Consider the following 276,436-nt stretch of genomic DNA (forward strand, 5'->3'; position numbering starts at 1 on the left):
AAAAAACAAAATTACTCAGCCTTTTTGATTCTCATTAATTATTTACACAGTGTGGCTCTCTTGCTGTGTTGGTCCAGTCTGTTCTGTTGAGCATTATTATTATTTATCGTTTCTTGAGCACTTAGCACAGCATGATATACACGATGACAAATTCCCTCCCTAGGGGGCAACAATCAAAACCACACAAGCAAAACACAAAGATTAGCTATTTAAGAAATGAAAACAAAATCAAAGGTTAAAAAACACATTCTGAATTCCCCTTTTTTTTTGCTTTCAGCTTCAAGCCCATGATACAACACATGCCTCTTTTAGAGGCCCAAAGGAAGAGTGAAGTTAGCAAGACCAAAACAAACCAAAAAACAACAACAACAACAACAACAAAAACCAAAGAAAACAAAAGCAAAAACAAAACAAAAAACCCCAACCAAACAAAAAAACTGGTTTAGGACATAGAAAACATCCTAGACATTATTCCAGGAAGACATCCTATCTTAGAAACCCTTTGACTCTCTGAGATATATAAATTACCCAAACCTATTCCTAGCCCTAGTGGACTGCAATAGCTTTGTGTATGATTTAGGTCTTTCCAGCAGACTTTTCTGTTCCCTTTCTTTTGATAATACCACTCTTGCTTCAGGAACTGCCTCCTCCAGTCTGTGTATTTACTCCTGATGAGACTGTCAATCACAATGCACCTTTCCCCTACCTTATAATGACATTGTGCTGAAGGCTGTAGGCCCCGGGGAAAACCCAAGGTCATTTTTACAGACTGTGCAAGGAAATTTCTCTACAGGGTCCATTAGATCTATTTGCAAAAAAAATAGAATAGGTGATTATAGTTTAAGTGCTGGCAGTTCTAAGCCCGGGAACCAAGCCTCTGGGACTCTAGTCCCTATAGTTCTTTGGATTGTTTGAACTAGTCCACAATCCTTTTATCTTTATTTATTTTTTGGCGGGGGGGGGGGGGGGGGGGGCAGAGAGAGAATCTTAAGGAGGCTCCACACACCGCATGAATGAGGGGCTCGATCTCACGACCCTGAGATCATGACCTGAGCCAAAATCAAGAGTTGGGCACTTAACTGAGGCACCCAACTGCCCCTCCACAATCTTTTAAGCTAGCACACTCAAGTTTGTGCTCACAGTAGTATGAATTAGGTTTCTTTTTTTCATTTGCACCTGAAAGAATCCTGAGACATTAAAAGAACTTGCCCAAGATTCAGTGGCTCCTAAAAGGCAGAGTCATTATTCAAATCCAGGTCTGTCCATCTCCACATAGTAGGCTTTTCCTACTATGCCAAGTACTGTTTATGTGTATGTTCCTAAAATATAGTTTCTGTAAGATTGAGAAAGGAAGGGAAAAGGGGCTGAGAGGCACTGGGTCAGTCTGTCTAATCCCATATTGGTTTCCTGGTAATAGGGGGGAAGTGAAAACTACAAAGACTGTAATCTAATAAAAATTTATTTTAACCCATTTTGCACGGTATTTAATACATATGAACAAGAACTCCACGTGGCAATCATACAAATTTATACCCAAGAGCCAATCAAAGGTGTGGCATTCTAGGAAAGAAGGGTATCAAAGTATTTTCTCTTCTCTCCGCTCTACCCAGTTGTAACGGTTCCGTTAAAAAACAATGTTTAATATCAACAGCACCAAATAAAATGTTTAAGTTTTCGAAGTTTATCAAGAATACCTCTATTTGTTTCCATTAAAAGTGTCTTTATTCACTGTCTCACAGGTATATGCAGAAAAAAAAAGTACTGAAATGATTCTAGCAGATTACAAATTAATGGCTTGTTTTTTGATAGTAATTTCTTTTAAGTGTCAAATGTTTCCTCACTTTCCTATCTTATTTATTTTAAAGATTTTATTTTTAAGTAATCTCCACACCCAATGTGAGGCTTAAACTCACCACCCCAAAATCAAGGGTTGCATGCTCTACAGACTGAGCCAAACAGTCAGGTGCTCCCTCGCTTTTCTATTTTAAATCATTACTTTGTTATTATTGCACTTATCATGATTGACATTTTCTTATTTATTTATTTACTTCTTACTTTATTTGTTGCAACTTACTTGTTTATTCACTTATTAGCAGGGATCTTGCCAGTTTCATCTGCCATCATTTTTTTAAGTTTGGCTTATAACACAAGTTTGGCTTATAACACAAGTTAGTTTTTTTTTTTTTTTTAAAGATTTTATTTATTTATTCGACAGAGATAGAGACAGCCAGAGAGAGAGGGAACACAAGCAGGGGGAGTGGGAGAGGAAGAAGCAGGCTCACAGCAGAAGAGCCTGATGTGGGGCTCGATCCCATAACGCCGGGATCACGCCCTGACCCGAAGGCAGACGCTTAACCGCTGTGCCACCCAGGCGCCCCACACAAGTTAGTTTTTAAAAGTACACTGTTCCCAAATAAAAGTCACTGTTTTGATACCTATAAAGTACACCAATATATTGAAACTAAAGGATGATAAATTATTCTGTGTTCTCCTATAAATGAAACTAGGATGCAATCTGCTGAAAGCCCAGGTGTTAGTAGGTGAGAGAAGCGCCCAAATTCTCCAGTTGGGTGGGGTCGGGCAAATGCTCAGCTTGAGTCCTAGTGTTTCCCAGGCAGTAAGGCAGGAAGCTTCCTGCTTCCCCTAGAGCAGCTCTTCATTCATCAGCATTTCACAGAGACTCTGCATAAACTTTTGTTTGAAGAAATGATTCCACTGCTTAAAAACAGAGGCTTAGGACAGGGTGATAGAAAGCATTTACATTGTATATTTATTCTTCCCTTTCAAAGTCAATGTGCTGTAACTATTACTGTTACTATAAATACTAATAGTAACAAAACTATTGCTGCCTCAATTTGAAAGCAATTATGCTTTTATTAGAATTTTAGGGAGTAGCAAACACCGAAGTTTCTAGAATCAGAAAAGTTTTGCCTTTTAGCTACATAAAAAATTAAAAGTCAAACCTTGTACTAAAGAATTTTAGAATCTTTGAATTCAAAGTTTCTCCTACCATTGTATTAATCTCATATTTGATTTCTTTTTCTATAGAGAAAGTATATAAAAACATGTTTAGCGTTTCCTCCCTTGCCAGGTTGCATTTTATCTTGAGTAGATTTAAAACCAGATTAGCTGTAATAGGATTCCAGGATGTGGGCAGACCTCTACTTGTCACGGAAGATATCTCTTGCAATCAGCTCCTTCATTATTTCGTTGGTACCACCATAGATTGGCTGAGCTCGGGCATCCACATAAGCTCTAAATAAATCAGAAGAGCATTAAATGAGTAAATAAAAATACTGGAAATTACAAATTTTGTCTTACCAGGTAACTATTAGTTAAAGTATTTATTTAATGAAATCCGAACAATAAAAGCTCTTTATAAATTCCGTTTTTTTCCACTATGGCATTCAACCTAGATTTGTATAATTATAAGATTCTATTAAGATACTGATCATCCAGGGGTGCGTGGGTGGCTCAGTTGGTTAAGCGACTGCCTTTGGCTCAGGGTTCAGGTCATGATCCCAGGGTCCTCGGACAGAGCTCCTAGCTCAGCAGGAAACCTGCTTCTCCCTCTCCCTCTGCCTGCTACTCTGCCTGCTTGTGCTCTCTCCCTCTCTGTCAAATAAATTAATTAGATAAAATCTTAAAAAAAAAGATACTGATCATCTGTATAGCTTTAGTTTGCTTGATGAGATTACAATTTCAAAATAACATTTATTAGTATGTTTCACTGATATAATTTTGTAAAATTTAGCACATGTAATAGCATTCTAGCATTCTAAAAAAGGCTGTTTCAGGTTTGGAATGGACAGAATGTCTTAATTTCTTGTTATTTTTAATGTTCCCTTAAAAAAACTTTAAATCTACTGGTTTTACAGGAAACAAAAGAGAAAAGAAAGTACCTATTTTCTAACATCCCTTTAGATTCCCACCACCAATGCTGCCATCAGGCGTGTAACTGATGCTTTAGGGAATATTACTTCCCACAAAGTTAACAAGTAACTTATGTTTTGGAAATGGTTTGGCTATTAACCATTAATATAACCACTATATTAAAATACTGAGTGCCTAAGTCTACTGCCACGAAAAAAAAAATGTTACCAGGAATTCACTTTTGGTAGCAATGATAGCAGCCGTGAAACTGTATAGTTGTTTTTACCTTTTCTCATCTCATTTTATCCTCTCGTATCCTTTATCCTTTATACTGGAACCAGGGAGGATAAATATTACTGTTGTTTTGCAGGTAAAGGAACTGAGGGCAGAGCAGTTATACATGTACTAATGAATGGTTACTATTTATTGGTCACATAACAGATAATTAATTGGCAGGCTGGAATGAGAAGGTAGGTATCTTGCCACTTTGGCAAGTATCTTTTTTATTATACCACAATATTTTATTTTATTTTATTTATTTATTTATTTATTTATTTATTTATTTATTTATTTATTTTTTAAAAGATTTTATTTATTTATTTGACAGAGATAGAGACAGCCAGTGAGAGAGGGAACACAAGCAGGGGGAGTGGGAGAGGAAGAAGCAGGTTCATAGCGGAGGAGCCTGACGTGGGGCTCAATCCCATAACGCCGGGATCACGCCCTGACCCGAAGGCAGACGCTTAACCGCTGTGCCACCCAGGCGCCCCTATACCACAATATTTTAATTGGTCTAGGCATGCAGGACTAGTTATGAGCTTTGGACTTTCCTAGTAGACAAATTCAAAGGCATTTTTTTTTTCAAGCATAGAATGTTCTTTGGTTTTTTAATTTTTTAAAATTTTTATTTACTTATTTTTTAAATTTTATTTATTTGAGAGAGAACAAGAGTGAGTAAGAGCATGGGGGCGGGGAGAGGGAGTGGGAGAAGCAGGCTCTCCACTGAGCAGGGAGCCCAAGGTGGGGCCTGATCCCATGACCCCGGGAGGGATCACGACCCAAGCTCAAGGCAGCTGCTTAACTAAGCCACCCAGGCGCTCCTGTTTTTTGTTTTTAATTTAACATTTGAGACAAATTAAATGTGCCAGCTCTCTAGGAACATGACCAACTCTAGACTCTCCATATTCATCATGCTACCTGGCAAACAGTGAGCACTCAGTAAATAGTTACTGATTTGGTGTATTACAAAGGAACTTTAGAGTTTCAATACCTACTTTTTGATGAAATTTGAAATATGAAGACATTCGCATTTTCAAATATATTTTTTTCTTTTGAAGAGATTCCCCTGCTGTCCACAAAATCCAGCACTTGCATGTAGAGAACCTACCTAGAATTTCAGCCTACTTCAGCAATGCTTTTAGAAATTTTTGAACTGTTTTTTTTTTTTTCTTCTCCGCATTGAAGAAGTTCCAATGGAGTAGGTAATGACAGAGATCAGTAAACCTTTTATAGGTTACTAATTCAATTAAGTCATCAACTAAAATTAACAGAGAAAGGCAGCAGAAGGAACGTTTAACCGCACAGTGATGAAGCTTGTCTTAGGCTATTCTTCCTAACAGTACCGAGGAGCCTTGAAATGGCAAAGCTCAATAAGCCTCACTTCTCCCAGGCTCCAAGTCCAATGAGTAAGACTGAAACAAGTTCACATGCTTAAGACCAGTTATTTAAAAACAAACAAATAAAAAACAAGTAAAAAGCAACAAAAGAAAAATGCAAAACAAACAAAAAACCCCAAACAACCCCCAAAACACATACACAGACAAACAATACAGCTTAATCCGAGGATATTAGAAACACAATCAGGATGATTTTTTCTCTCAAATCAAAGTCCGTGCACTGCAACCACATACTGCCTAATGTGTCTAATCAGCCTTTTGATATTATCTATTATTCTCTCTTCCTAACTCATGAAAAATTCTTTCCTCACGTCTCTGGGGAAGAGAAACAGCAGTCTAGTTTAAAAGTTCATACAATCTTTGAACTAACAGACCAGCCAAGAAAGGGATTATTACTCCTGAAAGGAAATATAAGTCTCTCAAATTGAAACCAGGCATTTCAAGTAAGCCATCAAGCTACAATGTTTACTTGCTACTGACCTGAAGGAATGGCCTCTAAGAAAACAGAGAGCAAGACTTACTCTGTACTCTGATCTTGGGCCATGTGGATGGGTGACTCCTCTTCACCTCATATGCCTGGAACCTGAACTAGACTAGACAAACACTGAGCCAATACATGTCGACCTTTCCAGCAGCAGTTGTAATGGCACAGTCAAGTAGAAGAATATAGATATGCATTATGATTTTCTTACCATTGTGAATATTGAGAATAAAACATGGAAATGCACAGAAAAAATTTCAGGATGATTTAATTTGTGCTAGCATAACTCAATGTTTACTTCTGATTTCACGACTATACAAAGATAAAAAAAATAAATCTGCTTTTGATTAAGGCTCATTTGAAGTAGTTCTGAAAGGATATACCAAAATCCAAGTCCAGGATTGACCAAAAAAAAAAAAAAGTGTGTGTATATATATATAGAGAGAGAGAGAAAGAGAGAATATATGAGTGTGTGTATATATATAAATATATATTATTAAAAATACATATATATAATATATAATGGGTATATATATGAGTGTGTGTGTGTGTATAGATATATATATACAACTTAGTTACTTCATATCTACATTCCGAAAGAAGGGAAAAGCCCTAGTTGCTGCTGAGTTTTTATAAAAGGTTATAAATTATACACACCCTATGATTAAAGCTTTCTGAACTGCCCCAATGACTACAGAAAATTAGTAGATTATATCTATGCTGGAGCTTCTGTTCTTAATATAACTTAACTAAAATGTTTAATTTTCCTCATTAAAGACCATAAGTATATCAAATGTTTTCAATTATGTTTGCCAAAATGATAAATTTGAAAATCAGTCTGAATACCAGTTTGATAATTTTACCCTTCAGAGAGTCTGTATTTAGATTAAAATTAGAATAGACGAAGTTTTTAGAAGCCCATAGCATTCACATTCTCAGATTCAGAACTCAACCGGACTTCTCTCCATATAGTAAAATTCCTTTGAGAAAGTTTTTTAAACTGAAAATATTGCTAAGTAAGAGGAAAATTTTCTAGAGCAAAATGAATAATCAAGTATTTAAGATATGAAAACTTTGATCCTTCTCATATTTACGTTTTTTTCTGAAGTGCCAATTTTTTTTTACTTTTAAAACGTGGTATTTTAGGGGTGCCTGGGTGGCTCAGTCAGTTGAGTGTCTCACTCTTGATTTTGGCTCAGGTCATGATCTCTGGGTCGTGAGATCAAGCCCACTGTCCAGCTCATGCTGACTTGAGATTCTCTCTCTCTCTCTCTCTCTCTCTCTCCCTCTGCCCCTCCCCGGGCTCACGTGTGTGTGTGTGTGTGTGTGTGTGGGGTGGGGTGGGGAGTGTGCGTGCGTGCTCACACACTCTCTCTCTCTCTCTAAAATAAATAAATAAATTCTTTAAAAAAATAAAATAAAAAGCGATATTTTAAAAGAAGACATATAAAGGACCAACGGGTATATGAAAAAACGCTCGCTGTCACCAATCATCAGGGAAACACAAATCAAAACCACAATGAGGCATCACCTCACACCACCTGTGAGGATAGCTATTAACAAAAAAACCCAAAGGGAAACAGGATGGCTAGTAACAACAACAACAACAAAAAAAACCAATAACAACAAAGGAAAACAGGTGTTGAGAAGAACGTGGAGAAATTGGAACCCCTGCATGCTGTTGGAGGGAATACAAAATGGGGCAGCTGCTATGGCAAACAGTATGAATGCTCCTCAGAAAATTAAATAGAACTACCATATGATTTTAAAATCCCACTTCTAGGTATTTATTGCAAAGAATTGAAATCAGGACCTCCAAAAAATATTAGCATTCACGTGTTCATTGCAGTATTATTCACAATAGCCAAGATGTGGAAACAACCTAAATGTCCATGCACAGATGAATGGATAAAGAAAATGGAATGGAATACTGTTCAACCTTAAAACAGAAGGAAATTCTACAATGTGTGACAACTTGGATGGACTTGAACATTCTGCTAAGTGAAATAAGCCAGTCACAGAAAGAAAAATACTATGTGATTCCACTTATGAGTTATCTAAAATAGCCAAATTCATAGAATTGAAAGGAATGATGTTTGCCAGGAACAAAGGAAGGGGATAATGGGGAATTATTAATCAATGGGCATAAAGTTTCAGTCGAGCAAGATGAATAGGCGTTAGAGGTCTACAGTACAATGTTGTACCTAGAGTTAATAATATAGTACGGAATACTTAAAAATTTGTGAAGAGGGTATTTCTGATGTTAAATGTTCTTACTACAGTAAAATAAAATAATTAATAGTCAATGCAAATTCAAGGAAGAATAATAACCTATTTTCTACCCATTATATTAGCATAAGGTTTAAAAAGCAAGAACATTCACAGTTTAGGAAGATAAGTTATCCTCAAACTTTTTTCATTTGAGTATGAGTTGCTACTAACTAGAGAAAATCATCTGGCAATGTATTAAAATTTAAAATACGCACACTTATGAACCAACAATACTACTTTTGGAACTCTGTCCTGTCGTAATCGAAAACACATGTATCTAAGACACACGTTTAAAGGTGTTTTGTTGCAGCACCTACTGTCAGAGTAAAAGAGTCAAAATAACCTGTGTAATTACGGTTAACCAATAAAATACAGTATCATTCGATTATAAAGAAAGTGATATTAATCCTGTATAATGATTCAAAAAAGCCAAACTTTACTATATTGGACCTTTCACTTTCTTTAAAAATGGTAAATTCCTAGTAGTGAGCTGAACACATGAAGCCGTTTCATCTGCTCGAACACACTTTGTAGGCAGATGACAAACACAAAGATTTTGCATCTTTTTTCCACTACACTCAATGTACAAAGTACAGTGAAGAAATTTTCCTTTTTCTTCACATCATACTCACTTTGCAATTGGGTACTCCCACATGTAGCCCCAACCTCCATGGAGCTGGACACAGTCATAAGCCACACGGTTTTGTAATTCAGTTGCCCTAGATGACCAAAATGAAAAGCAAAAAAGGAAGATTTGAAATAGATTTTCACAAGATGCTTCACAATCGGGAAACAAATTATTTCTGACTATTTAAATACATACATTTGTCGAACAATTACAATTAGACATATTAGCCAACCGGAAAAGATTGACATAAATTATATATGAAATAAATCTCTGGGCAATTTTCACATAATGAATACTTTCATCATCAATTAGTTCTGCTGGGTTTTTGTTAAGGCTAGAAATAAAATGTGGAAAGCACAGACAATTAGGTGTTGGCTACTTTAGGCCTGAAAAGGATAAAGTAAAAACCTGAATTTGGCCTAATTTATTTAAATTCTTTGTATGATCTAAGTTAATTATATAGTTATACAGCTATCTATTTCCTTTTGCCTTGTAATATGTCTTTTTCTCCAAAGATGTCACTTCTACGTGAAGGTTGCAATTCTGAATTTCGGTAACTGTGCAAATTTTTTTTTAGGGATTTTCAGAAATAAACTGAAAGTAAAAGTAAAAACCTAAGAGGGAAGACTATTATTAAGGTAGCACTATCATATAGGAAACTTCTTAAAGATTATTTGGGTATTATTATTCCCAAAGTATATGAAATACTTGAGAAATAGTCTTGATCTTAGCACAGTAATTTTAACTATCATTAAAATTCATAAGATAACTGGTAGAGATTTTATTCATTGTAACATAAAAATGTAAGTTCAAAATGCTTTTCAACATATTTTTCTTATTTTTTTCCTTTTAAAGTAACGTCTGCCCACAACGTGGGGCTTGAACTCACGACTCTGAGATCAAGAGTCGCATGCTCTACTGACTGAACCAGCCAGGCACCCCTCAACCTATTTTTCAATAGTGGGAAACATAAAGCAAAAGTAAGCATAGCCACATTTTCTTATTTAAAACAATTTTTAACTCAAGGCATAGAACAGGTGAGGATGTTCCTAATATAACAGTAACAATATAATGATTAACAGAGAAGGCTCAGGGGGCAACAATATTTAGAATTCTATACATTTTTGTATTTGGCAAGTATTTTAGTGAAATATTTACTGGGCTATAACTAGTTGCTTCCTCTGCATCAATGTGAAGTAACAGTATGTCTTTAAACTCAGTGTTTTCAAAGAACAGTAAGGTCAATAGCTATCTGAATATCTCTTTTTCTAAAAACATCTAAAAATTTTTTTATACTTTTTTCAATTAGTCAGAGAACTTGCTGTAAATGTAAATGTAAGATGTCTCCCCCAAAGTACAAGTTCCTAGTATTAATTTCAACCTGGCCGTTTCATTATTCTGGAATCATTACATAAAGAACTACCCTGCATTATTTCTCCATTCTATTTCTGATTGAACTGAACACAAGTTAATGAATAATGACAGGAATTTTTTCTAGGTTATTTTTGGGCTAATGAGATGTGAGAATGTTTGTTTTTAAAACAGAGGAAACCAAACCCATTTCCAGAATCTGATTTAAACTATGTTCTTGTATCTTAAAGTACACAAAAGCCTTACAGAAGTCTCTTTTCAATTAACTCATCTTTAATACCAATGAAAAGTCTTTCCAAGCCTAATAGGACATTTTCCCTTTCATTTAACAGAGCATGTGCAACTTTTGATGGGACAATCAATTTTTCAGAAATTTTTCTTAGATCTGGACATTTTAAATAGAAATATGCAGTCCAGTCTACTCATTTCACAGATATCAAAATGTTGGCCCAGAGAGAATTAAATTTAATTATAGTTATTTAATGAAAGCATTGGGATTCAATCTCAGGACTCTAAGACTTACTGTCCTTGTTTGGTCTCCTTATAACGCCACTTGTCAGATAATTTGAAATCAAACTAGTACTTGAATGAACTCCTCAGTCAGCCGACTTCAGTATGTTAACATCTTATATTCAATAGCAAGCTAAAAGTTAAATCAACCTGAGTAATTTTTAGCACAATAGGCTCAAAGGGACCTTTCAGCACTTTTTCTTTCATCTTCACAGCCTTCTTCCTTTAAGATCCTCAAGGCTGAGTTTAAAGTTGGAAGCATTCCGTAACAGTCTGTGCAAACACCACATTTTAATGACTGAAGCGCGCATACCAATATTTAGCCATGGAAGCAGTAGCAGAGTCCAGACGTTTCTTTTCATGCAGCTGAAGACAGCTGTCCACAAAAGCTCTGGTTACACAAATGTGTGTTTTTAATTCTGCTAGCTTATGCTGCACTGCCTTGAGTGTAAAGGAAATGAAAGGAAAAAAAAAAATTAAGCATAGAAAAAGAGCATATTTTTTAGTCACCTAGCGTATCAAAAATTATATAATAGAAGATCTTTAGAACAAAACGAAAGTGGAATTATTCGTTCTTTTTTTTTTTTTTTCCTCCAAAAGAAGCATATGTTAAACAAAATAGCTTAAATTTAGAACCCACTATATTCACTGCTAGGGAATCGTGTATTAAAAGATGCAAAAAGAGATAAACTACATAAATAACATCTCATGTTTTAGATTAAAAAATTTAGACCATTTAGGGAAACTGCTTGAAAACCAGCATGCCTTTAATAGGCGAGCACCATCTGGTGGTACAGTCCTTTAATACAGCTGTTGAAAACACCTATTTTCCTCCCCAATCTAAATCCATGAAGAATTTGTCTTTTTTTTTCTTTTTATAATTAGTCTCTGTTAATGAAATTAAGTATAAACATTTCTCTATTCTGCTTCTTTGTCTTGGAGTAAAATAATAAAGTAACAAGCTGGAAGGACAACATTAAAAATATTTATTAGGGGTGCCTGGGTGGCACAGCGGTTATGCGTCTGCCTTCGGCTCAGGGCGTGATCCCGGCGATCCGGGGTCGAGCCCCACATCAGGCTCTTCTGCTATGAGCCTGCTTCTTCCTCTCCCACTCCCCCTGCTTGTGTTCCCTCTCTCGCTGGCTGTCTCTATCTCTGTCGAATAAATAAATAAAATCTTTAAAAAAAAATATTTATTAGACATTATTTTATATTGCGAAGTATTTTGATCTAGATCTACGGAATGTAGCAGAGTAACAGCATCAGAGCACTCAAGACAGCGACGTCCAGTACTGTCCAACCTCTTCCATCTCTCTCCAGCCCTTCCTCTTATCCCTCTCAATAGCTAGTCTCTAACTTGAACTGAATGATCTGGAATGTTAATACTTTATACTTTCTCCTGCTGGCCATAGACAACCTATAGTAGCCTTTGAAATCATTCTCTTCTCAACTGTTTTTGATTGCTTTCACGTAAATAAAATTTTCTTATATTCCAGATTCTTGGCTCTCATACCTTGAATTTTGAGCTTACATCTGGTCTCTTTGGCACCAATTCTTGAACCTCCTTCAGGAAACTGGCTTGGATTTGACATACTAGCCTTCCACTTTGGGTGACCCCCCAAATACACCCCATTCTAGTTGACCTCTTAGGTTCAAGGCCCAGCTATGGTCAGCTGGCTCTGTCTTCCTTGTGGAAATTCAGATAGAAACAGAGTTTTGATCATTCTGCTATGGAATTCATGAATGAGACCTTTGCTGTGGCTAATAAAGGCGTGAAGTTAGTGACAAAGGTGGCACAGTTAAACTCAAACTAGAAATTAATGTGCCTCACCTATGCACTGGCAAGTTCAAAGCCATGACTGAGTCCCCAAAAGGAAGGCTTTAGGGACAGATTCTCAAGAGGATGCTGGCCCTGCCATTCCTACTGGCTATAGCAATTCTCAAACCACAAAACTGAACCTTTTAGCTTCGTTGTGGTGGGGACAATTTGGGTACTCTCCATTTCCAGAAAAGAGTAGAAAGGAATATACCAAGACCCAGGACCAAGCAAGACCTGAGTGTCAGGAGGAGTAGGAGCTATGAGGGACAGATTCCTCAGAGGTGTATCAGTGTAACTACCATGCGAATTAAAAACCCAACGGACTGCCTTTCCCTTGGCTTTACTCAATCCTGTTGTAGAAACAGACACTATGACTGGCACCTACTGGTTCCAAAACCAAGCAGTAGGAAGGTTGGCGCCACACTTTTTCCACCTCTGTATCCTGGCCTCTGTTTCAGAACATGCTGGGTCACATCAAAACCTTCTTTCCCTCTCACTCTTTCCCTTATGTTGTTTATCTCCCTTTCTATTCATTTAATTAGGCCAAATCTCTACCATCTAATCAGCACAAAGTTTCCCACTTCCACCCCACACATCCAAGATTACTCAGAGAAAACCTAAAGATGGAAGAAGAAATGAAAAAAAGTGGGGAAATACTGTTCTATACATTGAAAACAGATGAGTATATATTCCCTCTAAGCCTATTCCCGGTTTAGCTCAATGACACTATATATAACACTTCAGTTGGAAAATAAGTGAGAATCTGACAATTCTTTTATTTTGAATTTATTTATTTTTATTTGAGACAGAGAGAGAGAGAAAACATGCGCAGGGGCGCCCACATGTGCAGGGGGGAGAGGGAGAGGGAGAGAATCCCCAGCAGACTCCCTGCTGGGAGCAAAGCCCAATGTGGGGCTTCATCCCACGACCCTGGGATCACGACCCAAGCCAAAATCAAGAGTCAGATGTCCTACCAACTGAGCCACCCAGGCGCCCTAAGAATCTGACAACTCTTAAGATACTTTTGCCCTCTCCCCACTGTGATGGCACACTTGAGAATTTATGCACTATTTACAATGCGAGAGAATCTAAGCCCCATTCCCTCACACAAGAGCTATTTCTCTGGGAATGCTGGGAGCTTCCAGAAGCTGAAGTTAAATTTCAGATCAGGATGGGCTCATTTAGAACTCTTGCTTTAATTCATTTAAGGAAGTCCACAGGTTTGAAGAAATTAATGGCCTCCAAGAATACATAATCTGGGGGATAAAGAGATTAAATATTTGCATATTCTTTTTCTTATATAAATGTCTTTTTAAAAGATTTTATTTATTTATTTGACAGAGAGAGACAGCCAGCGAGAGAGGGAACACAAGCAGGGGGAGTGGGAGAGGAAGACGCAGGCTCCTAGCGGAGGAGCCTGATGTGGGGCTCGATCCAATAACGCCGGGATCACGCCCTGAGCGGAAGGCAGACACTTAACGACTGCGCCACCCAGGCACCCCCTAAATATTTGCATATTCTTGGCATCACATTGGGTGTTACCACACGGATTCTGCCTTGGCTCTTCACTGCAGACATTGCCTCATGCTTCTAGAAATTACTCTGTAATAGATGGTGGCGAGTAATTGTACCACGCATTATTAGCAAGGTGCTTCTTGTGAATGATCAATACCCTTGTAGCAACATTTTTGAACATTCATTAATAATCGCTAACAGATAATACTGCAGCTAGCATTTAAAAAGAAAATCCTTGAAACTTACTGAGTGACTCAGAGTATCTTTCAGAGTTCTGAATGACGTAACTTTGAATCATAGAATTATGGAACTAGAATCCACTTTGGAGAGGTTATCTAGCCCATATTCCATGTAAACAACACCATTAATTGTACTCTAATATGCTATGACTCAAATATAAAATATAACATCTTAGTTTTGCCATTTAATTTTATAGTTAATTAACCCCCCACTCAAGGTCTTAAGAACTGGGTAATTACTTTTTGGAGGAATGTAAAGAAGTGCTATTTTTTTCCTCTCCTATTCTTTTCTGTAATATTCTGTGCTCTTAGAATCAAGAGCATACCACACAGGAAATAACTAAAGCTTGTCTTAGAAAACAACACTGAATTTCCACTTCATTGCCAATGGCTGAAGGAAGTGGGGAAAGAAAAAAGGTCTATCTACTTTAAATTTCTGGGTAGCAAACTAGCGTGTAAGTTAAGAGAATAGGTTCTGGAGCTATAGTATCTGTGTTATCTTGGGAAAATTGATTAGCTTCTCCATGCCTCAATCTCCTTATCTGTAAAATGAGGGTAAATATAATGCTTATGATATAGAGAGGTGTGAAGAAAAAATGAGACAATCCATTTAGCACAGTGTCTGGCACATGGAAACAGTGCAATAAATGAGTCACTCTCATTATTTATATCTGAATTTTATCACTTTATTGTTTAGTCTTTGGAAAACCATAAGATTTGACATCAAATATGGAGAGTACGTATGAGAGGAAATGAAAATCCTATAATTGCCACTTAAATATGATAGGTCTCCATCCAAAAAGAATATGATTTTTTTGGTGGAATATATCCAAATGGCAGAGAGGCCCCAAATGTTCAAAATTCAAGGATAACAGAGAGAAAGGAAGGAAACTGAATAGTTAAATGATCAGAAAATGCCATTTGGCTAAGTATAATATGATATTTAAAGGTCTTCTACTTCATTTTAATAACTAGAACAATAGTGTACCCAGCTCTGGAATAGGAGGTGTAAGCAATGTATTGGTTGTTCTTCTTTGAATACATTCCTAGATTGAATATGAAAATACTACTCAAAGATACTTATTTTGATAAAACAAAGATCAGAAGAAATATCTCAGAAATCTGAGTACATACATATTTACTCGGAAAACCATACTACAGGCAGCCCTAGCATACTGGTAGAAGCAATGCTACTGCCACCTAGTGACATTTTGGTAAACTACCTTTGAAAGGAAGCAATAATAAAACTGTACTTGCTTTGAAAAGGATTAGAACTATCCCTTCTCTTTTTGCTATCAAAATATATGCATTTATTTAGTATAATATATATACTAAATATATAATAAAATACATATATTTATTTTTCTCCTATAGGAAAACATTATACCAATTTCCTATTTCCTTCGTGGTCAAATGTCAAATCAGACTTAACATCCTGAGTTATAGATAATCTGGGTAACATCACAGTCATCTTTGTTGTAATTTAATATGAATTCCATAAAAGGAGATGTAGATTTGCAAGGAGATGGAAATTATGCTTATTTGGTTCACTTTTTATTTTTTAATTTTTAAAAAAGATTTTATTTATTTTTTAAGTCAGAGAGAGAGGGAGAGAGCACAAGCAGGGGGAACAACAGGCAGAGGGAGAAGCAGGCTCCCTGCTGAGCAAAGAGCCTGACATGGAACTTGATCCCAGGACCCCGGGACCATGACCCGGGCCAAAGGCAGATGCTTAACCAACTGAGCCACCCACGGATCCCTATTTTTTAATTTTTAAAAAAGATTTATGTATTTATTTGAGAAGGAGAAAGAGAGCACATGTGCAGGATGGGGAGGGCCAGAGGGAGAGAGTCTTAACCAGACTCTGTGCTCAGCATGGAGCCCCAAACGGGGCTTGATCTCAGAATCCTGAGCCAAAACCAAGAATCAGACACTTAACCGACTGTGCCACCCAGGCCCCACAAGGTTCACTTTTTATAGTATCCATGATAGAGCTAAAGGCATGAAATTGGTGGTGGCTGGATTTCAGAAGCAAAAGCTATTACAGGCATACCTTGTTTTCTTGCTCTTTGCAGATGTTGCATTTTTTACAAATTGAAGGTCTGTGGTGACCCTGTGTTGAACAAGTCTACCTGTGCCATTTTCCCAATAGCATTTGCTCACTTTGTGTCCCTGTGTCATATTTTGGTAATTCTCACAATATTCCAAACTTTTTCATTATTATTATATTTGTTATGGTGATCAGTGATCTTTGATGTTACTGTTCTTCTTGATTTGAGGCGCCAAGAACTACGCCCATATAAGGTGCTAAACTTAATCGATACATGTGCGTGTTCTGATCGCTCCACTGACCAGCCGTTCTCCTACCTCTCTCCCTCTCCTTGAGCCTCCCTATTCCCCTGTGACACAAAAATACTGAACTGAGACCCATTAATAACCCTACAATGGCCTCTAAATATCCAAGTGAAAGGAGTCATCACACACCTCTCATTTTAAATCAAAAGCTAGAAATGATTAAGCTTCCTGAGGAAGGCATGTCCAAAGCCAAGACAGGCTGACAGCTATGTTTCTTGTGCTAGGCAGCCAAGCTGTGAATGCAAAGGAAAAGTTCTTGAAGGAAATTAAAAGTGCTCCTCCAGTGAAAACGTAAGAGAGAAAAAAAAGTGAAACAGCCTTATTGCTGATGTAGAGAAAGCTTTCGTGGTCTGGATAAAAAGATCGAACCAGCCACAACATTACCTTAAGCTAAAACGTAATCCAGAGCAATGCCCTAACTCTCCTTAATTCTGTGAAAACTGAGAGAGGTGAGGAATTTCAACAGGTCTGAAGTTGGCAGAGGTTGGTTCACGAGGTTGAAGGAAAGAAGCCATCTCCATAACAGAAACTTGCAAGCTGAAGCAGTAAGGGCTGATGCAAAAGCTCCAGCAGGTTATCCAGAAATCCCAGCTAAGGTCCTTAACAAAGGTGGCCACACTACACGGTGGATTGTCAACGTAGATGAAGCAGCCGTATCTTGCAAGAAGATGCCATCTATGACCTTCATAGCTAGAAAAGGGATGTCGTATCTGGCTTCAAAGCTTCGAAGGAGAGGCTGACTTTCTTGCTAGGGGCTAATGCAGCTGGTGACTTTGAGCTGGAGCCAATGCTCACCGGCCATTCTGAAAATCCTAGGGCCTTAAGAATTATGCTAGAACTACTCTCCCTGTGGTCTAGAACTGGAACAACAACGCCTGGATAACAGCACATCTGTCTACAACATGGCTGAATTACTGAACATGGTAAGCCCACTGATAAGCTCAGAAGAAAGAAATTCCTTTCAAATATTACTGCTTATCGAAAATGCGCCTGATCACCCGAGTTCTGACTGAGATAGACAATGAGATTAATGTTGTTTTCATGCCTACTAACAAAACATCCATTCTGTAGCCCATGGATTAAGGAGAAATTCTGACTTTCAAGTTGTATTATTTGAGGAATACATTTTGTAAGGCTGCAGCCGCCATAGATAGACATTCCTCTGATGGATCTGGGCTAAAGTAAAGTGAAAACGCTCTCCAAAGAATCCACCATTCCAAATGCCATTAAGAACATTCATGAATCATTGGAAGGGGTTGAAATATCAACATTAACAGGAGTTTTAGAAGAAGTTGATTCCAACCCTCCTGGATGACTTTGAGGGATTCAAAACTTCAGTGGAGGAAGTGACTGGATGTGGTGGGAACAGCAAGAGAACCAGAATCAGAAGTGGAGCCAGAAGATGGGGCTGAATTGCTACCATCTTATAATAAACTTAACAGAGGAAGAGTTGCTTCTTATGGATGAACAAACAAAGTGGTTGTTCTGGAGATGGAATCTACCGGTAAAAATGCTGTGAAGATTGTGGAAATGACAACAAAAGATTTAGAAAATTACAGAAACTTAGTTGATAAAGCAGCAGCAGGGTTTGAGAGGACTGATTCTAATTTTGAAAGTTCTGTGGATAAAATGCTATCAAACAACATTGTATGCTACAGAGAAATTGTTCAAGGAAGAGTCAACTGTTGTGGCAAAGTTCACTGTTGTCTTTTTAAAAAATTATTATTAATAACATATAATGTATTCTTTGTTTCAGGGGTAGAGGTCTGTGATTCATCAGTCTTACACAATACACAGCACCTACCACAACACGTACAGTTCATTGTTGTTTTTAAAAAAGGCATTGCCACCCAACCTTCACAGCAGCCACCATCCGTATCAGTCAGCAGCCATCAACATAGAGGCAAGAACCTCCATCGGCAGAGAGCTTACCACTCACTGAAGGCTGGATGATGGCTAGCATTTTTAGCAATAAAACATTTTTTAATAAAGATATGCATACCCTTTATTTTTTTAAAGATTTTTTTATTTATTTGAGAGAGAGGGAGAGAGTGCACATGCAAGGGGAAGGGGCAGAGGGAGAGGGAGAAAGAGTCTTTTTTTTTTTTTTAAATATTTTATTTATTTATTTGACAGAGATAGAGACAGCCAGCGAGAGAGGGAACACAAACAGGGGGAGTGGGAGAGGAAGAAGCAGACTTCCAGTGGAGGAGCCTGATGTGGGGCTCGATCCCAGAACGCTGGGATCACGCCCTGAGCGGAAGGCAGACGCTTAACCGCTGTGCCACCCAGGCGCCCCAGGGAGAAAGAGTCTTAAGCAGAGTCCAAGCTGAGTGCAGAGCCCCATGTGGGGCTCGAGCTCATGACCCTGAGAGATCAGACCTGAGCCGAAACCAAGAGTCGGACGCTTAGCTGACTGCACCACTCAGGCACCCCATATGGACGTACACTTTTTAGACATAATGCTTTGCACACTTAACAGATGATAGTATAGTATAAACGTAACTTTTATATGCACTGGGAAACCAAAAATTCATTAGACTTGCTTTACTGCAATACTCTGGAACAGAACCGGCAATACCTTCTAGGTATGCCTCTGATGTACTTTGGGTAAAGTTCGGAAAGTCACAGAGTAATACTTCATATTGGGAGGAGCCTATAGTGTGTATTTGAAGAATCAGACCTATTCAAATTACATTTCAGCATACAACCTTTAGAGGGCAATCAATACATATTTGCTCAGTAGAACAAAAAGGAATAAATTCTGTATATCACTATTACTCAAAGGGAGAACATTGGCATTTTGAGTGAGACAATTAGTTGCTCTACTAAGCTATCTCTGAATCACAGGACATTTAACAATACCAGCCTCCAGAGCACCAAATACAAAACACACCCCCCCCCCATTGCTGTGTACCCCACTTCCCGAAAGTTCTAAATGCCTGGGGGGAAGAGGGCAATCACTGAGAATCACTGCAATGTGTAAATTAATGATACATAAATGAAAAGGAATATAAAATATAAAATCCTTACGCTAAAGGAAATCATAATTTAGGCAAGTCAATACCATTTAAAAAAATTTTTTTAAAGATTTCATTTTTTTATTTGTTAGAGAGAGAGAGCAAGCGAGCACAAGCAGAGGGAGCAGCAGGCAGAGGGAAAGGGAGAAGCAGGCTCCCTGATGAGCAAGGAGCCCAACATGGGACTCGATCCCAGAACCCTGGGATCATGACCTGAACCGAAGGCAGATGCTTAACTGACTGAGCAACCCAGGCACCCTGGAAAAAATTAACTTGATGAACACACAGGTAGCAAATAATTCTCAAAATGGCCTGGAGTAGGTCTAGACCAGGAGCTAGAAGTTGATAAATAGGTTCCCTTCACTGGAACAAAATGGAGGAAGACATTACATAAGGGGAAAATAGCAAACCTCAGGGAGTGGTGACCTTGCCAGGCCACATTCTGAGCACTTTGGGCGTACCATCTAATCTTCACAGTAATTCTATAAGGTAGCTCCAGATATTATTCACATCTTGCAAATAAGAAAATGCTTTGGAGAGCGATCGTACAACCTGACCAGACCACAGAGATCCAAGTAGCTGAGCTAGGACTTAACCATGCCGGAAGTTAATTTCTGTAATGCCGGTCCTAAAAGGCTACCAAAGTGTTTCATTTCTGCCTTGCCCTTTACAAAGCCCATCATCTAACAGGTCATTCTACTTCAAATTGCTCAAGTAGATTTCCAACTCCAGGTTTTTTGCTGGTAAAATGTTGAATGAATTTTATGATTGCCTTGTTTATAAACCGTTCATTGAAGAAGAAACTAGAGTCTAATATTTGATTGGCATGGTTAGTTATGGCCACCAAATGCTGAGTTCTTTGGCAAATACCTTAAACTTCCTTGCAAAACCCAATCTTAAACAATCATCCAGCTACTCTATGCTTGATCCTGGATAGCTAAACCCTTTTAGTAAATCTAATACACAAAAAAGCAGAAGGTACCCATCATAAACCCATGATCATTAACCTCATCTGAGTCCTCAGTACTGCTAGCAGCCTTGCTATATTTTTCTAGTTAGTTCAGTCTCTCAGTTTGAAGGGGTATTTCAAATCTTCCTCTCCTTGGACACCTCCACGCCCCCTTCACTCACCTATTTTTCAAGAACTGAGTTTCCCTATATTACTTAAGGGAAATGGAAGCCTTCATAAAAGAGCTTTTGCAATTTTCTACCAACAGAGCTAAGTATCTGAATGAACCCATACCTGTCCTTTCCTCTGATGGAGGAAACATCTCTGCTGTGGGGGTGGGAAGCCCTATCTTTCCATGTGCTTTGGCACCCACAACCTAAGACTTTCTCAAATATCCTAGACAGTTGATTATCCTCTTCATATCTACAATCTTTCTCTCAATTAAATCCTTTCTCTAGGAATTAAAATGTGCTTCCAGCATTCTCATCCTAATAATAATAATGAAAACTTAATAATCTCCAAATATGTCTCTTGACCCCAAAATTCCGCCCCCCACATCCTCTTCTTACCCCCTAGCAACCATCTTTCTCTTAACTGCCATTCACAGCTGAACTCAGGAAAGAGTTGCCTGCTGTCAGAATCTTTACTTCCTCATTTCCATTTACTCCTCTAACAACTCTGGTCTGGCACCACCCCATACTAGTCCATTAACGGCCCTTAAGAAATAACTTCCCTATCACTATGTCCAATTGGCACTTTTTTAATTAATTATTTTTAATTTAAATTCAATTAATTAACATATAATGTATTACATGTTTCAGAGATATAGGTCTGTGATTCATCAGTCTTATGTAATACCCAGTGCTCATTACAACACATACCCTCCCCAATGTCCATCACCCAGTTACCCCATCCTCCTCCCCCCTACCCTCCAGCAGCCCTCACTTTGTTTCCTATGATTAGGAGTCTCTTATGGTTTGTCTCCCTCTGTGGTTTCATCTTGTTTCATTTTTCCCCTCTCTTCCCCTATGATCCTCTGCCTTGTTTCTTAAATTCTACGGATCAGTGAGATCATATGATAATTGTCTTTCTCTGATTGACTAATTTCGCTTAGTATAAGACCCTCTAGTTCCATCCACGTCGTTGCAAATGGCAAGATTTCATCTTTTTGATGGCTGTGCAATATTCCATTTTATATATATATATATAATATATATTATATATAGATATAGATATAGATATAGATATATAGATATAGATATAGATATATGCGCCACATCTTCTTTATCTATTCACCTTCCAATGGTCACTCTTGACCTTCATCTTAGTTTCCCTCTAAGTGCCTTTGGCCCTACTCCTGCCTACTGGAAATCTTCTTTCCTCTTGTCTTCTGGGACACTACTTGCTTGATTTGCTGTTTTCTTTCTAGCCATTCATTCTCTGTTGTCTTTGCAGGTTCTTCCCCTTCTACTCCAACTGTAAATCCTGCATTTTTCTCAGGACTCTGTCCTAGAACCTGTCTTACTCTCTACTTTTTCCCTCAACGGTCTCATCCACCTCCATGGATTCTGATACTACCTCTATGAGAATTACTCCATATTCATATTTAGATTTATGTTACTATGACGACATACCTGCATATGTGCAACTGTTTTCCCAAAAGCTTTTCTTTCTTTAACGTAATTCCTGGTTTCTTCAAACATGAATTCACTGGCTGAAATTGCCAGGTCAGCAATCACTAGCCTTTCCTATAAGCCAAAATTAGGTCTTATGAATCATTCTAATTCCACAAGTGATTTTCACAAGATTTCAATGATGATAAATCTCATAAATAATCTTTATTAAACTCCTAAAAATTAATTTAATTCTATAAGAAAATGCTTCCACAGATTAATAAGAATATTTTGACATATCCATAATAATTCTCTAAAACAAATCCTTTAATTAAAAAAATATATTTTTTTTACAGATTTTATTTATTTATTTATTTGACAGAGAGAGACAGCCAGCGAGAGAGGGAACACAGGTAGGGGGAGTGGGAGAGGAAGAAGCAGCGTTCCAGCAGAGGAGCCTGATGTGGGGCTCGATCCCAGAATGCCGGGATCATGCCCTGAGCCGAAGGCAGACGCTTAAGGACTGCGCCAACCAGGCGCCCCACAAATCCTTTATTTTTATAAATGACTGTCTCTACTATATATAGATATATACGTAATTTATTTCATTCCTTCTCATCATTCATCTATGAGAAGAGAAATATGAAATTGTTCATTTTTATTTATTGATCTCTGCACATTACATGTCCTCATAGATAGCTCTGTGAAAATCAACATCTTGAAGGGTACAGGTTAAATTCTGTCTATTAGTGCAAAAGTATCCACAGTTTAAATCCATCTTGCTGGTGATTTCTATATTCTATCTCGGTGGCAGTGTTTCTAGCCTTGTCCCCAGTTTCATGTTTAGCCCAGGCTGTGGCAAACGCACCTACACTCATATGCTGGCACGTGAGGCTCAATGATCGCTCAGCTAGCACACTCCAAAAACACACGTCTGTGGGCTGACCTTATGTGGTATGAACTCAACAACTTTCCCCTTTGATTCTCAGGTATTACAAAAAAATCCTGCCAAATGTTTTGGCTGACAGCTCCTTATAGGGAGCTAAGAATTCTTGAATTGTAGTTAAGAAGCAAAATCTTTCTAAAAGGGTATCACAGTTGTGAAATACCTAATTTCCCTACTCACTTATAAGCTTTGATTGGGTATCTCTGAGTTTAGTTATTTACCTATCCAGCCTACAAAACTCAGGGGCTTTTTGTTTTGTTTTGTTTTTTTGTTTTTTTACAACTTCAAGTTATACTCAAGTGACTGGCTGTATCACAAGTTTTATACACATGAATTTATATAGTTCTATGTTATTTAATTCATTAACTAATCAAAAGATGGAATCTTTAATAATTCTGACCTGTGGAAGCTCTTGCATGAGGTAATAGAAGCCTCTATTCTCTTCTCCAAGTAGGGCACTAGCTGGCAACCGGACATCTTCAAAGAATAATTCTGCAGTATCCTAAGGGATCACACAATTAAGTACAGAATTATTTCATTTAAATCTCCCAACAAACCAACGAGGTGATGACTATTTCCATTTAAGAAAACAAAACCAAGAACAAAACAAACTGGAAGCCAAGCTGGAGCGATTAATAACTGCAACGAGGATGTGGTAAACCAGGGATTCAAACCCAAATCCACATGATTCCGAAAACTTGTGACTTTCTCACTATAACACACTGTCATTCTAGCTCCAATCTTGTCCAGTTCTGTATGTACCAAGAGCTAAGGGTTTCTAATGCATATTAAGTAAAACATGTTTTTCTTTTTTGGTAATGAAAAAACTACCAGATAATTGTCAAATAATAGAAAAATATTTTCTGCTCTTATTTCATAATTTTCTTCAATTTAATAGAAGGTCTATTAACATACAATTAATTTTGCCATTACTTTTTTTTTTTTAAGATTTTGTTTATTTATTTGACGGAGAGAGAGACAGCAAGCAAGAGAGGGAACACAAGCAGGGGGAGTGGGAGAGGAAGAAGCAGGCTCATAGCAGAGGAGCCTGATGTGGGGCTCGATCCCAGAACGCTGGGATCACGCCCTGAGCCGAAGGCAAAGGCTTAACGACTGAGCCACCCAGGCGCCCCTATTTTGCCATTTCTGAAGCAGATACTCAAAATATCTTGATTCACTTCTGTTGCTGAGCAACAGAAAGAGATACAGTTAGATAAATGGAATAAATCTCTTACCATTTCTGAAAAACGTATTTTAGGAATTTGGCATAAGAAGGTATGATCTGATATACATATATCAAGCTTATAGAACTACATAGTTCTATAGGGCATAATTGAGTAAACTCAATTATTTATAATTAATAATTTATACTGTGACTTACCTGGGCTTTTAGTCCCATTTTTTGTAGCTTTTGTCCCTTGATAAATCCTTTCATTCCATTTTCCACCAGAAAAAGACTAATGCCATGGGCAGGAGAGTGAGCCTCACGATTTGTGACGGCCACTACAATCACAACGTCACTTAGCCACCCATTGGTGATGAATACCTGCAAACCCCAAATATACTGTGATGTTCCACAATAAATCAGGTCCACGTATAAGTCATAACTGGAGAATAGTATATTCAAGAAGACTAAACCAGACAAGACAGGCTTTATGCCTCTCTTTGTACTCTACCCAAGTATCTTCAGTGTTAATATCTGCAGTGTTAATAACCTACATGAGGTTATTAAAGAGCAAAAGGAAAAGAGCCCAATGCTTCAAAGAATGAAGCCAGTACATTTTCATTCCACAATTAATCCATGATTTATAAATAATAATGAACAGAGCTTATTATGACCTTTCCAAATTAAAACAGAATTAATTATCTATAAAAATGATAAAATGATAAACTGTATTTTATTTATTTTTAAGATTTTATTTATTTGAGAGAGAAAGAGACAGAGAGAGCACGAGAGGGGTGAGGGGCAGAGGGAGAAGCAGACTCCACATGGAGCAGGGAGCCTGATGTAGGACTCGATCCTGGGACTCCAAGATCATGACCTGAGCCGAAGGCAGTTGCTTAACCAACTAAACCACCCACGCATCTGATAAATGGCATTTTAGAAAGAAGTTGCAGATGAGAAAAAGGAATCTGTTTTAAATGGCACTACACTATAAGAAGAATTATGTTCTAAAATCCACAAAGAAGCGGCACCAGAGTGGCTCAGATGGTTAAGCGTCTGCCTTGGGCTCAGGTCATGATCCCAGGGTTCTGGGATCGAGTCCCATGTCAGGCTCCAAGCTCAGCCGGAAGGCTGCTTCTCCCTCTCCCTCTCCCCCTGCTTGTGCTCTCTCTGTCTCTGTTTCAAATGAATGAATGAATGAATGAATGAATGAATAAAATTTAAAAAAATCCACAAAGAAATAATGGGAAATAAGCCAATGATATTACCCTTGTCTACATGATAGTAAGTGAAGGGGGACATGGTTACAAGTGACACAGCAATCAAAGACCCTCAACATCTCTCTGTACGAGGAGATCCTTGAGGGAAGGGACTATCTCCTACTCATATACCTACTGTCAGTGCCTAGAGTCGTGTTTGGCATATAGAAGGCCTTCAAGGGTATTTGCTGAATAAATGAGAAAAATGTACTCTTGAAAATAAATTGTATACATCATGGCAAAACTATTTTTTCTACAATGTTGCTCCATCACACCCCTTGCTCAAAAACCTTCAAGGTCTCCCAGTTTCATAATGGCCACCCGTGTAGGTGCCATAGTTGAATTGCCGAAATAGTGCCTTTTTGTGTGTTTTGAATCACATGTCCAGGGATTAGTGCCTGTATGCGCTAAATCCATGGCCTCAGACATCTATCAACAGACATTATTATAGATGAAAGACAAACAATGGGATGAAAGGAAGGGAGGAACTGTTTACAGGGCAAAAACTGTTCACTTTAATACTGATTTCAATTTGGTAAAATCAAATGGAGTTCTCCAACAGTTCTTCTTGGACATAATTACGAAAAAAGGTTAATAGATTCCGAATCATTTCTGCAATAGTCTGACAGAAGGTGAGTATTTCCAGCATGACTGATCTCTTTGTATAAAATTATAACAGAATTCTCTTTGTAAAAGGACGTTCTCAATTTCTTTCCCTAATCATGACAAAATTTTTAATAGGGCTGGGATTATCCCTACTGAGGGCCATCACTTTTTATTTTTTTATTTTCTGTTACTGAATGCTTATAACATAAGCTCATTGTACATGCTACATAGATGGTAATATTGTGATAAAGGAAAAGGGGAAAAATCCTCCATGAGTCCATCATAAAGATAGCATTATGAATTTCCTTTCTGGTATTTTTTCTTTTAACATAGTTGAGATCTATATGCATTTTCACTTAAATGTTAATATGGTCTTTTCACTTAATGTAATTATTTTTCTAAACCATTAAAAATTTCATATCGATGCTTTAATGGGTGCATATTAGGTCATCTTATTGATGTACTATATTTACTTACTTATTCCTTTACTTTTGCTTCCTTTCAATTTTTTGTTATGTCTAATAGAGATCTAGAAACAGTCAGTGGTGCTTTCCTGGGTGGTTCGCACAGAAGACTTGTGTAGAAAGCTGGAGTCATAGGAGAATGGGTTCCCATTCCACTTTTGACCAAATAGCCTAGTCTTCCGTGGCCCTTGGTGGGCAGTTAAGTGATCATAGACTGGAATCAGCACATACTTATTATCATCCTTAGGACAAATAATTTAGACTAAAATTCTTTTTTTTTTTTTAATGATTTTTTATTATATTATGTTAGTCACCATATAGTACATCCCTGGTTTCCGATGTAAGGCTCGATGATTCATTAGTTGTGTATAACACCCAGTGCACCATGCAATACGTGCCCTCCTTACTACCCATTACCAGTCTATCCCATTCCCCCACCCCCCTCCCCTCTGAGGCTAGACTAAAATTCTTAAAGTATGTTTGGAAAAATACCAGTGACTCAAGATAACCTATGAAGAGAATTTCCTAGGGCATAAGACATACTATATCCAACTTTTAGAGGTTCACAACGTATATCAGCATATCAAAGAGTGGGAAGTTGCACACATTTTCCAAATTTATTTGACACCACAGATACTGTTTTTCTGTACAACTATGAAACTAGACTATGGAATGGTCTTTAGAACTGGGCTACTCAAAATGTGTTCTTCAGACCAACGTCAGCCCACAAACTGCTGCTAGTCCTTGACAGTGTAAGCACGGAAATCAAGAGTGTCTACAAAATTTTACAGCAATTTGACAGTGTAACACTCAAACTTGTGATTTTGTAAATGCGACGGTATTAGTCTAAAACTAATTAGAAATTTTTAAAAACATTTCAAAGAAAACACACATAATTAGTTCTTCAACAGGCTTTGAAACAATTTTTGGAAAGACCTCCTTAGTGTAAATGATAAACATCTTTCCTTCACTTAACACTTGGTCAACAATAAATATTTGCTGAATTTATACCAGACTCAGCTTTAGGTAAATAAAATCCTCTGCGATCAGTAATATTAGATTCTAAGGGACATATTTACTCCTAAGCCTGCCTGTCACCTTAATTGGAAGGCTTTCCAATTCCATCTGGGTTGATGTGACTCTCAGAAGGATTGAAGGGCTCTCAAATTCTATCAAAGATATCTTTCTCTCCTAAGAACTTTGGAAACTCTTCTTGATATTTATAAGAAAATCTTATCCCCAATTTTTCATGACTATCAAGTTTACTAACTATTGTGTGTCTCATATTTGGACAATACAAGCCCTTCCTTCCTCTTCTGTGGCTTGATAAGGGCTGTTTGGAAGCTAAGACATCTGCCATATTAGCAAGGGGAGCATGCCAAATGGAACATAGAAGAGGCACAGATCTCATGTAGTACAAATGTTGCAAATTTCTTATAAAACAAAACAGCTTACGTAAACTCAATCTTCCCATGAGTCCAAAGATCTGAGAGAATCAATAACAATCAGTAAGCGTTGAGACACTGTTAACTCATGGCATGACTCAGGATAGAAGGGCTATGGAAGCCTCTCTTTACACACCTTGCTTCCATTGAGAATCCAGTCACTTCCATCCTTTTTAGCATTTGTTCTTATTCCTTGCACATCACTGTAATTGGAAAAAGTGAAGAATAATGAAAAGAAATTCATTTGTTGGTAAAAACTGAATTATCAAAAAGATCTTACATAAGTATGTCTATAATGTGATCATTCCAACTGTTTATACCATGATAAAAATTGACTAATATTAGAGATGTTCACACAAATGCACTGAAAAATCACATCTGATGTATCATATTCTAAACCACTTATACAAATGTATATGGTTAAGATTACATAAACTAGCCAGCTTTTATAGAGCATAAAAATTCCAAGTAGCATTCAAGACCTCCAAATTAGACTCAGATGACATCTCAAAGCCCACTATATTAGAGATTATTTGCCACCATGTACCTATCTGCCTCCGTTCACCCTGGTTCCTTCCCCTATCTCTATTGATCAAAACTTAGCTATTTAATCACTTCTTTGCCATTTGGCTAAGATCAAGTGTAAAACTTAGCTATTTAAAAGACTATGTCTCAAATGCTTCCTCTAACAAGACTGCTCTAAAAGTGGGATAGATTATTTTTCAAAAGATAAAATAAACAAAGATTCACAATTGAAATATGAAAAGTACAGACAATATTCCAGACCAAAAAAAAAAAATTGAAAACAATTTTACCTCCCGGAATAAACACTTCTAAAATACACCTTTCCATCATTTTTTCAATGGAAACAGATACAAACATGTATGTATCTTTATAAAACTGGAGCCATACGTATGCTTTTGACCCCCAAATAATATCTAATGCTTTTCTATAAGATCATTTTTATCATCGGCATAGAATTACATTGTATAGGTTTATCATGATTTTTTAAAACAATCTATTTAGGTAGTTTCCAATTTTTGTAAATGTCTTACAACGAATACCATCATGTATAAAGAATCTACATCACTTATCCTAATCCTTGGGACCTGTGAAGTGTTACCTTATATAGAAAAAGGGTCTTGTAGATGTGATTAATTTAAGGATCTTGAGATGGGGAGCTTACCTTGGATTATCTGATGGATGGACCTTAAATGCAAATGTCCTTGTGAAAGAGAGGCAGACGGAAGAGGAGGGGCAATGTTATCAGAGAGGCAGGTTGGATCGATAAGATCACAGGCCAGGAATGTCTCAGACACCAGGAAATGGAAGAGACAAGGAATGGATTCTGCCCTAGAACATGTAGAGGGAGGGCAGCCCTGCTGACACCTTGATTTGGGCCGATGTGTAATGATTTTGGATTTCTGAACTTCAGAACTGTGAGAGAATAAATTTCTTTTTAAGCCACCAAGTCTGTGGTAATCTGTTACAGAAAACATAGGAAAATAGCACACTCTCTTAGAGCATTCATCTTGAATTTCGGTGATTAATTAAAAAGATCTTATCTTTCTTGCCCACCTCACTCACAGACTCAAACCTTCTGAGGACATGCTGTATATCAAGGTAATATACCCTTCACCAAGCATACTGCTTTGCCCAGAACAGGCACTAAAACGGGACACGTAGGCGGATCAGTCAGTTAAAGGTCTGCCTTTGGCCGAGGTCATGATTCCAGAGTCCTGGGACGGAGTGCCACACTGGGCTCCTTGCTCAGCGGGGAGCCTGCTTCTCCCTCTGCCCGCCTCTCCCCCTGCTTGTGCTTCTTTCTCTCTCTGACAAACAAATAAAGAGGTCTCAGGCTGCTAGCCTTAGAAAGTCCTGATTACAAGTTTGGCTTTTGGTTGGCATCTGTGAATTTGGGAGAAGGGTTCCCACCATTCCCAGAACAGATAAGAGTAATGCACTATACCTAAACTGTTTGAACAAATAATGGTTTATGCTAAACACTTGTTTTTCTTCTGGGAATCTCAACTTTTGTCACATGCTAGGTGAACAGTGTCTATGTGACCAACTTCCAATAAAATTCTGGGCACTGAGTCTCTAATGAGCCACCCTGGTAGATAACATTCCACACATATTCTCACAACTTGCCACTAAAGGAATTAAACAAGTCCTGCGGAACTCCATTAAAAGAGAGCTCTTAGAAGCTGCTCCTGGTTTTCTATGAATTTCAGTCCATGAGGCTTTTCTTTTTGCTGATTTTCTTTGTATTCTTTCACTGAAATAAATTACAGTGGTGAATACAATTAGAAGCTGAATCCTGTGACTCCTCGCAAATCACTGAACCTGGAGGTGATCCTGGGGACACCTGACATTGGAAACAAGGCCACCTGTTTAAAAGATGAGTTAAATGATGAAAACATATAGTTTGGCTTTCAGTAAAAGGAGAGATGATTATAAAGAACATTTTAAAGCTGCGTGCTATTGTATTCTAACATAACTTTTATCATAAGTCAGTATGAAATATTAGTTCCTAAAGTCTGTACATGGCTTATTAAAATAATTCTTCTATATAGGGACATATCAATGGTAATAAAGGTAATGATACAACTCTGTGGTTTTAAAAAAACTTCTGAATGGTGAATATGAAATATTAAAAATGGTTTTAAAATATACCACTTAGTATTACCAAGAATTCAGACCCTCACTATAACCCTATTAAATAAGTTATCACTGACACAGACATGGAGGCTCAGAGATTTGCCCACAATCACAGAATTGTTATCAGAATACCCTGGACCTAAGGCAGTCATCATTCTCCAGAACACATCACCTATTAGGCCATAAAACAAGTTTCAACAAATTCAAGGAGATCAAAGTCATACCACGCACCTTTTTTGACCATAACACTATGAAACTGGAAATCAACCATGAGAAAAAAATCTAGAAAGAGCACAGATTCATGGAGGTCAATAACAATGAATGGGTCAACCAAGAAATCAAAGAAGAAATCAAAAAGTACACGGAAACAAATGAAAACACAACAGCCCAAAATCTTTGGGATGCAGCAAAAGTGGTTCTAAAAGGCAAGTTTACAGCAGTACAGATTTACCTGAAGAAGCAAGAAAAATCTCAACTAAACAACCTAACCTCACAAGGCGCTAGAAAAAGAAGAACAAACAAAACCCCAAACGAGCAGAAGGAAGGAATAATAGAGCAGAAATAAGTGACATAGAAACTAAAAATAAAAAACACAATACAACAGATGAATGAAACCAGGAGCCGATTCTTTGAAAAGATCAACAAAATTGACAAACCTCCAGCCAGACTCATCAAAAAAAAAAAAAAAAAAAAAAAAAAAAGATGACCCAAATAAACAAAATCACAAATGAAAAGAAAAATAACAACCAACACCACAGAAAACACAATTGTAAGAGAACCTTATGAAAAATTATATACCGACAAATTAGATAACCTAGAAGAAATGAATAAATTCCTAGAAACATATAACCTACCAAAACTGAAGCAGGAAAATTTAGAAAATTTGAACAGACCAATTATCAGCAATGATACTGAATCAATAATAAATAAAACCTCCCAACGAACAAAAGTTTAAGACCAGTCAGCGTCACAGGCAAATTCTATAAAACATTTAAATAAGAGTTAAAACCTACTATTCTCAAACTATTCCAAAACATAAGAGGAAGGGACACTTCCACATTCATTCTATGAAGCCAGTATTACCCTGATACCAAAACTAGATAGACCCCCACAAAAAAGGAGAAAGAACTACAGGCCAATATCTCTGATGAACATAGATGTAAAAATCCTCAACAAAATACCAGCAAAACCACTGGGTGGCTCAGATGGTTAAGCGTCTGCCTTTGGCTCAGGTCATTATCTCCAGTTTCTGGGATCAAGCCCCACATTGGGTTCCTTGCTCAGTGGGGCATCTGCTTCTCCCTCTGCCTCCCCCCCCCCCGCCGCCCCGCTCATTCTCTCTCTTTCTCTCTAATGAGTAAAAAAAACCTTAAAAAAAACCCCAACAAATCCAACAATACATTAAAAAAATCATTCACCATGATCAAATGGGATTTATTCCCAGGATACAAAGGTGGTTCCATATTCAAAATCAAACAATGTGATATATCACATCAATAAGAGAAAGGATAAAAACCATACGATCATTTCAACAGATGCAGAAAAAGCATTTGACAAAGTATAAAATCCATTCATGATAAGAACTCTCAACAAAGTAGGTCTAGAGGGAACATATCTCAACATAATAAAGGCTTTATATGAAAAACCTAAAGTGAACATACTCAATGGGGAAAAAACGAGAACTTTTCCCCAAGGTCAGGAACAACACAAGGTTATCCACTGTCACCACTTTTACTCAATATAGTATTGCCACAGCAATCAGACAACAAAGAGAAAGAGAAGGCATGCAAATTGGTAAGGAAGAAGTCAAACTTTTACTATTTGCAGATGACAGGATACTATATACAGAAAACCGAAACAACTCTACCAAAAACCTATTTGAACTGATAAATGAATTCAGTAAAGTTGCAGGATACAAAATCCATGTACAGAAATCTGCTGCATTCCTATACACTCATAATGAAGCAGCAGCAAGAGAAATTAAGAAAATAATCCCAGGGGCGCCTGGGTGGCTCAGTCATTAAGTGTCTGCCTTTGGCTCAGGGCGTGATCCTGGTGTTCTGGGATCGAGCCCCACATCAGGCTCCTCCGCTGGGAGCCTGCTTCTTCCTCTCCCACTCCCCCTGCCTGTGTTCCCTCTCTTGCTGGCGGTCTCTCTCTCTGTCAAATAAATAAATAAAATCTTAAAAAAAAAATCCCATTTACAACTGCGCAAAAATAATAAAATATCTAGGAATAAACTTAAGCAAAGAGTTGAAAGACCCGTACTCTGGTGAAAGAAATTCAAGACAACATGAAGAAGTGGAAAGAGTACTCCATGCTCATGGACTGGAAGAACAAATATTGTCAAAATGTCTATACCCAAAGCAATCTACAGATTTACTGCAATCCCTATCAAAATACCAATAGCATTTTTCATAGAACTTTGACAAACAATCCTAAAATTTGTACCGATTCACAAAAGACCCAAAGCAATCTTGAAGAGCCAAAGCAATCTTGAAAAAGAAAAACAAAGCTGGAGGCATCACAATTCCAGACTTCAGGTTATATTATTACAAAGCTGTCATATCTCCGTTTATGTGTGACCACTTTTTATAGGCCTTCTCTCACACTCATATCTAAATTCATTTTTCCCTTTCCTAACAAACACACATGCTCCAAACACATATGCTAGTCTCCAGGATAGCACCCTGTTTCCTTCACAGTACTTATCATAATTTATAATTAGGGATCTATTTATTTATGTGTTTCTTGTCACTCTCCTCAGTAAGCACAACTAACACATCTGTTTTGTTTGCCACTGTGTAACTCGCAAATTAAAAGCACTTAGTAAGTAACCTTCGAATGACTGAATAAGTGATCTTACTCATTCCCATTGCGCCAATTCTTTGCACCCCAGCCTACCACCAGAGTTCCAAATCCCTATTTCTAATAGCCTGCTGGACATTTCCACGTGAACGTCACATCACATCCAAAATTCATCATGCTCCAAATTCAAGTCATATCCTACCATTTTATTTGCATTACCCCACATTAATATCTCAGAACAGCATATATTATGATGTTTTATTATTATTCATATATGATAAGGCCTTATTTTCCTACTGGAGTTTGAAGTTACTTAAGGCTGTAAATTATGTTTGTGTTCATCTTTGTAACCCTCCTTGCATATTGTTCAAAAGTTTGTATGAAGTGAGTACTAAGAAAATATTTGCTGTTCAGCACTGCTTCCAAAAATTTAAAACCAAATGAATGCTGATTTACCTTCCAGCTCCAGGCTCTGTCATTGCTAGGGCACCAATACACTTCCCACTGGTCATCTGGGGGATGAAGCGCTTAATCTGTTCTTTTGAGCCATACTTTACAATATAGGGCATGACAATATCTGAATGAAGACTAAAACCTGGGCCTGAACAATTCGAATATATTCTTAAAGAGAAGAAAAGAAGAAAATATAAAGCACAAAATAGTTATTTTGTTCTGCTTTCAGTTTCTTTGATTTTCAATTAAACAACAAATTATTAAGTCTTATCACATTGTGTGGTAATAGCCTGTCCAGACAAACCTAGGAAGTTCCTGCAAGATTTTCTCTTTGTTTTTATTAATCCTTTAATTTCTGGCTCTAGCACAATTAATAGTAATCTAACAGAGCTCCATGAATACTTACTTAACGAATTAAAAGACAAAACACTTAAAAGTATTAATCACCTACAGTTGTATTACCCTAACATAGCAACTATTTTCATTTTGGCACATTACCTTTGCCGTAAGGATATATTCTAATATAGTTGCAGTCATGGTGTGAATTTGTACTTAACTATTTTTTTAATCATGTGACATGAAAAAGTCCTTTTTTTTTAACACAGTTGTCACAACAATAATGTGAAATAGCTGTAAAATATTCAAAATTGTTTACGTAATGTAATTTACCTAGTCATTCCCCCACTACCAGACATTTAGATTGCTTCCACATTTGGAGGACTATTATCTAACATAACAACGATTTCTGTACACAGCTCCTTTTTTTCCTATAAAATTACGTCCTTAAGATCAATTCCCCAAAGTGGCATCCTAGATCAAAAAGCAGAAATATTTTCATTTTTTTATGTGTATCCACATTTTTAATCACCAGTTATTGATTGTCCTAATTGATAATGCCACTAATAGTATGAGTATCTCATTTTCACTGCAACCTTTTCAGCAATGCATATTATGATTTTGAATTTTCACCAACTTTTGCAAATACGCAAAATGATACCTCCAGGTTAATTTAATTTGCATTTGATTGGTAGTTAAGGATGAGCTTTTTTCATCTAAAAGAACCCATTTGAATTTTGTTTTGATGAACTGTTGGTTCAAATTCTGTGCCCATTCATCAACTGAAATCTTTATTTCTTATACATTAAACTTTAAGTATATTTGACGGAAATATCTTTCCACTTTTTTTTCAAATAGCTTTTTAAAAGAAGAAAAGTAAACATGAAGCAATTAAAAATGAAGGGATCTCTTTAACTTTCAACAGCACCTATTTTAACAATTTAAAAGTGCATTTTCCTATCTTCCCACATTAAAAAAAATGCACAAGCCTATATGAGGGTTTTATTCATTCACACTTTACACTGTTTTCAATATTAAAAGATTAGAAAGTGTAATTTACCATCTTCTCAGAAAAGTGAGCAGCGTGCTTTAACAAATGAGACTCTACTTCAAATGTCTGCATACTTACTGTTCTTCCCAAGTAACAGCTGTCGAATACAAGTCCCCACCAACACCACCATGATGTTCTGCAATATTGACACCGAGCAGTCCTTGCTTTCCAGCTTTTTCCCAAAGTTCCCTACTCACTTCTCCAGCTTTCTCCCATCTGCAAACAGCAGACATTTTAAAATCAGAAGAACTTTTTTCATATTATTTTCATGGTCATAATTTGAACTTATGAATGATAGTGTGCCGGAATGTTCCCTTAATTTGAGGTAATTATCATTGACATGGGCCATAACTTTCTATTTGCATCTGATTCTTTCATTGTTTCTCCTCGTTCTTGCTCTCTTCCTTACTTCTCCCTATTTGCCACTTCTCTCCTGTCTCGACTATTCATTGGGCCTGCAAATTACATCCACTGATATTCATGGATACAGTTCCTCTCAGCTGGTACTCTTAGGATGGAATCTTAGTTGTGCCACAGTCATGGGAATTTGTCCAACTGTCCTGTAAAGGCAATTGCCCTCTATTTCCTTAAAGTGCTGAACTTACGGGGATGAGCATATACAAAAGGTGACAAGAGCAGGCAATCTTAAGTTTAAGTAGGAACAATAGAAGAACAGAAGCATCTTGCAGCTGAACTGTCAAATGATCTTCTGAAAAGACTAGATTTTCGCATAAAACTGTGGAACCTCTGCTTTTCTTCTTTAAAAATGAGAATGGCATAACGAGGAAAGAGATGGCAAGTCAGAGATAAAGAATCTGAGAACTTTTGTTTTTGTTTTATTTTTTTATTTTTTTTTTTAAAGATTTTATTTATTTATTTGACAGAGATAGAGACAGCCAGTGAGAGAGGGAACACAAGCAGGGGGAGTGGGAGAGGAAGAAGCAGGCTCATAGCAGAGGAGCCTGATGTGGGGCTCGATCCCATAACGCCGGGATCACGCCCTGAGCCGAAGGCAGACGCTTAACCGCTGTGCCACCCAGGTGCCCCTTGTTTTATTTTTTTTAAGTGGTAGTTAGATATAGTTAGTAAGTATGAGGTATATTTTTGAAGATACTGTTTAAAGGTAAACACAGATACCTCAAGGAATTTTAGAAGAAAAGAGTTTATCATGTATGTTTTGATGTAATTATTGCCTAAAGTACCTTAGAATAAGCTGCAAATTTTCAAAATTTTCTTATTTTTAATTGTATATTATAAAATTTATTTAAATAGCTTTAGACTAACTTAATCTCAGGATTCTTAAGAATTCTTAAGTTTATAGTTAAATAGTTAAGTATTATAGTACAATAGTTAAGAGAGCAAAATGTTAATAGAACAATTAACACAGTATATTTTCTGTAGAACAACATGCACCATTCTAGAAGTGGTTCTCATTGTCCCCCTTATGCATATTACTTTAAAGGAAAATGGGCCACTTACTCTGCATGGTAAGGAATCACTTCTTCTTGAAAAAACTTCCTTACACTTTCCCGGAAAATGTCATGTTCTGAAGAAAAGATTCTTCTAATTCCTATGTCTGTTAATTTTTTAGCAGAAGGAGTTTCTAGACGGTCTTCCCCTCCGGAATGAGAACATCTTAAAAATATACATATACATTAAGAAAATTAAGTGAATTGTTACTCTTCATATCCAAATTAGTACCACTGAACAACATGGAAGGATAATTCTATTGAACAACATGGAAAAACACTGGTTTTCTTCCCCCGCAGACACACTACAGAGGTAGGTAGAAAAACTCTGAAATTTGACAGACCTGTTCAAATTTGAGCATTACCACTTTGGATAGGCTCTATCCCATCTCGATGAGATCAAGTAGTTTGTCTTTATTCAACTCACTCTTCACTTCCAAACCCATAATGAGGACATCATGGCTATGACCGACCACATGTCTGAGCTGAGGTAAAACAGTGTGGTCACATGATGTGAATCATATTACATAAAACTCAAATACCACCACAGAATAATACTGATAAGTTTTCACGTCACTATGATGTTTAAGATAATATTAACATTTTTTCCAGAATTAATATTTCATTCAGAATCATACAATTTGAAGTGGCAGGTGTGTAAGATATACACTTTTTTTTTCTTTTTTCTTTTCTCTTTCCTTTTCCCCTCCTCTCCTTCTTCCGTTTTTATTTAAAAGACAGTTTGTTTATTGGCAATTAGTCTGTCTCAACCTTTTTTTTCCCACGGTAATGAATTATTTTGCTTAGCTTATGTATTTTTATTTAATGCTATGAACTGAATCGTGTCACTCCCAAATACACGCCAGAAGCTCTAACTCCCACTGTGATTGCATTTGGAAGTAGGGCTTTGAGGAGGTAACTAGTTAAATGAGGTCATAAGGGTGGGGTCCTAATCTCAGAGGATTTGTGGCCTTATAAGAGGAAGAGAGTCAGCTCAAGCTCTCCCTGTGTGCACGCAGCAAGGAAAGGCCATGTGAGGACATAGGGAGAAGGCAGCCATCCAGAAGCAAGAAACAGAGCTCTCACCAGGAATTGAACTGGCCAGCACTTTGATCTTGGGTTATCCAGTCTTTAGAATTATGATATAAATTTGTTGTTTTAGCCACCCGGTGTATGGTATTTTGTTATGGCACAAAGCTAAGTAATACACTTAATAAGCATTTTCAGTCATTTTGCTTTAGGTTTATCTTTTATCCCCAACTTTTAGTGCAGTTTATTAATATAATTTGAGATACTTTTTAAATGGTAATCTTTGGTTGTGAACATGTAATACTACAATCTTTTTTTTTAATACTTTCAAGTCTGCCTTTTGCCTTCATGGTTACTACTCAGTCATTCAAATCGTTATTTTTAATGGCTCATTCATTCATTTGGTCAACACACACTTTCTGAGTACCTATTATGTAGCAGGCACTGTTAGGTACCTTGGGCTACAAGAGTGTGCAAAATAAATAAAGATCCTTGTTTTCAGGCTCACATTTCAAGAAAGGGAGACTGAATAATGATAAATAACACACTAAAGAAGCAAATTACAGAATAAAGGAGAAGGTGATAAATTCTATGGAAAAGAAAAGTGGAGCAAGGATCAGAGTGTGTGTCTGGGACAAGGCAGGGACAATGGCTGCAGTATGGAATAGTGCAATCAGGGTAGGTGAAGTTAGAAAAATGAGATTTGAGCAAACACCTCAAGGTGACAGCCAAGCAGATTTCTGGAGTAGAAGCATCTTAGGACAAGAAAGCACTTAAAGCAAAATGTGTCAGGCAGGATGGTATCTGGTGTGTTCTAGAAAGAGCAAGGAGGCCAAACGTGGACTGAGTGAGAACAGTAGATCAAGTCGGAGGTAACAGCACCAAGACCTATAGGGGTTTTGCATACCACTATACCTTTACATCAAATAGGCCAAAATTTACTTTATCCCATAATTGAAATTGATGAAGGATAGTTGGAAGAAAGGCAGGCAGGGACAACGGGCCTCCACCCTAAGAGGAATTTACACCCTTAAAAGGATTTTACAGCGCCCTGGAAGGAGGCCTCCACCCTTTGTCATGTGACAAAAACCCGATGCGATGACAGGCGCAGGGAGGCTTCATCAGATTAAAGCAGCCCTCCAACAAGCCCATAAAACCCCCTAGACTTAGAAACTCCAGTGGCCGCAACGCTCGCAGTTCCCCTTGAAGTGCCCTCCCTCTTCAGGACCTTTGTATAATCACTTAATAAACTTTACTACTGCTCAGTAAACTTTGCTTTCCTGCCCACCACTCTGCAGGTCTGGTTTACCTCTTCATTCTTACAAGCGGCGTGACCAAGAATGGTGAGCACTAAAGGAAAGGAAATCCTGTAACAAAATGATTGGTTCCAATTTCCTGCTAGTAGAAATAAAACTATAATGCACACGTTTGTCCATAGAGCTTTTCCATACTTGGAATTTTTCCTTAGGAAAAAAATGTGCTGAGACTAGGAAACCGGTGCTCTCAAACTCTAAATCATCTGTCAACATAATTAGCAATTAACAGGGTGGAATTTATATTCCAGTCTGCCTCTATCTTAAAATTTTATATCCCATAGTACCTTAAAGAAACCTTTGGAATATTTCTAAATAAAATATACCAAGACCCTAGAAAGTGAAAGAAATGCCAGGAAGAATAAAGGGTTTCAGGTCAGTCAAAAGTGTTCAAGAGAGAATATGAGGAAGAAAATCAAAACAGTTGACAGCCAGTATGTTGGAACATCCATTTCTTGAAGGCCAAGGAAACTTACTGAATAAATTGGTCCTTTTTTTCCTTATAAAGATCAGGAAACCTGTACTGAACAAAAATAAACTTCTACTAATTTAAGAGGCCAGGCTCTATTATTTTTTTAAAAATCATTTACATTATAAAAGGGAGACAGTCTCCACCAGCACCTTCAGCAATACTTGGGAACTGGTTATAAATACACTATCTCGGACCTCACCCCATATCTAGTGAATCAGAATCTGTATTTTAACAAATTCCCTGAGTGACTCATTTGTACATTAAGAAGCCTGCTATGATAAAACTACAGTCCCTGACCTATTCAGAGGGTCCCTCGGGTCCTCCTTTTTCCAAAATTCTCTATTATGAGATTTTCTTCCTATACTTCAACCAAAGTAATTTATCCCAATAGACCTAATGCAGAAACAGATACGAGAATTGGGATGTGTTCTACTAAGCCAATGTAAATGATGTCTCTCTTTTGAAAAAGCTATTTTTCACAAAAATGGTATTTATAACAACATGTAATGGGTTTATTATTGTTACTTTTTACTTATTATCGAGATATAATTGACACATAATATGTAGTTTCAGATGTACATGATTCAATATTTGTATATACTGTGAAATAATCAACACAATAAGTCTGGTTAATATCCATCATCCCACATACTTATAATTTTTCTTCTTGTGATGATCACTTTTAAGATCTACTCTTCTAGCAAATTTGAAATATACATACAGTATTAACTACTGTCATCATGCTGTACATTCAACTCCCATGACTTACTTTAGCGCTGAAAACTTGGACTTTTTGACCCCCTTCACCCATTTCTACACCCTGCCCCCCAACCACAATGTGTTCTCCGTATCTATGAGTTCTTTTTTTCGTTTGCTCTTTTAAGATTCCACATATAAATGAGATCATACGGTATCTGTCTGTCTTACTTCACTTACCATATCTCTATTGTTACTTTTAATTAACTAAATATTTGTAAAATTTGTTTTGTAGTTATCTATCGATATCCATATGGATAGATACAACCCCCCCTCCCCGCGCGCGCGCGCATACACACACACACACACACACACACGAAGATCTTTGGGGGTCCTCTAACTTTAAGAGAATAAAAGAGTCCTGATAACAAAAATTTGAGGATCACAGTCTTACGAAGTTCTGGGGAAGAGCTCAGAAAAGTATGTGCATCCTGAAGTCAAGTCACCTCCTCAGTAAAGTCTTCCCAACTGTCCTCAGGAGGAAGAGGTACTTTTCCACATCTGAGAGCTCCACCAATGCTGTAACAAGCTAATTTATCATTCATGTCATACTCCTTCAATAGTGAATCCTGGATGCTTCCAGTTTACCCGATGAATGGATTTGATGTGTCAGCCAGTATCTAAAGCTTTTGATCTCATAAACACTACCTTCATCATCACAGAGCCACTTAGAAACGATTAACTTTTCTGGATTTAATTAATTAAAGGATTTGTTAAATAAATCTCAATGCCCTTGTCTGATGGGGCGGACGTCAGGTCTTTGCTGTCCTGGGCTGCCTGCTCCGGGGCACTCTTGAAAGTACGCTTCATCGCAGACGCCTGCCACTTTCTCCACACCCGCGAGGCGGGAGTCCCTCCTCCAGGTTCACAACCCTGAGACCGCCTGGGGCACTACGCCGCCGCCTTTCGCCACGGTTCTAGGCCCAAAGGCAGGAGCCCGAGTCCCGGTAAGACGCCCCTCCCCCGCAACCCCGCGGCCGGTCCTAGAATCTCACGAGCCGGGTTGGGGCCAGAGTGAGCCTTGGCGAACCCCGCTTTGGGCTTTCGCGCTACTCCGGGGGTCACAACCGAGGCCTGCATGCGCCCTCCTCGACGTGGGTCCCATCCCATCTTCCGGCGCCGCAGGACAAGGCCCAGCCCCTACCCCCGGCGTCTCCCGCGCCCACCGCCCGGCCCCGCCCCTCGCGCGCCGCTGCGGTCGGTGCCCCCGGGGGGTCCCTCCCCCCTCTCTTCTCCCGCCCTTCCCTCTCCTGCCCCGGCCCACCACCGCCCCGCGGCTCGGGCGGGCGGTTCAGCTAGAGCTCCGCCGGCGCTCACCTCGCGGCCGGCCGCGAAAGCCAGGCACCCCGGCAGCCCCACCAGCGCAGGGAGCTGCGGAACACGCGTGCAGCCATGGCTGGGACGGCGGCTAGGGCGGCAGCGGCGACGGACACGACTCCTCGGAGGCTCCCGGGCTTGGCGCCGGCGGGCCAGTTCTCCGCGGGACGCTCCTACTGGGTCGTCCCCAGCGAAAACCGCCCCGCGAGCTTTTGCAGAGCCGGAAGCCTGAACGGGGACTGCTGCGACCTCGCCGAGCCTGCCTCCTCCGGGGAGAACGGGTGGAGCGTCGCCCCGGGCTGCAACACTCCCCTCTGAGTCGTAGCCAACCAAGTTTTTGAATTCCTGTTTTGCCATTCCCTTTTTCCTCTAGTTACCAAATACTGTTTAATAATTTACATTTCAACGCAATGATAGTGGGAGCTATTCAAATTAATGGAATTGGTATTTTGGGGATAGGAGGTCTCGGAAGGATTTTGAACTCTGAAGTAGTTTGCTGGGTGGAATTCTAAGGAGGTAAGGCAGGACCTCCAGGCCATTCTAAAAGTTGAGGACAGTTATGAAGGCCTGAAAACGAGATTTTGCGTTAGAAATCAAGAACACATTAACTGAATGCAAAATATTGGGAAGTTAAAAAAAGGAAGTTAATTTCAAACAGAAGCATGTGAATAATATTAGTTGACTGGGGGAGCACAGGGCTTCAGGCAGGCTTGCCAAAATTCTAGACTCGATGCCTGGGGGTCTTAGGACCTCCACCACTAGGAGTCTGTGCCAGGGTACTTACTAGCTTCAGACTGTTGGTTTTTCAAGATGATAGTTGGCTCATCGAGTTACTTGCCAGTACGGCGCAATAAGAGACCTTTTTCTGCATGGTCTTGCTGAGCCTCTGAAAAATGGTAATAATAAAATACTACTTGAGCGTGTCTCAGTGTGGTGTGAGAATAACCGCAGCAGCAGTAACATTTGATGATGCAGTCCAGGTTTCTGTCTAGTTAACCCATCTCATGGGTGATTTTTTTTTTTTTACAGGCTTAATTAATTCACTTTAATTTTCTTGTATAAAAACACTGTGTGGTGGCAACAGCTGGAGCCTGGATCCTCTACACGGAGACTTTGCTGTAGGTCTTTACTAGAAGGTCTAGTGAACTGGTAGGGAGACATGGTGAACAGGGTCCTTTTCTAGAGATGTCTTGGTGAGATTGATGTAGATCTTAGAGATGGCATGAAAGGTGGCCTTGGCAAAGCTGTTCCAGGCGGCAGTGCAACCTTTGGTCTAGGTGTAGCAGTTGTCGATAATAGTTATCTTCAGCAGCTTCCTGGGCCCAGATGATGTCCGTGCTTCTGGGGGCAGGGATGAGGCATGCCAGCACAGAGACACAGTGACCTGTCACATTTCAAGGGATGGTGTGGGGTTGCTGCTCTTGATCTCCTGGTAACCTCACTGCCCTGTGTCTATAGAGAGGTGGGCCAGGACTATGGCCCCGTACATGGCAGAGGCTGTCTCCTTGGAGCACACCAGAACCAGCTTTGGCTGTTGTTGTTCCGGATGGTGACAAACACCTTGAACTCGATCCACTGGCCAGCACAGATGTCCTTTTGCATGGGCCTAATCTTTAAAGAGAGTTACACCCAGAAAAAAAGTTGATGATCTCAGACTCCTTAACAGGCAGGGAGAAGAATAGAACTCCTCCAAGAACTTTATCTTTTTTTTTTTTTTAAGATTTTATTTATTTATTTGAGACAGAGAGAGCAAGCGCGCACAAGCAGGGGTAGAGAGGTAGAGCGGCAGAGGGAGAGGAAGAGCAAGAAGCAGACTCCCCACTGAGCAGGGAGCCCGATGTGGGGCTCCATCCCAGGACCATGGAATCATGAACTGAGCTGAAGGCAGATGCTTCACTGACTGAGCCACCCAGGCAGCCCAAGAACTATATCTTCATGTCCTTGACCAGGAAGCCCAGTTAGTGACGAGGAGCCACCTCTTGTCCTCAAGCCTTGCCTTGGCAAGCTCTGCATCCTCCACCCCACCGGACCACATCTGTGACCTGGACTAGGACAGCATTGCTGAAGCCTCTGCATACAACTCTCTGTAAGTGTTAGCTCTTTTTATTCTCCTCCACTTACATACTCACATTTTCAGGTGATGGTGACTTTTACTAATGGCCTTTGATAATCAATTTGACAAAAGTTAGATTTTTTTTTCTAATTCAAATAATTGGCTCTAATAGTGAAATTTCAGATGCAGACGATTTGAAAAAGATAAAAATTCATTTACCTATCAAGGGGAATTAGCGGTGCCAGGGCAGAACTGTGGGGGAGGTATCTGAAGCAAGCAGTTCTTTGTGGCACCAATCATATGCCTGGCTATGTTTCTAGTCTCTGAGCAGGACCAGGGGTGACTGTGTAGACAAACTCAAGATTTCCCTACTTTTAGAATTATTGCCAAAATCCCTAGGAAATACAACAGTGTAAGAAACCCCAAGACTCCCACCTTTAGAGGAAGTGTCTTTCTTTTTTACATTTTTTCCAAATTAAATTTCTTTGAGCACTTTGGTCATCTTATTAATTTTTCATCAAAATTACTTTAGCTTTTTATTCAGAAATAGTTTTAAAGTCACAAAAAGTTGCAAATATAGTACAATTAACTCCCATATGGCCATTACTCAGATTCTCCAATTGTTAACATTTTGCCCCATTTGCCACATATATGTATTCTTTTCGGAGTCATTTGAGGATAAATTGGATACATCATGCCCCTTCACTCCTAGTGTATATTTCCTAAGAGTGAAGGAGTTCTTTTAATAACTATAGCACAGTTATCCAAAGTAGAAGTTTAACCCTGATGTAATATTCTATTTATTTATTTATTTTTAAAGATTGTATTTATTTATTTGAGAGAGAGTGAGTGAGAGAGCACAAACAGGGGGAGCTGTAGAGAGAGAAGCAGATTCCCCACTGAGCAGGGATCCCGATGTGGGGTTTGATCCCATGACCTGAGCTGAAGGCAGATGCTTAATGGACTGAACCACCCAGGAGCCCCTATTTAAGAATGTTATATTAGGATTTGAGGCACCTGGCTGGCTCAGTCGATAGAGTGCGACTCGATCTTGGGGTCGTGAGGTCAAGCCTCACGTTGGGAGTAGAGTTTACTTTAAAAAATAATAAATAGGGGCCCCACATCGGGCTCCCTGCTCAGTGGGGAGTCTGCTTCTCCCTCTCCCGCTGTCCCCCTCCCCCTCCTTCTGCCCCTGCCTCTCTCCCTCTCTCTCTCTCTCAAATAAATAAATAATATCTTTTAAAAGAATTCTTAAATAATCTACCATCCATATTCTTTCAACAAATATTCTAATATATCCTTTCATTATAATTAAATCTGATAGAATAAAAAATGGACATGTGCCTGCAAATGGCCTGAGCAGACAAGACCAATTCAGTCACAAAGCTGAATGATGTGGTAAATAAAAGAAAAAGAAAGAGATTAAATTTCCAAACTGCCTCCAGCCCATTGGCAAGTCCTTGAAACAGGTGTGAGTGACCTTCCTCTGGGAGTTCAGCTGCCCCAACATTAATATTTTGCTAAGGGCATTGCTCGCTTCCTCAGCCCATTTGCTAAAATTAGAACAATACAGAGAAGATTAGTGCGGCCTCTGTGCAAGGATGACACACAAATTCGTGAAGCATTCCATAAAAAAACAAAACTAAACTAAACAAAAACTTTGCTCAGGGCAAAAGGCAGTCTTAGCTTACCATTATCCCAACCCTCCAGGATCCTATAAGTCTTCTTTAACATATTAAAAATTCCTTTGGAAACTTCCTTTATCTCTACCCCCCAAGATACATGTGAGCAATCATCCTTCAAGCATATGGCCCACTGATACTCATCTGAAGGGTCTCCTGAGGGTTTACTAAACAGTAATAAATGACCTTTCCCTAGCAATAGCTAGCCCCGTCAAGCTCCTGGAAACCTTGCTTCCAAAATTCCTTAGGACTATGCTAGCCCTAACCCCCTCCCAGTTTGAAAGTATATAATCAGTCATCAGTCACAACCCCAGTACAGTTCTTTCTGCCCACGGGTCCTATTCCTGTGTTTTAAGAAAACCATCTTTTTTGCACTGAAGACATCTCAAGAATTCTCTCTTGCCATTGGCTCCAAACTCCAACATTTTGTATCACTGAATTTAGCTTATTTTGCAAGACTAACTTATCTGGGTCATCTCTTCCTTGTATCTCTGGAAATCATTGGCAAACCTTGAACTATTTCCCCAAGGTTGATATGAAGACCAGTTCCCTCTCATTTAAGAAAGTTCTAATATTATAACTAATAAATAATCACTGTGAAGAATAATCACTGGCTTCCTGTATCACTGTATGGTGATACAGTTGTCCCCACCCCCTTATCTGCTGAGGATTCCAAGACCCGACCCCCCCCCCAACCCCTCACCCCCACCCAATGTATGCCCCAAACCACGGAAGCACCAAATCCTATATAGACCTGTATATACCCAAACAGAACAGGTTCAGCCACACACCGCTGACAACATTCAAAGTCAGAGAAACTAGTGGTGGTGAAACAAGAAAGTAATTTATTTCAGTAAGACCAATACCAGGAAGACAGCTGACTAACATCTTAAAGACTGTCTCCAAAATGCTGAAAATACTTCCAGGTTTATATAAGGAAAATGTGGGGCAAAGGAGGGTGGGTACTTGCAGGTAGCAGTGTTAAGTCAAATGATCATTTTCTTAGAGTCAATCACAGGTGGGGTCTTACCGGCTCAGGGCAGTCCTTATTGTTTGAGGGGGTAGTTTGGATTCCCATCAGGAGATGCTTTGCTCCCAGGGTCTTCCGCCTGAGCCTAGAGACAAGCTGAAAAGAAGAACCCAACTAGAAAGTTTGAGGTCAAAATGGAGGCAGTTGAAGTCCTCTTTCACTATGATAAAGCTTAATTTATGAATTAGGCATAGCAGATTACCAACAATAATAGAGTAGTTATAATAATATACTATAAAAAAGTTACGTGAATGTGATCTCTCGAAAGATCTTATTGTACTGTACTCACTTTTCTTCTTGTGATAATATGAGATGCTAAAATTCCTGTGTCATGAGATCAGGTGAAGTGAATGACAGGAGGGATTGTGATGTAGAATTAAGCTACTAATGTCTGAAGGAGAAGGGTCTGATTCTGGACCTGGGAGATGACCACAGGCAACTGAAACTGTGGAAAGTGACACTGGATCAGTGGGGTCTACTGTTAAGCTGATTTATAACGATATACCCCTGAGCCTCATTCCATCTTTTGGTTCGAGTCCTTCCCATTTGTGAACTGTTTTTCGTGTGTGCAGAAGAAACTTTCACTAATTACTTCAGTGATTCACTGGTTTTGCTTTCGGCTATTTCTGAACTTTTGACAAGTCCAGTGCAGAATATTTTGTTATCTTGTCTCCCTAATACTCTTTCACCTGGCACAGCTCCTTTTGTCTGATAATTCTTGACATTGACATTTTTTGAAGAGTAAAAGCCAGGTATTTTTAGAAATAGTTTGGTTTTTGAGGTTTCCTCATGGCAGAATGGGTACCTAAATAATGTAATGTCCTTCTCAGTATATTGCATCAGAACATCCCTGGTGCTAGTTTGTCCCATTCTTGGTGAGGTTAATTTGAACCACCTTAATTTTAATATCTCAACTTGGTTAGGATGTGTCCACCAGGTTTCAACATTGTAAAGTTAGTATATTTCATAAAGTTAATATGTTTCATTTTGTGAAATAAGAACAAAAGTGCTTCTGAATGCAGAGATGATTTAGTCAAATTGCCAAATGTTTCAAGAATGCTTTGAGTCATTTATATCTCCCTGGCAGGAATAACTCACGTTTTTTATGTGAGAGTTTGCATGGCATGCTTTTATTAATTGAATGTAAATTAGGGCCAGAGTAATCAGGAAATGTTCCAGTTAGTGCATATACCTTGAATTTGAAGGTCTGGGAGTTAACAAAAGGGAAAGAAAGATCCGGACACTGGAGGAGTTTAGAACAAAATTAGGAAGGCTTATAGAAACAAAGGACAGTAAAGAACTGGAGGATGTATCTTGGGAAGAAGTAGGAACTCAGGTTCAGCAGATTGGTAATCGCTGGGAGGCAGCCTGGGACACAGGGCTGACTATAGATTTAGGCATGAGACTACCTGGATTTAATCCTAAATCTCTGTTCCTTACAGGTTGCTGTCATTGTGGGGATTAAATGCTCTGTGTTTATGTAAAGGGTATTGCACATAGATTTGCTGCATTGTAACCATTCAGTTTTGTTACTCTCGTCCAGTTCAGTTCAGTTGGCCAGTATTTTTGTTATCACTAAATATCATACCAAGGAATTTAGGTTTGATGTGGTAGGAAATAGATACAAGGCATAGGAAAGCAAAGTTCATTCATTCGTTCACTCTCTTATTCAGTAAATACTTGTTGAGTTCCTCCTCATGTTGAGAGTACATTGTACAAGATCAAATATCAGCTTGCAAAGATCTTGGAATGCATTTATGAAAATAAGACTCGTATAAGATGATTTAAAATACAAGACGGAGTATGAGAAATGTAGAAGTAAGGTAATAGTCCAGGATAAGGAGTTCACACTCTGGGTGGACTACTTGATTTGCTTCTTTTCCCCCAACTTTATTTTTATGGGATCGTGAAAAAGTCATGGGCATATAGCATTCCACAGATCAAGACCAAAGTTGGAAACCTTTCTCTGAGTTTCTCTCTCCATGTCTCTGATTCCTTATTTGTAAAAAAGGAGTATTAATAGTGTCTACCTCACAGGGTTATTGTGAGGCTAAAACAGGGCAAAATATGGGAAGCATCCAGTCTGGCAGCAATAGGAGCCTAGTTCATAGTAAACCCATTGCTGTTTTTCCTTGCCTTCACACTTACGAGAGGCCATGCTCTTCCCAAGTTGCTAGGAAAACAAAACCCAGGGACCTTTCCTACTAATTTAGTTAGCTATCATTCATTTGGAAAGCTGCTTTTTCTAGTTTCCAATATTAAGCCCAATATCTTTATTGGCCACTTTAGACAATCCTTGTCTTGTGGCCAGACCCCGGAGTGAGCAAGTGTTATCAGTGTTAGCTTTAAGTCTCTACTCTTCATTTCTTTTAAAGCTTGTTCTTCCCATTTTAGAGAAAGCAAGAGAGAGAACAGCAAAGCGCCCCATTACTAATACCATTTGAGAAAATGCTGCCCTTTCTTTCCTTTATCCCAGAGTTTGTAATCAACACTAGGTAGTTTTAAAACTAATACTGAGGATGGATAGTTGGAAGAAAAGCAGGCAGGGACAAGTGCCCACACCCCCCCCCCCCGCATCCCCCGCCGCCCTCTCTCCCCCACCAAGAGGAAACCACCTTTTTAAAAAAAATTTTTATTTTTAATAATCATTTTTTATTGTTATGTTAGTCACCATACAGTACATCCTTAGTTTTTGATGTAGTGTCCCATGATTCATTGTTTGCGTATAACACCCAGTGCACCATGCAATATGTGCCCTCCTTAATACCCATCACCGGCCTATCCCAATCCCCCACCCCCCTCCCCTCTGAAGCCCTCAGTTTGTTTCCCAGAGTCCACGGTCTCTCATGGTTCATTCCCCCTTCTGTTTACCCCCCCTTCATTCTTCCCTTCCTTCTCCTATCGATCTCCCTGCTATTTCTTATGTTCCATAAATGAGTGAAACCATATGATAATTGTCTTTCTCTTCTTGACTTATTTCACTTAGCATAATCTCCTCCAGTCCCGTCCATGTTGCTGCAAATGTTGGGTAATCGTTCTTTCTGATGGTTGAGTAATATTCCATTGTATATATGGACCACATCTTCTTAATCCAGAAATCTGTTGAAGGGCATCTCGGCTCCTTCCACAATTTGGCTATTGTGGACAATGCTGCTATGAACATTGGGGTGCATATGGCCCTTCTATTCACTACATCCATATCTTTGGGGTAAATACCCAGTAGTGAAATGGCTGGATCATAGGGTAGCTCTATTTTTAACTTTTTAAGGGAACTCCACACTGTTTTCCAAAGTGGCTGTACCAACTTGCATTCCCACCAACAGTGTAAGAGCGTTCCCCTTTCTCCACATCCTCCCCAACATTTGTTGTTTCTTGCCTTGTCAATTTTTGCCATTCTAATTGGCATAAGGTGGTATCTTAGTGTGGTTTTGATTTGAATTTCCCTGATGGCTAATGATTTTGAACATTTTTTCATGTGTCTGTTAGCCATTTGTATGTCTTCTTTGGAAAAGTGTTCATTCTTCTGCTCATTTTTTGATTTGATTATTTGTTTCTCATGTATTGAGTTTGAGACGTTCTTTATAGAATTTGGATACCAGTCTTTTATCTGTAGTGTTATTTGCAAATTTTACACCACCCTGGAAGGAGCCCTCCACCCTTTCCCATGTGACAAAACCCTGATCGGATGACAGGTGCAAGGGAGGGTTAATCAGATTAAAACAGCCTACCAACAAGCCCATAAAACCCCCTAGACTTAGAAACTCTGGTGGCAACCCTCTTTGGTCCCCTCCCTCCTTGGGAGCTTCGTACTATCACTTTGCCGTTGCTCAATAAACCTTGCTTTGCTGCCTACCACTCTGTCTGGTCTACGTCTTCATTCTTCGAAGCAGTGTGTTCAAGAACCATGGGCCCCGAGAGAGAAAAAAATCCTGTAACGAAACAAATATAAACTAAGGTGCAAAAGAATTTCATCTGTCCAGGTTCTAAACTGAGCAATAATTCTGGCTAAGTGTTCCAGTCTGGTACATACAATCACTGAGAATGTTAAAATTTAAACTTTGTTCACCTTTAGGGGAACAGAGTTTTCATATCTTAAAGGAGAACACAAGATTCTAGACCATGAAGGGACAGATCGGTCGTCTAACTTTCTGGAAGCTTTCAAATTCATTTAGCTATTAACAATGAATACAGAAATGTCACAGGATTTCTTTTTTTTTTTTTTTAAGATTTTATTTATTTATGTGACAGAGAGACAGCCAGTGAGAGAGGGAACACAGCAGGCGAGTGAGAGAGGAAGAAGCAGGCTCCCAGCAGAGGAGCCCGATGTGGGACTCGATCCCGGAACGCCGGGATCACGCCCTGAGCCGAAGGCAGACGCCTTAACGACTGCGCTACCCAGGCGCCCCACAGGATTTCTTGTCAGACAGCAGTAAGTCCAGGAAGTGGAGCCAAGAATGGGCTAAAGTTGAGAGATTATTTCATGATGAAGACAGAAGCAAAGGAAAATGTGGTAAGAACAGCTTGTTGGGAAACCTCTCTGGCTTGCTTCAGTTTTCTTAAGGCTCCTTTGTACACAGGCTGAGACAGGTCATCTGCTAGGCAGCATGGATTTAGGAGATATAGGAGATATATCCTAACTTCCATTTACTCACATGTAAATGAAAAATAATGGTACCTATATCATGGAGTTGTTGGGAGTAGTTTTTAGAAAATGAAGACAAAGTGGCTAGAACAATGACAGGATTATGAGAAGCACTCAAAAATTGATAACTTATTGTCATCTGTAAGAAATATTCATATTTTGGAGTACAAAAAAAGGCAGAGAAACTCCTAAAAACATTGAAAAAAACAGTAACACAGAATTACAAGGTTAAAAAAGATGAAAAAATTACCCCCAGCTATCCAGTTGAAATATTAAAATCTTTAATCCTTTGGAGTATACGAAGGAAAAAAGAGCTTCTAACTGTATTTACCTCTCCCTCTCTTTTATAGTACTTATTTGATTTATACAAAGATACACTATCTTGTATGTTTAACAACCGTGTATGTAGTGTCTCTTAATTAGGGGTGTTTGAGGAATAGGGGCTGCTTATGTTTCTGTCCTGATACCTATCAGTAAATATCAGGTCCACATGGCCCTTTTCTAGACCGATAGAAACGCCGGCTTCTCTAACTTGAGTTGCTAGATGTCTGCTTATAAATGTATACAAATAGAGTGATTAGAATATTTTAATTTATATTTGAAGGATATCTTGATGACACGTTAAGAAAACTGAATCTGCCTCCTAGAACACTTGTATATTGTTTGAGGTTTTGTGCCTCAGTAACAAACAGTATTTAATTGCACACACAGATGTTTGCTGGGTATATTCACTGAAATTTTATTCTGATTTTTTTTGCCTGGGGTTTTTTTTCGGGGGGTTGATTTTGTTTTTAAATATAAAAATCTAGAACAACAACAAAACTGAATCTAGAATTTTTTTTAAAAGCTTAGAGAGAGAGCACACGTGCATGAGTTAGGTGAGGGGCAGAGGGAGAGAATCTCAAACAAACTCCTCAAAGAGCCCCACGCAGGTCTCAGTCCCACATCCCACGAGACCATGACCTGAGCTGAAACCCAGAGCTGGAAGCTTAACCAACTGAGCCACCCAGGTGCCCCTGGGATTTGTTTTCTAAATTTGTCTGAAATACATATATATTTTTTCCCTTACAGAGGGAAAAACTAGTTGTTATGTTATATTTTGGAACATTTTCTTAAAAAAAAAAAGTAAGTATCTTTAGCCAACACAATTTTTGCAGAAAATCTAATTGTCAGGATTAAGAATGGATTTGTTTAAACTTCAAGCTTGGAAATCTTGCTTCTAAATTTCTCCCCTCTGGGCCACATCTATAATAACTATTAGTGATACACATTTTTAAACAAATCATTGCTCAATATGAAAAAGATTATAAAATTTATATTCTAGGGCTGCTCTGTTCTTTATTTTATCTAGAGAGGTCATTAGAAGTATGTATGTCCTCTGATGAAAAGCCAAACAGATCTAATCAAGTAGAGAAGTTTTATATACATTTTAATGCATTATAGTCTTAGACTAAAGAAATCTAAGCATGGGTCATGCTGTTATGTGAATCCTGGACAGTATCAAAAGGATGATTGTTAAGCCATTTGCTTGTGTTATATAGAATTATTCCTCTGCATGGGACGCCTGGGTGGCTAAGTCGGTTAAGCGTCTGCCATCAGCTCAGGTCATGATCCCAGGGTCCTGGGATTGATTCTCGCATCAGCAGGGAGCCTGCTTCTCCCTCTGCCTGCCACTCCCCCTGCTTGTGCTCTCGCTTGCTCACTCTCTAGTAAATAAATAAATAAAATCTTAAAAAAGAGAGAGAATTATTCTTCTGCATAGATGATTTTTACTCAGAGTAAGATAAGCCTTTATGGTAAGATTTCTCCAAGAATATATGTCCTTTGTGATAAACAGGAGGGGGGAAGAGTTACGATGGCAAAGTAGTAGGGGGACCCTGAGCTTGCCTTGTCCCTTGAACACAGCTAGATCAACATCAGATCATTTTGAACAACTAGGAAACCAATCGGAGGATTAAGAAAGCAATCTGCACAGTTGGAGGGAGAGAACATGGCAGATGCAAGGTTCAGAGCTTGAATTGGGGGAGAGAGAAGCCACGGTGCTGCGAAGGGGAGGGATCCCTTTTTGCAGAGTGAAGTCAGGGAGAGAGAGAGAGGAGGGAGTGGTGCGTAGGGTTTGAACAATAAATTGTGGTGAGGGCATCCCCTGGGTCTCACTAGGAGAAAACATTCCCCTCCCTGGAGTACATTTGGAAGAGTGTATTTTGCCTCTCCAATGACAAAAGGGCTGTTGGAGCCATTGAGCAGCCTTTCGACAACAGGGGCCAGAGGCCTGGGCAGTGGGAGGATAGCCTGGTCACAGCTTTTCCCTGTGCATCACAATGGACTCCAGCCACCGTGCACACGCCATGCGACTGCTTTTCTGGGACAGGATGGTGCAGGGCACGCTGCAAGCCCCTCCTCCAGGGGAGGGCAGTGGGTCCACACCTTGCCAGACCCTTTAAGATTTGGAGTTTTGAATCCCATCCATGGGCCAGAGAGAATACAGGAGAACTGTGGCATTGGGTATGCCACCAGCCGGGCACAGACAGGTTGAGGGCAGTGATCTGATGAAAGCTTGGGACACAGGAGATTGTTCACTATTCTGTGAGGGCCTCCTGAACAGTGGCAGCTGTGAGTTCCTCTCTCCAGAGAGGAGAGGGCAGGGTGACAGCATCTTCCACCCCCTGGCCACCAGAATGGTCGGACTTCAGAGAGAAACAGAGCGCTTGCAGTGGAGGCTGAAGTCGTTTACATCAACCCCACCCCCCTGCGCTCAGCGTTGATATCTTTACTGGGGCAGATCTGACTGTGAGCCCGCTGGTGAGCCAGTGCAGCGGGCCTCTCCCTCAGAAGACCAACACAGGCCCCTGAATGTACCAAATCTGCTGACCATTGAGTCTCCAAAGTGTCAGCTTCAGTTCTGGTGGAAATAGGCTTCCTTTTTTAAAAAATTTAAAATATTTTTAATTTTTAATTTTTGATATTTATGTTTTATCTTATTTTTTTTCTTCTTTTTTTTTCTTATCAGGCTTATAGTTTTTTTGTTTATTCATTGGTTTGTTTCCTTTCCTCATTTTTTTGGATCAAGATTTTGTTTTGTTTTGTTTTCCTTCTTTCTTATTCTTTGGAATCAGGCTTATAGTTTTTTGTCTCTTTATTTGCTTTTTCTTCCTTTTCCTTGGATCAGGCCTTTTTTCCCCTCTTAGGCTTATCTTAACAAGTAAATTAAAGTATACCTTGTTAAAGGTCAAAACTCTCCCCACTGCGAACAAGGAGGAACGCTGTAGAGGACTGAAGGACTGACCTGTGGAAAAGAGCAGCCAAAACACAAAGCAGAGTGCACACAGCATACACCAGAAACACTTCCTGAAATGCCAGGCCCTGGACAGTGTGTGACTCCTTCTTAATGTAGTATTACTCTCAGGAGTAGGAACTGTAACAAGCTTTCTTTTTTTTTAAATTTTTTTTATTATATTATGTTAGTCACCGTACAGTTCATCCCTGGTTTCTGATGTAAATTTTGATGATTCATTAGTTGCATATAACACCCAGTGCACCATGCAATACGTGCCCTCCTTACTACCCATCACCAGTCTATCCCATTCCCCCACCCTCTTCCCCTCTGAAGCCCTCAGTTTGTTTCTCAGAGTCCATAGTCTCTCATGCTTCATTCCCCCTTCTGATTACCCCCCCTTTCTTTATCCCTTTCTTCCCCTACTGATCTTCCTAGTTTTTATGTTCCATAGATGAGAGAAATCATATGATAATTGTCTTTCTCTGCTTGACTTATTTCACTTAGCATTATCTCCTCCATTGCTGTCCATGTTGCAGCAAATGTTGAGAACTCGTTTTTTCTGATAGCTGAGTAATATTCCATTGTATATATGGACCACAACTTCTAATCCAGTCATCTGTTGAAGGGCATCTCGGTTCCTTGCATGATTTAGCTATTGTGGACATTGCTGCTATGAACATTGGAGTGCATATGGCCCTTCTCTTCACTACGTCTGTATCTTTGGGGTAAATACCCTGTAGTGCAATGGCTGGGTCATAGGGTAGTTCAATTTTTAACTTTTTAAGGGACCTCCACACTGTTTTCCAGAGTGGCTGTACCAACTTTCATTCCCACCAACAATGTAGGAGGGATCCCCTTTCTCCACATCCTCTCCAACAATTGTTGTTTCTTGCCTTGTCAATTTTTGCCATTCTAACTGGCGTAAGGTGGTATCTCAGTGTGGTTTTGATTTGAATTTCCCTGATGGCTAATGATTTTGAACATTTTTTCATGTGTCTGTTAGCCATTTGTAGGTCGTCATTGGAAAAGTGTCTGTTCATATCTTCTTTTTTTTTTTTTTTAAATGATTTTTTATTATATTATGTTAGTCACCATACAGTACATCCCCGGTTTCCGATGTAAGGCTCAATGATTCATTAGTTGTGTATAACACCCAGTGCACCATGCAATACGTGCCCTCCTTACTACCCATCACCGGTCTATCCCATTCCCCCACCCCCCTCCCCTCTGAAGTCCTCAGTTTGTTTCTCATAGTCCATAGTCTCTCATGTTTCATTCCCCCTTCTGATTACCCCCCCTTTCTTTATCCCTTTCTTCCCCTACCGATCATCCTAGTTCTTATGTTCCATAGATGAGAGAAATCATATGATAGTTGTCTTTCTCTGCTTGACTTATTTCACTTAGCATTATCTCCTCCAGTGCTGTCCATGTTGTAGCAAATGTTGAGAACTTGTTCTTTCTGATAGCTGAGTAATATTCCATTGTATATATGGACCACAACTTCTTAATCCAGTCATCTGTTGAAGGGCATCTCGGCTCCTTCCACAATTTAGCTATTGTGGACATTGCTGCTATGAACATTGGGGTGCATATGGCCCTTCTCTTCACTACGTCTGTATCTTTGGGGTAAATACCCAGTAGTGCAATGGCTGGATCATAGGGTAGCTCAATTTTTAACTTTTTAAGGGACCTCCACACGGTTTTCCAGAGTGGCTGTACCAACTTGCATTCCCACCAACAATGTAGGAGGGATCCCCTTTCTCCACATCCTCTCCAACAATTGTTGTTTCTTGCCTTGTCTATTTTTGCCATTCTAACTGGCGTAAGGTGGTATCTCAGTGTGGTTTTGATTTGAATTTCCTTGATGGCTAATGATTTTGAACATTTTTTCATGTGTCTGTTAGCCATTTGTATGTCTTCATTGGAAAAGTGTCTGTTCATATCTTCTGCCCATTTTTTGATTTGTTTATTTGTTTCTCGTGTATTGAGTTTGAGAAGTTCTTTGTAGATCTTGGATACCAGTCCTTTATCTGTAGTGTCATTTGCAAATATATTCTCCCATTCCGTGGGCTGTCTCTTAGTTTTTCTGACTGTTTCCTTGGCTGTGCAGAAACTTTTAATCTTGATGAAGTCCCATAAATTCATTTTATCTTTTGTTTCTCTTGCCTTTGGGGATGTGTCATGAAAAAGGTTGCTTTGGCCGATGTCGTAGAGGTTGTTGCCTATGTTCTCCTCTAGAATTTTGATGGATTCCTGTCTCACATCGAGGTCTTTCATCCATTTGGAGTTTATTTTTGTGTATGGTGTGAGATAGTGGTCAAGTTTCATTCTCTTGCATGTAGCTGTCCAATTTTCCCAGCACCATTTATTGAAGAGACTGTCTTTTTCCCACCAGATGTTTTTTCCTGCTTTATCAAATATTAGTTGCCCAAAGAGCCGAGGGTCCATTTCTGGGCTCTCTATTCTGTTCCATTGGTCTATGTGTCTGTTTTTGTGCCAGTACCATGCTGTCTTTGTGATCACAGCTTTGTAGTACAGCTCGAAATCCGGCATTGTGATGCCCCCAGCTTTGTTTTTCCTTTTCAACAGTTCCTTGGAGATTCGGGGCCTTTTCTGTTTCCATACAAATTTAAGGACTGTTTGTTCCAGTTCTTTGAAAAATGTCCTTGGTATTTTGATCGGGATAGCATTGAAAGTGTAGATTGCTCTGGGTAGCATGGACATTTTAACTATGTTAATTCTTCCGATCCATGAGCATGGAATATCTTTCCATCTTTTTATGTCTTCCTCAATGTCTTTTAAGAGTGATTTATAGTTTCTAGAATATAGGTCCTTTACGTCTCTGGTTAAGTTAATTCCAAGGTAACGTATGGTTTTTGGTGCTATTGTAAATGGGATGGATTCCCTAATTTCTCTTTCTTCGGTCTCGTTATTCGTGTATAGAAATGCAACTGATTTCTGAGCATTTATTTTGTATCCTGCCACGTTACTGAATTGCTCTATAACTTCTAATAGTTTGGGAGTGGCTTCTTTTGGGTTTTCCATATAGAGTATCATGTCATCTGCAAAGAGAGACATTTTGACTTCTTCTTTGCCAATTTGAATACCTTTGATCCCTTTTTGTCGTCTGATTGCTGTTGCAAGGACTTTTAGTACTATGTTGAATAATAGTGGCGAGAGTGGGCATCCTTGTCGTGTTCCTGATCTTAAGGGAAAGGCTTCCAGCTTTTCCCCATTGAGAATAATATTTGCAGTAGGCTTTTCATAGATGGCTTTTATGAGATTGAGAAATGTACCTTCTATTCCTACACTCTGAAGGGTTTTAATCAGGAAAGGATGCTGTATTTTGTCAAATGCTTTTTCTGCATCGATTGAGAGGATCATATGGTTCCTGAGTCTTTTCTTGTTGATATGATGTATCACGCTGATTGATTTGCGAATATTGAACCACGCTTGCATCCCAGGTATGAATCCCACTTGATCGTGATGGATAATCCTTTTAATGTACTGTTGGATTCTATTAGCAAGTATCTTGTTGAGGATTTTGGCGTCCATATTCATTTGGGAAATCGGTCTGTAATTCTCCTTTTTGATGGGGTCTTTGCCTGGTTTGGGGATCAAGGTAATATTGGCCTCATAGAATGAGTTTGGTAGCTTTCCTTCTGTTTCTATTTTTTGAAATAGCTTTAGGAGAATAGGTATTATTTCTTCTTTGAATGTTTGGTAGAATTCCCCAGGAAAACCGTCCGGGCCTGGAGTTTTGTTATTTGGAAGGTTGTTTATCACTGACTCAATTTCTTCATAATTAATTGGCCTGTTTAAGGAATCAATTTCTTCCTGTTTCAATCTTGGTAGTTTATAGGTTTCCAGGAAGGATTCCATCTCTTCCAGATTGCTTAGTTTATTGGCATATAGCTGTTGATAAAAATTTCTAATAATCCTTCCAATTTCAATGGTGCTCGTCGTGACCTCTCCTTTTTCATTCATAATTTTAATAATCTGGGTCCTTTCTCTTTTCTTTTGGATAAGTCTTGCCAGTGGTCTGTCAATTTTATTGATTCTCTCAAAGAACCAGCTTCTAGTCCTGTTGATCTGCTCTACTGTACTTCTGGTTTCTGCTTGATTGATTTCAGCTCTAATTTTGGTCAACTGCTTCCTCGTGCGTGGATTAGGCCTGTCCCTCTGTTGCTGTTCCAGCTTCTTGAGGTGAGAATATAAAAACTGCATTTTAGATTTTTCTATTCTTTTGAGTGAGGCTTGGATGGCTATGTATTTCCCCCTTAGGACTGCCTTTGCAGTATCCCATAGTTTTGGACTGTTGTATTTTCATTCTCATTGGTCTCCATAAATTGTTTAATTTGATTTTTGATTTCCTGGTTTATCGAGTCATTCCTGAGCAGGATGGTTCTTAGTCTCCAAGTGTTTGAGTTTCTTCCAAATTTTTCCTTGTGGTTGAGTTCCAATTTCAGAGTGTGGTGGTCTGAGAATATGCAGGGGATAATTTCAATCTTTTGGTATCGGTTGAGACCTGTTTTGTGTCCCAGAACATGGTCTATTCTTGAGAATGTTCCATGGGCATTAGAATAGAATGAGTATTCTTTGGTTCTGGGGTGTAGTGTTCTATATATATCTATGAGGTCCAACTCGTTGAGTATGGCATTCAAAGCCTTTGATTCTTTGCTTAGTTTTTGCCAGGGTGTTCTATTTCTGATAGTGGAGTGTTGAGGTCCCCTACTATTAATGTATTTTTATTTATATGTCTCTTTATTCTGGTTAAGGGTTGGCTTGTGTATCTTGCTGCTCCCCTGTTGGGGGCATATATATTTATAATTGTCATATCCACTTGTTGAATACTTCCCTTAAGAATAATATAGTGCCCTTCTGCGTCTCTAACTATAGTCTGTAGTTTAAAATCCAATTTATCTGATATGAGAATTGCTACCCCAGCTTTCTTTTGAGGTCCATTTGCGTGAAAGATGGTACTCCATCCCCTTACTCTCAGTCTGAATGCATCTTTGGGTTTGAAATGAGTCTCTTGTAGACAGCAAATGGATGGGTCATTTCTTTTTATCCAATCTGCAACCCTGTGGCGTTTTATGGGATGGTTCAAACCATTTACATTAAGACTGATTACTGAGAGATATGATTTTAATGTTGCCATGTTGCCAGTAAAGTCTTTGTTTGTTTTGGCTGTGACTTTCTGTTCTGTATCATTCTTGGGGCCTTTTTACTTTTATAGAACCCCCCGTAATATCTCCTGTAGGGCTGGTTTCGTGGTTACAAAATTGGTTAGTGAATGGCGATTCTGAAATGTCTTTATTTCTCCATCAATTCTGAATGACAGCCTTGTTGGATAAAGGATCCTTGGCTGCATGTTTTTCTCTGAAAGAGCTTTAAATATGCTCCCCCAACCCTTTCTCTCATTCCAGGTCTGTGTAGACAGGTCTGACGTAATTCTGATGCTTTTGCCTTGGTACGTGAGAAATTTCTTTGCCCTGGCCGCTTTCAATACTGTATCCTTGCATCTAATATTTGCGAATTGCACTATGACGTGACGTGGCGTAGGTTTGTCATGGTTGAGCTTGGGAGGGGTCCTCTCTGCCTCTTGGACACGAATGTTTGTTTCCCTTGCTAGATTAGGGAAGTTTTCAGCTACAATTTGTTCAAATATCTCTTCTAGACCTCTGTTTTTCTCCACCCCCTCGGGGATGCCGATGATTCTAACATTGGATCGTTTCATTGAGTCAGTAATCTCCCGTAACCTACATTCGTGGGCGTGGATTTTTTTAAGACCATCTTCTATTTTCATTTTTTCCTCTATTAACCCATCCTCCAATTCACTAACCCGTTCCTCTGCTTCTGCGACCCTGGCCGTCAGAGCCTCTAGTTTTGCCTGCATTTGGCTCATAGAATTTTTAATTTCTGTCAGATTTGCTCTCATTTCTGTCCTTAGGGATTCTATATTCTCAGTAACCTTTTCGTTAACAGTTTTTTCAATTCTACTCATCATTTTGACCATCGTTACTCTGAATTCCATTTCTGATAATTTGGTTACATCCATATCCATTATTTCTGTGGCAGAGGCCACAGAATCACTGTCTTTTCTTTGCTGGGGGGGGCTTCTCCTTCTTGTCATTCTGATGAAGAGAGGTTGCGGGGTTTCCAGAGCCCAAATTATTGACTGGGTCCCAGGCCGTGCCCCTTGTTTTATAGGGATCTTAGGGATGTGGGCTTCTTCTTTAAAGATTTTATTTATTTATTTATGTGGCAGCCAACCAGCGAGAGAGGGAACAGAAGCAGGGGAGTGGGAGAGGAAGAAGCAGGCTCCCAGCGGAGGAGCCCGATGAGGGACTCCTTTCCGGAACGCCGGGATCACGCCCTAAGCCGAAGACAGGCGCTCAATGACTGCGCCACCCAGGCGCCTGGGTTGTGGGCTTCTTGATTTTTCAGCCTGCCTTCTGTGTTCTGGGGGAGGGGCCTGCCGCGCCGATACTCAGGCAGCCCTGTTTGGGTAGAGTCTCCGTGTCCCCTGCGAGGGGGGATGGGGATGGGCACTCCCTGAGCCGGTATTTCCAGGCTTTTGTTCTCTGGCGGCTTTCCCTGGCGGTTTGCTGTGCCTCTTCTGAGAGTCAGAGCAGCAGCGGCCAAATTTCAGCCTCTGTCACAGAACAGAGGGATTGCGGCCCATTCTCTACTAATGTTCTGGCCACTTTACTCTGTTTCTGTTGGTGCTGCTCAACCCTGCAGCGTCCGGGATGTGCGCCCCACACCCGGCGTCCCAGCCCTCACTTCCAGGGCCGGCGCGTCTCTGTCCTTTGTGTTTCTAATGCCGCCAGCCGCCAGCCGCCCCGTGCCCGCTCCCGGATCTCCCGGTCTCAGTCTGGATCCAGTGAGCGCACCGGGATTCCGGTGTTCCGCGAGATGCCTGGTGGCGCGCGCACCCGGCTCACGGTCTCAGTCTGCTGTTTTGTGGGTGCCGACCGCGAGCCCCGCCTGCTCTCCCGTGCAAGTGGCTACCGCTTCCCGGCGCCCGAACACGGCGGCTCCCTCCCCCTTCCGTTTATCTTCCGATATCTGTGCACGGTTTCATGGCTCCCCGCTTCGTACCTCAATACTCAGCGCTGGAGATGTTCATTTGTAGAGATCCAGATGCGTCTTCCTGCGTCTCAGGCTGGTTCCGTGGTTGTTTAGGCTGGTCTGGTACCTATCCAGCTCGACTCAGAGGACCGGCTGAAAACGGTGTCTCCTACTCCTCCGCCATCTTAACTCCTGGCTCCCTGTTCATATCTTCTGCCCATTTTGTGATTTGTTTATTTGTTTCTAGCATATCGAGTTTGAGAAGTTCTTTGTAGATCTTGGATACCAGTCTTTTATCTGTAGCATCATTTGCAAATATCTTCTCCCATTTAGTGGGCTGCCTCTTAGTTTTTTTGACTGTTTCCTTGGCTGTGCAGAAGCTTTTTATCTTGATGAAGTCCCACAAGTTCATTTTATCTTTTGTTTCTCTTGCCTTTGGAGATGTGTCATGAAAAAGGTTGCTTTGGCCGATGTCGTAGAGGTTGCTGCCTATGTTCTCCTCTAGAATTTTGATGGATTCCTGTCTCACATCGAGGTCTTTCATCCCTTTGGAGTTTATCTTTGTGTATGGTGTGAGAGAGTGGTCAAGTTTCATTCTTTTGCATGTAGGTGTCCAATTTTCCCAGCACCATTTATTGAAGAGACTGTCTTTTCCCACCGGATGTTTTTTCCTGCTTTATCAAAGATTAGTTGCCCAAAGAGCCGAGGGTCCATTTCTGGGTTCTCTATTCTGTTCCATTGGTTTATGTGTCTGTTTTTGTGCCAGTACCATGCTGTCTTTGTGATCACAGCTTTGTAGTACAGCTCGAAATCCGGCATTGTGATGCCCCCAGCTTTGTTTTTCCTTTTCAACAGTTCCTTGGCGATTCGGGGCCTTTTCTGGTTCCATACAAATTTAAGGACTATTTGTTCCAGCTCTTTGAAAAATGTCATTGGTATTTTGATAGGGATAGCACTGGAAGTGTAGATTGCTCTGGGTAGCATGGACATTTTAACTATGTTAATTCTTCCGATCCCTGAGCATGGAATATTTTTCCATCTTTTTGTGTCTTCTTCAATGTCTTTCAAGAGTGATTTGTAGTTTCTAGAATATAGATCCTTTACGTCTCCGGTTAAGTTAATTCCAAGGTAACGTATGGTTTTTGGTGCTATTGTAAATGGGATGGATTCCCTAATTTCTCTTTCTTCAGTCTCATTATTCGTGTATAGAAATGCAGCTGATTTCTGAGCATTGATTTTTGTATCTCGCCACATTACTGAATTGCTCTATAACTTCTAATAGTTTGGGAGTGGATTCTTTTGGGTTTTCCATATAGAGTATCATGTCATCTGTGAAGAGAGATATTTTGACTTCTTCTTTGCTGATTTGGATACCTTTTTGTTGTCTGATTGCTGTTGCAAGGACTTCTAGTACTATGTTGAATAATAGTGGTGAGAGTGGGCATCCTTGTCGTGTTCCTGATCTTAAGGGAAAGGCTTTCAGCTTTTCCCCATTGAGAATGATATTTGCTGTAAGCTTTTCATAGATGGTTTTTATGAGATTGAGGAATGTCCCTCTATCCCTACACTCTGAAGGGTTTTAATCAGGAAAGGATGCTGTATTTTGTCAAATGCTTTTTCTGCATCTATTGAGAGAATCATATGATTTCTGAATTTTTCTTTCTGGAGAAAATCTAATACCCCAATCGATTTGTGAATGTTGAACCACCCTTGCATCCCATGGATGAATCCCACTTGGTCATGATGGATAATCCTTTTAATGTACTGTTGGATTCTATTAGCCAGGATCTTGTTGAGGATTTTGGCATCCATATTCATCAGGGATATCGGTCTGTAATTCTCCTTTTTGATGGGGTCTTTGCCTGGTTTGGGGATCAAGGTAATATTGGCCTCATAGAATGAGTTTGGTAGCTTTCCTTCTGTTTCTATTTTTTGAAATAGCTTTAGGAGAATAGGTATTATTTCTTCTTTGAATGTTTGGTAGAGTTCCCCAGGAAAACCGTCCGGGCCTGGAGTTTTGTTTTTTGGAAGGTTGTTTATCACTGACTCAATCTCTTCATAATTAATTGACCTGTTTAAAAAATCAATTTCTTCCTGTTTCAGTCTTGGTAGTTTATAGGTTTCCAGGAAGGCCTCCATCTCTTCCAGATTGCTCAATTTATTGGCATAAAGCTGTTGATAAAAGCTTCTAATAATCCTTCCAATTTCATTGGTGTTGGTCGTGACCTTTCCTTTTTCATTCATAATTTTATTAATTTGGGTCTTTTCTCTATTCTTTTGGATAAGTCTTGCCAGTGGTCTGTCAATTTTATTGATTCTCTCAAAGAACCAGCTTCTAGTTCTGTTGATCTGCTCTACTGTACTCTTGGTTTCTAATTCATTGATTTCTGCTCTAATCTTGGTCAGCTGCTTCCTCGTGTGTGGATTAGGTCTGTCCCTCTGTTGCTGTTCCAGCTTCTTGAGGTGAGAATATAAAAACTGCATTTTAGATTTTTCTATTCTTTTGAGTGAGGCTTGGATGGCTATGTATTTCCCCCTTAGGACTGCCTTTGCAGTATCCCATAGGTTTTGGACTGTTGTATTTTCATGCTCGTTGGTCTCCTTAAATTGTTTAAATTGATTTTTGATTTCCTGGTTTATCGAATCATTCCTGGCAGGATGGTTCTTAGCCTGCAAGTGTTTGAGTTTCTTCCAAATTTTTCCTTGTGGTTGAGTTCCAATTTCAAAGCGTTGTGGTCTGAGAATATTCAGGGAATAATTTCAGTCTTTTGGTATCTGTTGAGACCTGTTTTGTGACCCAGAACATGGTCTATTCTTGAGAATGTTCCATGGGCATTAGAATAGAATGAGTATTCTTTGGTTCTGGGGTGTAGTGTTCTCTATATATCTATGAGGTCCAACTCGTCGAGTATGGCATTCAAAGCCCTGTTTCTTTGTCGATTTTCTGCATGGGTGCTCTGTCTATTTCTGATAGTGGAGTGTTGAGGTCCCCTACTATTAACGTATTTTGATCTATATGTCTCTTTATTCTGGTTTAGAGTTGGCTTGTGTATCTTGCTGCTCTCCTGTTGGGGGCATATATATTTATAATTGTCATATCCACTTGTTGGATACATCCTTTAAGAATAATATAATGCCCTTCTGTGTCTCTAACTATAGTCTTTAGTTTAAAATCCAATCTGTCTGATATGAGAATTGCTACCCCAGCTTTCTTTTGAGGTCCATTGGCGTGAAAGATGGTATTCCATCCCTTTACTTTCAGTCTGAATGTATCTTTAGGTTCAAAATGAGTCTCTCGTAGACAGCAAATGGATGGATCATGTCTTTTTATCCAATCTGCAACCCTGTGGTGTTTTATGGGAGCATTTAGGCCATTTACATTGAGACTGATTATTGAGAGATATGATTTTAATGATGCCATGTTGCCAGTAAAGTCTTTGTTTCTATCGATTGTGACTTTCTGTTCTCTATCACTCTTGGGGCCTTTTTACCTTTATAGAACCCCCCTTAATATCTCCTGTAGGGCTGGTTTCATGGTTACGAAATTGGTTAATGACTGGCGATTCTGGAAGGTCTTTATTTCTCCATCAATTCCGAATGACAGCCTTGCTGGATAAAGGATCCTTGGCTGCATGTTTTTCTCTGAAAGAGCTTTAAAAATGCCCCCCCCCCAACCCTTTCTCTCAGACCTGGAATGTAGGCAGGTCTGATGTAATTCTGATACCTTTGCCTTGGTATGTAGGCAGGTCTGATGTAATTCTGATACCTTTGCCTTGGTATGTAGGTAGGTCTGATGTAATTCTGATACCTTTGCCTTGGTACGTGAGAAATTTCTTTGCCCTGGCCGCTTTCAATACTGTATCCTTGGATCTAATATTTGCAAAATGCACTATGACGTGACGTGGTGTAGGTTTGTCGTGGTTGAGCTTGGGAGGGGTCCTCTCTGCCTCTTCAACACAAATGTTTGTTTCCCTTGCTAGATTAGGGAAGTTTTCAGCTACAATTTGTTCAAATATCTCTTTTAGACCTCTGTTTTTCTCCACCCCCTCGGGGATGCCGATGATTCTGACATCGGAACATTGCATTGAGTCAGTAATCTCCTGTAACCTACATTCCTGAGCGTGGATTTTTTTAAGTCCAGATTCTATTTTAGCTTTTTCTTCTACTAACCCATCCTCCAATTCGCTGAAACGTTCTTCTGCCTCATTCACCCTGGCCGTTAAAACCTCTAGTGTTGGCTGCATTTGGCTCATAGAATTTTTAATTTCTGCCAGATTTGCTCTCATTTCCGCCCTTAGAGATTCTATATTCTCATTAACATTTTCGTTAATACTTTTTTCAAGTCTACACATCATCTTGACCATTGTTACTCTGAATTCCATTTCTGATAATTTGGTTATATCCATATCCATTAGTTCTGTGGCAGAGGCCACAGACTCATCGTCTTTTCTTTGCTGTGGGGGATTTCTCCTTCTCGTCATTCTGATGAGGAGAGGGTGTGGGGTTGTCCAGAGCCCAAATTATTGACCGGGACCCAGGCCGTGCGCCCTTGTTTTATAGGGATCTTAGGGATGTGGGCTTCTTGATTTTTCAGCCTGTCTTCTGGGGGAGGGGCCTGCCGCACCGATACTCAGGCAACCCTGTTTGGGTAGAGTCTCCGTGTCCCCTGTGAGGGGGGATGGGAGTGGCCACACTGTGAGCAGGTCTTTCCAGGCTTTTGTTCTCTGGTGGCTTTCCCTGGCGGTTTGCTGTGACTCTTCTGAGAGTCAGAGCAATAGTGGCCAAATCTCAGCCTCTGTCTCAGAACAGAGGGATCGTGGACTGTTCTTCACTGATGTTCTGGCCACTTTAACTCTGTTTCTGTTGGTGCTGCTCAACCCTGCAGCATCCCGGGATGTGGTCCCCACACCCGGCATCCCAGCCCTCACTTCCAGTGCCGGCGCGTCTCTGTCCTTTGTGTTTGTAACACCGCCAGCTGCCAGCCGCCAGCCGCCCCCGTGTGCTCCCGGAGCTCCCGGTCTCAGTCTGGTTCCAGTGAGCACACCGGAGCTCCATTTCAGTCTGGTGGCGCGTGTTCCCTGGCTCACAGTCTCAGTCTGCTCTCTTGTGGGTGCCGGTCCGCAAGCCTGCCCACTCCCCCTGTGCAGGTGGCTACCGCTTCCCGGCACCCGAACGCAGCGGCTCCCTCCCCCTTCCATTTATCTTACGATATCTGTGTGCGGTGTCACAGCTTCCTGCTTTGTACCTCAATACTCAGCGCTGGAGATGTTTATTTGTAGAGATCCAGATGTATCTTCCTGCGTCTCAAGCTGATTCCGTGGATGTTCAGGCTGGTCTGGTACCTATGCAAGTCGACTCAGGGGACTGGCTAAAAAGGGGTCCCTACTCCTTCGCCATCTTAACTCCCTCCTGTAACAAGCTTTCTTAATATGCAAAAGACAGAAAGACATAATGACAAGATGCAGAAATTCTTCCCAAAAGATCAAGAAGAAATCACAACCAGGGATTTGCTCTAAATAGATATAAGCAATATATCTGAACAAGAATTTAGAACAACAGTCATAAGAATACTGGCTGGGCTTGAAAGAGAGAGGACAGCAGAGAAACCCTGGCTGCTGAAATAAAAGACTTAAAAACTAGTCAGGCCAAAATAAAAAATGCTATAATGGACAAGCAAAATCGATGGATGCAATTGCAATGAGGATGGAGGAAGCAGAGGAATGAATAGGTGATATAGAAGATAAAATCACAGAAAATAATGAAGCTGAAAAGAGGAGGGAAAGAAAACTGTTAGGTCACAAGTATAGACTTAGGGAACTCAGCAATTCCACAAAGCCCAATAATATCCATACCATAGGAGTCCCAGAAGAAGAAGACCGGGAAAAGGGGTAAACACCAATACATACAGGTAAACACCAATATATACCATAGTAAAACTTACAAAATACAAAGATAAAGAGAGAATTCTGAAAGCAACTTGGGACAAGAGGTCCTTAACTTACAAAGGTAGACACATAAGGTCAGCAGAAGACCTGTCCACAGAAAGCTGACGGGCCAGAGAGGGGTGGCAGGATATAGTCAATGTGCTAAATGGGAAAAATATGCAGCCAAGAACGCTTTATCCAGCAAAGCTGTCATTCAGAATAGAAGGAGAGATAAAGCATTTCCAAGACAAGCAAAAATTAAAGGAGTTTGTGAACACTAAACCAGCCCTGCAAGAAATACTCAAGGGGATCCTTACAGCAGGAAAGAGAGACCAAAAGCAAAAAGACTAGAACAGAGGGGTGCCTGGGTGGCACAGCGGTTGGGCGTCTGCCTCCGGCTCGGGGCGTGATCCCGGCATTGCGGGGTCGAGCCCCAAGTCAGGCTCCTCCGCTATGAGCCTGCTTCTTCCTCTCCCACTCCCCCTGCTTGTGTTCCCTCTCTCGCTGGCTGTCTCTATCTCTGTCAAATAAATAAATAAAATCTTTAAAAAAAAAAAAGACTAGAACAGAACAGAGGCAATCTATAGGAACAGCGACTTTACAGGTAATACAATCGCACTAAATTCATTACTCTGAATGTAAATGAAATAAATGTTCCAATCAAAAGACATAGGATATCAGAATGGATTAAAAAAAAAGACCCATTGATATGCTGCTTATAAGAGACTCATTTTAGACCCAAAGACACCTCCAGATTGAAAGCGAGGGGGTGAGGGGTACCTGGGTGGCTCAGTTTGTTATGAGTCCAACTCTTGATTTCGGCCCAGGTCAGGAGCTCGAGCCCTGTGTTGGGCTCCATGCTGAATGTGGAGGCTGCTTAAGATTCTTTCTCCCTCTGTCCCTCCTACCCCCTGCACTCTCTCTCTTGCTCTCTCTCTCTCAAAAAAAAGTGAGGGGGTGGAGACCCATCTATCATGTTAATGGACATCAAAAGAAAGCTGGAACAGCCATACTTATATCAGACAAACTAGATTTTTTTTTTAAAGATTTTATTTATTTATTCGACAGAGATAGAGACAGCCAGCGAGAGAGGGAACACAAGCAGGGGGAGTGGGAGAGGAAGAAGCAGGCTCGTAGCAGAGGAGCCTGATGTGGGGCTCAATCCCATAACGCCGGGATCATGCCCTGAGCCGAAGGCAGACGCTTAACCACTGTGCCACCCAGGCGCCCCAGACAAACTAGATTTTAAACCAAAGACTGTAATAATTGATGAAGAAGGGCACTATATCATAATAAAGAGGTCTATCCAACAGGAAGATCTAACAATTGTAAATATTTATGGCCCCAACTTGGGAACAGCCAAATATATAAATCAATTATTAACAAACTTAAAGAAACTCACTGGTGATAATACAATAATGGCAAGGGACTTTAAGACCTCACTCACAGCAATGGAGAGATCATCTAAGCAGAAGATCAACCAGGAAACAATGGCTTTGAATGGAATACTGGACCAGATGGACTTAAAAGACAGGGCATTCCATCCTAAAGCAACAGAATACACATTCTTCTTGAGTGCACATGGAACATTCTCCAGAATAGATCACATACTGGGTCACAAATCAGGCCTCAGCAAATACAAATGACTGAGATCATACCATGCATATTTTCAGACCACAAAGTTATGAAACTTGAAGTCAACCACAAGAAAAAAATTGGAAAGACCAAAAATATTTGGAGGTTAAAGAACATCCTACTAAAGAATGAATGGGTTAACCAGGATTAAAGAAGAAATAAAAAATACATGGAAACAAATGAAAATGAAGACACAACAGTCCAAAACCCAGGGAAGCACAGCAAAGAAGGTCATCAGAGGGAAGTATATAGCAATACAGGCCTTCCTCAAGAATCACGAAAAGTCTCAAATACACAACCTAACTTTACACGTAACAGAGTTGGAAAAAGAGCAGCAAATAAAGCCTAAAGCCAGCAGAAGAAGGGAAATAATAAAGATTAGAGCAGAAATAAATCATACAGAAATTAAAAAAAAATTAGAACAAATTAACAAAACGAGAGCTTGTTCTTTGAAAGAATTAAAAAAATTGATAACCCCCTTGCCAGACCTATCAAAAGGACAAGAGAAAGGACCCCAAAAAATAAAATCATGAATGAAAGAGGAGTGATCACAACCAACATTGCAGAAATACAAACAGTTATAAGAGAATATTATGAACAATTATATGCCACAAATTGGGCATCTGGAAGAAATGGATAAAATCCTAGAAACATATAAACTACCAAAACTGAAACAGGAAGAAATAGAAATTTTAAACAGACCCATAACCAACAAAGAAATTGAATCAGTAATCAAAAATCTCCCGACAAACAAGACTCCAGGACCAGATGGCTCCTACCGAACCTTTAAAGAAGAATTAATCCCTGTTCTTCTGAAGCTGTTCCAAAAAACAGAAATGGAAAGAAAACTTTCAAACTCATTCTATCAGGCCAGACAAAGACCCCACTAAAAAGAATTACAGGCCAATATCCCTGAGGAACATGGATGCAAAAGTTCTCAAGAAGATAGTAGCTAATCGAATCCAACAATACATTAAGGGGATTATTCGCCATGATCAAGTGGGATTTATTCTTGGGCTGCAGGGGTGGTTCAATATCCGCAAATCAATCAGTGTGATACACAACATTAATAAAAGAAAGGATAACCAGACGATCCTCTCAATAGATGCAGAAAAAGCATTCGACAAAATACAGCATCCTTTCTTGATAAAAACCCTCAAGAAAGCTGGGATAGAAGGAACATACCTCAACATCATGAAGTCCGTATGTGAAAGACCAACATCTAATATCATCCTCAATGGCAAAACAGAGCTTTTCCCCTATGGTCAGGAACATGACAGGGATGTCCACTCTCACCACTGTTGTTCAACATAGTACTAGAAGCCCTAGCCTCAGTAATCAGACAAAAAGAAGAAATAAAAGACATCCAAATTGGCAAGGAAGAAGTTGAACTTTCACTATTTGCAGATGACATGATACTCTATATAGAAAACTTGAAAGACTCAACTAAAAAAATTGCTAGAACTGATACATGGATTCAGCAGAGTCACAGGATATAAAATCAATGTGCAGAAATCTGTTTCATTTCTATACATCAATAATGAAGCATCAGAAAGAGAAATCAAGGAACTGATCCCATTTACAATTGCACCAAAACTCATAAGATACCTAGGAATAAATCTATCCAAAGAAGTAAAAGATTTGTATGCTGAAAACTATAGAACACTTATGAATGAAATTGAAGAAGACACAAAGAAATGGAAAAATGGTCCATGCTCATGGATTGGAAGAACAAATATTGTTAAAATGTCTATGCTACCTAAAGCAGTCTCACATTCAATGCAATTCCCATCAAAGTAACACCAGCATTTTTCACAGAGCTGGCACAAACAATTCTAAAATTTGTGTAGAACCAGAAAAGACACCAAATAGACAAAGTAATGTTGAAAAAGAAAAACAAAGCTGGAAGGATCACAATTCCAGATTTCAAGGTCTATTACAAAGCTGTAGTCATCAAGGCAGTATGGTACTGGCACAAAAACAGACACATAGACCAATGGAACAGAATGGAGAACACAGAAAATGGACTCACTGTATGGCCAAACCAATCTTTGACAAAGCAGGTGAGAATATCCAATGGAAAAAAGACTGTCTCTTCAACAAATTATATTGGGAAAACTGGACCACTTTCTTACACCATACACAAAAATAAATTCAAAATGGATGAAAGACCTAAATGTAAGAGAGGAAATCAAAATCCTAGAGCGGAAATCAGGCAGCAACCTCTTTGACATCTGTTGCAGGAACTTCTTACTAGACAGGTCTTTGGAGGCAATGGAAACAAAAGTGAAGATGAACTATTGGTTCCTCATCAGGATAAAAAGTTTCTGCACAGCGAAGGAAATAAAACTAAATCGACAAAACTAAAAGGCAACCGATAGAATAGAAGATATTTGCAAATGATATATCTGATAAAGGGCTAGTATCAAAAATCTATAAGGAAATTATCAAACTTGGGGCACCTGGGTGGCTCAGTCAGTTAAGCATCCTGCTCTTGATTTCACCTCAGGTCATGATCTCAGGATTCTGGGATTGAGCCCTGCCTCAGTCTCATCAGGGAGTCTGCTTGAGGATTCTCTCCCTCTGCCCCTCCCCCTGCTTGAGCTTTCTCTCTCTCCCTCTCTCTCTAAAATAAAAAAATCTTTGAAGAACTTATCAAACTCAACACCCCAAAAAACAAATAATCCAGTAAAGAAATGGGTAGAAGACATGAAAAGACACTTTTCCAAAGAAGACATTCAGATGGCTAACAGACAAATGAAAAGATGCCCCACATCACTCATCATCAGGGAAATACAAATCAAAACCACAGTGAGTGGGCACCTGGGTGGCTCAGTTGGTTGAGCGTCCAACTCTTGATTTTGGCTCAGGTCATGATTTCAGGGTCCTGGGATAGAGCCCTGTGTTGGGCTCTGTGCTCAGCGGGGGGTCTGCTTGAGGATTCTCTTCCTCTTCCTCTCTTGCCCTTCTCCCTGCTCTCTCTCTCTCTCTCTCTCTCAAATAAATAAATAAATCTAAAAAAAGAAAGCCACAAAGAGATACCAACTTACACTTGTCAGAATGACTAAAATTAACAACTCAGGAAACAACAGATGTTGGCAAGGATGCAGAGAAAGGGGAACCCTTTTGACTGTTGGTGGGAATGCAAACAGGTGTAGCCAATCTGAAAACAGTATGGAGGTTCCTCAAAAAGTTAAAAATGGAGCTACCCAACAACCCAGCAATTCCACTACTAGGAATTTATCCAAAGGATACAAAAAGGCTGATTCGAAGGAGCACAAGCATACCAATGTTTATAGCAGCACTATCAACAATAGCCAAATTATGGAAAGAGCCCAGATGTCCATTGACAGATGAATGGGTAGGTATATATACACAATGGAATATTGCTCCAAAGAGAATGGAATCTTGCCATTTGCAACAATGTGGATGGAACTAGTGTTTTATGCTAAATGAAATAAATCAATTAGAGATAGTCAAATATCATATGGTTTCACTCATATGTGGAATTTAAGAAACAAAACAGGTGAACATAGGGGAAGGGAAGGAAAAGTAAAGTAAGATAAAAACAGAGAGGGAGGCAAACCATACAGACTCTTAAATGTAGAGAACAGAGTTGAGGGAGGGGAGGTGGGTGAGGGGATGGGATAAATAGGTGTTGGGCATTAAAGAGGGCCCTTGTGGATGAGCACTGGGTGTTATATGTAAGTGATGAATCATTACATTGTTCTCCTAAAACCAATATTACACTGTATGTTAACTAACTTGAATTTTAAAAAAGTTATATATGTCCTTTGCCATAGTAACTGGACCTAGTCTCAATTTGACAACTTTTTAAAAAGCTTTAAGTAGATAAATCTGACATAATTCCTATAGAAACCTGATTATCATGACTAAGAATTGCTGCTAAAGCCTCATCTTAAACTGGGAAGTTTGCTTCTCTAGCGTATACTTCTTAGGGGATAGGAATCTTAACAGAAAATATTTAGTCAAATTAATCTACAGTTATAAACTAATATTGTTGAGTGTCAGCTTATGGACTGAAACCATATGGACCATGAATTATGCTTTTAAATCAAGAGCTTTATCTATCTATCTATCTATCTATCTATCTATCTATCTATCTATCTAAAGATTTTATTTATTTATTTGAGAGAGAGAGAGCATAAGCAGGGAAGGGGCAGAGGGAGAAGGACAAGCAGACTCCCTGCTGAGCCCGACATGGGGCTCCATCCCATGACCTGAGGCAAAGGCAGATGCTTAACTGACTGAGCCACCCAGGCACCCCTCAAGAACATTATTTATTTTTATAAAATTGGCAGTCCTGCACTTAACCTCCATCTTCCGGGAACTCCTTCAACTTCCCACGCCCCTTCTCAAATGTATTGTCATGCCCATTCATTCTTCCCTTCAATCAAAGAGAGCCGTCTGTTCTCTTGTTCAAGAAATTATCACTCTTTTCTCACGTTTTTACTTATCTGCTGACCCCCACTCCCTTTATTCTAGGGACACATATACATGTGAACATATACACATTTCCAACAACAGAGTGTAATACCATTTTATTAACTGGCAAAGAACTGCTGTGTCTTAAAGGAATAGGTAAGAGTTCCCCAATCGGTAACCACAGAAAATTTCTTCCATGGTTTTCATTAGAATTTTTATAGATTCATTTTTTTCATATATAAATCTTAGATCTCTCTGAAAACATATTTTGGCATAATGATACTTTTTTTTCTCAGATGACTAAACACTTTTCACAGGACCATTTATTGAATAATCATCTTTCTACTGATGCCACCTCTATCATTTTCATTCCCTTATATATTTGGATACATTTCTAGATTTTCTATTCCATTCATCTGCTGGTCCATGCATTCATTCATTCAACAATATTTATTGGGATTCTTATGCTTGCCTACATGCCAGATACTCTTTCAGGTGCTACAGACAAAAATGAACAAAATGTGTGTGTTTTTTTTTTTTAAAGATTTTATTTATTTATTGGACAGAGACAGCCAGCGAGAGAGGGGGCACAGCAGGGGGAGTGGGAGAGGAAGAAGCAGGCTCCTAGTGGAGGAGCCTGATGTGGGGCTCGATCCCAGAACGCTGGGATCGTGCCCTAAGCCGAAGGCAGACGTTTAACAACTGTGCCACCCAGGTGCCCCCAAAATGTGTTTCTTAACCCTGTGGAGCTTGTCTGTGTAGGTAAACAATAAACAAATAAATGTAAATCAGATTCTGATAGTGCAGTGGAGATAAGCCCTGTGTCTGTTCATGAGGTAATTACCCGCTGTTTTAATTATCTTGAATTTTGATTTTGGAAAGGAGATTGGGGATAGGGGACCTTGAGGGAAGACAGAGGAGAGAGAGCTGGAGAGTATGTTAAGTAAAGAGAAACTATAGAAGAGTGAGTGGGCTCTACCTACTCTAGAAAATACTATCTCTAGAACCCTTCAGGTTGCTTCTCCCAGATCTCAGTTTTCTCCTCTGTGGAATAGGGATACTGCAGAGGATTGTTGGTGAAGCTAAATGAAATGTTTGTACATCACCTGGCTTATAGTAAACACCATTATCCTTAAAACATTTTCTTCTTAATCTTCTCATTTTGGGGGTAGCTGAAGCCTCCTAACATTCAACTGTCTGTCTTTCAAAATGGAATTTTTAGAACCTATGGCCTGGGTTAGGGCTAGGGCTTGGAAATGTTGAGTGGATGAAGAAGACTTCATTGCTGGGGGTGGGGCGGGGGGGAGTGTGGTGAAAAAACAGCTCACCCCTGCCTGAAAATCCAAGCCCAGGCCTGCCTTGTTCCAGGGACATTAGGGTTCTTTCCTTTGATACCAGCCAGTGGCACAGAGAGAGAAGGGTGGGTAAAGAACATCTAGGAGCTTACTGCTGTGATTCAAATTACCACTTGAATCCTGGCACCCCAGAACAAATTTTATTAGAGTGCTCATGCAGGAAAAACAGCCCCAAAGCTTTCATAAGCCCCAAGAGATACTCTGTGCTTGCCAGCTAATGCAATATTTGCCAGCTTCCTGAACTCTGGCTGGTTGCTTAAGGTCTGTACTTTGCTGTTGTCTCAGTCACAAACTGGCTAGAATTTATAGATTGATGATGAATATTGTCTTGGTTGCTAGATGTAGCTGAAAGGGAGAAAACAGCAGGGAGAAATCCCAGGGATTTTCTTTGATTACCTAGAGGGTAAAAGTGGTTTGCTTTTATGAGAGAGAGAGAGAGAAAATAACATTTGCATTGTGAAATTTTCACCCAGTTACCTCTGGGTGAAATACAGGTTATCTATGCCACAATATGTGGTGTTTGCAGCTAATGAAAATTCTAGCATATTACCTGCTGAGACTGACAGTCAAAGAATTGATAAATATTGTCCCAGTTTCTCTATTTAAAGGTATTTACCTTTGGGGATATTTAGCAAAGTATCTTCATGATATACAAAACAAGCCATAAATATGAAGGTAATTAGATTTGAAGGTTCACTCAAATATCTATGTGTCTCAACATCTGTCTAAGGTACATAAGACATACATACTTTGATCAAAAGCTGTATAAAATTGCTTTAGAGGTCACCTTTTACCTAGTGTACTATTGAAAATTTAAAGTTGTACTAAAAACATCCCCAGAGTTTAGTAATTGAATTCCAGTAGGGAAAAATAGAGTTCTTTCTTTTTTAATACCTTTGAACGTTTTTCCTATCATGGAGGGCAATTTTTCTGGTCCCTGGGAGTTGTGCAAGAACCCATTATTCCATTAAGTTCATACCTCATTCTTATGATCCCATATTTTAGAATTTAAACAAGAATGCAGTCAAGGGATGAATTTAACCATATGTATTGTTTGCTTCGTTCTTAAAAGCTAAAATAATTTATGCTACCTGTTGTACTGAACTTTGATCACAAATAATATATTTAAATGGCTGGCAAGTAAAGTCCCTTAAAATTACAATAGCAGCAAATATCAGTTCACCATCTAAAATTAGTAGTACTGGGGGGTTCTAAACATGATCTCTTCATTTTATGACTTTTGAACCTAGAACTAATTGCTTATACTTTATTTCAAAAATATTTACGCAACATAACTACTGTTGCAAATGGACTTTAATCTATTTGGCCACATACAACCCTTAAGATTCTTTTTGTCAGATAATAGTAACCATGGAAAAGTTTGAGGCGGGTGAAGGTTGTCCATTTCCCCACACTTTGATCACAGATTATAATAAAAGCAAGTCTCAGACAAAATTTTACCACTTATACAGACATTTATTACACATGTATTTGCAAGCAAGGACAAAACAGTTCATACTACAAAATAAAAAAGCTAGCTCTTTGTTAAGTGTGGAAGCACTTCTGATATATTTCAGCCAATAAGTATCTGGAACATCACTAATTTTCCCAGTGATATCTGATTAATGATTATGATGATGAGCAAGTCATTAATTTTACCAATGAAAATATTTCTCTGATATTCACTTTTCTGATTAAGACATCATCTGGGCTTGATATCCCTTTGGTGAGACATGAAAGGTAGAAGTACTTTGATGCAACTGGGGCACAGAAAGATTGAGTGATTCCCCTAAAGTCACATAACTAGAAAGTGGCCCAGCTTGTCTGATTCTGCAACCCATGTTCTTCCTCTTAATCTCTCTGAACTACCTGTGTTGATAAATTCTCTAGGAGCAAGTTGATCTACCGCTTTGAGGGTAGAACTAAAAAGAAGAGGCTGTAACTGCACCTGCAGAAGAGAGAAAAGAAAATCTGATACAAGAAACTGCTTAGGGTATTAACTGTAGAATGCAGAAAGCTATCCTTCACTAAAGATATCTATTTTTAGAAAGGTAATATCAGGTTGCCGCTTCTCTTGATGGTCATAGGGCAGAGATGTTCTGGTTAAAAATTCACAATAAAATCTCTACCCTGATTTCTCATTTAAAGGGAATCAGACACTAACAAAATAAACATGACATGAAGGCTGAATTGAATCGAGTTAAATATTTTCTTATTGCTATCCTGAAAACATCACATGATATTGGGCTCTTCGGGATATTATGATACTGGTGGAGCATAATCGTTCTTGTTAATAGAAACAAAATAGTAATGCTTTTTCTAGAAACTCATCTTCTAAGATACCAGAAGGTATCTTTGGAATAAAAATGATCAGTATGATGAAGAGTTGGCTATACAGACCTGAGACGAAATTCAAAGTACAACTTCTGAAAATTCTGGACTCAAAGTTTTTATACTTCAGACTAGCTAGATGAGCATCTTCCATTTATCCCCCTTCCACTACAATTTTCTTTTTCTTCACCAATCTGTACACTGTGTTTAAAACCAAACTTACCATTTCCTTCACTCCCTTTCCCCTGCAACGTTCCCAAGTCTGATGGGCCATGTTCTCTAGTCCACTTAGGTGTGAATCTGTGGGCCAGTTTCTCTCACTTCTAAATATAGTCATCAAATACTAATGATTCTACTTCTAACATTTTTCAGACATCGCTTTCATTACATTCCCACTATCAAAAACTCTGTATTAGTTTGTATTTTATCTTGCCAGAAGTGGTCATCAGTTGGCTTTGCTAACTAGAATCTATCCACCACTTTTTTCCATTAATAGCGTTCATGTTTTCCTTGGAATACCATCTCTCTCCCACTCTGCCCATGGGATGTTCATGGGTGTGGTAGATTGTTTGCATCAGTGGGCCCAGCCCTTCATCCTTCTTTGTATTACATCCTTTAGTATGTAACTTTGGGGTTTCTCCTATAAAGTTGAAATTTATGTCCCCAACCTGTGTGATTTTCTTTGGCCAATAGAATTACGAGAAAGTGGATCAAAGCTTCAAGAAGCTCTGCATGTGTCAGATTCCTTTTCTGTACTCCTGCTGTGCCATGGAAGCCCTTGGAAGGACCAGAGCCTTCCTATAGCCAACTCCCAGCAGATCCCAGGCATGTGAGCAACAATGCTTATCACTGTAGGCTTTTGAAGCTCTGTAGTTGTTAGTTACACAGCATTACTGTTGCAATGAGTGATGGATAATAATAAGGTTGTGATGGGGTTCAGGGCAGGGTGCCCCAAAATATGCCTTGGCATATTGATTTTTTAAAAAAGATTTTATTTATTTATTTGAGAGAGAGAGAACGCGTGAAGGGAGGGGCAGAGGGAGAAGCAGACTCCCCACAGAGCAGGGAGCCCAACATGGGACTGGATCCCAGGCCCCTGGGTTCATGACCCCAGCCGAAGGGAGACGCTTAACTGACTGAGCCACACAGGTGCCCAGCATATTGATTATTTTGAGTTTAAATTACTTAAATAGCTGGTACCAGAAGGATATCCTGACCATCCTTTGTCCCCCTGAAAGCAGGAAATAAATCCTCATGTGAAGGCTATCCTCCCTGCACCCAGAAGATGCCTCCAAAAAGCACCCTTATTGCCAGGAAATAGGTAGGAAATTCAGGTCTGAGAAAGCTGTATGAACAGGCCTTGTTACCGCTTCATTAATGTGCTATCCCAAACCCCAACTTCTTTATCTTGTTGATTCTTCACAAGTTTATTGTTTGTCTAAAAGGTACAAAAGCTGCCTGCTTCAGTTACTTCTTGGAGTCTCATTTTTATGAGCTCCCATATGTATGAAATTAAATTTTTCTACTGTTGGTCTGTCTTATGTCAGTTTAATTAGTAGATCAGCCAAAGAACAGAGAAGGGAAAAAAGGAAAACTTTTCCTCCCCAACGGTTTCTGTTCTCTTGCAGCCCAGAGCACGTGCTCTGGACCGGAGCACAGGGTTTATTTTGAGCTGCACATGTTAATCATGGTCTCTCAAAATAAACTCACTTCTGAGTTGGGAAAGAGAATCTCGTTCTGCTGGACTTGATGCCAGTAGAAAGTAAGATTGGAGTTGCTGGGGAACATCATGTCTTGCAAATAAAACCATTACAGGGGAAAGCTGAGTAATCTAGCAAGAGACACAGAGTCCAGAGTCCTGTTGAACCCCTCAATCCAGCTATGCCTGACTTTTTAGTCAGTAAATCCTCTTTTCCGAAAATCTAACTTGAGTCATGATTTCAAACCATCAAAAGAACTTAAAGTTTTATCCAGATTGCACTGCTGTTAAGTTATACTTCCTAAAATACTATTTTGATTGTGTCACTTTTAGAAAATTATTGCTCTTCATTTTCTTTCAGATTAGTTCATCAATCAAAGCCCTCCTGGCATCTGACTCGGTTTTTCATTAGGGTTGATTTCTTCTGACTCCTTTTTTTTTTTTTTTAAGATCTTTTAAAATTTATTTTTGAGAGAGAGGGAGAGAGGGTGAGAGAACACAAGTGGAGGGAGGGGCAGAGGGAAAAGTAGACTCCCTGCTGAGCAGGAAGCCTGATGTGGGACTCAATCCCAGGTCCCTGAGGTCATGACCTGAGCTGAAGGTAGATGCTTAACCAAGTGAGCCACCTAGGTGCCCTTCTCTCTCTCCTCTCTCTTTTTTTAAAAGCTTTTTAAAAAAATTTATTTTTGAGAGGGGGAGAGAGAGAGAGAGAGAGAGAGAGAGAGACTGTTTTCTTTCTTATACTTTGCAACCATTTGATATCTCTTCCTGCCTTTCTACTTTTGTTTCTGTGGCTCCCTTTGCCTGGAAAGCCATCCTCTTCTGTATAAGCCAGAGCCTAACTACTGTAATAAACAATCCCAACATTTCAAGAGCTCAATACAATAAAAGTTTAATGTTTGCTTATATCACAATTCTTAATGAAAGTGGTGGGGAGGGAGGCAGTTGACTACATGCAGACATTTAGGTACCCAGATCTTTCCATTTTATAATACCAGTGTCTTTGATTTGTGACCTCTAGAGTTGTTGAGAAAGAAGAAAAAAAAGGCGGGGAGCAGAAAATCTTTTTTTTTTTTTTTTAAAGATTTTATTTATTTATTCGACAGAGATAGAGACAGCCAGCGAGAGGGGGAGCGGGAGAGGAAGAAGCAGGCTCATAGCAGAAGAGCCCGATGTGGGGCTCGATCCCACAATGCCAGGATCACGCCCTGAGCCGAAGGCAGACGCTTTAACCGCTGTGCCACCCAGGCGCCCCTTGGGGAGCAGAAAATCTTTTTTTTTTTTTATAATGATTTTTTATTATATTATGTTAGTCACCATACAGTACATCCCCAGTTTTCGATGTAAGGCTTGATGATTCATTAGTTGTGTATAACACCCAGTGCACCATGCAATATGTGCCCTCCTTACTACCCATCACCGGCCTATCCCATTCCCCCACCCCCCTCCCCTCTGTAGCCCTCAGTATATTTCTCATAGTCCATAGTCTCTCATGTTTCATTCCCCCTTCTGATTACCCCCCCTTTCTTTATCCCTTTCTTCCCCTACTGATCATTCTAGTTCTTATGTTCCATAGATGAGAGAAATCATATGATAGTTGTCTTTCTCTGCTTGACTTATTTCACTTAGCATTATCTCCTCCAGTGCCGTCCATGTTGTAGCAAATGTTGAGAACTCGTTCTTTCTGATTGCTGAGTAATATTCCATTGTATATATGGACCACAACTTCTTAATCCAGTCATCTGTTGCAGGGCATCTCGGCTCCTTCCACGATTTAGCTATTGTGGACATTGCTGCTATGAACATTGGGGTGCATATGGCCCTTCTCTTCACTACGTCTGTATCTTTGGGGTAAACACCCAGTAGTGCAATGGCTGGATCATAGGGTAGCTCAATTTTTAACTTTTTAAGGGACCTCCACACTGTTTTCCAGAGTGGCTGTACCAACTTGCATTCCCACCAACAATGTAGGAGGGATCCCCTTTCTCCACATCCTCTCCAACAATTGTTGTTTCTTGCCTCGTCTATTTTTGCCATTCTAACTGGCGTAAGGTGGTATCTCAGTGTGGTTTTGATTTGAATTTCCTTGATGGCTAATGATTTTGAACATTTTTTCATGTGTCTGTTAGCCATTTGTATGTCTTCATTGGAAAAGTGTCTGTTCATATCGTCTGCCCATTTTGTGATTTGTTTATTTGTTTCTCGTGTATTGAGTTTGAGAAGTTCTTTGTAGATCTTGGATACCAGTCCTTTATCTGTAGTGTCATTTGCAAATATCTTTTCCCATTCCGTGGGCTGCCTCTTAGTTTTTCTGACTGTTTCCTTGGCTGTGCAGAAACTTTTAATCTTGATGAAGTCCCATAAATTCATTTTATCTTTTGTTTCTCTTGCCTTTGGGGATGTATCATGAAAAAGGTTGCTTTGGCCGATGTCGTAGAGGTTGTTGCCTATGTTTTCCTCTAGAATTTTGATGGATTCCTGTCTCACATCGAGGTCTTTCATCCATTTGGAGTTTATTTTTGTGTATGGTGTGAGATAGTGGTCAAGTTTCATTCTTTTGCATGTAGGTGTCCAATTTTCCCAGCACCATTTATTGAAGAGACTGTCTTTTTCCCACCGGATGTTTTTTCCTGCTTTATCAAATATTAGTTGCCCAAAGAGCTGAGGGTCCATTTCTGGGCTCTCTATTCTGTTCCATTGGTCTATGTGTCTGTTTTTGTGCCAGTACCATGCTGTCTTTGTGATCACAGCTTTGTAGTACAGCTCGAAATCCGGCATTGTGATGCCCCCAGCTTTGTTTTTCCTTTTCAATAGTTCCTTGGAGATTCGGGGTCTTTTCTGGTTCCATACAAATTTAAGGACTATTTGTTCCAGTTCTTTGAAAAACATTCTCGGTATTTTGATCGGGATAGCATTGAAAGTGTAGATTGCTCTGGGTAGCATGGACATTTTAACTATGTTAATTCTTCCGATCCATGAGCATGGAATATCTTTCCATCTTTTTATGTCTTCCTCAATGTCTTTCAAGAGTGATTTATAGTTTCTAGAATAAAGGTCCTTTACGTCTCTGGTTAAGTTAATTCCAAGGTAACGTATAGTTTTTGGTGCTATTGTAAATGGGATGGATTCCCTAATTTCTCTTTCTTCGTTCTCGTTATTCGTGTACAGAAATGCAACTGATTTCTGAGCATTGATTTTGTATCCCGCCACATTACTGAATTGCTCTATAACTTCTAATAGTTTGGGAGTGGCTTCTTTTGGGTTTTCCATATAGAGTATCATGTCATCTGCGAAGAGAGACATTTTGACTTCGTCTTTGCCGATTTGAATATATTTGATCCCTTTTTGTCGTCTGATTGCTGTTGCAAGGACTTCTAGTACTATGTTGAATAATAGTGGTGAGAGTGGGCATCCTTGTTGAGTTCCTGATCTTAAGGGAAAGGCTTCCAGCTTTTCCCCATCGAGAATAATATTTGCAGTAGGCTTTTCATAGATGGCTTTTATGAGATTGAGAAATGTACCTTCTATTCCTACACTCTGAAGCGTTTTAATCAGGAAAGGATGCTGTATTTTGTCAAATGCTTTTTCGGCATCGATTGAGAGGATCATATGGTTCTTGAGTCTTTTCTTGTTGATATGATGTATCACGCTGATTGATTTGAGAATATTGAACCACGCTTGCATCCCAGGTATGAATCCCACTTGATCGTGGTGGATAATCCTTTTAATGAACTGTTGGATTCTATTAGCAAGTATCTTGTTGAGGATTTTGGCATCCATATTCATTAGGGAAATCGGTCTGTAATTCTCCTTTTTGAGGGGGTCTTTGCCTGGTTTGGGGATCAAGGTAATATTGGCCTCATAGAATGAGTTTGGTAGCTTTCCTTCTGTTTCTATTTTTTGAAATAGCTTTAGGAGAATAGGTATTATTTCTTCTTTGAATGTTTGGTAGAATTCCCCAGGAAAACCATCCGGGCCTGGAGTTTTGTTATTTGGAAGGTTGTTTATCACTGACTCAATTTCTTCATAATTAATTGGCCTGTTTAAGGAATCAATTTCTTCCTGTTTCAATCTTGGTAGTTTATAGGTTTCCAGGAAGGATTCCATCTCTTCCAGATTGCTTAGTTTATTGGCATATAGCTGTTGATAAAAATTTCTAATAATCCTTCCAATTTCAATGGTGTTCGTCGTGACCTCTCCTTTTTCATTCATAATTTTAATAATCTGGGTCCTTTCTCTTTTCTTTTGGATAAGTCTTGCCAGTGGTCTGTCAATTTTATTGATTCTCTCAAAGAACCAGCTTCTAATCCTGTTGATCTGCTCTACTGTACTTCTGGTTTCTGCTTGATTGATTTCAGCTCTAATTTTGGTCAACTGCTTCCTCGTGCGTGGATTAGGCCTGTCCCTCTGTTGCTGTTCCAGCTTCTTGAGGTGAGAATATAAAAACTGCATTTTAGATTTTTCTATTCTTTTGAGTGAGGCTTGGATGGCTATGTATTTCCCCCTTAGGACCGCCTTTGCAGTATCCCATAGGTTTTGGACTGTTGTATTTTCATTCTCATTGGTCTCCATAAATTGTTTAATTTGATTTTTGATTTCCTGGTTTATCGAGTCATTCCTGAGCAGGATGGTTCTTAGTCTCCAAGTGTTTGAGTTTCTTCCAAATTTTTCCTTGTGGTTGAGTTCCAATTTCAGAGCGTTGTGGTCTGAGAATATGCAGGGGATAATTTCAATCTTTTGGTATCGGCTGAGACCTGTTTTGTGTCCCAGAACATGGTCTATTCTTGAGAATGTTCCATGGGCATTAGAGTAGAATGAGTATTCTTTGGTTCTGGGGTGTAGTGTTCTCTATATATCTATGAGGTCCAACTCGTCGAGTATGGCATTCAAAGCCCTGTTTCTTTGTCGATTTTCTGCATGGGTGCTCTATTTCTGATAGTGGAGTGTTGAGGTCCCCTACTATTAACGTATTTTGATCTATATGTCTCTTTATTCTGGTTTAGAGTTGGCTTGTGTATCTTGCTGCTCCCCTGTTGGGGGCATATATATTTATAATTGTCATATCCACTTGTTTAATACTTCCTGTAAGAATAATATAGTGCCCTTCTGCATCTCTAACTATAGTCTGTAGTTTAAAATCCAATTTATCTGATATGAGAATTGCTACCCCAGCTTTCTTTTGAGGTCCATTTGCGTGAAAGATGGTACTCCATCCCCTTACTCTCAGTCTGAATGCATCTTTGGGTTCGAGATGAGTCTCTTGTAGACAGCAAATGGATGGGTCAATTCTTTTTATCCAATCTGCAACCCTGTGGCGTTTTAAGCAAGAATTTAAACCATTAATGTTAAGACTGAGTACTGAGAGATATGCTTTTAATTCTGCCATGTTGTCAGTAAAGTCTTTGTATTGGCTGTGACTTTCTGTTTTGTATCACTCTTGAGGCCTTTTTACTTTTATAGAACCCCCCGTAATACCTCCTGTAGGGCTGGTTTCGTGGTTACGAAATTGGCTAGTGACTGTCGATTCTGAAATGTCTTTATTTCTCCATCAATTCTGAATGACAGCCTTGCTGGATAAAGGATCCTTGGCTGCATGTTTTTCTCTTAAAGAGCTTTAAAAATGCTCCCCCAACCCTTTCTCTCATTCCAGGTCTGTGTAGACAGGTCTGATGTAATTCTGATGCCTTTACCTTGGTACGTGAGAAATTTCTTTGCCCTGGCCGCTTTCAATACTGTATCCTTGGATCTCATATTTGCGAATTGCACTATGACGTGACATGGTGTAGGTCTGTCATGGTTGAGCTTGGGAGGGGTCCTCTCTGCCTTTTGGACATGAATTTTTGTTTCCCTTGCTAGATTAGGGAAGTTTTCAGCTACAATTTGTTCAAATATCTCTTCTAGACCTCTGTTTTTCTCCACCCCCTTGGGGATGCCGATGATTCTAACATTGGATCGTTTCGTTGAGTCAGTAATCTCCCGTAGCCAACATTCGTGGGCGTGGATTTTTTTAAGACCATCTTCTATTTTTATTTTTTCCTCTATTAACCCATCCTCCAATTCACTAACCCTTTCCTCTGCTTCCGTGACCCTGGCCGTCAGAGCCTCTAGTTTTGCCTGCATTTGGCTCATAGAATTTTTAATTTCTGTCAAATTCGCTCTCATTTCCACCCTTAGGGATTCTATATTCTCAGTAACATTTTCCTTAATACTTTTTTCAAGTCTACTCATTATCTTGACCATTGTTACTCTGAATTCCATTTCTGATAATTTGGTTACATCCATATCCGTTACTTCTGTGGCAGAGGCCACAGACTCACTGTCTTTTCTTTGCTGGGGGGGGCTTCCCCCTCTTGTCATTCTAATGAGGAGAGGTTGTGGGGTTGTCCAGAGCCCAAATTATTGACTGGGTCCGAGGCCGTGCCCCTTGTTTTATAGGGATCTTAGAGATGTGGGCTTCTTCTTTAAAGATTTTATTTATTTACTTATCTGAGAGAGGGAGACAGACAGTCAGCAAGAACGGAACAGAAGCAGGGGAGTGAGAGAGGAAGAAGCAGGCTCCCAGCGGAGGAGCCCGATGAAGGACTCCTTTCCGGAACGCTGGGATCACGCCCTAAGCCGAAGACAGGCGCTCAATGACTGCGCCACCCAGGCGCCTCGGGTTGTGGGCTTCTTGATTTTTCAGCCTGCCTTCTGTGTTCTGGGGGAGGGGCCTGCCGCGCCGATACTCAGGCAACCCTGTTTGGTTAGAGTCTCCGTGTCCCCTGCGAGGGAGGATGGGGATGGGCACTCTCTGAGCCGGTATTTCCAGGCTTTTGTTCTCTGGCGGCTTTCCCTGGCGGCCGGCTATGCCTCTTCTGAGGGTCAGAGCAGCAGAGGCTGCATTGTCACAGGACAGAGGGATTGCGGCCCGTTCTCCACTGATGTTCTGGCCACTTTAACTCTATTACTGTTGGTGCTGCTCAACCCTGCAGCGTCCTGGGATGTGCGCCCCACACCCGGCGTCCCTGCCCTCACTTCCAGGGCCGGCGCGTCTCTGTCCTTTGTGTTTCTAATGCCGCCAGCCACCGGCCGCCCCGCACGCTCCGGGTCTCCCGGTCTCAGTCTATGCCCGGTGAGCACACCTCGATTCCGGAGTTTCGTGAGAAGCCTGGTGGCGTGCGCACCCGGTTCAGGGTCTCAGTCTGCTGTTTCGCGGGTGCCGACCGCGAGTCCGCCCGCTCCCCCGTGCAGGTGGCCCGCCAGCCGCCCCGCGCGCGCTCTGGGAGCTCCCGGTCTCAGTCTGGATCCCGTGAGCACACCGGGATTCCGGTGTTCCGGGAGATGCCTGGTGGCGCGCGCTCACGGCTCACCCGTCTTAGTCCGCTCTCTCGCGGGTGCCCTCTGTGAGTCTGCCTGGGGAAGCAGAAAATCTTAAGTGGAGGCTGACTTTAGGGGCTGAGCCTGGGAGTAGCCTACATTCCTTTGACTCATGTCCCATGGGCCATAACTAACCACATGATCCCAGATGGCCTCACGTGGCCCCACGAAGATTGAGAAGGCTAGAAAATACTGTCTTCCTTTGTGTTCAGGTGGAAAAAAAAAAGGTGGCGTTAGTGACCTTATAGCCCTGACACTGCCATATCCACCATCTCCATCTGGTAAAATCCTCCCAATTAAATATGATTTTCCATATTCTCTTTGATTTTTAGAGTGGATTTTCTGTGTGTTTACCTTAGTCTCCCTTTAGTTTCATTCAGTCAATCAGGAACATATGAAAGCACACATTTATTGAATTCCATAGATATAAAGATGAATATGACCTGCTGCCTGCCCACAAGAGTTGTTTTAGGAGAGACACAGACAAACAATTGTAATCTCATGTAAAATGTGTGGCTATAAAGGAATTTAAAAATTGCTGATGTGAGCTAATAAAGGAAGAATGAATGGATTCGTAAGGACTTTGAGATATACAGAGGTATAGAGGGACCTATACAGATTGGCGGGGTTGTTTTTTCGAATATCAAAAAATATATACAAAAAGATTAAGTGAGAGTTTTAGACATGTACAAAAGATAAAATGCAGAAAAGTCAAAAAGTCTTAAAGAATGCAAGTTTCCCCCACTATTCAAAAATAGCATATTCCTATGAGCAACATAGAAGCAATAACAATTTATATGCAAAAAATATTGAGCATTCCCCAACCCCCAAAATCACCTCTCTTAGGCTTTTCTTTTCTTTTCTTTTTTTTTTTTTAGATTTTATTTATTTATTCGACAGAGATAGAGACAGCCAGCGAGAGAGGGAACACAAGCAGGGGGAGTAGGGGAGGAAGAAGCAGGCTTATAGCGGAGGAGCCTGATGTGGGGCTTGATCCCATAACGCCGGGATCACGCCCTGAGCTGAAGGCAGACGCTTAACCGCTGTGCCACCCAGGCGCCCCTCTCTTAGGCTTTTCTGATACCTTAGGTCACATCTTGCTAAAGGATGCACAAAATAAATTGTGATAAAGTACAGATGCTCACAGACACAGTTCAAATCTACAGTGGCTTGATGGTGGTCCCTGGGGAAGGAGCCGGGGGTCGGCTCTCTAGCTGCATGGGATGGTGCTCAAACACAGCTTGCTGCGAAACAAACTGCTATTTTCGCTTTTCACCTTTCATTGTAAAAGTGAAAATCCTTTTCCGATTTCTTTCAGTTAATGAAAACAAGTACTGATGTTAGGTCTTTTATAAAAGCCAAGTGGCCTAATGCTAACACAAAAAAGCAGGGGAAACCTGTATTGGTAAAGTGATCTGTGATCTGTGAAGACGTAAATCTACAAAGAGGTAAAAACCTCTTTGTAAAATGGTTCTTTTTATGATTTTGACTTTATCTTCAGTATACTTAGTTACAATGTTTCATGGCATTTGGTAGGGGGTATAACAACTTAGGGAAGTTATAAATAATCACCAGTATGCAACGGAATATTGTTTTTGCCTGGAAGTTCTACGTCCTGCATAAATTTTAAGAGAGAGAGTGCTGGGCTCTCATTTACCTCCTTTACTCAAGTGTGAGTGAATATGGGAGGCACTCGAGGAGCATTTTCAAAATAACCTGCTCCCATAGAAGATTTCATGAATCAGTCACTGGAAGGTAGAGCCCAAATCGAGAACCCAGTGATTTACTGCGCCCACCTCCTAGAAGTTCTGTCTTCGTGTATTAGTTTCCTTTTGCTGGCATAACAAATTACCACAAACTTAGTGGCTTAACACAACACAGACTTATTACCTTACCCTTCCGGAGGTCCAAAGACAAATAAGTTTCACTGGGCTAACATCAAGGATGTTGGTAGGCATGGGTTTCCCCTGGAACCTCTAGGGAAGGATCTCTTTCCTTGCCTGTTTCATCCTCTAAAAGTTGCCTTCATTTCTTGGTTCAAGGCTTCTTCAACCACTCCCCTCTGCTTCTGTCTTCACATCTACTAAAGAGTTGGATCCTCCTCCTTCCTTCTTATAAGGACCTTTGTGATTACATTGGGTTCACCTGGAATCCAGAATCCACTGTTCTTAAGTTAATCGTTTCTGCAGGGTCCCATTTTACCACATAAATTAACATGTGCGTATGGTCTGTGGATTAGGACAGGGACATCTTTGGGAAGCCACTATTCAGCCTGCTGCATTTCCTTCATATGTAATTTTTAAAATATGAGGATTAATTTACATTTGTGAAGAGTAAATGAGCAATGCATGTGAATAAAACATTTATCAGAGGATCTGATGCATAATCAGTAGCGAAGAAATGTTAGCCATTATACTTTTAAAGTATCTTTTTTAATAGAATTCTGATGAGTGCAGCACTATCTTGTCTTATTCACTGCCGCCATTTGTCTTGTATATGGTAAGTGTTCAATGAGTACTTACTGCATGAGTGAAAATGCTGAATATCTACAGTGGGTGCATATCGACTTTTCCTTCTATTCCATTGTTTCCTTCTATTCCATAATCACATGAGCGTACTTCTCATTGATATATATATATATATATATATATATATATATATATATATATATATATATATATATATATATATTACTGTTTCTGTTTCTCTGGAGAACCTGCTTAATATATACTGAAAATTTAGAACTCTGTAGAATCCTGGTGGTACTTGCTTCATTCATTTTCAGTGGGAACTCAATGAGCTGGCCAGGCTAGAAGTGTGCCCTCTTATTTCATGCTCCCCACTTGTATGATCTTTCTTTCAACTTGAATCAAGAGTAAAACAGCAATTACAGCTATAGAAAGTAAATAATGCAGATTTTGTTCCTCAATACGGAGCTAGAGAATTCTCGTTTTGAAAGCTGTCAGAATTATAAAGATCCAATAATTAGGGTCAAGTAATACATTTCCCTAAAACATAATTCCAGGAGGGTGGATGCTTGTGAATAAACCCATTCATGCCTAATTTAGTTTCGTGCTCCATAAGAATCATTGCAATTATGCCAGTGGTCTAATTCTTTTTTTTTTCTTTACCAGTGGTCTAATTCTTGATTTCAGCAGGAAAATGACATTAAATATGACAGCCTCGAAATGTGTAAATTTATAAATGAGGGAGCACAGTCATGCATTGGCTAGCAATTTAGCCTGAAGAGAAGTTCCAAGTTGTTCATGGTTCTTAAGTCTCTCTCAAGTGGGGGAAAAGAGACTGGAGAGGTAGGGGCTTATCTTCTTGTTCCTTATCTTGCCCATCCAATACTAAATACATGCTCATTAGCATGCTGTGCTATAGTATTACTCCTTCTCCACCTCCCATTTTTCTTTCTTACTTATCCCATTAGTTTTGAGAAGTGGATTCTCAATGGATATACTATTTCTTGGTTAAAGTAAAAAGATATATGAGATCATAAAATAGAGTAGCAGATGGTTTTTCAATTTGTGGATCATCTCTACCTCTAGGTGGAGAGAAGAGCAGGAACAAAGCCTGGAGGGAAAGCCTGGAGGGAGAACAGCTTGAAGATTTGGGTGTTTGGGATGCATTGTAATGAGTGAGTGGGAGGGTAGTGTGTGTGTGTGTGTGTGTGTGTGTGTGTGTGTGTGTGTGTGTTGAGGGGGTAGCAATCTGTGGCCAAGTCAGGCAGGGCATTCGAATCCTGGATAAGGATTTGAGATTTTATTTTAGCCTCAAAAAGAGGCCAGGGAGGGGTTTTAAGCAGGGAAATTGAATGATTGTTTACGTTTGTGGGAAGGGATTGGTGAGTGGTTCTGTGGATCCCAGTTACGAGGTTACACTGTTCCTGTAGGTGAGAGGTGATGGCCGCCCAGAAGCAGATGTAATGGAGATGGAAGGAAATGAATGGATTCTCAATATATATATATTTTTAGAGATAGAATTGACAGGGTTTGCCAACTATCTTGGTCTGTTCAGGCTGCCATAACAAAATGCCATGGACCGGGTGGCTTATAAACAACAGATATTTTTTCCTCACAGTTCTGGAAGTTGGAAGTCCAAGATGGGAGTGCCAGGGCAATCAGGTGAGGTCTCTCTTCCAGGTGACAGACTTTTCATTGTATCCTCACATGATGGAAGGGACAAGAGATTCTTCTGGAGCCTCTTTAATAAAGGCACAAATCCCATTTATGAGAGCTCCATCCTTATGACAAAGCACTTCCCAGAGGCCCCATCTCCTAATACCATCCCACTGGGTTGGGATTGCAACATATGAATTTTGTGCAGGAAGGAGGCCACAAACATTCACTCCACAGCATCAACAGATTAGATGTGGAAGTAACATTTCATTTGAATATTGGTAGAAGATATGGCTCATTAAGTGGTTGGAAATATGGTCACTTTACAGTCATGAAATAGCCATGAAATAGTTGATGGAAAAATCTGTCATTTCTTGTCACTTCTACCTTGAACCCTTAAGATTTTCTCAGGTGTGGATTCCAAGTCTGTAAGACTGGTTCAATGAGTCATTCTACTTTTAAATAACATGTGACATTATTTAAACAATAGTTCCTGGAATTAGTGTTTTCTTCACATAGGAAGAAAATCATTCTCTTGTACTATAAACTCCCCACTGATTTAATGCAGGACTGGAAGCTATAAATGGTGAAGTAAAGAGGGAGGAAGGGTAGAGAAAGAGTAGACAGCTGGAGGCGGGTGAATCAGGCCTGCAGAAGTGCCTCTTTTTCATTAAGTATTAGAGTCTTTAACTAAAGTGTAGGCCAGTTCTGTGGGCCAAGAGGATTCAGGAGGATTTGGGATTCAGTGTTTTTTGTTTTTTTTTTAAGATTTACCCATTTATTTGAGGGAGAGAGAGAGACCAGGGGGAGAGGTAGTGGGAGAGAATCTTTCAGATTCCCCACTGAGTGCAGAGCCCAACATAGGGCTCATTCCCAGGACCCATGAGACCATAACCTGAGCTGAAACCAAGAGTCCAATGCTCAACCAACTGAGCTGCCCTGGCACCCCAGGATGCAGTATTTTTGAGTGCATCAAACCAAAGTTCTTATTTCATGGTTCAGGGTCTTAGTCCTTTCTAATCAGGGAATAGTTAGATTTACCAGGATTGAGGATGTAATCTCCTCTGTAGCTCTGACACCCTTATAATTAAGTCCTGGGCCTCATCCTTAGTCTTGACTCCCTTTGGCCTAAGAATGCTTAATATATTCCAAAATTCTTATTTTCTCTGTGTATACTAAAAGGTCTTTCACAAAATCAACAAACATTGATGAATAAAAAATTTTTCAACAAAGTAGGAATTGATGGATATTCCCTCAATTATAAACTATCCTATTTCAGCCTCCAAACCAGTATCATGATTACTGGGAAGCACTAGAGGTATTTCATTTCAAAAAGAAGACAAGAAAGGGTGCCTGGGTGGCTCAGTTGGTTAGGTGCCAGACTCTTACTCTTGATTTCTGCTTAGGTCATGATCTCACGGTCATGGCATCGAGCCCTGTGTTGAACTCTGGAGTGACTCTAAGCTCAGTGCTGAGTCTGCTTAAAATTCTTTCTCTCTCCCTCTGCCCTCTCCCCACTGCCCTGCTCACATGCACACGAGTGCTCGCTCTCTCTCTCTCTCTCTCAAAAATAAATAAAATCTTAAAAAGAAAAAGATAAGAAAGCTTTCAAATATGGTTCGTGAGGGCAAGATCCTTGTTTCATCTCTAATGAGGAAACCTGGATAAACAGGCAAAAAAGCAATCGTATTTGTGTTTAGAGCTTTTGAAGAACTGTGGACGTAAAGAAGACTGAGCTTGAGAAAGGGGTAAGCCACAGAGAACCTGGGTGGCACATCAGAGAGACCTGTAGCCATTTCCAGCCCCAGGGGCAGTTGCCTTAGAAGATAGGTGAGCAGAGAAGTCTACCAGGGCAAGGAGAAACCAACTGAACTTTTAAGGGGATGTACACAAGCTGATGTAGAGCATTGGAATCTGTAGAAGTCAAACTCAGAGCTAATCATTCCTGTCCAGTTTGCCACCATGGACTTTTGCTAAGTAAGCAGCGGTACCGCTAAGAGGATTATGCATTGTTGGTGGGAAGTGCAAATTGTTACAACCTATAAGGAAGACAATTTAGTAATAATTGTCAAAAATCACAAATGCCCATACCTTTTAACCCTATAATATAATTTTGAGGAATTTATCCTATAGCTATACTTGTAGTCCCCGTAAATGATCTATACATAAATTATTCTTTGCAACATAGTTTGTAATAGGGGAAAATGTAAATATTGCAAATGTAGGGAATTGATCAGCTAAATTACATTCTGTCATGGAATGTAATGTGACATGTCTGTATAAAAATGAGGAAGCACTAAATGTATAAATGTAGAAAGATCTCCCAAGATATATTGTTAAGTGAGGGAAAAAAAGCAAGGTACAGGATATTGTGTGTGGTATGGTACTTTTATTTGATCATACAAGTATAAAGAAAATCTGGAAAGATATACAAGAAGCAGTAGTGGTTACTTGTGGGGTTATTTCTGGGGAGGGGTAATGGTGGAAACTGGGTAGATGATGGACTGGGGTAAGAGAATTTTCATATTTAAAATTTGTTATGCTATATCAATATATTACATTTTAAAAATTTAAATTAAAATTCATAGTTGAATTATAAGAAAGTCAAAGAAAGCCCAGCCATCAAAAATAAGAAGGAAAACAAATAGCACAGTAAGTGGGAGTTGGAAATGTAGTTGCCTTTGGAAGCAGAAGGGAGCTTCCCTAATCTTGAATTTAAGTGTTTATCTAAAAGGTGGGAATAGAAACCGAGATCCTGCATTAAATTGGAACCCTCAAAGGACTACATGCTAAGTGAAAAAGCAAAGAAAATGGCTATTGTTGCTAATAGAGTCGATCTTTAAAGTTCTTATCACAAGAAAGAAAAAAATGCATCTATGTGGTGATGGATGTTAAGTAGACTTACTGTGGTGATCATTTTGTAATATATACATATAGCAAATCACTATGCTGGACACCTGGCACTAATACAATGTTCTGTGGCAATTATATCTAAAAAAAAAAAAAAAAGAAGAAGAAAAAGAAGAAGAAAAGGAAAAGAAAGAAAGAAAAAGAAAAAAGTTTACCCACAAGTGCAAGCAGGATAAGGAAGCTTTTGTATCCCAACCTGGCTCTGGGTATGAGAAAAATGCTTTTGTAAGGATTTATAACTATTGGCCCGACTTAACTTGGGCTTAGGTTTCAAATATGTATCTATGAAGATGGCTAAAATTTAAAACAATAAGGTGAGGTTGTCCATTATTGCCATTATTATTTAACATTTTACTGGAGTCAAGAGAAGAATAAATAAATAAACATAAAAATTGAAAAGGAAAGGAAGACTAATTGCAGATATTATTGTATATCTAGAAACCTAAAAAATCAACTAAAACTATTTTGTACAACAATTTAGTAAGGCAGCAGGTAAAAAATAGTGAAAAGAAATGTATAATTTTCCTATATATGAACAAGTAATTTTTTTCTATGCAAATATATGTACAAGTAGTTTGAAGAAACAATAGAAAAAATATTTTGAGAAGATGGAAAGAAGACACAAATAAATGAAAAACATCCTAGGGGATGTAAATGAGTTAAGCTTGCCTGTTGAAATTCAGATTATCTGTTTGGATTAAAACCATTAAAACAACAATAAACTAAAATTGAAAAAAAAAATTGACTATAAGCTGTTTATGAGAAACATGCTTAAAACATAAAGAGCTAGGAAGTTTGGAAGTAAAAACATGTAAAGTATGTTAGTTAAGAGTGGATTGGTAGAAAGCTAATGTCGCTATATCAATGTGAAACAAAGTAAAGAATTCAGAATAAAATGGCCATTTGATGAAATATAAGTTCAATCATGATAAAAACTTTTTTTTTTTAAAGATTTTATTTATTTATTTGACAGAGAGACAGCCAGCGAGAGAGGGAACACAAGCAGGGGGAGTGGGAGAGGAAGAAGCAGGCTCATAGCAGAAGAGCCTGATGTGGGGCTCGATCCCATAACATTGGGATCACGCCCTGAGCCGAAGGCAGACGCTTAACAGCTGTGCCACCCAGGCGTCCCCATGATAAAAACTTTTAGTAACCAAAAGAAGGGAACATCATAAACCCGTTAAAGGGTGTGTACAATACAATCTGCACTAGATATTACAATACATGTCAAAGCCTCATAAGTATTCCCTTTAATTTCCTTTCTAATATCACTTCTATCCAAAATTAAATTCTAGTTATTAGAATGGTAAAATTTGGGGGTGTCTCCCTGGCTCAGTCAGTAGAGCATGGGACTCTTGATGTCAGGGTTCTGAGTTTGAGCTCCACGTTGGGTGTAGAGATTACTTAAAAATAGTAAAATCTTAAAAAAGAAGAAAGGTAAAATTGGGAAAAGAAATGTTATAAAGATTGAATAGGAAGTACAAACGTTGTTATTATTAGCAGATAAAGATCGCCTGTGTGGAAAAATCCACAGGAATGCTGGGACAAACTATTAAAAATAAGATCTCATGAAGTTTACTGTAAATGAGATAGATATTAAAAACTTAGTTGCTTTCGGGCGCCTGGCGGGCTTAGTTGGTTAAGTGTCCAACTCTTGATTGTGGCTTAGGTCATGATCTCGGAGTCTTGAAATCAAGTCCCATGGTGAGCTCTGCCCTCAGTGGAAAGTCTGATTGATTTTCTCTCTCCTACTCTCTTTGCACCTGCTCCCTGCTCTCTCTCTCTCTCTCAAACAAACCGAAAAATTAAACGAACAAACAAATTGTTGGAATGCCACAAGGACTCACTGGACCTTGTCCTCTGGGCTGCTGTCTGTACATTTCTTTCTCCAGGAAGAAAAATGGCATCTGTTGCAGTTGATCCGCAACCGACGGTGGTGACTCGGGTAGCCAACCTACGCTCCCTTGGTGAGCTCTACATACGACCTTGTCTCCTCAGCTTATATCCGTACAAAGGATCAGTCTGTGTGTGAGGTGGCAGAGACGGTGTGAAGACTATCCCTTCCGTGGCTGTGACGAGTGCTCTGCCCGTCATCCAGAAGCTAGAGTCACATATTGCCGTTGCCAATACCTATGCCTGTAAGGGGCTACACAGGATTGAGGAGAAACTGCCTATTCTGAATCAGCCAACAAACCAGGTTGTTGCCAATGCCAGAGGTGCTGTGATTGGGGCAAAAGATGCTGTGACAACTACTGTGACCAGGACTGAAGATTCCATGGCCAGCACCATCACTGGGGTGATGGAAAAGGCCAAAGGAGCAGTGATTGGCAGTGTAGCAAAGACCAAGTCTATGGCCGATGGCAGCATTAACACAGTCTTGGGCAGTGGGATGATGCAGCTGGTGAGCACGGAGTAGAAAATGTGCTCACCGAATCAGAGTTGCTGGTAGACCAGTACCTCCCTCTCACTGAGAAAGAACTAGAAAAAGAAGCAAAAAAAGTTGAAGGGTTTGAGATGGTTCAGAAGCCAAGTTATTCCATTAGGCTGGGATCCCTGTCTACCAAGCTCTGTTCACGTGCCTACCAGCAGGCCTTAACAGGATTAAGGAAGCCAAGCAAAAAAGGGAAGAGACCATTTCTTAGCTCCATTCCACTGTTAATCTGATTGAATTTGCCAGGAAGAATATACATAGTGCCAACCGGAAAATTCAAGGTGCTCAGGATAAGTTCTATCTCTCCTGGGTGGAGTAGAAGAGAAGCATTGGCCATGATGATACAGAAGAATCCCACTTTGCTGAGCACATTGAGTCCCGTCCTCTTGCGACTGCCCACAACCTGACTCAGCAGCTCCAGACCACGTGCCACACCCTGCTGTCTAATAGCGAAGGTTACCACAGAACCTCCAAGGTCAGGCCAGTCACTTGGGGGGGTGGTGATGGCTGGTGACATTGACCCAGAGTTCTGCAATGCTGCCTCCTTTAAGGAAGTGTCTGACGGCCTCCTCACTTCCAGCAAGGGGGAGTTGCAGAAAATGAGGGAGTCTTTAGATGATGTGATGGATTATCTTGTTAACAGCAAGCCTCTCAACTGGCTGGTAGGTCCCTTTTCTCCTCTGCTGACTGAATCTCAGAATGCCCAGGACAGCGGTGCACAGAAGGACACAGCAGTCTGGAGGCCCAGCGGCCTGAGCACAGAACACATTAACGCTGTCCTTAATCACCAGTACATGGGGCAGCCAGCCAGAGGAGACTTTCTGTGATGTTGAAATTAACCTACTAGACAACTCGGAATTGGGGAAGCAACTAACTAGAGAAAAGGCCCTCAGTTGTAGTCATTTCTAACTGGATTAAGAGCTTTACAATTTTTGGGGCGCCTGGGTGGCTTAGTCGTTAAGCGTCTGCCTTCCGCTCAGGGCGTGATCCCGGTGTTGTGGGATTGAGCCCCACATCAGGCTCCTCTGCTGGGAGCCTGCTTCTTCCTCTCCCACTCCCCCTGCTTGTGTTCCCTCTCTCGCTGGCTGTCTCTCTCTCTGTCAAATAAATAAATAAAATCTAAAAAAAAGAAAAAGAGCTTTACAATTTTTGGCATTAGCAGATGAGTTCTGTTGTTTCCCTGGCTGGTACGAAAAGAATGATAGGTTGGTCAGAGCCTAGCCAGGACTCCCAGAAAGTTTCAGTGCCTTTGTGGTCGCATCCTTTTATCATTGTTGCTGTTTGTTTGTGTTGAATAAAAACACCTTCATATGGGTTGTGGTGTGGGTTGGTGTCTGCTCATCCGGTCTGAGCAGGCTTCATCTCACTGTCTCACAAAGCATGACTGTACAACTTTAGTTTTTAAAATTTTTCATGAAGGAATGAGTCCTATAGATACATGTGAGTTTATTGCGTCGCATTATAGCTATAGTGTTTTAAGTATGATAATGGGTAACATTCTGCAGCTTGTGAGCTGCTGACTACAATGCATCAGTAATCCTGGGCATGGAGTTCAAAGGGCAGAACGGTGGAGTTTAAGAGTGGAACGGTGTCGACAAGGGCTAGATACTGTTTTCTTGTATTGCTTTATATGTCTGTTCCAGTGGTGCTAATTAAGTGCTTCATATAACACTGAAGAATATCTGTAACTGGGTGCTGATAAATTCTGGCTGCCATGTGTCTATGGAACACCTGGGTGGCTTCAACTAAGCCTTTTATTTTTCTTAAGGCTCCAGTTTTTCCTGATGGAATGACCATGGCTGTTCTATTACAGGTGCTCAGCTCAGTACCAGATTAATTAAAACTTGTTTAATTAATAAATTTGTTAACAAATAAGTAAACTCATAAAGTGAAGAGCTTAGTTTAAGGCCACGCTGTGTTGCAACCTCCAGAGTTCACATTCTGTAATACTTAATGCTAGGACAGAGATTCTCGCCCAGCCGCACAACCAGATTAACATTTATAAAATGCATTTTAGAATAAAACCAGAAGATGGCAATAGAGTAACATAAATCTAAACAGTAGAAACATTTTATGTAGTTTTCTGTAGCCTTTGTCCTTCAATATGCTTACATTGACTACTTCTCCAACCTTTGTCTCAAAATTCCTGCAAATAGCTTGTTATGCAAGTGGACTGAAACGCATTCTTTTAAAAAAAAATAAGCAAAGAAAGTCAGTGACAACAAAACCTTACGTAGTATCAGCATTCTCTTGTTCTGTGCAAAAGAATATCCAGGACCCTTTCTTAGCCAGGCAAGTTTTCATTTCAAAAAGTTTAAGAACACAAGAGGGAAGACTCTGGAGAAAACACACAGGAGAGCAATCAAGAGACTTGCATGTAATTGCTTTCTCTTTCATTTCTGAGGTGTAATATAACATAATCGTTATGTACTTGGGCTTGCTGAAAGATTTGGGTTCCATCCTGATTTTACCGTCTATAGGTTCTGTGATTATGGGCAAGTTTTTCTTTCTGAAATTTAATTTTCTCTTCTGTAAAACAGGAGTAATAATAGCTGTTATCTTGTGCTGATATGGTAAGGATTAGATGAAATAACATTTAGCTCCGTGTCGGGCATGTAATAAGAAGCTAAAAAAATGCTAGCTATTCTTCCCACTAAATTTGAATGGAAGAAACTTGCTTTGTACAGTTGACTCTTGAACAACACAGGTTTGAACTGCACAGGACCACTTATGTGTGGATTTTTTTTCAATAAATACAGTACAGTACTGTAAGTGTATTTTCCTTATGATTTTCGTAACATTTTCTTTTCTCTTATTGTCAAAGTACAGTAGATAATGCATATGACATTTAAAATATGTGTTAATCAACCATTTATGTTAGTGGTAAGGCTTCCAGTCAGTAGGAAGCTATTAGTAATTTAGTTTTGGGGGAGTCAAAAGTTATATGAAGATTTTTGACTGCATGGACGGGGGCCGGGGGGGCGGTCAGTACCCCTAACTTCCACATTATTCAAAGGTCAACTGTAGTTTAAAAAAAAGTTCTACCATTAGATTGTGTCACACATTCTTTGTTGCTTCCTAAGTATGTAATTGAAACAAAAGAAATAAAAATTTGCAGGAACAGGTTGCATGTATCTCTTTATGGTGGACATTAACTACTCCCATTATGTCAGAACTAGGTAGAGTCTGGTGTTTTTTTATTTAGAGTGTTTTCCTTTCTTTGGCAGATACATTATCCTTAACACAGTGCATTCAATCTCCTCTAATCCGTTTGTCAAGTAAATGCAGGCTCATTTCCACTCATTGATGATGTGATTATAGCTTTATAGAGCAGGACTGTGTGAAGTGATCGTATTTCTGTCAGTGATGGTAGTAAAAATATCAATAAATGGAGATCTTTCCATTGCTGGACCTTAGCTATCTGGTACTATATAGGAATAGATTAAGTTTTGCATTTTAATTTGCATAAAATAACAAACTGCATTCAGATCAGCAGAGCGGCTCCAACCTATAACTTGAAAGAGAGAGAGAAAGACAGAAAGGCAGAGACAGGGACAGAGGCACAGAGAGAGAAATACCATTAAGGATGACTTGCCTTCACAGAAGCTGTGAGTCTGTAGAGAGAAATGAGCACCATCATTGATAATTTCTTTCATAACAGTCAAAGTAGAGAGTCAATGAACTTTTGTACGTAGAATTATCCCATTGACTGCCTTTATAGACGTGACATTACCTGTATCCTGTTGTTTTTTCCTCTCTTTGAAATCCAGTACCAATAATTGATGTTAAGTGCTTTCCATTTAAATACCAAAAATCTACCAAGCCAGAGGTTTTCATTTTTGGCTGCACATTACTGATACTTGAAGGTTTTAAAAATGCCAGAGTCTTATCCAGATTTCTTAAATTAGAATTTCTACAGACAGGAATATAAATTATTTTTTAAAAAGAGTTTCCAGGTGATTCTAATACGCATTTAGGATTGAGAACGACTGAACTAAGTATTATTAGTGAGTGTGAATTAGTGAGACTAGCACGTCTAGCTTGGTCCTTTTATTAATTCTCATCCCATGTGTTCCACTTTCCTCAGCTTTGCCTCCTGTACCTTTCAGCAGACCAATCCTACTTAACCAGATCTTGTTCATCTGATGGGATTTCCTCAGTTTCCCTCCTTTCTATTCTCCACTATGCCTCTACTTCTCAAATCTGGTTCTCTTCCCTTGTCTCAAAGGCAGATGTGTCCTTTTTTTCTCCCCCAAGCTCTTCTCCTCCACTTCAAACTCTCCTACTTCCTTCAGGACCAAGCTCCTTCAATGATTCTCTTGCGTCTTGAATTTTCAGTTCAAGCTCTACAAACTTGGAGTGTCCCCTATGCCAGGAGCTAGGGCTACAAAGGAGAATGAGATAGTTTAGTGAGGACAGTCAAGAAGCGGAGACAAAAATACAGACCTAGTTATACTGTGGTGTGATTTGGACAACAAGGGAAATATGCAAAGAGCACAAGTAGCAAAAAAGGAAGGTGATTGCCATTTTTTTCTGTACCTAATCCCTTCTTTTCTGGAAAAAAAGAAGTCAGTTTTGCATGATTCTAAATGGCAATTACTTTTTCTTGATGTTGAATTAATTGTCCTTTTCTTCCATGCTTTTCTTTCATTGCCATGTTTCTTAAAAGGGTAACTTATATTTTATGTCTTTAGTTTCTTAACCTTCTCTTGCATCCGTTTTTACTGCTAACATTTTCTAGACAGTAGCCTGCTTTAAAATAAGCGGCCTTCTCAAGAGTATCACACATATTGAAACTCTCACTTTTGTTGGCTTCTGTGACATTACGTTCCCTTCATTCTCCTCCTGACCTCTCTGAAAGTCTTTGTCTGTTTCTTACTTAGGTTCTTCCTCTTCCTTTCATCCATTAAATAGGTGCTCTTAAATCTTCTGATCTAAAACTTCTGTCTTGGGTGCCTGGGTGGCTCAGTCGGTAGAGCATGCAACTGGACTCTTGATCTTGGAGTCGAATGTTTGAGCCCCATGTTGGGGGGTAGAGCTTAAAAAAGAAAATCTTAAAAAAAGAAATAAAACTTCTTTTTTCTATGCACTCCTTACCTTGAAGGTCTGATTGAAAGATTACTCCTGTCTAGGAAATCAATCTAAAATTTGGATTTCTAGTCTAATAAACCATTAACACAATGAAGGTGGGAAACAGTATCTTATTATTATTTTCTAATCCCTAGAGCTAAGTATATTTAAACACATCCAGTAAGTTTTAGATCAATTCAGTTTGACAAACTCTCAGTATTCAGTTCTTTATTTCTAATTGTCTGATGGTTATTTCTACATGCTCTCAAAAATTTATTTTGTCCTAAAGTGATCTTTTAATTTATTCTCCTAAATTAATTTATTCACCTTTTGAACACATATGGACTGAATGATCACCAGGTACCATGTATACTAGCCACAAGGGATACATACATTGTTGAACAGAGATGATGTACTCTCCTTTCTCATAAAGATTACCCTCTAAGGGGGTTTCTGATTTATTACAATACTGTTAATCATTTTTTAGATATCTAGGCCCAAGAGAAATAATAACTGATTTCTTCTCATTCATTTGATTAAGCTTTAATACTTTTGCCTTCCTGATGGCTCTAGCATCGCTGGATTGTTGTGGTTCTCTCCAAATTGCTTTTCAATGTCTTATTGTTCTAAAAATATTCCTAGAGCCCCACTCTGAGCATTTCATGTTTCTGTTTGAATATCTTCAGTGGTTTTCATTTCTCTTCTCTGCTCCAATACTTTCAGTGGGTCAGAACCCATAGGCCAATCTGTGGGGTCTTCTTCAGTAACATCCCGCCTCCCTTGACAGCATTTTCTTGTGCTACTGTCTTTTAGTACACACCTGTTCCAATCAGAAGGGTCTCTTTGGTGCTCCCTAGGCACACGTTTCACCTTTTTTTTTTTTTTTTTTTAACCTCTGGGCCCTTGTTCTTTTTTTTTCCTTTCTCTTGGGCAGTTTATTTAGTTTTTTATTCTTTTGATTTTAATTTATTTTGTTATTTAAATTCAATTAATTAACATAAAATGTATTAGTTTCAGAGGTAGAAGTCAATGAATCATCAGCTGTATATAACACCCAGTGCTCATTACATCACATGCCCTCCTTAATGCCCATCACCCATTTACCCCATCCCCCACCCTTCTCCCCTCCAGCAACCCTCAGTTGGTTTCCTATGATTAAGAGTTTCTTATGGTTTGTCTCCCTCTCTGACTTCATCTTATTTCATTTTTTCCTAACTTCCCTATGATCCTGTTTTGTTTCTTAAATTCCACATATGAGTGAGATCATATGATGATTGTCTTTCTCTGACTGACTTATTTCACTTAGCATAATACCCTCTAGTTCCATCCACATCATTGCAAATGGCAAGATTTCATTTTTTTAATGGCTGAGTACTATTCCATTGTGTATATATACCGCATCTTCTTTCTCCATTCATCTGTCGATGTACATCTGGGCTCTTTCCATAGTTTGGCTGTTGTGGACATTGCTGCTACAAACGTTGGGGTGCAGGTGTCTGGGCCCTTGTTCTTGCCATGTGTTCTGTGAGATGTGGCCTCTTCTCCTTTTCTTATTTATTGGCTACTAATTTATTTATATTTATATTTACATAAATATATTTATATTTATATTTATTTATATGCCACTCAGTTCAGCTCAAATGCTTCCTTCTTTCTGATCCCCTTTGCCTCTGTACAACATAATGTCCTCTACTTGGAAATTGCTATGAAGATTGCTGTTATCATTTTCCCCCCTAGAACTTTGTGGTCACCCCCTACTGCATCTATAATATATGTCTGTACTTATTTTTTTAATAATAATTTTTTATTATGTTATGTTAGTCACCATACAGTACATCCTTAGTTTTTTTTTTTTTTTAAAGATTTTATTTATTTATTTGACAGAGAGAGAGAGAGACAGCCAGTGAGAGAGGGAACACAGGCAGGGGGAGTGGGAGAGGAAGAAGCAGGCTCATAGCGGAGGAGCCTGATGTGGGGCTCGATCCCATAACGTTGGGATCACGCCCTGAGCCGAAGGCAGACACTAAACTGCTGTGCCACCCAGGCGCCCCCATATCCTTAGTTTTTGATGTAGTGTTCCATGATTGTACTTATTTTTCTGGTAGCAATATGAATATATAAGACCAACAGCTCCAATTCAAGTATTTTCTACAGACATCTCCTTTTATTGCTCAAGCTCAATAAGTTATTGCATATTTTTAGGTATTTCTATACTTTTTAATAAGAGGGATAAAGTAAAGAATGTACATTGCTCATGAAGAGACTGAGTCACAATAATGCAGTATATGTGTTGTTTTAATAATCTGAATTCATAAAGTTAGAATTGCATTGTGGGCCTGTAATGTTCCATGTAGTCAATTAGTAGTATTTTTAGTTTACTTATTATTTCCATTTGAAATTAGTAGGTATTAAGAAGCCAGCATGTACATTGAAGTGTTCAAGAATAAAGGAGTATGATATCTGCAACTTAGTCCCTTGCGTGTGTGCATGAGAGAAAATGATGTAGAAGTAAATGTAGAAAAATGTTAATGAGTACAAACATAGTGAAGAATACATGGGAATTCTTTATACTATTCTTGCGACTTTCCTGTAGGCTTGAAATTGTTTCATAATAAATTTAAAAAATTAATCTGGGACATAAATATCTTTCCTCTAGTTCTTTGTGTTGAAGATAATGCCCAAATAAGTTCCCTTGAATGTCAATTAATACGATTTAAAAACTTTTTAAAAAAGATTTTATTTATTTGAAAGAGAGAGGGAGTGCACGTGCACACATGTGAGTGTGCACACGCACACAAGAAGTGGGAGGAGAAAAGGGAGAAGGAGAAGCAGACTCCTTCCTGAGCAAGGAGCCTGATGTGGGGCTTGATCCTAGGACCCTGGGATCATGACCTGAGCTGAAGGCAGACGCTTAACAGCTGAGCCACCCAGGCACCTGAAAAATCTTACAAATTTTAACTCTAAAATTTCTTTTAAAATTCTTTAAAACTCGGGGCGCCTGGGTGGCGCAGCGGTTGAGCGTCTGCCTTCGGCTCAGGGCATTATCCCGGCGTTATGGGATCGAGCCCCACATCAGGCTCTTCCACTATGAGCCTGCTTCTTCCTCTCCCACTCCCCCTGCTTGTGTTCCCTCTCTCGCTGGCTGTCTCTATCTCTGTCGAATAAATAAATAAAATCTTTAAAAAAAAATAAATAAAATTCTTTAAAACTCAAATTTTAACTCAAAAGAGTAATGAAACACGTTTCTTTAACATTTAAAGATAACTTGGATGGCTATTGTATTTTTTGTATCATAAGTAAACAATAAATATTTTTCAATAAATAGTGGCCATCTACTTTGTGCCATCTACTTTCATAGTGCTGAACACAGTCCCTGCCCTTAGGAAGCTTACATTCTGCTGTGGGAGGGAGGTGCTGAAACAAGTAATGAATAAATGATGGTATATCTGAAGATGGTAAGACTTAAAGGGATAAATGAAGCAAAACAAAAAGGTTAGGTGGTCAAGGTCGGGGATAGGGTTCATCTGAGCAGAGATTCAGGGGAAGTAAGGTTGTGAGCCAAGACTGTAACCAGTGAAGAATTGTCCATGTAGGAGAATAACAGATATAAAGACCCTATGTGCTTACTATGTTCAGGAAACAGCCTGGGGACTGGACTAGCAAGAAGAGAATGTGAAAAAAGGAAAATGATTAAGGGATGAGGTGGGACAATGTAAGACCTTATAAGATATTGTAAGGTCATTGGCTTTTACTCCAAGTTAGCTGGAAATGGATTGGAGAGTTTTAAGCAGGGGGTAAGATAATTTCACTTATATTTTTTAAAAAGATCATTATGGCTGTGTTGTGGAGAACAGATTATAAGATGGGTAAGAATGGAAGTTGGTAGAGGAATTCAGAGGCTATTGCTATAATCCAGTTGAGTTATGGTAGCTTGAAAACTAGGGTGCTAGCATTAGAGGTGGTGTGAGAAGAGGTCAGAATTTGAGTCTATTCTGAAGATAGAGTTGATAAGATTTGTTAATAGATTGGATGGGACAAGTGAGAGAGAAAGACCAATCAAGGGTGATTCCCAGGTTTTTCACTGAGATGGGGAATACTGTGTGAGGAAGAGGCTTTGGAGGGGGAAATCCGAATTTTATTTTTGGATATGTCATGTTTGAGGTAACTGTGAGACATCCACATGAAGAGGTTGATCAGAACTTAGATATATGAGCCTGGAGTTCAGGGGAGAGAACTGGCCTGGAGAATCAATTTGGGAATTATTAGCATATAGATGGTATTTAAAGTTGTAAGACTGGATGGGATCCCCTAGGAAGTGAATGAAGAAAAACCAATGACTGAGGTTATGAGAACATGTGAACTTTGAGGAGATAGAAGGGAAACCATGAACGTGCAGAGTCCTGAAGTAAGTGTTTCAAGGAGGAGGAGTGATCAATTTTGTCAAATGCAACTGATCCATCAATTAAATTGAGAACCGAGAATTCAGTTATAAAGTGAGGATTAAGTATTGCTGTGATCAGAGCAATTTTGGTGGGGTCGTGGGAGTAAAAGTATAGTGGGTTCAAAAGGGAGAATTAAAGGTGAGGAATTAAAGACAATGAGTGGAGGCAATGCTTTATAAGTTTCTCTGTAAAGGACAGCAGAGAATGGGGGAAGAGCTGGAGGGGAGAATGGGATCAAGAGGGTTTTTTAAAACATGGGAGATATTATAAGTGTGTATATTGACAGAAATGATCAAGTAGAGATTGAATATTAATAATGCCAGTTGTGGAGAGATTGTAGAAGCTATGTCCTTGAGGAGCCAAGAAGTGATGGAATCCACACACAAGTGAATAAGGGGGCCACAGCCAGTTTTTCCATAGTAACTGGAGAGAAGACAGAGTGTATGGGCACAGAAGCATGTAGGCTTGTAGAAAGGTGGGGAGAGCTTATGGAAGCTCTCTCTGGTTTATTCTATTCTGTCAGTGAAATAGGAAGCAAGGGTATCCTCTGAACGTGAGATGAGGTCGGAAGTGTTCCAGATTTGAGAGAAGAGGAAAAACTGTGAATAATCATCCAGAAGAGAGAGAAAGTAAATGCCTGAGGGAAATGTAATAGTTTTGCTAAACCAAGGGCATGTAAGTCATGAATTTAAATTGAGGCCAGTCACCAACACTGTTTTTCCAGTCACTTTCAACTGTGCAAAGTGTCACAAAGTAGGCTGAGTGATGTATTTCACCAAGGTTGAGGTTTGGACATGTGAGTACTATAGACAACAAAAAGGGTGAGGAAATTGAAGAGGTCTGCAGGAGTGTAATTATAATTATAAATCATGGAGGGTACCTGGGTGGCTCAGTCGGTTGAGTGTCCAACTCTTGATTTCAGCTTGGGTCATGATCTGAGTGTCCTGGGATCAAGCCCCAGGTTGGGCTTTGCACTCAATCCGGAATCTGCTTGAAGATTCTCTTTGCCTCTCTCCCTCTGCCCTTCCCCTTCTGCCCCTTCCTCTGCTCTCACTCATGCATGTGCTCTCTCTCTTTAAAATAAATAGATGTTTAAAAAAATTATAGATCATGGAAGCTAAATTGGATAAAGTGTGAAGTGAAGACATGAAAGGGTGAGAGACAATGGAGAATCAAATGGACATATGATCTGTGGACTGTGGAGTTGTTGGGCCAAGCTACCAAAGAGGGTGAGGTGGAAAGTTAGGGAGTGCTCGGACGCAAAGTTAGGGAGTGCTCGGAAGTTGGAATTTGAGATTTTGGAGGGTGTATAGTGATTGGTAATAGCAATGTCTGAGGGCATGACCATGTGAGTAGGTGGCTGAGACAGGGTTAGAGGACAAGATCTTTGGCATGGAAAGGACCAGGACACTGTGAGGTCAAAATGTTAGAAGAATCATTTGAATGGATATATGAATCCTCAATACTTGTGACAGCGAGTGACCTAGGGATCTGTAGATGACTACAGCAAGGAGGGACAGCAGCTGACATGGCTTGATAGCAAGAACTTAAAAGCTGGAGTATTCTAGGGTGGAGGGAGAATGTTCTGGAAGTGGCTCACCTTATCTCTAAACCTTGCATAGGTGATTCAGTGTGGAAAGAAAATAGGTATTACTTGCAGGGAAATAGAGTTCTCAGGGGAAGGTCAAATTTCGGTTAGAGCAAGAAGACGAGGGGAGCTTAAAGAGATTGAGGATATACTTTCTTACCCCCCCTGCCCCGCCAACTGTTCAACGCATTTTCTTTTAAGAGATTAACAGTTGTTCATTCTACCACAAACTGTTTTAAGAATGTTGCTGTCCATCATTGCTACATTAACTTCAGACGAAATGTTTATGAAGTAACCTATATTTTCCTCATGAAGCACAGATTTTTGTCAATAGAAAGTTTAGTCAAATTAATAAACTGTAATGTAAGACACTGAACCAATTTATCTAGAAAGCTTATGTAAGAACAAGATTTTTTTTTTTTTTGTAGCTAGTCAGATGTTCTGAGTGTAATTATCTGAATAGATAAAGAATAGTATTACTTAAAATAAGACAGGAATAATAGGATCACATCTGATAAGTAGTCGCCTTGTCTAAAAGGACATGTTTTTCTTACCAAATGAGGATACACATTTATAATTACATGGACTGACTTTCAAAGGAGACATCCAAATGATGACTTCTTTTGGATTTAAAACTCAATTTGATGCACATAACAAGATGGACCTCAAGGAAATTATTCTGAGTGAAAAGAGCCAATCTTGTATGATTCCATTTTTATGACATTCTTGAAATAACACAATTACAGAGATTGAGGGTTGGAGATTTGGAGAGGAAGTTTTGTGGTTATGAGATAGTTTTCTATTTTGATTATGGTAGTTTACATAAGGCTACACATGTGACAAAGTTTCATAAAACCACATGCACGTACACGCACACACACACATAAATGTGTGACATCTGAATACGCTCTGTGGAATGCACTAATGTCAATTTCCTAGTTTTGTTATTGTGTAGTAAGTGTGCAAGATGTTCAGTATTGGGGGAGAAAGAATGAAGGATTTGTGGCACTTCCCTATATATTTATTTGCAACTTCAGGTGAATCTACAAATATAAAAAGTTTACAAAAGTCCTGCTAGGTCTCCAGAGAAACACACACACACACACACACACACACACACACACACACACACAAACATATCATAAGAATCCGTGGATGCCTAACTCAGAAATGAATAGTGAGTTGTGTAAGAACTGTATCCAATTGAAAAGTAACACAAAGAACCCTTTTCTATTTTCATGCCTTGTTTAACACGAACAATTGACTGATATTCCAGTTGACTTTCCAACATTTAACAGACTAGGAAATTGCTTTTAATACTTTCTACGCATTTGTCTTATTAGTTCATCATTATCTAGCTTCCCCCCCTACATTCTTGACATAATTTTCGTTGGAAATGGGTTCCATAAGCTCTATTATGTTTATCCGAAGAATTGTTAATGCTTCCTTTTAGTAGGCGATGATAGCAATGTAGTCCATTGTTTTCCTTTTGCCCTGACTCTATGGAAGTTCAGAGCTAGTATGTAAGAAATACAAAAAGATTTACGTACAAGAGCAAAAGGAAATATTTTCATACATCAGTAAATAAACCAGATAAATATATTCTTTTAAGATATTATTTATTTGAGAGAGATTGAGTGAGCGAGAGAGAGCGAGCATGCAGGGGGAGGAGCAGAAGTGGAGGGAGATGGAGAGGGAGAGAATCTCCAGCTGAATCAGCACTGAGCCCGCTCTCAGCCTGACATGGGGCTGGACTTGGGGCTCTACCACAGGACCCTGAGATCATGACCCTGAAGTCATGACCTGAGCCAAAACCAACAAACACTCAACGGACTGAGTGACCTAAGCACAACATTAAGATAAATGTTATCTAAATGTCGTTAGAAGTAAATGAGGAGTACTCTTTCACTTACACTGACTGGTTCTTCTGTGGCCCTCTCAGTTTTAGTTTTTCAGTAATTAACTGTACTTTGTTACCATCTCTCATGCACAAGCAGCCTACCTCTTTGCTCAACACTCTTTCAACTACCAGAGTACCTCTTTTTAGGATAATTTATGTCTCTTTCATTTCTCTAATCAGCTAGAGGAGAAATGAGAAAGATATCTACAGCAAGTCCTAGGAAAGAACCCAGGTTTTCTTAAGGCAATATATTACTCTATCTGTTGGCAAGACTAAGTTCAAGTATTTGATTGATTCTGTTTCTTTAAATCGTCATACTCATGGCACCCTGCTCAAATTCATATAGCCAGTTGACATGGACCCAGGGCTTGGCACTGCCCCTTCAGTGCTCTTTCATATGTATCATGAGGTTGGGAGATGAATTGTTTATACACATGCACATTTCTGACATTAGCAACTCGTGTAATAATTTTTAAATGAAAGGAATAATTATCCTTTGAAATTTAATTGTAATAAAAGTGCTCCTTGAAAATGTGATGCAGTAATGGGCAGATACATGTATATATGTCTTTTTTCTCTATTTGTATATTAAAATAATATCTCATTTTAGTAAGAATCATTACATGAAGAGCCTGTCATTATAAAATGTTTTCTAGGTCCTTGTGGATAGCAGATGGTAACAATGATTTACATTTATCTAGTGCTTTTATAGTTTCTCAAATATTTTCATTTGGTATTCATAACAACCAGGTGAAATAAGCAGAATGGATTTTGCCATCATTTTATGGCTTAGAAAATTGGCCATGGCCAGAACCAGTGGCAATGCTAGAGTTAGAACCCAAGTCTTTTGATGTTGAATTTTGTTCTCTTCTTATGAAATCAAAGTGTTTCTCAAGCCACCAAATGTTGCCTAAAGACTTGTGGAGGAACAAGCTTGTATCTCTATGCTCCCTACCACCCCTGTGTTGAGGACTGGCCCATCTTAAGGGCAGAACAATGCAAACCTAAGGTGAATGTGGGCCCTGGGAGTGTAGCTAATGTCTGACAATATTGATTTATTCTTACTTCAATTTATGGATCAAAGTATTATTCAAACTATCAAATATTATTTTATAAATGATTTTGTGAAAAATTACATCAAGCATTAAGACACCGTACAGGACTATTTAATGACAGTAGGATTGTAGCTTCTGTCTAAGGGATACGAATCTATATCTGATCATATCTGGTAAATTAGTGGAGAGGGATTTCCAGAAGCTCCTTTGCACAAGGACCCAGGGGCCTTCCGGGATCAGTCGTCGAAGAAAAATGGAGTTGTGCACAATGTATTTGATTAAGTAGGAAAGCCATGATTCTTGGTTCTGAGAAGGTGGAGAGAAGGGTGATTCTGAAACTGTGTGGCGTCTGTCACTTGGTTTGGTTCCCTCACCCACCCCCTCTATAAATAGATGCCTGTGTCCTAGGCTGCTGCCTTGTAGCACTGTTGTGCAAACTAGGGAAAGGCACCTCCTTTGGTCAGATGTAGCCCCAGGAGTACAAGGCTCAGGGGCTCAGCAAGATAATGTAGCCTTTGTGGGAAGAAAAGGGCTCTTCGTCCTCCAAGGAGATTTAGTCTCTCACCAATAGCTTGGCCAGAAGTGTCTGCACTCGACTCTTCATTTGGGCACAAACTGTATTCTCTTATACAGTTACCCATACAGGCCCTATCTAGGGAGGTTATAAAATCATACCTTAATAAGAACTAATTTCATTTAGACTATAGAATATTGACCGTATCAGCAGCAGTGTGTAGGGACCCTTAAATAGAACTTAACATAAGGGGAGAATGGCATTGTCTCCTACTTTTAAATAGAAAACTGTGTTGCGTTGACAATTAAGAGACTTCAGTGACTCAGTGGGGGCAAGGGATAGTGGTGCCCAGCAGACATGGCCAAATGCAGCAGATGCACAGGGGCAGATTGTGGGTGTCCAACAGACAGACTGGTGCCCAATAGGTGCCTGTGGAAAATGGCAAGTACACAACAGATTTGGTAGTATTCAGCAGGTGCCATCAAGCTAAGGTGCATGGTGCTTTATACTAGGTGCTCAGTTAGGCAGTGGTGGAGGTCAGCAAGGATTTGCATGCACATACGTGAAAAAGACCTGGGGACTTCCAGAAACATTTGCTGGGGGCACAGTGAGGCAGTACCCTGTGTAGGAGTTTAGAGGTATTGCCTTGACAAGGTGGGGAGTTGGGGGGAGGAAACATTAGTGATATCTGGGTTTTTACTATTACTGCCTGCCCATCTGTTCCCACAATCTGGTGAGAAGCCTGGAGTAACTCAGGTTACACAAATAAAACATTAGAGATACACTCCTTAATGCAGCTCATCTTTAATATTTTGCTTGAGGTCAAACATTACAAGAATTTTAGAAAAAAATATCTGGTCCAATTTCATTCTTATAGGAATATTATATTTTTCTTTTCTGGGAAAGAAAATTTGATAGGCTTGGTACTTTTGTACAAGCCACATCCAACTGATCCTATGATTAATTCTTAATATAAGAAGGAATGCTCCTCCACACCCCATAAATAACCTTAATAAAAGCAAGCCAGCTGAACAGGTACAAATTGACAAGGAGGTGATGGGGGGGACTCATTGCATAAGTGGTGCACGAATAATAGGCTTTAGAATTTAACTGACTGGTCAAATTCAACGAAGAGGAAAATGACTTTTTGGGAGGTGAGAAAATCACTTAGAAAAGTTCTTTTGGTATTTGGTTGAGTAATTAATTTTGCAGAGAGATGCGCGCCACAGTGCAAAGGCGCCAGCATAGCTGCACAGCCATCATCGTCATCTTCGGGGAAGGAGGTAGGATAGAAAGAAATTGTAGTCCCAAAATAACCAGGCTTTTGAGCGGGCTGGCCTTGATGGGGTGCAAGCGGGAGACATCTTCATTCAGCCTCACTAGTCTTCTTGAGTCTCTCTGTTGACGAGCTTCCCTCCTGGATCACAACCTCCACTTGTGATAGATTTTCCAGTCACTCTTACACAATAAAAACATTCCTGTTACTTTCAGTCAGTATATTAAAGCATTTCTTAAAGGCAGATATAGCACTCTTCCCAAGAAAAATCGTACTAAATATAGTTTTCTCCATCTCATTACATAAAACATGAGTGGTCTAGTTAAATGAACAAGGAAATTGGAAGTTGTGAAAAATTATCCCTTCACTTGTTGACTTTGTCCCCTGTCCGAGGCCATGTGCATTGGATCAGGGGAGTCTTCCTAACAGAGACCACCTCCGGTTATCAATTATTTAATGGTTGTCCTCTTCCAAAATAGCAGTATTAAGAGAGAACCACCAGTGCATTTGCTTTACATAATTAGAGCTTGCAAGGTGAGATAATAAGCGTCAGTAATTAAGTAAATTGGGACTTTTTCCTTGGAGGAGGAGAGCTTTTATCCTACTTTTTGAAACATGCTAATCCCACTTCCACTCTCCTCCACTTCAAAGGCTTGGGTCATTGCAATGACATTGTCAGAGAGCTGCCTGCTGCCCGTCCCGCAAGCTCAGCTCGGCTCTGTTGCTGTATACCACGCAGAGTCACTAGATACCAACTTCAATTCTTCCTGTTTTTGGATACAGGCCATTGTCATGCCTTTATAGGTATTTGTTAAGATACCCATTCTTATTTTCCTTTCCAACATTATTTTATCCCTGTCAGTATAGTAACACGTATCTTCAGGACAATCGACAACCAGGTGACTCCCTGAATGTTTGTAATTAAGGTAAAAACCACCATAGCTCATGCCCTAAAATGTTTTGTTTTTAAAGATTTTATTTATTTATTTGTCAGAGTGAGAGAGAGCACAAGCAGGGGGAGCGGCAGGCAGAAGGAGAAGAAGGCTCCCCGTTGAGCAAGGGTCCCAATGTGGGACTCGATCCCAGCACCCTGGGATCATGACCTAAGTCTGAAGGCAGACGCTTAACTGACTGAGCCATCCAGACATCCCCATGCCCTAAAATGTTTTATATTCAATTACAGAGAGACCTTTTGGAGAGAATTCATCACAAATATTTAAAGAAAAGTTAACCAGAGAAATTAGAGATGGTTGCTGTGATATATATTACCTTCTAGTCGTATTTATATGATATGGTATATTACCTATATAATATATATGTATTACCTGAAGCAAAACTTACAACATAGAACCATAAGCTGCTTGTGATCATCAGAATAGTAGCCTACACTTACAGAGTAATTACTGTCTATGCCAAATGCAGACAAGATCATGAAATCCTCACCATTCCTGGGAAGGTGGTTTTATCCCTGTTTTTATAGAAAAGGAAACAGAAATTCAGCAAGATTAAGTGGCTTCCCTGTAATTTCATATCTAAATCTTTCTGGCTTTTTAGCCCATAACCTTCTAACACAACAGCCTGCCCAAAGAGCAAAACAAATGCAAATAACTTTCCTTAGTACTTTATAAAACGGTAAGCAAGCCATCATTTGTTCAGTAAATATTTAATTTATATTTATATATTCTACCTCATTCCAGAAAGGATGAGGAAGCTTATCGAAGCAAGCATTGTAAACTGAATAGGCTATCAAACTAAAAAACAAAACAAAACGAAACAAAACAGTAGGTACAGGGAAAATAAAAGCAAAATAGGTGAATCAAAAGAGATAAAGTTACTGTAAAGTGTGTACAAAGCTGTATTGCAAGTGTGGACCCAAAGACTCACATAATAAAAGGAATGTTCTTTGTCTTTTAGTCACAGTATTTGCGTTATACTAGTTTCCAGTATTTCAACATGTTCTTTTACTTTGTAATCAAATATCTAGTCAACCAACACAAGCCTATGGAATTGAGGCTGACTTGCTGCTTTGGTGTACTTGCTAATTTCCATCTTTGTTGATTTGTTTTAAATTTATGGAGTCTGTGCTTTGTATCAATATTATAAATATTTTCAGTTTTCAGTTTTGAACTCTTTTTTATAGAATATGTACAAAATGCAATAAATATTCAAATAATTCCAGAAAGACAGAGGTGCAGGCAGTCCACTGCACAAACTCAGATAGTGTTGCTGGCCAAGGGTAAACTGTTAGTTTGGTAGGAAATGACAGAGAGACAGGTGGAAGCAGCCATTTGACTAGTGGCCCAAAACCAAAACAAAAAACAAAAAGCAAAACCAAAAAAAAAAAACAAAAACAAAAAACCCCACCCCATTAATTTAGCATATGAGAAGTGGTTAAATTCACTGAATAGTGATTAAAACAGTAAGTTGCGCAAAAGTTGAACCTCAAAGACTCATACACAGAAACTCGTCACAGAATCCTTCTGGCACAGTTGCCGAAAGTGGGTTGCAAATGTGTCTGATAGATCATGGAAGAGAGAAAAAAAAATCAGTTACAGGTTTTACAGTGTCATGAAATTAGAAAAAAATCCATTGTCCAAGACTAGTTTTCAAAGAGAAAACCTATGTATATGAATCCTTAATCTCTCTCCCTTTAAGAGTCAAGAGGATGCCATTTTGGAAAGATATCGTCAATGGGGGTAATTGTTTCTTATTTTCTACAATCTCTCTAATATAAAGTACAGAAATTTGTCACAAAGACAAGATTGACTTCTAAGCCTACCTAGGAGTCTGGAAACAAGTTTGTTTTAGGTACAGATTTTTTAATTTGTATTTAAGCTTAGCATAGTTCGAGAGAGAAATAACACACATGAGCAGGTGATGGTGCCACAATCAAGGAAGGATGGCTTGGGATTTTAATTCAGTCCTGGTTATATATAGGTTATTATGAAGGGACTTTCAAGTGCCAGTTTGGTCTCTGAAGTAAGGACACCCACAGTAAGAGAGTCCATTTTATCCTCATTATTACTCTTTTGAGGGGTCTTCATAATTTCTGTTATGTTATTAGGAGCCTTATCAATTTGATTTTTTTTTTTCAGTTGGAACAGGAAAAAATTAGAATTTTGGTTGTTTAGAAAACTTCAGCTAATTCTCTTTTTATCTGGGTTTAGCAAACTCAGCAAATAATATATGTTAAACTCTTAGCCTAAAGCCATGTGAATTTCAAGGGAAATTAAATCTGTTTCTGATTTAGTTATACATTACTCATTGAATTATTATTTGGTAGAAAATGCTTGATGTCCAGAAAACTTATGAGCCATTTTATCATCTTTTTATTTGATCCAGGAAGTTGATTTTCATGGATAGTAAATAAAGTTTATATCTGGAAAGATGAAACCATGAAGTCTATCAATATGGTTATTATAGTTTATGCCACCAGTCTTTCCAAACAGACTGATACGGCTTAAAGTAAAAGCACTTTCCATAGGGCAGTTAAAAATAAAGGTAAAAATTGAGATAAAAAAGTTGTAAAGAAGAGAAAAAAATCATTATATCAGGAGAACTGTAAAATATATTAAGTTTGTTCTGAGCTTCCTGACTGCCAAGGCAAAAGGCAAATCAAAGGGTTTTACGTGAAAGCAGTCAGACACTTTCATCCTGGACAGTGCACACATCACATTATGAGAGCAAAAGCTAAGCAAAGAAACCAACAAACCTGGAACCCCTTGTTTAGCAATAGATCTCAAAAGATGTGAAAACTTGAGCCTTCTTGCAAAGTACTTCCTAACAGAAATGGCTTCCTCCCTGTCTTTTGAAATCATGGGAGAAAATTGCTGTGTTTTTTTTTTTTTTTTTTTTTTTAACCATAAACAACTAAAAAATGAAAACTGGGTAATTTGGTAGTTATGTGGAAATTTTCATTAAATATTGAATTTTTATATGGATACCTATTCCTTTTAAAACCTAAACTTCCTTGCAATCTCTTTTGCAAGTAAATTGTCTTTTAAAAGTGTTTTCATTGCCATGTCTTCTTTTTGACATTAGTTCTACCATTATGTGATTTCAAAATTAAAGGAAACATTTATTTTGTTTTTAATTACTAATTACAAAAGCAATGTACCCCTGCTATAAAAAGTCAAGAATGCCTACATAGGGTAAAGATAACACACAAACAAACAAAAATCTCATTATTATACAAATATATAAAATCTCATTATGTCTACATAACGATCAACAGCGCCTCTTTCTTTATCTTTTGAGTGTGTGTGTATATTTTGTAGCATAAAGTTTTATTGTGTTTTATTTGCTAAAATTGATAGAACTTGAAATTGGAATATTGAGATAAAAATAAACTGCAGAGATGCACTAATTTTACTGGATTAAATATTGGTAGGTTTTATTTGCCATGTGATGTTCAGGGGTTACAACTTAAGGAATTTGACAGATAAATTCTGAACTCATATATTGGCAAGGGAAAATATAGGGGTAATTTGGATTACTTGTCAATGGAGAAGAAACCCTTTTTGGAATTAAAAACAGGAAATCATTGGGTTAACCTGTACTGAGTTTTTTCTCAGCTTTCTCTGGTCTTCCCTGGTCTTTGTGTCTCCAGCCCTCCCCTTCCCTTTGTGCTCCCCATTTCCTCTTCCCTACTTTAGATTTCTCTATAGCATTATAGCCTTCTAACTTCCTATATTATTTATTTATATATTTGGTTAATTATCTACTTTCCCACCAACAGAAAGTAAACTCTGGAGGACTGCTGTATTTTGATGTGTTGTTCATTGGTGTGCCTAGATAGAACAGGGCCCAAATGAACAACTTTAAAATGTGGTCAGTTCAGTATGGACCTTATAATATTTGACGTTATTGAAAGGGACTGATTTGATGAAGAGAACTCCCTAGACTCTCAGGAGCCGCAAATTCATGGCATGCACGCTGCTACTTCCCCATCCTATCTTATGGCAGATTTCACAACAATTCTTCTTCTTTTTTTTAATCGTTTTTTTTTTCTAAGATTTTATTTTTTTATTTTTGCAGGAGAGAGAGTGAGTGAGTGAGCACGAGGGGAGGGGAAGGGCAGAGGGAGAAGCAGGCTCCCCACTGAGCAGGGAGCCTGATGTGAGACTCAATCCCAGGACCCTGGGATCGTGACCTGAGCCGAAGGCAGACGCTTAACCATCTGAGCCACCCAGGCACCCACAACAATTCTTTAAATGCTAATCAATCACAGCATTATTTCCTATTGAACTTGGACACAACTACATAATGTTGGTTAAAAAAAGTGTTCCAGACAAACACTACCAATCAAAAAGATTTTGTGCCCATTTGCTGTCTTCTTCTAGAAGGTGGTTATATGCTTCAGGGTTATCTTACCTATAATTGTAGGACTTTTAATTTATTAATACATTCTTACGTTCATTAATTCGTTAATACGTTGACTAAACTTTTAGTGAATTTAGTACCTGTTGAGTTTTGTTACTCACCTAAACATCCAGGATACGAATGTCAGTAGGATATGTTTTTTACCTTCAAGATTAAGGGAATGGAAGACATTAGAGATAGTTCCATTCATCTATTTACTCATGTTTTTAAAAATACTTATTTAGTAATGGTGCTGGGAAAATTGGACAGCTATATGTAAAAGAATGAAACTTGGGGCGCCTGGGTGGCTCAGTTGTTAAGCGTCTGCCTTTGGCTCAGGGCGTGATCCTGGTGTTCTGGGATCGAGCCCCACATCAGGCTCCTCCACTGGGAGCCTGCTTTTTCCTCTCCCACTCCCCTTGCTTGTGTTCCCTCTCTCGCTGGCTGTCTCTATCTCTGTCAAATAAATAAATAAAATCTTAAAAAAAAAAAAAGAATGAAACTTGACCACTCTCTCACACCATACACAAAGATAAACTCCAAATGGATGAAAGACCTCGATGTGAGACAGGAATCCATCAAAATCCTAGAGGAGAACATAGGCAGCAACCTCTACGATATCGGCCACAGCAACTTTTTTCATGACACATCTCCAAAGGCAAGAGAAACAAAAGATAAAATGAACTTGTGGGACTTCATCAAGATAAAAAGCTTCTGCACAGCCAAGGAAACAGTCAAAAAAACTAAGAGGCAGCCCACGGAATGGGAGAAGATATTTGCAAATGACATTACAGATAAAAGACTAGTATCCAAGATCTATAAAGAACTTCTCAAACTCAATACACGAGAAACAAATAATCAAATCAAAAAATGGGCAGAAGATATGAACAGATACTTTTCCAATGAAGACATACAAATGGCTAACAGACACTTGAAAAATTTTTCAAAATCGTTAGCCATCAGGGAAATTCAAATCAAAACCTCATTGAGATACTACCTTACGCCAGTTAGAATGGCAAAAATTGACAAGGCAAGAAACAACAAATGTTGGAGAGGATGTGGAGTAAGGGGACCCTCTTACACTGTTGGTGGGAATGCAAGTTGGTACAGCCACTTTGGAAAACAGTGTGGAGGTCCCTCAAAAAGTTAAAAATAGAGCTACCCTATGACCCAGCAATTGCACTACTGGGCATTTACCCCAAAGATACAGACGTAGTGAAGGGAAGGGCCATATGCACCCAAATGTTCATAGCAGCATTGTCCACAATAGTTAAATTGTGGAAGGAGCCGAGATGCCCTTCAACAGATGACTGGATTAAGAAGATGTGGTCCATATATACAATGGAATATTACTCAGCCATCAGGAAGAATGATTACCCAGCATTTGCAGCTACATGGACAGGACTGGAGGAGATTATGCTAAGTGAAATAAGTCAAGCAGAGAAAGACAATTATCATATGGTTTCACTCATTTATGGAACATACGAAATAGCAGGGAGATCGGTAGGAGAAGGAAGGGAAGAATGAAGGGGGGGTAAACAGAAAGGGGAATGAACCATGAGAGACTATGGACTCTGGGAAACAAACTGAGGGCTTCAGAGGGGAGGGGGGTGGGGGATTGGAATAGGCCGGTGATGGGTATTAAGGAGGGCACGTATTGCATGGAGCAGTGGGTGTTATATGCAAACAGTGAATCATGGAACACTACATCGAAAACTAATGATGTACTGTATGGTGACTAACATAACATAATAAAAAATGTAAAAAAATATTTAGTGCCAACCATGTGTCAGGCACTGTTTTACACTCTGGGAATAGGGATATGTTGTGATGCAAACAAAGGATTTTGCTATATTATACATACCATAATAGATCAGGGTGCTATAGGCTACACATTGGTGGGTGTTTGTGGGTGGATGACGTGAGGAAAGGTCAATGGAAGAGGTGATAAGTGACCAAAGTCTTAGACGATGTGAAATAATTTTTCTAAATAGGAACTTTCATAACAGTTTCATGAGGTGAGGATTATAATAATAACCACCATTTTGTTTATATAGATTTTACAATAAATAGCTCTTACATAGTCACTCTATGTTGCCTCATTTAATTCACACAGCAGGGCTTCCTAAGTATGCTATTTTACATACAATATAATCAAAGTTACCCATCTAGGATGTGATGGAAAGGATTGAAGCCTAAGTCTGAGCTCTTATGCACTGTACCATTTAGCAGGATTGTGAGGAAGAGTAATTAAGAAGAAATACCAGGAGACAAAACTGAAAAAGTTCTTAAAAGGTCTTGTGTGTCTTGATAATCTTGGAATTTTATCCTCTAGGCAGTGGGAAGTTATTGAAGATTTAACCCAATACTTCATATAAACCCAGGGGATAGTACTAAAGAAACCAAGAAGAAAAATATGCAGGTGTTTGCCACGTGCCAAATAAGTTACATTCTTAATTTATTTTAATTCACAAAATAATCCTTTTAAAAGATATTTTGTGGAAGACAAACTTGAGACTTGCAAAGGTTAAGTAATTGCCCCAATGGCCACGTAGCTATTGCTGCTACAGAGGTAGGCATGGTAGGTTCAGACCTAAGCCTTGCCCTGTCCTGTACGGCATCCTCAATTCTTCCTAAGAGCATCTAACCGATGAGGGTGGAAAAGTAAGGAAGAGTAAGTCCGTGTTTGCTCTTTGGACATTTCTGCTGAGGTGTAGTTCAAATGAACCTCACTTGTTGTCATCAAATATTACTAGTAAGCACATTTTTATACAAGTTATGGGTGAAGTCTTTAATATATATTTTTAAGTCTAAATATATTTTTGCTTTTCTCTTTTAAATTCACTTTTTTTATTGTACCACCAGGCATTATTGATTATCACCTCTACTCTTCTAATAGCGTTAAACTTATTGTCACCCTACACAATGAACATTAGGAGATGAGTTGATTTTCTCCTTCACAGGTTGGAGGAAGACAATAGGTAAGGATAATCTTTGTCTTTTTGAGGATAGAAAGAAAAACCCAACTTATTTGCTACCGGAATTTCTCTTTGCCACCTATGTGATTACTGACAAAGGAATTTACTGCTATTTTTTTTTTTAAAGATTTTATTTATTTATTCAACAGAGATAGAGACAGCCAGTGAGAGAGGGAACACAAGCAGGCGGAGTGGGAGAGGAAGAAGCAGGCTCATAGCGGAGGAGCCTGATGTGGGGCTCGATCCCATAACACCGGGATCACGCCCTGAGACGAAGGCAGACGCTTAACCGCTGTGCCACCCAGGCGCCCCTACTGCTATTGTTTTTTAAAAGTTCAAGAAGATGAGGAGTATTTCTACTAATTTTTTTTTTTTTTTTGAGTAGTTCTGGGCAACCTCAAGATCTGTCCCTGAAAAGTCTGAGCTTTGTCCCTTCTCACAAGTCCACCTCTATGTGCCCGGGGCTTACTCATCAAACTGTAAAATTGAGATCTTTGCCTGAATTACTCCATTATTTTGTTCTTCCTTAGTTTCAGTGACCTTGGTAATTTAAAGGAGCGTAACTCTTTAGTCTGGACTCCAGATACTTGCTGTTTAATCTCCTCTTTTCTTTTAGGGTATAGACATGGTTTGCTAAATAAATCTATAGATTAACAGTTTCCACTGGACTTAGAATTTAAAGGAAGATATTCTTTCTCCATTCTATTAAGTTCCAAGTTATATTTGCCAGTATAGAAAGAGACACGTAAATATAGTTAGAAAAAGATATACTAAGAGTTCTTTTTGATGTAATGTTTCTTGAGAAATATTACCATGAAGTCTAAAAAGTCAATTTTTATTTCCCCAATTTAATAGTCATTGTTTATTTTATTCATAGAGGAGAATAAATTAAGTTCCCGTGCGTTAAGTTTCAAATATACTTTGAAGCCCAAAATGTATATTACATTTTTTCAGAAAGGTAACTTGAAGGTAGTTAAAAAAACAAACTTGAAAGTATTTGCTTATGCAGCGTGGGCTTTCGAAAGTTATTTTTAAAGACTGAGGAATTAAGCACCTGTCGTTTTTGCCAGCTGGTGTAGATGTTAAAAATTACTGTCACTCTTCCACCCGCTACTCTATTTTGCACCTGCTACTACTTGAGTTATGGGCATTTCACACATGGTAATTTAATAAGGTTAAGTCCCATGGTAGTGTACAAGATGTTATTCCACTGGGGAGTTAGAGCAGTTTTATAAGGTCTTGAGGGAAAAGCATTAAAGCTGAAGCTTGAGACTAAAAAGTTAGTACCTTGTAGACATTACTTTTTCTATGTACATTCTGAAAAATGTTAAAGAAGTGTAGATGATGGGAAATTTCATTACATATTCAAAACAAAAATGAGCCTTTTATGATTGGATTATTTATACCAGTCAACTTCTCTACACGGTGACATTCATCATTTTTACACAAAACATTTTTTTATCGCCTAATGTGACAACCAAATATAAATATATATTGAAACCTAATGCTGTTCAATATGGTATTCATGAGCCGCATTTAGCTACTGAAATCAATTAAAAATTTAATTTCACAGTCACACTAGCCACATTTAACTAGTGGTTACCAAATAGGACAATGTACATATATATACATTTCTGTTTTTACTGCAAATTCTATTGGACAGTGCCCTGAGAAATTTCCAAATCCTGATCTTAGGCAAACATGACCTCGAGGATCTTGAGACCATGGTGAATTTTCTTTAAAAGAGAGATTGTGATCTCTCGACATCACCTTGGCTACAAAAGCATAGGTCAAAGTGGAAGCTGTTGGTTACTGGAATCTGAGTGACCTTGGCTCAAGATGGAAGGAGCACATTGACCCGAAGTGCCCAACATCAGGAAAAAGTTCCATTTTCCAAAAATGGAGATTTTATAATCCTATATGTTACGGATATCTTTTTAGGGAGTGGGAGAACTATTTATCACTTTCTTCTGCATAGTTGACTCTTACAAGTTCTGCCTCTGTTCTAAAGAAAAAGTGATACATGATAGCATTATGAGATGGCAAAGTAAGTTCATACTCTGAACTTTTCTATCCATTGGTCTTACCATTTAGGACATGTATTAAGAGACTGACCCTAATTCAGGGATATGGACATGCAAAGTAGCAGGGATCATAGCAGGAGAGAGAATACTAATAGACAGGAGCTTGAGTTCTGAGTAACAATCTTATCTGCAGAGGTGTTGTTTTTTTTTTTTTTAAAGTAACTGCTGAAAGGTCACTTTAAATTTGAACCTTGAGGACATTCAGTGAGAAGGAGCAATAGCTTATTAGGCCCGTTTTCTTATGAATAGGACAGATTGTCACTAGAAGTGAATAGGTCAAGCCATGTCTACGATGATTTACACAAAACTGAGAAAACCTGCTTTAATCTTAAATTACCTGGATAGTTTATATTAAGATGTCTCTGAACCTATCTGAATTTCCTCAGTTCTCTATCTCACTTTTTCAGTAACATGATAATGATTTGGTTTGTTATTTCTATGTAGACTGCAGTGATTTATCCTTTAAAAGTTTACAATTCATCCATATTCTGTACAGTAACAAAATAATTGAAAACTTAAAAATTACTTTCTCTAAGCAAGAAGATAAAAAACACAATGCAACTTGAACATTCCAGACTGACCAATAGTATTTATTGATTTAGTATTTTAAGGATGTTCATTGACCCCTGGTGGAAAATGGAGAGTGGTGCTTGAATTTGAGGTTGTCAGTATTTTATCCTTCTCGTCTAGAGCAGGAGACCCTTGATTTGTGTGGTATGAATACAATTGAGAGAGGAACATGAAGTATATAAAAATTCAGGGAGTCCTTCCAGTCTAGAACGGTCCATGTTGTTTTGTTGTCTGAATGATGGTAAGCAGGTCTGGACAGTAAGTCATGGGTGTTATTGCAGTAAGTTTCCAGCCAGTCTTTGTAAACAATGCTTGATCTGTAAAGGAAGAGGGAAATTGAGTTAAATGTTGATTACATCTTTTCAGAGAGAAAGCTGGGGAGGAAATAACGTGAAGTGCAAAAGAAGAAAAAGCACAGAACGAACCAGCACTTCGAAGGTAAGCCGTTTCCTACTTGTTATAATCTAGTTGCAAGTGCTTAACTTTGAAATGCGATAACCTGGTTTAATAGAGCAGTATTGTTAAAAACTATATCAATTATTCAAAGAACTTAGGCTCATACTTTTATTAATGTGATGTTCCAGCTAAACTCATTAACTAGTCTCTGGCTTGTTGAATCTCCACTGCATAATTACAGTACAATCAAAGCTAAGGGTTATAGATGGCAGCAAAGATCTCGGAAATTTTTCTTCTACACTTATACAAAGATGCTCTATTTCCCCCTTTGTTTCCTAAAGATTTTATTTATTTATTTGAGAGAGAGAGAGAGAGCATGGGGAGCAGCAGGCTTCTTGCTGAGCAGGGAGCCCGATGCAGGGCTCAATCCCAGGACCTCAGCATCATGACCTGAGCCCAAGGAAATGCTTAACTGACTGAGCCACCCAGATGCCCCCAAAATACTCTAAATAACCCATTTCAGGAGCTGAAATGGGTTGAAAAGAGTTGATATTTTCTGGTTAATATAAATAAATTTTAACTAAGAACTAATACTAATTATGTTTACAGCACATAAAGTGAAGCTGTTGAATTTTTTAAAAACACAATATCGAGAAAGCCTTATATAATAAAGAGCAAACGGGTATTTACCTTGAGAGCTCCATTTAATTGGACATGATATGCTTGACAAAAGCTGTGGGCATAATACAGACAGTTTAGAGTTAGAGGACCGTCGAGTTTAATGAAAGAGAGATTTAGCAAGTAAGTTCAATCTCAATTTTTCTTAGCTGTAACAGGAGCATTTATTGTTTTAAGCTCAGTACAGCCCACTGTTCTTCATCCTGGACTCATGACGTTTCCCCTGACTTTGTAGATTTCATTTGTTGGAAGAAGTGGTACATTCACATGGTTAAAAGTTTTCTTTAGAGTATGAAAGAACTTATAACGCAAATGAAATATTCCTCACCACTGCCTCCCATCTGCCGTTTCTCTTTACAGCAAAGTTGGTGGAGCTGTTATGCATGTATAAGAAAATACAAATATATGTTTCTAGGACTCTTTTTCACCCTATGGTGGCATACTCTACAAACTCTTTTGCATCTGCTTTTCTCACTGAATGACCGTAAACAAGAGTATCATTATTTGGGGGGCACTGTAGGGAATTTCATTTTGTAGATATACCGGAATCTCTTTGATATATCCTACATTGGTGGACATTAAATTGTTAAATATTTACCAACAACACCGTAATGAATAACCACATATCACTCATTTCACCTGAGTGCAAGTGTATCTAAAAACCGTATCCCATGATGTAGATTTACTAGAATTGTTAATACTACGTCACTGTATCGGGATTTTAATGATTGACATTCCCAACAGGAATGCATGAGATTACTTATTTTCACACACTCTCCTCAACCCAAACTGTTGTCAAACCTTTAATCTTTGGCAATCATCTTATTAAAAAAAATGGTATCTCCATGTAGTGTTAATCTGCATTTCTTTTATTAGTAGTGAAGTTTAGCATATTATATTTGTAGTTTTTTTATTTCTTTTTCTGCAAACTGTTTATGTTCTTGTTAATTTTTCTATCAGTTGTAGTCTTTTTATTAATTTGCAATAGTTTTTTTTTTTTAATTAGGAAAATGAGCTTTTGCTGATACTGATTACTTTTTTTTTATGGCTTGCTGTTTGTCTTTTGACTTTGCTTCTGGTGGCTTTTGCCATATGGAGTTAAAAAAATTATGTGGCTGAATTTATCAAAACTTGTAATGCCTCCTGGGTTTTTATCAGTGTTAGAAACACCTTCCTACTTCAAAAGTTATAAAATAATTTGTCCATGGCTTTTATGCTTTCGGCTTTTACATTTAAATTTTTGAACCGTTTGAAATTTATTCTGGTATGAGATCCAGACCTGACTTTATTTTCTAGATGACTTGTCCAAACGATCTTTATTGAATGATTCTTCTTTCATGTAATATATTTATGGTACTAACCAAATATAAAACTTTGTTTATGAGAAAAAAGTGAAGTTTACTCAGGATTGTCAGTGAAGATGTGCTTGGCTGACTGCTTTCCTTTTCTTCTGTCCTCTCCTCTCCTCTTCTTCCCCCCTCCCTCCTTTCCTTCCCTCTTCTTCTCCCTGCTTTTCTTTTCTTACTTTTTCTCAAGTCATTAGACTTCATAAGTTTACATTTACATCAAAGCTATCAGCATAGCTTTATTGAAAAGTGGCCGGGTTAGTATTTTTGGGGAATAGATAAGTTTTTCAATTTTATTGGAAATTTTAAAATTTATAAATTATATCATGTAATTTAATTTTGCATCTTTATTTTGTGGGGTGTGTTGTTTTTCAGACCCTCTAGGTGAAGCTGCTATAAATTGGTAGCAGGACACAGATATGAGATGACTTTGATTTAAGCAAAAACATCAGACAAGGAGATGAACGAAATTTTAGCACCAGCCCTTCCATTAATGATGTGACCTCCACTCAGTAAGTAGACCTCTTTGGCCCTCAGCTTCCTCTTTTTCATAATTGCTTGCTGTAAAGGATTTTGAGATCTCCCCAACTTTAATATTCTAATATACTTTATTCTGACACAAACCCTGTCTATCTTACAGAGATTTTATAAAGATCTAGCAAGAAAAAATACATGTGAAAACACATTTTAAGCTGTGTAACAATGCATAGGAGTGTCAAAGCCCACAGGAATAAAAATCTTGGGTATATAGTCAGATTTTTAGATGATATCTTCTTAGAGTTATTGTGTAATTGATTGATAATAAGAAAACATGAGTATGTTCAATGAGAGAGGCAGAGACAGAGAAGTTATTTTAAGCTCAGAAGAAGTCCATCAACAACGCAATCAGTTAAGAGTTGCTATAAGCACCGAGCACATGAGATCATACCTTCATAGTTGATGCAGCCATTGGAGTCTTCCTGACCTGCCATCAGGGCTTCCACTTCCTCTTCTTTCATTTTTTCACCTAATGAAAGAAAACTCTCTGCTCAGAAAGAAGGCCAGAGGATATTTTCTAAATTCCATTGTAAGTGATCAGTTTTGGATTTCTGGAGACAATGATTAAGCTCTTGGAGGGTAGAAATCAAGCCCATCCTGTTCCTCTGGTAGTTAGTACATTGTCAATGAATTGTTTTTAAGTGAATGAATTAAATACGTTATTATCCCTTATCATCCAGACTCTATCCTATAAGAACTATGATGCTTTACTTTACTCATTCATTACTAGTAACTTAAGTTACCATTTTGCCAAAACAAACTTGTTGACACTGAGGCCAATGGAAATGGTCATTAATTTTTGACTATTCTTTTTCATCTTATAGCTCTTCCCCCTACCTGTTTTGTTAGAACTTGATCCCCCTAAGTCATGCTCTTTCCTATATATTATGTCCTATTAAGTCCACTGAAATAAATTTTCCTTACCCAATGTGGCTAAAACATGGCGGAGTTCAGCACCCATGACTGTACCGTTGCCTTCCTTGTCAAAGACACGCAGACCCTCAACAAAGTCTTCATAAGTGCCCTGGTCCTTGTTGTTGGAAATAGCTTGCATCATGGGCAAAAATTGTTCAAACTCAATTTTCTTGGCATTCATCTCTGGAAGAAATTGCAATTTGGAGAGTTATTAGCTACCATAAAATGTCATTTCTGATTCACAAATTAAACTTGAGAGTTCATTCCAGATGATCTAAAATATCTTCCTATAGCTTAAATTTCAGTTGGTAAATTGCTGATGACAAAAAAATTGGTAATAGATAATAGCATGAGCTCTGGAGTCCTCATGCTTAAGGTTTTATCTCCAGTCCACCATTTACAACTATGTGATCATGGGCAACTTTCTTCATCCTTTTGCACTTCAACTTTTTCATCTGTAAAATAGAGATTCTTCATAGTGTTGGTGTGAGCACTCAATGAGATAATACCTGCAAAATGTATTACATTACCTGGGACAAACGGAGTGCTATATAAGTGTTAGCTACTTTTTATTAGTATTGTCAATTTATATTTTCTATAGATACTAGAGAGGCCATGTAAAAATATACTGATACAACAAACCCATTGGCATGTAAATACAGTAAAACTTAACTTTAGTATATATGCCTCCTTTTGTCCTGTGAGCTTTTCTGGAGCCTTCAATTTCTTTAAATTTTAAGTAACTTTAAAAAGAAGCCTATGAGGAGAGTGTGTACATCAAATTCCTTGTGATCTCCTGACTTCTTTGCAGTTTAGAGGTCTGGGGATGGTAAGGTTTTCTTCAGTATCTTCTAACAAGATAAATTGCATCCACAACAAAAGTATCAAGCCAACTATCCAGACGGATGTGAATGGATAAAGTTAAGTAACCCTAATATCAAAATTCCCTTTTACTAGTCTTTCCTCATAGAGTAAAAATGGACTAATATTAAAAAGATCAAGTTTGAATGCTGAAAAATGAGCATTTACCTAATAATTCTAAAAAAGATGGATGCTTGTTGAGTTAGAAAGTGGCATCTACAGGATAAGATCTGGCTTATTGTTCTCTCTGTATCTCCTCCTCTCAGCTACCTTTTGCATGCTTTATCTGGACGTTTTGCTCTAAAGAAAATGAAGCTTGAGAAAAATTTCAGCAAACTGACTTAGAGGTAGGTTTGCTTGAAATCAAATCCACCCCCCCATTGGTAACAAAGGAAAATAGTCTTTTCAGTTATCAAGGGAAAAATGAGATTATTTGCCTTTTGCTTTCCCCTCTTTTTTCCTCATGGCAAAGAGAAACAGTCGAAATATCTACTTGAAAAAATTTCAGTGTTGTCTCATCTTTTTTATTCAGGGTAGTATTCTCCAATAGACTATTACACTTTGCCACGAACCATAGGGATCAATTTTTTTTTTCTTGTTCCAGACTAATAACTGGATTACTGTATCGAGCAAATGACTTCTACAATGTTGCCACTTACATATCTCACTGTCTTTTGTCCCAGGATTTACTTGGGGGCACTGAATGTAGGTTTGAGCTTAGATTTTTAAGTCTTCTTGTAATTCTTTGGAAATAGAAAACACTCTTATTACGATGACATTCTGTTGATTCTTAATTAGGAGAGCTGAGTTACTTTTAAGATGGTCACAGACAGAGCACTGGGCAAGGTCAGCAGGTATTTTCAACCTCCTGAGAGCACTGAGATTTTATTTCCACAGCTTTTGTCAGTGTGCCTTTGTAATTCACTGAGTTGCTTACGAAGTGTATTGTGTTTCAGCCATATTTAACATCTTTGTCAAAATGTGTTTTTGCCTTTGAAGGTTTGAAAAAAATGTGCAGATTTGGATATTATTTCATTCATTAACCTTTAAATTATGAGCATTAGGTAGGATGATGATGATGATGATGTTAGCTTTAGATATTATTTCATTAACATGAAATTTTATCATGCTTGCAAATTCTCACAGGAAGGTTAACTTATGAGGAAAAAACTGAGAGTCTAGACAGCCAAGAGGCACACTTACCATCAAGAGCAAATTAAACTCTATTCTGTGGACCTCATTTCTCATTAAATTTCTCTTTCTCTTACAAACATGCTCTCTCTCTCTCTCGTGTATGTGCATGAGCTTGCTTCCCAGCTGCTTGGAAAAATGTGGTTACCTTCATTGCTGGGGTTTCCCAGCACCTTCTTGACCTCCGCATTGGTGGGATTTGTGCCCAGAGCTCGAAGGACATCACCGACCTGGCTTAAGGTGATCTTACATTCACCTGTTCTGTCAAACAGGAGGAACGCCTCCTTGAATTCTGCAAGAAGCAAGAAGCATTAGGGTGTTTGTTTCTCCTTCAGAACTATGAATTAACCCTAACTTCATCAAGGATCCAGTTCACACTCTTCTCTCTTTTTCAACTTTAGTAACCACTTAAGTTATCTTTGGACCCTCCCTTTTCCTAGCTCACACAGCCATTGACAGTCCTTTTGACATCTCTTTTTGGGACTGCTTTAAAACTGCATTGCCAACTTCAAATCATATATTATTATTAATCAAATATGGAAATTGAAGATCCTTGTCGTATTTATTATATTTCCTTCATCTGCCTGGGAAGCAGGACTGGGTTAAGAAATTCTGAGGTCTTGAGAAATCTTAAGAACTCTTATAATTAAGAAAATTAATAAAATTTCAAGAAAACAAATTTTCAATCAGGGTTGTGTTATATGAGGTTAATCCAGATTTCTCAAATTATTTAGAAAAACCTCCTCTTGAAGTACAAATTTCCTAGACTCTCTCCTTGACTAGTTATCTTCAGGAGAAACTTCATTTTTCAGGAAAAAAAAATTAAAAAGGTGAAACAAACCTCTAAGTTCTAGAGTGTCATTTAACCAGTGTATGACTTTAATAGGCTCCTAGTATAATCAGTTTGAAAGGAGAAATATTTGTTTGGATCTATCACTATGATAACCTCTTTAAACTTTACTCTTTTTCAGATAATATAAATGACAACATGTTGCTATATTAGCTTTAGGAGTTAAGTATACATTTTTTAATTAAAATTTTATGCAGATAATTGTAAATTCACAGGCAGTTTTAAGAAAAAATACAGAGAGTTCTCTTAAATACTGTCTAATTTCCCCCAGTAGTAACATTTTGCAAGGTCGTAGTAAACCATCACAACCAGAATGTTCACATTGATAGACTCCACCAATTTTATTCAGATTTTTCTAGCTCTATTTGTACTTACATATGTGTACATGTAAGTATGTATTTTGAAGTGTTGTCTATTTTTATCATAATCACTCTGTTGCTAACTTTCCCAAATTTTGTTCTTCTCTGTTGATGGAACTATTTTGGCTTTTCATAATTATATTAACAAAGAATTAAGAAGTGTATACCAAAGAGACAGAAAAGGGTACTATTATGGATTAAGGGACCAGAAATGACATTTTCACTGAAACTTCTAAACTTAATATAATCAAATTTTCTGGGGAACCCAAAAGTACTGATGGCAACTTGTTGGAGTTAATCCTGGCAACACTCAAAAAACCATTTGTGAAGGAACTGGGAGAGTTAAAAACAGTGTATATTTAGCCCACTAGGGGACTCAGATCTCAAGATGCTTTGTAGATAGATTACTCGGCAAAGTGCCCTATTTTATCATCCGTCCATCCCTGATCTAAGGTTGCACCAGACATTATATTCACAGCTGTAGATCATGTCGCCATTGTTTGCTTAAATTTCCCCTTCGGATTCTATGCAATTGGACTATAACAGATCATTCCCCTAAACTAAAAAGCATGCTGTAGGCACAATAGGGTCATTAGTCAAATGTTATTTTTCGTCTTTCTAAGGGACATGTGAAACTGAACTATTCTTGTTACTGGCTCCAGGCTTTCGTGCATTTGCTCCGAGGGCTCACTATTACCCTGGTCAGATGCTGATATAGAAATAGGATTTTATGGGCTGTAATAGAATCTCTCTGACATTAACCCTTTGTTGATTTAAACGCCTAGGACAGAAAGATATTGCTCTTCCCACCTCAGATTTTTAAGACGTATTCTCTTGAAGAGTCTAGAATAATGGATTAGCAAATTACTAACTAGAGGCTGGCCACCTGTTTTTGAAAAAAAAGGTTGATTGGAACACAGCCCATTCATTTAGGTGTCGTTTATGGCTGTTTTTAAACCTCAGCGATGGAGTTGAGTTGTTTTCATAGAGACTGTACTCCCAATAAAGCCTAACATATTGACAGTTTGGCCCTTTAAGAAAAAGAATTGACAGCCCCTGAGCTAGACCAACACTGTTCTAGACCTTTTTATGACAATCAAAATGTTTTATTTCTGGGCTGCCCAAAAGACCACCTGTGGCTCCTGAGCACTAAAATATGACTAGTGCAATGAGAAAATATTTTTAAATGTGTTTATTTTTAATTAATTAAAATTTAAGTTTAAATAGCCACATGTGGCCAAGTGGCAACTCTATGGGACAGCACCAGATGTAGACCTTTCGAATGTGATCATTTTCCTTTTTTTTCCTTTCCTTGCACCCTGTGATATATTTAAATAGGGCAGCCGTGACCAAAACTCTTTAATCACTGAACAAGGAAGGAAACAAAGGAAGTTTTCATTCATTTCTGAAAGCATTGCATTTCCATTTAAATTTTAAATGCTTCCATTTGTTTTCTTGGCACAAGAGAAAACCAGTTCACCACACCAACATTTCCAACCTCTATAGCTAAAACCTAGTTCATATATGTAGAATAGGTTTAATGGTCAACAGTAAGTCCTTCTGTCCCTGCAAGGGTTTTTAGTCTTCTGTTGCTTTGTCCCACCATAGTTTGGCAGTCAAAATGACACTGTACATGAGATATTTAAGAGGACTGGGGTGCAGTAGCTGATAATGTAGCAGCATCACTAGTTAAAAATGCATTAAGAGTGAAACAAATTATAGAAGAATTACCACTGTTTTTAATAATAATAATAATAATAATAATAATAATAATAATAATAAAAAGCCAGTCCTTTGTAGTATAATTTCAAATGCTCTTGAGTTCTGAGCCATCAAATCACCTAATCTCTTGACATGAGACCATCAGCCATGGTGTAGATACATGCGAGTTTCTACTACAACAAATATCCTTTTTTTCTTAATTGATGTCCAAACATGAATATTCTAGACATTGAAACAGACTGAAAATGTGGAATTTTTTAGGTAGAGAACTGAATATTTACATAGATACTTATTAAACACTTATAACTGTAATTATTTATATATTACATATTGTAACATATATACATAGTCATTTTTATGACCAATATCCTAATTTATATGCTATCATTTAACTAAATTTTTTCTCCCCCTCCCTTCTGTAGATGTATTCCTGTCTCCGTTTCTTTGAACTTGGGCCACTTTCGCTCCATAAAGCATTCTCGCCTACACTTCTAGAGAAGCAAGCACGTCCTGTGGGGCATGGGATCTCTCGGATCCAAAGGCCCGAAGGAGAAAAAGTGGAAGGGTTAGGGAAACTACTCAGATTCTCTTGAATCTTAAGAGTTTGAAGTCTTCTAGTTAGTAACTGTTTTTATGAAATTTCTAATTAGTTTAAACTAATACCAGATGATGATCCTGTTACTAATACTTTGGGTCCTTGAGCAAGTCCTATCAGCTCTTTGAGAGCCTGTCTTGTATCTTTAAAGATGGACCAGGAGACGTCTAATGTTCCTTGCAGTTTTATGATAAACCACTCCTCTTTCTTTGTCTCTGAATTCACTTTTATGCTATATGCACTTCACCTGCTTCTCTCAACTCACTGTGATGCCCATTGAAATTATGTAGGTTTGGTAACTGGGCAGTTTCACAATCAATATTGTTTTCTAAATTGAACAGTTTAGATCTGCCAAATCTTTCTTTAGGGATTTGATGAACAGATTAGCCATTCAAAATCTACAACATTTTTGGGGGTAATATATATGATATTGGTTACTGTATCAAAATGGTTTTATTTAGAAATCAGTGAATACAAGGACCTATTTTATGGTATCTGTCTTTTGTTTGCTTAAACCTTTGATTACTGATTATAAGCAAGGGATTCACGTTGAGAAAACTTATACTTAGAGTGATTGAGAGCATTTATATTTAGAGTGGCAACACCAGTGGGGATAATTAGAAAGAGCTAATCTCATCCCAAAGGAGTCAGTTTTCTCACATGCCATCTTTATGAGTGTGCACATAACTGTATCTTTTAAACTTACCATCCTGCTGTTCCTTAGAGAACTCGATCTGTTAGAAAGAAATTAACCACAAAGAATATTTTAACCAAAGATGTCCCGATTTTTAAGTGTATCCAGGCTCATTCCCTGAGTAATCCTCAAAGTAAGCTCCAAAAATAAGCCGACTTTTCAGAGGTCAGGCATAGCTTGGACACCAACAGGTTGAGCCATGCAGTGACATGACTTAGAGATAAGGGGTATTTCTGATGTGCAGTAGAGAAGCTCAATTCACTTACCAGCAATCTGGTCAGCACTGAAGGACTGCAGTGGCGAGAGAGAGGGAGAAAGAAAGAAAGAACTAGTACTCTTTCAAATGCATTGACAGAAGGATGAGTGCTCTCTGTTCTGAGATTTTTAGGAAGACATGTAGGTGTCATAGAATAAGAGGGTTGCCTTAGGATACTTTCGAATCTAAGAAAAATAAGCTATTGCGCAAGATAGTTAGGGAACATTTTTCTGTATCTTAATCAATGAATCAATGATTTAACAAATGCTAAGTCAAATAACTTCCTGGAATAATATAGTAGCCTGTGGTGTACTTAAGATCTGTCCAATGCAGATACCCTGCATTCAGAAATACAGATACACCGCATTAAAAAGATCTCCTTAAGTCTTCCTCCTATTTAGCTAGTAGGCTTTTGCTGGGTGGGTCGGAAGTAGTTTACTTCATTTTAGCTATCTTCATCAGACTGTTTTTAAAGGTATAGTATTTTGCTATACTAGCAGTTTCTGCCCCCCACCCCCGGTTAGATGTAATAAAACTTATGTGATATAACAAAAATTAGCGAAGCATAAAGTAATGCTTTGGGGAGTAAGATGTATTTTTTTTCAGTTAGCATAATAGCTCTAATTAATCTCTTCTATCCTCACCCCCCCTCAACAAAAAGCAAAAGCAGATTCTATAGACGTATATAGAATATGTTCTCTCCTCAATTCTGTTCCTTGTCTGCCTTTCTATTCAATAAGGTCATATGCATGATTAGATCCTCCTATAAAGGACAAACCGTTTTCTCCTAGGACCCACCATGGCAGAGCCTCTGAGCTGCGGAACAGTGGCAAAGCTGAAGAGTGAGTTGAGGGCCGCTCCAGTCCCTGAGTGGGGCCTCCTTTGCTGAGGCTGCCTTTTATTGCTGGGGAAGCTGTGACCTCACAGCTAGCATCAGGTTTCAGAGACAAGTGGCCACTCCCTTTGGAGAGTTCTTTAGCTTTCTTAGGGCAAAGGGAAGGAGGGCTCTGTACCCTGAGGGCTATTTTTAGGCAACCAAAACCTAGGAGTGGACAGCCATAACGAGACCGAAGCCTATCAGTACTTTTATGGTCTTTATCCTTGAGATGGTCTCTTGGAGCCTCTTCCTTTAAGAAGCTTCTTACTTGTTCGGTGGCAGAGGAGCTTAGAATTTCCCTAACACTCAGGCTGACCCCTTCTCTTGGTGAATTATGGACTTTGCCAACTTCAAGTCAGCAAGTTTTGGTATTTAATGGAATTTTTTGGATGGGACTGGCTTGGGGTTTCAAATGGCAATGACTATAGAAGGAACATCCTCTGGAACTCTGTCCCTTGTGGTGAAGTTCAGAGGACTTGAAAAGGCCATGTGTATTCTTCGTGTTTCTCAGGGTTCTCTCAAGTGACGATGCAGTCCGTTCTTGAAATCTCTCATTCAAGACCACTCTTTTGCAAGTTGTGTTCTGAGACTCAGAGAGTGTGTCTATGCCAGGGGTGGTTTGGATCTCCATTTTCACCATTCTCCTTTAGCTTTCTTACATCAGAGGTGGGTATTTTCCTCCATCCTCAGTCTCCAGAAAGACCCAAAGCAGGGGCTGTTGAATGCCAACTTATACTTTAGGATTTTAAAGATGTCTAAGGGATTGGCTGGTAATGGGTTTTCATGGCAGCTTACCTGAAAATAGGAGGCAATCCCCTTCCTAGAATGGTACTGTGCAAAGTGGTACTAGGAAAGATCAGTCGTAGCGTGTCCACTAACGTTGAGACATGTTTATCAGTGTTCTTCATACCTAAAGCAGGTTATAGGTGTAAAGAGTGTTGGAGATAAATTTTGATTTAAGTGCTGTCTCAGCAATTGTTTTCAAAGGACTGGTCACAGCAAGCATGAAGTTTCCCCCTGCTAGACAGATGAATACTTTGTAGCTTTCCCTCAAGCCATTTAGAGAGAAATCAATATTAAAATGCATGTCACTTTCTTTTTTATTCATATCAGTTTTTGTCTAAAGTTTACAAGTGGTGAAAAAATCTCATAGGTCCAAAATGAGGATTAAAAACATAATTTGAGAAATATTAGTACCCAGGAAAATGTATTTCCCTAAATAGACATTTTGAGAGTTTATGAGAAATGGAAGTTAATAGAAAAATTTAAGTGCTTTAAATTATTAGGGGGAATGGAAGGGAGGGACAAAGGTGGAAACTTGTCACCCTGATAATTGTGTAATTTAGAGTCCCGTGTTTTTTTCATTCAAGTTTTTACAAATTCAAGTTAGTTAACATACATGCTAAAATTGGTTTCAGGTGTAGAATTTAGTGATTCATCACTTACATATAAAACCCAGTGCTCATCACAGCAAGTGCCCTCCTTAATGCCCATCACCCAGTTAGCCTATCCCCTGCCCACCTCCCTCCATCAACCCTGGAGTCTCATGATCTCTGATGCCCAAATTAAAGCCATGAGAGCAGACCATGTTTCTTTGTGTTCTTTTTAGTCTTGTAATTATATTTATGTATTGTGTCATTAAATTTGAATTGCCCTATGATTAATATTGAGAACTAGTATGTATCTTTAGTAGAATTAATAACTACAAATAATACAAAATAACCCATGAAAGTTGCCCTAGAGAATGCTCATTTTCTTTTCTTTCTTTTTTTTGAGTAAAAAATGTGTCCTCGAATTCATATAAAATAGGATCAATTTGTATAAAATCTGTGGAGTAAACTGGAAAGTCATTTTAAAAGTTGTATTTATGCTATAAATAAGCTATTCCTAACCACTTGGATATTATGTAAAGGTTTGCTATTATTAAAATAGAAGTGGCAGTCAGTTGTCAAACTATTTCACTACTTTCTCTGTATATCTTTACCACAGAGAAGATCAGAATTTAGATTTTTTTCATACCTATTGAAAATCAAAGTAAACATGTAAGCAAGTTATTGACCACAGTAGAAAAAACTACAGTGTAGTGCATTCTAGAGAATAAACTGTAGTTTAAAAGTTAAAAGACGAGGGGCGCCTGGGTGGCACAGTGGTTAAGCGTCTGCCTTCGGCTCAGGGCGTGATCCTGGAGTTATGGGATCGAGCCCCACATCAGGCTCCTCTGCTGTGAGCCTGCTTCTTCCTCTCCCACTCCCCCTGCTTGTGTTCCCTCTCTCGCTGGCTGTCTCTATCTCTGTCGAATAAATAAATAAAATCTTTAAAAAAAAAAAGTTAAAAGACGTGAATGCTGTGCTCATAGAATAAATGGGAAATGTTACTTTATCTCTGGTACACTCACAAGTGATGAAAACTTCTCTTACATCTCTTTCTTGGTGTAATGATGAAGTAATCAGCTCTTTGAACAAAGGCATGATATAAATACAAAATGTCAGCTGATTTTGGACTCTGTTTGCTGTGTCATCATTTGGTTTGTTTTAAAAATTAGACTTAAGGCTCTTCTTTCTGGAATGCTCTGTTCTCATCTCTGTTTCTTAGAAATTAACTATTCAAAGCCCTGATAAAATCTTCTCCTCTTGAAAGAACCCTTTCTCTCTATTTACTTAGCTCTTCTCTTCCAACTGAAGGATGTTTAACCTTCCTGGTTGTAAACTTCTGGAAAGCCTAGGCCATTACTGAAAGCCATTTACCTTTGACCATAATGCAAACTGGACATGGGCCCACCCCGATTTCTTCCTGCCATCTAGAGTGCTGCCCCTGCCTTATTCTTATATTTTATTCCCCACAGCTCTATAAAATACCTTGCCTATATTAGTTCAATAGATTTGCAATAAATTAAAATCATTAGAACACAAGTATAGTAAGTTCCTCCTTCAAACATGAGAATATTCTATTCCCTGAGAGAGGAGACTTCATCATCTTCTTCAAAGAGCTTCCATTCTATAGACGGTGTCTATGTTCTACCCCTGGTACTACACGCCCAGCATCTAGAACTGCAAGGACATACTAGGCAAGCTCATTGCTCATTTTGAATTATTGACCTATGGGCCTTTATATTTCCAGAGCCTTTCCTTAAATTTTTATAAGGCTTTTCCTTACATTTTATAAAGTTTATGATCTGGAATTCTAATTTGCCAACCCCTGATTTGCTTTTTTACAGGGCTTTTCCATCTTAGCCTGATACCTCTATTGGACTGTTAGTATAATAATTACATTCCACATTTTCGTGACTCATGTGCTCTTTGGTACTGGATTTAGGTAAGTAGTAGTTTACAAGGCACTGGTACTGAAAAGGATTTTTATTGCAATGTTTACAGATCTTTTCTCATTTTGAGAAGCATTTTTCTATTAGTAATCATGATGTTTGGTTAACTGATTAAAGGCAAGATAAAGTTTCTGGTATATAGAAGGAATTAATTTATAGGGAAATATTAAAATGAAGTTAATCAAACAGGCTCTGGAGTTGCTGTATGTTGAGCTTAAGCATAACAAGAAGAGCTATAATTAAGGATGATCTGGGAGATCCGTGACGTTGAATACTGAGTGAAAATGCCCGAGGAAGGGACACAGACTACAGTCTTTAAACAACTTCATCTCCCTGCAAGATGGAATGAGGCTAATGACTGGTAAGGCCAAGTTAAAGAAGTTAATCTCACCAGGGCCAGTATTCAAGCAAGAAAACACTGCTGTTTGTTCTCTAATTTAATGCCAGGCAGAGAGGCCTCTAAAAACCGAGGGTATATGCAAACCCTAAGGAAAATTTAGGTTATGAATTTTCACTCTAATCTCAGAGTTACCAGGACTCACCATAAAAGGCCAGCAGAAATACTCTTTTGGAAATAAAGAGTTTTGTGCCTCAGAATAACTCACTTCATTTAAAGGAGATACATATTTTTCATTGCATTTTTTTTTTTTACATCAACAAAGGATATACTTGGGCTGGTGACTATAATATGAAATAAAAAGGAGAAATTAAGGACAGCAAGAAATTAAGAATACAATACCAGCCCAGCCTGTCTAATATAAGAGAGAATAGATGGCTGTATAGATTGGGTACATTGATCTGAACAGAAGGGGAAATGAGTAATTCTGTGCTCAAACAGTGTGGACTAGTCAACTGAATTTGGTCACATTGGAGCAAAGGCTGAATTATTACAATAATACCATTCATACCTACACGAATTAATGAGAAGCCTAAGTGAATTTTAATAAAAATTTTAAAATGTGACCTAAGTCTATACTTCTTCAGATTTGTTGTATCTTTCCTATGGTTAATAATTGATAGCTTTAAGATTTAAGAGTTGAAGCTTCTCCACTTTGTATACTAGTTTCTATGTAATTTATTAAAATCCAAGTTGTGTTTTTGTTCCTTCCTTCCTCTTTTTATTTTTAAGATAGGAGCATTAGAAAAATTCTTGGTGTGTGTATTTTAAGAAATTAAAGTATCTGCTTTTTCCTACTTATCTGGAATGAAAATTCCTCTTGTGACCACAGGGATATATGAATACTGGCATTACCATTAGAGATTTCAGGTCTTTTCATATGGTGGAAAGAGGACCAGACAGGGATTGAAGTATGCAGAATTTTGTTCTGTTATATTAAAGCGTGTGTCTTTTGATTAAATAATTTCTCTTATCTGGGTCATGGCTTGCTTCCTCAAATATAGAATATTATACTGTGTGATTTCTAGGGTTGCTATGGTTCTGCAATGTTGTGAGTTTTCCATGCTTTTGTTATCAGAATCTGCCTCAACTGGCTTTTTTAATGGAAAAAGTCATGGTGCCTAAAAACTCAAGAAGTAACATTATTTTGAAGTAATTTAGAAAAAGAGGAATTAAAACATAATTTCATAACACTGTGTTCAAGTCAGTCAGATGTTTTATAAACAAGAGACAATGTACCATTGGGTACTTACTAGATACAAAGACTTCACTTGCCACAGTGGAAGGAGGAATATAAAGTTGGATAAGATGTGGTTTTATCTTTAGGGTATATTTTTTTCTCTCTGGCTTCAATTCACTATTAATAATTTATGATCCAAAGAGCAAGGATTTATCATCCATACGGTTTAAATTTTTAACTAGTATAATTAAAGCCACTAATACTTGTATATTGCAATTTTTGCCCTCTAAATTCTGATCTGGAGTGAGAAGCAAACTGTAGAAATTGATGTAGAAACAAACTATAGCAGATCTTATTTTCATACAAAAAGTATTTCAGTATGAGGAGAAGCAGAAGAAAGTGTAGGATCAGCAGACTAAATATAATCCTTTCCATAATTTCCATGAGTCAGATGGTGCTTAATGCTGGGTAATTATGGAACGACTTCTAAAGACAACTTGCCAGGGGGTTCATTTGCAACATTAAAATGTCAAGAGTCTAAATTTGGCACTGTCACTTTGTGGTCTCCTTGTCTTGCAAAGATTTCATTATCTTTAAAATTAAAAGGGCTATTCACTATTAATTGGTGAACATATCTATTCCTTTCCAAACTGCATTTTACTTAGCAAAGACAAAATCCAGTTACATATAATTCAAAATATAATTTTAGAGAGTTACAGAATGTCCTTTAGTATTTTCCCACTTCATTCCACCTGTTCTCTTCTTGTACATCATAGACGTTTGAGAGTGGAAACTTGATACCTACTGGTAGTCTCAAATAATTTTTTATTTGCTCCTTAGGTTATAATCACACTGCAAATGGATTGATATTGCAATTTGTTACATTATAGTTGTATTAAAAATTAATTCATATTATTGAAAGTCCAGTGTAAAAAAAAAAGGCAAATTCTTTTTTTTCCTTTTCTTTCTTTCTTTTTTCTTTCTTTCTTTTTTTTTTTAAGCAGGTGACATACCCAGCATAGAGCCCGATGCAGGGCTTGAGCTCAAAACCCTGAGATCAAGACCTGAACTGTGATCAAGAGTTGGACGCTTAACTGACTGAGCCACCCAGGTGCCTCAGAAAAGACAAACTCTTAAAATTACATAAAGAAAACTTAGAGACAACTTATAAATGTTTTCACCCTTTCCTTCTAATCAGAAATTGACAATATGTGTTCTTTTCCTAGTTCTTTTCCTCAAGCTAGTTAAGGTTAAGATTTAATCGTTATACATGCGGTATTATATTTCTACGTATCACTCTAAAGATATATGGTGATTTTTCTTTCCAGTTTCAATCATGCCATCTATTTGTAAACAAAATAGAGATCTCACACCTTTGTTAGAATATTAGCCTGATGGCAAAATTTGGAAGTCAGTTTTGGTATGTGTGTATATTTAATTAAAAAAATAAACGGAATTATTTTAAAAATTCAGTCCATTTCATTACCCTTAAGATCATTTTAAAAAATACTTTGGTATAGTTTTTTTTCTCCAGCTCTATTGAGATACAACTGATATAATATAATGTAAATTTAAGGTGTACCATGTGATTTGATATGTGATGATTTTGATATTGTGAAATGATCACCACAATGAGGATAGTTGATATATTCATCATGTCACATTTTTTTAAATTAAAAAAAATTGTGTGTGTGTGTATGTATGTGGTGAGGACTTTTAAGATCTACTCTCTTAGTAGCTTTAAAGTATACAATATGGTATTGTTAACTATAGTCACTATGTTGTATATTAGATTCCAGAACCTATCCATCTTATAACTCGTAGTTTGTACCTTCTGACCACCTTCACTCATTTCCCCCACCCCCAGCTTTACCCCTTGCAACTACTAATCTACTCTCATAACAACCTTTTTTTTTTTTTTTTTAATATCCGTGTTACATTTATAATTTGTAATAGGAAGCTCGGGCAAAGTGACTAGAAGTCTTTCTAGATTCCTAATCTTCCCACCTTCTAGCTGTAAAAGAGAGCACTCAACCTGTCAGCAACAGGTGCAAAGATAGGGGAGAGCTACAGAGAACAGAAGAATAGTAGATTGCCAAGGTCAAAAGTCTAGGTGAACTTGCTCTGATGTGTGCCTGTCACTCCCTCCTCTGGCTACATAGGGTTGTGCAGGGTGATATGACATCCACTCTACCTCACACCCTTAAGAATAAAAAAAGGCTTCTTTATGCATTAGGTGTTTTTTTTTTTTTTTTTTTTTTTTTTTTTTTTTTTTTAAGAGAGGGAGAGAGAGAGAATCCCAAGGGGGTTGATCTCACAACCCTGAGATCATGACCTGAGTTGTTGAAATCAAGAGGCAGACACTTAACCAACTGGGCTACCCAGGTGCCCCTTCTTCTTCTTCTTTTTTTTTTTAAGATTCATTTATTTATTTGAGAGAGAGACAGAGAGAGAGAAAGAGTGCAAGTGGGAGGAGGAGCAGAGGGAGAGGGAGAAAGTCCTTAAGCAGACTCCCTGCTGAGTGGGGAGCCCTTTACGGGGCTCAATCCCAGAATCCTGAGATCATGACCTGACCTGAAATCAAGAGTCAGCCACTCAACCGACTGAGCCACCCAGGCACCCTTTGTACACGCATTCTTAACAGCAGCTTACTCTTCATAAACATGAGGTGGTTTAGGGTATGATTACCACAGGTGACTCTGGATTTGGCCTGAGAGTTTAAATCCTAGTTCCATCACCTGCTAGTTATTTGATCATGGACATAGCACTGAACTTCATTAGGCTCAGTTTCTTTTCTTGCAAAATGAGGCTAAAAACAACCTCAGTTTAATGTTTTGAGGATTAAATAAGATAATAGGGCACAGAGTTAATTCTCAATGAATATTTATTATTATATTACGAAGAACTTTATAATTTTCAAAGACTTTCATGGGCTTTGACCTCATTTGATTTTCCCAAGAATTCTTCAAAGTGGCACTGGGTTTGTATTAGCCTTGTTAGAGCCAAGAAAAAAGAATTTGTAGATTAACACAGGCAATCCTATACCTGGACCAGAACAAGTATACAAGTCAATGTATACAGAATATTTGCCTCTACTGAATACCCACCAGTAAATAGATGTATTTATCGGGAATGCTCTATTTCCACATTACCCATTAAATTGAAAGTTTAAATCTCCCCAACTGTGCGGTAAATTGTTGAGATTTGTCATTGGATGAGTTTCTGTCAATGCATTCTGTACCTTTACCACTTTTTGTAATATCGCCTGCAGTATCTATTCAGAGATGACCTGACTGAATTATAGTGAAAACGGTGAGAATTAAAACTTAAGCAGCACAAGGAAAGACACAATTCAAAGTCTCATCACCTCATAGCAATCCTGCCATATCAACTAAGGCATGCATCATGCAAGACATTTACTTACACATTGAAGATCTTTTAAAATCTAGGCACATAGTCATCTCACTACTTATTTTCTTTCATTATTTCAACACTTGGTTAAGGTGTGGGGCAGGAGATATTAATTCTTGTGTTTGCACCTGCAACTATACTCATGGTGGATTTTAATTCCTACACTTGAGATTCTGCCCGCAGTGTTCTTTAGTCTGGGCATCGTGGTTGGAAGTGTCAGCTCTCTGAAAGCAAAGAGTGCTTAGAACCACCCAGAACAGCAACTTGAACGCTCAAATATCAGCAGTCTTTGTGTTTTTGAAAAGGATACTCATAGAACATCCATAGGACATCAGGTCCTATTCCCTTCATGAATATCAAAGGTTTTGCCTCAGAACAACTGAACAAATGTTCTAAATAACCAACAAACTAGGAAATCGGTTTGGAAAGCACATTAAAGAAATTGATAAAACTAATTAACAATACTAAAGATTGTTCAGAGTTTATGGGGAGTTAAATATATGGTTATTAAACATGGTGGACCATAGATATTAGCTGGGAATAGTATTGAGGAATTAACTATTACTATTGCTATGCCTGCAGTCCTACACAGAGAAAGTTACACTTATGCATTAGCATTACTCAACGTCTAAAGGACAGCCGGATTTCTAATCTTATATGATTTATGAAAGAAAGTTTAAAATCCAATTAAGTTTTGTTCTTTATCGAGTTTTCAGAAAGTTAATGAACACACATAACAGCTCTATTAATTTCTTTAGAGTTCATTTTCTCTGCTTGAAAAAAGTTTATAACTTATATGAGGTAATATATCTAGAAACATCATTAAGTGATTAAAGGCATCATAATATGAAATGTTTTAATGTACATTTTAATTAGCCTTGTTACCTACTGGGATGAGATTACATTTTATATAGTTCTCAAGTTGTACCACATTCTTTGGCTATAATACCTATAAATGTGCACTGATTTCATATTGATGAATGCAAATCATTGAAGGCATTTAAATTCCTTTACAAAAATATGTAACTTTCAATTCTGTTCTTTTCGTTTTCTCTCTCTCCATTGGGAGTAGGCTCTCTGAATGAAACATAAAGCTTACATTCCTCCTGTTTCTTCCAGATTTGTTTAACTGCTCCTTTTTGGGTTGCGTCCCTTACCAGGATCCATCCCATCTCTCTTTCTGTAATGAACTAGTGAAGAGGGAGAGTCCCTCCTCACTGCAGAGACACTCTGAGAGTGTTTTCTTCTTTTGTGTGGTAGCCATGCTACCATTAATTCAATGTACAGATGAAAGGATAAACCAATTTTTCAAGATTTCAAAGAGCATCACTTCTCCGCTAACTGTGAACAACTAATCAGTTTAATTTCTGGATTTAAAGAAGTGATATTTTGTCTTTTTTTGGAGACTTCTTACTGCCAAACTACATATTTATTTATTTATTTATTTAGTATTTCTTCAGGGAAGAAAATTAATGCCTATATTCATTAGTGGGATACATCTTTTTCTTCTTAAGAAGGCACATTTCTCGCCCCAGATGCTTGTAATCCTAGGTGCAAAGAGGTAAAATTGTCATATAAATCACAATAAATATAGAGGAATAGCTTTGACACTGATTCATATCTGTAATAGGATAGAGTGGAGAGTCAAGTAATACAGATGATTGGAATTATTGTCATGGCTGTAACCACATTCATCGTATAATGTAGTCAGGGTGCATCTATAAAGATACATAACTAGAATTGCTGCAGATGAGAAATTTGGTTTCCTCTTAATGAATTATATGCAGTCTTTTAGGTAAAAAAAACGACTTATTACAAGATCTGACATGCATTTCTCCTCCTAAGTGCATATTCATTAAGAATAGTTCCTAACCAATATTAGATTCTCTGACCAACTTTTTTCAAATATGACTTTAGGTACCTACAAACTCAAGATAAAATATTTGATAATCCACTCCTACTTTGGAACATAAAATCTCATGTTTAACCAGAATGCTACAAAAATTATGACTGTATTTATTTAATGTCACCACATATATCTAAGGGTGATCTGATTCAATATTTATGTCAGAAGTATTTTTAAAAATCCGTGATTATGCTAAAATAATCAATGAAACATTTATTTATAGGTCAGCTTTGTCTTTGCAATTAAACAGTATTAAGTTAGCAAAATTTAGATTTATTGTATATAGAAATTGTGGCTTAAGAGAGATCACCTAATAGGCCCTCTTGCCTGTTAGTTTTCCATATAAGGCAGAGTTCATTGGATAAAGATTTTCAAACTGTCATTCAGACCAATCCAGTGCCAGTGAAGGAGGAGAAGGTACACATTTGAGGGATCGCATCACCGAGAGGTAACAGGCACATCCCCTGCGTCAGTTTCTCAAAAGCAGATAATCTTTTGGCAGTTGAGAGCTTTGAGCACAGCAAAGTGTTGACGCAAAAATTAATCACATTCTCCTTAGTTAAAGATCAGTATACAAGAGCTCAAAGACATAAGCTAAAAGCCATATAAGCAAGTTTTATAGTATTTGGGGGGTTAGTTTCATTTAGAAGCAGCTAACACATTCTGAATTAAATACTGTATATAAATAAACAAGATGACAGTTATAGTCACTGAAACACTTGAGTGCATAATTGTCTGCACCGAGATCTAATTTAGTGTTGTATCAAATTTTATTAAGCAAAGCTGAAGGGGGAATTAACTTGAATTGCAAAAATCTTCTCTTTTTCAGATGAAATAAAGCAGCTGTCAAATAAATACAGCCAGGACAACTGGGTCATCAGCTGTTTTTAAACTTTTGGAAACAAGTAGGGGTGAAAAATTTCCTTTTGATGTAGCATTAAGGTAAGGGATCCAGTTTCCACAGAGATTTTATTTCAAACAAAACCAAACGAAACAAAATAAAACACTGGTTTAAGTATTTGTAAAACACCTTTGCGCTTACACACTTTGTCCCTAAATGTCACTCTGACCGTTTAGGGAAAAAAACCCAGAGAACAAAAAATGAGAGCAAATACAGGTTCCACAGACAATATCATATTCATAGGAATTTAACTGAAATTATATGCTAGAATTGATTGATTTTTTAATCAGGATTCTTTTCTCCCCCAATCTACCAGTCCATGTAGTAATGCCATCTCTCTCAATGAAAAATATACCCCTTTGCAAGTTCCTAGAGTTTCCTACTGTTGAAAGATGTTTCAGTGACCAAACAGTTCACCCCTTTAGTTACCTTAATGGCGGAGAGGTCAATTTTTTCTTCTTTGGGTTTGGCTGGGGCAGGTGCAGGTGCTGGGGCAGGGGCAGGGGCAGGAGCTGGGGCGGCAGCAGCAGCAGGTTTCTTCACGTCCTTCTTTGGTGCCATTTTGTTTAAAACGATGGGTTAAAAAAAAAAAAAAGGAGCACCTCCAAAAGAACTTGTCAGAGTGATTCCTGGAAGAGGAGTGGTGCTTCAGTTGATCCACAGCCCAGTGTTTTGAAGGTGGACCCAGAGTGTTAAATGGTATAAGGGCATGCATATATATTTCACTTAGTGCCTAACAGAATCTTGACACATGCAGCTGGATTGGACAGTTCGCTAGTCAAGGGGGATGGCATTCAGGCTCGGACTATAAATGGAATCTAAAGGGTCAGAGCTTCATCAATTTTTTTTTTTTTAACTCCTCATGCCTTTTTTTTTTTTTTTTACCCCCCACCTCCATATATAAAGGAGAAAGAAGTATGACAAAGCCAGCTTCAGATCCTTTGGTGACAGTAAACTAGATTGACTGATACTTTTTCTTGGTAGAATTACAGTTCTGCTGAAGTTGTAAATCTTTTTCTTTTTTTCATGCCTAAGAAACTTTACCGAAGGATTTGATTTCAACTTGGAATTTTGGCAGGGAGCATCACCAACTTTCACTCAGCTCCTTTGCTCATGTTCACCCCCCCGCCCTTGCCATAATTTGCAAGAAGTTGTTGGTCAGCAAAGAGGTGGTGGTGTTTAAAAATAAAAAGCAGACGTATAAGGAAAGCCCATCAAATATTAAAGTGCTTTCCCTTCTAGGGAGCACGAACTCTGCCTCTCTCTCTCCCCGCCCTCTCTCTTTTTAATTGTAATGAACTGTATGCTAAAGAAAAATAATTCAAAACTACTTCCTATAGCTTAATTTTCTTTCTGTAATGAAAAAAATTAAATGGAATGGAATGACAGCAAGATTTACCTTCTTGCAAAACAGCTTTTCTAATAGTAAAGTAACTGTCAGTCAAAGCAGATACTTCCTCATTCTACTTCCTAAATGGCACAAAGCCCAGTTACTTTTCTCCTGAAATTTTTTTTTATCCATACGAGAGAGGTAAGATATATTTTTTATCTAAGTGGACAGAGAAATAAAGAGAGAAATTATCAATATGATGTGAGTTTTGGTGGATAACTTGAAAAGTTTTCCTTTTCTGTCTTTCGATTCCTCAGTTTTCAAAGCTGGATTCTCATATTAAGAAGCATAAGATTAACCAATGTACCATCTTATCTTCACTTCTGTTTTTTAACTTGTATGGTATTTAATTAATGAGTGGTTATTAATTAGTAAAAACAAAAAAAACCAAAAATACAAACCAAACCAAACCAAAACCTCCCAAAAAACTCAGTAGCTTGTTTGGGATTTTAAAAGAACATATTTATACATTAGATAATTACATATATATATATATATATATATATATATATATATATATATATGTGTGTGTGTGTGTGTGTATGTATGTATATATACCCACACATGTACATATATATATGTATACCCACACGTGTACATATATACACACACATATATAAGTGTATAAGTGTAAATACACACATTTATATTCTAATTGTTGAATATTGTGTTTAAAGATATAGATTTATTATCCATTTTCCATTTTGTTTTGGTCTGATATAAAAGCATTCCCCAATTTGGGGAAGGTCATTGTTCCTCTCCGTATATTACAACTAAGAGACATTTAGACTCTCATCTTAGCAATAATTTACTTAAGTCACATCTGATCCCTAGTATCAGTCTCCTTATGTCCTGGGGTGGCCTGTCTACTGGATTATATTATCCACATAGGTTCAGGAGAAGCTTTTTTTTTTTTTTTAAGACTTTAAAAAAAATTTATTTACTTGTGAGAGAGAATGGAAGAGGAAGAGAGCACAAGTAGGGAGAGCAGCAGAGGGAGAAGCAGGCTCCCCACTAAGCAGGGAGCCTGACGTGGGGCTCCATCCCAGGACCCTGGGATCATGACCTGAGCCTAAGGCAGACGCTTAACTGACTGAGCCCCCCAGGCGCCCCAGGAGAAGTTTTTTTTATTAGCTCTTCCCTTTGCTGCCCCACAGCAAGGACTGAGTCATTACCTACATTAGCTGCTGGTACTCATTTCTCACATGCAGGACAGTCAGGAGAATCTGAACGTATTTTACCTAGGTATATTGCTTATCTCAAATGTAAATAATTAGAATAGAATTTTAAAGGAATGTTATGTTTTATAATAGAAACACTTTTTAAAATAGCAGAAATGTATCCACTAATATGTTTTCCTTTGGACTATCAAAGGAAAAATGGTTTTTTTCTGCAATTACTGAGTGATGGATAAGCTCTTACTTTCATTCACTGCCTATTTTAATATTTTGCTCCATATGCAGAAATCCCTTAAAATTGATGACAGGCTTACGTGTAAAAGGGCTTTTTGTGTTCTGAGCAAAACAAAAAAAAAAAGAAAAAAAAAAAAAAAAGAAAAAGAAGAATTGAAGTAAGAATACTTTATTTCATATTAAGGGGGAAATGACTTAATCTCACTATAAATCTAAATCCCTTTGTGTTATCAATTATATGTCTTGGATTTATGAATTCACAGAATTAAATATGTTGGCATAGACCTCTCTACTTGAAGAGTAGAGCTCATGAAGGTACAGGTGCCATTCATATCATATCAAGGGTACATGATATCTACATAATGTTATTATTCATATTAACCTTGATCATGTTGTTGAGGTGGTGTTTGACAGGTTCCTCTCCAAAACCCATAACCTAGTCTAATCATGAGAAGAACATCAATAAATTCCAAAGTGAGGAACATTCTACAAAATTCCTGACAAGTACTTTTAATAAGTGTCAAAATTATCAAAAACAAGGAAAGACTGAGAAACTGTGACAGACAAGAGGCACCTAAGGTCACATGATAGGTAAATGTAATGCAGTGTCCTAGGTGTAAGCCTGGAATAAAAAAAGGAACATTAGGTAGAAATCCAAATAAAGCATGGACTTTTCTTTTTGCTACTAATAGTGTATCTATATCGGTTTCTTGTGACAAGTGTACCATACAGTTGCTAACAGTAGAAAAACTGGGTGTGGAGTGCATGGGAACTTCCCTCAACTTTTCCATAAATCTAGAACTATCCTAAAATTTTAAAAAATTAATGAAAAAAATCTAAAAAATGTAAAAACAAGTCACCCTGAAGCTTCAAATATAAGAGATGTAAGGTCTCATTCCCACTTGGTCAACTTTCCTTGTGTTTTAGTCAGGTATCGTACAGAAGGAAAGTCTAACATGGTCACAATTTACATCGCTGAGGCCTTTTAAAAAATGGTTAGTCCTATTGGACATAAATGTCTATGGCGCTTGGTTAGGTGTTATTTGTTATAAACAGAAATTATAGGAGGAGAAAGAAGAATTTAGAGGCTTTTTGCAGCTATGATCCTGAGTAATTTAATATGATAATCAGAATCAAAAGGAAATTGCTGTCTTGACCCCTCCTTTTTATAGGCCTATGTGACAGAACTTACTTATAAGGGGAAAGAAAGGGAACAGCTGAGGAATCTTGTTCTCAGTGACAGCTGATACCCTCCGTGCCCAGATCTTCCAAGTGTTCCTCATGCTTAACTGTACCATTTGCTGTATAAGTTTTTTAGATGGTTACCAAAACGCAGGCAATGGCAGAGAGGGGACAAATTTATTCCTAAAGGTGGCTCCTCATATTCTACCTTCTAATTTCTTTGTATTTTATTTTTAACCACATGGTTAAGATTTACGACACGTTAATCTGTTTCTTGTAAGGTAGTGTGGTCTGTAGGTTCTTTTGCCAAGGTAAAATACTTGTTTTATGTTAACTTTATTGGAATTAAGATCAAATTAAATTATAAATAAATACTTGTTTTCTATCTGGAAATGCTAGGTCTGAGGAATGAGAACAACCAGTACTTTACATAGACACACACACACACACACACACACACACACACACACACACCCTACAAGATACACAGACTCATTGGCATGCACATGAGCGTGTATACACATACATCTACATCTTTCTTTGGCAACCAAGTATAGCCCTGGAGAATTGGATCATGCTAAGAGCTTCTCATTATTTATCAAAGGAGATGAGTTTTGAATGCTTATAATTGTGATGCGAAAAATAGTAATATATGCAGATTCACATCTTCCCCCCACAGCATTTGTCCTCTGATGAAAGAGAAAATCTTCGGAGCAGTTTCTGTGAGGAGTGCAATTAAAGAACCCACGCTGCTCAGGGGTTAGAAGGAAGGAAGGTGAGAGCTTTGGGGAGCCCACTGTGGGGGACACTGGTGCTAGTGGAGAACCAAGATGGCAGGACAGGGTGGAGGTCTCCAGGGGTAAACAGAGAGATGGGGGACTTGGGCATTTTGAAGTACTACAGAGTAAGAGATGACAGGAAATTATAATAAGAGTTGTAGTGGACTAAGTTCTTGGACTTTCTTGATGTTTTAGAGAGAGAGAGGTGAATAAAATGCAAACTCCTTTTTGGGCTGGAATTCTTTATCTTTTATTTGTTGATTTTAAAAAGCGTTTATTTGTTTATTTGACAGAGAGAGGATACAAGCAGGGGGAGTGGCAGGCAGAGGGAGAGGGAGAAGCAGACTCCCTGTGGGGCAGGGAGCCTGATGTGCGGCTCAAACCCAGGACCCTGGGATCATGACCTGAGCCGAAGGCAGATGCTTAACTGATTGAGCCATCCAGGCATGCCTGATTTCTTGAATCGTGACAACCCCTAGGGTTGTGGCTGACATATATTAGCTGCTCAGGGTTTATGATGAATAGATCATTTTGGGCAATGGCATGTAATTATTTAAATAAAATGAGTTTTATCTGAAACCACAAGGAAAAGCAAGATGATTTAAATAAAACATAAGTGTGTCAATTGGCAAGCAGATAACTTTTAATAGAATATTTGGATTTCTTTTTTAATACCAGGGCTATGAGCTGACTTGGAACTCCTACTTTCCAGGTATAGGATGTATCATAGCTGAACTCAGAGTCAGATCTTTCCATAAGCCTTGGACAGAGCATATAGATTGACTCCACACTCCTGTTTTGTTGATAATGCAGTATATACAACAGAGCTTGTTGTATGTGTTGCTATGTTTAAAGCAAGATGTTTTAATTAAAGAGGGATTACTTTATTTAGATGTGGGATGGGTGAAAAAATATATTACTTACGATTCTTGAAAAAAATCTATTAATGCAAATGTGTAGTAGAGTTCCCAAGAGTCTACTCATTGAATGCCAAGCGTTCAGCATACACTACATCTACCTTGTGTAGAGCCCCGCATACAGATCAGAAATACAATCAAATTAGGTTGTTATTATTTTTTTTCTTTTAAAGAGAGGAGGAGTGCCACATCTTCTTTATCCATTCATATGTTAACGGACATCTGGGTTCTTTCCATAGTTTGGCTATTGTGGACATTGCTGCTATAAACGTTGGGGTGCAGGTGCCCCTTTGAATTGCTACATTTGTATCTTTGGGGTAAATACCCAGTAGTGCAATTGCTGGGTCATAGGGTAGCTCTATTTTCAACTTTTTGGGGAACCTCCATACTGTTTTCCAGCGTGGCCGCACCAATATGCATTCCCACCAATGGTTTAAGAGAAATCTCCTTTCTCTGTATCCTCACCAACATCTGTCATTTCCTGACTTGTTAATTTTAGCCATTCTGACTGGTGTGAGGTGATTTGTATTTCCCTGATGCCGAGTGATGTTGAGCATTTTTTCATGTGTCTGTTGGCCATTTGTATGTCAAATGTATGTTCATGTCTTTTGCCCATTTCTTGATTGGGTTATTTGTTCTTTGGGTGTTGAGTTTGATAGGTTCTTTATAGATTTTGGATACTAGCCCTTTATCTGATATGACATTTGCAAATATCTCCTTGCATTCTCTTGGTTGTCTTTAGGTTTTGTCGACTGTTTCCTTTGCTGTGTAAAAGCTTTTTATCTTGATGAAGTCCCAATAGCTCATTTTTATTTTGGCCTTTGTCACCCTTGCCTTTGGAGATGTGGCTATCAAGAAGTTGGCTGCTGCCGAAGTCACGGAGGTTGCTGCTCGTGTTCCCCTCGAGGATTATGATGGATTCCTGTCTCACATTTAGGTCTTTATCCATTTTGAGTTTATTTTTGTGTATGGTATAAGAAAATGGTCTAATTTCATTCTTCTGCATGTGGCTGTCCAATTTTCCCAACACCGTTCATTGAAGAGACTTTTTTCCATTGGATATTCTTTCCTACTTTGTTGAAAATTAGTTGACCATAGAGTTGAGGGTCAATTTCTTGATTCTCCATTCTGTTCCATTGATCTATGTCTCTGTTTTTGTGCCCGTACCATACCGTCTTGATGATTACAGCTTTGTAATAGAGCTTGAAGTCCGGAGTTGTGATGCCATCAGCTTTGGTTTTCTTTTTCAACATTACTTTGGCTATTTAAGGTCTTGTCTGTTTCCATCACATTTTAGGATTATTTGTTCTAGCTCTGTGAAGAAAATTGATGGTATTTTGATAGGAATTGCATGAATGTATAGATTGCTCTAGGTAGCATAGACATTTTAACAATATTTGTTGTTCCAATCCATGAGCATGGAAGGTTTTTTCATTTCTTTGTGTCTTCCTCAATTTCTTTCATGAATGTTCTATAGTTTTCTGAGCACAGATCCTTTGCCTTTTTGGTTAGGTTTATTCCTAGCTATCTTACGATTTTGGATGCAATTGTAAATGGCATTGACTCCTTAATTTCTCTTTCTTCTGTCTCATTGTTAGTGTATAGAAATGCAACTGATTTCTGTGTATTGATTTTATATCCTGCCACTTTGCTGAATTCCTGTATGAGTTCTAGCAATTTGGGGGTGGAGTCTTTTGGGTTTTCCACATAGAGTATCATGTCATCTGTGAAGAGAGAGTTTGACTTCTTCTTTGCTAATTTAGATGCCTTTTATTTCTTTTTGATGTCTGATTGCTGAGGTTAGGACTTCTAGTACTATGTTGAACAACAGTGGTGATAGTAGACATCCCTGCCATGTTCCTTACTTTATGGGAAAGCTCTCAGTTTTTTCCCCCACTGAGAATGATATGTGCTGTGGGCTTTTTGTGTATGGTTTTTATGATTTTGAGGTATATTTCCTCTATCCCTACACTGTGAAGAGTTTTAATCAAGAATGGATGCTGTACTTTGTCGAGTGCTTTTTCTGCATCTATTGAGAGGATCATATAGTTCTTGTCCTTTCTTTTATTAATGTAGTGTATCACATTGATTGATTTGCAGATGCTGAACCACCCTTGCAGCCCAAGAATAAATCTCACTTGGTCATGGTGAATAATCCTTTTAATGTACTGTTGGATCCTATTGGCTAGTATCCTGGTGAGAATTTTTACATCCATGTTCATCAGGGATATTGGTCTGTAAGTCTCCTTTTAGGTGGGGTCTTTGTCTGGTTTTAGGACAAGGTAATGGTGGCCTCATAGAAAAAGTTGAGAAATTTTCCTTCCATTTCTATTTTTGGACACAGCTTCAGAAGAATAGGTATTCATTCTACTTTAAGTATTTGGTAGAATTCCTCTGGGAAACCATCTGGTCCTGGACTTTTGTTTGTTGGGAGATTTTTGATTACTGCTCCAATTTCCTTGCTGGTTATGGAACTGTTCAGGTTTTCTATTTCTTCCTGTTTTGTTTTGGTAGCTTATACATCTCTAGGAATGCAACCATTTCTTCCAGACTGCCTAATTTGTTGGCATAAAGTTGCTCATAATATGTTCTTATAGTTGTATTTCTTTGGTATTGGTTGTGTCTCTCCTCTTTCATTCATGATTTTATTTATTTGGGTCCTTTCTCTTTTCTTTTTGATAAATCTTGCCAGGGGTTTATCAATTTTATTAATTCTTTCAAAGAATGAGCTCCTAGTTTTGTTGATCTGTTCTGCTGTTCTTTTGGTTTCTATGTCATTGATTTCTGCTCTAATCTTTATTATTTCTCTTCTCCTGCTGGGTTTAGGCTTTATTTGCTGTTCTTTCTCCAGCTCCTTTAGGTGTAAGTTAGGTTGTATATTTGAGACCTTTTCTGGTTTCTTGAGCAAGGCTTGTATTGCTATATACTTCCCTCTTAGGCCCGCCTTTACTGCAGCCCAAAAGTTTTGAACATTTGTGTTTTCATTTTTGTTTCCATGAATTTTTAAAATTCTTCTTTAATTTCCTGGTTGACCCATTCATTCTTTAGTAGGATCCTCTTTAGCCTCCATGTATTTGAGTTCTTTCCAAGTTTCCTCTTGTGATTGAGTTCCAGTTTCAAAGCATTGTGGTCTGAAAATATGGAGGAAATGATCCCAATCTTTTGTACTGGTTGAGACCTGATTTGTGACCCAGTATGTGTTCTGTTCTGGAAAATGTTCCATGTGCACTCAAAAAGAATGTGTATTCTGCTGCTTTAGGATGGAATGCTCTGAGCATATCTGTGAAGTCCATCTGGTCCAGTGTGTCATTTATAGCCCTTGTTTCCTTGTTGATCTTCTGCTTAGATGATTTCTCCATTGCAGTGAGTGGGGTGTTAAAGTCCCCTACTATTATCGTATTATTATCTATGTGTTTGATTTTGTTATTAATTGGCTTATATAATTGGCTGCTCCCATGTTAAGGGCATAAATATTTACAATTGTTAGATCTTCTTGTTGGATAGAACCTTTAATTATGATACAGTGTCCTTCCTCATCTCTTATTACAGACTTTGTTTTAAAATCTAATTTGTCTGATATAAGAATTGCCACTCCAGCTTTCTTTTGATGTCCATTAGCATGATAAATGGTTTTCCACCCCCTTACTTTCAATCTGGAGGTGTCTTTGGGTCTAAAATGAGTCTCTTGTAGATAGCCTATTAATGGGTCTTGCTATTTTATCCAGTCTAATACCCTGTGTCTTTTGAATGGGGGCATTTAGCCTGGTTTCTCACCTCCTACTAACCATTTTGCTCAAGTAACTGAATTTATTGTGTGTGTTCCTTGCAGATATAATTTATAAAAAACATAGGCACTTGTTTTGTATTTCCCCAAATATTGGGACTATTCAGGTATTTAGTAAAGTCTTGCTGAATTAGAATGGAATTTGTTGTCATAAATCCCTTATATATTCCTGAAGAAAAGGAGTTATTGGTTAATTAAGTGTAGTAAACAATAATTGTGAAAATTTGAAGTTCTTCATATGAAATGCTTCTTTCATTTGTGATAGTCACTTTTCAGTATAATATTACATTTAAAAGTTTGTATCAATTTCATCTGATATATCTCTCTAGATAAAATAAGAATTAACTTGGATATGTGAAGAATGTGTGTGTGTAGATGGCAAGATGTCAATAATAGTCACTTTTGAATGGTAAGATTATAAATGAATTTCCTTCTGCTTATTTATGTTTCCTATTTTTCTTCTGTGATTGCAGTTTACTTACATAATAAATAAGCAAATAATAAAATAATTTTAAAAGCCAATGGTAAAGGTTAAATAGGAGTACAACATGCAGAGTTCATGTAAAAGCCTACTTATTAAACTTACACTTAAGGTTCAGGATTTTTTTCACACTTACAGAGTTCAGTTCATGTCTGTGTGGTAACTATGTGAAAACTTGCCAATGACAGACCCTTGAAATAAGTAGGTTTCATATATTCCATGCCAGAACAGCTACTTGTCTAGATTTTGGCCCTTAGTTCACATATCCACTATGCCCAATAATTTGCTTACCAAAGCTCTTCTATAATCTACAATTTATTTTCTTGTCAGAGCTTTGTCTATAAATTACAATCCACATTCGGTTTATGTGCTCTATATAAAAACCATGTCTTTTTATTGACTTTTTCCATTTAATGAATAGAATAAAAGGTAGAATTCATGGATCTGAATCTCTGAAGTCCTAAAAAAGAGCATTTATTTATTTTATTTTTTTAAAGATTTTATTTATTTATTTGTCAGAGAGAGAGAGAGAGAGAGAGATAGCGAGAGGGAGCATGAGCAGTGGGGAGAGGGAGAAGCAGGCTTCCCGCTGAGCAGGGAGCCCCATGTGGGGGTCTATCCCAGGACCCCGGAATCATGACCTGAGCCAAAGGCAGATGGTTAACTGACTGAGCCACCAAGGTGCCCCCCAATAGCATTTATTAAACCACACACTATTCCAATCACAATTTACCACATCAAGTATCATAATGTCTTCATGATTTATTCAAATAATGATTATGTAGTTCATAAAGTCCAATCTCAAAGCTAAAGCAAGTAGTGAATGGTTGAATGATTCTTCTATTAAACTATTGACTAGGGAAATTTGGTGAACTTTTGACTAACTGTGTGACTATTGACAATTAATAGCTTCAGAGAGGCTTAAACACAAAATGAAAGAAGTAAATGGAGTAAGATCTAACTTCTCTTTTTACTACAAAGTTCTATGTTTTTTGCTTTTCGAAAAGCATTATTATTAATGGCCATCTCTTGAAGGTTAATGTGTATTATCTCCATCAATCCTTACAACAACTCTGAGGTAGGTATACAATTTCCGTTTTACAGGGGTACCTGGCTGGCTCAGTTGTTAAGTGTCTGCCTTTGGCTCAGGTCACGATCTCGGGATCCTAGGTTCCAACCCATGGTCTGGCTCCCTGCTTGGCGGGGGGGGGGGGGGGGGGGGGGCGGGCGTCTGTTCCTCCCTCTCCCTTTGCCCCCCACCCCCTGCTCTCTATCCCTCACTCTCTCTCTCAAAAAATAAATAAAATCTTTTAAAAAAGTAATTTCCATTTTACGGATAAAAAAACTCAGGAAGGTAGAAGTAATATGCTAGTTACACATAGTAAAAATGTCCAAAAAACAGAAATAGAACCTGGTTTTGATGCAATCTAAAGCTTAAGCTCTTAACTATTGCTTCCTATTGGCCAAGGGTAGGATAATTACGTGTGAAAAACTAAGTGTATTACGTCTCAGCTCTTCAGGTATGATGGCATTAAATCTTGGCTTGTAAAAAAGGATTCAGTTGAAGGTTATGTTTCAGAAGAAGAGGGGCTTTAAAATAGAAAAGGAGGCTAGAGAGACTGTGGGAATGCCAGGAACCACAAAATGGAAGGGTGCATATAATAGTGATGGAATCATACTCTTGGATTTATTATCCAGAGAACAACTTACATATATGATCGTTCACCAGTGGAATCATTGCCTGTGAGACTTGCAAGATGAACTCCTTTTGGCAGCCAACAAGCCTGGATTTGGGCTGGTTCCCACCTGCCTACCCAGTCTCCCCACATAGCTCCTTTCCCTCTGCAGATCATGCTGTGGTCTCAGTGACTTACCGTACGCAGGGCCTGTCATTGCTGTATCCTTTGCATGGAAACCTTTTTCACAAACCTTACCATGGAAACTCCTAAGATCATTTAGATTTCAATCCAAGTGTAACCTCTTCAGAAAGACCTTCCCCAATCATGCAGTCTTAAGTAGCCCTTGTCCCGGTCATTCTTTAGGTCGGCATTTGGTTTTATTTTCCTCATTTTGCCTTTATAAGTTGTATATTTTTACTTTTTTTTCCAATACGTTTAGGAAGTGAGCTCCATGAGAGGAAGGACTCATCTGTCTTGTTCTATACTGAATCACAAGCTTATGCATAGTAGGCTTAAGACAGTGATCTAGTTATTGAATGGATGAATAAACAAATGAAAGATGTTATGTGTTTTGATGTTGGCCAATTATAATTAAATGACCCAAGACAGTTTGGAACTCCAAAATTTGAGTTTGGAGTATGGCCGTGAGTAGGGAATAGACTGCTAGAACCCGCCGAAAAGATGAAGACTTTGGTGTTATTTACTCGAAGGAAAAGCAGCGGCTTAAAAGCAATTTGAATTGCTTTTTGTAAAGTGTCATAGTAAGAATATAGTCATCAGGTATTCTTAATATGAGACTAATAGGGATGAGTGAAAAGATTTTCAGTCACAAATAAATAACTTACCAACTGGAGATTATGAGATACTCCAAAAGCGCTCTGAAATGTTGTAAACTGTTTCCTCTTAAGAATAGATAGGTGTTTAAGTGCAAGCTTGCTAAGGGGCTCGAAATGGATAATAAAGATAATTTTTAAAATATTTATACTCCTTTCATCACTAAGATTTTAAACAGTGTTATTTCTTTAACACTCAATAAATCCCATCCTTGTGTAAGTAGGAGACAGGTATTACTTTCCTCCTTCTGCTCTTATAATTACCCTAGTAGAGGTCATGCCACTTCCAGGGCAGGCCAGAGCCCGTGCTTTGCAATCCTGTCTTCTGAGAGAGAAGGTGAGCCATGTGGAAGTGACATCAGTGTGATTCTTTACATAGTTAGCATGCTGCTTCCCTTGGAGGGGTAGGGGTGTAGGGTTTCTCAAAGGAAGGACATTTATAGTGATTAAAATTTCTCAGAGCTTGCCTCATTGTGTAATTCCGATAGTGTAGTATGTGATTCTGGCAAGAGGGAAGTATGAAGGGGACAGAAAATCCCAGACGGTGGCACAGAAGGGCATAGGGTATTGATCCAAGAAAAGAGGCTGTGGCCACAAGAGAACACTCGTGGATGGGTCAGACTTCTGTTCAGGAATGCCTCTTGGTCACTTCCTGAGAAGGGCCAAGGGCAATGATTGTCCCGTAGCCCACTATCATTCTGTGATAGAGAGTAGAGCTCCAAGAAGAAACTGGCGGAGGAAGCTCTGGAAGTTGTTATTTTTCTGGGAAAGAAAGTACAAAGTATCTTCTAGGGCAAAAGCATAAGGAACAATTTCTAAATGTGTGCATACCTTAAAAGCTAGTAATTCCACTCCTAGGCATACAAAAGTGTCTGTGTATATGCATAAAGATGTACATAAACACCTTAGGGGCGCCTGGGTAGCGCAGTCGTTAAAGCGTCTGCCTTCGGCTCAGGGCGTGATCCCGGCGTACCGGGATCGAGTCCCACATCGGGCTCCTCCGCTGTGAGCCTGCTTCTTCCTCTCCCACTCCCCCTGCTGTGTTCCCTCTCTCTCTGGCTGTCTCTCTGTCACATAAATAAATAAAATCTTTAAAAAAAAAAAAAAAAAAAAAAAAAAAAAAAAAAAAAAAAAAAAAAAAAAAAAAAAAAAAAGATGTACATAAACACCTTAGTAACATTATTCGTAATAGCGCGAAACTGGAAACAACTCAAATGTCCACCAACAGTGGAAAGGACAAGTGAAGTATGGTATGTTCATATGATAATATATTACACAGCAATAAGCATGGACAAAGTACAAGGACATATAATAAGTTGGATCAATATCATGTAGTATTGAGTTAAAGAACTCAGATCAAAAGACAATAGGTACTCAATGATTCCATTCATATAAAATTCAAAATCCAGGGAATCTGACTGATGGCACTACCCTGAGAGGAGGGTGGGCTAGGTATGGAGAGGGAAGAGGCCCGTGTTTGCACAAATATATTCACTTTGTGATATTTCATCAAGCTGTACACTTATGATTTTTCGCACCCTTCCAAATGTATGTCATACTTAAATAAAAAATTCAAGAAGGAAAAGATGTAATGCTGCCCTCCGAAGTAGAAGGCATGACATTGAATGGAATCAAGCATCATAGGGGCGCTGTTTTCAGCTTCTTTTAGGAGCCTCAGATAGTGTGAGCATAGCTGTCTCCGGCTTTGAGGATGGGCAGCAACTGCAGGGACAGGAATAGCCCATGGCTGACGGTGCATTTGCCTCTTCTAGTCCTGGTCAAGGTTTTCTAATTCAGGCGCAGGAGAGTATCCATGTCTCCAGAAAGCCACACTGTGGCACGTCAGACATTCTCTAGGGACCAGCAGCTTTAGTCCATGCGTTTGGAGGAGTTCTAGAGGAGGGGACAGAACCAAGGCCACGCTTGTCCTGCTGTAAACCAGCACTGAGACTTAAAAAATGCAAGACACCTGTTCCCCTGTAATTATAAATCTCAACGTGAGATTTCTAGCTTTTGAATTGCCCGATACATTCTTTTATATCAAGTAACTGTGGGCTTTTCTGCCATGGAGAGAGTTGGGACCATTACAGCAAGTGAGATGACAGCGGCCCTTTTCTCAGCTTGTAATGAACTATTTGTAGTCAAGACCAACATCATGTATCGATTCTCATCAAGCGGGATTCTTTGCAGAGTGAAAACATTGTCTGCCCTGGAGGTGGGCCCCACGGGACCGTTCCTGCCATTCTCTTTCCAATGCGTAGACTAAACTCCTCATAAAATTCATCTTCTGACACATCCACACTGTGTATATGACAACCCCCTTGGTGCCTTTTGGCAGTTAGGATTCTGTAGCTTTGGTTGCAGCTTTGCCGTAGCACGGCCTGTGTGCTGGCTGGCAAGGTGAGTTCTTTCCCTTCCTGGAAACTGTAAAGGAAGTAGTCGATTGCTGTTTGTTGAAATAGGCTGTATATTTCACAAGTTCCATCTCAATAATCTTCTGGAGGGAAGGATGAATTTGGGATTGGAAAGGGCATGACGACATGACTAAATAAATAGCATAAGGTCCCTCAACACCTAGCCAGCCAGCAATGTTACAATGTGATTTTGAGACTTTACATTGCAGTTTCTTTCTTCGGCAAACAGAGTCTGAAAGGTCGTACACAGAGACAGAATTTTAAGTCTGAACACTGAGGACAGTTGGTCTTTAAAACTCCAAAGCAGTCACACAATCCCCTGAGCAGTGCCAGAAACTTTCCAACTAAACTTTATTGTCTGTAATAATTTAGATCCAATATGCTTTAGGTGTTCCCTACAATGTAGCTTTTTGAGATGTATTCATATTCTTGTATGTTTTCCCAGCTTGAAGACTAGACTCTGCCATCATGTTTCTATAAAGAAAACCTACGGTGCTGCGCATTGATATTACACGTCTAGAAATCCAAGATATCTTTTTAAAAAGAGTTTATTTTATTTTAGAGAGATAGAGCGTGCGCAGGAGTTGGGGGGAGGAGTGGAGGGAGAAGCAGACTCCCCTCTGAGCAGGGAGCCAGACATGGGCTCCATCCCAGGACTCTGGGATCACGACCGGAGCTGAAGGCAGGCACTTAACTGACTGAGCCACCCAGGCACCTGAAATCCAAGATATCTTGGCAAAAAGAGAAAGACATTTGGTTGGAGCTCAGGGAAGTGAGGAACCAGCAGGTTCTGAGTGCTCAAGTTTAATGTTTGGCTTGAACTCCTTCCTTCCTTCCTTCCTTCCTTCCTTCCTTCCTTCCTTCCTTCCTTCTTTCTTTTTCTTTCTTTCTTTCTTTCTAAATATTTTATCTATCTATCTATTATCTATCTATCTATCTATCTATCTATCTATCTATCTATCTATCTGATAGAGCACAAGTAGGGAGAGCAGGAGAGGGAAAAGCAGACTCCCCGCTAAGCAGGGACACCCCTCCCCCCCAACACGGGGCTTGATCCCAGGACTCTGGGATCATGACCTAAGCCAAAGGCAGATGCTTAACCAACTGAGCCACCCAGGCTCCCCTGAACTCCTTTCTTCTATCAGATTGTAAATATTTCTTTAAGTGTGAAGGAGAAGGATTATCTGAAGCAGGCCTTGTATGTAAGTGAAATTATTTTTATGGTCTCTTCACAATGATGTGTTTTTCCTAGAAATTTGAAAACACCTGAATGAACTCTCATCTCATGCTACTCCCCTCTTCACACATTGGATTCTCTTAATTCTGGCTATCTTCAGTCCATTCATTGTATCTTGGTACTTCAGGACTTTTAGATACACTGTTTTCTCTCTCTGGGTTGCCCTTCCCACCTTTCTGTCAATGATGGTTTTCTTTCTATCCTTCAAGTCTTAGCTTAGATGGCATCTCCTAGAAGAGGTCTGACCTATCATACTATCCCTATAACATATTGAAATACATCATTTACTGGACTCATGGCATTTATAAGAATTTGAATTATTTATTTACTTGATTGTTGTACCTCTTGGTTATTACAATGTAAATTCCATGAGGCAGCATTCATGTCTCTCTTGTTTACTGTTGTAGATATCTAACTTAGCATGGTATCTGACATATAGTATGTTCAATAAATATTTGTTGAATAAGCGAATGAATACACTCACTTATGGTAAAACATTTTTCTTTTTACTATACTAGGTTTTTTTCCCGAGGATGGTGTTTTAGCTGTCCCCCACTCCCGTCCCGGGGCGGGGGGACTGTTTTAATTCTTTAAATCAAAAAAATAAACAGAAGTATTTATTACAGTTTTGGAGAAAGGAAGAAAGAGAGTTGCTCTCATTTCCTCTTTCCAACCCTGTATTTATTATCTATTACTGCATAACAAATTACCTCAAAACTTAACTACCTAAAACAACAATAAACATTTACTATTTCACACAGTGTCTATGGGTCAGGAACTCAGGACCAGCTTAAATGCATGATCCTGGCTCGGAGACTCTCATGGGGTTGTCAAGATGTCGGCCAGAGCTGCCGTCACCTGTAGACTTGGCCGGAGGTGGAGGATCCATTTCCAACGTGCTCCACTCACCTGGCTGGCTTGTAGAGGCTGGATCTTGACAGGAGAAATCAATTTCTTGCCAGGTGTGTCTCTCTGTATGGCCGTTTGAAGGTCTTCACAAAATGGCAGCTGACTTCCTTTAGAGAGAGTGATTCAAGAGAACAAACTTACGCTGCAATGTTTTTTATGACCTAGCCTTGAGAGTCACACATGTTTATTCTCAATGTACTATTTGTTATTCGTGTCAGCCAATTTGGTGTGGGAGGGGACTTCATGAAGGTGTGATTACCAGGAGGCAATAATCATTGGAGGCCGTTTAGAGGCTGGCTTTCTTAAGCCGCTTCATAGTCATGTCCTTTGGTTTCTGGGGTTTTTCATCCTGTTTCTTTTCCTCCCTCAGCTAATAGCCACATCAACCCTCTAATAAAGAGATTGCTCAGAACACAGAGACTCCGTAGTGGATATCTGCATGAAAGAAAACAATACTGTTTGTCCTTCTCAATATCAATATCTGTATGATCAGAGATCTCCTTAGGCCTATCCCTGTGCCTGCATAAATAACGATGTATAGAATGTTCTCCACTAATAATTTTTTTTTTTTTGAGTGAGAATGAAAAAGCAAACAAAGGGATCAATTTTTTCCCTCATGAACCTGAGGGCTGGTTTTGTGCTGTGATTTAGGTATACGGTTGCCAGTCTTCAGAAATACACACCAATTTTAATCAAAAAGAATTAAATATGCTATTAACTTTTAACTTTCATCGTCTGAGTAGATGCCTATCAGACTCGAAACCCGCTCAACACAAACCAGACAATTCTTTCACTTTCACTCATGGGTGGTTTTATCCCTTTCTTTTCTCTGGGTTAAAAAAAAAAAAAGTATTTGCATTTGGTAGAGTTTATTCCAATTATTACATGTAATGCCCAATACACAGAAGGGGTATTTCTGATTCTGTACCTATTTGCCTTAGTCATAATTCATCACCAAAAACTGTTCTATAAATGTTATTCCTATGGACACAGCTACTTTAAATTTATATCCTACTTATTTGTAAAATGCTCTTGGGTTTTTTAAAATAGCCACACTCCAGCCTTTCCTTAACAGGGTCAGAGACTGTAAGATCCAACTTTAGCAATGGGGCATCAAGCGACACTTTATATCATGAGAATACCATTCATTGTGATTCTTATTTAAGTGATTTGGTAGTTAGGCTTTGCTAAAGAGAATTTCCCATTTACTATGCATTTATGAGATAACTACTTTGTAGATCGATTTACCAATATCTAGTGGAGTTGGAGTTGTATATATCCTATTGCCCAGCAATGCCAGTCCTGGGTACATATATTAGGAATACTCAACCACATAGCATGAAAATGTGCACTGAGCATTGGTATAGTGAAAGATTTGGAAAGTCGAAAAGGTAAAAACACAAATGGATGACAACACAAGCCATTAAAAATATGAAATACTGATATAATTCATCCAATGGTATACTCTCTAGAAGCAAAAATGAATAAAATAGTCCGTATGTCAACATGGATGAGTCTCACAAACATTACAGGGAAAGATAAAAAGCAGGTTGTAGAAGCTGTGCATAGCATGTGATTTCATTCGTGTGGCCTCAATGTGCAAAACAGTGTTACATATTTTTGTGGCCTAAACAGAATAAAAGTACAGTATTAATGAAAGTGACAAACCCCAAATTTAAGAGAGAAATTTTCTTTGTAAGAAGGAGAGAGGAGGAATTGGATCTGGTGTAGGTAGATAAAGGGATATCATTACAGTTGTAATGTGTGATTTCTTGTGTGAGATGATGAATGTATGAGTTTTATTATTTATACTTTGTAGAATATCTCATAATTAAAAATCCGAATGAAGTGCTAAAATCATCTGAGAACTATAAGCTTTGTTACTTGACGGTAAAAATCAGGATAGAGTTCTAACAACACTCAACTTGTGTGCAAACACCATTTTATGTGATATTTTTTACTGGGGTTTCTATATTTTTTATATCGACCTTTGCTGCTTCCAACGTTGACCTCACCTTTTATCCAGGTGCTTATTTTGTATAAAACCAAATGTACCCCTCCTTCACTTTCATATAAGTGAGCTGGTTACATTAGGTCATTTTTGGCCTGATGTGTATTGTTTGGCTGTAATGTCTGACTTAGGTATAAAAATTTGACTTTTAAAAGTAAAGACCCTAAGAAATAAATCTAGGTTCATAAAAGGGAGAATTAGACTTTTAAGGATTTTTAAACTGCTTCCCCCACATATTCTAAATAATCTTTAAAATATAGCACTCAACAATTATTTGCTCTTCCGCTCTTTCAGTTTGCCTTTTTAGTGTTGCAAGAGAGTTCAGGAAAAGGAAGAGGGGAAGAGGTGAAGGAAGGGTGACTGAAAGTGGCTAGCTTCTTTCTGTACCTGGGGTAGTTGCTACAGTCTTATCCCTAGGCAAGTGCGTAGGCGGTTCACAGATTACATTTCTATAAATGCTTTGGAATTTCTCTCATGCAGTGTCTGAGCATCTTCCCTTAGTTGGAGAAACACAGGTCTTGAAGCTTGGCACTTGCTAGCATGGAGTGGCTGTACCCGTGTGAGTTCTAATAATTATATCTGAATTATCTGTGATCCTTAGAAAATGACACCCCAATAGACACAGAGTGAAATTTCCAGCATCCTAGCCATCAGAAATATATCAGTCAAACAAAAACCTAGGGAATAAGGAAAAATAAATCCCAGATGCAAAGACATAGTTGTCCCAAGTTTCATTAAATCTTTGGTTCTCAACGTTGGCTGCACACTGGAATCTCTTGAGGACTTGTAAAACAAACCAAGACAACCCAAAACACCCGCTGATGCTTGGTCTCCTTCCCAGAGATTCTGATTTATGTAGTGTGGATGCAGCCTGAGCGTCAGGATTTTAAAGAAACTTCCAGGGGATTCTAACATACAGCGAAGTTTATGAACCACTGCCTTAAATTGTTTATTTATTTATTTTTCTGTATGAGAGAACCTGAAAGTATGTTGGAATTTACTGAGCCCTAACTCACGTATAGTCCTAACCTCTGTTGAATCAGTTTATGCGGATTAAAGGTAACTAATCAAAGACTAATTCTATCCCAAGCCGGCTCTGATGCAGACAGTAAGGGCAGCCGGCAGCCAGAACGCAAGGGAGGAGAGGAGTAATGTCCATTTTTTCCTCACCCGTGAGTAGAAGCAGAAGCCTCTTCACGGTATTCCTGGATGGGAAGCACCTGAGAAACGGTGTCCTGAGTACTGAGCAGTGCTTTGGACACAGTGAGCATCTAATACATATTCATGAAAAAAAAAAAAAGGTTGAATCAATGACTAAGAGAAGGCCGTGTTGAGGGAATACTCAGTGAAAGACGCGTGCGTGGGAGAAGTAAATCGCCCAGCAAGTCTCCAACACTTCTGAAGTAAAGGGGTTGCAAGTTTCCTATCTGTCTTCTGTTTATTCCCCTGGCATTTTCTGTAGACAGGAACTGCAGCTCTGTGATGTTGATTCTCCCTGGTCCTAAACAGGAATGGAGATTGCTGCTCATCTCCGTTCTGGTTTGAGTTCACTCGTCATTTAGTTGCCTCCTGGGAAGCTAGAAAAGGAAAGCTCTTTCTTCACAGCTGTCCCAAGATCAAGAGGTTCCCAAAATAAAATTAAACATGAACATTCAAGGACATTTCAAGTTGAGATATGCTTCCTTTTTTACTTTCTCAGCAGTACCTTAAGTATTGAAGAGAACACTTGATGAGTGATAGTTCTGGGGCAATTTTTAATTTCCTCACCGGCCCAGGAAGCATGTTCCATTTTCCACTCCCTCATACTCGCGCCTCTGCCCTGTGCCCCGAACCGCCGTGAACTTGTTCACAGACGATGTGCCTTCGCTTGGAGACAGCCGTTAGCTGCCCTACATCAGTTCTGTTAACGGGGCTTCATCTCGGGATATTTACACCACTTCAGGTTGAATTAAGTTCTCCTTAACCTTCCCAGGGGAGGCAGGGAAATATCGAAGTGCCTGCTTCCCTTATCCCTTTGCTAAATCAATACTGCACTTGACTGGCTTCCACTTGGCTCCTTATGTGCAGCATTAAAGATTTTTTTCCAGCTAACGTGAAGAGGATCGGACCAAAGAAATGAAGCGCCTAAGTATGTCAGGCTAATGAGGACAGGGAAAAAAGTGGGAAATAATTTTGTCTATTTTTGCCTTTTATGAGACCTGGTGTCGTGATCCAAGGTTGCTGTTTCTTTTGGGTCTCTAATACAGAAGGGACGGAAGGCAGGGGATGCATTTGGTTTTTCGCTTTAAAAATAGAGTTACTGCCACTCATTTATTTCAGGAAAAGTCTTATTTTGTATTCTAACCAAAAGCAAAATTTTTGACATGAAAACAAAAATGGGCAAAAGATTCAATGACAGAAGTCCTTGAGTTAATTTATTTTTTTAGTTATTTTTTTCTGCTTAGCAGACTAACAACTGCTCATTGTAAAATATTTAAGTACTGCAGAATTCCGTAATTTAGAAAAGGTAAATTTTCCATAATTCTAATCCCAGCAATAATAGTCTAGCATATATTTTTCAAGTTTTTTTTTTCTATGTATAACCTAACACATATATAATAGTGGCATTTTTAAAATAAAAAAATATTGTGTTTTATATATTGCTCCACAACTTTATTTTTGTTCACAATACATACTCCTTATCTTTTCATCTACCCTGGAGTGTGTCGTATTGCTCATTCTGGGTCACTTAATACAAAAAAATGTGTGTCAAATTTTCAAGTGTCAGTTGGATTCAAAACCTAAGGCAATTGCCTGAGAAAGGATTTTGTTACCTGACTGTTTATTTGCATTCGTAGAAATAGTAGCTTAGTTCCATTTGGAAAGGCAACCTAAGCATTTACTGAACACATACCATATGCTATATGAAGGTGTGACATAAAAATTAATAAACTGTGTTTCAGCCCGTGATCTAGCACAAGTGACAGGAAGGGGGAGTGATTACAGTCTAAAGCCATTAAGTTTAGGTTCCATAACAGTGATCGAAGTGAACTTGCTTGGTAGGATAGAGGAGGGAGAGACTAATTGTGACCCAGGAGAATGAGTGACACTTTGAGAAGTACATTTTGCATTAGGCCTCAAAGGTAGGGTTGGATTTTGACGAGTGAACAAGGAGAAATCGTTTGCACACTGTTCAGGTACAGAACATAACATGTTGTGTTGTGATTGTTTGCTTCTCTGGTTTGTAAATATCTTCCACCAAAAAAACTGAGCTCTTTTGGAACAAGAGATCATTTCTTATTCATCTTTATAGCCCCAAAGCCGGGTAAAGGGACTATCCTAGTAAGCATTTAATAATTGCTCAATTGGATTTTAAAAGTTATTTATTGAGTAACTACTGTGAGCCAGGTAGGTTCTCACAATGCTATTTCAGTTACTCTTGTAAGATAAATATTATTATCCTCCTTTAAGAAATGAGTAAATGGAGCTCAGAGAAGTTAGGCATTTGGCTTGGAGTTACACAGCTAGAGAGCTGCAGTGCAAATTCAGATCTGTTAGACATCCAAATCCTGGTTTTTCTTTCTCTCGTTTTCCCTATTTCACATTATTTCCTAAGAGAAATTGCCATGCCTAGAGTGAATTTCTGAGTTAGGACAGTACCTTTATGTTAGGATACACTTATAGTAGAAAATTATTTGTTTATCTGAAATTCAACCTTAACTAAGAATCCTGCATTTTTATTTGCTAAATCTTGTAGCTCTACTTCTGTACAGTTAGGCTTCTCCAATTAGTCCAGCTGATTATCTTCTTTACCTTCCTCTTGCTTTTTCTCTAGCACTTCCAGATGCAGCCTCTACCAGGTTACTTGTGCCAGTAAGTGCCATGATTCAATGTGCAGGGTTATTTTGCACATTTAAAGGAAGGTGATAGAGATCCTTTCATCACTTGTATGCTTTTAATGCTACCGGACCCCAACGTATTTGGGAGAAGAGATTGCAGTTCTGTTTTGGGTTTTTTTTTTGTTGTTGTTGTTGTTGTTTAAAGATTTTATTTATTTGTCAGAGAGAGAGAGAAAGAGAGAGAGTATGAGATGCGGGAGGGGCAGAGGGAGAAGCAGGCTCCCCTGCTGACCAGGGAGCCCAATGTGGGACTCGATCCCAGCACTTGGGATCATGACCGGAGCTGAAGGCCAATGCTTAACCGACTGAGCCACCCAGGCGCCCCTGTTTTGTTTTGTATTTAAAAACATAACCACATGGAATATAAATTCCCTCTCAGGAAGTTTTTGTTAATGTAAGACCCATCCCGAACTTTGAGTCAACCTCGAGCTTCAAATAGCTACTGTGGGGCACTCCTAAGAGGGGTCCCAATTGCTTGCTTCCTGTACTCTTAGTGAAAATTTTTGTTCTTTTTTTACCTATAAAATTATAAAGTATTTCATGCGTATAAAAATATAGGGACTCATAATAAACTATATACTTCTACATTTTGCTGTATATGTTCAGCCTTGTGTTCGAGATTTATTCATATTAGTCCATGCTACTCTAATTTGTTCACTTCTCATGACTGTATAATTTGACTGCGCAGATATACCGTAATTTATTTATCCATTCTCCTGTTCATACTGAAATGATTATTCCTGTATATATGTCCTTCCATACCTGTAAGAGTTTCTTTAAGGTATCTAGAACAGACTTGCTAGTCCATAGGGTACAGGCATCTTCAGCGTTGCTAGATATTGTTGGATTGATCTCCAGAGATGGACCTCAATTGTACCTTCTTGTCATGGATGAGAGTTCTTGATGTTGCAATTTCTTACCCCAAACTGAAAAAGTCAGGCTTTGGAAATGCATGTCAGTCTAAATGGGTATAAATAAATATCTTCTAATTTTAATTAGCATTTTAATTATTAATGAAGTTGAGCATTGATAGTAATATGTTTATTGGCCATTCAGATTTACCTTTTGTGAATTGCCTGTATGTAGTCTTTGTCCATTTTATGACTGGGTTTTTTTGTCTTTTTCTAACTTTTTGTCAGAGCTCTTTATGTATTCTGAATATAAATAGTTTTTATATGGCTCGTAAATATCTTCTCTAAGTCTGTGGTATATCTTTCCATTCGTGGGTTGTTGTATCTGAGTTTTTAATTTTAAAGTTGTCAAATTTATTAATCTTTTCTTTTATGGTTTGTACTTTGTTTAAGAAATTATTTTTAAGAAATTTCCCCAAAGCCAAGTTCTTTAAAGATATTTTCCTGGGGCGCCTGGGTGGCTCAGTCGTTAAGCATCTGCCTTCCGGCTCAGGGCGTGGTCCCAGAGTCCTGGGATTGAGTCCCGCATCGGGCTCCCTGCTCCGCTGGGAAGCCTGCTGCTTCCTCTCCCACTCCACCTGCTTCTGTTTCCTGTCTCGCTGGCTGTCTCTCTCTCTGTCAAATAAATAAATAAAAATCTTAAAATAAAATAAAATAAAGATATTTTCCTGTCTTTTCTTCTTAATTTCTATATTTTTGAATATGATATAAAATAGGGATTTTTTTTACAAATAAATAATAAATTGTCTCAAGACTAAATATTGAACAATGAATTTTTTCCCCTACTGATTTGTAATAACACTTCCAAGAAACGAATGTGTCCATATATCTGAGAATTTGCTCCTTGAATTTCTGCTGTGCTCCTTTGATCTATTTCTCTGTGCCTCTACTAAAATCTCAAGGGCCAATCACTACAATTGTATAAAAACCATGCTATACAGAAGGGTAATTTTTCCAGTGATGCCATTTTGGAGAAATATATTCAAGTGTGTTGATTATTATTATTAAATTAAAACACCATTAGTACTAAATATATGATCCATAGAACAGACCAAGCACCTCCTTATTCCCTCCAGTTTCCTCATTTATATATTGTAAAGAGGAAATGAGACTCTCGGCTATAAGATCTCTTTCTCGAACTTCAAGCTTTGCAAAGAGTACATAGCATGCTTGAAGGTCACTGCTGATGAACAACTTGGAATCAGGCTATTAATATTCACGGAACATGCCTATGCTAAGTGACATGATTGTAAAATATTCTAGAAGCCAACCTTGTAGTACTTTCTGGTAGTGCTAAGTGTTTCCAATAAAACCCCATTAAAGATGGGAGATTAGTACCACTAGTAGCCACTGTATATCTCCTCTTGCTATAATTTTATAAAAAATGAATCTAACATACAGAGACCTTTCTGTCTTTGAGAATTGATCACATTTACTTCATTTAACTTTTTGCTAGTTACTTAGAAGTTTTACACCTATCGTTGGATAAATTTGGTAGTTACAAATATGTTTCACTATGAACTTCAACAATTAAGCAGTGTCTACTGGCTTCTCCTTGAGAAAGCTGAACACTTAAGTACACATTTACCTTCTCCCTCCCATTTCATAGAATTTGGTGATGTAATCTGGAATTTTGGATTCAGATCATTATGTTTTTCATTATGCGTCTCTTCAAAAACTGTTTCTTAAATATTGGCAATAATTATTTGCATAATTCTCAAATTTTAAATTTTATATCTTCCTCTTCCTCAAGTTCTTTATTCTGATTTGGATGGCTCATATCCTCGAATGAAAATTTAAAAACAAGATTTCTAGCAACTTCACCTCCCCACAGAGCATCTGCACGTGGGTATTAGGAAGTTCGTGGATCCCCCTTTAGTTTGACTCCTGGATCAATATGGAGATTCAGGCAAGACTGGGATTCTTCCCACAGTTACTGTTCCATCCCCTTCTCATCTCTGTTTCATCTTCTGAGTGAGAAGATTTTCCTGAGAATGCAGGGACAAGAGAAAATCCATTTTGTCTTCTCTTTGGCTCCCCCTCTGCCTGTGATAAACAGTGACTGGCCTTGCTTCCCTCCTACTTTTTTTTCCTTAGCTGCAGAATTTACTCAAAATGTCATGGTTTTGGCATGACTCAGTTTCCCTCAGAGGTAGTAAGGGTCATTCATATACTCAGGAAATGCCTGAAGTCATCATCAAACTGAATTGTGGGTGTTAGACTTGGATAGACCCAGCAGCAGTGCTTAGTAAATATTTGTTGAATAAATAATACATGAGTTCCAATTAAAGTAGGGGCAGAAAGCTATACTGTCCTGGATTTTCCTACATGGAGAAAATGCTGGCTCATGAGAAATGGCTCCATTCATCATTGCCACTTCCCTTGTTGATAGGTTTCTGAGGAAAAATTCTTAGTGTTTCCTTAATTAATTTTATAGTGATTCTCTATCCAAAAGTTGCACTATTTTTATTGAAATAAATTTTATTTAGCAAAATATTGCTAATCAATGTAGATAACTTGTAATAAGAATCAATATGCACCTGCAATCACTCAAATATTTCTAAAATACCCAGAATGTGCTTTTAATTACTAAATGCAATGGCAAATGTTTGCAGAGTTCTCTTTGAAAGCATTAATATTTAACATGTAGCATGGAATCTCTGGACATGCGCTTTCTCTTTCCAATTGGAGCTTCTGAGGCAGTGCAAAGCTGTCTTTCAAATATAGTGCCATTGCACTTAATTGAAGGCTATTGGAGAATACAATGGGGCTTAAAGTGGTATTTGTATAATTAGTTCTAAATGCATCTTGTTGATTGTGTGAGAGATTCAAAGGGAAAAGGAACAAGGCTTCAGCTATGGTATTAAAATGAACGCCAGCAGAATATTTCTGAACTCTCTTTCTGAGCCTATTCTCTGTTCTCAGAGATATTCTTTTTTCCTAAGCAGCGCAGAATAAAATGAATGGAGGGAACAGTGCAAGACAGCTGATTCTGGGGAATGCTCATCGCAATGACATCTGGAATCAGGAAGACTTTCCTACTAGAAATTGAGATGGCTCGAAAATATAGTGCTTTTAGTTCTTAAGTACACTTGAGTGTGGAGGCTATTAATGCATGATTAGAGGAATATCTGCTGGAATCTGGTATTACCCATCTAATCATTGTTTTAACAAATTCAGTGGTGATATAATTGTAGGAATTGTACTATTCTGTACTTGCCCTGACAAGTTTGAGTGTGAGTTTTATCAGCAGTTATACCAACTTAGATTTTTTTCTCTCTTCTTCGTCGTAACTCTTGCTCAAATTTTAAATGACAAGAATGATTACTCATTGACAGGAATGAGTGTCTAGAGTGTGTGTGGTGCAACACTAGGTTATAGGTGCAAACTTGAATTTGCCAACCTCTGTGTGGCCATCCTTGCTAGAATTCTGAAGAATTCTCCAGACATATGTACAACTTCTTATGCTCCAGACATCTGACTCTGAACCCCTCCTGGCCTTTTACCTTACTTTCCTTTCTCAGGTCTATGTGAATTTTGGTGTCTCGTTTTCCTCTTTTACCTTAAGGTCTAGATTTAATGCAGTTGAAGAGGACCTGCTCCTATTTCTCTTTTCCGAAGGTCTTTATAAGGCTTCTGAGTTTATTTTTAATTTCTAGAGAAGGAGGTCAGGAAAAGTACAGAGAAAAACAGAGAGGCATCCTTAATTCCCCCAGAAAGAACTGGCCTGACCCTCTGTTTCCCTTCCTCTGGTTCTATTCAGATTCTGTCTGACATCCAAAAGGAAGTGGGAGATATGTCTGTGTCCCCACTTACCACACCAAATGGCTGCAAGGGAGAGAGGGGAGAATCATAGAGAGAACACCATGTAAGGGAGAATCCTAAGAGGAACAGAGTTCTAGAAAGTGTTTGCCATAGTCCCTTTCCATTATATCTTTATGACTTACACAAGAGTTCATGTATGTTTCTTAAGATTCCATTTTGCCCGAGGCTTGTAACTCTGAGCTTCCGCTCCTGGAGAAGAGTAGAGGACAGGAGAGTGGGAGGTCAGTGTTGACCCTTTGAGGGTCAGTTTTATTGCTATTTCAATATGTAATGCAGGACACGTATCAAGTATATTGTCTGTAATTTAATTCAACGATGAGGTTCTTATTTATTTATTTATTTATTTATTTATTTATTTATTTATTTTTTAAAGTAGGCTCCACGCCCAGTGTGGAGCCCAGTGTGGGGTTTGAACTCACGACCCTGAGATTAAGACCTGAGCTGAGATTAAGAGTTGGATGCTTAACCAACTGAGCCACCCAAGTGCCCCTGTAATTTAATTCTAAATACTTGAATACTTTAAAACATGAGAAGTATGTTATATATGTATGTGGTTTAATGTAGTATATACCCAAAGAGGAGGAGCACATCATTGTTTCTTCAGTGTTTGAAAAACCCTCTTCTGGAATCTGTACTCCAGAGACAATAAGTACTTCAATGTTGCTCTCTGAACCTACATTAGAGAGTTCATTATCTAGCATGAAGGATGTTAGAAATGCTTTTTCAATGGTGAATTGAGTGATGTTAAAGATGTATGGATCGGCTAGAAACATAGAACAGGTACCTTTACAAAAGGATTTATAAATATGGAGAAATAAAAAATATCCTTTGAAGGGTGGTCTATTCCCAGGACTCATTTGTTTCTGGTCCCCACAACTTAACCAGGAATTCAGCTGACTTCCCTGACCAGAAAGCTGCTGATCCTGCCATTAGAGCACCATCATCTCTGCCTTGGGTCACCATTTTGTGCAAGATGCTCATTCCAGTGCCCGATGGACAACGAGCTGGACTTCACAGGGCTTCCCAGAACAGGCTGTATGCCTGGATAGATGCTTTTGTGACTGCTGGCCAATTGATGTTTGTAGCAATGACAGAATTCTGTCTTCTGATTTCCTTTTCTGGATAATATGCCAACATGACAGCCAGGTTTCAAGGAGACATGGCTCTTACTGTTAGAGGCTACTAGTATCTGCCAAAAGGATCAAATGACTGTGAAGATCAAATTGGCTTAGGTCACTTTGCAATACCAAGAAGAGTACTGATAAAAATAAGGCTCAACAAACACTGACTCTTTTTGATGGGATGGCTCTATAGCTTATTTTCCAAACTGAGACGTTTTTGATAGTGAAAAGGGCATGATTAATAATTAAGCCAGAAACAATAGGCACATATCAGGACACTCCTGAGATGTGTGGTCATCCAACTTCTTGAGACCTAGATATGCCTGCCACTGTGCTAAGTCCTACGGATGAAAAGTGAATGTCTGCCTTTATAGTGGACAGGGGGTGGTGAGAGTCCTGGGTGAAACTGACCAGCACGGTGTAATTCCTTTATCCACTGTGTTCACCTCCAAAATTCCCATTTTCTTTATTAGATACTTTTATATCTAAATAGAAGAGCTGAGAAGTACTGTTTTCCTGGGGCCTGCCCCATTTTCATCCCAATGAAGTCTTTATTAATCTTTGAAATCTGTGTTCCAATTCATTTAAAAATATTAACTTTGTTAATTAACAGCGACAAGACTTCGAATCTAGAGTTTCTAAAACAAATCCATTTCTTCAGTAATCAAAAAGGGAGAAGATAGGTTTGTAATAAGAAAAGTTATTTTTCTAATTTTATTTTTTATTGAGGTGTAACTTATATAAAGTACAAAATGAATTTTTACTACCGCTTAAATCAAGGTGTAGAACACTCGCCACATCTCAGGAGGTCACCTTATGCCTTGTTGAAGCCATTTGATGATTTCCAGGTAAAGGTAATACTCAAATTATCCTCTTCATTTGTTGTCACATTTTATATTCGGTCTCAAATCCTTTGAATGCAAAGGCTCAGGAAACTGCTCTAGCAGCAGGGGTTGGCGATTTCTTGCTGAGACTCCAAGGAAAGTAGGAAAGGTAGTGGGGTAAAGGAGCAAACCGCAAGGTAGTGGGATAACCCTGGAAGAAAAGCACTGCCCAGCCCTTCTTCCTCCTCCCTCCTGCCAGAAGTGATAAGCAACCAGTTGCAACTTTTAACACCCTGCTGACAAAAAAACAAAAACAAAAACAAAGAAAGAAAGAAAGAAAGAAAGAAAGAAAGAAAGAACGAAAGAAAGAAAGGAAAAGCAAGCATCATTTATTGAGCACTCACTAGGAGCCTGGGAGCCAGGTGTCTTGCTAGATGCTTTTGGTACTTTCTGTGTGTTACCCTGTGGAACCCTCACAACCACTCTGTAAAGCAGAGCAGGATCGCGGTCTCCATTTTACCCTTAGGGAATGCAAAGTCCCAGAAATATTAAGTAATTTGCCCTAAATCACCCAACTTATCAGCGTAGGAACCAGGATTCAAGTCTTCTGCCAGAAACGTAAGTGCTATTCCAATGCAAACTTCTCATCTACACAATAAAAGATGGACACAGAAGAATCATGGGTGAAATACCTTGACTGGCCTGGATTTTCTGGCCAATAGCACTCATTTGCAGTTTACAGCTAGTTAGGCAGATAGGGAGGGGGGAGGGTAAAGCTAACACCAACTGGCATTGCCTTCTCTTACTCCTTATTCATTTGCCTATATGTTGTGTGTATTTTTTGTGGGTAATATATGAACTTGCGAAGAGGAGCTGCTTCGTGTCACTCTAACTATAGGAGAAGAGTCCTAGTGACCCGGAACAGTGCCATTTGCGTTATTGTGGCTATAGAATTTCTTTTGTTGTTCGGAATTCCAAGAATATCTACACAGAGGAGTAAAAAGAGAGCTGAACCAATTACCTGGAGACATAAATAAATATTTATGTGAACCCTATGAAACTGCAGTTTTGTAGGTCAAAAAACAGTCGAATATCAACAAGGTTATGATTCAACTATTACTGCAGTGGAAGAAAAGTTGTGATTTGAGTACTAGGTCTCTTCAAAGATGAAATTGAGTATTATTCTCTAACTCTACACCTCAGGCTGTCTCTATACACAGAGTCTGTTTGCCCCGTTTTTAATCCTGATCTTGAAAAACACCCTTTTAACTCTAAAAAAATCACCTAGTGTGCTCTCTCAGGAAGACTTCATTCGTTTATTTTTGCAGGGAGAGGACTTTAAGCCCGTCAGAACGAGGAGACGGGCTCCGTGATGTTGCGGAACAGCTGGACACTGGTTTGCAGGACGGGTATGGCATGCGGTGCTCCTACTTAAGGAAGCTTCTCTCAGGGATAAGGCAGCATGGGCTTCACCAGTGAGACAGTGCCAGGCCTTAAAATGGGAGCAAAGGGACTTGGGGACTAAAATAAAACTAAACCAAATGGTGGAAACATGCTCAACTCCTTAATTTATCTGATTAGAGCCAACAGGCGCCACGGCGTAGAACATTTGCTCCCATCCCAAATGTCATTATGGAGCAGCGACTATTTCTAGGCTTGGCTCCAGACTGAGGAGGGATGAACTAATAGGGGATTTGGTTTCAGCCTGGAGTCACTATGAAACGGTGACCGACTGCAGTCACTGCAAAAGTCTAGGCATCAAGTGTTCCCAAGAGCACATACTGCCTGGAAGAGACTTCCCCGCTCCTAAGAGACAGTCTTCTGACCCCATCCCAGGCCAACCCCAACTCTTGCCCTGTATTCCTCTGCTTTATTCTTTTAGTACAGGCACATGGTTACTTAGACTTCAGAGTTTTGAGTAGAGCTTGTAAATGTGTACAAGGCTTGCTGAATACAGTAGTTCATTGCCTTCTAAAGTCGTAGAAGTTACAAAAAGGAGCAAAACTATCTTTTGTTGTAGTTACCTGTAAGAAAAAAAAATAGGAGACTTTGTTTTAGGGCAGTGTATAGAAATCCCGCCAACCCTGCCCCGACCTGCCCCCAAATCAGTAGGCCTGAGCCTGCCCCCTTCCCTCTTCCCTCCATCAATCTGCTGCTGGCTGTGTGTCCTTGAATTACTTAACCATCTCTGGCATGGACTGTTCACTCATTTACAATAGGAAATGTTTGAGGATCTCTTAGGATTTTGAAAGTGCTAACATGTAAATGCTATGAGTATAAATGTCAAAGTAGCTTTAAAAAGATTAAAGGTGCTGTAGAGAGAATTTTTATATAAAAATCTTCCCAATATTAGCCCTTTCCAACTCGGTTGTTAGGTGACTGATCGATATCATTAATTCTATTTTACAGAAGTGGAGATGAGTTTTTCTAATAATTTAATTGAAATGTTTATTGAGTACCTGTGCTAGGTACAGACGTGTACCCAGGTTTGTCGGTACTGAATCTTACATGATTTGGGAGACCCTTTTTACAAAAAGGCAATTACAAATAGAACCCTAGATGCAAAAGTGAGTGTTTATTTGGAATGAGAAAAGCAATCATAAGGAGGTACTGAGGCTTACAGACTTAGTTCCTTTCTTTTGAGCTTTCTTTAGTTAGTTTACCAGAATTGCTTACATAGAAATGCATCTGAGTTCCTTACCTAGATAGAACATTCTGCAGCTCCCAGCAACTCCTAGTGCTCAATGGAGCCTATGCAAGTAAACATCTTCAAAGTTTAAGCATCATGAAACTCCAGGGTAAATCTGTTCCTAAGTTCCTTAGGTTCTTGAGGGAATCGAGACACACAAGATAGGGTTCCCAGGCTCAAGAAAATTGCAGTGGATTGTAGCCATTAGAACTCCCCCCAAAAAGAGCTTCCTGGTAGTGTTCATTTACTTGAAAATGTTCCACAGGCCAGCAAAAGGATTCAGACGATGATCGTTATTTATTTTATTTAAAATTTAATTTTGAAATAAACTTAGACTTCCAGAAAGATTACAAAAATAGTATATAGAATGCCCTTGTATTCTTCACCTACCTTCCCTTCATGTTAACACCTTACAATGTATAGTTACTGACATCAGGAAATTCTTATAATACTATTAACTACATTGCAGACTTCGTTTAGATGTCACCAGTTTTTCACCACTGGTTTATTCTGTTTTAGGATCCATTTCCGGCTCCCACATGGCGCTGAATTGTCCCATCTCCTTGCCCTCTCCTTATTTGTGACAGTCCTTCAGGCTCTTTCATAACCTTGGCACTTCTGAAGAGTTCTGCTCAGGCATTTTGTAGAATGTTTCTCAATATGTTAGTTGTCTGATGTTTTCTCATGATTAGGTTGAGGTTATGTATTTTTTGCAAGAATATTGCAGAAGTGATCTGGGCTATGATCTGATACTATCATTTATTTCTTGCTAAATTGTTTTTCATTGGCCCTTAGGAGCTTCTTAGACTGGCTCCTTTGTCATTTCCGTGTTCCCTCCACCTTTGAGTATTTCTTTATTTTGTGGCACCACAAGATGTTCCAGGCTCATCTTCTATTTCCCCTTCTCCAGTCCTAGAATCAGTCACTTCTATAAGAAATCCAATATCAGATCTTTTTGAGTCGTGTGTTCTTCTTTTTTTTCTAAAATCTTGGGTCTTGGACAGGTTCTTTCCTAAAACAACTCAACTACATGCATGGTCCATCACTGACAGTAGGACTATATGTTCCTTTTTAAACTTCAATGGTAAAAGAACCCAACAGGTGAGTTCTGGCCACACTATCAAAGGCCAGGTGCACTATGAGGACTTCCAAGCAAGGCTTTCAAGGCAGTTGCTAAAGAAATAGGTCACCATTGACATTTTCCTCCCCTCATCCCCATGTCCACCTGGCCCCCACCTATCAATCATCACAAGGCTATTTCCTCTGTTCATCTTGACTGCCACTTCTTGGGTTCTGATCTTTCCTGGGCTTCCCTGGGACATTGTACAGCCTCCGAATGGCCTTCCTGCCCCTAGCCATTTCTTTCTTCCAATTCATCTTCCATGTGAATAAATAAGTAACCTTTCCATTTGCAAATCTAGCCGTATCATTTACTCTGCTGATGATAGAGGAGGATTGCTTTTTTTTTTCATCTTCTATAACTGAAACTTTATTCCTTTTGACAGTAATACTGTTCTTCTTTTTTTTTAATTGAGGTACAATTGATATATATTAGTTTTAGATGTAAAACACAATGATTCAACATTTGTTTAGATTGTGAAACGGCTACCATGAGGAGGATTGCTTTTTTTCCCCTACGTTTTTGCATTTTTTGAACCTATCTTTAGTGATATGATTCCCTAATGTTGACAGCAGTGGTTCTCAAACTTCAGTGTAAATCAGAATTGGCTGGAGGGTTTGTTAAACGCAGATGAGTAGGTTCTACCCTCCGATTTCAGAGTCAATAGGTCTGGGATGGGGTCGGAGGATGTGTATCTCCAACAGGCTCCCAAGCGATGCTGATGATGCTGGTTCAGCTAACACCAGCCAGCAAGATAAAGTCCAAACCGCTTAACAAGAACCCTAAGACCCTGTCACCGTTATGTCTTTGCACTGATGACTTTATCCCCCACTTCTCTCCACCCTTTCCTCAAAAGTGCCTTCCCTTTACACAAGTCTGCGAGACCCCAGAATAGACTAATCCCCCTGAATGGCCTTCCCATTCCTCCTTGTCACCATTTCTGTGCAGGTTGCAGACAACTATCCTAACTCCCCTTCCGCAGTCTTCATTTTCCTCCGGCCTCAGGAGGAATGTCTCTCTTCTGTGGTCCAATACCACTTTATAGCACTGACCATGAAAACTACAACTCGGTATGGGATTTAGTCGTTTGCTCATTTGATTCACCCAGTAGTTGATGAATTTTCTAAAGGCAGGACAGTGCCAACATTTTACTCAGCTTTGGCTCCCGGCACCCAGCCCTTGGGGCATCCGGCATCAGATGGCACTGAATAAATGTTGTTGACCTTTTCAAGGAAGGCATTGTACTCTTTGCATTAAAGAGGGTAATAAAGAGTTTATGAGAACACTTCAAGACTTCTTACTGCTACATCACAGGTGAAAAGGATATTTTAAATAAGAGAGTACACTAAGATACAGAATTAGCCAAATGAGTTGGGGCTCTGATCAGTTCTTTAAACCAGGTAATTATAATCAGTGTTCTCTCTTAAGTCTGGGATGGGCCTATGTGGTCTGGAAACATGGCATGAAATGAAGGGAAGATTTGGTGATTCTGCTGTGATCGAGATGGGTAGTTCAGCCCTCATATCTGCCAGGCTGTTAATTAGGTAACTAAGGAATTGCCACCCCCTTTGCATTCTGTTTTTGCCATCACTGCTTGCCAGTCACGAGTGGCCCCCCTTAGTCCTAATGGCATTCTACACATCTGCCTAACCATAGAACCGGAGTTCTTAACCAACCCTTGGTGGTGGTTAAATAGATTTGGTGGTCTACAAACATGGATGAAGAACAATCACGTACTAATTTTTACCAGGTTTTAACTGAAATTAAACATTTTCCTCGATTATTAATGTAGGCAATGGACACAGCTGTATTTGCACTACCTGAGACTTTATCATTGCTGGGAATCACCCATATTTTTATTTCACATGCTAGCAGTTATTTCTATTCATCATTACTTCAAAATAATAATAGATACAGCACTAGATGTTATTAGATGTGCTAATAAAGAAGCACATATACTCCATCACATTTATTTTTTTTAATTTTTTTTTTAAAGATTTTATTTATTCGACAGAAATAGAGACAGCCAGCGAGAGAGGGAACACAAGCAGGGGGAGTGGGAGGGGAAGAAGCAGGCTCCCAGCGGAGGAGCCTGATGTGGGGCTCGATCCCATAACGGTGGGATCACGCCCTGAGCCGAAGGCAGATGCTTAACCGCTGTGCCACCCAGGCGCCCCACTCCATCACATTTAAAGCTACTTTGGTATCTGTATTTCAATACAGTGGATTTCCTTTGTAACCTACGAATTAAGATGTTATTTACATACTGAAAAAAAATCCTAAATATTTTATTTTATATATTTGAAACTTTATTCTGAGAAGAGATCCATAGCCTGCAACAGATTGTTAAGAGTCCTTGACACCAGAAAGGTTAAGCACCCTCATTTTAGAAGGAGAAGTTAGGATTGAATTTTGTTCACATTGACTCTGTAGCATAAATTGGGTAGGAGAGTTTTTAAAAAGCAGTACAAAAAACTCAAGTTCACTCTGGGTACTCAAGTTTCCATTTCAAGAGTCCATGAAACAATAGAATAGATAATGAGTTGTAGCAGAACATTTTCTTCTATTATTGTGTACAAACTGCGAGTGAAACATTCTTTGATTTCTTGGGCTACACGCTCACAGTGCAGGAATAGTTAAATTAATTTCTAATATGTCTCATCTCGTTATAGATCTATGCAATAGTCTCTTTCAATTTTAAATTGAGCTTCAGGGAAGATTAAATACTTAGGTATTCCAGTTTGTATAAAATTTCTGGATCCATACAAATTAAGCTTCCTCTGTCTAAATGACCCTAATCATTCTAATGTAACTAGATGGAGCCTATTTGCTTTTGACAGAGCTTGTCATGTTGAATCTTACCCGTGGAGATGAACAGCACGCCACGTGGGTAATAAGTATCCCAGATGTTGCCTTGCCACTTCCCAGCAAGGTTATTAATAAAAGTCAGTTGCTTCTTGTCTTTTTTTATCCTCTAATGTTGCTGAGAATATAAACTTCCTTTCTCCCCATTAAGATATGGTAATTTAAAAAGTGCAGTAAATGGGCTGCCGCAGAGGAAAGTGATTTTATAAAAGTACCTATCCATCGTGAATGGTACACCAGGGACTCAGGGTCATGCGAGGCCTGCTGGGACTGTGGGTGGGAGCAGTAAAGGGGGATATGAAGCAGACTGTGGCAGAGCCCTGAGGTTGGGCTAGTGTGTGTGTGTGTGTGTGTGTGTGTGTGTGTGTGTGTGTGTGTCTGTCTGTCTGTCTGTCTTGGAGGGGACTGAGCTTCAAAAGAGCCATTGCATTTGCTTCTGGCTGGGAAGAAGCCGATAAAAGGGAAATAGCTACTCAATTAGCGAGGACCTGGCCTGGCGGAAGCCCGGCTGGGTGCTGAAGGCCTCTCAGTGCGTGGCTAGGCACAGCTCCGGCCCTAGCCCTGGGGCAGTGTGAGAGCCTCCAAACCCTGACCTCTGAGGTCTTGGGTCAGATTTCAGGAATCTGTCCTCAAGGCAATGAAAGGAAGGTCTGGTTGTGGTATAGAGAGGAACACTAGAGCCTGGAGGTGAAAGTCAGAGGCCAAAGGTCACAGGGCTTGATTCCAGGACACTGTTAGAAGAGTTGTGCCTTTTAAGGTTTGCCAGAAAATCTGACCTTTCTTAGGTATAAACAAATTAGACATTCAGAGCTAGGAAAAGCCTAATGATACTAATGGTAATTATAATATTTCCAGTGTGATGGCTTCATCAGTCTCTTTCAAAACACTTGAGGTTTGGTGAATTCGAAGTGAGTTTTCCCTCAATAAAACACCCACGTACAGCACTTTGGGCTCTGTTTTACCTTGCCCCCTGTGCTTTTAAATGTAAAGCTTTGGAAAGGGCTCTCTAGTTCTAAAAGTGTGAAAGTATCGTTTAATATTACTCTCCAGAAAGAAGTCCAAATCATTGGTGCAGTGAAAGAGAGTTCTGGTCTTCAGAAAACAGGCTCAACCAGCATCATAATCCACATTTGAAAAATCTTATGTATACAGTCTTGCTCTCCTCTCCTCTCTTATGATTTTGGCTCTAGATAGCAATAGCCTGATGTCCAGCAAAATATATTTGGAACTTTGAAGTGGAAGAAATTTACCGTTAAGGCCATGTTTGTTTTGGAATCACACGTTTTGAAGTCAATACTTGCAGCATTTCCAGTGTGTCTGAGTTGTTGTAAGGAGTTTTTGATGTAGATGCCATTTCTTAAATGTCCACAAAGAAATGCTATTCCGGCTGCAAGTATTTTCCCTCTCATCATCTCCATTAATTTTTCAAGTTCATGAACAATTGACATTATTAAACTGAGCTCTACTGACATCTGCTGGACAAAACCTGTTTTCATTGTTATCAACTTGCTACCATTGTTACCAACTTAGTAATGCTCAAGTTTTGCTAACTAGATGGTTACTAATTAAGCAAACCAAACAAAGCTGTACTCAACAAATAGAAAATAGAACTAAGCTAAACATAAGATCACGAATCAGCATGTAATAAATCTAAGTAAAGGTTTCTAAGTCCATTTCTTTAGCTGGTCAAACCATATTTCAGTTTTGTGTGAAACACAGATTTTCTGAGCTGTGTGTGCTACACACTGTAGATGCACAGTGGGTCCGGAGCTTGGATAGGGCTCCTTCTTGCAAGAAGTAGAGGGTCTGGTGGGGGAAGACATATATCTAAACATTATTTCAGAAAATATTTTATCCACAGTGCGTCCTCTCTTAGCAGCAAGATGATTGCAACGTACCTATTGTTCCCCGAACATCTTTATGGCAGTAATAAACCAGACGGCATCATTTTGTCCACTAGGAAATACGTAGTGCCTTGGGCCTAGGAATAGTTCACGGGCCTACAAATATGTGTGTGTGTGTGTTAAAAAACAACAAGAACACAGCAAATTGAAAACTCTAAGTTCTAAATTAAATGTCTATAAAACATGTAATGTTAACCAGTTTTAAAATTTAATGGTTCTTAAACTTGACTGTGATCACAATCACTGAGGGCCATTAAAGCAGATGGCTGGGTCCCATCACAAGAGGTCCTGACTTAGTAGGTCTTGGTTGGGCCCTAGCATGTGCATTTCCAACAAGTTTCAGGTAATGTTATTTAATGTTGCAGTCTGGACACTGCATTTTGAGAACCAACAATCTGAGAATGTTAATTCACTTTTTTGACTTAAGCAGCCAGGTAACATCATTAACTGAATTAAGATATTCAACTGAAGGGGCTCTGGCCATCAAAGCCAGACCTATAGAGACTTTTTTTTTTTTTTTTTTTAGTATATTTCAATAGAATGTGAATGCAGCTCAACTTTACCTGGGCAGGTGAGAACTTGTAAAAGATAAAATTAACATTCTCTATAATAAGTGGTAGAAAATGCATTGGTGATGTGAGTTACCTCAACTTAGATCAGTCCCTAGTACAGAACACCCAGGAAGCACCAGAGAAAGCTTATATGAACAGGAGAATATGACCATACTCACTGGTACCAACCTTTCAGTTTAGGAGTTGAAAACTAATGTGTATTTCTAATGACGTTTCCAAGCTTCCTGAATCAGCCCTGTTCTTTCGCTCTGAAGTGTCCCTGGATAAATGGCCCCTGAGGCACTATAGACGCATATCATTTTATGAAATTCTCATTTAGGAAATATGATAAATGACAGATGATGGCAAATAAAGGCAAACAACGCCTCTAGTGTATATTTACTACTCAGAACATGCTCACACACACACACACACACACACACACACACACAATGGAAAAAGGAATGTGAAGACCTGCTTTTGCGTTTCAAACACCTTCAAAAAGTTGGCTGGCAGATTATGGCTGCTTGTAAGTGTAAACAAAGGGCAGAGGGTCTCCTTTTCCTCCTGCAAGCCTTGATGATTCCAGATGACTCAAGTTAATTCTTTGGTATAGGGGTCTTCCATGTGATTCTCCTATTACCAGAAGCCTGTAACTCTCTTTAGATTGTAAAGACACCAAATCTTTGGCAATTTCCCCAGTAAAATTGTAAACACATATTTGTTCTAAGTGTGATTCTTTCACTTGCTATGCTAACCAGCACAGAACACTAATCCCCCCCAGACTTTATTGCCTGGACATTATGTGGAATTGTGTCACATCAGGAATCAGACTCCAATCATTCCAGCTCTTTCACGCTCTTGCTACTGTGCTTGTGCTCTTTGATGACCCACATTAGTTCTTTCAACTCATCAGCCAACTCTTGACCTTCCTTCCTTCTATTGAGTCAGGATTCCATGCTGGACTACCTGGGTCTGTTGTACTCAAAGTGGCCTCTGTGGACAGCGGCACGTGTATCGTCTCAGAGCTTAAAACTGCAGAAACTCAGGCCCCATCACATGGGCATTTTGGGATCATTTTAAAAAGATCCCCAGGTGATTTGTATGCATATGTGGTTAAAATGCCCTGACCTCAATTTATGTTTTTTAAAACAAGTTTCCTTGACTCTCCTATACTTCTATCTCCCCAACCCCCTCATCACTCACAGAAAGCCAGACTTGGTGAGGTTCCTGATCATGTTGAAATTACTTTTTTATATTTATCTCCAGGTTTAAACAGTCTTTTGTGAGCAGGTATCATCTTCCTAATCCTAGCTGGACGCTGTACCTAGCATGTGCTAGTAGCACAGTTAATGTTGTCTGGATTGAGGTTCTTCAATTTCATTGCTGCATAGGTCATGACACTGAGTACTAAGGTACTAATGACTAATAGCAGGGGATGAACTACCTTTTTGAAAAGTTTTGCATTTTAACTGGATTCTGGAAGGACATGGATTTAACCTAAATCATTAATAATGCTGCTGCTGGGAGTTTTTGAGAAGTCAGCCAACTGAGTGAAAGTCATTTTGGGGGCAGGTAACTTTAGGTCCTCAAATTTCCTTCCACCTCACCCATCATCAGCGTGATCCATCTGAAAGAACTCTAAGTGTTTCTGGACTGGATGAGTGGCTTTTAAAGTCTTCTTCCCTGCAGAAATATAAACTCCACTATCTCCAAATAGCCAGACACATGGTTCACATGAAAGACCTGGACATTCTTGAAATTTGTGGAACAGGGAAGAGTAGGTCGGGGGTGAACAGGATTATTCGAATACATTTCCTTGCAATTGCTTTGTCTCATCACTAGTCTTCCTCCCCAGACTGAGTCGTCGGAGTAGGGGTGTCTATCCCATGTACACAGAATGCCCCTGCCAGGCACCTTGTGTGCAGACAGATGTTGAATGAATTTGGGGGATAAATTGGCTTTAAAGCATTGCTCATGGCATGTCTGCAGCCTATCAACAGTGCTACCAGTTAGGATTATACCAGCAAAGGGGTACCCATGTCAATCCCTCAGTGTTAAATCTTGAGAGATCGATATTAACCATCAACTTTCACAGCGAGCCACATCAGTATTTTTTGGGTTACAGATGCCTTTCTAAATATCCCAGCTCCATCAGAGAAGAGAAATTAGGCAACTGTGACACTACTTTATAAACTGATTTTATCAAGAGTCCTGCCTTTCCCTGCATGACTAAGTGCCTCACAAATGCTTTCTCGAACACTTATTTGTAAAGGATAGAACATTAGCTGCAGATTTAATGTCACCATGGTTGTCATTTGCATGTGCCTGAGAAGTTCATATTATGTTGAAATGTGAAATTAAGCTGGGGGACTATGAGCAGTGGTCCTGCTAAGATCCATTTCTCTATCCTCATTATTTCACCTCTTGGTTTATTGTGTTTGCTGCTTTCTCCCATTACTCACGAAATTGTCAAATAAGTCCCCGAGGATGCACAGGCACAGGGCTTCTGGAAAATAGTGTTTCAATAGTTTACATAATGGGACCAGTGAAGCCAGTATGTTCTCCATTGTAAAAAAGCCAATGTTCTCTTGCTTTGTTGATTGACCCTCAGCTTTAGAAGGAAAAGGGTGAGTGTGGATGGGAAACAGAATAAGAAAGCTAATTATCAGGGGACTGACTTGTAGGTTTTTCTCAGTTTCAATGATGCTTATAGAGAAGACATGAAACTTTTAATGACACTGAGTCCACAGTGGGAACGATCTAGGGAAAAAGAAATGACGCAAAAAAAATCCTTATGCTATTCAGAGAGTATGAGGAGGAGGGAGGCAAAGTTCTTTTCTAATGCAAACTTAGGAAAAAATAAATCAAACTATGGGTAAGTCACAGGGGACGGATTAGTTCTTCAAGTTTTGTTTGTTCATGAGTTCACAACTGTGGTGCAATTTAATGTGCTTGTCATTTGTTTGCCTTCCGTTCGAGGGACTTCGAGGGACGAGCCAGGGAGTGGTAAAGCGGAGACCAGCACTGGCTGGCCTTCTGTGCTGCAATGTAATCTTGTGGTGAGTTGGTGCGAAGGCTCCAGGCATCTCTTTGGAGTCTCTGCGGGGCCTCGGGGAGGCACTCTCCTCTCCACGCCTCATTGCCCACATCTAAAGATGTGACTATTACCAGCTATACATTCATTCATTCATTCATTCATTCATTCATTCAAAGGAGCGAAATAAACATAACTGTGCATTTATCCTTACTATTAGGAGTCATTCAAACACTAGACTAGGGATATGAAGGCCATTTTAATCATATGTACCAGAGGACAAAATCTAATTCAGGGATGAAAACAAATATTGTATAATTTGGCAAATCTCTGTTGTGCTAAGTGACACCACGCAGCTGTGGCTTGGAAATAAGTGGTACAAAGTCCTCCCAGGTGATTGAGCAGAACTCCTGTCCAACCTCTGAACATACGTTTTATAATTATGCCTCATTTAATCTCTTCCTCTATTCAAAGGTCCTTTCAGAATTGGTCAGCAGGGAAATCAATTTCTAGAACGAGGCCTTTAGTTACTAACCACAGGGTGGATTCTCACATGCATGGGATGGCTAACACACTGCTCTGCTTGGATCCTAGTAGATTCCTCCTAATTCCATCATAATCTGATCAAAAAATAGTTCCCTCTAAATCCACTTTCAAAAATCACCACAAATCCTGTTTGACAAAACAATGAAGAAAACATCAGGAACAAACCTTAGAGAATGGGTGTATAGAGAAAAAGCCCCCATTTACTATATAAGGAAAATATTTCTTAAGTTTAAACCAAAGCAAACAGAAGGCACATGACACAAAGAGTCCTAATAAAATTTTTTTGAGAACCAGTAAGTGAAACCCTTTACAGAACACAGAAATACTTCTGATCCCAACCCTTCCCAGCAAGTGGCAATATAACGTTGGGGTGGGTTCCCTGAATATCCCAACACTCTGTTTTACACCTACAGGAGAGAAACAGTTCTACAGCTCAGCACAGGCCAGTGGGATGCTCTGACCTATTCAGGAGTAGCAGAAGTGGAACCAGAATTCAGTATGAGTAATAAAGGACTGCAGATGAGTTCCAGCAGCCAAAGGAGTAGATGAGTAAGCGTTCGCTCTTCACATTCTGTAGTTCAGATCAGCTAGCAGAAGGCAGGGCACCGTAAGATCAGACACAAGTGAACCCACGGACACAGGAGCCGAGTACGTCTGTCTCTCAATTCGGTTTTATAGGGAAGTGGCCATGAGAAGACAACATGGTCTTGGACCCACTTTTACCTCAAACTCTTTCTATCACGAAGGCTTTTGATGCTGAAGAATTGGAACTGACATCAATGAAAAGGAAACCTGTGACTCTAAGGATGAAAGACCAAAGCCCAATGGGGTAGGTGGAAATGGCTGTGACAAGTCACATGTTTTACATGATCAAAAGTTAACTTCTGTAATGTCTCCTTACTACGGGAACAGAAGCGCATGGAGGGACAGATGAACACTGCTCAACAAGCTTTTAGGTTTTACTCCCTAGTCTTTGCATGGGGAGAGAAGAGATACTGTGGAGTTTTTTGGGAAGCAACTTTTGCAAAGGTTTTTTTTTTTTGATTAAAAAAAAAAGAAGATGAAAATATCTGAGGGAAAATGCTGTAACAGAAATAGAACTGCAATGATGCCTTTTCCTTATAAAACTAAGAAAGCTGGTATAAAAGTTTCTCAGTTTCCACCAGGGTGTTAGGGCATTGGTCTCTGTTTTATCGCTTTTGCTTGAGTTTAAAATCCTATCAAATTTTCTTACCTCTTAACCATAAAGAAAACATGATGGCATGAAGAGAAAATCCTGCCAGTTTAGTAAGTCCTAAAAAGCTAAAGAAAAAAATGAATCCGGAATTGCGTTTGTATTGATGAATTTGTTAATGGATGGACGGCAGTAGTTAAACTGAAATCTAAATATTAACAAGAATCTTATTCAAAATGTTCTTCTCCCTGCCTTGAAGTCTTCCCCGGGTTAAGTTAATCAAGATGCTTGGAGATGTACAGTGATTAAGCTTCCTCTGGCTAAGAGAAAGTGTGTTTTGCTCTCTTTCCCTTGGTTAGTAATTACAAAAGCTGAAAGTACAGGCACAGTATAGTGAGACATTTAACTTAAACTAAGTGGGTTTTATTCTTTCATGTTGGACACCCAGCCCAAGGCAAATTAGCTTTACTATAAATGCCACCACGGCTCATGGGAACCGTCCAGGAGACAGGCACAGCTCACCAGGAGGCATTTCAGACGTCTGAGAGGCACAAGGTTTGCCCAACTGGCGCGAGTCACAGAGGAATAAGCTAATCCTAGGAACTCAGCAGTGGGCTGTTTTTTTAGATCCTCTGTTGGTAGCCTTTAAAGGGTCAGACAATTTCCAATAATATAAGCTATTTTGGTGCTGAATGCGAAATAATAGGGGACTACTATCCACAGGAACCAACATGTACCCAGTGGGATTTGGTTCAAAGTTAAAATAAAAATAGCATGCTTTTGTGACCGAGAAAGCCATGAAATAGGCACATTTAAAATTCTTAGACCCTGTTTCGTAAAGATGCAAAATGTTCTAAAATCAGTTGAAACATACAGAAAGGATGAAACCAGCCTGGGAAGGGCAGTGAAGGAAGGAAGGAGAGGGGAAGCTGATGAGTCGGAATATTTATACAGAATGTGAAGCACCAGGGATCCTTCATCTACCATGTAAATACATGATCCCCATCGATCCCAAGGGCTCAGAAATTGAGGAATGTTAAGCCTAGGATATGCAAAGAGACAGGATCTATTTGTTCTCAACAGTTTCACTGGATAATCTCTCCTAAATAGCATTTCTATGGAAAGCTTAGTGTTTTTGTTCAAGTTATTGGCTACATAGCCCTCCTCCCCCGTTTTAAGGAGATGTAGAGTACCGTACTATTGAGTGAAAAGACAAACATCCAGATAGATTGAAAGGAAGGAAAATATCTATGGCTTGTACCAAACAGCGAGCACTAAAGCAGAGTCATTGCCAAGCAAGTAAAACACCAGTCAAAGTTTAGAAGGTCGGGAGGACAGGGCGGACTCAAATCCCAAGTCAGGACGCATGCGCGTACAGAAAACTCGTCTCCTGATCTTATACTCGTTCCGAAGAACTAGCAAATTTAAATAAATAGTTCAAAAATATACTCGCTTATTTTAGAAAAAACAATAAACTTTCTGTTAGATTATTTGAATTAATCTTCAAATCAGAATTTTCAAAACCACCATTGCATTTTAGAACTTTCTGATAAAAATGTTGACTTACAGAGCCTGGATGCTTTACTACCAAAAGGAAGCAAATCTGAAAGTATCTTTATCTCTAGTTAAACCAGCACTGTGAATTTGAAGAATGGTATTTAGGTCCTTAAACCAGTCTGCAACTCTTGCAACTTTTGTTTCAGAAGCATATAATTAATATTTTTGTCCCCCTTCACAATCAACCACCTAAAGAGAAACAGTCATAAAACTGTCTGCCTTATTGGAGGAAAAATACTATAAAGGTGGAGGGCAATAACCACCAATAACCATATATTTATCTTTATCTACATTTAGTTTCCTTTAAACGTTTTTAGAACAGCAACAGATAGTTATAGATAGTTATATTCATAAGCTTAAGTAAGAGATTTCCTCCAAGTTCTGAAAAATATATACACCTATGCCCTCAAAACACTGTACGTATCACTCATCCTACCTTTAGGAAGAAATGGAGCTTAATGTTAAAAGATTTCCTTGGATACTTTTAAGTAAAAGTAAATGATAAACAAAAGGAACTGAAGACAGGTTCTGAAAAAACAACTCAACTAAATGGAGTACAGGGTTTGACTCTATGTTTCCTCGAAAAGCAATGAAAGCACTTAGTCCAGGTTTGCTATACGGAAAAGGTTCATGCAGCGAGTTGCAGGGGCAGGCTTTCCTTTTATAGTTCAAACGCAGGGAACCTGGCTTTTGCGGGCACTAGGAGGTCGGCCAGGAAATAGATTGTTCCAGCCATTCCTAAAGGAAGAAAAAGAGGCAGAAGTTATTACACCGAATGACTCCGTTTTATACAGTGGCTTCTTTCTGTAGCCTCCGCAAGACTACGATACTAACAGCAAGCCCTTCAAGGCCGGGGCGTCTGCCTGTGTTTATATGTGTTGCAGGTCAGCACTAAAGGAGGTCACTAGGGAGGTGCTCAGTCTCTTCGTCTGGGTGGAAGACAGGAAGGAGAGCTGAACCAGAGAAGTTCAAGGCACGGCCCTGCCATTTATCACGTGTCAGCTCCTTCGCGTGGCACCACGGGCCACTCACCTGTCTGAGCTTCAGTGTCCTCATTTGTGACATGAGGATAATGACGCGTGTATGTTTTTGCGGAGATGATTTACGATGGCATCTGCAAAATGCCGAGCGCGTGCTTGGCTCCGGAGATGGCAGTCACCATTATGACTACTAGCATTAGGTCTGCCAGAGTCCACGTCCTACTTGATTTTTAATAATGAGCTTTCATATTAGGAAGTAAAGAAGTAATTCAAGAAATGACTATAAAATTAATTTGTTGATAAAGCTCAAGTTCAAATACATTGATTACCAAGCAGAGAAGTTGACATTACAAGGCAACTAAGTACATGTGTGAAAAATACCTTCGAAGAGGGAGAAGGGGGTGTCCGGTGTTCTGCAACCGTGTTCTCCGTAATCTAAGCACCACTCAGCAAACTGAAAGTGAGACCGAGGTAAATTATTGTAGTGACTTCTTCCAGACACCCTCAAAAGTTGATAGAAATTATCCCTAAGAATTACTCTGAAAATCAAAAACTATCTTCAAGGCAGAAAAAAGGGGTTGATACAGAGAAACAGATGGTCTGAAAGAGAGTATAAAACACGGGAGGGAGGAATTTTATGAACTGTCTGAGCCACCGTCTCCCCGGTTATCAAAGAAGTACGTCTTTCTTTTGTCCCCCCCATAAATGCTGTCCTTATACCAGAAAGCAAATTCAGTTGAATGGTTTTTGAAGGGTTTTCTTACATAAGTGGATTTGGTCCACAGACTCATGGTTTAAAAGATAAACGAATCAACTCAGATTGAACTAGAGCCCTTTCTACAGTCTCCTGGGGAAGCTGTTTTCTCTCTGACAGTTCTGCTGCCTACCTTACAGGCCCTGTACAGGTACTTCTTATCCTGCGTGAGGTTGTAGAGCGTGAGGAAGGCGTAGGCATTCCCCGCAGTGCCGTGGCACAGCCCGTACCCCTTCCTCAGCAATCCGTACTGCCAGATCAGGTCGGCACACTGACAGGCGTCGTTGAGATACTGCTCCCCTCGGAACACCTGCAGAGCCAAGGGGAAGTCTTGTTACAAGGGATATAAAAGAATCTTCTCTTGACATTCCTTCCTGATGGGAAAGCAGGGGAGAGGACGGAAGGGAGGTGAGATGGAGGTGGCTTGGCAGGAAAGGATAAGGAATTTAGAGCCAGAGAGATGGGTCGTGTCGGTGGGGACAAATTACAGAAGTTTACTAGCTTTGCTTTTTTTGCTTTTAAGTAACTGCACATGAGCTTCCTGTGCCATCTACATTCTATGCGCGCTCTGTGCTTCCGGATGTAGGTGTTCCTGGAGAAGCAGCTCTATTTCACTTGTGACTTGCTATTATCATTAGTTACTTTGCAAAGGACCACGCGCCACCTTCTTTGGTTAACAATAATGCCCTTCACTATTAGGACATTTCTTTACACACTGGAGAAAAAACTGTTCAGAAAATTGATTACAAAAATGGATTTGTCAGAAAAACAGGGATCTACCTTTATAATCTTCTGTGGCCTCCCACATATTGATCAAAGACTCAAGAAATATTCTGAGTAGACATTTCTACTATCTCATTGCAAACTAAGTGTTCTTAAAAGTAGAATAAGGCAGTTCAAAAAGTTTTTCCATTATATCCAACTTTCTGCAAGTAAAATTTGATATACTAAAAGCTTATTTAGAATGTGAGATGCCAACGCTTGTTTATAGCCACAGACTTGTAATTTGTAGATCTGGCGCCAATGGACACAGATATCTTGGTTTACTTCTATTTTTTTTCCTTCAAATAAAACCTTTTTCTTCTCTGATTATGGCTCTGCCATAGCATGCTTTTTAGAAATAGCATTTGCATTTCTTTTATTACAGTAAAATAAAGAAAATATAAAAATTACAATTTTCATCAGTGGCATTAATTACCTTCACAATGTTGTATAATCATTACCACTATTTTCAAAACATTTTCATCACCCCAAAAAAGCTCTGAACCCGTGAAGCAATAATGCACTCCCACCCCAGCACCAGTCCCTGGTAACTTCTATTCTACTTTCTTTCTGCATGAATTTGCCTACTCTACATACCTCATACCAACCATCACACCATATAAATGGAATCATACAGTATTTGTCCTTTAGCATCTGGCTTATTTCACTTAGCATAATATTTCTAAGGTTCGTGAATGTTGTAGTATGGATCAGAAATTCATTCTTTCATATGGCTCAATAATACTCCATTGTATATATGTATATATACACACACCACATTTTGTGTATCCATCATCTGTGGACAGATACTTGAACTGTTCCCACCTTTTGGCTATTGTGAATAATGCTGCCGTGGAACATTTGTGTCCAAGTATCTATATAAATCCTCCTGTTTAATTTTTTGGGTGTATATACCTAGGAGCTGAATGGCTGATTATATATTAATTCTATGTTTAATTTTTTGAGGAACTACCAAACTCTCTTCTATGGTAGCCATACATTTTACAATCCTACGAACAATGCCCAAAAACGATTCTATTTTTTTTAAAGATGTATTTATTTATTTGAGAGAGAGAGAGAACGGTGGGGAGGGGAAGAGGGAGAGGAAGAGAGAAATTTAAGCAGACTCTGCGCTGAGTGCAGAGTCCAACGTGGGGCTCCATCTCACCACCCCAAGATCATGACCTGTGCTGAAACCAAGAGTCGGACACTTAACTGTGCCACCCCGGTGCCCAAGAAAGAGTCCATTTTTAACTGAACTTCTGGGATACCTCTCTTGGCTCTGCCACTGATGCTATAATCTTGGCTATTCTGCCTTGTCAGTGAAGGAATCTCCTGATCAATGAAATAGTGTCTGCTCTGACAGAGATGGATACTGTGAGAACGAATTATAATCCATTTAGCAAAGGGATTGTAGGTCCAACAAGTAATTTATCTATTGCTCCTTTAAAGATTATGCATAAAAACAATTTTCAGTTATAGAATTTCAGGTTACATTTTCCAATTTATTTGGAAAATGGGAAAATTCGCAGCACCTTATAGGCCTGGATGAGCATGTAGACCACGCCGGGTGAGCCGTGGCACCAGTGCACGAGAAGATCTCGATTATCGTCCACACAAGGAGGATAATTGCCGGAAGGAAATTTCAGCTGGCAGACATAATCTACACTGGGCTTGACCAAGCTCTGTAACTTCACATGGTTCACTTGAAGGCTGGGCTAAAAATGAGAAAGGGAATGATTAGTTCTGCTAAAGCAAACAGATCTTTCTAAACCTCAGGGATAAGTTGTGTGTGTGTGTGTGTGTGTGTGTGTGTGTGTGTGTGTTTTAAAGAGAGGGAGACAGAGAGAGAGGGGGTGGGAGGGACAGAGGGAGAGAGAGAATTAATCCTAAGCAGACTCCAACCCAGCGCAGGGCCCAACGCAGGGCTTGATCTCACGACCCTGAGATCATGACCTGAGCTGAAATCAAGAATCAGATGCTTAGTCACCTGAGCCACCCAGGCGTTTTAAGCCAGAAAGGAAACACGACCAAAAGGAACTAAAAGTCATTAAAAGGTTTTGGATTCCATTCCAATTTTTTTTACCTATTGGAACATACCAAAATTAGGCTATCCATTAACTCTTGGGACTTTATGTACATACTATTTTTCAATATTTATTGTTGTATACATATATATAAATAATTTTCCTAAGTCAGTGCATGAATGCAAGAGATGTTTCCTAAGATTTTAATACCTTAGGCATACTTTATTTTTTATTTTCAGTAGGCTCCACACCCAGCATGGAGCCCAATGCAGGGCTTGAACTCACCATCAAGACCTGAGCTGAGATCAAGAGTTGGACACTTAACCAACTGAGCCACCCAGACACCCCAATACCTTAATCATAATTTAAAAGCCACAAAGAGATACATTAGACCATATAAGTGCAACTTTAATTTTTATATTTAGAGAAGTGGTAGATGTTTCCAATAAAAGAAGAAGCTAACAAGACAGGAGACCTGGAATCTAGATTCCAAATTGCTGTGTGGCTCTAGATTAAGCCTTTCTGCAGAGGATTTGGGACTGACATTTATGCAGGATTATTCTGATACAATGATGTACAGATTTATAGGACGCACTAACATAGGGCATTTGAGCCACTTTTTTTTTTTTTTTAAAGAATTTGGCCTTCTTTTTTTTAAAGATTTATTTATTTGAGAGAGAGAGAGAGAGAGAGAGAGCAAGCAAGCACAGGGGGAGGGACAGAGGGAGAGGAAGAGAGAGAATCTCAAGCAGACTCCTCGCTGAGCGCAGAGCTGCCATGAGATCATGATCTGAGCTGAAAGCAAGAGTTGGACAGTCAAATGACTGAGTCACCCAGGCGTCCCGAGCCTCCATTTTTGTATAATGGTTTAGTTTCTCCTTTTGGTCCTGTTCTTAATTCAATACACAGCTCACTTCTTCAAATAACAAATTCAAAGTGTTGTCCTTGTCAGGCAGGGGGTGGGCATGGGGGTGAGGGGGTAGCCCGTGGGGTGATGCATAGGCACTGAATGTGCACCAAGTTCTTCAGGGCACATACAGATGTCACTACCCAGAGAATACCGTTCAAGCTCAGTTTAAGATGCTGGAGTAAAATGAGTGGATCCTCCTCAAATTTGCAGGACTTAATCCAAAACGGGCTACAAATAATATTCTGTTTTATGTTTATGATATTACGATAAAACATAATATTATATTTTATGTTTAATATTTTTATTTATGTTTATGATACATGAGTACCCACTGGAATGGACTTTCAGTATTAAAAGCTGAATCATTTCAAAGAGACAATAATCTGCCAGTGGAAAACTCTGGATGTAGGTTTCCAGATTTCTCCCTGCCACCAAAAGGAGGCAGCTGGAAGTGCGATGACTCCTCATGATCCGCTTCAATGCAAGGTCATGAGGCTGTCCAGTCACTGACATATTTGACTCTAATTCACCTCGAAACTGCAGAATACATGAACTCTTCTTTCCTGAAAACTTAAGAATATATAGTTACTTCTGGAAATAGAGAGCCAGTGGAGGTTTATGCCAGAAAAATAAAGGAGTCTAAGTCTGAATTGTCAAAACCCCTCATTATAAAACTTCTAATTGAGAAGTGCAGAACAAATACAAAAGTTGGTCTCTTACTGCCACTAACACTCAAAGTGTGACTTTGCATTGCAAAAAGCAATAATAACCTTGAGGTTTTCAGCTTCGTTATCATTGTTTAGTTACAGGGAGATGGAAGGTCTGACATTGATTTTGCATTATTGCAGCCAGCTACTCAACCAGCTAATAGTATGTATATCCGAGCACTCATGTTGAACATATTAATGAGACATTTTTCTTTATGCTGCATTGTACTTTGGGAAGGTGAGGGGGGCACCTCTGCTGCCATTAAAAATCAATTTTCTTTTGCTATGAATTCTTATTCACAAGGGCCAATTTCTCTTTAAAGAGAGCTAAATAAGCCCCCGGAAATGATGCTCTCATGAGAAGTCCTCTTCTGACCTCCCCTTCCAGGTTATGCTTGCTGTAGTAAATCTTACTTGTCCTTAGCCTATTTGACTTTGGCTGATGTCTCCCAATAGTATTAGATCCAAAGAACGGCTGGGCATAACGCATTCAGCTATTTTTCAGTAAGTTACACAAGATCCATCGAAAAGGCTCTATGGCTTTGCTCTCCAAGTGAGCCGGAGGCAGCTTATGCTCATTTGTTTTCTATTGATTTTGTTCTTACTTTTGGAATTTGTTTCAGTGGGTGGTGTCTAATAATATGCAATAATATTAATTCAAGGCATCTGCTGAAAGAGCAGAGCAGAAGGCACTTCATATAGAAGTGCAGGTAGGTCAAATCACTTCAGTCTGCAAAGCTGCACAAGGAAGGCAAGTACGGTCACCTACAAATCAGACATCATCCCACGGCACAGCGCCTTTTATGTTTATACACTTTAAAATGCACTCTGGCAAACACTGCCCTTGTTTGTCGAGACCAGGAAATTGCAAGGAGAGTGAGGCAGTGGTCAACAGAATGAAAAGCGGTGGGGGGGCGGGGGGCGCCCCAGTCTTCTCACCCTGGCCAGGACAGTTAGCAAGCACATTTCTCAGTTTCACCTTCTTCACCTCTTACCTGCATCAGGAAGTAATAAATTCCTGCCAGGCCATGAGCAGCCCCCACATAATATTCTTGGTACCATTCGTACATCAGTGGAGTCTTTGCTGTGAAGTTTCTCTTTCTGGCTAGGGTCTCTCCAGAGGTTAAGACTGTTTCACAAATCTACAGGGAGAAAACCAATCAAAATAATGAGAGAATCAAAATAAAAATCTTCCTGATGGAGGTAAGGAACTTTTTGCTACGAGGTATGGAGAACATGGTGAATCAGACAGGATCTTCCGGCCACGGGAGGGCAGAGTTTAATTCCACGCTCAGAAAGCAGGGCTGACCGTATTCCGCCTAAAAGAGGGAGATATGGAAATTCTGAACTCTTTACTAGAGCTTATGAGAATTCACTTGACAGAGGAAAGCATAAATTCCCTCAGGCACGAAAGGAGACATCTGCACCTGGGAGGTGAAATCTGGCCCTCGTCTTCCGAAGGGCCGTGACATTCTCAAACGGAGCGGGCTGGATGGCTCACTCCCAGTCACCCTCTAAGTGTCTCCTACAGCACTCAGCATGACACTGTCAGCTCTCTGATCCCACCTGACCTTTAGAGGCCAACACACACCTTCCTTCTACCCGGGGTATGCTAACTGGAGAAACAAAACTGATAGTTCAGGCAGATAACAACTGGGATCCTAACAAGACTCCAAAAAGCACAAAAATGTGGTACCTGCTGAATATGGCTTTGAGGGATCTTTTCCACTCCAAAGTTCTTATTCACAAAAAGAAGAGCATAGATGTAGCCCATTCGTCCATAGAGCATTTCATTTGGAGCGTGGAGGTCAATCTTATTTAGGTGAATTAGCCTGGCAATAAAAATATATGCTTAAGATAACTTGAAAGGGATTGGGTAGTGGTAGATACTTAAAAATGGTACATTTAAAAAATACACACACACAAATATATATTTAAGTACTATACATTAAATTACTATTATAGTTATTTTTTTTAAAGATTTTATTTATTTGAGAGAGAGAGAGAGAAAGATAGTGAGAGAGAGCAGGAGTGGGGAGAGGAGGAGAGGGAGAAGCAGACTCCTTGCTGAGCAGGGAGCCCGATGCGGGACCCCAGGATCATGACTTGAGCCGAAGGCAGATGCTTAACCAACTGAGCCACCCAGGCGCCCCACTATTATAGTTCAACATTTTAAATATATGAAAGATAATTTAATATATAAAAGGTGAAAATTATCATATATTAATATTATAAATTATATTATTATACATTAAGTGGGCTCAGTCAGACTGAGGGTAGTCAGGGTAGTCAGGCTTCAAAAATTAACCCTCAACTAAATTTTTCTTCAGTTCACAATGGAACTGACAGACAAATTCAACGAATAAAAGAAAAGGCATGTGTGGCTGAGGCTACCTGGAGCCTCCCTAGTTCCTTTGGAGGTATGCCCTAAGACCAGAGAAGCTAAGAACGGCTGCCCAGTACAGCATTTAGTCTGGAAAAGGACTCAGCCAACCTCAAAAGGTCATCTATTTCCATAAAATGAAAAGCCTGCTGCACCCCCAGTTACCTCCTTCTTTGGTCTATTTCTTAATACGGCATCAGGCCCACCTGAAGTGTTTCTGTACGGCAGCCTGACCCACCAAAATTGGTAAAACGTGCAAATGCCAGAGTTATCAGTCAGCCTCCCTGTCTTCCCAGTCTCCCCCTTCCAGTCCTTTTCAGAAATAACCACAGTTACCAAATTCTTGGATATTCCTAGAATTCCTTTATGCACATGTAAGCATCAATATGCGTATCTATAAACATATCTCCCCAAATGTTCTGTGGTTTGCTATTTAACCATACATGTTGACAAACATTCTGTATCAGAGTAGGCTCTTTATCATAGCTGCATAGTATTCCACTGAATGGCTATAATTTATTAATTCTCTATCGATAGACTCAGTTCAGCTTTTCAGAAAAGTTGTTTTTGGTTTTGGCTCCAGGTAGGATGGAGTAGGCACACGCCACCTGCCTGTCCCGGTAAATGCAGCTCCAAGACCTGGAGAGAACGCACAAACCAGCTACGTGAGGACTCTAAACAGTAAACAGTAGCAGGCAGAGTGGGGAAGACCAGAATTTGAAGCACCACCAAACCAGTGAGTTTACCATATTTTCGCCAATGGTATTCCCCTGGCTTGAATTCAGAACAGCCCCAAACCTGGAAGTGGGCACCGAGAGCTGAAAGAGAGAGTCCCGGAAGAAACGCTTTAGTTCTGTCTCAAGAAGGAATTAGAAAGGGAACTCCTAATACCAGGGAAGTGCATAAAGCCCCTCAGTTTTATGTTTCCTTCTTTTCTGTTTTCTCACACCCCAGGCCACAAGCAATCTCATGGGGGCGGCAGAAAAGAAGGCAAGAGGAGCCTACAGACGCCACGTCAGATGGGAGGAGCTGTGGTCCCAGGAGGGTGGGTGGACCCCCACTGCTTCACTTCTCTCTCGCCTCCCCATCATTTTGGCCCCCGAGATACAGGCACAGTCGTGCAACTACTTGGCAGAGTGGGGTAACCAAAGCCCCAGATTTCCTTCCAGAGAACCAACATGGGAAGCCCCAGGAAACCAGAAAGCAGGTGAGATTCAGAGGGAAATAAGCTCAGGAAAGCAACCATATTTGCAGTCTAAACTCAGAGAATGAACCTTTCTTCTTTTTGAGGGGGGTTGGGGGGATGGGGAGGGTGTAGGAAAGCAAATATGATAGGTAGGGAAAATGTTTTTGTTATTTGGATTTTTTTTTAATATTTTATTTATTTATTTGACAGAGAGAGAGAGAGACAGCGAGAGAGGGAACACAAGCAGGGGGAGTGGGAGAGGGAGAAGCAGGCGTCCCGCTGAGCAGGAAGCCCGATGCAGAACTCGATCCCAGGACCCTGGGATCATGACCTGAGCCGAAGGCAGACACCTAACGACTGAGCCACCCAGGCGCCCCATGTTATTTGGATTTTTATCACATGAAATTTTGAAAACACATCTCAATTATCTCTATATTTTCCTATATATTTAATGTGACACCATTTAAGTTATTACAACAATATAATTTTGGGTGAGACTTGAGAAAATGACTCCAGCACACTGGAAAAGTATGAGGGAAGAGCCAGGGAATTTCAGGAAAAGAGCAGTAATGAGAGGACATCAGTCCTACCAAATAATGGCTTTGTCATCAGGTAGCTAAGGACACTAAACACACTACCTGATGACAAAGCCATTACTTGGTTGTAAAATTCTCTTGTTGTTAAAGTAGTTCAGTATAAGCAGTGCCGTGCATGTATCTCGTCGAACTTTAGTCTATGCACTAGGAATTATAAGCATATAAGCAGTATGCTTATAAGCTCAGCAGAACATAAGCACTATGATAAGCATGTGAAGTATCCAAAGTCACACCCCTGGGGTGACTGGTTATATCTGAAGTGTTCTGATCCAGAATCACCATTCAGAGGTGGCACTTCAAATAACTTTATCAAAATCTACACCAGAGGATTTGCTGATAAGTATAGGAAAAAAATGTTAGCAGGTGGCTTTTTGTTGGTGAAATGAGTGGTGAAGATAGGTGGAAGGTCTGGGAGAGGGCAGAGGCTCTACTACTGCTGGTTGATGAATAAGACCTAATAAGATTGTCTGGGGACAGCGTGGTTTTCTCCGAGCCACAAGAACAGGGCAGGAGACTACTTGCGTGTATGTGTGTATATCTTCTTCCTAATCAATGTTTATATACTTGGTTTATTTGGCAGAATTTGGTCTACTGCTTGTGCTTTCATGGGGGGGGGGTAAAAAGCTCCTACTGCTAATTTCTGGAGGCCACTAATAGCTACAAACCCCCCCCCCCCCCCAAAACAAACAGGCAAAGAAAAACCTAACAAATACTGCCACCAAGCAAAACCAACAGGTATATCGAGAAGAGTGTCCTTGCTCCCAAGAGAGGGCACTCGTGAAAGTGCAGATAACTCCCCTCTCCCAAGCCTCCCCTCCACTTCCATAAACCAGTGGTGAGGGTAGGGAAACACTCACAATTTGAAATGAAAAAGCCATGTTTTAATAACCAGAATGAGATGCTTTTAGTGACTGAGAAGGGCTAACAGTTATGAAACAGACTGAGAAAAAGCTATAAAAGTATCCTTAAGGGAATTCACTCCCCATCAGGAAAAGACGGGTGTGAAAAAGCATGGTGGGCTGCATTTACTGACAAAGTTATATTACACCTCCACAAATGGAGGGATCTCATCAAATTGGTTAAACATAGTATAAATATAAGCAATAACCTCACAGTGGAATAGTCGATATCTTAGGAATAGGGACATGGTGGCCGAAGGTTACTTTTCACTTTCTTGTATACTTTGAGTTTTTCCCCAACAGGGCTGTCTGGAAGGTAGAATTATGGGCCATTTTGTTTTCTACTTCAGTATCATATGTGGACACACACACCCCTAATATTTTTAAAGAACTTAAAAACATTTATTAAGAAAAATTCTATTTTTTTCTCATGCTACAACTGGCAGCTCAGTAATGTTGAGATCTTAAGAAAATAAAATCTTTTTACTGATACAAACTCAACTGTTGTAGTAAACAGAAGGAATATCTCAGAGGTTTAAGAATTTATTATCAAGTTTTAACCTAAACATATCAAATCGCATAGAATTTACATATAAAAAAGCACTTTACTTTTATAAAAGGAATTGAATTATTCAAAAAGAAAAATTCCTGTGAATTTTTTAAACAAATGGCTCTACGGAAGTTACTTGGGACAATTACTGCATGAACTCCAAAGACGTCCTCACCTACAATGTGTTTGAACCCCATTTCCTTTATTTGCCAACCTTACGGATCGTATTACCCCTAGGTGGCGATAAATAATTAGCATTCCAATTATTTTGCAGCCAAACTCATTTGCTTTTGGGAAGTTTAAAGTAGACGACAAATACCTTTCAAATACTTGAAAATGAAGTATTGCTTAGAGCATTTGTTAAAATAATACTTTACAGTTTAGGGTAAGAAAGGAATTATTCCCTTTTTTTCTAGATTTGAATTTAAGTCATTAAAACTCCTGAGCTGGGTCTGATGATTACTAAAGGTAGGACTTTAACTGCAGGGTTTACATGCTATATTCTCAAGATAAAGTGAAGAAATGATAGCATTTGTAAATCATAAAGGTTATTTTGTGTTTTCAAAAACTCTCAAACCCAGAAGCACATCATTGCAGCTCTGTTTGTTTTGCTGATACTAACAGCAACCGATCTTCAGAAGAGACATGTCACTGAAATGTCACTGAAGGAAGACAGGAAACATAAAATCAGGATAGTTCTGTTCCACTCCTGGCAATAATTCCCCTGGGTGTTACTCGGGAGGGGAGTTTTTACCTTGTATCATCTAAAGGTTTGTAACTTCTAAAAAAGAAGTCCTTTTCTTACTCATCACACTACAAAAGAGAGTATACACTTTCTGACCAGAAAGCCGAAACCCTTTGTCCTTCTGAATAGTGGCCCCACAGCACTAAGTCTGTCGGGTTAGTGACTTAGTCGGGTCTGTAAATAGGCAACACTCTCTGAGTAGTGGCACCAACTCTCTGTGCAGAAGGAAGGTGAAAAGGAGCACTGTACAAACCAACCAGCAGGGAAAATCAGTGCTATTCATTCTCTTCCTTGCCACCTGTCCCAGCCACCTGCAGGACGTTTTGAACACGAACAGACACGCGCGCACACGTGTGCACACACTCCTTTTTGGGGAGTCACAGACTCCTCCAAAAAAGTGTAGATATTCTCTCCATGCTGCATACAATTTGGGGATTTTATACCTTTGGAAGCCCTAAGATTCTCCGGGCCCCAAAGTTAAGACTCCCTATCTTAGGGAAACATTGACTTCTTTGATCTCTAAAACTCAAAATTAGGATTCGGAAAGACTATTATATGAAGAAACTATAGGAAAGGCAAGCGGAAAAATGATGTTGGTGGTGAGTGCAACACAGAGGCCACACAGAGAATGTGAGGGTCTCTGAGAGCTCCAAAGGCCTAGGCGAGAGGAGAAAGAAGGTTCAGTAAAAAGTAAAACCAGCAAGTGGGTTTATTAAGTACCTCATGACATCAAGTCATTTCAACTGAGTTGCAAAGACTTACAGATTTTTCCCTTAAAAGGGAGGAGATGTGAAAGCAATTTACACATAATTCCTTTCTTCTTCCTGTTCTGCCATAAACTCTAGAAATCTGAAAAATCAAAACTGTGGCCATAAATGGCCTACTTTCCTTTCATTATCTACATTCTATATGTTTAACCTTAACAAATCCACTGGCTATAAATAAAATACTGTTGAAACATTGTAAAAGTTTTGAAAGATATAAATAACAAAAACACCTTTGTTATCAGGTATCAAAAAATTTTAGTTTACTTGCAAGACTGTTTTATAATAAACCAATATTAATATATGGTACTATGCCCCAAGACTGTTTCTTACAACAGTAGGCCCTAAAATGTCATGAGGAAAAGGGTTGTCTACTTGACAGGTCTGACAAATTCCACTCCCTAGAGTCGCCGGAGTTTCCCCCATGTATCAAAAGCTACTGATGACTGAGCAGCCAGTAAAGGTGTATGTTTAACTTTGCTTAGATAGTGTTTCCCAAGTCTGAATACACAGATCTTGTTTTTATTTTTCACACAGCAAACTATTACTATCTGGCTGTACATGAACTGAGAAAGGCTAGCATTACATATAAAATACTGGGACCACTACAGCTTATTTTGATACTTAAGAGTGACTCACTGAATGAGACTTCCTTCTCAGCCACTAAAGCGGATGTGTGGCTAATGACCTTAAACTGGCTGTGCAAAGAAAGAGAAAGGTAGTTTCTGTATTGCAAAGTTAGATGGTGTATGCATTTGTCAAAACTCAGCAAATATACATAAAACTTGGGCAGCTCACTGTGCGTAAACTTTACATCAAAAGAAGAAAACTAAACAGATATTGAACTCTAGTAAATGCTATATATGCTTTAATATTTAGAAGGGTACTGATGTCTGCAATCCACTCTGAAGTGCATCCTCCGCCCCCAGAAGGATGAATAATGGATAGATGGATTGGATATGTAATAAAGCAAGTATTGAAAAATGTTAATGGTAGAATCTATGTGGGTAGATATATAGTATTCATTATTGTTTCAACATTTCTGTATGTTTGAAATTTTTCATAAAATTTTGAGGAGGAGAAAAAACTCTAGTTATTAGAATTTTAACCCAAAAGTCTATTAATGAGTGAATAACATAATAGAAATATTATTATGAAAAAAAAGTCTATTAATGAAATACATACCACTGTACAGTGTAAAATTAACCAAAGATCCTTCACAAATAAAATCAGTGATGATAATACCATTCTAATAGTAACTTATAAGAAAAGGTAGTGGGAATCAAAACCCATGGTCAAACTGGAGACAATCACTGATTACAATGCTGCTGGACCCAATTAAAAAATGGGTGAGAGACCTTAACAGACACTTCACCAAAGAAGCAATGCTAATGGCAAGGAAGTGTATAAGATGCTTCACCTCCTACGTCATCAGGGATATGCAAATTAAAACAAGACACCGCTACACATCTACTAGAATGGCCGAAACCTGGAACCCTGGCAAGGATGTGGAGCACCGGGAACTTTCATTCATTGCTGGTGGAATGCACAATGGTACAGCCACTTCGGAAGACATCTTGGAAATTCTTAAATACCCTTACAATATGATCCAGCAATTGTGCTCCTTGATATTTACCCAAAGGAGCTGTAAACTTGTGTCTGCACAAAAACCTACAGAATTGGATGTTTACATTAGCTTTATTCATTAACTGCCAAAACTTGAAAGCAGCCAAGATGTCCTTCAGTTGGTGAACAGATAAACTATGGTACATCCAGACAATGGACTATTACTCAGTGCTAAAAAGAAATGAGATCGCATACCATGAAAAGACATGGAGGAACCTCAAATATATATTACTAAGTGAAAGCCAATCTGAAAAGACTACATATTGTAATGTTTCCAACTACGACATTCTGGAAAAGGCAAAAGTATGGAGACAGTAAAATGCTCAACGGTTGCCAGGGGTCAGGGAGCAGGGAAGAAGGATTAACAGGCAGAGCACAGTGGATTTTCAGGGCAGCGAAACGACTCCATATGACAATATAATGATGGATACATGTCATTATACATTTGTCCAAACCCACAGAATGCACAACACCAAAATGTAACTAATGCAACTAATATAAACTATGGACTCTGGGTGATACCAGTGTGTCAGTGTACGCCCGCCCACTGTAACAAGTGTATCATTCCAGTGGGGAATGTTGATACTGGCTATGCACATGTGGGGGCTAGTGGGTATAGGAGAAATCTCTGTACCTTCCTCTCAGTTTTTCTGTGAACTGAAAATTGCCCTAAAAAGTAAAGGCTATGAAACAACAAAACACAGCCAAAAACCTTTGCTGGAATTGCAACTCTCTGCGTGTAAACACGCTCGGTGGGAGCCTAACAGCACCGCATGCAGAGCTGCACGGCAGCCCGATTTCTTAATAGAATTCTTCCTGCTCAACAAACTCTAGTAAAACAGTAATTGTAGTTTATTAGTACATAAGTTCAGTAATTCTTCATCATTCACAAGCTTCTAGTGGGCTACCCCGATCTCTATTAAAAATAAAAATCTGGATTTGCATGTGATTTGCTCCTAAGAAAAGCAATTTTGAGCCAGTTTGTAGTCCATGAGGAGGCCTTCCCCCGCCCACCACAGGAAATGAACCACATTTGTCAAATTATTGATCGTGGATAGCACCTTGGATTCGTAATCCCAGGATTAGGCTTCTGATCTCATTTTTGTTATTAAACTGATGTTTGATCTGGTGTGTGTCAGTGTCACGACATCTTACAATAAAATAGGACTATAATGGTTGTTCCTTAACTACATCGGAATGATGTGTGATGGGTGATCAGATGACAGCAGTAAGATTTACTGCTGAGGGAAAAGTAACTTCACTAAAATGTTCTTTTGCTAACATACTGAATTAATAGTAATGACGCCTCGGTAATAATCCTCAAAAGATACATGATTACCGGGTGATGCAGTCTTCCGCCTGCTTCTCATTGTTCATCTTGTGATACACCACCGCGCCCACGGCCAGGGGGCCTGCATCCCCGCAGAGGAAGGTGATGGAACGCTTGGTCAGACTGTTCAGACTTTGCTTTACATAGCCATGGGCCATCTGGAGGTAAGCGGGGTCCCCGAACACATCATGGAGATGTAAGTAAAGCAGAGCGATACCTGAGAAGCAAAGAGAAAATAACGTAAAGATGAGGAACGGACTGGTGACTGTACTGCTCTGGTGTGTTGCCAACTCGGCAGTGTTGATTGTTGATAAACCATAACACATATGTCAACTCTCCGGAGGTTCAGATGACCTTAGTTCTAGACGCAGCTTAATTAGCAAGCAGCTCTAAGACCCAGACCCAGACAGCTGCTGTTTCTTCAGCATTGCAACCATAAATAAGAGACACTCTGAGACCCTCAAAGAACTCTGACCTAAGTTTATTACTAATCCTTGTCCTACTCCGACTAGTGTGTGTTAATGTATTATTCTTGATGGTTACATGAAAGGTTATCAAAACCACGGTTCTAAACAGTCACCTGTTTATTTAACAAATAATCATTTACTTAATAAACAAGTAGCATTTGCTCTTGCGAGCTAAAATAAAGACTATGGAGTGAAAAACTCAATTTCTCTTTATAAATAAGTTAAGTTTTTGAGTGAGAAGGTAGGTAGAGTAACCAAATTCCCTACTCCCAGGCAGGGATTATATCGTTCCAGGCAGGGATTATAAGAAAACTACTAAGTTATGTGAGATCTGAGAAAATAAATTCAATTCCTCCTTAATTATTTTTTTCTCTGCCAAGGACCAGGCCACTTTAGGAATAATACTGTAAAAACTGCCAGTGATCTCTTGCTCCGGGCCGTGCTCGATTTGCTTCTTACCCTGCTCTTGAAGCCGGCTGTACCTATAACTGAGGCGCTGTCTGAATGCCCTTATCCCAAGTGCCTGTCACAGTAGATAGAGCCTCCCTCTGAAGCTGACTGGTCTCAGGGCAGACTCAAAGATGTGGAGTAGGGAACCTGCCTGCCTGCAGCATTTCCAGAAACTCATTTCTCCCCTTAAAGTACATTTTCCATCTCATTTACCATTTTTAGAAGATACAGAGCCTCTGTTTAAATCTAAATTAATAGAGCCCATCTCTTCATGGATTTCAGTGCAGTAAAAACGCAGTCTGCAAAATTACTTTTCACTGTACTGAGGACAATTTTAAATTTAGATAGTTTTCTCATTTTGCATGGGTAATCTCCAAAGCTTTGTGCTACAGACAATTCAATTTCACATGTATATTAAGGCCAAATTTTCCTTTCCTGCCAAAGTTAATAACCTTGTCTGCTCTTTCAAAGTCGCTTGGTGTTAGTAATTCCACAAGCTGATGATCAGACATACCAGTGCTAAAGGTTTGTAGACATAAGCGTACAAAACCACGTATGTAAGAAAAAAAAATCCCCTTTTCACAAATGATCAATGTCAAGAGCTTCTCCTACAATTAGGTTCTTAAATGGCTTCATCTCCATCCACACCAGGCATCTGCTGGTGATCTGTTTAAATTGTTACCCTTTCATTTCGGCCTCCTAGTCCCATTGCTGCCTAAACTCCCCTAATTAAGTTCTGTAAGCATCACAGCCAGATAATGACATGACTGAGGTCTGAGAAAATACAAAGTGATTAAATACAAGCCCAATGATTGTTTTCCTTTTCAGACCTTTGTCTCTCATTATCAACAATTCCTCTTGGCCTAAATCTTTAACAAACAAAACCCATTAAAATTTGCAATTGTAAGGTTGGATGCATTTCTCACCGCTTCTCCAGTCCACAATTTTAATTCAGATGAAAAACATTTTTTTCTTTTTGATCAGCAGAGAATTACCTTTCCAGCTTCTGGGATTCCACAACCCCAGGTTCTGGTTCTCTCCTTTTTCTCATTCTGGGCCTCAGTGTCCATATATTTTGATTAAGCAATCTGCTGCACCTTGCAGTTTACAGGGTCTACTTCCTGTCACAAAACACCCATGACGAAAAGGGTTTCAAGTGAGGAGTGCTGCTGCCAATTCAAAAAAGTTTCCTGGACAAGCCTACTAGAAATCAGTCCAGGTCCAGCGTATAAGACAAAATATGGAAGTCAAAGACATTTAATGCCTCATCAGTATTGCATACCCCATATGCCCTAATTTAATAGTAAAATGGGGGAACTGAGTGTGGCTAGAGGCCTTTTTTTTTTTTTTTTAAAGATTTTATTTATTTATTTGACAGAGAGAGACAGCCAGAGAGAGAGAGGGAACACAAGCAGGGGGAGTGGGAGAGGAAGAAGCAGGCTCCTAGTGGAGGAGCCTGATGTGGGGCTCGATCCCAGAACGCCGGGATCACGCCCTGAACCGAAGGCAGACGCTTAACCGCTGTGCCACCCAGGCGCCCCTAGAAGCCTTGAACCTAATCCTTATGACCTTCCAACCTTTAGCAATATTCATGCACACAACATCACCTCTGCATAAATGCCGAATGCTGAGAGGTAACTGGCAAGGTAGGAAATAAAGACACAACCTCAAGGGCTCGGCTGGGAAAACTCACCCCGTTGCCTTATATACACTCGCAGCCCTGGCCTCAGTCTATCTTTCAGAAAACTCTTTTCAGGGGCACCTGGGTGGCTCAGTCTGTTAAGGGTCTGCCTTCAGCCCAGGTCATGATCCTGGGGTCCTGACAGCAACCCTCCCTGCTCAGCGGGGAGCCAGCTTCTCTCTCTCCCTCAGCTTGGGCTCTCTCTCTCTCTAATAAATAAATAAAATCTTTAAAAAAATGATTTAACAAACTCTTTTCAAATGTAATTTTTATCAAAATAAATTTGTTCTTCATGGAAAAAGTCAAATAGTACTGCAAGGCTTAATATGCTCCTCATCCACCAAGATATTACTATGCCTCTAGGGAAGGGCCAGACTTGGGAGGGAAGGGTTACAGGTGTACCCATTCATAAACTCCTTATCAAGTAGGATTCCAGTCTCTAAAGGACATTTAACATAATGAGAAAGAACACTGTACTGGCTTCTAGGATAACAACCATCAAAACTGGCCATGAGACTCAACACAGGATGATGTATGGATTTAATCTTTTTAATGTTTCCTTTTTTAATCACAGGATATGCTACTTAATCAGAATATTCTGGGCTTAAATTTGAGTAGTGGATAAAATTTCTTTCTATATTATTTGCTAAGCAAAAGTTAGGATAAAGGAGATTTGCTTCCTTCTTCTACCCTTTCACCTTTTCTTCTAGAACAGAAAAGCCTGAAGTGAGATTTAAATTTTGATGGCATTTAATTGTAAAAATATGCTCCAACTCGTTTTAGGTTTTAGGATTATTTTATTAAAAAAAAAAAGAGAAACTTGCTCCCCCCCTTTTAAATTTGGAGGGATTTTGACATTTTCATTGACATAAAATTGATGTTAAATATTCTATTTCTTAGATGGTTCACTCTGTGAGATAACTACTGTGATTAAGCTATGAAAACGAATGCTTTTTTGGTCTGAATTTCACTGTTTTGTTAGATTCGCTTATATATATGACTTAAATGTATTGACATATTCTAAATGGGAAAATAATCCATATCAAGAGAGATAAAATGAGAAATGAGAAAAGCAAAATCTAATCCATTATTTGCCCATTAATCCCAAACGCATTAAAGATGACCAATAAAGCATTTGGGATAAATAATTCTGTTAAGTAATGAGTACTCTCCTTCAGGAATAAGAGATTATTCCTACTCTGGTTGGTCATACTTCATTCCCTAAAGGGTAAAGTTGTAATAGGGATACCACCTCTATTTTACATGCAAAACAGATAAATTTAACACCAGTAAAAAAAAATCAATCAAGTACCTCTTAGAATCAAGCATGTCAAGTCAGTAAATGTTTTAGAAATGCCATGTTCGTTCTTTAGTTATTCACAGCTTTGGAGACTGGCTTGGTGGAGAAAGAATGGACAGAGGTGGAGAGAGTATCCCCTCCTTCCCAGGAGGAAAAATATATCATCAAGGAGAAGAAGGTACGGATGGGGTGTGGACCAAAAGGGGAAGACTGAAATAGAGCCTGTGCATAGTACTCCCAGCAAGCAGGATCGCCCGAGCAAGTCCATGTGGATGGAAAGGCTAGGGGATGACATGGTTAGTAAGCACAGACTCCTTGGGGGTTCAGATTATTAAAAACCAGACTCAGAAATTTAGGCTTGGGGCGCCTGGGTGGCTCAGTCGTTAAGCATCTGCCTTCAGCTCAGGGCGTGATCCCGGTGTTCTGGGATTGAGCCCCACATTGGGCTCCTCCGCTGGGAGCCTGCTTCTTCCTCTCCCACTCCCTCTGCCTGTGTTCCCTCTCTCGCTGGCTGTCTCTCTCTCAAATAAATAAATAAAAAATCTTAAAAAGAAAAAAAAGAAATTAAGGTTTGACGCTAATCTATGTTTGGTTTATGTAAAGGAGTAGTATTCCCCCCAAAAAGCATTTTTTTAAAAAAGTAGGCTCCACGCCCAGCATGGAGCCCAATGTGGGACTTGAACTCACGACCCTGAGATCAAGACCTGAACTGAAATCAAGAGTGGGACGCTTAACCAACTGAGCCCACCTGGATGACCCAAAAAGCATTTTTCAAAGAAAACCCTATGGGTTAGTCCAGGTCCTCCAAGAAGGGACTAGAACATGTACGGCTTTATTAGGGAACTGGATCCTAGACAGATACCACATGAAGAGTGCTGCAGGGCCTCACACCAGCAATTACAGGCTTTGGCTGGTTAGCAACATATGCTGCTTCCACTGGCAGCCCCTGGACTAGAAGAGGTTGCCTCACCTAACGACACTGAAGTTGAGAGGTTTAACCCTCCTCGGAGTCCAGAAAGAGAGGGATGCCAGATATGGGTGAGCACTAGACATGTCTAACACAGGGCCTGGCAGTGGGGAAGAGGCAGAGAGAAGGTTTGAGATGTTCATCAGACATCCATGGTGAGAGCTCAAGTAGGCAGCTGGAAGCATCTGGCGTTTAGGGAAGAGAGGCTGGACAAATGTCCTCCAAAGGTGTGGGGAATGATGTGACTCCTGGAGGAGTCAGTGATTCTATGAGGCACTTGAGCAGCAAGTGGACTAGAAGACTCATCAATCCAATGTAGGTAGGGGTTGCTTTTAATAAGAACAAACACAAAAAAACGCCCTCCTGTCTGGTCTGAGAGAGCAGAAGAAACCCAGACATATATTACTTTGATCTTACAATTCCTAGAGCTTGTTTGGTTGCTTACAACTGTGGTGTCCAGTATGAAGCTTCTAACCGAAGTGTCTAGAAAACTTTGAGTTAATTAGAAGTAAACAAAACTTAAAATTCAGTTTCTCAGTCACACTGGCCACATTTCAAATGCTCAATAGCTACATGTGGCTAATGGCTGCCCTAATGGACAAGAAAATAACATCTCTATCACTGCAGAAAATTCTAAGGACAGCACTACTCTGAACACCAGAGATCGATGTCTTTCTTTGTGCGTAAGAAGTTCGGGAGGTCTGGCACTGCCTCCCCCCCGCCGCCCGGTTCATCCTAGAAATCTGTTTTTGAAATGTTGACAACTAATTTACTTCAAAGAAAAAAAACGATACCATAAGGACCGAAGAAAACTTTGCTGTAATAGGAATCTGTCTTGGTTTTTAGTCTGTAAGCTCTGAACTAGATTTTTGTACTCTGTCTCCTTCTGTAGCTATTACTCTGGGAAGGGAGGGTAAACTGCTTAGGGACACTTCTAAATCTGCAATTTCCTTACTCAGCTACTTATCCCCAGTAGTACTATAAATATAGCCAGCTGTTGAGAAGTAATTAATACTAAGCCTTTGAATTTCTGAGGGATCATTAGTCCTATTCATCTTGACCAATCAAGACCTTCGTGCGTCTCAAACGTATGTGGACATGATAAAAATCTCCACAGATGTATGAACTCTCAAAAACACTTGTCTGTAATGCTGCACTTTAGAGATTATTCCTTAACAGTATTCATTTATTTTATAACCAGTCTGCACTGATGTAAGAACCTTTGCCATGCTACTTTCTCTCTGCAAGGTATTTCCTTGCAGGTTGGGGGTCTTTTAAAGATTCTCCTCACATACTCTGGTGGGAAAAATTGTGTTCAGACTGAAATACTGCCGGACTCACTATAGGCACCCAGCCAATACCCAAAAACGGGTCTCAATAGTTCTGAGTGGTATGGAAACAGGAACTCTGGGTTGTTCTGAGTTTCAAATAAGCTGTTCCCGAGTCAAAACTTTGAAAGCTCATCAATTACCATGTCTTTTTCCTTTTCAGATTTATGAAAATATAAGTGCCAGTTTTCTTTAGTTAACCCCATACTGTATGATCACCTGTCTTTCTACATCAGGTTGGTACTTTCGCAAATGCTGTTTTTTTAACCATTTCTCAATTTTGTGAGATTGTCTATGTGCATTTTTATTTTTTCAACAAAATTACAGTTGTCTAGGGGCGGTTGGGTGGCTCAGTCGGCTAAGTATCCGACTCTTGATTTCGGCTCAGGTCATGATCTCAGGGTCGTGAGATTGAGCCCTGCACCAGGCTCTGTGCTCAGCACGGAGTCTGATTGGGATTCTCTCTCTCCCTCTCCCTCTGCCCCTCCTGTTATCACTCTCTCCCCCTCTCTAAAAAAATAAAGAAATTACAGCTGTCTTTAGGGCAGGATTCCCATTCCCAGTCACTGTTGTGACTGTGCACAGTGCTCTCCACAGTATATAAACACTGCCTGGACCAGCATATTGCTCAGCTGTCAGCTTAAAGTCAAGCATCACAAGCTGCTGTTCTCCAAAAACTTAAGTATAGGTAATATGGGGAGAAAACCAGAAAACCAGATTGAAGCCACCAGTTACTGTGTGATTTTACCTCATTTACTAAACGTCTCTGTGCCTAAGTATGTTTATCCATAAAATGGAAATAACAGTACCTACTCCATAGTTACTGTGAATCATGCTGATCATTGCAAGCTCCTAGCACATAGTAACTACTCAATAAACGCCCAACCCCATTAGAATGAATTTCAATGAGTGTTGAATCAGTCCCTTTGCCTCACCTCTGATGCCTGAGCGAAAAGGACAAAAAGTACAGAGGGAAGCATAGTCTTCTTCCCATATTCCTGCCTCTCTCCACCCTTGCTGGTTCCTCTGACTAGAAAAATGTTCTCTATACATGTGCCATCTGGCCCTTCTCTTGAGCTTTCTGGGAGTCTTCTCTGTCTTCAGGCGTTCCCTCTTCTCTCTCCTTTTTCTCATGTAGCAATCCATATTTGCACTATCCAGATGTTCTGTTTGAGTCCAAGGAGGTAAGCTCAAGTCAGGCAGCAAAAAAGAAGAAACTCACTTTACATCCAGGTCTAAACACTAGGCTCTCTATCCCGCTTTATCAAGTATAAAGCAGATATTATAAGCCCTCTCTGATTTTTGAGTTCTCAACTGGATCAGAAGCCAAGGGAAAGAGATGTGATGGACTCTTCTACATCCTAAGACATATGAAATGAGTTGAATTCTACTCTTTCCTCATTCCACCTGGTTTAGCTGAAGTTATTGTTTTCAGTTTGTATAGATGGTATACTATAGAATAGTAATTGCAGAACACATCTGTTCGTTCATTCATTCAATAAATAAATATTTATTAAGCACCAACTATGGACCTAGCATTGTGCTAAATGCTCAAGTTACTGGAATAAAAACAACAAAACACAGCCCCAGCTCCTTGGTGTTGTCTGTAAAAGGCTAATTGCTTAGCTATGTCTTCTTTCTTTCCCTCCTGCCATTTCTCCTGATCTATCAACATTTTCTTCCGCTCGCAGTGTTTCACCCAAGCACACTTGTAGCATTTATATCCTACAGCTGTTTCAAGCCTGTATCGAAGCCACTTAAAATAACCTACAGTACAATGACATCAACACCAGAGAAAGTGCAGTCTGAAAGAAAGCACTCTGGCGGGTCTCTATCTAGTGGTCACTGTGAAGGGCTCTAATTAACCCAGTGGAGATCCATGCCCTTTCTTCCTTCCGCTTGCCCTGACAACTCTTGCTGGGAGGCATAGGTGCTTCTCATGAAGGTGAAGGACACTTGGCTAAGGTTCAAATTAGACACTGAAATGCTGGCTCTGAGTGAAGAGCTACGTAATAAAAAGATCAAATTGCAAAGGAAAGATACCTGGCCAGAGTGATTCCTTTCAAATAAGTCTGGTATCAGCAGAAACTAAGCCTCACAAGCGAAAGCTGCAGCTCAAAGGCTATACATTCGGCAGATCAGAGGAAAAGCATCTTGAAACAGTTTAATGACTTGCATTTAGAGTGCAAGTTAATATTACTCCAGGGATTATGCTGCATATCCCCTTCTTTAAAATGTTATCTAATACTTGAAAAGAGGAAATATATGCTGATCTTAGCCTCATTAACTTTGTGAGTTGGTTATAGAAGATTGGGTTATGTCTTTTAGAACTAAAGCCCTTAGAGTCCTGTGTGTATTTTTTTTTTTTTTTTGAGTGTGAGCTGATCATCATTTCCCTCAGGAATCATCATAGTTAAGAGTGGGAAAAAATGAAATTAAATGAGGGCTGGCACTTTCCCTCATTCTCTCTTTTTTTTTTTTTTTTTTTTTTTTAAATATTGAACCCAGCTTCATGTGGAAGGATTTCTTTTTTTTTTTTTTTTTAAGATTTTATTTATTTATTCGACAGAGAGAGAGGGAACACAAGCAGGGGGAGTGGGAGAGGAAGAAGCAGGCTCATAGCGGAGGAGCCTGACGTGGGGCTCGATCCCATAACGCTGGGATCACGCCCTGAGCCGAAGGCAGACGCCCAACCGCTGTGCCACCCAGGCGCCCCTCCCTCATTCTCTCTTAAAGACACTAGTGAGATCAGCTATCCCTTGGGTTTACTTAACTTTTCTACTATGTTATCTGCAAGGGAAGCAATCTTTTCTCCTAAACACTTATTTCTAACACGAGAATACTTCATCTGCTCATTTAATTCTTTATAATAACAATTTCTCACCAGTGTTTTGTAATTTCTGTTTCATAAGGCACTTTAAAATCTCTTCCTTCCTGGAACCTACACCTACCAGGAACAAAACCCAGAGCAGCCCAAAGGCAGGGGCCGTGAGGCTCTCTGGTGAGTCCCAACAGATTCCCAGACACCACTTAAGACCCCTTGGTAGCTGGCCACCGGGTTTGATCTTAAGGGGCCTCCACGCCTGTTCTTTTTCAGTACTGTCTGCCACTATGTGCACAGGCATAAAGAACAGTTCGTGATGGAGCTTCTAAAGAGCCAAAATGTTTGCTTTGCTTCCCAAGCTGGGAGCGCATTCTATAAAAAACTCTTGGCAAATCTACGAGGAAAGGATTATGGCTAAGAACGAATAATCCAGTGCTTATTGCTGGCGTATGTTACGCATCGATATCAGGATGCATTACACTTCAATGTACTAAATTTTATAAAAGAGGATTTCAGTGAAAAGAACTGGTCCTGTTCATTTCAAATATCGCTTATTAACAGCTGTAAGAGCTACTGATCGTTTTCAGACTATGGGTGATACTTCATACTCGAAGATCTTCAACAAGCCTTTTCAAATACAGGCAATTATGAAGAAAAGCTTCTGTTTTGGCCCAGTTAATTTTCTATCCTGAAACCATGCTGAATACATTAATTCAGGAGTAGGAAGCACGGAAGCAAATTCTGTAGCAAAATGCTGGAAATTTCATTTTTCTGGCCACAAATGGCCATAAATCTTTCCAGGGTTTACTTTACGTCCAATCCCAAATAACTTCTTCCTATAGACTTTTAAATAGTAATTACTCTTGCCTAACCTCTTCTTTCCAAATTCCTTGCATGTTTCATCTATTCTCATTTTTTTCTAAAACACTTAAAACTGACTATAGTCATTAGCCACTTCTAAAATGTTTGTACAGCATGAATATCATCACATTATCATTGCTCAAATTACTCTATCTTACAGTTATGAGTAGACCTTCTTCACTTACCAAATGTATGGTGAACTCAGATGTAGAAGTGGAGAGTAAATACACACACACGGACACACACTCTCATGGGGGAAAGACCAGGTTTCTAAAGCTAGACTTGCAGCTGAATCCTAGCTTTCTCACTTATTAGCTCTGTAACCTTCAATAGGTACTCAGCCTTGTTTTGCTTCAGTTTTCCCATCTGTGAAATGGGGATACAAATAGTATCCCTGCCATAGAGTGGTTCTGAGATTTAGGTTAATTAATTAATGCAAAGCACTTAGAATGATGTCTATGACATCAGTCACTATTGCGCACACATTCTGGCTTCTGTCATTCAAAGGTCGATCTGAGCAACATTAATAGCAATCACTTTTAATCTTTACTCCTGTCCTTCACAACACAGTAAAATGATCATGAAACTGCATATTGATGATCCTCATTACCTTGGGAACCAAAATTTACTCAATATATTTTATTATTAAATTACTGAATTCTTGTTTCTGAACATCAGTACTAATTTGTTAATTCTCAATTACTGTCTGCAAAATTGATTATTCACAATACTTCATCCCTGGATAAGCATGAGACCCCAGAGCGATCTGTTACCATAACTGCCTCACTGGCCAATATGAGACAGCTGCGAGGTTTGAAAAATTCTCCCCTCCTTTCATTTTATCTGTCGTGAATTAAAAAAGGTAAAAGTCAGGAATATAGATTGTAAAACTGCACTGTGACAACCCACAGGACTGAATATGTAGGCTTTAGTGAAAATGATGTCTGAATCCTATTCAAAGCCTATGTTAACCATTCTCACCACTGTGTTATATCCTCTGCTTCCATTTTACAATAAAAACCAAGATAATTTCAGTTGTAAAATAGTTTGTAAAGTGAATGTATTTTCTAAAGCAGTGATTTGCTTCTTCTAAATTTTTATTTAAACCTGTGCACATACCCCTTACCAATAAAGCATTATGCACACAGTGTTTTCTAAAGCATATATAACATGGCTACAGAAATTCTAATAAGTCTCTTTTCACTATTAGTTTCAATTTTTCTCAAAAAGAAAATGGGAAAAAAGGATGGGAAGTCCAATTTTTCAGTTTTAAGTACATATGTAATATTAAAAACACATGGGTACTTCACCTCTTCACTAAAACTCTTTCATTTCCAAAATCAAGTAAGCAACTGAGGCAAACCCAGTCATGGCGTGAATGAGGTATTATGAAGCTGGGCAGCCTACCTCTGTAGCTTTTTTTATAGTCATGAAGCAGAAACACAATCATAAGAGTATGGGGTTTACTATGGATTAACGCATGGTACGAACAAATTAAGAACTTTATAATCCTGTGACAAGCAAACAAGAGTTTGAGGGGAAACAGAAAGGAGGCAGAGAAGTGTTTAGCCAAGCTGAGAAAATGCTAACATTTCACAGGATTAAGTTTAGAACCAGTTGCAGTCCCTTTCTTGAGGGAAGTTACACTTAGCTCTAGAAAAAGTATGATTTGGCATTCCTGCAACACTTCCTTTCTATGGCAGGCTTTATGAAAGGACTAGTACTTATTAAAATGAAAACAAAATTAAAATGAGTAAATTTTGAAAAATTTGTGTTTTGAAACAAATTCCAAATGTGAGTCTCCCTAGATTCACAGAACAGGCAAAATAGCAAAATATCGCTTAGGGAATTTCAAAATATTGTATAGACAAAAATTTCCCCCAAATGGACAGACGTTAGAGATCTTTTTGCAGATGGAAAAAATTAAGGCTCATTGTCCAAATGCCTTGTGCAAACATAGGAATAAAAAAAAAAGGATCACTTTTCTTGTTATATAAGACATAGCAGAGATTGCTAGGTCTTAGCCCCAAATCCACTTAACTCCAGCTAACAGACTACATTTACTATCCTTCCTTGCTAACAGGTGTGACCATGTGACTATGTTCCAGCCAATGAGACATAAGCAGACTTGAAATGTTGAATGGGGGTTCCAGGAAGTCTTTTAAAAGGGGGAGGAATGCATTCTTTTCTTTTTTTTTTTTGCCTCTTTTTCCTTTCTGCAGCCTGAAAAGCTGATGTAATGCATGAATCTCCAGCAGCTATCTGGCCAAGAGGTAGAAGCCAGTGGCCGAGGGACGATGGAGCAGAAAGAAACTCGGTTCCTACTGACATCCTGAGGCCACTTTATCAACCCTGGACTGCACTGGCCTCCTCTTAAATAAGAGAAAAATAAACTTCTATCTTATTTAAGTCACTGCAATTTTAATTCCTTTGGTATATGCAGCAGAACCTAACCCTATTCTAAATCCTAATTCTATCTGAAAGAGCATTAACTATCAGGTCATACTTCTATTGGGGAATGAAGCTTAACAAAACAGGATGGTAATTTAAAGTTCTAATTCATAATCATGAAGTTTTCTCATACAAAATTGCAAAAGCTTTCACTGTAGACTGACAACAAAAAATACCAATGCTGAAGAAAATGATCAAGTTTTAAAGGTTTTCTACAATAATGAGTGTTTCCCAAAATAATATAATTTTGGACAAAGTAGCAACAAGAGCAAATGACAAATTAATATTTATAAAAATATGACACTAAATTTGGTGCACAAAGTTAAAGAAATAGAATCCTTGTTTTCTAAAAGTTATCATTCTTTGGAAGATAACATGGGGAACACACACAGTAACATACAAATCTACACATAATTATGTAAACACTGCTTTGACACATAACGGCAAGTATTTTTATTGTGTTAAAATGTTTACGAATGCATTTTCTGGCAATAAAATTGCAATAATAAAGACGCCATACTTGGTAAGATACAGTATTGGGAAGAGAAGGTATTGACATGATTTTATGTGTCAAATTAGCTTTAGTTTCTTATGCAATTCTGAGTTTCATGCTATTTAGACTGTCTAAACACTGGCAGGGGAAGAAAAGCATTTTACTTACGAAAACATTGGAAGAGACAGTCCATTTTATGTGGAAATAATGGCTTTTTAACAGTGCTCAATTAAGAGACATCAGGACCCCTGCCTCAAAAGCCATTAGCAAATTTATCTGGCAGATTTTACGCTACATCATAAAACAATCTAAAATGCTTAGCATACCAATTTGCCTAAGACACTTGCCATATAAGCTGCTTTCAAGAGCCAGCAATAAGTATCATAAATACTTAAAGATAAAAAGTTGAAGGATATTGGTATTCAAAGGAGATGACACTGTGAACTCATACTGTCAAAAAATTTAAACACACTTGCATTTTGCTTTGGAGTCAAATTTCTTTTCTATTTTTATTTCTACTTAACCTTTTGTTTCTCAAATAGCCCTGACAGTAGAGGGCCTGATTGATGGTTTTTCCTAACATTGTCAAACTACTAATTCAAAACTGAAGTCAATCCCCACTTCTTTTCCCCCTAAAGCAAGGGACCTTATAATATGTAATAATACAAGCTCACCTGAATGAGTGAATAGGATAGAGGTTTAATTCATTCTTTTTATAGACAGGGAATTAAATCTAGCCATCTGTCTCAGTATCTTTTTTTTTTTTTGCCAGAAATAACAAAATAATAGAAACTCCAATTATATTAGGAAAAGACGTATAAGTCTGGGCTTTACACAATATGGAAATCAAGAGGAAAGCTAAAGATAACCATGCATTGTACTTGTCCTACTTTGTTCAAAGTTCTATAATCTTAAATAGAAAATAGTAATGTTCATTTAAATGATAACTGTTGTTATACCTTCCTTCTTGAAGCAGAATACTTTCACATTTATTCTCGTCTTTAACATATCTTGTGTTAAGCTTCTAAAATCACCCCAAATCATAAAACTAAGCTAAGAGGGAGGGCCCAACATTAACTAGTTCATTCCTCTTATTTTATAAAATACTGACCTTAAACATCCCTGAGAGTATAATTTTATTCCGATTTTTATTTGCCTTCCTGTCTTCATAAGGAAAGAGAGAATCACTTGCCATTACTAAAAGATTTGCTTTTAGTAAATTCCTGCCAGAGAAAAGCTCTCAAAGTGCAGTCCATAGAGGACTGTCTATATCAGGAGCACTGAGGCTTGCGAAATGCATATTCTTGGGCCCCGCTCAAGACCTACTACACTGAGTATCTCCACTGTGAGGCCCAGGAACCTCATGCCCATGACAGGCACCATCGCCTTAAAGTCCAATTTCAACTCCTTAAGCTGAAAAGTTGGTTCTTCCTTGTCTCTGTTTCAGAGTAACTGGAAAACACTAGTCTCTAAACTGTGCTTCTTTGAAATTATAAAGCTATCTTTCCGTCTCTCTACATTAGTAAACTAACTGAAGTTCTTCAATTTTCCTTCTTTCACTTGTCTCTCTCGCATTTCTTTGACATCTACGTACTGTTTCTTCCCAAACTTTCTCCAACTTCTCAATGACTAGCAAACTGAATGCAACCTAACCAGCAATGACTATTCAGGAGGTTTAGTTCAGGGAATCTCTGGTTTATTCTGTGTTCACATATGGATCCCTGTTAATGTGGTAACTTTTTTTTTAAATGACACATCTGGGCATGTTTTATTTTCTGTGGATTAATTCTCCTTACTTCTGTTTCACACACTGTATTCTGGGACTCTTCCCACTGAAATTCCATCTCCAAATTAACTATGTAATGCTAAACATCAATTTTCTTTCCACAAGCAGCCATCCAAATTTGTAGCAGGTATGAATCCCGTAAATATGCTTCCCTTACCCTAAATTCAGAGCACTGTTAGAAATCCAAATCCCAAGGCTTAGGCTGAGAGCACAGCATTCTCCCGGAAGCAATTACTCATACGCAGACACAGGAAGCACGTGAGGGTGTCCCAGTCAGTCAGACACTCTCACAAGGTAATGCTTTGGCTCTCCTCTACAATGCTTAAGGCAGCTCACAGTCAGCATTTCGTACCTGCCCAGCCAGTGTAAACGGTGCTATCCCGAGGATCTGCCGACTTTAGGCCCCTCTCCATTTGCTGAAGCAGCTCTCGAATCTTATTGTTCAAGCGCTGTGAGAACTCAGGGGTCAGCTGTAGATATTAAAGGGAAAACAAATATCAAAAAATATGGACCACTCAACTTCCTGGACTACAGGCTATCGAAAATAGGAGGGTACTTCGTTTCCACTTAGGCCACTTCTTCTGCGTGGGAGAATTGGACAATTATTTTTTTCTTAATAACCACAAATTAGTAAAACTTAAAAGTGTTATGACATTTTCGTACCCAAGGGAGGAAATATTTTGTAACTTAAATGTCCTACATAAAATTTATAATTAAATACTAAAGTAGACTGCTGATGAAAAATTGGCATAGAGTAATTTCCATCTAATAGGGAGCATCGGTTATTTAAGCCAATATTTCTTATTATAATAAAAGTCATCTTAACAAATTAAGCACAAATCAGAAGATGTTTGCTGTTTTCCAGCTATTCAAGCAGCAGCAATGTTAATTCCCTAAGGAAACCTTCTCATTGCTTTTATTATTTAAAAAATGAGAATAAACATTTATCAAATCCAGTTGTAAAAAACGAATAAACAATTTTTAAAAATTGTAGAAGTAGCGTAAGAAAGTCAAAATAGAATCATGGACATCAGAAGCCTCAGGCAGAGTGGAGAGAAGATCAGACCTAGCATCAAAAAACCCATGCCCAGCACAGTGCCCACCAGAGGAGGGCTTCATAAATACTGCCCAATGAATGAGGCTGGCTACATCTTTATCCACTATTAGCTGAGTGATCGCGCTCTACTCATCATTCTTTACGCTTCAATTACCTTTAGAAAGTCAGGATAATACTACCTGCCCCACCAATTTCAAAAGGTACTTTGAGGATCGAATGAGACCGTGTGCCTAAGGTCTCTCACATTCAGGGATGTAACTGTTGATATTTTTACGATTTTAAGCAGTCCAAGGGTCTATAACAAGCAATAATTTGGGTATGAATTAAAAAGCACACGAAAGCCGGGGCTGTGGGGTAGTGCTATCCATATGAAGGATGCCTGTGAGGCCCACAAAAGCACTGTTATTTATCCTAAAGACAAATGAAAATTATTTTGCAAGTTTTGTATACATTGAACCATTAGTGTCTTAAAAGGTCACTCTAATGTATCCCTCCACAGTTTTAGAAACCTGCTGTGATTCCCAGACTTGGATTTTACAGAGCAGTAAAATTTTAACACAATGTTGGGGAATACTACATGGGCACAAACATTTTATTTCACCTTGTGAAGATTATAAAAACAAACCTAACTACTACCTGTTAACATCATAATCTCGTTTTTTAAAAAGGGCATCTTAACATTGGAACAAGAAAGGCGGCAGTATCAGAATTATTATGAAAGTTATTAAATTTTACTTCTGAAGAGCATCTCTGATAAGGCAAATCAACCATATCTGGATAATTTTTCTGAAGCACCATGATCCCTTATTTCCCACTCTGAAGAAGAAACCACATTGTTTGACGGACACGCTCCCATTATTTAACAATTTCTGCCAAGAGGTTAAGATTTCAACAAGTCTTGAAAATACATTTAGTAAGATAAAATATACTTCAATATTAATATAAAAGGTCTATAAATCTCAACTAGACAGAAGAGTGCATCTATGTGAGAACATGTCATCTTCTGTTCATAGATCATCGATAATTTATCATCTTGCCTGGCCTTACTTTGAGACGAAGAATAAGAACACCTCAGTCTCAGGAAGGGAAGTTACTTTCTATTTGTCACATAACTGCATTTAATAAAGGTGACCTGCCAGAGAATATTGATTGCTTGTGGCAGACCACAAAATTATTCAAACTCTAGCAATAATTTGTAGTGTCTCCAAAAGCCCTTTTTTTCTGACAGATGCCAGAAAACAGACCAATTCCTTATTGAAATGTCTGTGTTAACAAATTAAGGAGGACAGATCTCCAGGGTCTGAATCTTGATGTTCGACATTTAACAATTTTAGAACTGGTATGCTAGTTTCTTTCTGGAATCTGTCCAAAACGATGTGTTAGGTGACAAATTACTTTATTATTTTTGGACCAGATTTTAAATTTATGAATATCTTTTTTTCTCTCTTAAAATGGTTAAATTTGTAAAAGCATTTAATTTATAAACAGCCCGAATAGTGAGCTATATTTTATTGAAGGCTTCTGTCATTAGGATAAATCCTCAAGCGTTCTCTTTGCCAAGTCTGCATGAAACAGCAGGTCTTCCTCCAACAAGACAGGACAAAATACTTCAGCTTCAGGATCTGCAGAGGTAGACAGAACACAGGTCCAAATGGCCAAAAGGAAGCCATATGACGTCAAGATCATTATAAGAAGCTTTGCTTGGGTAGTTCAATTTTGGTCTTAAAAAAAAAAAATCAGGGGTGTCTGGGTGGCTTAGTTGGCTAAGCATCTGACTCTTGGTTTCAGCTCAGGTCATGATCTGCTGGTTGTGGGATTGAGAGTCGGGCTCTGTGCTCAATGTGGAATCTGCTTCAGATTCTCTCCCTCTCCCTCTTGCTGTTTCTCAAATAAATAAATAAATCTTTTTTAAAAATCAGATTGACTCTAGATTCCTATATATTTTGGTATCCTCCTATCCTACAACTCTTAGCCAGCTCTTTCATTCCTCCTACTTGCATTACTGATGTTAAATTAATCCATGGTGACAAATGTTTGAGCCACATAAAGTTAACTTGGCAGGTACGAAATCTCTAAGACCATCATATCTCATGTGAAGCGCTTTTTGTATGGCAAGTTTAGAAGAAATAAACTGGTAGAATTAAAAAAAGATATGTGCAAACTTTGAAGAGATCACTCTTCCAACCTAACAGGCTCTTAGAATTTCTCAGCTAGACACTCTTAAGAACTGTATTCCCTCTTAATTAAGTTCACTCAAAGAGACATGAGAAGACACAGGCCTGTGGTATCTTATATCCAGCTTCTCTTTTGCTCTGTGGTTTATAAGTAATATTAAGTTACTATTTTCCCCCCCAGCTGTGGGGATGTCCTGCAAAGAGTGGCAATAATAGGAAGAATTTCAGGCCTATGTTCCTAATTTTTCTCAGCACTTTCAGTTTAAAGATGTCTTTACCACACATCCCCGTTTACTCTCATCATTTACCCTGCCCATATTTGTGTACAAATATAAAGCAATAACATGGCACATGTGACATACCACCAGGACGCCTCCCCTCTCTTTAAAAAGCAAACCAAAATTGATCAAAAATGAAAAATCACATAGAAAAACGACGTATTTGCCAATTTTTATAACTAAATTATCAACGGTTGAGGCTATTCCATCTGTGAATATTAACAACAGTGACTTCTTATAGAAATGTTATAACTCAAATTGTATATTTTGACATGTATTTTATATATTTATCTTGAAATTACATATATTTTTAGAAGGGGATGTTCATCCCTTTCTTTCAGGCAAAACTAGTTCCTTTCTCTACACTAGGGGCTGGAGGTAGGAATGCAGGCAGATGTATCCCAAAACTCACCCTCCCGGCAGAATCAAAGTAGCCTTCGGCCAGGGATTTGTTAAAATCGGCATAAGGATTCGGGAAGGCCCTTTGAGCCATGACGCCGGAAGCGAGCCTGCAGAAGAGGGGAAAAAAAGAAACTAGGTTGAGACAGGGGCCTCGGCCGCGCTCCGAGGACAGCGGCCAGAGACCGCGTAACACCTTCCTTCCAGCTCCTGGGCCACTGCGCAGTGTCGGTGGTCTGAGTGGACCCAGGGCCCACCGCGGCACGGCTGCCACCGAGCTGCAGCTCCGCGAAAAGGCTGCCAGGGCAACGCGGCCACCGCGATGAAGGGACCCCGTTTTGCACCCTTCCTTCCCACTCCCAGGATTTGAAGCTGCGGCCGGTTCAGCGTCCTGAAGCTCGGCCAGGCCTCGGCCTCTCACCTCGCAGCTTCGGACACCAACAGATGCAAAGCTTTCACCGCCCACTTCCTGCCAGCCGGACCAATCAGAACCTTTGACACCCTGGAAGCCCGCCCTCTTCTCGTTTACAGTTTGTTAAAGAGACAGGAGTGTGATTTCTAAAGGATCATACAGGGTGGTCTAATTCCTGGGTAGCTGGAGTGAGGACAGAGCTTAGAATAACGTGCAAATGTGCTCAATATTTCCTGCCTTTCTCCTCTTGTAGCTTTTTTACTTAAAAAAAATTAATTCAAGTCCTAATGAGTTATAAAAATAGGAATTTATCTGGAGAAGGAGAAAAAACTACTTTGAGGCCTGAATATATTCATATTTCTACTGCTCAGACTGAATAAAATGGGAAAGATAACGTCTCTACAGAGACCTTCCAGACTTTTTCTTTTGTTTCTTAAAAAACAAAAAGAAAGAAAATAAACAAAACACCACTGCCACCATTAGCAGCATCAAGGACAAAAAAACAGGTATATTGAAATGGATAATGGGTCTTTTGGAGATAACTTGTGATAACTTAACCTCCAAGGCACTAAAGACGAGATGTGAATGCCCAAGGGACAAACTATCATATGGCAATTGAAACTTCAAGGAAAATGCACGAAAACACAAATCACAGCTCTTAAGAATTTTGATCTGCTCATTAGTCTAAATTGGACTGTAATACTGTATACTTAAGTCCTTTAAAAAATAACTAAGTCCAGCAAAGCAGGATATCCACAACATTGAAATTCAATGTTTAACAGTCTCCATTATCTGAAAATCATTCCTTTCATTTACACTTAAATCCCACCTGGTACACATTAGTCCCATTCTGTTGCTCAGGGGATTCTGGAATTCAGTTAAAAAGTCAGAAAGAGTCACTCTCTCTGCTCTTTCCCTTCCTCTTGTTTCACTGAAGGACTTGAGCATCAAACATCCATTTGGTGAAGCTCAATCCCTACTTCACCCCCACCTTGGCCCAAAATTGTCCCTTTGTGGCTGCCATCTCAAAGTCTACTTCTGATCCCCTCCTGCCAAGTTTGTTTTTTTAACTGCTGCCTTCGAAGACATTCATTGGCTCCTTCACCCAATTCGTGAAGATTTAGTAGAGGCCCTTACTGAATCTCAGATTGGCACCCTTCCTATTTTAATAGATGGGTGTATGGTAGAGCAAGTCCCAAGAAAGAAGAGGAAAAGAAGTGAAAGGCATTTTATCAATTAATTTTCTGTAATTATTAATGGCCTACCATCAGTTTATCTCATTCACAGTCTTTATGAGCAATTAATACCAATGTGGTATTTAAGTAGATTAATGACTGCTAGAGGGAGAGAGGCAACCTAAGACAGTAGATTGTGCTTGAGCAGAAATAAAAGAAGAGTGGATGGGGGAGATGGAAGAAGAATAAGTGGAGGAATAAGATGGGAAGGAGGAAAGGAGCATCTTGGTCAGCTTGAAGAGCAGCCTCCCCAAACCAAAGAAGTAAATGGAAAATGTAGTAAGATAGTGTAGGAGTTCTCAGTTTCAGCACTGTTGATACTTGGAAAGGGATGCTTCTCTGTTGTGGAAGCCTGTCCCGTTCATTGCAGCATCCCTGGCCCCTGCCCACCCAGGAGCCAGTAGCACCCACTCCCCAGGTGGTGACAACCAAAAATGTTTGCAGACATTGCCAAATGCCAGATATCCCTGGGAGGGGTGGGGCGACAAATTGCCCCTTGCTTGTGAACACAGAGATAGGGTAACCAAAAATGTTTAATAAGATTAGGCAACTGTTAATTCCTTTGTCCTCATTGAAGATTTGCCTGCACCGAAAGAAATTCAGGAGGAACTTGGGGAGAGAGGTTTTGTTGTATGTGTGTCTGTGTTTAATTCTCAGGTGCAGAAATGAGCTAATTATACTCCTTGGTTTTTAGTATAACATTATCAGTGCATGCAAGACCCTATTTTAGTTTTTCTCTTAATTCCCAGTTCCTGCCCATTCTTCTCCTCCAGAAGACAATCACCACAATATGTTTAGTTCACATATCTTTTGGAAAATATATCATGGGTTTTGTAGGAATAATAATTCCACTGTAAGTGGAATTGTGCTACACTCAACAACTTGTGATTTAGATCTCTGCGTCACTCCGCGTACCTTCGGTTGTTTTAGATAATGTACAATACTTTCATAGTATGTCTCCCCCTCATTTTACTTATCCTTTTCCCCAGGGATGGGCATTATTTCTAACTTTCACATCACAAATAATACAGCCAGCTATATCCAGGGACATGTTCTCAGAAGGACCTGGATGTGAGTATTCCTGAGATAAATGCTGCAGTCCGCCCTCATCTGCGGTTTCGCTTTCCGCACTTGCAGTTCTCCGTGGTCAGCCTTGCTCTGGAAGCAGAGGATCCTTTCTTGTGGCGAATCATCAGAAGGTCAATAGTAGCCTAATGGTACTTCACGATGCCTACGTCATACTCCTCGCCTCATCTCACCACGTCGGCATTTTGTCATCTCACGTCACCACAAGAAGAAGAGGAGGGGTGAGTACAGTAAAGCACAGTATAGTACGATGCGATATTTTGGCAGAGAGAAACCACATTCGCATAACTTTTATTGTATTTTTATAATTTCTCTATTATTATTGTTAATCTCTTACTGTGCTTAAGTTATAAATTAAACTTTATCATAGGTATGTATGCCTACGGAAAAAAACACAGTATATGTAGGACTCGGTGCTTTCTGTGATTTCAGGCGTCCACTGGGGATCTTGGGACGCATTTACCACAGATAACGGGGGACTACTATACCCGGAAGTAGATTGCTGGCTCAAAGGACATCTTTTACTTGGTATCCCTAGTCCCTTTAGAATGCTTTCCAGAACTACTGGACTAGTTTATATTCCCTCCAATAGTATCTAATAGTTTCTGTCATTCCCATGTCCTTTCCAACACTGGCTATTATCTAGTGTTGTAGTTTTTGCAATTCTAATGGACAATGTGGAAATATCACTGTCGGTTAAGCTTTCAGTATTTTGTTGCTAAGGATGTTGAGCTTTGCTTCATACTTATTAGACATCTAGGCTTTCTCTGAGATTTACTTGTTCATATCCTTTGCCCATTTTTCTACTGGGTATTGCATTATTGTTGATTTGCAGGAGTTGTTTTTGTTTTTCTGTGGGGGCAGGTAGGTTATTGTAGATATTAATCTTCTTTGGCTTTAGACGTTGCAGAATCTCCTCTGGTCTGTTAGCTTTTTCGAGGGTAACCTTCATTGTACTATAATTCTTCATTTTAATGCAGTTACACCCATCTAACTTCGACATTGTGATTTGAGGATTTAGCTTCATGTCCAGAAAGTCTTTATCCACTCCTAGGCTGCAAAGATGGCTTTCTGCATTTTACTTTATTATCTTTTTACTTTTCGCATTTAGGTCTTTAGCCTATCTGGAATTCACTTTTGAATATAGCATGAGGCATGGATCCAGATTTATTTTGGAGAGGGTATAGAATTGTTTTGAAAGTTCAGATAGAGTCAAAGTATGAACAAGTTCTCTCTTTGTTAGCCAGAGAACCCATAGATTTCAACTAGTAGAAATCATGTAGAACTCATTTCTTTTGTTTGTTTTGTTTCATTTTGTTAGAGAAGTAACCCAAAGAATTTCTCCTTGGTTCTGGCTCAAAAGAAAAATGCTTGACATTGACATATATGTGTTAGTCTTCTAGGGCTGTCATAACGAAGGACCACCAGATTGGGTGGCTTAAATGACAGAAGTTTATTGTCTCACAGTTCTGGAGGTTGGATATCCAAGGTAAAGGTGCTGGCAGGGTTGATATCTTCTGAAGCCTCTCTCTTTAGCTTGCACATGGCTGTCTTCTCCCTGTATCTTCACATGGTCTCTCTGCTTGTCTGCTTCCTAATCTCTTCTTAGAAGGACAGCAGTCATAATGGATAAGTACCCACTCTAATGACCTCATATCACCTCAATTACATCCTTAAAGAACCTATATCTCCAAGTATGGCCACACGCTGAGGTATTGGCAGTTAGGACTTCAGTACATGAATTTGGGGTGGGGGAGGGGCACAATTCAACCCATAAGAGTACTATTTTCATTTGTGGCTATGGAGGCTGAACACATTGTGGTTAATATAGTTTTGATTGTTAATGTTTTCAAGGCCCGTTGCTTTTTTTTTCTAAATAAATTTAGAATATTTTTTTGGAAAAAATATTATAGTGTTCCTTTTCTTAAGTACCTTGTGTAAACTCTTAGGAAATAATCGTTGTATTATTGCTGTTGAAACAGAATACTTCTAGAATTCTGGTAAGGTCTATGTTAAACTGAGAAAATGGGTGTGGTCTGAGGGCTCTTCAGTCCTATTCTAAGACTTTAGTTTACAGAATGTTATAATCTATACTAGTTAGGGTGAAAGCTAAGTTACAAAGAAACTCAAAAACATAATCAGTGAAATAAATACATTTATTTTTCTCTTCATTTCATCCTATTGTTTTTTCTTCCCTCAGTGTGTTATCCTTGTCTGTCAGATTCATACTGGTCATGGTGTATCTGTATTCCAGCCTGTGGGAAGGTCAGGAAAACATAGGGGTGCATGTGCCTTTGGCCCCAGACCAGGGAGTGGAAACCATCACTTCCACATTATGCCACTGATGAGAATTCAGTCACATTGTCACCTCTAGCTGTCCAGAAGCCTGCGAAATAAAGTCTTCTGCTGAGCTGCTGAGTGTCCAGCCACAGTGAAAGAGGGAGGACTAATTTTGGTGGCCAGTTAGTGGCTCCAATGCATACTGGCAGTTCTAGTAACTGCTACTCTATGTCTGCTAGCAAAGGGGCAACATGCTTACGGTTTCTGTGGTGTTCCCTTTCCTTCTGACCTTCTAGCAACCACGCCTTCTCTGTTTCCTCCAACAATTTCCCTAGAGCTTTGTTGACAACTAGGTCATTGACCTTTGATAGACAGTAGATCAGAAGACTCCATAGTCTCTCTTTTTTTCTAGAAAATTCTCCCCCTTCACAAAACAAAACACCCACACAAAATTAGGCAAACAGCTCTTACTTTTTTCACTTTTCTCCTAAGTATTGCATCTATTGTGGAGAGTACCCTGTTTCCTTTCCAGCCCAAAGAAGCATAAAGCAAGAGTTATCTAAGCTTGAGTTTAAAATCACCATGCTGTTGGTTTAACATCCAGCTGGGACTCTTTACTACTGAAGCAATTTTCTATTTCATTCATAGTGGAGAACTCGTGGATTGACAGGAGCTATTGCCAGTGAAGGGAACAAGAACATAAACACACATACACCATACACACTACAGTACACTTTTAATTTCCCAGAGATAGTATTTCCTATGGTGCTGGCAGCATTTCTGCCCTCCCTTGTCAGGACTGTTATTAGTGTGCTGACAGATTCTTTTCTCTAAATGTACCTGCTGGGTGAGAGCCGGTATCATGTGAAACACAGGTGTGCTGGGGTTTTCTTAGGAGATTAAAGACTGTGAGTATAGAAAGTTGGTAAAAAATGTACAAACATTTAAACTGTCTCTTCCTCTCTGCACTTAATATTTGAGAGGGGATCTTGATCAATTGTGTTAGCCCATGTCTTTACAAGCAAAATGAAAAAGAGCCTTTCCCCTTTATTTTAAAAAATATGTACCTACATTACATTGTTAAAATTATGCATGTCCCCATTTCTCTATATGCTTAAAATGCATAGTGAAGGTAGAAATGGAAAGTGTCCCTTACAAGAGCAGCCTTCTTGAAGCAGTGAGTCATTAATCAGGAGGACTACCTTTTCTTCCATCCCCAGTCAACCATATAAAACTCACCGATGGGATGGAGATGATGTATTGCCAAAGCCTCATAAAATATTTTGAGGTGTTTTTTTGGCATATCTGGCAGTCCTACTTCCTGGCAGGGCAAAGTCACCAACAGAGAGACACTATGGCCCATATAGTCTCTCTTTTAAGCTTCAGAATTGTCTCACAGCAGGTACTTTTCAGTTATTTAAAAGAGAAACTTCAAAATTTTCTGACTTGCCCGGTAGCCACGTTTTTTGTACTTCTATTTTCCTTTCTATTTTCCACGAGAGGCAAGAGTTCAAATACTCAAAGGTGAGTAACTATGTGAGAAGTTTAGTTTATAATAAGAGGTGGGAGAAACTATTCCTATAGAGCAGTATGAATTTAGCAGTATAGCTTAGATCTGGAAGGAAACTTCAAGAATTCAGCCGCTGCCACCTGGGATCATCTAGAATCGATCACATTACTGGTCAGCCAGTGGCTCTGGTGTAGACCAAAGGGGCCACAAGATCAAGCACTGTAGTTGCAAGGAGGAGCTGGCTCCTTTGCCATGGTCTTCCCTGGGTTGAGCCTCACAGCTGGGGGCCAGAGCTGCTTTCAGGGTAGGCTGAGAAAGCAAGGATCAAATTCTCAGGCTGAATTTTCTGCCCCCTGAGGGACAGGACTTGGAGTCCAAGAAGCAATACAAAACTTTTTCCCCAGGTGGCTTCAAGTTATGGAGCAATAATTCTGATATATTGTGCCACCTTGGGAGCTTATTAAAAATACAGATTTTCAGACTTCACTGCCAGAGATTTTGAGTCAGGGGGTTTGGATCGAATCCGCATTTTTTTTTAAAAAACAACTTCTCCATATGATTGTCTTTCTGACTAAAGTTTGAAAAATAACTGGTGAGAGAGAGAGAGAGAGAATCTTGACTATAAAAACTGTGGTGCTAGATGGTAATTCTGTGAATTATCATAGCCTCCAGTTTACATTTGACACATCACAGCCCCTAACATATTTCCTGGGCTACAAAAAACAAAACAAAAGACAAAAAAAGGAAGGAAAGAGAAATGTCTATTTACCCTGACCTATCACAATCTCTACTTATGGCTAGCTATTTCACCTGAGATCATTCCAGAAAAGGAGCATTCCTACTTCTCTTGGCAGTCAGTTAGGGCTTTTAATATCCTTATACTTTCTAGGAGTTCTTTCTTAGATCGAACCTAAAACTCTCTCAACCAGAAATTTAAACATGTTTTGAACAAGGTGGAGAGCAACTAGTCGGGGCAAGTGTTTTTAAGTTTTAACTTTGATTTGGTTTTCGTCAGGCAGAATAATTCCACTTTACACCTTCTCATCATGACGCCTGACTCAGAGCTCTTTCATAAAGCCTCGACCATCACACCAGAGGCCAGGCAGAGTAGTGCTGAGGGTTGCCTTTTCATCTTCTTAACAGTGTCTTTGAAGAACATCCAGTGACTGGTCATTTTGAGGAGTACAAGTGCCCAGTCCCCTTGCTTCATCTGGGATCACTTTGAAGGGGCATCTTAGATCCAGAGCTGCCCAGGGGATAGGCAGGGGGCCTCTGTTGCAACTGCACTATGATCAGCTCCTCCAACGGCTCAGTGTGCCCCTTCTTCACCGCCCTCATTCCAGACGGTGCTCTGCAATCATCTCTACACGCAGCCTCTCTCCCAGCGTCAGTGTCAGGACTTAAAGCTTAAGGCTGGACTATGGCTGTCTTTGTTTGCTTTAAATCCTTACTCTGTAAAGGAATCCTACCCTCTACAGGCACACACACACACACACACACACACACACACACACACACACACACACACAGAGAAAGCACATTGAAGCACATCTTGTGTAATTATGAGTAGTTACTTACAGTTTCTGGGAACGAAGTCTAATTCAAGTTTATTCTTGACTTTCTACCCTCTTGTTTCCTTAAAGAACCTATACCTTGCTTTCTCAGAAGGATCTACTGAGCAACATGCCACTCTGCTTGCCCTTCATGTGGGCTCTAGCTGTAGTGTCCCCCCCACTTCCCGCTAGCTTATGGTCACCCTCTTTCTCGCCCTCTGCCCTTAGCCATTTAGATATTCAGCAGGAGGATTTGCACTCTGGTGTCTTACAAGTAGCTGGTACAAATGATAGGTGGATCCTGCTACATAACAGATTCAATTTGAGTCATCTGAATTTTGTGGCAGCTCCATAATTTATACTTGGGAGTGGCTCAGGCAGCTGTCTCATGGGGTGGAGCACAGAATGGGATCGCCTGAACCTGCATTTGCAAAACACTTCACGTTAAGACAGAAAAGGCATCAATTGTGCATATTAAGTTATGAGGTATGAGGAGGTTGATGGAAATTACACTATGTTCCTCCAAGCCTCCTCTTGGCACTGGCATTCTTTGAATGACTTGCTGTCTTTGTGTTTAAGATAATCTTAGGTGTTGTTTAGTACATTGGGGTGCCTCCTGCCCCCTTTAAAGCTAAGTCTGATTTCTCTTTTTCAGTTTTCTTTCCTCCACAGTTTATCTTTCTTCATTCAAGAGTTTGGATAGTAAATTTACCTTTACACATGTTTGTGCTCCCAGCTATATGTATCAATTTGTAAAAAGCCAAATGGAGAACAGTTTAGCATCAGTGAAATGTCAGGAAAATGCCCAGAAGGCACCAATGCAATACTGGAGTTTCAAATTTTGAGAATGGAATTAGGCCACTAAATCAGTTTTCCTGCCTATGTCAGGGACCATAGGGATATGTCCTAGTTCTTTTAAAAAAAGGGCATCTGAACCTCACTCAGTATAACTCACAGGTCTTTGCTGGGGACCTATGGGAAACCTTTGGACTTGAAACTAATTGAATCTGCATTGAAATGGCCTTTTCCTTTCTTTATTAAATATCTGATTTGCTCTACAACCTTTTTCTTTGGCTTACTTGCATTGTTCTTTTTTAGCTGCACAAATTGGCTATTCTCCAAGGTTGAAAGAGAAGAAAGAAAAAGAAAAGAAAAGATCAGGACTGAATTATACTGTTTGTTAGATCATGAGTGTAACTTTCCCCTTTGTGTTACAGGAAAGGACACACCTCCTCTGATTTAGTGGGGAGATGAGCCAGTTGTCAGTATAAAGTATTATTATAATGTTTCCAGTGCCATAGTTAGAGCAAAAACATCCTTTCTATTTGAAAAGTGAGGAAGGATGGCAACATATGTCTGGGCTCATCATTATCATTCAGACCCATACCATGAAAACTCTATTTCTGATTGCAGGCTGAATTTGCTCATGACCACATTTCTTTTCCAGGGCTCGACAGATTGTGGTTTTCTAGCCATCTCCTTATTAGCATGCTGCCCATTCTCTCCATCTACTCCTGCTGCACCTGCTGTGGTAGTGATTGTTTTGTGTATAGAGGTACCATTGCCTTGAGAGATTAAGGGTGCATTGTGAGCAGAACTAAACCAATGGATTTATCACTGTACAAATTCCACCGAGTTTTTGAACAATAACTGAAGCATTCTGTCCTGGGAAAGTAGGTTTCTCTTTGGGAATTCTGGGTTAAAACTGTGTTTTTAGTTGTGTTTACAACTGCACCTGTATCCCCTTTCCCACTCCCTTATCCCTTTTACTTTTTTATTTATAATTGCATCTCATAGCCAAAAAAAAAAAAAAATGATAGAAAGGTTTATTTTCATATCTGTAGAAAAAAAAGTAAAATTTTTTTCTTCCCGAGTAAGGTTACTGAGATTTTTTTCTAACAAATCTAAGAGATTAGTGGACTGCAGATTCATACTTCTCATGTATACTTTTGTACACATCTGGGAAATTAAAGTTGCAATAGATTATTAAGGATTATTCAATTTGTTCATTGGAGAGCTTAGTAAGAAAATTACTTATTATTTTAACATTTGAAAAATTATTTGGTCTACACTGCAAATTTGTAGATGATGGGAAAGCTTATCTCTAAGGCCTGGATCGGGGCAAACAGCCTTGAAGAAGGAAAACTTTAGTTTGATTACCTTTTAGGACTGAAGAATATATAGCCCAGGAAAGGGTTTTTCCCTTCTCCCAGCACCAAGGGTCAGTTTGACTTGAGGAGTGAGGTATTTAACTGCTGCTGACTTTGTTTTGAATTTCCAGCTAGAGAGCTTTAGAGGACAGATGGAGTCTTTGGGTACAGTATAGGTGGAGGTGTGTTGGCACTGGTTTGCTCCGTAATGCATCTCAACAATGAATGCTTTCCTCCCTGCGTGTTGACTTCACACCAGTGGAGAGACCCAGAAACAGGGCTGCTCCATTTTCATGTGTGCATGAGAGGAAAACAGCCTTCCCTGGTGTATTTATCAGCTAGCACTTTGACATTTCCATTTGGAGGTCATAGAAGCAAGTAAATAAATATTAGGTAAGGAGCAATCAAAGAAATGGAAATCTAGTTTAAGCCAAAAATCATAAAATGGGGAGACAGAGCCATAAACCAGGGGTCACTGGATCACCTCAGTTATACTTGCCTTTCCCCATGCTATCATAAGAATGAGAGGGAGGAAAGGAAGGAAGGAAGGAAGGAAGGAAGAAAGGAAGGAAGGAAGGAAGGAAAGAAGGAAGGAAATGAAGAGTGAGGGGAAGAGGAAATGAAAGAAGGAAGGAGGAAGAAAGAAAGAGAGCTTTCACTTTATATATAGTCTTGCCTCAACTGTTATCAGCATTCTGTTATGTTACCATGTAGGGTTATCAGCAGTGTTTTGCCCTCAGAACACCATTTAGGAAACCTCTTTGATCTGGAGTCTGGTTGCTAGCAGTAATACTCTCAAAGATTATGGAGGTATTTGAATGTTAATATATCTACCTCTGACCCACACACTGTCCCCAGTATACATTTTAATTGTGCATAATTCCTTCCTTTCTCTCCTGCATAGCCATGCTGAGTTTCTCTATATGGGCTTATGTGACTTTAGATCAATCTCAGCATTGGGTATGTGAAAGAATTTTGCATCTAATACATGGATATGACTTTCATAAATAAATCCAGAATTAAGTCCTAGGTGATTTGACAATAGCATTTTAATTGCAGAATTGAAAATTTAAAAGTGATGCATATTAACATCTAAATTCACCCACTGCAACTTGAACTCCTGTTCCAGGGGTGGAGTGAAGTATATTGCATCTGCAGTGAGTTCCAATATACTTGCAGGTGGGAGGGGGACATGGGGTAGGGCACCTCATTAGTGGTGACGGGGTATATCAAATGTTAGAAGAGAGCCTCTTTTCTTTTCAGTGGGGAGCCATGACCATAATTACCCAAAGCTGGATTCCTTGGAAAATTGAAAGTGGGGTTGTTAGATTTTTGTACCAGTCAAACATCATCTACAATTTGAGCCACACAGTACACACGTTCACGATGAATTTGTTGGCCTATTAGTGTAATTCTTGAAAAACTTAGTTTATACTTTTTCCTGTGTGTGTGAAATAAGGATACTGTCTATAGAGCCCTAGCTTGCGAGTCCAGCTCTATTTCTACCTCAGAAGTCCCTTAAAACTCCATGGTCTCTGGATTCCTCATCTATAAGATGCAGAAATATTGTGGGGGCAAAGCTGGAAAATCCCCTTGAGGGCTGTGGTGCTCTGGCCTGGGACACTTTATAATGTTTCCAGGGAGCTCATTTCTGGAAGCCATTAGTCAGCTTATAAACAAAATCTTTTGACATGAAGGTTTGAATTGTGTATTGGCAGGAATTGTTTGAATAATTGACTTGAATGAGTTTAATTGGTTATAAGGGAGTGCTTTGTTTCTTTGGATGATGTAATTACTGCCTGTGTTGAGTTCCTGCAGGAAGAATTTAAATGTTGGATGATGTATCTGAATTGCATTGGTTGTACTAGTGTGCATTTGATGTCTGTGGATTCGTTATTTTTCCCTGGTGTTCTGAGTGTCCTGTGACAATGGGCAGTTACCATCCTGCCATCACCATTAAGGAACCAAGTCTCTGCTGGTTTCCCCATAAAAAAGAGGTAGGATCACCTTCAGCACATCTGTCAGCACTGGGGATTGAGGATGCCTCTCCCCTTGAGGAATCTTTTTCTGGGGGGCTGTATTCCAGTTGGAGATCCAGGGTTTGCCCCCAGCCTATTAGCCTGAAGAATAGTCCCAACATTCCACTCTCTCAGTTCTTCCTCCTTAATTTGGCAGGGGCTTCAGTGGAGATTTAAGCATGGTGGTGACAAAGCTGGCCGGGGTGCAACTGAGTGGGTGGAGAGCGGCTGGTAATCAAAAACCTGGTGCAGAGCCGAAGCCAACACAGTCGACTGTTATGAATTTAAGTTGAGGCCAGCCTGACATACCAACTGATGAGAGTTAGGCATCACTATCCTTCCAGAATTCTCCTTCTGTGCTATACCATTTTATGATCATATAACATTCATCATTTGGAAGTCTCAAAATATATTCTAAGCAATAGTATTTGATCACTAGAGAACCTTTAGACATAGTTGTACAATTTAATGACCCATAACTTTATGCTTTTTTTTTTAACATGTAGAGTAGAAGTTCCAAAAGGTTAAATTAATTGCCATAATCCTCTAGCAAGTCACTATAGAAGTCAGAAGTAGTGTAGCTATCATGAACGGATGGTGGGCAATTTCTTTTCTTTTTATAAGAAATGCAAGTGAAAGCCTTTCATAACACTGAAGTTTGATCATCTGCAGAAAATAACTTTTAATGTGTTTTTCGGATGAAGTGTAGAGGATGTCTGTCTTCTTCACCCCACCATAAAGCCCAGAGGGTCACTGGTAGCAAAGAATCCAGTAGAGAATATTTTGTTTCTTGCCTTCCTTGATACACATTATATACTCAGGGTAGGTAGTAAGAGAATACAGAAATCTAATTACCAATAATTATAATGAAAGGACAAGTTTCTCTATTTTGGGGTTCTTAAGCTTTTTTTGTGCTTTGATTGCTTTGGCTTGTCACTCCTCCTCAGAATAATATTTTTAAATAAAATATGAAGGATTCAAAGAAAACAAATAACATTGAAATATAGTTATCAAAATAATTAAAAAATTGTGATATAGTAATATATGTGCTTCTTATTAACGCATTAAATAACAGAATGTAGCAGCTATCTTAACAATCATCGTAAATCCAAAGTAAAGATATGTACACTATTTCAATATACCTGCAAAAACTGCAATAAGAAATAAAAAATATCAGTAAATTCCTTTGAATGCTCTTCACAGACCCCTGTCTGTAGGTTCAAGATGAAGGACTTCTCTGATGGGTTTCCGAGTCATCTTCCATACTTGCTTCTTTGAGATGGTGTTTAGGAAGTTTTCATATAGGAGGCAAACTGGTGGCTTCATCAGAGAAGAACTGAGTGGAGCACAGAAGATCGTAGTAAGAACACAGGCGGGGTGAATCCTAGATCAAATTATAAAATAAAGGTTGTTTTTTGGTTTTTGTTTTTTTGGGTTTTTTTGTGGGGGTTCTCATTTACCATTTTTTCTGCATAATCTTCCTCCACGACAGGGACTCAGTGCTTTTGAGTGATATGAACAATTCAATTAGATTTAATTGTTAGTGACAATGCTTTTGACTTTAAATGGATATTAAGTGTGTATATTTACATAGAGTCTACAGGGAGACAGCACTATTAAATCCAAAGGAATCCATTGCCAATCATGGATTTGAGGGTTCTTTTTTGGCACTTGGATAGACGGGTAAAGGGATATTTTTGTTAGTTGCCGATATCTTTCTTTCACCTTACAGTTGACTGTTTCTCTCGCCTACTCATAAGCCAGTTGTAGGTTTTATTTGGCAAACAGGGGAAGTAGTTCTTTTTCAGTTTGCTCTTGCTTCTACTTATCCTGGCAGTAACATTTCCCTAGGGGCAGGCAAGTACTCTTTCAAGTCGGACATCTCATTTGCAGCGCTGTCATTTGAAGTGATAGTCATTTGTAGTTTGTAGAGGAATGATTTCATTCATATGAGTGAACAGATGGGTTAATAAAGCCGTCTGATGTTGTAACCTGGTTCACAAGCTATTTCAGGGACATCCATCATGGTGTCATGATGCTGGATGCTGAACTACCAATAGTCCATTCGATGATAAGCACCTTGAAAACCAGGGTTTAAACCTGATCTGAACCAAGTTTGTATTAACACAAAGTAGAGAGGTATGCTTTACCTTTAGGCTTTAAGAATTAAAGGTGGTGCAGTGTATGTTGCTGGAATGGAGCACGGAGAAAATATTTAAGCTACGACAATAAATTAATTTCATAAAAAAAACTAAAATCAGTTTTGTACGATGTTATTCTAAACGTGTTTTCTTAATTTCCTAACTTCTCTATAAAACGGCTTTGTCACCTCGAAAGAAATGGTCATGTAAATGAAAACACACTTTTTATTTTTTTAATTTTGATTACTTTTAAAGATTTATTTATTTATTTTAGAGAGAGAGTGCAGAGGGGAGGGGCAAAGGGAGATGGAGAGAGAGAATCTCAAGCAGACTCCCCACTGAGCACAGAGCCCTACGACTTGGGTCTCAACCTCAAGCCCCTGAGATTATGACCTGAGCGGAAATCAAGGGGATGCTTCACCAACTGAGCCAGCCAGGTGCCCCACAAATACATTTTTTAAAGAGCTGACACTCTGTGAGCTTTAGGTGAAGGGATTCTCTCGAATTTTTTTAGAATTGTGTTTTCAAGCTTTCTCACTTTTTGTAGTGAATTTGGTTTTGTTTTATGCTTCATCGCAGTATGCACTGAGATTTGTTTTGAAGCCACATCAGAAGGGAAGATAGGGAAGACAGTGATGGGAGTCTGCTGTTTTTCTGGACCTCTGCTAGGCTCAACCATCAGAGCGCACATGGCATGCACTATCGATGCTTGTTAGCACAAGGCAATGGCTTTCATCCCCCGCAGCACATTAGAATAACTTGGGGAGCTTTTAAAACATGCCAATTATATCAGAGCCTCTGGGGGCGGGGCTGTGTCTTTGGTATGTATTAAAAGCCCTCTAGGTGATTCTCATGTGCAGCCAGTGTTGAGAATTATTGGTAAAATGGTTGCGAACATCAGTTCATGAACTCAATGGGCAAGAAACAGAACTTAAGTTATTTTTGACTCCTAATCTCAATTCTGTTAGTAACCTCATGTTTTTCTTAAGATTTACTTAACTCCATCGTTCCAAGTTCTTACATCGTGCAAAATTTGGGGGAACAGGGGAGCTTCTATTTGTAGGTCATCTGTCCACTGAGGTTACCACTGCGTGCCCATCATCACACTGTAATGACACTTGGGGTCTCGTGGTGTGGTGTGCTTGGAACATTGCCATCTTTCTGTGGGGTACTGCATCCAGACACCAGCATGAGGACTAAGGGGAGACACAAAACTCAGTTTTATATGAATCATATTCCAATGCGACATTTAAAAAATCTGAAATAATGCAAAAAAAATCTGTGATGAAGAATATAGCAAAATTTTAAAGAAAGACACCTTCCATCAGCAGCCTCTTTACTTGTGGAAAATACAGTCTCTCTTGCAACAGTGCACTTTCTTCCTGTTTGTCCCTTCAAGTTGAGGGAAATCTCATTTAATCCAAGGAAAATCCATTTGCCTTCATGTTTTCATATTTGACTTGCATATTTGAACTCTTAGGAGTATTTTCTCTTATCTTTGTCCCCAAAATGGGCTTAGATTTTTGGAAGCAAAAAATATGAAGAAAAGTATTTAGCAAGCAACTTCCATTCCCCCCCCCCCGATTTACCACATGTCTCTTTTTTGTCACTGAGCACACAATTCATTACTTGAGGTGTGTGTGTGTGTGTGTGTGTGTGTGTGTGTGTGTGTGTGTGTGTATGGGGGAATACAGTTCCAGAGGTTTTCTCTTTCTTCCTTGTTCCCTTCTTTCCACCTCTCCCTCCCTCCCTTTCTTTCCTTTCTTCTGAAGACAAATTGGTAGGGAACACAAAACATTTTTATTATTTCTCAAAAATACAGATCCTTGTTGTCACCAAAATGCCCTGTCCCCTCAACACCAAGTATTTCTTGGAATGTGTCTTATATAGGTTTTTCACCAGAAAGTTCAACCCAGGAGGTTACCTCCAATTTACCAGAAGTGTCCATGGTATTTGCTGTTTCCTCAGGCGCCATGATTTCAGGAGAAAATGTCCAAATTTTCCATTACACATTTTACTGTTTGAGGAATTTTTAAAAACTGGATATGTCTCTGTCTCCAGAGCCCTTTGTGGAAATAAGCTCGTCATCTATCTCTCAGAAGAATTTCATGGTCTAGGAAGAGCCACCATCTTAATATTTTCTGCCTCTGTTTCCTGGGTGTTCTTGAATAAAACCTTCTTCTCTGGCCACAACTAAGAGTCACATAGGAATGAACTCACACAAACTGAATCTTCTCAAGATGCCCTTGTGCAGGAATGTGTGAACTTCAGCAGTTCATCTATCTTGGCTTTAATTAAGCTTGACTCCTCTCATTTTCTCATACTCAACATCTGATTCTTCAGTAAACCTTGTCGGCTCTGACTCAGAATAAATCCTGGATCCTTTCAGTTTTCACCAGCTCTCCTGTCATCACCCTGGTCCCAATCAGCGTGATCTTCCCTCTGGATAACTGCAGTAGCTTCCTAACTGGCTGTGGGTAGGAGCCGCGAATGCTCGTCTGTATGTGTATTCTTCCCTTCTTTTTGGGCACACCACTTGCCTACATTTCCCAGGGCTGCGCACTCAGATGGAGCTGCATGACTGGTTCTCACCTTTAGAATGGGAGAGGGTGATGCCTGTCTCTTTAGGTAGAGGAGTGTCACCCACCCCACACTCCTCTTTCCACTTCTCCAGCTGAGTGGAGAGAAGAACCCCTATGATCCGGGGTTGGGGAGAGCAGGGCCACAAGGTGGAAAAGGCCTGGGGTCCTGAATTATTGTATGGATTAGAATAATCACATTGACCAGCACTGGGCTTCACGTGAGTAAGAAATAAGCTTACTATGCACGTAGCTGCATGGCTCGGTGCCCTACCTTCCCTGCAGCATTTTTCCTGGTCACCCCCTTCAGTACTCAACCCTATCCTTCCCTGCTCATTTTTCTTCATAGCGCTTATCACTGTCTAGTACTACATGGGATGTACTTCATGTGTTCACTGTCTGAGAAAACTGCTCTTATTCTGAACAACTGGTATGTTTATATCAAATAAGGAATGGGAATCTTGTAACTGATCATTTCTCCCTTTTTTTTAAATAGCTCTAATAAGCAGAGCAGAATTTGTGTAAGATCTAATTAAGGAGCCATGTACTAACTTTTCCTGATTTTGTCTTACTATTTGGTCTTCATTACCTCTCACTCTGATTTAAAATTAAAAAAAAAAATACTGTCTTGCATCTACTTTTGTTCTAAATCTTTGTTGAATTGACAGGTTATAGATAAAGAAGAATCTATCTTTATACCTCCTAATGCCAGGAAAATTTGTACACAAAAAAGTTGTTAAAAAGAAGTTTAATAAATGTAATAAATATATTCTTAAAAACCTGCATTCTATTTATTTTGGGAGATTTATACTTTTTTTTTTACTGTAGAATCATCTTTTCAAATGAATAGAATGCCACTTTATGTCAACATATATTGATTTAGTTTGAACGTTTTTGGATGTATTTCAGGAGATGGGAGAGAAAAAAGAAAAGAGCAAAATAAGCCCATTCTAAAAGGAAGTCATGGGGTGAACACATGGGAACAGGGAGGTGAAACTGGAAAGGGTGTGTAAGCTCTATGATTTCCCCGGACCTAGCCCTATATGTCTCTTCATCTGGCTACTGATTCGTATCCTTTATCATATCCTTTAATAAGCTGTGAGATGTAAAAACAAAATAATAATTAACAAATAAAGGAAGTTGTAGTTCCAGTCTGGATGGTGCTCCCTGCCTCCCTCTTGCCCTGCACCTTCACAGTCCTGTAACTGTCACCTTGGTCTAACAAGACCGCACAATTTGGTTGAGGGCCTCCATCCCCATCTCTGCCCCTCCAGCAACTGAATGCTGAACAGTAATTCATTGTTCCTTTCCACATGTTAGAACAAGGTGGGGTTGGATTAGCCCATTGGTCTTTAAGGGTAGATTCAATTTAAAGGACCTGAAGAGCTTTTAAAAACTACCATTTCTGGGAACCTTGAAATTCCGATTCCTTTTATTTGAGTAAAATAAATCATTTTTTTAAAATCAATTTTTAGTATCATAAGTATTTGGGCATGCGACCCATGTACTGATATCTTTTTGAAGAGCTCTTCATGGGATTCCTTTGTACAGTCTGAGTCAAGACCACTGGTCTCGCTACGTTCTCTCCCAGTATGGACGTCCTGTGACTGGGTGGATAATTTAGGAATTTCTCTCTTTCTTTCTTTCTTTCTTTCTTTCTTTCTTTCTTTCTTTCTTTCTTTCTTTCTTTCAAGTTTTTATTTAAGTTCCAATTAGTTAACATACAGTGTAAAATTAGTTTCATCAGTAGAATTCATCACTTACATACAACATCCAGTGCTCATCGCAAGTGTCCTCCTTAATACCCATCACCCATTTAACCCATTCCCCCCCACCTCCCCTCCAGCACAGGTCTTCCTAACTCTGTAGAAAGTGAAGTCAGAAGCTCTAATGATTGCGTCCACACCCCTGGGAGGTTATATTACAGGCTGCCACTAGATGGCACAGGCAATTCTTGGGATGGAGGAGACTGGTTATTTGGAATTTTTGCTTTCCCTGCGCAATATACTTGAGACGCCTAGCTTAGGAAGCTTTGTGGGGACATGACACTTTAGTTCCTTTCCCTGAGCTAGAGGCCCAGAAGGTGCAGCTGTTTTGCTTGACAAGTTGATAGAGAGAGACTCATTAAATAAACGTTCTATTGTCTGAAGAGAGAGAGAATGTGAACCTCTGCATAAATATTAGCTCACATTTTTCTTATTATTTCCAGCAGGCCTGCGCTTCTTTCTTCTTTTCTGCATTTTTCTCCCTTTTTCTCTGTCGGTGTTCTCTCTTTTCCTTTCTTTCTCCTCTTTTCTTGGTTTCTGCTTCTTATCTCTATGTATAATCCGGTTATAACTAATAATGGATTATATTTTATTTTGTTACCTTTGTGGCTGATAAAAACTCCATGAATCTAAAAATGATTCAGACACAGAGTTCTTAGAAGGGTGAACATATTCGAGTTGTGATGGAGAAATTCTTATTCAGGGGCTTTCTCCTGTAGCAGCTGTCGCAGCACCAGCCAAACCCAGGAAGAAAAGAAAGAATTGTATGTGCCCATCAGGGAAAAACAGTCAAACTCCTCTCCTTTTAACGTCACAGTTCGGGCGAGGGCCAAAGCTCTGGCTGTACATCTAAGTAGGGGTTTTGCCCAATGATAGGGTGTGCTTCTCCGCTGCTTCTCGTTGGAGGATCTCAAAGCGCACTCGCTGCCTTATTCTATATTGCTGCCTCTTTTCCCTGGGCTGTCAAAATGGGAAGACGTGTTGTGATTTTTTTTTTTCCCAAAGAGATCGCATTCCTTCCCTGGCTTTGTTCCAGCCCAGCTGCTTGTCGTTCAGGGAGATGCTATGCTGTTGGTGCCAGGATCTACCACTGTGCTTTCTTCTTCCCTGAGTGACATATACTGATGGGTCACTGCCTGGAAGAGCGGAGCAAAGCATGGTGTGTGTCCATCCATGAAGATCCCTTGTTGTTTACTCTTCTCTGGTTTCCATCTGGCAGCATCAGATACCAATCTTCATTAAAACACAGAACAACCAACCAACCAAAGAAATGCAAAAACGAAAAAATATATATATAAGAAAAAGTCTTTCTTTAGGTGAATAGTTAACATTTATTGTGTGCTCATTGTTCGATACTGTTTTAAACACTTGACAGATAGTCTGTCCTTTAATCCTCACATCAATGTCCTGACCTAGGTTCTATTATTAGCCCCATTTTACATATGAGGAGACTGGGTAAAAGCAGGGTTAAGTCAATTGCTCAATGCCCCAAAGCTGATAAGTAGCTGAGCCCAGCTTTGAGCTGAGGCAGCCTGTCACCAGAGACCGTATTCTCTTTACCATACATTTAGGTGGTAAAGGGTCAGGTATTGGGGTCCCACATAAAAAAAGGATAGATTCTCCAACTGGATAGTCATTAAGAAATTTCCTCATGTGTGTCTCCTGTTCATGTAGCTGTATTTCCTTTGGTGTAAGCTTGAACAGATGCTCCAAACCCAGTTCTTCCCCATTCTGGAGGCACTAAGTGCATGCCGGTATATACCCACTTCTTACTGGTTAAGCAGTCAAGAGGAGGCAAACTTCTTAATTGTAATTAGCATCATGCAGTGTGTCTACACAGGCCTTTTTTTTTTTTCTTTTTTAAGATTTTAAAAATTTATTAACTTGAGAGAGAGAGGCAGAGGGAGAGAGCACAAACAGGAGAAGCAGCAGAGGGAGAAGCAGGCTCCCTACTGAGCAGGGAGCCCCATGCAATCAGGGCTCCATCCCAGGACCTTGGGATCATGACCTATGCTGAAGGCAGGTGCCTAATGGACTGAGGCGCACCCACAGTCTTAAATAAGTTTAGGAAATAAACAAATGAGAGGATGATCCTTGTTTGTTTTTTGCTGACTCACTTCTGTATTACTTGAGAGGGACAGAGGTAGGGACCGATAGATATAAAACTAACAGATGGCACTTGGGAGCTTTCCTCTCTAGTCATGCACTAACTTCTTTACATTCAACACATCTTTCTCTTCTCACACATGCTGTTCTCTCTACTGACTCCTCGTTGGCCCACAAAATCAGGTCATGCCCCCTTCTCCAGAAACCTTTTAAATGATACACTCAGCTGTGTAGTTAAGACTTTGATTTTTCTTGGTTTATCTAATATTTTCCCAGTTCCCTTATTTACCATTTCTTGGATGCCAGGCTTTTCTTCCTTTTTATCAATTATTTATTAAAATATTAGCTTTCTTTCTACCACTCTTTTATTAATCTCTTCTTTAACTCTATGATAGATTAATACATGTCCATTGACACCAAGTTTTCATCTACTCTTCTCTATATCCCTACTTTAATTCCCTGCATATTTGCCCTATAATGTTTTATTAAAAAGGAAATGTTTCATAAAGGAATTTTTAATCCCACTTTATTCACAGCATTATAATGATAACCTAAGGAAAACCTGAGAACAAACGCATTGAACTTTTCTATGTCATCCTTTAACTTAGTCTTCTTGCTGTAATAATACTGTTGTCAGCAGGCAAAGGGGCGGCTATATCAAAGATTAATATGCTTTATTGGTGCATAATCTTCAAAGAGAGTCATAAGGTCTCCCAACGAGAGAGCCAGCACAAGGATGGGTCAGAAGTCCAGGGTGCACTCATGTGTATGACTTATGGAGAGGTAAAGGTTTCTATTTGTCAGCGATAAGGCAGGTAGGCTAAGAGCAGTCCCATTCATAAATTTGGTCTGGGTCAGACCCAATTCATATATATTCAACCAATAGAAGTGTGAGTTGCAATTGTTAGTGGCCTTGAACTGCCCCACTTTGGATCCCGGGAAATCAATGTGGCTTTGTTCAGCAGTGACTGCTGGAAAGGACCATAAATCAGGAGCTTCCCTACGAACCTTTTATTGTCAAGATAATGACAAAGAAAAATGATGGCAGTTATTCCATTTACACAGTTTAGCCTTTTTTCTTTTTCATTGATGTTTCCTCCAATTTTTTTCCTCTCTCTCTCCCTCTCTCTCTCTTTTTTTTTTGTATCTGCCTAATAGAATCATATAGCTTTTGAGTGCTCTTAGAGGAATATGTGAAACAAAACAGATCACGGTTCTTAGAAGGATGTCTTACATAATTTTACTTTTTGAAACTCATTCTGGCTATGCCGTATTGTGAATGAATCAACCAAGCGGTTATCCAAAATAAGAGTATTGTTTTTTTGATGACTGCAAGCCATTTCTTATAATTTCATATCATGATTCTGTATCAAGACGCAGGACATTATACATGTTATCCATATTACTGGGATTTGTTCACTTGCCCCTGTGAAAGTGAATAGTGATCGGTATCCTTAGATGGTTATGCTATGATAGTTTAATTACCATCCATATAGCTCTGTGCACTCAGGTAATTTCTTCAGATGCAAATGCTAAAAACTTGAGGGGGACCCTTTGCAGATCTCCAGTGTTCTTTCTGCATAGCTCACTCCTCTCTGCTACACCATACGGAGGACTCTCAACAGCAGTTGTCTCCCCTGACTCAGCCAGCTTCTGGTCCTTAACATCAGGGAGTGTTCTGGATTCTGCCTCGGTCCTCTCTTCCTGAGCCAAAACCTGAAAAGTCTTCCAGACAGTAAGCTGGGGCAATCCCAGGGCTCACCTCATTTATACCCGGTCTGTCAAGGACCCCTGATCTCGGCCGCCTGCTTCCTTAGTCTTGAAAAGCAGTTGTTTCATATACACTGCTTTTTGTTGTTGCTGCTGTCGTTCTTCACGCGGTGGTGGGGTAGCCACTCCTTTTCACTCCATCTTAGCTAAAAATGAAAGTCTCCAAAGAGAATTTTTAAGTTCTAGTTTATATACGATAAAATTCACCCATTTTAAGTACATGATTCAGTGATTTTTGATAAATTCTCAGAAGTAGACAGCCATCATCACTATCTAATCTGAGAACATTTCCATCAATTCAAGAACATCTCATACTCATTTGCAATCAATTGCCTTTGTCCCCCCCCACCCCGTCCAGACAACTACAATGTTCTATCTCATAGAAGTGCCTTTTCTAGACATTTTACTGAATAGAATCAGACAATATTTACATTGGCTTCTTTTAGTTAGGGTGAGGCATCTGAGGTTTATCTACAGGGCAGCCATTTATCAGCAGTTTTTTTTTTTATGACTAGATAGTATCTTTTTTATGGATATATCACATTTTGTTTATCCATTTACCAAGCGGTGGACATTTAGATTGTTTACACTTTTTGACTATTATGAATAATGCCTCAATGAATATCTGTCTGTAAGTCTTTGTGTGGACATGTTTTTTATTTCATGTCTTTTGAGTAGATATCTGGCAGTGGAATGGTTGGGTCATCTACGAAATTTGTGTTTACATTTTTTAAAAAAAGATTTTATTTACTTATCTGATGTAGAGAGAGGGACAGAGCATGAGTGGTGGGGAGGGGCAGAGGGAGAGGGAGAAGCAAACTCCCTGCTGAGCAGGGAGCCAGACGTGGGGCTTGATCCCAAGACCCCAAGATCATGGCCTGAGCCGAAGGCAAACGCTTAATTGACTGAGCCACCCAGACGCCCCTATGTTTACATTTTTAAGAAACTGGTAAATTGATTTCCAAGCACCTGTACCATTTTACATTTCCACCAGCAATTAATGAAGATTCCAGTTTCTCTGCATCCTTATCAACTCCTTTATCATTTTGATTATAGCCATCCTAGTGGCTATCAAGGGGGTATCTCACTGTGGTTTTAATTTACATTTCCCTAGTGACCACTGATGTTGAACATCTTTTCTTGTGCATATTAGTATATCTTTTTTTGCGAAATATCTATTCAAATATTTTTATCCATTTTAAATCAGGTTATTTGTCTTATTATTGAGCTATAACAGTTCTTAATATATTCTGGGTACAAGTGTAAATGTTTTCAATTTTCATGAAGTTCAATTCGTTATTCTTATGGATCATGTTTTGGTGTAACTAAGGCTGTTTTCATTTTAATAAATTCTTTTTTCTATTTTAACTAACTCACCAGAGTAGATTTTGTTGTTCACAACTAAGAAATGTAACTGTTATGAGATTTAAGAAAGGAGACCAAAAAGTTATATTTCATTTTAGAAATGGTGAATTCAAAATGGGAGCAAGCAAATCTAGAATCATAAAACTTTATTTTGGACAGTTATAATTTTTGTTGCTTGCCTTTACTGCTGTCAAACAGAGGGTACTATTGGCTTGTTCATCGAGGGACTTCCTTATCTGGAAGGTTGATGTTGTTTTGATCTAAAACACTCTGGAGATCATAGTGGACATTTTATGTTGCTTCATGGATCTCATCACGATTGTAGATAAATAGAAAGAACAAGCATATCATTATGTTGGTGAGACCTTAAATAGAAAAAGAACACCTCAAACTTAAAACCTCTTATGATAAACCCATGATTTGGGGTTCTTCTTTGGGTTCTAGCTTCTTATGAGAAGCCAGTACACTATTTCATTGGGCATCATTTGGATTGAGAAAAACATTTCTGAGAAACAGAGGTGAATAATGAAATCAAGTGAAAATACTACTTAATTAACGATTAAGGTAGTTAATCTACTATTTCTTATTGTAAACAATTTAAAGCTACTGTGGAATCTCAATATCTAAACAAACTGATGAAATAAGAGATGTGGACTTGGAAATGGGAGTTCTAAAATCAAGTCTTCTCCCCAAAACGAAAGAGTTCCAAGATATCTTACTTTCCTTATCCGAGCACCTGTTTTGTCATCTGGAAATGTAGCATGCAATAGAGATTGCAGAGTTCCTTAGGCCTTTTCTAGATCTAACTGTCTGTATAGATAATGATCTAGAAACACCTGTTCTTTCCTACTTTAAGCCAGCAGTCTTTGTTTTAGAACCAAGTGAGCTAGATTCTTTCCACTTTAGGGCCTGGAGAGAAGGAAGTTCTTAAAAACATCATGACTAATTGTCTTGTCTGAGAACATGTTTAAAGAGAGAATATTCATGTAAGCACATATAAAGTGGTTGGTGTTACTTCCTGTAGTGGGTATGCTTGAGAGGGGGGCAGAGATGGGCTGGAAAGATTGTCGTTTCTCTGACCAGTGATGTTGACCCTTTGCACTTTATCAGAACCAGTGGCTCCATTGTGCAAAACAAATGTGTGCTTAGTGGAGGGTACCTCAGGTCAAGGGCCTGCTATACATACAGTTATGAAGTAAATAAAATTGCATTTCTGCAGTAGTCCTTACTATTTATGTATTCCCTGAAATTTGGTGCACCATATTTAATGAGCTAGCATATGTAAAATGGCCTATCACAACAGCTGTCAGAAAATAGACACTTAATGAATGTTATTTCCCTTCCCTCATTTTCCTATGCCTTGCTCTCCAACATGTACTATGCTTTTTATCTTTCATAAGCCTCTGGAAACTTCATATGGTTCTCTGTTCATCAAGGGCTCCATTAGAGTCTATCTCAGGTTTTGATCCTTTTTTAAACTTTTGCTTTTTGAGCATTTACTTATTTGTAAGAACCAATTAGATAACTAGAACCAAAGGGATTTAGAGTATTAAATTATTTTAGCTTATATTTATTGAACGCTTACTATATGCAAGGTAATATTCTAGTGATGAGGGTATATTAGGGAGCAATACAAATAAAAGTTCCTGTCTCCATGAGCTTACATTTTAAATATGAAAAAGTAGGGATATGAATCAATAGTGGATATGTTATTTTGGCTGTTCCAAATTCCATTTATCTATTTTCTTATTTCTTGGTAGCTATACCCCAATATTTCTATGGGAAACTTATCATCCTTTGATTGGAGTCTTGATGGGACTGTCCCTCAGATTACTCCAATCTCTCTTAGCCAATTTGTGGACACATGACCATGCTGTACCAATCAGTTACCCTGTCAGATTAAGTAACAAAAGGCTTGAAAATTTTTGGAGTGAATTCAGCTCAAAGATGGCACTCTGACAAATGCCATTGATTTCTGTTACCTAGAACCTCAAAGCCTGACTAATTCTTGTTGGTTCCAAAAGCCTCATTTGTTGACTATTTCTTCTGTGCAAAATCTTCAATGTTTCCTGTTTAAGATATTGAATTTCATGTTGCTTGGAACCTAGTAATCCTAACTATATTTAAATTGGTTTAGTAAGAAGTATCACATTTCTTTATCTCTATTTACTAGTTTAAATTCAACCCTCAATCTCATCCACTGGACTGGCAGGAAATCAAATCTATTTTTTTTGTTGTTTTTTAAAGATTTGGTTGATTGATTGATTTGAGAAAGAGAGAGAGAGCATGAGAGTGGGGGGAAGAGCAGAGGGAGAGAGGGAATCCCAAGTAGGCTCCACGCCCAGCTTGGAGCCCATCGTGGGGCCCGATCCCCAACCTGGAGATCACAACCCAAGCTGAAACCAAGAGTTGGACACTTACCAAACTGTACCACCCAGGCACCCCCTTTTTTCTTCAAAGACTTATTTATTTATTTGAGAGAGAGCATGAACAGGAGGGGCAGAGGGAGAGGGAGAGAGAATCCCAAGCAGACACTGCACTGAGTGCGGAGCCCGACTTGGGGCTCAATCTCACAACCCTGAGATCACTACCTGAGCTGAAACCAAGAGTTGGTTGCTTAATTGACCATGCCATCCACGTGCCCCAAATCTAAGTCTTAATGAGAGTCCTTCTTTCTGTAGGGATGAGAACTAAAGAGGCTCCTGCTGTCATTAGTCATCTGTCCACATTGTTCATTGTTGGAAATACCCACCATCTACAACACACCGAGGATAAAGGAATCTTTGATGCGGTTGAACACCCCTGAGTTAGTGTTCAGTTTACAGGTGTACCATGGAAAACGTAGTACATGTAAGTATATATAATGTCTCTGAAACTTTGTACTTTTCAGCTAATTATTCTGATGCAAAACCTCTCTTAGACAGTTAACTTATCTGAGAGCCTATATTATCTTCTAGGAACAGAGGGCAAACTATCATGTTCATTCCCTATCTGTCTTCTCTAAATGAACCTGGATCTGTGTACTGAACTCTAGGGAATATATTCATTTAGCATGAATTAATTTTTTGCTCTGTCCTGAGTCTTTTAGGAGATTCTGGAATTACAAAGAATAACTTCTTATAGTTTCTGGCCAAAAATGACTCTTAGGGGGAGGAAAGTTGATATTGGGATGGTGGCTAAATAATAAGTAATTATGGCAGTGATGAGTGTTACAGTAGAGGTATTAAAGTAGGCATAATGGGTGTCGCAGGTTGCTCTTGAGTCTGTTTGGATATGCCATGTGATGGGTGGTTTGTAGAAGAAGATAACTGGGCTGAGTCTTAGGAAACAAATAGGAATTTACTTGATATACAGATGGAAGAAAAGGGTTATATTCCAAACCCGGTAAGTGGAGGGGTGGAGGAGAGGGACACAGAAAGAAGGAGGAAAAGTAGGAGGAAAAGATTGGGAAGAGGAGATTGTACGAGAGAAAGAGTGGCCTGTGATAGAAAATGCAAGCAATCCATCATGACTGGTATGGCTGGAATGAAGAGTCCATTGGAGGACTCATAGGAGAGGAGCATGGAAAGGAGGACAGAAGACAAAGCATAGGAGATAAAGGATGAATTTTATAATTAGGCTGTTCTATGTGAAAACTCAAGTTCTGCCCCTTAGGTGTTGTCAACTCAAGAAGTTACTTAACCCAGTGTCCTTAATTGTAAAAGTGAAAAGATACAATTCCTTCATTGTAACATTATTGTAAGGATTAAAGGGATTCACGATTGTGAAGTGTGTAGCACAATGCATGCCACACAGCAGAGTTTGAGAAATCTTTCTCTCTTTCCCCCTCCCCACGCACCTTGACATTTATCACAAAAGCCATAAAACTGAAGGTTACTGATAAAAAGTGCTTGGTGGATGCATTTGGGAAGCAGTGGGAAATCACTTGAAGGAGAGGGTGAAGCTGAACTAAAGAGATTCTTTAAAGTGGAGTGGAAGCTTTTTTGATTTAAGAATCACAAGATTAAACTTATACAAATTGCTATGATCTTGTCACCTAAGCAATTAATCGGTATTGTCATTTATCCATGATACTTCTATTTGGTAGGACCAAAATCTGTATATTTTCAATTTTTACAGATTTTTTAGAAATAGTATGTAAATAGGATATTTACATTTGAATTCTTACTTAAATCATATTTTAAAGTTATTCTATAGCCTGTTTTTCCTTTTTTATTCTTCTTACCTTCTTTCTTCCCATTAGGAAATCATTGCTAATAGCTTGATGTGTTTCCCTCTATGTATTTCTCCATGCTCATGAAATTGTATAACAACAGAAATACCTAGTACATTGCTGTTGTTTGCTTTCCTAGAAATGGAGTAACCATCTACATTGCTTTGTAACTTACTTTTCTTACATAAAAATATACCAGGGACATCCAACTAATGTTAGGACTCCCATAATATGGAATGTTATATACATACTGAAAACTAATCATAAAATCTTTAGATCTATAAGAGACCTTAGAAATCACCACTTAGTCCAGTGGTTTCCCAAGATAGGTCTCTTCAGTTAAATTATGTTCCTAGCAGACAGAGATTTTGAACATAAGGGAAGTGTTGGAAGCTCTGTCAAAGATTAGTTTGGCAGTGGCAGGAAGAAGGTTTGGAGGGAGGAATCTGGGGTCATCTTTCAGGTCTCATCTTCAATGTTATTTTCTCAGGGAAGCATTCCTTGATAACCTTAACTTGGACAAGTCACCCTCTTATATGTCCTAATAGAATCTTCTATTTGTTCTTAGTTACATTTATTAGCATATTAATAAATTATTAGTTATTAAAAACTAGTTATGATCCATCTTTTGTGCTCTTTATATCTTTATTACCTACCACAGTGCTTGACAGATTAAAAAAAGACTCAAAAATGAATGAATGAGCATGAGAGTTTTTATGGGGGTGGGGATTGTTATATAGATGTTGAAATTTGATGCAGCAGAGTGAGAGTGGGGGATGAGAGTCAATGACAAGAAGGTTGCATCAAGGGCTCAAAGACTGATATTTTCCTTGTGAATTTGTGTCAGTTAAGGTTATATTTCTTAGCATGTTAGGACCATAAGCCAGCTTTTATTGGTCTTTTAAGAAATTATTACACTCTTTGGAAGAGACTCATAGTAACCAAATGTGTAGGGATAGTGTTCATTTAAAATAGGATCTGTCCCTTTAAAGTGCTAACATTCTCAACACAGGTCACTCTTTGCCAGTGTCATGTTAAGTGGGGACTTGATGTTATACTCAGTTAATTGTGATTGTTTAGTAGGCATATGGTTAGAACAAAAGGGAGGTGATGATCTGGAGACACATCTTTATCTAAGTTGCCATGTGATGAGATAAAACATTTTTACCTCACAGTGAGAAAATAGAAACCTTTTTAGTGACCCTACTACAGCCTGTGTACTGACTGTAGTACAGACTGTGTACTGATGTACACAGTCTGCTTTAGACCCCCTTAAGACAGGTTTCAACACTGGCTTCTACTTAACATTTATGATGTCTTTATTTGTACCAAGAGAATCGATTAAGCTTTAAGAAAATATAAATCTGGGACACATTCTGTCTCCTTTTACTATTTGTAGATTTAATTCATTTAAGTCTCAATCTTATTTCCCTTTGTATTGGTTAAGATTTTTTTGGTTGCAAGCAACAGAAATCAGTAAGTTAAAAAAAGGTAATTTATTGGAAACACACCAACAAACACACCAAAGAAAAAGTCAAACAGTAGTGCCTTAGGAAAGGCAGGAATGGTGTCAACTCTGGGTACCTAAGTGGTAAACTTTGTGAACCTGTTCCAGCTGTGTCTACTACATTATTATTTTTTTAATTTTATTTTTAAGTAATCTCTATACCCAACATGGGGCTTGAACTCACAACCCTGAGATCAAGAGTTGCATGCTCTACCAACTGAGCCAGCTAAGTACTCCTATGTCTAGTGCATTATTATTCATTTAGTTTCAGTTTCATGAGTATGAGTGAGGCAGAGCTCTGTCATCCTATTTACTTTTGACTGTAATAGATAAAGGTCAAGGGACTCTGAAATAAGGTGCAGTTAGTAGTAGGAATTGAAGGGAAAATACTGTATTGAGGTAAATTCCTCAGCAAAATTTGAGAAGACATGGTAGCTAACTGTGGGACATAGTGGGACAGAAGAGAAAGAGATGAGTCAAAGAAAGTATATCTTTTACGGCCTAGGTTGCTTGGGAAAATAGTGATGCCATGGGACAATTTGGAATGTAGAGTGCTTTTTGAGGGGAAGTGGAAGGGAGGGAATTATGATTTGGCTTTATGCATATTTGAATTTATCACGATGTGAGAAGTCTGAGTTAAGATTTTTAAAGGAAGTTATAGTGAAATAGAACTAGAAATATAAAGTCAGGGGCACCTGGGTGGCTCAGCTGTTAAGCGTCTGCCTTCGGCTCAGGTCATGATCCCAGGGTCCTGGGATCGAGCCCCGCATTGGGCTCCCTACTCGGCGGGGAGCTTGCATCTCCCTCTCACACTCCCCTGCTGTGTTCCCTCTGTCGCTGTCTGTCTCTGTCAAATAAATAAATAAAATCTTTAAAAAACAAACAAACAAAAAGAAATATAAAGTCAGTCTTGGGATAGCCGTAAGAACAGAATAATTCCCCCTGGAGTTAATCTTGTACATCTCTGACTCTTCTAGTTTCTTTGAACATAGGGAACCATGCCTTAATCATCAACCAGTCTCCTAATGCTTAGTTAACACTTAGTAGGTGCAAAAGAAGTCATTGTGATATTAAACTGAATTGAAGTCAAGAGAAAAAAGAGTGAAGCGCTAAGAAATGTTCACTTTCTCCTGGAACTAGTTTAAAATTTTGTCTTCAGTTTTAAAGGCTCTGCCAGAATAAACCTATTTTAGAGGCCACCTCTTTCCATAACCAGAGAGTCCATTGGCACCATTTATTTCCTCCAGTCAGGTTTATAGTCTAGGGAAGGATTTTTTAATTTGCTCTCTCTTGGTTGTTGGGTTTATTAAATTACAGATGCTTAAGCTCTGAACATTAGCCTCTTGAGCGAAAACAGTGAGAGACATTTTAGCCTGAGTTTTCCTTTGATTCTGGAAAAAAAAAAGAATCTGGAAAGATAGCATTCCAGAATATTTTTGCTTACTCTTTACTACTTAATCAATACTTCTACCAGCAGTAAGAGACAGAGTCTTCCTTCACACTGGAAGCAGGAACTGGGTTAGACACCCTGATAATAAGTGACAGTATTGTGGAGATGGATGGGGATGGATAAAGTATAGATTTTATTTCATTTCATCTTAACTGCATTTATTGTATCTCCATTTTATTGCCCATTCATTGCTCCATGTCAGTTCAATTCTATTCTATTTCAACTTGAGATATACACTCAATATAAGGATGGACATTTTCACTCAAAAGCATTTTCAGATCTTGTCACCAGCTTAATCTTCTCTTATGGATTTCAAGTTTCTTATAATGTATTTTAGTGATTTTAAGCTCCCAACTTTTAAAAAACTTGTAGACTGTAAACATTTTATTAAAAGTGTGATACTATAATATCTTGGTAAGTTGGTAAAGGTTACCATTTTATAATTATCTTCAGGATAGGAAGGTTGATATTGAAGGCAATTTAGTGACCTGCATAAAGGCATGAGGTTACATATAAAAATTGGGCCAAATGACCAAATTCCTGTACAAAATGGGTTGTTATATACTAAGGGAAATACAATTTTTGATGGATGGAGTTGCTGAACTCCTTAAGTGGATTTGGACTCTTCTGATCTGGAATCATGTTTGTTGGAAATGACAACAATTTGCTTTTCTAAATGCTGTTGATCCTTAATAAAATAATTGGCATCAATTTTTATTCTATCCTGAACTATAAAATAAAATTACTCACTCTTCTCCATTAAATTCCCTTTCATATGGTACAGTAAAAACAAAACTATTGAGCATTGACTAGAGCTCTGCTAACCATTTTACATGAGACAGGTACTCATTATGCTGATTATACAGAGGAGGAAACCAAGGCACATAAATATTAATTTGCTCAAATAAGAGGTTGCATTAACATTTAAATTCAGATGGTTTAGCTCCAGAATCTGCATTTTAGATTACTTTTGCCTCCCATTTCAGAGACAGTTGTATTTGATATAGACCTAAGAGACATAAGGATAAACATCACAATTCCCGAAGCAGAGATGTTTTGTTCTGGCCTGCTGTGAAGGGGGTTCAATTCCAGGGCGGTCCATTTATAGTAGTTATATTTCATTGAGTGTTTTCAGTCCTGTGAACCTAACCTTACAATGGCGGTAGGATGAGGTAAGTATTAGTATTGTCATTCCTCAGGTGAGGAAACTGATGAAGAGGAAGATTATATAGCTTAACCTAAGATAGTAGATGTGAATGGTAGTGATAAAGTCAGCAGTTAGCTAATTCCAGAATCTTCTTGCTTCTTCACAAATATTGCCTCCCTAATTGTTTTTACCCCAACCTCCATTTATACTCTAGTTCTGGTGGGTATGTAACTGACAACTACCTACCTCAGAATGAACTGGGGTGTTTGTTGAAAATGCAGCTCCCCAGTTTTAACTGTAGTAATTCAGATTTAGTACATCTGGTATGTGGCCCTAGAATCTGCATTTTAACCATCATTCCTTGTCATTGTTAAAGCACAATAAACTTGGAGAGCAACTTCCTTAGTTAATATCAGGAAAATGTTCATGAGATAATGACTTTTTAAACTTTCTTCTTTTTTTTTAAGATTGAGTTTTAAGTAGATGCCTCACTGAGCACAGAGCTGGACTTGGGGCTCAATCTCACAACCCCAAGATCATGACCTGAGCTGAAACCAAGAGTCAGATGCTTAACCAACTGTGCCACCTAGGCACCCCTAATCTTTATTCTTATTTAAGTCTTATATCTGTATTTTGAAAAATAACAGGTAATATTGTCCTAAAAACTCTTGCCATATCACCAGTTGAATAAAACCGCAAGGTTTGAAAACTCTCCAGGAATGATATAACATTTCTGGTTTCTGATATAGGAGAAATGATGACAGAAGACGTAACTTGTATGCAAGTTGAAAGATCATGGCCTTGGGGGATGAAAGCCCTGGGGAATTAATTTCAGCCGTAACAGGCAAAGACAGGGAAAAAAAAAAAAAAAGAACTCTGCAGAACAGATAATTCTATGTTCAGATTGTAATTTTAAACAGAATTTTTCTGCCAGTTGTTAGCTCCTGTGGTTTCTATTTAGCATTGTGTAATGGTCTCTCAATTGTCCAGTGATTTACCAGTTATTTTCGGATTTCTATTTCTTTGATACTTATCATTCCATGCCTACTGAAAAAGTGAACAATAAAAGTAATCAATCGGGAACATTTTAATGAGGCAATCCACCCAAAGCTTTGCATTCAAGTATTTGTTCAGATTTGAGGAATTTATGCCTCCAAACTCTGTTTTACTTTGCCTAATGAATGAGAAAAGAAAAGAAAAAAAAGATTAAAGAATTTCAGGTAACTTTGAACTGCAGGAAAAAAAGTCACTCATGGGGAGGAGTTTTAGTAGAATCCTTTACAGATGGCTTGCTTCAATTGTTTACAATCCACTACCAAAAAGGATTGGGGAACAAGATTGTTAATTTGGCCTTGATATGAGGTGAAACTTTGCCTATGTTGTAGGATGTCCTGAATGTTAAGATTTAAGCACAAATAGGTATAATTCTATTTTTTCAGTTCTTCTGTGCTGTACCTGGCTTTCGAGGCACCATTGTTCTTGTGAGATGGGACCCTGAATATAATTTTCCCTATTTAATTGCTGGAAAAATGTACACCTGTACATTAAGTTAGCAACTCAAGTTTCCTAAGTCAGTGAGGAAAGCAAGGATTTCTGATTGGCTCATGTGATGGTCTCTTTCAACTGTGCAGGGTTTAGTTAACTCTGACAAGCCCACAGTTCTCTGGTAATTTTTAGTGAGGTCTATGATTAACGCTACATTTCTGTACTGTGGTTTTCCTTTAGGGCCGCTGGAGTGAAAGTTTAGGCATTTCCTTAGTCTTGACTAGATCATGAAGAGCCAGGAGGCATTTTAGAGAATGTGTAATTAATTTTGGAGAGTTATAAGGCAGCTCCAAACTTGAAAATAAGGCAGCAAGGTCTGTATCTTTGCCAAACTTAAAGAGAAAAGGTTAATTAGTCTTTGACCTTAGAGTCATTTGGAAGGAGAATGTGTTACTTGGAAAGGATTAGATTAAAAATTCTGAAGAATGGAAAGAGAAACTGATACAATGCTAAATGAATGGTTTTCTACTTAGTAGTCCTAAATTCTGAATTGGTCTCTTTGTTTTGAAATAGTCTTATGCAAAACTGTAGTAGATGTAGATTTTCCTGTCTTGCCACTGTTTCCTGGTAGGGCTAGGGAGGTCATATGAAGGGACATGTGCACAAACAATAGTAATAGCTGTGTCTGGCTTTTTTTTTTTTTTTTAAAGATTTTTAAAAATTTATTTATTTGACAGAGAGAGAGAAAGAGAGAGCATGAGCAGGGGGAGGGGCAGAGGGAGGAGCAAGCTCCCTGCTGAGCAGGGAGCCCGACATGGGGTTCCATCCCAGGACCCTGGGATCATGACCTGAGCCAAAGGCAGGTGCTTAACTGACTGAGCCACCCAGGCACCCCTGTGTCTGGCTTTTGAAATTTGAAGTTTGCAAGGTCAAGAAAGATAGCTAGATGTTTTGGATTTTCACATAGTGGTTTCTATGCTGATGCTCAGAATTCTGAATTGTTCTATTCAATGAAATTGCTTGATATTATGTCCTGAAGAGATGTATATCTTCATATACTATTTAGTGTTATTGGGTGTGAATGACTAATTTCATTAATAATATTGTGCCATAAAAATTACATTGTTTAAATTTACTTTGAAGCTATTTATTTCAAACTTTGGTTTTCTAAATAAAAAAATATGTATCTACCAGTGAGTTTAGTACTAATTAAAAGGTTCCTATACATGGCGCCTTATACCTGGTAAGCATTTCTACCAACCTGATACAGGCCTGAGCCACAGTCCAAATAGAAAGATTTTATGTTTTTGTTTTTATTTTGTTTTGATAAGACACATACAATACTCGGCCTTAAAGATCACACTCCTTGACTATGGTTGACCATATCTTGTAGGTTAAATGGACCTTCCAGAAGATGATCCTGCAAGAACTAATCTCAGAAATGGTCAAGCTAATGTGGCCAACACTGTAAGAATGAGTGACCACTGAAATTGGGAAAGATAGGGTAGACCAATGCTGAGAAGGGAAGAAAGTCACTTTTCAGGTGTAAGATTTTTTCTGGAGAGTTGACATGACCACCAAGGACAGGGGACTAACATCTGGCAGGGTCTGCCATCACTGTCCCTGAGCTATCTTAAAGTGACGGAATCTTACGGACTCAAAGAAAACGAATTGGGTTGAAGGGATAAAAAGCATTTTTGGTTTTCTGAAGGCTTAAATTTAGGTCAGAGATTCAGAAACGGAAAACTGCTCATGGGTAGAGTGTCTTAAGTTTGCAAAATTAGCACTAACGACAATGCTAAGTCTGTAGCTAACACTTCTGTGGAACTTATAGGCTAGATACTGTTGTAAGCATTCTATCTATGCGTCACTTATTTAATTCTCATTATGACCTATGAGGAAGGCAGTGTCATTATTCCAATCATACAGATTGGAAATTGAGGCACAGAGAAGTTAAGTAGGCAATTTTCTCAAGTTCACACGTTCACTAAGTGGTGAATCCAGGATCCAAACCAGGCAGGCAGTCTCCTGGGTCTGTGTTCTCCGTTAATAATCTGTATGAAAAATGAGATTCCTAAAACATACAATCATCAGTGGAAGCTGTGAATGTCTAGTTTCACAGGGCTGAAAGCAATGAAAACAAGCCACATACTTGGCTTTCCAAAATAATACACATTCATCTATTTTCTGTAAAGGAATCATTTGTGGAGTATTTCCTCCCTTTGCAATTTAGGGGCTTCTTGGATGGTCTCTATTTCTGGAAGGCACCTGAGGGATAATGCACCAGACAGTGACCTAACCAAGGAGAATCAACCAAATGATCATTAATAAACACGGTAGGAACAAGTTCATTTCAGAGTAATCAAAAACGATCCTTTGTTCCTCCTTCTCTTCAAAGGAAAGCCGTTGGGGAATAGGGAAACCAACCGCTCAAACTCTCTCTGCCTGGTTTAATCAGACAGTGAACTGTTGAATCAAGCCAGCGTCCTTAGTTGCCCTTTGTTGACCGCTCCTTGATTAGTCCAAGTGTAATGTGACTGATAGAGCCATGTTGGATGTCCGTGGCACGTGTTCTGATGTGTTAGCACTCGGCTGCTACTGTCACACAGCTTCTTAAAAGAAGCATTAGGATATTCTGTGGGAAAATAAGCAAATGTTTCAACAGCAAAAAGACTGCCTGTGGAGGGGCTGCCTACGGAAGCACACTTTGCTTAGATGCACAGCCAGTCCCGAAGTGACTAATGGACATGCTGCTCCCTTCAGGTGCTCCCCTTCCCTTGTGCTGGGAAAGGGATGAAGGGCACCTCTGAAGGAGGAGGGACCGTACATAATCACTTCATTTTTCTTCTGCTTAATGCAAACTCATTATGAAAAGATAAATGACTGTCCACTCTTGTCACAATTACCAAAAGCCATTAATATATATTGCTGTGGGTCAGATCTGTACATTTCGGGGATTGTTCCACCCTGGTGGTTATTGACTTCACTACACAGTATCGATTACATGCTTTTGTTAACTTGAAAGTGTCTTAGAAGAAACAGGCAGTAAATTTCCAAGAGGTCTCAGTGGATCTGCTTTACATGGAAATATGTAATTGATAAGACATTATCGTGGCTTTAAACTTTATAGTCATGACTCGGGTGTACAGAAAGGAATGTTTATTTTTCTTTTACTGAAACTAAAACTATTTACTTCGTGGGCTGAAAACGGTTACTCTTGCCACCTCCACTTAGTTCAGTTACTTCTAATTTATTCAGCAAAATTCTGAGGGTAGCTTTCTGGCCCTTCTTCCATTATCTCTGGAGATGATCTAAGTTGCTGTGGGCTTTTAAGTCATTAACAGAGGAGTGTTTTGTTTCTTGGGTCTTCCCTGGTCCTTGCTGGCTTCCACTGATGTATAGCAGTCCTCTTCTAGCACTTGGGCCTATGGGAAGCATCTGGTGCTGATACACTTGGGCCTGGCTGAGCCTCTGTCTAGAGATGCAAACGACACCCATGCCCCAGTTTGACTCTCTTCAGGCCACCGGCCCCATGAGCACTTCCCTAGTTTTCCTTAGAGGATGCTCAGGAACTCCTGGCTGCTTCCTATGCAGAGAGTGGGCTCTGGGGTATTCTAGGAGGCTTCTTTTGGCTTATCGGTCTAGAGCCTTCCCCAGCCCTTGTGCCATGTTGCTTCAGTGTTGGGCTGAATAAGGGATTTTCCTAAGAGCTTACAGTGTTCTCTGACTATGCTTCCCTTCCTCACCCACCTATGCTTCCCTTCCTCACCCACCTCTCATTAAATGCCTTACCTGCCTTTTAGTATTGGGAAACCTCACTTACCTGCTGTATTTTATACCATCAATGCTATGCTGAGTCACTTAAGCCCTGGTTCATTGGAACACATAAATCTGTTTTCTCACAATAATACCTGAAAGCCTGACTTTCCAGCCTCTGTTCTCAGCTACTGGCCAAGCTTTGAATATCAAAGCTGAGGAATGACGTTATGGTTCTCTGCTATATACATCCCTTCCTGGAAGTAAGGAATGCAGTTGTCTGATTCAGGGAGGAGGGCAGGAAACATGAGGAAATCCTGGGGGAGAAAATGCATCAATTAATATTTCAAAAATATTCTCCTGCCTATAACACTTTCTCTTTTTTTTTTTTTAAAGATTTTATTTATTTATTTGACAGAGAGAGACAGCCAGCGAGAGAGGGAACACAAGCAGGGGGAGTGGGAGAGGAAGAAGCAGGCTCATAGCGGAGGAGCCTGATGTGGGGCTCGATCCCATAACGCCGGGATCATGCCCTGAGCCGAAGGCAGATGCTTAACCGCTGTGCCACCCAGGCGCCCCAACACTTTCTCTTTTTTACTGCACACACACACACACAAGTATATATATATATACACACACACATAAAGAAGTCCAGTCTCTCCTCCCTTTTTCCTTCTCCATTCTTTGATGACCTTGAAACGTCCTCATTATTGGGTAAATATTGATGCAACCGTAGCTTAACCCCTGTTCTTCAAAGTCAGCTTGCTGCCCATCTATAGACCATCTAAAATGCGTGTGATGAGAGGGGGCTATTGTGATTTTTCATTTTTCAGATGAGAAAAACATATTTAGAGAGATTATGTCTAGGCTCACTCAGCGAGTAAGTGACAAAGCTGGGATTCAAACCCAGATCTGTAACTTCTTACCTAACATTTTAAAAAGTTGACATTGTATTTCCATTTCCAACTTGAGTTGATTTTAGACTGATCACACACACATTAAGCTAAATCCACCCTGAACACATTACATGGAAACTAATTTCCTATAAAAGGATTTTATGCATATACAATTCAAAAAGTACATACAATTTTTAAATTTGAAAGACAATTAGTTCTCTAGTTTCTAATAATCTCAATGTTTTTTTTCCCAGATAGTTAAAAAATCCTTCTGATTAAATAGTACTTAAATGTTTTTTAAAGATATGTTTATTTATTTTAGACAGACCATGAGCAGGGGGAAGGGCAGAGCTAGAGGGAGAGCATCCGCATGCAGACTCCCTGCTGAGCACAGAGGCCAATGTGGGGCTTGATCCCAGGACCCTGAGATCGTGACCTGAAGTGAAACCAAGAGTCAGCCACCCAACCAACTGAGCCACCCAGGCGCCCCTGGTTAAGTAGTACTTTCGTGATTCTTTAGCAATAAACCCAGTGGACTGTCAATCCAAAACAAACCAGTAGTCTTCAAAGAACACTGGAATTATAAATACCAGCTGTGGGTATCTGCTGTCATAATACTTTTGCAGAGAAGAATTTAAATTGCCTGATGGATCTTGTATCCATTAGGAAGGAAGCGAGGGTAAGATAGAAAGAACATGAGAATGAATTATTGAATGGAAACTTTGAATAATTTTTAGATTACTTCTAAAAAGTTAAATAGTACAAGATAAATAAATATGAACAGAAAAAAAAGCCATGTAGTATTAACAGGTGATTTCACTGCTCTGAATGGTAGAAATATTAGCAGTTGAAGTCGGTGATAAATTTACATCATATTCATGAACACACCAGAAACCCAGAAAGATATGAAGTTCACCATTCCCTTCCTTAATGATACCAGATGCATTTTAATAGGAATTTCTTAAACTCTTGTACTTTGAAATGCTGATAAGCTGCAGAGGTGTATCTTATATTACCTAAAGATGAATTATCAGTTTTGGATTTCTATTTCCTCAAATCACCACCAGGTTCAGTTACGGTACATTGCTAAGGGGGTTAATTTTCAAACCAATAAGTGGTGAGAAGAGCTAGTGATAAGGGAAGGGGAAAAAAGCAATTGTAATTGGCAAAATTCTTTACATGTGAATAGATGTATATTTCTTTTGCATTTGCTGCACATTCTGGAAGGAATAATTGCCTAATTCAGTCTGGCCAGAGTAATAGGCATGAGGTTAGTAAAGGCTTAATGTACAGGATGGTGAGTTTGCTCTAGTGTGGAACTGCCATTCTCCTGCAGTGGTGGGCCCGCCACACATAAATAACATCAGTAACACCTGCTAAAGCAGCCATCTGAAGTACTGAGTACTGATATGCCCAAGTGTTCACTAAGTATTACAGTAGCAATATTCACCTGCTGTTAAATTATAGTCTTAATCAAATATGTTGCCCTGATTCCAAGGTGGATGTCTCATACCATCGATTTGTAGTAAGCTACCACGTTTCCCTGGACAGTGTGTCATTTTATATGAAAATGATAAGACTACAGTTATTCTTTTAGGATCAGTGGGGATGTGATTCATTGGGTGCTGTTGACAGACGATGTGTTTGTGCTAAATCTGGCCTTTGCACACCGTAGCAAAGGATTCTCTTCCTGTGGAGTATGGGTGCGTTGATCCTCCTGGCCTTGGGGCGGGCACCGTGATTCACAGTCTTTTCTATGGTAGCCATTTCAGTTTGTGGCAAGATTTGAAATAAGAGTAGAGGTTGTATAATTATATAATGAAGTTATCTTTCAAGTTAATATGGCTCCATTTTCAGATTTCCTATCTTGTCCCAATATGCTATTCAAGTTTTAAAGGCCATTATAAACTTTACAGGGGCCTATATTCCTATTAAAATAAAGCCTGTATTTTATTTCTTTCCATGTTTAAGCACATACATAACTAATGATATCACATTTGAAATGGTCTACTGTGATATATTACAGACTGTACAATATAGCCTAGAGTGAAGGATCAACTGGTTTTTGAAAAAAATCAAGAAAGCAGAATTTTATAGTGGCCGAATGTATTCATGATATTAAAATGAGATATCCTTATATGTTTAAGTAAAGTTATATATCTTAATTTCAATAATTTACTGCTCATTCTTTTATTTTTCAATAGAAACAGTCTTATCTTGAGTAACTATTTTTGTGTTAGTGTTCTTGAGAGAATGCCATTGATTCCTATTTAATTACTATTGTATGATTAAAAATCAGTCTACTGACATCCATTGGAGATGGTAGGATAAACAGCTCACAATTTATTAACTTTCAACATTATCCAATACTTATTCATGCATTTTAAAAATAATTTTCTATATTAGCATATTGCAGATAAAGTAGAAAAATAAAAAAAAATTACTTATCACCATAGTCTCAGACCACCATTTTTATATCATCTATATTATCACTTTTTAGCAACATGAGTAGTGCATTGCTGTGTTGTGACTATGAAAAATTAAAACATTACAGATAAGGCTAAAATCTTTGACAGCATTCATCCCTATGGAAAAACTCTTCCTGCTACTAGAGGAGAGTATTATTACTAATTTGATAATATCCATTCAAACCTCTTCCATTTATAGATAAAATTGTAGAGTGTTGGTTTGTGTATATATGTATATTTATTAATGTTATGCTGTATGTATTGTCCTACAAGTTGCCTTTCTCACCCACCTGTATACCTCAGGGATATTTCTGTTTAGGCTTCATCACTAATTAGTAGGGGAAACTTGAGAAGACACTTAACTTTTGTGCGTCAGTTTTCTCATACATAAAATGAGAATAACAAAGAACCTGCCTCACAGGATTTTTGGAAGATGAAATGGGTTAACACATGTGTTGCATTTAGAACAAAGCCAATACACAGAGTAAATGCTGTGTCAGTGTTTGTCTTACTCTTTGTATGTGGAGATCTACTTTAGTCTTTCAATATGCTGAAAATATTCCAAAGAATTGGCATACTGTGCTTGTTCAGTCATATTGCCACTGATTATTTTGAAGCAAGGTTTGGAATTACTCACAGAAGGCTCAGATATGCAAAGAAAATGAAGCTTAATTTTCTTTCTTTCTTTTTTTTAGAGTGGGGGAGGGGTAGAGTGAGAAAGAGAATACTAAGCAGACTCCATGCCCAGCACAGAGCCTGACACTGGGCTCAGTCCCACAACCCTGAGATCATGACCCCAGCCAAAATCAAGAGTTGGACGCTTGAGCCAACTGACTGAGCCACCCAGACATCCCTTAATTTTCCTTTTTTTTTTAATAACTAATTTGATCTGTTTCACCTGATTAAAATCAAGCTTTAGTCTAAGCTGGTAGACACTGTCTTGAGCCCAATGCTGTAATGCAGACACCTCTTTTAGGTAATTCCGTCCCTGCTTGGTTGACCTATATAGATGCTCAGTTTTTCCAAGTTCTGCCTGCTTACCCTGTTCCTCTTCAAGATGGCATCTGGTTGTTTGGCTTACATGATTTGATGGTAGAGAAAGGAAGGGTGCCTGAATTGATGTAGTATCTTCGGATCCTTGTTGATATCTGCAGAGAGGCTGAGTTGGTCTGCTCTCTGTGCCAGATCCTGCCGTGTTGTTATGTTCCACCTGCTTTTGGGGGGTAATACTGGCTTTAGCTATTTGTCTCTTGTCTGAAATGATCTGCTGGCTGTGATCTTTTCATCTCAACCGCTGGCCTTGTAACTCCTCTGGTACTTTAAAGCCTCTGTGTTGCCACAGTGAGGATGATTCTAGGTGATTCTGGGTCTCCAGTTTCCAGGGCTGGAATACCATGAGCTCTTTCTCAGTTTCATGCATCTGCTGGCCGGCCACTGTCATTTTTGCTCCATGACTTTTTCGCTTCCTGAAGAGTGGTCCTGGAAGAGGAACCAGAGATGGGACTGGGAATATAGGATCTGAATCTGACCTTCTGTTTTCCCCTGAGCTTCCATGTTTTTTCCACCACCCTTCAGCCTCGAAGTGGTAGGCTGTCTGCTTCTTCTGTGCCATTTCTTCTTTCTACCTCAGTGCCCAGTAATTATAGTAGGAAAGGTTGGTCTGTTTTGTAATACAAAAGAATGCTAAGTAATCGGAGTCCTCTAGGCCAGGTCTGATAAGTTGATAGGATATTAAGGTTTTTAAAATACATCTTATCTTTTAGGACTGTTGTCTTACTGTAATATACCATTGGAATGCCAGAAGATAAATATTAACTTTTTTTTTCTCTTTGTATTCCTGCTGTAATAATCCTAAATGATCCCAAAGCAAATGGAGTGTGTATGTGGTGAAGGTCAGTAAAAAGAATTTCAAAAGGAAAAAGAATGCTAACACATTTAAATATTATTTCCGCTGGTTCATTTCTACGGCAATGACTATCTCTATATCTATCATTTTGTGCATGCTTTAGTATTTCTTTAAGTAACATAGTGAGAAATGTTAATTGCCATAGGATATGTTCATTTTACATTTTACTGTATAATGACAAATTGTGCTACGAAGTGACTAACCAATTTATACTCACATTGTGAGTGACCAATAGTATCCTTCATTCACTAGTGCCAAACAATTTACAGACCTTATTCCACTTAAATTCTCTCAGCAATCCTCCATTTTCTTACTCCCATTTTATCTACGAAGAAACTGAGATGCAAAGCAGGAAAGTAACTTGCTCAAGGTCACACAGGTAGTGGCTTATTTGTAAATCTTTTCACGCAAAGCTTTTCACGCAAATTAAAAAATTCTATTTTATTCCTCCATTCCAGAAATCTGTCTTTACTTTGGGTTAAACTATCTAATACTGGCTACTATTGTTTTCCTTATGTCCTAGTGAATAATCTAGGATAAAAGGGAAAATGAAGTCACAAATAATGGACAAATGGTTCTATTTGCTTAGCTCAGTGTAAGCACCTATTTAGTGGTCAAGGGCAAATAGTTGACCTCACATCTTTTTGACTCACAAAAAAAGCAGAGCAAAACTCAGTTGGCTGGAGGGCTCAATCTGCAAGTAGCTTTAGTACTAGGAATTGTGAGGCCCGAGGTATAGCCCCAAGACTAATCATCAGGGGTGCACTGTGTCCAGAGGGACATATGTCTTCAGAGTCTGTATCACCTACTGTTACAAGCATCTTTACTGAGACTGGCAGAGCGAATTCCTCAGGTTAGAAAACAGAGGAACTCTTTCAGCTGAGTCGTGATATTTAAAAATCTCTCTTTTTGAGTCCCTTGCCTGGCCAATCAAACTGGCCTCCCAGAACAAATTGTCGGATAATGAAACGCATATACTGTAGCTGGCGAGTGCTGTCCTATTTACGGCAACCGCTTCAGCCCGAGGCACATCTCTGGCTGCTCCACTTCTATCTATAAGTTAAAGCAATGGCCTCGGCGAGCAGTACACTGTGTTCAGCAGCTGCAACTCGTTATCGGCTTTGTCCAGAATAACAAACAGAGCAAACACATTTTGCAAGGGCTTTTTCCCCCTCGTATGTGGAGAAGGGGAATTAAGCAATCAGTGAAATGCTGATTGATCAGTTGTGCTGACTTACAGAAGTCCAAGGCCACATTAGTACTATTAACCCCTGAAAAACAAACAAAAAAAAAGTTCTTAGAACTTTATTTAAGCCAGTATTTCTGAGATGTGAAGTTATATGTTCCTTCAAAGGGAAAAAAATGGGAAATACTTGTGTTTCACTTAGCGATTTACTCATTCAGATTGCTTTGCAGTGTAATGATGGTTAACTATTTTTGTAAAGAGAACTCATGTTATTTGGCAGATGTTTGTTGACCATAGAGTACTGGAGTTGCATGAACCAAATGATATGATGTAAACCAATTTTAGCAAACCATCTCACTCTTTTGACTCAACATTGACTTTAGCTACCAACTCCTATGGCCGCATTTAGACCTCTCTCTACCAGAAATTACACCACCTCCAAAATTCAAACATCCTTCTGCCCCTACACCCTTTCTTATTCTTTAACTTCGTATACTCAAGTATTCCCACTGTTAACTGTTTCTTGAGTATCCTTTATCTAGTATAAAGTCTGCTATTATAATCCTTTCTTTGTAGATACCCTCAACTTCCATACTCCTGTTTCTCTCTAACTGGCCTGGCAAAACTCAAGCCTTTAGTGAACAATCCTCCAAGTCTACGCCTACACCCATGTAGGCTGTAGAACATGGCTGAACATGGCTGTAGAAAACCACATAACATGGACATTCTGGTATTACTATAAATTCATGATCAAATGGGAATCTAATGCTACCAGCTCTCACTGTGGTTCTCTAATGAGAGCATGATTCTGCTCTTCACAGGAGTTATTTTAAACTTCCCCATCCTCAGTTGAAAACTGCATACCCTACTTCATTATAAAGTAGAAACAGGCCATGCTCTCATCTTCACACTACCAAATCAACAAACCTACAGCAAGAGAGGGAATATTTTATACATCTACTCCTAATGGTCTTTTGTCACAAAATATCCCCCCTCCTATCATAAGCCGATCCTTCTCCATGTTCTCTAGATTTCCTCCTGACTCTCTCAAAATCTTCACTTTTTGGATACACTCTTTCTCTCATGCAAATTTATTCCCTCTTTTTGTTAAATATGCCCTGGTCATCTTCCACCTGAAAAGTCAACCAACCAACCAACCAACTGACTGACCAACCAAAAACCCAGCAAATAAAACCCTTCCTTGCTCCACACTCTCAGACAGCTTCCGTTATTTTACTTAACTGTGTTTTTCCCATATTGTCTCCACTTTTTAAGGTCCCATTCAGTTTTAATCCACTTGATTAAATTAAATTAAATTTGACTTCTCCCTCCACCACTTAAAATTAAATATGTGGTCTCTGGTCTCAAGTAAATTGTAGCTTTGTATTGATCCACATAGGGAGGGCTCTAGAGCACAAACCACGTGACAGAGTTGTCTGTTCCTGAACGAAAGAAATTTGGCTTTTCATGACCCTAAAATGGAGCAAGGCAACACTCACCAACCAGGGCAAGTGTCTGAAAAAAGAGTCAGGTATAACTGATTAGCAGTCAGCCCTTTCAGTGGCTGGGAAATGAGTATGGTGGCCTGGTAAAGGGGATCTGGGAAGGACACCCCAACAGGTCTACCACAGTTAGCTTCCTACATGGACTCACCTTGCATGCAATGCATTCTCTATACAGCCAGCAATTTTTATAACATAAATAACATAATTTCATTTTTCATGTGGTTTGTGACTGAGGGTTTATGACCCTCCTGTCCAATTCATATGTTGAAACCCTAATCTCCAATGTGATGGTATTTGGAGATGGGACCCTTGGGAAGTAATTAGGTCATGAAAGTAGAGCTTTCATGATGGGATTAGTGCCCTTACATGAAGTGATATGAAAGAGGTTACTTTCTTTCTCTCTCTGAAATGTGAGGAAACTGGGAAGAGGGCTCTCACTAAAGCCCAACTTGGAATTTCCAGCCTCCAGAACTGTGAGAAATAAATGTTGTTTAAGCCGCCCAGTATACAGTAATTATCTTGAAGACTGACACCATGTTAAAATTCTTTAATGGCTTCCAACTATACTATGAATGACAAATATATATGTCAACATGTCCTACCAAGGCCTATGGGATCTGAGGTCTGACAGTCTCTCAGATTTCACCCATTCATATTCATTCCTTATTCAACATCCTCGTGTTCCACCAATCAGTTTCTCAAAAGCATTGTCAATTCCCAACTCAAAGCCTTCACATGTGGCTTTCCCTGTGGCTGGAATGCTTTTCCTCCCACATTACCCATTTAATTGATATGTATCATTCATATTTCAGCTTAAACATCACTTCCTCAGAGAGATTGTCCCTAACCATCCAATCTAAATTTTGTTACCCACTATTATTTTCTAGCTGAATACCCTGCTTTTTTTTCCTGCAGAGTTGTAATTATACATTGTAATATAATTTGTAATCATACAGTGTGTGATTGGTTATTGAGCTGTCTTAATATACTGAAAACGCTGATTCATTCATATTTGTTGAGCATCTCCTATGAAGTATCATGAGATGTGGGACCATATCATTTTATTCCACCAATGCCTAGTGGTGTATCTGGTACATAGAAGATACTCAGTTTGCTGAATGAATAAATAAATAAATGGATAGTAATGAGTAAATTTGATGTACAAAATCAAGGGATCAGGAAACCCTCATTTTTTTTTCCAGTTATCCCTTAACAATTCTACTAAGGCTATTGACATAAGGCCATTTGATGTTTCATCAAATTAGTGTCCTTTGGTGCTCTCTTCAGAGATCATAGAGCTTGATAGATATTCTCTCATTAACTCTTACACACCTCTGTCATTTACGTGGCATTGACTTGCCCAGTTTTTAGAGAAACTGGGATAAAGAAAGGTGAATTGACGGGCTAACAGTAGAATCAGTTTATGACAGAGCTAGGGAAAGAATTGTCCTCCACTTCTTGACTAGTTTTGCATGTTACACACTTGTTAGTAGTTACAGAAAATATGTTGGGGATAAATCCACATCAGTAGGTTTGCAGAACTGGAAACTTGCTTCAGAAATGTATTGCTGCAAATATTCCTCCTCTGCACGTAGAATGTTTGATGAGATACACCTTTAGGCCAAAAACTCTTTTTCTCATGATCATTAATCTCTCTCAATTTCCTTATGAGAAAATGATGCAGACAAATATATGTTAAATAACTTAGCTGCTGTGATAGAATGAATTCATGTCAAAGCTCCATTCTGGGATTTCTAGCTGACTTTCATAAACACAGCTATGTTTTTCATCCTCATTTGAAGAACAGTTTATATGTTTAATATTAAAAATTCCAATTCTGTTGATTGCTAAGACTTAAAACACATCAAAGAAAGATTACTCAGGATGCTTTGAGTCCTTCTAGGGAAACATTTTGTATAACATTTTACTTAACTCTTTATATGTCATTCATATGTGTAAGTATTACACATATGAATGATTTTGAATATTTAAAATATTTTTAAAGCCATAAATTATTTTCAACTGGCTTCATTTAGAATTTCCCTTATGCCAGTTTGAGAATGTAGATATTCCTTGAAGTAGAAAATTACATCAGACTTGAAATATAATTGCAAATAAAATTTGGAGCATATTTCTGCTGGTTAATTCAAAGTCTGTTTACTGTTTTGAAGTATAATACATTAAGTGTGTGCAAGAACAGTTGTCATACTTCATCTTGAAATTTATCAATATATTTAGGACATGTATTTACTGAGGAAATATGTTAATTTGGAGAATTTTTTTTATCGAAGTGTCTAGCAGTTTTTTTTTTTTTTCCATCCCCATACTATTTCTAGGTCAGGTGATTCAGTAAGGCCTCTAATTCTATTGGTATTAGAATATGACCTGTCTCCTGAACTTTGAAGCCGTGACTTTTCTTCAGAGAAGATAAGGAAAAGTGTCTTATCTTAAGTCTGGAAGAAACACGGAGTCCAGTATCAAGGTAGTGGAGTAGTTATTTTCCCAGACATACATAGCACAGAGTTTGCAAGCCTGAAGAAAAAGATTAATCTCCTTAAAAAAGGACTTTGCTAACTTGGGCCTGGACATGGCAATCCTGTTTCCAACTACCCTGTGTATAAGCTTTAACAGACAAAAGTTTGTTTACTTTGATTTTAATTTTCATCTTTTCCTAGCTGCTCGTATTCAAGATTTGGAAAAGAAGGAACAGTGGTGAGCTGGATTCTGGATTTGGATTCTGATGAGGCGTTCTTGAGAAATTTTATTATTCCTGACTTTTTAAACTTTTGTAACTGTAATATAACTTTGATCTGAGGCCTTACTTTTCTCTCTGTGGTTTAGTAATTATATTCTGATATTCCTACTGGGTGTGAGAGTAGCTATAGACTGATAATTTCATGAGTGTTTGAGGTTTTATTTATTTTAAAGCTTGCTCTTTTTGTATTATGCCTTACCTGTTCATAGCATTCAATATTAGTCTAAATTCATTTAAATGCAGTTTAACATGAATTTCTCTTTCATGTGTTTTCAGAAAGCATTTGTTTTCTAAAGAAATTAATGTGAGATTTCATGGTTTATACCTTATTTGGTCATACACGCAGTGGATATTTACAATTTTACTTTGTTAATTTGTTCAGTGTTGATTACTAGACCCTTTAGCCAAAATTGGCTGGTGAAAAAGTATGATTCTTTTTTTCCCTTGAGAAGTTGGATCTAAAGTGTTTCTTAGGGTGTGGGTCAATTTCTTTGGGATATGAAAGATGACATAAGGGTTTTCTATTTTGTAAGTTCTTTAACAGGTGATCACATTTCATCCTGGGAGAGCTGCTAGAGAGGGATATTGATTTGGCCTGTTATACTTGGGTCTTGTGGGTCTTGAGTTTCTTGGGCCTTCAGTTCTTTTTGTTATTCTTTATTATTTGATCTTGAGAGTAGGAAATGTATGTCATGTCTCTTTTAAAGAATAAACCTGTAAGGCTTTTCCAGAGTGAGCTTTTGGGGTTCAAGTCAGTACTTGAGTCTTATTTCTATTCTAGGATTTAGCACTGTGCTTGGCACAAAAGGCCTTCAATAAATGTTGAAAAAAGGAATTAGGGAGAATTAATTATCTCATAGGTCTATGTGACCCATGAGAGATCACAGCTGATACTACTTCCAACTTGTTGATGGAAAACCGAGACAATGAAGAAACTAATTTAGGATCTCATAACATGAATGAGGCATAAGGAGCCTAAAGCTGTGGAAAGGGGTATATATTGAATTTTCAGCTTTGCACTGTAGTCAGTAAGGAGTGTGGAGCTATTTCAGTGTATGAAAGAAAAGTATGTGAATAGCAACTTAAGTTTATGTTACAGTTAAGGTATACACGCATTTCATAAAGAAAGTATGATTTCACATGGCTTTGAAGGGTTAACAGGATATGGACAAATGGAGAAAATTAATCTAACAAACAATTGCCCTCAAATTTCTTCATCAGGTAAAATATTGCATCATCTTATGTTGGCTAAATGATTCACAACCTGTGTAATTAATTATTCCTCCTAGTTTTCTCAATCAGCTCCATTTTAGAGAAAACTTCAGTGGGCTTTGACACTGCGGGCAGTATGTCAGGCCACTGTGAGATCTGTTTACATATTTTAAATATATTGTTTTGTAATCGTACATTCCTCCTTTGACTTCTCTCTTTTCTTGTTCCCTGTACCCTTTCTGTCATGTTTTAAGTATTTTCTCTGGTGAAATCTGTGTGGCAGGATGAGGAACAGAAGGGAAACAAACAGCAGAGATGGAGAGCACTAAGCCACTTGGATTCTAGCCCATGGCTGTAGTTGAAGGGTGGGAGAAAAACATCAGGGTGGAACTGGACCCCTCTACTGAGTGGCTCTAGTCTCTGTCAGGAGTCGGGCCGGATCCTCAGTGTTAATTTCTTTTGTTTTATATTTGCATAGGACTGTGCCTTGATTTCTTATATTATTATTGTGATACAGCTGAAACTTCAGTGTTCAAGAGTCATCTTGGCTTGTTACCATACCTCCCCCACATCATGTTTGCCTAAAAGCTGAGCCAAAGACTCTACTTATTAACCCCAAGGACTGAAAAGAACAGTTAAAAAAATCTTGGTGCTCAATGGACGTATTTGCCAAGATTTTGTCAGTTGTTATGATAAAGAGCTTTTATTTTAATGTAAACATTATTTTAAAAAGCGCTTTTTCTTTAAAAGACTGATTTTCATTAAAATTGATTCTGGCCTCTAAGCAGAGAGTTAGCTGCAAAGACAATTTGCAAAAAATGCAGACAATTCAGGGCTTTAATTTTGGATTATTAAAAAAGTTTATTCTCAGATTTGAGTACTGGTTCTCAGTTCACTGTGGTATTTCATCTTGCTTTTAAGCATGATCAGGATAAGAATTGGAATACCTTCACAGTAAAGAAATTTTTTATTTTTCTTACCCTCTATATTAAAAGTAAAAGAAAATGAGAGAGATATAGCCTAGCAGATAACAATTCTTTTTTCTAGTGTCACAGAATGATCATTAGATCATAGGTGCTCTGATCTCCATGTGAAGGGGGATGTTAAACTACACTCCTGAAAGAACTTAGTTGATGGTTTCAGTAACTTTCCTCAGGTTTTAAGCCTTTAAAACTTATGTGAATATAAATATAAGACAAAAAATCATATCCCAATGAAAGGTCTGTCTTTTATTTAAAGGTTTATCACACAATAAATTTATCTAGAGGATATACAATTCTATTTGTGAATTTGAAGAAGAACTAGATATATTTTTGAGAGAATCCTTGGTTTGTGTTGGGAATAGCAATATTTTATAATTAAATAGGACCTTGTATCTCTCTTTGCTTTGTTATAATAGGGAAATATTGATTAATTAATCAAGTACCAATTAATCCTGTTAATTAATGGTAGAAAAAGATACATTTATAGACAAGTGACTTTTGAGTCAAGGTCTTTAATAATTTGAGGAATGCAGTTACCATATTTAGTACAAATATTATTCTAACCTGACAGCTCTTTCTTTTTCCAAGTTATGTATTGGTGTACCATCCAGAGTAACTAACTAACATAATACTGATATTTCTTTCAATATACAACCTTATTTTCATTTATCTTACTTTTTACAATATGTCAAATCACTCTTTTTGTAGGATTTTTATTCTTACTGTTTGACCTCAGTTTCTAATCCCAGTCAATTAACTTTTAAAAGCAAATTTTTGGAACCTTAGCACAGTCCTCAACTTTTGAATGCTTAATCTATGCTTTTTTGGTCCATAAAGTTTTCAACAATGTCCTCTTGAAATAATCAGTTTCCTAATCCGAGTTCAGATAGCAACAACATTACTTATCTTCCTCTTCCTATCAGCTGAAGATGATCTTGATGAGGTCAAGTATAAGTTAAAAAAAATTGACATCAAATAAACAATACCAGAATAAAACATTTAATTCTTCAAAACCCAAGGGAGTGCCAGGAGTTAAAATCCAAGTAGGCACTTTTGACTGTTTGCGGAATTCAAGGATCAGGATGTTGGCTTATTTTCTTTATCCTTCTCTTCTTCCTTCCATTTTCCATCGCCTTCTTGTTTTTCTTTCTTCCCCTCTA

The 276,436-nt window shown here is 38.9% G+C and overlaps 3 protein-coding genes, 1 long non-coding RNA gene, 1 other non-coding gene and 1 pseudogene across 9 annotated transcripts; 3 read left to right on the forward strand and 3 right to left on the reverse strand.

Annotated features, from left to right (window-relative positions):
- Positions 1 to 2,173: 2,173 nt before the first annotated feature.
- On the reverse strand, positions 2,174 to 42,277 carry ACADL (acyl-CoA dehydrogenase long chain). 3 transcript variants are annotated; one of them, XM_026492036.4, is made up of 11 exons: positions 41,871 to 42,217; positions 36,994 to 37,149; positions 35,593 to 35,730; positions 34,131 to 34,295; positions 28,342 to 28,408; positions 24,648 to 24,812; positions 23,667 to 23,768; positions 22,342 to 22,455; positions 11,124 to 11,251; positions 8,934 to 9,020; positions 2,174 to 3,255 (listed from the first exon to the last, which is right to left on the reverse strand). In XM_026492036.4, exons 1-11 carry the CDS (start codon positions 41,945 to 41,947, stop codon positions 3,162 to 3,164), a joined length of 1,293 nt encoding a protein of 430 aa, XP_026347821.1. In that variant the 5' UTR covers positions 41,948 to 42,217; the 3' UTR covers positions 2,174 to 3,161. The 3 variants fall into 3 exon arrangements, with proteins under 3 accessions (XP_026347821.1, XP_026347822.1, XP_044237136.1); XM_026492037.4 differs by lacking the exon at positions 22,342 to 22,455 and having other exon boundaries at positions 41,871 to 42,277; XM_044381201.3 differs by lacking the exon at positions 24,648 to 24,812 and having other exon boundaries at positions 41,871 to 42,204.
- LOC113250505 (perilipin-2-like) lies at positions 37,554 to 100,977 on the forward strand (annotated as a pseudogene).
- LOC113250964 (U6 spliceosomal RNA) lies at positions 45,457 to 45,559 on the forward strand. The gene has a single exon (XR_003314285.1). It is a non-coding gene; the product is annotated as a U6 spliceosomal RNA (small nuclear RNA).
- Positions 91,225 to 218,611, forward strand: LOC113250508 (uncharacterized). The gene is made up of 13 exons (XR_008956464.1): positions 91,225 to 92,249; positions 123,047 to 123,118; positions 125,476 to 125,612; positions 127,680 to 127,760; positions 137,172 to 137,269; positions 145,000 to 145,112; positions 149,735 to 149,830; positions 175,987 to 186,849; positions 199,208 to 199,360; positions 199,579 to 199,831; positions 200,021 to 210,396; positions 212,677 to 212,749; positions 218,421 to 218,611. It is a non-coding gene; the product is annotated as an uncharacterized LOC113250508 (long non-coding RNA).
- On the reverse strand, positions 122,680 to 148,724 carry MYL1 (myosin light chain 1). Of its 2 annotated transcripts, none has more exons than XM_044381202.3 (7): positions 145,501 to 148,724; positions 132,837 to 132,864; positions 128,753 to 128,896; positions 126,562 to 126,735; positions 126,029 to 126,106; positions 123,767 to 123,809; positions 122,680 to 122,997 (listed from the first exon to the last, which is right to left on the reverse strand). In XM_044381202.3, the coding sequence occupies exons 1-6, from the start codon at positions 145,630 to 145,632 to the stop codon at positions 123,781 to 123,783; spliced, it is 585 nt and encodes a 194-aa protein (XP_044237137.1). In that variant the 5' UTR covers positions 145,633 to 148,724; the 3' UTR covers positions 122,680 to 122,997; positions 123,767 to 123,780. The 2 variants fall into 2 exon arrangements, with proteins under 2 accessions (XP_044237137.1, XP_044237138.1); XM_044381203.3 differs by lacking the exons at positions 132,837 to 132,864; positions 145,501 to 148,724 and adding exons at positions 133,091 to 133,115; positions 133,879 to 136,967.
- Positions 187,065 to 225,313, reverse strand: LANCL1 (LanC like glutathione S-transferase 1). 2 transcript variants are annotated; one of them, XM_026492033.4, is made up of 10 exons: positions 225,258 to 225,313; positions 224,850 to 224,946; positions 221,281 to 221,398; positions 206,330 to 206,537; positions 197,938 to 198,073; positions 197,237 to 197,383; positions 194,133 to 194,315; positions 191,969 to 192,145; positions 191,463 to 191,535; positions 187,065 to 190,839 (listed from the first exon to the last, which is right to left on the reverse strand). In XM_026492033.4, exons 2-10 carry the CDS (start codon positions 224,928 to 224,930, stop codon positions 190,763 to 190,765), a joined length of 1,200 nt encoding a protein of 399 aa, XP_026347818.1. In that variant the 5' UTR covers positions 224,931 to 224,946; positions 225,258 to 225,313; the 3' UTR covers positions 187,065 to 190,762. The 2 variants fall into 2 exon arrangements, with proteins under 2 accessions (XP_026347818.1, XP_026347817.1); XM_026492032.4 differs by having other exon boundaries at positions 224,850 to 225,262.
- Between the last annotated feature and the right edge of the window lie 51,123 nt (positions 225,314 to 276,436).

The sequence above is a fragment of the Ursus arctos genome, unplaced genomic scaffold (genome assembly GCF_023065955.2).
Source record: "Ursus arctos isolate Adak ecotype North America unplaced genomic scaffold, UrsArc2.0 scaffold_1, whole genome shotgun sequence".
Classification (NCBI taxonomy): Eukaryota; Metazoa; Chordata; class Mammalia; order Carnivora; family Ursidae; genus Ursus; species Ursus arctos.

What these genes read in the sequence shown, in the direction of transcription:
- MYL1 (XM_044381202.3), bottom strand. Translation starts at nt 145,632, where the DNA reads ATGGCACCAAAGAAGGACGTGAAGAAACCTGCTGCTGCTGCCGCCCCA. An exon ending in TTGACCTCTCCGCCATTAAG is followed by an intron (nt 132,865 to 145,500) that starts GTAACTAAAGGG and finishes TCTTTCTAACAG; the next exon opens with ATCGAGTTCTCTAAGGAACA. An exon ending in GGGAAACCCCAGCAATGAAG is followed by an intron (nt 126,736 to 128,752) that starts GTAACCACATTT and finishes AATTTCTTCCAG; the next exon opens with AGATGAATGCCAAGAAAATT.
- ACADL (XM_026492036.4), bottom strand. Translation starts at nt 41,947, where the DNA reads ATGGCTGCACGCGTGTTCCGCAGCTCCCTGCGCTGGTGGGGCTGCCGG. An exon ending in CTTTCGCGGCCGGCCGCGAG is followed by an intron (nt 37,150 to 41,870) that starts GTGAGCGCCGGC and finishes TATATTTTTAAG; the next exon opens with ATGTTCTCATTCCGGAGGGG. An exon ending in AAATGGGACTAAAAGCCCAG is followed by an intron (nt 23,769 to 24,647) that starts GTAAGTCACAGT and finishes GTGATCCCTTAG; the next exon opens with GATACTGCAGAATTATTCTT.
- LANCL1 (XM_026492033.4), bottom strand. Translation starts at nt 224,930, where the DNA reads ATGGCTCAAAGGGCCTTCCCGAATCCTTATGCCGATTTTAACAAATCC. An exon ending in ACCTGTACAGGGCCTGTAAG is followed by an intron (nt 191,536 to 191,968) that starts GTAGGCAGCAGA and finishes TCTCACTTTCAG; the next exon opens with TTTGCTGAGTGGTGCTTAGA. An exon ending in CCCCTTCTCCCTCTTCGAAG is followed by an intron (nt 190,840 to 191,462) that starts GTATTTTTCACA and finishes TTCTTCCTTTAG; the next exon opens with GAATGGCTGGAACAATCTAT.